At 41.4% G+C, this 288358-nt stretch overlaps 4 protein-coding genes across 11 annotated transcripts; 2 read left to right on the forward strand and 2 right to left on the reverse strand.

Annotated features, from left to right (window-relative positions):
* Positions 1–640: 640 nt before the first annotated feature.
* On the forward strand, positions 641–18842 carry LOC104330912 (serum paraoxonase/arylesterase 2). 3 transcript variants are annotated; one of them, XM_075419321.1, is made up of 10 exons: positions 641–738; positions 4801–4871; positions 9493–9548; positions 10442–10607; positions 11766–11892; positions 12663–12863; positions 13522–13603; positions 14127–14255; positions 15201–15371; positions 18689–18842. In XM_075419321.1, exons 1-9 carry the CDS (start codon positions 665–667, stop codon positions 15357–15359), a joined length of 1065 nt encoding a protein of 354 aa, XP_075275436.1. In that variant the 5' UTR covers positions 641–664; the 3' UTR covers positions 15360–15371; positions 18689–18842. The 3 variants fall into 3 exon arrangements, with proteins under 3 accessions (XP_075275436.1, XP_075275437.1, XP_075275435.1); XM_075419322.1 differs by lacking the exon at positions 18689–18842 and adding an exon at positions 18213–18409; XM_075419320.1 differs by lacking the exon at positions 18689–18842 and having other exon boundaries at positions 15201–15478.
* An 81-nt stretch (positions 18843–18923) lies between these two features.
* Positions 18924–176981, reverse strand: PPP1R9A (protein phosphatase 1 regulatory subunit 9A). 5 transcript variants are annotated; one of them, XM_075419316.1, is made up of 20 exons: positions 176906–176981; positions 173693–175383; positions 91416–91548; positions 90802–90922; positions 85793–85897; positions 69686–69821; positions 60751–60906; positions 55165–55218; positions 52545–52774; positions 51024–51120; positions 50746–50917; positions 42824–42981; positions 41956–42256; positions 35878–35965; positions 35707–35784; positions 32415–32613; positions 29685–29804; positions 27790–27813; positions 26474–26656; positions 18924–25497 (listed from the first exon to the last, which is right to left on the reverse strand). In XM_075419316.1, exons 2-20 carry the CDS (start codon positions 175157–175159, stop codon positions 25285–25287), a joined length of 4035 nt encoding a protein of 1344 aa, XP_075275431.1. In that variant the 5' UTR covers positions 175160–175383; positions 176906–176981; the 3' UTR covers positions 18924–25284. The 5 variants fall into 5 exon arrangements, with proteins under 5 accessions (XP_075275431.1, XP_075275430.1, XP_075275432.1 ...); XM_075419315.1 differs by lacking the exon at positions 176906–176981 and adding an exon at positions 176572–176713; XM_075419317.1 differs by lacking the exons at positions 27790–27813; positions 176906–176981 and adding an exon at positions 176572–176713.
* A 41343-nt stretch (positions 176982–218324) lies between these two features.
* Positions 218325–252397, forward strand: SGCE (sarcoglycan epsilon). The gene is given in 13 exon segments (XM_075419326.1): positions 218325–218353; positions 218355–218494; positions 227194–227298; positions 234322–234479; positions 237413–237485; positions 238293–238491; positions 240167–240329; positions 243475–243686; positions 244443–244469; positions 245183–245371; positions 246988–247031; positions 247857–247891; positions 249586–252397. Coding segments are annotated over 13 exon segments (1425 nt in total). The 3' UTR covers positions 249637–252397.
* CASD1 (CAS1 domain sialic acid O acetyltransferase 1) lies at positions 252369–285041 on the reverse strand. Of its 2 annotated transcripts, XM_075419324.1 has the most exons (18): positions 284770–285041; positions 275707–275803; positions 274903–275023; positions 273288–273332; positions 270926–270988; positions 269518–269562; positions 266800–266923; positions 264843–265057; positions 263405–263830; positions 262906–262995; positions 262204–262323; positions 261088–261244; positions 259552–259631; positions 258587–258688; positions 257125–257265; positions 256521–256598; positions 255486–255578; positions 252369–254433 (listed from the first exon to the last, which is right to left on the reverse strand). In XM_075419324.1, the coding sequence occupies exons 1-18, from the start codon at positions 284900–284902 to the stop codon at positions 254167–254169; spliced, it is 2397 nt and encodes a 798-aa protein (XP_075275439.1). In that variant the 5' UTR covers positions 284903–285041; the 3' UTR covers positions 252369–254166. The 2 variants fall into 2 exon arrangements, with proteins under 2 accessions (XP_075275439.1, XP_075275440.1); XM_075419325.1 differs by lacking the exon at positions 269518–269562.
* Positions 285042–288358: the final 3317 nt, after the last annotated feature.

Genomic DNA, 288358 nt, shown 5'->3' on the forward strand with positions numbered 1-288358 from the left:
GGCTACTGAGCTTTATTTTGTTGCCCCAATATCCCAAAACTTTAAACAGTGCTGCCCACCCGTCCCACCACACACTTCTAGGATTGAAGTGGACTGGTGAAGGGTCTAGAGAACAAGTGTTATGAGGAGCAGCTGAGGGAACTGAGGTTGTTTACTCTGGAGGAGGCTGAGCAGAGACCTTATCACTCTCTACAACTACCTGAAAGGAGGCTGTGGTGAGGCAGGTGTTGGTCTCTTCTCCCAAGTAACCAGTGATAAGACAAGAGGCAATGGCCTCAAGTTGTGTCAGGGGAGGTTTAGACTGGACGTTAGGAAAAATTTCTTTGCTGAAAGAGTGGTCAGGCATTGGAACAGGCTGCCCAGGGAGGTGGTGGAGTCCCCATCCCTGGAGGTGTTCAAAAAACTGGCACTTCGGGACATGGTTTAGCAGGCATGGTGGTGCTGCCGGGGGGAGCCCCGGGGACGGTCACGGCGGCTCCGCGGCCCTGCTCCTCCTGCGCGGAGCAGCCAGCGGCCGGGACAGCCAGCTCCGTTTGTGAGGGAAACTTTTGGCGGCTCGGCTCGGCTCGGCTCGGCTCGGCGGGGGGTGGGGGGGGCGCCGGGGGCGGGGCGGCGGGGCCGGGAGCGCGGAGCGGGCGGGCGGGCGAGCGGGCGGGCAGCGGCCATGGGGAAGCTGCTGGCGGTTGCTCTCGTCGGGATCGCGGCAGCCTTGGCGGGGGAGCGGCTGCTGGGCTTTCGGTGAGTCCCGGGGGGATAACGGGGGTGCGGGCAGCCGCGGGGTGCCGGGGAGCTCGGGCGGGATGGGCTGCGGGGTCTCGGAGCCGCGGGTCCCGGTGCCGGCGGCGCGCGATGGGGCTGAGCCGACCCCGGCCCGGGGGGGTGGGGGAGGCAGGGGGAGGCGGGCGAACCCCCCCCCAGCACTTCAGCTCCTGCTCTGGGGAGTAACTTCAGCGGAAAGGTGCCCTGGCACAAGCCCGGTTGCAGTCAGAGTGGAAGGGGTAATCGTCATCCTCGTCGCCGTCATCGCCATCATCATTATTATCAAGGGAGCCGGGTTTCCCCAGAGAAAAGCTGGGCACTGCCCTGCTCAGCGGTCCCCTTTCCAGTCTCCATCAAGGGTGAACTCGCTCCAGACGTGTTTCTCCGGCGGGTTTGCCCTTTGCAGTAAGGGGGATGTGAAATCCCCCCCACCGGCGAGATGCTGGGGTCAAGGGGGCCAAAGGGAGAGGGTGCCCTGGGCCGGGGGCCTGGTACCTCTGGTTTTGTTGAGGCTGCCAGTTACCAGAGGTGTGCCAGAACTGGTATCTGCAGATTATACCTCATCTCTGGCCAACCGGTCGAACAATAAGGTTGCCAGAAACTCTTGTGTTACTTTCTGCTGAAGCTGACCTCTGGACAACCATAGACCGGGTGTACACGAGGTTTCCTCTGAAGGAGAATGGGCTTCTGTGATCGTAAGTTGGGACCTCACTCGCTCTGAGCTGCAATGCCCAGCTGTGTCTTGCTGGTGGGACCTGAGGTGTGAACGTGAGCACTGGTGTTACAGCAGCTCCTGTCCTGAACGCTACTAAACACGTAACTGAAAAAGTGATGGTGAATTAGTGTTGCAAGGCAGCTGGATCATTATAATTTTGCTCATGTCCACAAGGACTTGAAATACGTGACTTCAAAGCAACAACATCCAGCTAATTGATCTTTGGGTAGATGGTAATTATAGCTAATTACAGAGGGAGGGCTATACCCCCTGAACCCAGGTACCTCAAATAGATCTGTTTGCATCTTGCACTGAATCCACCGCAAGCATTAGCGATAACCATGGTGGTAACCGGACCCTCCTGCCCTGGAGCTGCACAAGCTGGGATGGTGGAGCTGGAAAACGCTCCCGGGCTTTAGTGGGACGAGCTGTTGCAAAGCAGTCTGAAGACCTCATGCCCTCCACCCAGGTCAAGTTAACAAATGCAATATTTGGAATCTGGTAAAGCAGAATGTTTTGACAGAAATAGGATCCCCCCAGTCTCTGTAGCTCTCTGTGGGTTTTTCCTGGGTGCTGTGGTTTCAGCAAGTCGCAGCATAGCAGCGGTCTTAAGACGGTTGCGGAGTTTGGAAACAAACAACTTCAGATGACAAAGTACTCTAAAATTGCTTAACGCAGCCTTGCGAGGAGAAACTGTGGGTAGTGTTAACTCTTGCCAGGCCTCGCTGTTATCCATCCCCTGCCGAGGAGCCAGGAATTAGCAAAGACTTCTTGTTCCTTCTGAGTTTGGTATTTTGTGTCTAGATAGTATGACACAAGAATCCCTGAAAAGCTTAAAAGATAAGGCTTGAAGAATTATTACCTGTGTCTTACAAGCTTAATTCTTCTTAAATCAGGTTTGTTTATGCATTTATTATGCTCCTGATAGCTACCAAATGGACTTGAGTAGGGCTTGTGCAGCAGAGAACAGGTGAAGTTCTTGCGTGTTGTCAACGGAAATTACAGATTTCCCTACTGACATTTTAAATTGCTAATTCTTCTCTGAAGAAAGGTCTGAGCTAATTTATAAAACTCGAATATGAAATATACTGTGATACTGTTTTCCTCAGAACAATATGCATATGATATTATTGTTCATATATATATTTATGTATACACATACAGTGTTATCATAACACCCTGTGCTGATACGGTTCTCAGCTTGCATACTGGGTTCAGAACAGCGGCGTGCTTCCAGAAAGATGCTGACAGTTTGAAAAGAATTGAGAGCAAAAACAAAAATAGGAGGCGATTTTCAGTCCTATCAGGGAAGAAAACCCCAAAGATGTGGGGCTGGTTAGTCTAGAGAAGAGGAAAACTGTAAGGGAGAGAGGTCTGAATAGGCAACAGGTTGCTGCTGAAGGCAAGGCAATGCCTGTGGTCTGTGTGCCACAGAGTGGGACAGGGAGTGGAGGACTGAAACTGGAAAGAGCTGGGAAGGGTGTTGTGCACTGGAGTTGCACCAAGCAGCAAAATTCCTGCATTTTTTGAATTTGAACCCCCACCCAGTTTGCAGGTCTGCTGTGGTCTTAGCACGGCCAGTTGGTTATCTAGGCCATCTGGCTCGGTAGCAAAGGCTGTCTGAGCCAGATAAACTGACACATTTTGGAAAAGCCTCTATATATGCTGCAGGCTTGCGATCAGTGTCCTTTTGAATTACTCTCATTCCAGCCCATGAAGTGTTTCCCTGGGAGTGCTGTCGGGATGTCATCATCTCTCGTTGGCTGCTGGCTGCGTTCCTGCTGTGCTGTTGGTGCTGGGTGGCTTGCAGTCTGCCCGGGAAAAGCTGATGTGAACGGGAGAGGGAAAAGCCCTAAGCGGGCAGCAGTGCAGACTTTGGGCATGAACACCCCAAGCCAGTCTTGGGGGCCTGATGGATTTGGCTGTCGGGGATGCCGGGGGGCAAGGGGGGAGTCGATACCCCTCCAGTGTTGCTTGGGGGCTGGAAGCCGCTGTAATTCGCTGTCATGACCCCTGAGCTGGGGGAGAGGGCTTGGGAGAGTTTAACTTGGCTCCTTTCCCTTGCTGTCCTCTGCCCTTTTGGACCTTTTTTCTTCTTTTTTTTTTTTCTTTTCTTTTCTTTTCTTTTCTGGTCTTATGTTAACAACCTGTGTCAATGATACAGCGCTGATGCAATTTAGAATTCATAATTAAGTGGTTGAAAAAAGGCAGGACTGACGTACCATACGATGCTCAGCTGTGTCACATGTTTTTCATGCCACAGACTGGTACTGCTGTTTAGTTTATGCCTAAAACTACAACATAAACACGGCTAAGTTTTGCTATGGGATCTTTGTATTCGGAATTTCCTGTGGTTGAAGCAAGTACAGCCTCAACACGTGTGTGATGGACAAGCAGAGGAGTAACTATGTTAGTTTAAATGCTTTCTTTTGGGAAAAGAAAGAAAGGAAGAAATATTATCATATGCTAGCTTGACATTTTTACATAGAAACAGAACATATTTGCTTATGGCATTGCAGACTACCATGGTCAAACACAGCAGTCCTGGTAGTGAGGTGTCTTTCATGAAGATTTGTAGGCAACTTGGAATGGAGGAGATGGAGAAATAGAAACGCACGTGTAGGTGCCTGTCTGTATCTGCTCGTCCAGTGAAGCATGAGCCAGAGATCGACTTTTGTGGGTATTCGGGAATGAAATAAGCACTGATGAAGGATGGTGCTCTGGGTGGGTAGCAGGAGAGAAAGGGAAGGGACAGGAAAATTGTACTACCAAGCCTTGCTTGTCGTTAGGAAAGGGGTAGTGCTGCCTTGCAGCAATGCCATTGCTACTTTGGAATGTGGACTAAGAAATGAAGAAAATGCAACTGCTGGTGGCCTGGTCACCAAAAATAGCCAGTGGGCTGGGGCAGAAGGTCGCCCTTTTCTCATCTGAATTGCTGGTCCTAACTGCGGAGTGCTACTAGATTTAGGTGGCTGAAACCTGAAGAAAGTGTGGCTATGTTATTTTATCATTTGAGCTGTGGTGGGTCATGAAAGCTTGTTACTGAAGCTCATGAACAAAGTCAGGTTGCTGAAGATACTCGGTGTAGGAGAATCGCTTGGTCCCTGGATGTGTGTAACCATCACAGTCAGCTGGAGCAATTGCTGTTGTCAGTTCTGGGTCTTGCTTATTCAGTATTGTATGTCTGACTGGTTGCTGCAATATGGCCGACAATAAAACTAAGATAAAAAAACGGCAGACAGTAAAACTAAGATAAAACTATGCTAGGAATGTTTCCTGTTTTAAAACTGGCTGTGTGCTGTTAACCCTCCTCTTTCCACTTGCAGGAACAGACTCAATGCTTCACGGGAAATAGCCCCAGTAACGCTCCCGAACTGCCGGCTCATTAAAGGGATCGGTACGTGCTTGAAATAACTGAGTGCATTGCTTTTGTGCAGCCTTATTTTGAAACTACTCCTTTAAGCCAGCTTCCAAGCCTGATCCTGAAAACAAAGTGCTAATTTGACTTTCATTTGTGACTTGGACTTTGAGGTAGGGAGAAGCTGCAGGAAGAAAACTGTACTGAAAAACTAGCTAGTTTGGTGTAATATTTTTTGCCTTTGGTATTTCATGTTGCTGTTCCTTTTCTTGAAGATGAGTACCTTGCAAACACTTCTCCCTTTCTCAGCCACTTAGGAAACTATTTAGCTTTTAGATGAGAGTGTGCTGGCTCTTCAGGCAGGTACCTACAGGTGGCTGTCAGGTGGCGACATCTTGAAGACGGGACGTGCTGCAAGGGTGGAAGCTTTGGGAGAAGGCCACCAGCATGTGGCGAAGGAGCAGCTGCTAAATGCCAGCCTGGATCACCCGCCCTCGCGGGCGGCAGGCAGGAGCTTGGTGCAGTTGCAGTATTTGGCTGCAGGGTTTCAGAGAGCAAGGGGCCGTCTTTGTCACCCTGGTGTGGTTTGCAGAGAGGTTTGAAAGAGCGGCTGAAGTGTAGACTTTGTACTTTGGGTTGTGTGTTTAGCACCTGGCAATGTTTCTGCCTTGTTTTTTTTCTCCCAGTAGGATAACCGGAGTGTAAAATGGGTAGCTTTAAAATTGATCACTTTTTTTGTGTCTCCCTTTCCCTCAAATTATAATTTTTAAACTTAATACACGCTCAGTGGCTGGGAGTATTTTTGGAAATGTCTTGAATTATGTAGAAATTCACCTGGAGTTTGCATGTGTAAAAAGTCATTGGGTGAGCTTTAAGAGCCTTGCCTTTGAGCTTGCTGAGTCACTGCGTTGATTTCATAAGTCTTGCTTCTTCCTTGTGTCAGGAATCAAACATCTTTGTAAAGTCAAATTACTGCCATGAATGAGTATATGTGGAGATCCTTTGCCTGAGGTTATGTGCAGAAGAAGCTGCATTTGAAAAAACTTTCCAGGTCTTCTAGATTGAGCTGTAATTTACTCATACAAGGCTCTGAATAATTGTTTAATGGGGATTCATATCAAAATAATTTCTGAGTAATTCTTCTAAGCATATCAGTATTGCAGTCTTTGCAAGACCTTTTGCAACACCTTTGCTCTGTTGAGGAAAGAAGGAAAGCTGCATATCACAAGTACAGTTGTGTTTAATTTCCAAATGATATCTCAGTTTTGGTGCCTGATGTTTACATGGAGATTAGGTGAATTCTGAGAACCCGGCTCTGCTCACAGGCAGCAGCAGATCAATTTACAGAGCTTTGTTTCTGCTTCTCGCCGTGCTCCTGTAACACCGTCATTTCACACAGAGCTCTGCACCTTGCCTTCCCTTCACTCCGTTGTTTGCTGCTCTTTAGAAAAATTCAAATGCCAAAAATTAATTCAGCAGGTCCAGTGTGGCAGAAAGAGAAATAACAAAGGATTGGTGCAAACTTAAAAGATGGCATGTTCACACAAGTGTCTTCCAAAATTCTTTAATATGACTGGGGCAGGTGTTTCATTACTCAGGGAGACCAAGGAGCTGTAACATTTAGACACTGCCCACGTAGCACTACTCAGACCAGCGGTTTTGCTGTACTCAGATCTGTAAGGTTGCTCCTGTGGGTGACTTTGAGCAGGGATATCTTTCTACGTGGACATCTTGGTCCTCCTGGGCCTTTTTCCTTTAAAATATTATGATGAAGAAACAATCTGTCTTTATTTTAAATTTTAAAACAGGCCTTTTGACCTCTTAAATGGGACAGAAGTAATGAGCTGGGTCAGCTCCGAACAACCTAAATCTTAAACTATCCGTCTGCATACATAAAAGAACAAGCATCTGGTACAGTCTATTGTAATTATGTTAAAAACCATGCATGCGTAGTAAAGGAAGCAAACACAGAGTAAGTTGAAAAATTCTCTAGTGGACCCTTTTCTTTCTGCGCAATTTCATCGGTTCTCCCACTTTTTTTTCAGATTTTGATCTATTCTGCTTTTCAAATATTGTGCAGTGCAAGCACAGAAGCAAACATTGAACCAACCAATAAAAAACTGCAGCTTGTCCTAAACCTCATTCACAGATATGTAGGAAGGGCTGTATTTGTAGAATAAACAGTATCTTCTGAATTATATGAGTGTCTACTCATATTACTGGTTTATAATAAACTAACCATATATCCTGAACTAATTCCTGAAGTTCAAGAAGCTACTATAGAAATTGCTAGAAATACTTGCATCTTGGAACAATTCATGGGATACAGGTGAAATAGTCACTTGCTTTTGGACATGAAATCCAGGCAGTTTGGTTGTTTTTTTTTTTTTTTTGTTGGATGCATCTGCAGAATACATCATACTAAGATAAAATAAAGAACAACAAAAAAATAAATGTTTTTAGGGTAGACAGTAATTTCTCTTGGGATCTTTAATTTTTTTTTTTAAATGCTGCTTATTCAGATAATCCCATGGATAAACTGGGCTCAGTGATACAATTAAGCAGTATAGCGGAGGTAACTGATACCTAATAAATCAGTTCCTAACTCTGCTGTCCCGTACGGTGCCTGCGACAACAGCCCAGTGCCCTCCCAAAACAGGGTCCTGCGGGAGATCCCGGGAGCTTCCCAGTGTCCGGCTGTTTCTCTCCGTCCCCTGCTTGCTGCCTCGGCACTGCTGGCTCAGCAGGATCATGCTGAATCAGCGTTTCGCTGCTCTCTTCCACACATACCAGGACCTGGCTGAGAAGTGGCCGCAATGCTCTGTGCTGGGCAGTTTCTTTCAAAGCAGTTGGGTGCAGGGCTCTTGTTATACTCCTTGCACCAGAAATTTGCACTTTTTAATTACCTGCTCCCAGTTAGCCTGCTTGTCTTTCTGCTTGGCAGCCTTGCTATTTCAGTAGCAATAAATGTTTATCTCTGTTCACTCACCAGCATGCTCTGCCAACAAAAGCTATCTGTCCAGCTCACATCGCCATGGTAATTAAGCCTCTCTGCACTTATTTCTGTTGTTACCTTTGCAGCAATCCCAGGAAGTGGGGAGTCGCCACTAACCCCATTTTATAAATGAACCCAGGCTTAAAGAGACCAAGGAGCTTGTGGCTTAAACCAGGGCGTGAGCCGAGCTGAAAAAATGCAAATTCAAAATTTTAGTTGGAAAACACAGGCTCTCAGTGATCTGGGTGCATCAGCGCAGATGGCTACCTCCTGCCTGAGCCCAGCTGAACTTCAGAACAAAACCCAGGATGTTGGGTAGCGGGCTGGCTCTCCCCAAAACGCATCTTCAGATCTTTTGCTCTTCAGAAGATGGGGATGCTCCACTTGTTAGTGCAGTGGGGTGGAGCAGGGTCTTGCTGAGGCTGAGGAGGAGCTGGCACCGTCACTGTCCCCCATCCCTCCACGTGAAGCCCTGCCACTGTGTCTCCCCAGGGCTGAGCTGGGGAGGAATGTGCCTGGACGGGTGAGTCTGGGGCTCTGGTTCCTCCCCACAGGGGCTGTTCACCGCCCCTGGATGAATTACAGCCCAGCCTAACTAGTGCTGGGTTAAATAGGAGTTACACAAAAGCAAACAATAAACCCAGTTTAACTTTGGAGGTGCTTCCCTTGGGAGGAGGTGTTGCAGTGCCAGGGGTGGTGTGACCCACTTAAGGTCACAGGGGTGGTCTGTGGCCAAGCAGGATGGCGTGCGGAGAGATGAGACAAGCTGGGTGGAAAACCTTTGTGTTGGTGGTTTTGTTAAAGAAAACCTGCAGAACAATTTCCTCCTTTAAGCAAATGCTCCCAGGTGGGTTTAATCCAGCCATCGTCTGGAAAGTGGCTTGTGGGGAATGCTGTTTATGCTGGTGCTTTGGAGAAGAGAGGGAAGGCTTCTCAGGGGAGCGGATGGCAAACATGCTTCAGCATTGGACTAAAAGCTCTATGGAGAGTGCTTGATCAAAGCCTAAAATTGCTCTAGTGCTCTCACTAAAGGGCTTTTATTTCATTTTATTTTATTTTCCTAGCAGGGAAAAATATTACAGGAACTACAGGAACTGGCAATATTGGAAATGATTACCCGCAGTTAGAAGTGTGGTCTAACTATTAAAGCACTTAGCTGTTAAAGATATAGTAGGTTCTCTGTCACTTGAGAGCTTTAGCTAAATATTTGGCAATCCGTCTTAATGAAGTCTCCCAGCTCAGCCGAGAGAATTAGTGTGCGCAGTTCCCAGAGCTGCCTTACGCAAGCGTGCGGGCTGAGTGATGAGTATGGTCCTGCCCTGAAAAATCTCGCTGTCGGTGCTAATTGCTTGCTGCAAAACTGGGTGATTCATCCCGTGCTGCCCCGGGGCATGTGGAGCTGGGTGGAAGACTGCCCAGCCACCGCAGGGGCACCCCTCGGCTCCCCGAAAGAGGTGAACCCCAGTCCTGTTCCCTAACCTGGCATGCTGCTGCCTTCTGCTACCGCTTTTAATATGATGCGAACTTTTCCGCTGAGCTCCATCGCTTGTGCAGTCATATCAGAAAGGGGCGTTTGTGAGGGCTGGAATTGTATGAAACAGAAGGTTTTTCGATGGGGAATATCTAATGTCACCTGAAAAACGCCTGTTGGTCTTTGTCTTGCAGAAGCCGGTTCAGAAGACATCGACATACTTCCCAATGGACTGGCTTTCATCAGCTCCGTAAGTGCCCGTGCCCACTCCCCCTGCAGGGGCTTGTCTGCTTCCTTATCTACGGAAGCCATAGGTGAAAACTGCAGGATGGACTCTTTTTGTACAAGGCTGGCTGGCTCCTTAGGAACAGTCCAGACTTGTGTTGGCTGAGCCGGTGTTTCCTTCTGCTTGAGCAAGTGCACGTCTTGAGACCGAAGTGGTGGTGGTGGCTCTGACACATGTATCCTATTGTGCTGGCTTATCTGCTCACGTAACCTTGCATTTCTTCCATGCTGCTGACTTGAAATGTTGAAATGTCAAACCTGTCCCTTGTTAAGAAGGTATGTTAATTCCCTGTCTTTTTAAAAAAAAAATCTGATTTCCTGTGTTGATTTTGTTCCTGGTTTTTTTTAGCCTTTAGGACATAGGTTTTCAAGCTTTTCTTTGCAATCAGGAGGGCTAGCGATTATTTTCTAAAACAAAAGCTGATGTTGCCATCTACATGCTCCAGGCACACCCAGGGAACGACAGCAAAATTCATGCCAGAAATTGCGAGCTGTCGCGCTGCTGCCGTTCCCCGTGGCGTTGCCACGCTGGGCGCGTTCGGCAGCGCCCCGCTGCCCGTTTGTCCCCCAGCGTGCCTGTTCGCAGAGGCGTTTGCCATCTGGGCTGCAGTGGGTGATGCCTCGCTCCCAGGGCACAGCTCCCCGTGTCCTCCATGCAGCTGGCTTCTCTGTGCTGGGATTCAGGGCTCGCCGGCAGCGCAGAGCCCGTCCTGTGGCCTCTATCGCAGCGTGGTGGGCTGAAGCAGGAGGACACCCCAGTGTGTGCTTGCAAGCCCAAAAAAGGGTTTGTTTTCAGCCTGGCAACGCTTCCCTTTACTTTTTATCCAGCAATAATTTTCTTATGTTTTGATTTTTCAGGGCTTGAAATATCCAGGAGTAAAGAGCTATGCACCAGACAAGCCAGGTGAAATATTTTTGATGGATTTGAATGAAGACAATCCCAGAGCAGTGGAGTTGAGAGTCAGCCGAGGGTTTGATCTGGCATCATTTAACCCTCATGGAATCAGCACCTACATAGACAGAGGTAAAGAGACCTTTAACCTGAGGTGGTAGCAAATCTCAGCCTAAAGAGCACAAACAGAAATCCCTTTGCTGCTTTGCACTGCACCTCCAACAGCCTGGGCTTGCTGGGAGAGAAAAAGGTTTCTGGGTTTTTTATCTTTGTTGGGCTCTTTTCTAAATGACAGCTTCTTTGCAAATAATCTCAGACTGTCTGAGACAGAAGGATGTCCTATGTATTGAAAGTGGAGGAAACATGGGAAAAGTTTCAGGAGTTGAAAACCACACAAAGTTTATTTTACCAATTTACGTCTGCCACACCCTGGGGTCAAGGGTTTTGAGGAGACGCATGCTTCACGGAGTAGTAGTGACCAGAATGAAGACTTCTGTGGCTAAACAGTAGATTACCAAATTTATGTAAATTCCCAAAATCTCTGGTAGTCTGTGGCCAAGCCATGTTCTCCTCTGCAAGACATGTTCTCCTATGGCAAGCTCTGACTATTGATAAACTACCCTTCATGCTCTCCTTCCTCTCTTTTTCCCTGTCCTTTCACTTAGGGTTTTAGCAGGGCAATTAGAAGTCTGCAAATATTAAGAGAAAGAGAGCCACTGCTGCAGCTTGACCTGCGTCCCCATACAGTCACCCTTCAAGGGAAGGTGCTGGAGAAGTCAGTGGTGGCTGATTTGGGGTCTCACCTGAAGGGCTGGGCAGAGGGACTGCAGCCTTAGGCAGAGTACAGGAGAAGGATCATCCTTGAGTTTTCTCAGGGGATGCGGTAAATAAACCAAAGAGCCCAAACTGGCTGGGCTACAAGCCCTCCTTCCCGCCCGACTGTGGCTACTTCACGCAACCAATCACTCTGCTGCGTCAGACTGCAAAGCCCAGTGGCTTGGGCACAAGGATGGAGCCATGATTTCTTTCTTCCATGGTAGAAATAGCAAAAATGTAGTTTGCACAGCAGTTCCCTGTAGAGCGAGCCTAGGAGAAGAGCAGCTGGAGATCTGGATCCAGCTGCAGTGGCATTCTGCATCACTGGTACTTGCCCTTCTGCCTCCGAAGAGCTGAGAGACAAATGCGCCAAACCCAAGGTGTGCTCTGTACTGGAGGCTGCTTCAGAGCTGTGGGTGCTCAGCCACGCAAACTGTAGCAGAGAATTCAGCTGTTTCCATTTCTTTTTTTAAGATGACACCGTGTACCTCTTTGTTGTGAACCATCCCCATCAGAAGAGCCTAGTAGAATTGTTTAAATTTGTAGAAGATGACAATTCTCTTGTACACCTGAAAACCATTCGACACGATCTTCTGACGAGGTATTGGAGCCAAATACTGTCTTCCCCCAGAAAAACAGGCTGCTTTGGTAAAATCTAAAGTAGGATGACTTTGGTTTTAGGGTATTACGAGATAATTTCTCTTTAACCAGCTTTCCTGTTCCTCTTATTGATTACTTCTTATGTGTGTAATCAAAACCTGTGTTTCTCCAGTCCCTTCCGTAAATGAGATTTTTTGATAGTTGTATAGCTAAATCGGTCTTAAGCATCGCTGTGGTTGATGCCAGTGAATTAGCTTGGCATCCATTTCATTTATATATGTATATATATATTTTCAGATATTCAGATATTCTATTATTCTGAAATTGCTACACTGTAAAAATAAATATACTTTTAGCTTTTTTTTTTTTGTTGCCTACAAAATTTTCTTGATATGTCCTACTGCAGAGTGATTCTAAGATAAGCAGAGGCTGAAGGATAAAGTTGTCACAACTACCTGTTCTCTGGTTTCCAGTTGAACATAGTCAAAAGAGAGAAAAATTTCCGTGGGCTCATGGACAGGTAGACAGATCTCTGGTTGATGCTCTGTGGTCCTGTTCAGGTCTCAGCATTGCACAGTCCTGGCCCACGTAAAAGAAAGTAGCAGTAAAAGGGGTCTAAATAACAGAGTGTCTATCTGAAGTACCATCTGTAATAGCAGCCCCCGCATGTCTATGGGATGACCACGTCCTGTCTGGACTGTGCACAGTCTACAATGCTCCTTCATATCTCTCATTTCATTCTTTTATTTGGTTTTCTCTCTGTTTTTGTAGTGTGAATGATATAGTAGCTATGGGACCAGACAGCTTCTATGCTACCAATGACCACTACTTCTCTGACTTCATCTTGATGTTCTTGGAGATGTTCTTGGGTTTAACTTGGTCAAATGTTGTTTACTACAGTCCAAAAGAAGTTAAAGAAGTAGCATCTGGGTTTTATTCAGCCAATGGAATTAACATTTCACCCGACAGAAAGTAAGTTTCTCCTTGCCTGAGCTTTTGTTTGACCACACCAAAGAACCCCGAAATCCTGATTTGTACATGTGGTACCTCCGCGGCCAAGTGTCTGAACTGGCTGGTGTAAGGCAAGGTGCTACCTGTACAACGCAAGCCATACAGAGGCTGCGTAGAACGGAAGTCGCGTGTCTCCGTCTTTAACTAGAGGCAATTTTTGCTGCTTTGTGTGATGGTTTATGTGCAATAAGATCAAAGCTTGCTGCATTTTAACGAGCCAATACAGACGTTGGTGTATATTGTCTGCAAGGATTAACGGGGCAGGATTCCTGCAAGTGGGGAATGCTGTACAGTCTTAAAGTCTGTACAACTGCATTAACCAGTCCTGTGGTGTAGACGGGTGATCTTAAATTAAAAAAAAAAAGCATATTTTTTGATCTCGTGGTCCAAGGCCTGCTTCAGTGTCGTAATGGAAGAGCTGGCAAGTGTGAAGCTACATTAGCATCTCAGCAGGTTGGCTTCAGTTCAGTGCCCTGTGTCCTGCTTGCAATGTCTGTTGCTGTGTGAGAACTGTGAGCTGGCATTCCCCACGGGAAGAGCTGGCCTTGCGCAGGAGGAACTGATTGGTTTTGGTGTCTGCTTACTCATACACATTCCTAAGAGATGCTTTCTTTTGAAGGTACATCTATGTTGCAGATGTATTTGATCATAATATCCATGTTATGGAAAAACATGCTAATTGGACTTTAACCCATGTGAAGGTAAGCTGCTGCTGTTCCAAATAAAGAGGCATATATGAATTTTGGACAGATTGGTCCCCAATCTGGACATGTCAGATTTCAGGCCGATTGTGTGTGAAGTTCTGATCTGGGTGGCTCCTACAGTGGGTTTGCAGAGGTGCTGTGCGCCCCGTTACAGAGCTTCAGGTCTCCCACCCTCACCGGAGCAACCAGAGAGGTGCCTTGGGGTGTGCTGTAGAGCCGCGGTGGAAGTCTGCCTCGGTGTGGGTCAGGCCACCAAGCACTTGAAGTAATCACCACGAGCATAGGTGTGATGGAGCCGAAGGGGGAAGCGCAGAGCAGCAAGGTTTCTCATGGCACAGAGGAGGGATGGAGCATACGGGGGGGAAAAGCAGAACAGCGCTGGGGGAGAAAATATTTTTTGAAAAATCAGTCTAAGTTATGTCAGATGAGAGTCTTGGACAAGTCTACTGATTATGTTATAGTTTCTTCCAGGACTTCTGATTGCCTGACTTCTCTCTTCTTTTTCCTCCGTGATGAACAGATGCTGCAGCTGGACACCCTGCCTGACAACTTGTCTATTGACCCTCACACTGGGGATGTCTGGGTAGGATGTCATCCCAATGGCTTGAAGCTGCTCTACAACGATCCTGAAAATCTGCCTGCCTCTGAGGTGCCTTTCGAGAGACGTCACTGGTCTCTTGGCTATGTCTGTGCCAGAAAGTTGCTGTGTTCAGGTCGCCCTGGTGTAACTTAACCTGCGTTCCATAGAGAAGAGCCTGGCCAGCCTTTGTGAAAGCAAAGACCCAGCTGGCTTACAGCTTACAGCCTCTGCTCTCCAGCCTGAACAGCATGTACTCACTAACAAACACCTATTCAGATCCCTAGGAGACAACTAGGGATTGAGATTTCCACCCACTAGCTCAGTCAGCCTGGACTCCTCAGGCTGCTTTCTGTGCAGCTGTAGCTGTGCAATCAGATTTTGATGAACTGTGTTAATTACCGAGCCAGCACCTCTTTGCCAAACAAAAAGTAATTGACTGAGCGCAAAGCATGACCAGAAACGTTGCCACTGGAATGATTTATCTGTGCAAGCGTGGTTCAGCAGTAGGTGACACTGTAATTCTTCTTCCCTCCTGAAATCGAGGAGGTGCTGGCATCAGCGCGCTGGCGGCCGCGAGTGCAGGTGGCTGGTTGGCGGCCGTTTGACTTCAGCCTTGTCTGAAACACTTCAAAATTATCATGTTCAATAGCAGTAGATTTATGATACTAGGCAGTTGTTTACTCTGTCTGGAAAAAGCATGAAAATAAGAAGGTATTAAGTAACTCTTGGGCTGGAAAAAGCTGTGCATGTGCCTCGTGCTGGGGGTGAGTGCCTTGCTTGCTTGCTGAGGTGGAGTCTCTGTTGTACACCCACTTGAAAAAATTAATCAGTCTTCATGGACCACGCTTCACTGAAGCAGAAACTGTGGCCCTATCCCAGGAATCACTTGGTTGCAGTTATTAGCAGCCAATCAACCTAAGTAATTTGTTTAAATTAACGTACTGATGTTCCCTCCATCCACGAAGGATTTCCACCCGCGGCCATTTCAGCAGCTGTGTCCCCCTCCTCCCGCAGGTCCTGCGCATCCAGAACATCCTCTCGGAGGAGCCCACGGTGACGTGCGTCTACGCTGACAACGGCTCTGTGCTGCAGGGAAGCTCGGTGGCATCCGTCTACGAGGGAAAGCTGCTTATCGGCACAGTCTTCCACAGAGCTCTCTACTGCGAGCTATAGTTTGTCTCGTGGGTAAGATCTGCTGCAGCAGAAAGGATTTAATTCCTTGGGAATTCACTTAGTTTCTGCTAGATTTACTAACAACAAGACTGTTCCAATAAAGGTATAAATGTATTTTAGCCTTCCTGTCTGAGAGTTCTATGCAATAGTAAAGGAAATGGAATTGAAGCTGAGCAATTAGAGTTTATGTGTGAAATGAGAAGGACCTCATGTCAGTAACAAAGCGTAACCTGGAAGTTCAAATTCAGATTACAAATGACTGAACTGTCAGACATTGAATTATCTGTTGTGACTGGATTTCTGGGTTTGTTTTTCCCCAGAGAAAACTGACTGTAAATGAGAATTGCCAGCTACCGATGTGGTGTGCTTCCTTGTCACCAACCCCTGGGCTTTCCCAGGGACTGTGCTACGGGTTCTTCTTCCGAACCCTCCTGTTGGCTTTCCCTAGTGCTTCTGAAATAACTGGAAGGAGAATAATTGTTATTTTGGCCTCATTTCTTCCCTCTTCCTCCTTTAAGCCATTTCCTAACATTACTTCAGTTTCATAAATTTGTCTTAATCCTACTGAGAAAAGAGGAGGCCTTCAATACGGAGTGGTTTGTTAATGAGTCTTCCAAAGGGAGTTTAAAAAAAGCTTTTTTTTTTCTTAAAGAGTGGGAAACAAGTCCTGAGCACCTTCAGCGAAAGGTGCATCAGCAATTACTGCTGTCTGTCACTGCAAAGGGAGCGTTTCTGGGCGCTCCACCACAGCGAGTGCCTCCGAGCGTGGGTCACGTGTTCTGTTTAGCATCCAGTCTGTACGGAGCCGATTCCTGCGGTGCTTCTGTGCCGCAGGCACCTGCTGCGCTTCACGTTCACCCAGTGGCAACGGCGTGCACTGCTAAAAGACCTGTCCTGAGTTCTATCGGCTGGTATTTTTAGAACGGTGTGAGTTAGCAATCACTTGCAACAAACTGAATTGAGGGTCCTTTGAAGTTGGGAGTAGGCCATGTGCTTTGCAGTGTGCACAGCAAGATGCTAGCCTTGCAGAAGCCCCTCTTTGAGCCACTGCTTGGTTTCGTGCCCATGGAGTACCGCTGCTGAATGAGGTGGGTGCCCCAGTGATGGAGGATGCAGAGAAGGCAGAGCTACTGCGTGCCGCCTTTGCTTCAGTCTTTAGTGCTAAGGCCGGCCCTCAGGAATCCCAGATCCTGGAGGTAAGAGAGGAAGCCTGGCAAAAGGATGACCTTCCCTTGGTTGAGGAGGATTGTGTGAGAGATCACTTAAGCAATCTGGACACCCACAAATCCATGGGCCCTGATGGAATGCACCCACGAGTGCTGAGGGAGCTGGCAGATGTCATTGCTGAGCCACTCTCCATCATCTTTGAGAGGTCCTGGAGGACAGGAGAGGTGCCCAAGGACTGGAGGAAAGCCAGTGTCACTCCAGTCTTCAAAAAAGGCAAGAAGGAGGACCCAGGGAACTACAGGCCGGTCAGCCTTACCTCCATCCCTGGAAAGATGATGGAGCAGCTCATTCTGGAGGTCATCATCAGCTGACCATGAGCCAGCAGTGTGCCCTGGCTGCCAAGAAGGCCAGTGGCATCCTGGGATGCATTAGGAGGAGTGTGGCCCGTAGGTCGAGGGAGGTTCTCCTTCCCCTCTACTCTGCCTTAGTGAGGCCCCATCTGGAGTACTGTGTCCAGTTCTGGGCTCCCTAGTTCAAGAAAGATGAGGAACTACTGGAGAGAGTCCAGAGGAGGGCTACAAGGATGGTGAGGGGACTGGAGCATCTCTCCTACGAGGAAAGGCTGAGGGAGCTGGGCTTGTTTATCCTGAAGAAGAGAAGGCTGCGAGGGGACCTAATAAATGCTTATAAACATCTCAAGGGTGGGTGTCAGGAGGATGGGGCCAAACTCTTTTCAGTGGTGCCCAGCAACAGGACAAGGGCCAACAGGCACAAACTGAAGCCTAGGAAGTGCCATCTGAACATGAGGAAGAAATTCTTCACTCTCAGGGTGATGGAGCACTGGATCAGGTTGCCCAGAGAAGTTGCGGATTCTCCTTCTCTGGAGATACTCAAAATGGACCTGGATGAGGTCCTGTGCAGCCTGCTCCAGGTGACCCTGCTTTGGCAGGACCAGATGACCCACAGAGGTCCCTTCCAACCCCCACCATTCCATGATTCTGTGTGAGCTCTCCTTTCATTAGTATAGATGTCCTTACTCAACAGAGCACCTCCTGCAGCTCTTTGTGTCCTCTGAGTTCCCACCTGTGATCACCGTCCTGGTTTTGTGAGAGATGCTGACATCCAGCTGAAGGCTCCGTGTTATCAGTGGCTGCTCCCCTGATGGGGTTGTGGCTGTGCTGGCTGTGCCTGCCCGCACTGGCACATCTCAGCAGCTTGGCTGCTCCTCCAAATGGTATCACCAGACAGACCGGGCCGGGGGGGGCCACCATCCTTCGGCTGATGCGGTAGCGTTTCCTCGCTGCTGTTCTTCCACCACTGTGTGGAGAATAAAGGCAGGCACCTCATGAAGCAGGAGCTCAGGAGGAGAAAGAGCTGGTCCCTGGGTGCTAATTTCTATGCTGGCTTTGCTGTTCCTTGGTGCAGTTTGCTTCACCATCAATCAGCCACGGCCCCTCTAGAAAGTACATGGGCAGTTTAGTACTTTGAAAACACAGGCACGCCTCTGCCTGCAGGATAGAGCAAATACCCTGCTCTGTAGAGTACGCGCGTGTGGATGGCTCCAGGCTTAGGAATCTGGGAGCAGACACATTTTACATGTCAGTTGTGGACTTACATCCTCTTGATACCCCTATTTTAATTAAGATAATAATTTTACAGATTGAGGATTCTTTCATCTTCTTGCAGGTGGTGGCCATATTAGTGGAAAGCAAGATTTATGATTCAGCCGCTGGGAAACACAGACTGGGTTAGACAGATTAAGTGCACAGTATTTGGCCTAGATTTTTCCAGATGTAAATCCACTGGAATGACTACACAAATTGGACAGTCTGTGCCCTCTGCTTTTCGCTAATTTAATGCTTTACTACAATCGAATAAATAAAGACATACTAAACACGTTCAGCAGAAGAACTGCTGTACTTTCAATGTGTAAAATGCCCATTATAACTAACCTACACTCGAGTGAAAAATGGTAAAATGTTTTTATATACTGAAACTAATCCAGGTCTTTTAAACAGACATTGACCAGCATCAGTGTGATGGCAGCCTATTTTTACATGAACCTGCAGCAAAACACGGCACGCTGCATTTCATCTGCATATGAAGAAAAAAGGCCATTCTCTTCCTCTATTTTTTTTAAAATTCTTTTTACATAATTACAGATTGTAAATGCGATCCACTTGGAGGCCTGTGAATCATGCCAATTTGTCCAACAGCTGGATTAAAATAATCTTTGGTGCTGAGCAGAAGGAAGGAAAGAACAAGCAGGGCAAGGTCCCCCCCGCCCCCGAGTCTGCCCCCTGCAGCAACAGCTGTCCAGTCGTGCTCACCATTTATTATTTCTTCCGGAATGTCCAACAAACAGCCAGAAAAGTGAGGACTCGATACAAATTCTAATAAAGATTCAGGATTTCTCATTTTATTGCATTCGTTGTCTAACAACAATAATACTCATTGGCAAGAAATTTATTTACACTAACAAATTAAACCACAAGGCTTTGTTGTTTGTATTTAAACTGTAAGAAAACAAAGGGCCACCATGATGTTTTGTTTTAATGTCTCCCAATAACTAAATATTAACCAAAGTTATTTTGGGGAAAACTCAACAATCCAGATAAGTTCATATCAACCAAGCACAAGAGAACAAGCTCAGACATGGCACTACTGTGTCTTTCATGCAGATGATCAGACACCAAGATGTACAAACAAAAAGTTCAGGATAACATGCACTTCATATACATTGGACCTCTTTAAAAAAAAAAGAAAAGGAAAAGGAAAAAATCTGAAGCGCAACCACCTCTTCAACCATATAAAAAGAAACAATGTAAGAAGCCAATTTTTACAGTGAGCACAGTGCATTTTAGTCTTTCAGCTGCCTGCTCTCCTAGCGGTATGTCTAACACTTGTCAGTGACCAGTGAGTTACCATTGCAACAGGCCTGGAAAACACAAAAGCAGTTGTCCAAACAGTAAATGTGTATGGGAAAGTATAGAGTCAGAAAAGGTTCCCTGTGCACTTCCCACTTCCAGATGGGCTGGTTACACCTCATGTCTGGCGCCCTGGGACTGCCCTTCCCTTTGGATGGTTCTGCACTGGGGCCTGAACCCACTTCCACCGGTGTCAGTGACAAAGCTCCCACTGAGAACCCGGCAGGAGGCTCAGGGTTATGTGGGTTGGACCCAATCTCGTGAGCTGCGAGCCCTCCTCACCTCCCCTCGCTCGCGAAGAAGCAACCTGCCCAGCTCAGCAGAGCAGGTTCCACAAACCCTGTGGCTCGCTCCTGAGACAGTCCGAACTTCCCAAAGAAACGGGCAGCTCAAGGCACCACCACCAGACCTTCCAGTTCTTACTCTTGGCTTATCTTTCAAATCATTACTTAATGCCTATAATGAAAGTATCACAGTTAGTACTGCCAGTTAGTACCAGAAGGCTCATTTTATAATGAGGGATTGGAGGGCTCAATGTCACAAGTGAGGTGTCACAGCTTTGAAAAATCAGTTTTACAGGTGGAAAAAATACAGTAGAACGCATATGGGAGGTTAACGAAAGGGACTGTGCAATTGGCAGACGACCCACGCTCCACTGCAGTGAGTGGGTAAGCCACCTCGGATGTCACTCACAACCCCGCTCAAAAACGAGCTGCAGAAAGCGCTCCAATAGAAATCAGTCAGAGTTAAAAGTACAAAAAAAGGATTTCCTTCCTAGAATACTAAACCTCCAATAGATCAATCCTGCCAACCTCCCACCCCAAAACACCAACCCTAGAACAACACGCAGAAGGACCTGCAGAGGACCATTCTGTATATGGTTTTAACAAAACTTTAAAATCTTCTGGTTTGCAAAACACATAAAACCCCACAAGAAGAGAGTGAGCAAAGCGAGCAGCACAGACAGGGGTGAGCACGCCGGTGAGACCTAGGGAAAGCGCATTTCTCTTCCGAGGTCGCAGACAGCCCCGGGGCCCTCTGCCTACCGCACAGCCCCGTAGGGCACAGCTGCCTGCCTGCTAGATCCTGCTAGGGCACCGTAAATCCCTATGAACATCCGTGTGTGTACATATGGATGCACGCACACAAAACCCCACACATTTATTTCAAGAGGGAATCAAGCCACCGATCACTTCAACACTTCTAGAAAGACTGACTGATTTCATTATTTTCAATCCCTAATTTAACAAGACTAAACCAAAACCATGGAACTGCTCTGGGCACTCTGCCCATTTTGACTGTTAAAGACCTACAACTTCATTAAATCTGTGCCGCATTTTTCAAACGGCTGTTTTTTCAGTGTTTCGGACCACGACACAGGTTTCCTGAGGTTCTCAGGTGAGGGAGAGCACAGAATGAGGGAAGTGCTATTAAAGGGGTCCAGCCCCACTATCACTTCGTTTCATGATAGTGCAGGGGACAAGGTCACACCTAAACAAAGCAAGATCGGGTTTTGCTTTTGCCTCGACAGTATTTTCTCTCTGTAAACACATGGCTAAGAAATCAACACAAGACTTCATTCTTGCAAAGCTCCCCTAAATTTCAGCACCGAGAAACAGTACAGGCTGCAGTACAGATTCTGTGAAGAACTATAGCTGAATCTGTGCATACGTTTCCATTTGATTTTCAGTGTTGTGATGGTACCTGGAGTGGTGCTTCTTGGCCAAACACAACTAAACAATGATCCTCTTCCATCCTACTGTAGAACTCGATTCTGCACTAGTAACAAGAGTGGCATTTTTCTGTGACTTAAAAGTGGGACACCATTCATTCTCAAAAATCACATGACATTGCCCACCTCTTACTCACCAGCAGTGAGTCAGGAGGTGAAGGCGGAGCAGCTCAGGAGGACAGGAGGCTTTGAAGGAAGTGAAGTATGAGGAACCCTGATGCTCAGTGTCAAGCACCTCTGAATGTCAGTAAGAGCAAGCTTCAGAGGAAAGCTGCGCAGCAATTCTTGCAAAACCTCGATTCTTGGGGTATCCCTGCAGCAGAGTAGAATCCTAGCACAACAGAAACTGTTGCAAAAAAATTTAAAAAGTTAAAAAAAAGCAAAAGCATTTGTATACACTGAGATACAAACATCACTTCACTCTGTTCAGCTGCTTCTTACTGGCTTTTATTCCACTGAGCAATCCTAACCTATGATCTAGATCAGCAGCCCTGCGCAGAGCAGGTGGGTGAAATGCAGACAGCAGTGGGCAATACTCCGCGCGCTGCAGTGAACAGGTTGGACTCCTGCCTCACCTCCTGTCCTGATCTGCCCAGGCAGACTGAAATTGAATTGGGAGTTCTCACACGCAAGTCGCACAGCTGCAGCCCCCACGTGGGACAATACTAGCTGGAAGCGAGTAATGTCAGCACGTTTGGCTGATGTCGACAGAGCAAGGAGCCACCATTCTCTCCAGAATCTCAGTATAAACACTAGCTTTTGTAGGACTCAAGTAACCTGCAGTGTTGTATCTTTTATTTTCTATTTTTCAGAGTTCCATTTTTTGTTAATGCCCCTACCTTCCCCCTTTCAGAGGCTCGATATATCACAACATGGTAATGCCGCAGCAATGAGCAGAACTAGAGGTTACAGAACTGGCCTACCACCGTAGGCAGGGAGAAGTTAACGTCACCAGCCCGCTGCGGTCGCCTAGGCATAAAGATGACCCAGAAGGACGGCTCAAGGCATGGAAACCCCACACTGCCCGCACAGCGGTTCCAAGGTGGCCAGACCGGTCAGTGTACTCACAATTGCTTCAGCTCCACAAACAAATATGCAAAAGTAGGCAACAGTTACATTTTCAGATGAGCCAAAAGAGAAAGTCTTTCCAGTCACTTAGCATGGAATATTTGTTTCTTGTTATTACACAAAACCCCACATTAATCTGACTTAGAAGTGGTTTACATGAAGTTTAAGTTAAGAATGAGGAGACATTCGTATCTCCTGTTTCATATATGTCATTACACAATACAAGGGGGAAAAATGCAACACAACTTTAAAGGTCCTATAGAACAGTAATAAAAGTTTCAAACTGGTCTTTACGTCCGTTATCCAGTGGCATTTCTGCACGTCCCAAAAATGAGTTACCATACTTCATAAAAGGAACCACATAATCTCTTCTATCACAGAAAGAAGAGCAAAACTCTTGACATTGATTGGTTTGCTCAGTTTTCATGTGTTGATCAAAATGCATTTCATGGTTTTATTTTCAATTTAAGCTACTGTTTTTTTTTTAAGGTAGGTTGCTGGGTTTTTTTTAGTTCGAGAATAACAAAATAACATTACCACAAAGCAATAAAAAAATCCTGAAAGGACCTAAGTTGAGTTAGTTATTCTGCGGAACAAGAATCTGATTTATGAAGAGATTAACTAGGCACTGTTCTAAGCAGCAAGAAGGAAAACTCAATGCATAATGCCAAGCAGTCTGCTCAGGTTTCCAAGAAAACAAAGAACATAAAACTGGGACACCACCTTATATTACTATATACAACCACTTAAACGTTACTACAATGTAAACATAATTTAAAAAGAAAATCATCATCAAACGCATTTATCAACATTGTATTTAAAATATTAAATTTCCAGTTTCTTCCAGATAACTTCTCTTACTCAAATATAAATTGATAACCTCCTAAAATAACAGAATGCTAGCTTTACGAGGCTGTTAAACATTCGTATAGTTTCTCCTACAAAGAGTGCAGAAAGATTCACTGCAATGTAGAATACTTGTTAGCAAGTGTATTTTTTTGCTGGTGGTCTACCTCAAGAAAAATATCACAAGCCCTTAGAAATATCAGGAAGTATTTTTAATGGCAATTTCACTTTCAGATCTGAATAAAATATACATCAGAAACTTGCAGAAATTGGATTTGGAAGGAAAAATAAAGCTAATGCTAAGTAGATCTGTTGTGTATTAATTTTGAATGAACTAGGCTCTCTCAGTTTACAGAGCATTTTACATGTCAAAGAAATTACTAGGATCAAAAGAAATTTATCTATAAACATTGCACTCCAACTGTTTCAAATCTGAGCTTCAGGGAACTTTACAGACACAAATCTGAATGCCATAAAGTACAGAGCAGAAGAGAAGCCAAGCCAAACTAAAACATTTTCTTCAAAGGAATTCAATATTTGCATTTTTGAGGCCGGGAAATTTTTAAGTTCAAGATTCTAGCTTTGCACCAACATCTTAAACAATTTATGAGTTGGCATGACTAGGTGAAGACTGCAACTTCCAGGATGGTTCTCAACTGTAAATGCTGCTATGTAGTTAGCTTTGACTATAAAGCAGCAAGCTCATACCTCTAGCTTCTCGTGGATATCTGCCTGTTGTCTGTCCATCCTTTTGAAGAAATACTGAATATTTTACTACTGCTCTTAAAAGGCAGTAATACCATGCAGTGTGAGCTATACACGGCTTCTGTCATAGTGAAAACTACACAGCAGGCTTCGCTGATGGCCTCATATACCAAGAAAACACAAATCTCTGAAGGACGTAATACTGTTAAGCCATCAAAACATTCTGCAGCCTATGTCCAAAAATTCAGGCTTTGGTGGGCATATTCCTTAAACACATCAACCAAACAGTCAATATATGGCAGCTTTGGATTTACAACTGTCACCTCCATGGCAGCATTGATCTTAACAGCAATGTACTGAGTTTAATTTTAACCAGAATCCCTCGTCTTCCTCTTCTTAAAGTGCACTTCTGTAAAAACCGAAAATCTTCAGCAAACTCAAGTTTGATAATCGTTTCCAACAACAGCTTCATAACAGCACTCCACAAAGCTTATTCTCCCAATGCTTATTGGAGAATGAATCTGAAGATGTGGTGTTTTTCTTGGGGAAAAAAACCAAACCAACCCAAACCAAAATAAACCCAGTTTCCTGTTCAAAACACATGAAAAAGAAAGCGGAGTGTGCTATAAGAAAGTTGCCTACACACAGGGAGCACAATGAAATTTGTACAGATCTATATGCTGTGCTCTAGTTAGAAATTCATCCTTGCTCAGATATCTAAAGGATAAATGTTATCCTCAGATTTCTGTGTAAACCCACATAATCATTTAAGGCTTTGCCTCCTTCCTGGATTAACTATTGTACAGTTAACAGAAAGAGTATCACCTCCTGTCTTTCACCCAGGGGCAATATCAACTCTCCTGTCTTTATCTCCAGTGTATAAGAAGAAGTCACTGAACAGTTGAGTTTCCAGAGCAGTGTCGCTTCAAGGTCCTGACGCAAGGTGAAACTTACTCCAGTAGACGGAACTGAGTACCCAAACACCGCGAAGAAGCTGAACTTCCAGTTAGAAAGTTAAGTCAACTCTCATGGGACAGAGTACAACTCCTCTTGCCCAGCCAAAGAAACGTTCCCCAGTCGTTTCGACTGGCCATCCTACTCAGAAGGGGTGAAGCAGTGGACCATGCTCCTCGGCATCATGCTGGTTACTGAAGTGACCAAACACACAGAGCTCAATAGAGTAGTTTGGAAGGAAACACCGCCACACAAATATGAAATCTGTTAGCTGTCCACAACAACAAAACAAACCGAGGGGCTGGGGGTTGTTTCACATGGCAACAACAACGAGCGTGAACTGGATATGCAGGAAAATAAAACTACACCATATAAATTTCCCTAGTCATTCTATGCATAGCCCCATTTCTCTGTACTCACTCCTGTGTAACAAATGCAAGAAAGCTGAAGGGGCACCAGAGTGGATATAAGTTTCCTCTTCCCTGGAAGTGCCTCCACTTTCCTACCGCAGCAGCACTTCTGCTCATCACTGCTCATTAGTGCCCTCTGTTGCACCTGATGAAGACTTCTCTGTTTTCTTCGATTTCCTCTGCAGTTGCTCTTGTTCCTTCTTCCGAAGCTTTTCCCTTTGCTTTTCCATTTTCTCTTGAGCTTTGCGAGCTTTCTCCAGGGATACTTTCATTTCCTTTAGCTTTTTTTTAATGATTGCTCTGTCCTGGGAAGATGTTATACCAAGAGCCTGAGGTGGAGAAAACGAAATTTAAAAAGAAAAATAATTTCCTACAGTTTAATCTATCGTAATTTTTTTCACATTCTAGTAATAACTCTTCTTAGGTAGAAGACTATAACAACTAAGCAAATCTGAGACAGACTCAGATACATTACTGATGTGGAAGTAATATACTTCTGTACTACTTTTCATGCCTTCCACTTCTAGAACATTAAAGAATTAGATCACATTGCCGTCACCAATGTTGATTTCATTGACCAAATGAGGCAAATAAAGATTAAACTATTAGCCTGTAGTCATCTAAGTTTACGTACAACAACACTTCCCAATTCTCACTGCTATGCCTTAGTCAAAAGTTCACTTGCTCTCTTCTAAAACCCCTCGAGTTAGTGAAATGCCGGCAAAAAGATTCAGAAAGGAAAGACCAAACATTGACTTTCGGGCATACCGAGCCTCCCACGACTCCCTCCTATCATTATTTTTCACAAAAGTGGGCTCGTATTTTCACTACAAGAAACAGTTCATACTTTATACCTCAGAACTGCATTTAGTTCTAACATAGTACAATCGGTATCAGCTTATGCCTCCAGTATCCTAGTAATCTATTTTTCAGTTGCTACTTCTGATGTATTTCTATTTACTATTTTCTCTGAATCATCCTTCTGCAAAACAGAGCTGGACGAGAAATACGTGCATACAAATACCACTTCTACATCCTGCTATATGATTTATGCATGCAAGCATGGGTACGTTATATACACCCAGTTTTCACAAAGCAAGTGCTCTCTACTTCTGAAGCTTCTGAATCCACGTGCATATGGGAATTTGTGTTGCTGTGGTTTTATCTCTGTGTTTATTATTCTGGTCCATCACCACCCCCCACATAGGAATTCTCTGCTTTCTGGCCGAATTCTTCGTTCCTTTAAGATTACCTAAAGTGACAATAAATACTACAGCCAGTCTTGAAGTCCAGTCAGTCAATTACCTTGAGCTTACTCCCATCCAGCTGCAGGAGATGCTCCCCATTAATGTTTTGGACACTGAATTCGGAAACGTACTGCTCGAGGTTCAGGCTCATTAGCCAGTGGGAAACCTGCTGCACGCTCCACTCCTGAACAGCGCGGCTCTGGCACTGACCGTGCTTAGGAGACTGGCCATCGTCAAGGATCTGTGACGAGAACAGGCTGCATTATTATTAATAGGGTAACGGGTGAGTAACAACATTCTTCTGTACAAACCGCCAGCATCAGAGCAGAGGTATTTGTTCTGTCTCTACACGACGATAGTAACAACATCACGCCGCTATACTACATCTGTATCTAACCAGGTATCTAAGAATTGGTACAAGGCACCCAAAAAGTCTTCTCTCTATAAACAGAAGAAGAAAAAGGAACTGGCATTCCTTTTAACACAAACAGGGACTGAAATGGTCACGTGGCACAATTCAAAACGTATGCTCCCATTCCCTCGCAAGATTTTTATCCTTCAAATCAGAATGTTTCTAAAGGATGCAATGAATTCTGCATTCCACTTCCCGGGCTCATTAGATCTTTAAAATATAAAACAAGAAACTCAGCAGGGAAAAAGACTCCGAAAACCACTCTAAAGTTCAAAGTGATGACATCAAACAGCCAGTGAGATGCACGCTATCCATGGCGGACTATGAGACGACACAGAGGAGCGGTGAGGAACGCACAGCGATCCCGCAGCCCTGGCCAGCACCAGGAGGGGCAGGTGGGGTGTCAGCTGCAGGGGGCACCCCCAGGTCCCTGCTCTGCCACTCGATTCCACCCAGGGGTACGCCAGTGGGGCCTGAAACAAAAGCTACTCTGTCCCAGCCACGGTCAGCAAAGCAGCTGCTACAGGCTGCAGCTGCTGTCTGCTGTTAGAGCAGCTCTTACACCGGGTTTGACGATGCTGGGAGCTCTCTCCGCTTCTGGCTGGCCAGTTCTCAGGGCAGGGGAAAAGACGGTTTAAGCACTATCTTCTCCTTCTGCTGTTGCCAGCAGGAGCTCAATGCAGCTGATGCTTGGCCCGGTGGATTTGCTCCGACACAGACCCTCCTCCCCCTTCCAGCACAGCACAAAAACTGCAGTCTGCTACGGCCTTGAAAACTCTTAGCAGAAAGGAGAGGGGAACTGAAGACAAGGAGAGAGGAGGCAGTGACATCTGCGTGTCGTGCTCAAACAAGGGGGTTTGCCACACAACACCGCCAGACAAGAAACGTAAATCTGCAAATGAGACGGTACGTCGCCACGCGATGGTCACACGATTCACCACAACAGCACACTAGTATCTCACCTCATCATCAATCATATCCAGGCTCTGAGTGAGGGAGCAACAAAGAAATGGGAAAGAAAAGCATTATAGAAACAAAATACAGAACATGTAACAGCATGTAAAAGTTCAGGCAAGGGCAGCACTGAGATTGGCAAACAGATATGGCTACTCAAAACCAAAGAGATTTCGTTAAAAAAAAATCATTTCCAGAAGCAGAGAGGTTATGTTGAAAGCTCAGCACACACATGATTTGGCAGCTACACCTGAGACTGTGCCAGCGAAATCCCCTTGGAATTCCTGGTCTTGACACCCTAGAGCCGGTGGAAACCTTCCTGATGGTTCCAACTGCAAGAGCAAAAGCTCCTTTATTAGAGGAGAACAACCTGCAAGAACTGGGCTCCCTCCCCACCTTTTCAGTTTTTTCGTCTCCTTCAAATCATCGCGTCAGATCTGCCAGAGGAGCCTGAGCGAAGGAGTGCTCGCAGCAAGACGCTAAGCAAGGCTGAAGAGCAACGCTGGCCTAATCCCCTGCAAGGGTGGCTGTGGGGGCTTCCACTGCAGCTCCTGCTGAACACGCTGCCTGATTCAGAGGCTGCCATTTGGTGCGCAGCAGAGGATGGAGAAAACACATTCATTTCTATAGACCTGTTCAGGCTTCAGAAGTGATAGAGAGCTGAACAAGCAAAATGAAAGCATTTTCAAGCTTTTAATTCAATACCACTGGGAGCAGGGTATTGTCACAATAAAATACGTAATACAAGGGGAATGAAACATGCTAAGAGAATGAGATGTACTCTCAAGATAGTATTAATACTAAATAAAGTGTAAATGATGACTTTGTTATTTTCATAAATTCACAGAATATACAGACCTGTCTGCACTGTCCTATGATTCTTATAAATTTTTGCCCTTTATTACCTGCAGTAAGTAACCTCTCAAGGATGGCTAGGTTTGTAGACTTGCATTATAGCAAATGAGCTTGCACAGAACAGCTCTCATTCTTTAAACCCATGCAAAGCATGCAGGCATTAACAGAACAAACCTAACTACCATAAAAAAATAAGACTTAGATACTTCCAAGTTCCTCCTCTCTCTAAAAAAACCCTGGCTCAAACCTCACATGAAAAATGTGAAGTTTTTACGGAGTCTTTGTAAAGGCACAGGTTTCCTGAGTCCACAGGACACATTGGCAGCTACTGTCAAACTGTGCAGCTTCACTGACAACCAAGTCACAAAGTTAGTATCATAAGAAAAGTATTTTCAATATATCATATTCAGTTCAATTATTTCACCAATTTACAGGGTTAGGAATGCTTTTGCATATTATGATTGTTTGAAAAAACTGGTTTGAAGTAACTGAATTCAAATCCACTGTGCAAAGCAAGCACGAAGAATGTGAAGTGGATTAATATATATATATATGTTCTAACCAACACCATACATTCAAGTACAGTAACATACAATTACTGCATATACAGGTCATTATCATTTTCATGTATCACGGTAAATATCAGTTTGGGTGAGGGTGCCTTACATCTCAACTATATTTACCAAACTATACTGTACGTTTATTATCTCAAAATTGTCTCAGTTCAGTCTAGTTTAGCGTATGTGTATATATATCTATAGGTCCACATGTATGTATCTAGAATGTAGGAAAAACATACTGAAATGTGTGAGGATATAGCAACTCTTAGGAAAACAACTGGATTCTACTTTCCTATGATAACACCATAGGACCTTCAAGTCATTATTATATGAACAAGAAAAATCATAACCTTGAAGCCAAGATTAATTTTCTTCTCCCATTCTACTGCCTAAAAAATATCCCTTTATTATTTGAATAATTATTAAGCAAAAGGCCATGGCAGAAAGAAAACAACTATTTCCCACCTTAAACAATTTAATCAGCATACCTCATCCGATGACAGCGCTAAGGAGTGCGAGAAACCTGGGGTTTTAGGTTCTGCTCCTAAACCGCTCAAATCAGCCGAACTTGTGCTGCTGGGACTGAAATCATCATTGAATGTGAAATTCTGTGGAGAAAAAGATGAGTTAGAATGAACAAACAATCTCATATGTACATCTAAAAGGGAAATCTGCTTTCTGTCTTCCAGGTTGACACAGTTCAGGAGTGATTTCAGTCATTTACCAAACCAGTTACAATACGCATGAGGAAGCCTAATTTTTACTATTGTTAACATTTATAGAATGCACAGTATTTTTACCACTGCATAGTTCAAGAGACACCTTTGCCATCCTAATGCCTCAATGAATAGCAAAGGGGTCTGAAAGCAATTTCCAGACTCCCTCTTAAGATGCTGGCTCTCATCGTGGACCTAAATTACTGCTTCCGCGGGTTAATCACTAGCAGTTTACTGTCCTCCACATATTTAGGACAAGCGTAGCACAGGCAGTAGCACAAAGAATAGAACAGACGATTAATTAGCAGAGAGAAGTGAAAACTGCTATTGAAAGAGCAAGGAGAACATGCTGTGAATCCATTTCTGAGTCCCAAATAATCTCCTAGAAAAGTGAAAGGATCTTCCCTCTTTGCCTATACCTTTAGAAAAAAATGAAATTGAAAGTAAAAGAGATCTTTGGATATTTGATGTTATTTACTGTAATAATAACCATAAAACAAACACTGTTTTTTCTTAACAATGCAATGACAGACATCACACCTTCTAGCAAAGAACAGCAAAAGCGTGCACATATTTTCCAGGAATACAGCAAAATTACCATCAGAAGAAGACAAAAATTAACAAATATTTCACATTAGAGTGAGAACCATAAAAAACCAAAATTTTTAAAAAATAAAGGACACCATGATAGTCCATTTAAATTGAATATATAGTTGATGATACGGAGACCTCTAATCTCTACTCTAACATCTAAATGAGTATCAAATGCATCTCACCTTTGAAATTCAATTTAAAAAAAAATGGATCCAAACATCAAAACCAAAAAGAACACCAAAAAAGTTATCCTTTTATCTCCCTCAAAGATGTTTGACCTATCTTTCCTGAAAACAAGAAGTCTTCCAAAAATATCAAGTGTTGGTCCTTTTAGTTTTGCTAGAAATCCAACTAAATATTGGCATCACGCTGTGCTTTAAAAACCTGAATAGCAGTACAGGAACTGTTAATTTAGGAGCCCGTAAACTTCACAGAGAACATCAAAATGCTTTTGTGACCAGTTTCCTCACACCTACGTTTAGAATTCCTGTTCTGCATTTCCGAGCTCTACAGAGGAGAAGAAAATCCAAGCAGCTTCCTTAATATGCAAACTTCTAGCCCCCACAGCATTCTTAGGCCAGGAGTTCAGCAGCTCTACCTCCTGTTGTGTGAAAAACATCTTTACCAAGTACTGATTTTTCTTTCACCTCTATTTTGTACAAGCTTCAGCCTTATTATGAATTTCAGTCTTTAAAATTCAATTTTCTATAGGAAAAACACAAGATAACCAAGGGCGGCTAATAATTATGTTAGCGGGAAAAAAACCCAAACCAAACCCTCAACCTAATACTAACTGAAAAAGGGGGTTCTTTTTTTCCCCATTTGAAAATTGTTTTTATACCATGTTTATTTAAAGGCACAAATAGGATTTACATGTCTAATCCTAATCTTTCTTTTTCAGAAGAAACCAGATAACCTATTAGTTTCTCTTTCACCTTCAGAGATTTCATCTGTGGTCTTCCCTGTCAGTCTGATTTGGACTGGTAGCCTTGTGTTGCTCTCCCTGCCATATAACACAACCACAGCTATGACCCTGCAGAGCTTGGTGCACAGCAGAAGTAAGGTGTCACCAGCTTTTGGCACCACAAGAGTAAGAAATGCCTGTGAAAACTGCTATTATGCACAATCATGTGTTTGCAGAAGACAGAGAAATTAGATTTCTGATTCATAGTCCTGTACATAAAGTTGAGAACCGTATCTGTCTCTTTTTACCAGCCCAATATAAAAAGCCAACTGCTACAAGTTATAAGAAGATAAAGGCAGAGAAATATTTTCCAGAAGTGAAAATAAACATGAAAAAGCTAAGTATATTACTATAACTAAGGGTTATTTAAGGAGTTATCATGCTGAAACATTCATGCACATAGAAAGGAATCACACAGATGTATTAAATTGCAATAGTTCATATTTACAGTTCAAGCATCTTCATATATAGAATTAAATCCAACATCCAGCATGCATGACAAACAGATTTCATTACTGGGGGAAAAAAGGCAGATGACTGACAGCATACAGCATTTCTTCGCTTGCAAACATCTCATTTGAACATGGGTAGGTATTCCCACAATCAGTCCTGAAGAATGCAGAAAATATCTATAATTGAATACACAAATCTAGCATTTGTTCAGTGGATCCAAATGCTAATTTCCACTGGCACCACTTGCTTTTGTTACGGTACAGCACACCACAGTTAGTTTACTGAATTAATGTACATTAAGACAGAGTAAAAAGGTAGAATGTGGAATGGTACAATGACAGAGATGTTCCGTTCGGATGAGCTTTTACGGTACAATGAACACCATGCACTGTTTATTGTAGTAGTCACATATTGGCCTGTTCTTTTTCCAGAAACATGAAGCCAATTATGCCACTCAACACAGCGGGAATAAGGTAGTTTTTATTTTCTACCTTTGACCCTTTTTTAGCTGGACTTATATTTTCAGAGGAAGGTTCAGTTGAGCTGGTAGGCGATGGCAGGTTGCTAGAAGAATTGGATCCCTTGCCACTCTCTCCATACCATGTGAACGGTACACAGCGTGGGAGAGAAGAGGATCGCTCTGCTAAAGATTTAGTGTTTGCTAATTTCTGCAGCATCTCTCTGGTGGTCCTGTTTAAGAAAAAGGAGTGGGAATATGTGTTAAGAGAAAACAGAATGCGACAGAGGCAGTTAATTGTAAAAAGAGTGACATTCCCTGTAGCTGTGACTAAAGAACTGAGTGGCATGCAGCTGGCAGGGGCATGCCTGAAATCTCTCTTTCAGCAAAAGAAGAAAAAAGTGGGTTCTTCTGATTCTTTTTCTAACTCAAGCTCTCTTAGACAACAAGCACCCAGCAAACGGAGACAGACGCCAGCTGAAAATGCCTGTACTCCTGCCGTTTGGATGTGAACCAAATTGGCCCCAGCCAAGAAGCCACATGTTGTACTGGTGCATTGCTGAGCCCCAGTGGTACCTCAGCATGATCAAACAGATTAGACTCAGCACTGACCCAAGCGGGCTCTGGTTCTCAGAGAAGGTCTGGCTTGGATTTCGAGCACAGGCAGAATGAAGCAGGTGCGTCTGTATCCATCGTGCCGTTGTTACAACAGCTAAATACTGATAGAGTATTATTATCTTGATTTTAAAGTTATCAAATATAAATAATATTAATATAGAAAAATGAAATAAACACCTATGTGATATTATCAGATTCTCTCTTTGTAGTAACAAAGATTGCAGTGGATCAAGGCAAAGGTAACATTTCTAAAATAAAATGCCTAAATTATTCACTAAATATGTCAACAGTACAGTATGTAAATTAAAAGTAACTATGCAAATTGTCTGCCTTGAAGAACTTATGCATATGTCATGTTCTCATATTACTTCTATCAGTGTATGTATTACTGTTTCAGAGCATTAAACTTCTACTGCTCTTTGCAGCCACCTGCAAATTGCACTTGTGTAAATCTCCCCTGAACTTCTACCTTCTGGACAGCTTCTACATCATTATTAACATAATCACCAGAGCTTTGTATATGGTGAAGCCTCTTTTCTGTATGGATGGAACTGAGCTTGTCAAAGGGCCCCCACCCACAGAAGCAGAATCATCCCTCCCTCTCTTTGGCTACATAAAGAAAGGTAGATGTGTCTGACCAAGTCCTGTACTCCTCCCTCATCCTCTAGTCTTGCTTGAAAGTAGAAAGAAAAAATGAATGATGTTGCCCAAATCACCTAGCATCAGGCAGGAGAATATGTGCTTCTTACTTAAACGGGGAATTTTTTATAAATGTAACATTAGTGGCAGTCTTAGGAAATAATTCAGGATTTTATTTACAGATCCTGAGTGCTATTTTTTGGCAATGGCAAAATAATGCATGCAACATCTATCTGACAGCGTGGTTAATTCTACATCAATCAGTTGCTGTAATGGACATAACTGTAACAGGATGCTGTCTTTTGATTATCACCTTCCTTCTTTCAAAGAGCGTACACAGCTTTGGACTGTAGAGAAAACATCCTCACATTTTTTCTGAGGTAAACTCTTTGGAGTTAGTAACAAAGGAAGTGACAATGGGTGCTTAAAAAATTATACTGAAATAATAACATTCCAGTTTGCAGAGGCACAGTGAGAATTACAAATGCTTACAAATTGTGACTTTGAAAGCAGTATTCAACTTTGCTTTCACTAACAGTATACAAACTCAGAAATATTAGCAAACAATAAAAATAACTGATTTATCAAATGGTCTAATATGCAACTGATCTCTCTACACTGAGATATGCTTTCTCTAAGGAAGATAACTATGGTATCTCACAGACCTCTGCAACATACTACGTTGGTATACGGAACACATCAAGTTCTTACAAACAAGTATTACATTCATTTCCCCCACCCTGTGGCTTGGTGTTTAAATGCTGCGTGATGCTCAACACCCTGCTGAGGGCACTAGCCACCTCACAGCTACACAGAGGAGCAGATCATTTCCTTTAACAAATCTCTCCCTGTCACTAGGGAAGTCCAGCAATAAGCATCACTAACTCCAAGGCACGCTGCAAGCAGACACACCAGTGGAACCAACTGGAACAGGTTTTCTGGCACCAGCAGAGAGGCGATGACTGCTGCCTAAGATCACTGAAGATTCTGCCAGGTATTTGCAGCATGCAAATGTACAAATGTATGATGAGACAGAACATTGCACTGCAGTACAGCGCGCCTCGGGGAGCAAGTCAGAAGCCTAAGGTTTTTTTGTGCTTCTCTGATGTTCTGGAGCTACCCAATATTCTTGTCACTGGGGCTCTGTATATTAGACTGTCAGCAAAACTCCACAAACGGCGGCATACTTGTTTTCCACCACAATGATTTTCTGAGTAGCACTGAAAGTTTGCTTTCTTTAGATAGCTCTTTTATCACGTAGGATTTCTTTTGCATCGTTTTATGTGCAGAGAGTTTTTGAGTTGCTATGTCCTTTCTAGACTTTTGGGATGTATTCGGTCTGCTTAGCACTCCTGACATCCAACTGAATGCATGTCTTTCACACCTGGAACCAGGTGCCACCCCCTTTAGCTGCGATCTTGTCAGACTCATCAGTATGCGAGGAGAGACCTTCAGTAAAAATCTATACTAGCTTTTGCAGAGAAGATTGTTTCCTGCTATTTCAAACATTAATTTATTCAGATACCAGATGCTGGCGATGTGGTCTCATCAGATCTATTACAGAATTCACAATTCCTTCCCTGAGAGTTGGTGATGTGACCAGTGTCCTATCTGCTTTCAACTTATAATGTCCATCTTCAGAAAAAAACCCTTCTGAAGGCATTCCTGACGTGGGTGCCGTGAAGCTGCAGTGAACAGCTGCTGCCCATCCTCGCTCTGGGGGCTTTTTCCAAAAAATATGTGGAATTGTGTCAAGATTGCTGGATCACGGGTATTACTATATGTGTACCTTGTGGGCCAGCTCTGGTAACCTGTTTCTGCAAATCCTATTAGTGGATGCAACAACAGTAGTGACGCCACAATATTATAAGCTTCCAAGTATTTTTAGATTATATGTTAGTCTTTCATTAGTTAAGAAATCTAGGTTTGTAAGCTCAGCAGGTTACCTTAAAGCTTAACACTTATTTATATGAAGTCAGTGGGACTGTTAATGTTCCCATCTGCTAGGATGATTAGGTTTTTCCAATGTTTCTGGCATATTTCTTGCAACCTCAATCTTTTACCCATACCTACTGCCATAGGTCACCCTAATAGCTTCTTTCTCTTTCCGCTTCTTGCCCTTGTTTGAACTCCTTCTCAGGGGGGCCCTACAACAATATTAGAAAACATCAGGTAACATCTTTGAAATTCTACTTTCAATCCTTTTAATTAAAAAGTATTTTAAATAACAAAATGCTTACCCAAGATCTGCAAGTTTTCGCTTTAGTTTTTCTGCATGCCCTATAGTAGGGCTAGTTGTTCTTGCTGCCTGAGCACATGTGGCACCATCTAGGATACATTCGTACATGGAAGAATGTACATTATTATTTTTAATTGCTACTGACAGCTATTCCACTTTCCATCCAGAACAGTTTGTGTATCTTTTTGTCATTAGATATGCATACATGTACATGTGTGTGAGTACACAGAATCATAGAAACAAAGAAAGGTTTGGGTTGGAAGGGACCTTATAGATCATCTAGTACCAAACCCCCCGCCATGGGCAGGGACACCTGGTCTAGTGTGAGGTGTCCCTGCCCATGGCAGGGGGATTGGAACACAATTTAATTCAGTGAATTCTTATTTTAATTAGGTGAACTCTTCCCATTTTTAGGAAGATGGTGTGAAAATGAATAAAAATAAATAAATACTTCCAGAATTCGAAAATACATATGAATAAATCTTATTTTAATTGAAAAAAATGAGAAGTTAATTTTGGTTGAGTTTTATTTAAGGTGTGGTAAGTCAAACAACTCAAAAGATTTACAGGTAAACATCACAGTGAATCCATTTTTAAACTCAGCAGTAGCTGCTTAAGTTGCCTCTTACAGAATTCATGTAGCATGTATGCTTTACTTCCAAAACGACTCCTGAAATACTTTCTTGAACTTTGGAGCCAAGGTTGCCTTTTTGATGGACATGCTAGGTAATGGTTATCTGTTCAGCTTGAACATCTTTGTTAAAATAAACGTTTAACTTGAAATCCAACCATTCCAAATTAAAAAAAAAATAATTTAAAAATCGCTTAGGTAATACATTTGCCCTGAGACCTCCACCAATTTTTGATCTCTTCTACAAACATTGTTAAAGCCTGAAGAGGAAACAGCCTGCAGTATCTATGAAGCCAAAACAATGCATCTGAGTCTGCAAAACATCCGGTGAAATCTATACAGAAACTAAAAGAAAACACACAGCAGTTAAAAAAATCAGACACAGTTGCTGTGATTCTTAAACATGAAGAGTGTCCCCAAGTATTCCAGAGGAAGCAAATGAAGGTCATTCACATCTCTCACAGTTTGGGGACCTCAGATGCAGGGTGGCTCTTAACTGAAAGCACTGCTGGGTTTGAGGATTTCTCCTACTGTAGCTGACATAAATCAAGCCTTCAGAATTAACCCAAAACACCACAGCACTACCACAGGACAGTCCACTGTATGTAGACAAGAACTCTGCATATTGCTTTGTGGATAATATTCGGCAAAGTTTTCATTCCAGTAAAAGAATCAATCCACAAGTGACTCATAAATCCTGGGAAAAGCAAGAAAATAAGCCTCTTGCAAAACCCACACTCTAAGAGCCATATTATTTCTTCTAACACAAGTCCTTCTGTTAAAAAAAACATTCAAGAACCACTGACAAGTAACCTCACGCCAAAAAAAGAAAACAAATATAAAGTAAAAGGAAGAATGACACAACCAAGGTGTAGTCTCCTGAGAAGAAATCCATTCCCCAGGGGAGGCCAAGGAGAGCTTTAGGCAACGCACACTTTGCATCAACCCTACACTGTGCATACTCCTCTCCTTTCTCCTCTTACGGTTCCTCTTTCACCATTAATGTATACTTCTCTTTTAACCACTGTCAAAATTACCACTTTCAAGAATAAAAGATTGGAATGTTTACTTTCACACCAGCGAGTGGGGCTTGGGTGCTGGGGTATGGTGGGCTTTTTTGAGAAACTTCCTAATAAAAGTAAATGAAATTGCAAGACGCACTGCTTTTGTGGGGGGCAAATGATAAAAGCAGTTAGCAGATGGAGGTTCTGCTGTTGTAGCAGAAGAAATAATCCGGAGAGGTCAGCAGAGACACGTAGCAGCTACGTAGGATGGCAAATTTCTGTTCAGGCACTTTTATCACTGTGCTTCCACTCACACGCAGCTGGACCCAGCCGGAGCCCTCTGAATAACAACGATTTGCTGGGGAAAGCATTCACGCCAGCTATGGGACACAGTGGAGGACGGATGGGCAAGGTCCCAAAACCAGCTTCAGTGGCGGAGCAGATGTGACTGTGCAGGGCCTGGCACACATGGAGGGACGCAGTGTTTGGCCCATGGCAGCGGCCACGAACCAGGGCTGCAGGTGCCCTGCCTGGGCACGAGGGGACTTTGACCACTCGGGATGGGTGCACCTTCCCTGACTCCTCATAGTTCTTCAGATATGGTGAGGGAGAGGCAGTTCCTCAGAATAAATCACACAGAAGCCACTTAATCCACCACTTTTAGCCTCAAGGAGCTGTTGTAAGTAACCTATGGCTGATGGATGTGAAAGGACACTAGACCTAACTTTCTGGCACAAGGTCACAACACAGCTTCAGCCAGCCTCACATCAACAGAGGGTTGCCCACAGGGCTCACCTCAGCTGCCTTGTCAAAGGATGCTGTGGTACAAAACAGGCAGAACTGAAGAAAAGACATTAATCATACACATACATGAAAAAGTTGTGCTTAACACAGAAACAAGGAAAATGCCTCATCATTTTGCAATAATGAGGAAATGGATCTCATGCCACTTCAGCTCTTCCCACAACACTGCAGGATCTTGTAAGAAAGAAAAAAAAAGACAAGTGTGAACTTGCTAATGCTCACTTTCGCTCCTCTGGACCCACTCCAACACATCCATGTCCTTCTTGTCATGGATGAGTCGGATGCAGGACTCCGGGTGGGGTCTCACTGGAACGGAGTAGAGGGGCAGAATCACCTCCCTTGTCCTGCTGGCCACGCTGCTTTTGATGTAGCCCAGGATACGGTTGGCCTTCTGGGATGCAAGTGCACATTGCCAGGACACGTTGAGCTTCACATCAACCAGCATCCCCAAGTCCTTCTCGGCCCATTCTCTGACCAGCCTGTATTTGTGCTTGGGATTGCCCCAACCTGTGTGCAGGACTTCGCACTTGGCCTTGCTGAATTTCATGAGGTTTGCACAAGCTTGTCAAGGTCCCGCTGGATGGCCTCCCTTTCCTTCAGCCTGTTGACCACACCATACAGCTTGGTGTTACCAGCAAACGTGCTGAGGGTGCACTCAATCCCACTATCCATGTCACTGATGAAGATGTTAAACAGCACTGGTCCCAATAACGACCCCTCAGGAACACCACTTGTCACCGATCTTCACTTGGACATCGAGCTGTTGACCGCAACTCTTTGAGTGCGGCCATTGACCCAATTCCTTATCCACTGAGTGGTCCATGCATTGAATCTATGTCTCTCCCAATTTAGAGATGAGGATGTCATGCAGGACAGTGTCAAATGCTTTGCACAAGTCCAAGATAGATGACATCAGCTGCTCCTCCCTTATCCACCAATGCTGTAATCCTGCTGTAGAAGGCCACCAGATCTGTCAGGCATGATTTGCCCTTAGTAAAGCCATGTTGGCTGTCACCAATCACCTCCTTATTTTCCATGTGCCTTAGCATAGTTTCCAGGAGGATCTGCTCCATGATTTTCTTGGGCACAGAGGTGAAACTGACTGGCCTGTAGTTCCCCAGGTCTCCCTTTTTCCTTTTTTAAAAATGAGTGTTATATTTCCCTTTCTCCAGTTAGTGGGAACTTCAATGGACTGCCACAGCTTCTCAAATATGATGGACAGTGCCTCAGCAACTTCATCCTCCAGTTCCTGCAAGACCTGAGGGTGCATCTCATCATGTCCCATGGACTTGTGCACCTCCAGGTTCCTTAGATGGTCTTGAACCTGATCTTCTACAGTGGGCAGTTCTCCATTCTCCCCATTCCTGCCTTTGCCTTCCGTGATTTGGGCAGTGTTGCTTGAATACTTGCAGGTGAAGGCTGAGGCAAAAACGTCATTGAGTACCTCAGCCTTCTCCATATCCCGGGTAACCAGGTCTCCCGCTTCCTTCCACAGAGGGCTCACATTTTCCCTAGTCTTCCTTTTATCACTGACATACCTATAAAAGCTTTTCTTGTTGCCCTTGACATCCTTGGCCAGATTTAATTCCATCAGGGCTCTAGCTTTCCTAACCTGATCCCTGGCCACTTGAACAATTTCTCTGTATTCCTCCCAGGCAACTTGTCATTGTTTCCACCCTCTGTAGGCTTCCTTTTTGTGTTTGAGATTGGCCAGGAGCTCCTTGTTCATCCATGCAGGCCTCCTAGCATTTTTGCCTGACTTCCTCTTCGTTGGGATGCATCACTCCTGAGTTTGGTGCAGATGGTCCCTGAATCTTAACCAGCTTTCTTGGGCCCCTCTTCTCTCCAGGGCTGTATCCTATGGTACTCTACCAAGCAGATCCCTGAAGAGGCCAAAGTCTGCTCTCCTGAAGTGGAGGGTAGTGAGCTTACTGTGCGCCCTCCCCGCTGCCCTAAGGATCCTGAACTCCACCATTTCATGGTCACTGCAGCCAAGGCTGCCCTTGAGCTTCACGTTCCCCACCACCCCCTCCTTGTTGGTGAGAACAAGGGCCAGCACAACAACTCTCCTCGTGGGCTCCTCTGTCACTTGGAGAAGGAAGTTATCATCAATGCATTGGTCCTGGATTGCTTATCTCCTGCTGTGTTGTCTCTCCAACAGATGTTGAGGTGGTTGAAGTCCCCATGAGCACCAGGGCTTGTGAAAGTGAGGCTCCTCCTATTTGTCTACAGAGGGCCTCATCTGCTTGGTGTTCCTGGTTGGGTGGCCTGTAGCAGACTGTCACTACAGTGTTACCTGTCCCTGCCCTGCCTTTAATCCTGACCCATAAGCTCTCAGTCGGCTCCTCACCCATCCCAAGCAGAGCTCCATGACCTCTAGCTGGTCATTGACACAGAAGGCGACACCCCCTCCTCGTCTCCCCTATCTGTCCTTCCTAAAGAGCCTGTATCCTTCCATTGCAACACTCAAGTCATAGAAGCCATCCCACCACGTCTCCTCGATGTCAGCAAGATCAGCGCCCTGCAGGCATGCACACATCTGTAACTCCTCTTGTTTCCTGCCCATACTACATGTGTTTGCATAGAGGAATTGAAGTTGGGCCCCCTGATGCAGCTGGCTGGAGTGGCTGGAATTCCTTTGTGCTGCTGTCCAGGTGCTCTCCTGCTGACCTGTGATCCTTCTCCAGTCTCTGGGCATCTATTGCTTGAACCGACATCAAACCAGTAGCAGAGGGATGGATTGAGATTCCCTTCCTTCAACAACTTTAGTTTAAAGCCATCTTCACCAGCTTGGCAAGCCTATGACTGAAGATGCTCTTCCCCTTCTCTGACAGATGGACCCCATCAGCCCTCAGCAGACCAAGTTTCTCAAAGTGAGTCCCGTGGTCTAAGTAGCCGAACCCCTGGCCCTGGCACCAGTACTGCAACCATTTGTTGATTTGCCAGATTTGACTGGCCCTTTCAGACCCCTTCCCTTTGAATGCATTGAATAAATCAGTATCCGAGAAACGTACCTGAGCTAGGTATGATTGCATCATGTTTTATCCAGCTTACATTTAAAGAATCTGAATTAAATACGTTACAATGTGGCCAGCCTCCTCAACAAATGACTTAATTTTTTTTTTCTGTAAATGAAGATTTCCCAGACATTGACCTCTTGTTTGATCTAGACTGTGCTGCCTCTCAGCAATTAAAAGCTACAATCTGTTATTCTTGTTTCACACTCCCTTCCCCACGCTCCAAAAAAAGCATCTAGCAGTGCCAAAATCACATAATTCAACTAAGTACACTGTTAAGTATGTTTCTAATACAGAAATGTCCTAAGCTCCAATAATTTCGTATTTTTTAAAACAAAGGAAAAGATTTTCTTAAAGGCAACTTCTCCTTATCTTTTTCAGTAAGTTCTAAGAAAGAAAAAAAAAAAGAGGCAGTTCCCGATGTCAGTTTAAACTTTGCCCTTTTCTTATACCATCATACAAGGTCAATTGCAATTTTTTTACTTCCAGGTACACAAAAGAAGCTATGAGATGATCGCCTTCTAGTTGCTAAGGTCCTACTACACAACAGAAGTTCCTAAAGTAGATGCAAGTGAGAGAAATGATGCACTGATTTATTGTAATAAAAAAAAAAAAAGTAATACCTTTATCCTGTAAAATATTCCTGCCAGCTGGATGATGCAAAGGAGATGCTTCAGAGCTGTGCCCAGATTTTGAAGGAGAGGAAAGTGGAGTGTCTCCCCGAGCATGCGGGGAAAGGACACCTCCTTTGCGGTGCTGTCCTCCTTCTTGGTTTTCAGTTAGGTTGTCAAGTGAGATTGCTGCACTGCTAGCCACAGGGGAGAGGGAGGAAGCACCAGAATCTGATGCTGGTGAGGATGCTCTCATGCATAAGGGCAGTGGTGATTTTGAAATGTGCATGGGACTATTGTAACTGTTTGACGGCTGTTGGTATAAGAGATTATAAAGCAGGTTATACCATTTAGTATCCAGTCAGAGCAAGGTTTACTTTGAACATGCAATTCTTTTATTCATTATTTAGCCTTTTATTTGTAAGAAACACTTTAGCAATTTATGACATTACCTTCTGATATCACACACAGTGTTGTTTATTGGTATTTGCTTTCAGATGGAAGTCAGAATCGGACAAAACAACAAGTAAATATCATATCAATTGTGTCAACAAATTAACAAATAGAGAAATGCATGATTCAAGTTCCTTTCACCTCCTGCATAAATGAAAGGACCAACTCTGCATTATAAAGCAGACATAACTTGGAAAGCCCAGGATTCCTGTTAAAAAAAAACCCACAACAAAACCAAAAAAACAGGTGTGCTGACTCAAAGGAGGCCAGACTTGCAAATCACCCAAGGACATACATAGCATACTGGCCACAGAGGAATAAATACTGCCTGTGCTACAACTAAAGGACAAAGACAGAGGACGAAATGACTTACAGGGGCAATCTAGCCCTCCACAGGAAGCCAGAGAGAGGGTAGAGTCCTTCTCACCTTTCTTTCTAGGCTGTCCTCTCCATCAGTTGAACTGATGCTATCGTACAGCCTTGTTCTAGAAGGTCTCTGCCGCTTGTTCTTCACTGAAAGGTGAGCTCGAGTCTTCAGAGCTTTGGAGTCCAGTCTCTCTGTTTCTGGCACAGCTTCATTGAAATCTGTATGGAAATATGATTTGAAGGTATTTAACAGAAGAATCTTCCACTACTTTTTCCTGAGATAGGACCTGTAATTTTAAGTACATCTACTTTGCATGTTTTACTTGTACCTGTATCTTCATCACTGCTAAAGTACACATGCAAGAAAATGGTTATTTGCATAAACCATTATTAACAAGTTTAACTATACAGATCCAGTAACTGCACAATGGCGAATCAACATTTAAAAATGCAACAAATTATTCCCACTGTTACGTGAAGGACCACACAAAAACAACACAGTCATCAAACACAGTTGTACTAGCCCAGAAAGTAGGTCCACTTAGACTCCCTCAGAGACACTTGCTTGGCCTACAAAGAGTTCTCCTCCATCAGGGCATAAAGGAATCCCCATCTCACTGCTTTTTGACAGACATTTCCCAGGATCTGCACAAATATACCAATTTAGACCAACGGGACCAATTCATTTATCCCCAATGCTGCTCTTTAAAGCCACTTGTGAAGGAGGTACTGGACTGCCATTTTTTTACCACAGCTGCCCATTAAGCATTTCCCTGTAACTTCACCAGTTTTACAGGCTGCTCATCAACTTACATATCGCAAACAGTCTTCTATATTTGATCATAACCAGAATGGCTTACAAGTTTAAAGAAAACGACTTGTTCTCTCCTGTACTGATCATCCCCCCAAAAAACCCTGTGCAATATATGTACGAACTACGAACAAGGAACGTTTGTAGTCAGTAGCACACAAAGAGTAATACAGGTAGTATCCAAATAATCAGACAACCCTTTGTGACTTGGTTACTTGAAAGGACTGGCAGCCTTTCACAGGATTATGAAACAAATGTTAAACTCATTCCTTTGGACCTACAGTGAAACAGGTTGCTGCTCTATAACGTTATCCCTCTCAGGAGGGGACAGCAGAGCAGAATGCCAATCCTCCTCCGGATGATGAGGTCATCTGTTGTTCAAAGTTGTATGTGACAATACAAACACGATGCCTCAATTGTTCGCCCCAATCCTTCTGCAAGTAAAAGCGTCTTTTCATTAGTATTTAGCAGTCTTATTTGTTACTTCCTCCCCTGCTGCAGAGTCAGAACAATTATCTCCTCCTTTAGGCCCTTCTCTCTTTTATTCAGAGCTCCTTCAAACTCACAAAGCTTACATAAATTTGATAAACTTCAGTAAAACATCTCCGTCAGCACAAACCATTGTGGTCCCTCATACAAACATTAATATGAGCAACCTAACACACATACAGCCTTGCCTCAGTTGCACTCGGATCACATCAGAAGACATTCTGTCAAGCCCCTTTCATTAAGCAGGAATCGAGAGGACATGATCATTAATAATCACCCTGATTATCACCGTCTGCTGTAGTTCTCTGGTTTCAGCTTTCCCATAGCTAGACAGGTAGTGTTACAGCTTTGCAGGAAGAATCCATGAGTGCTGAAATAAATTTTCACTGCAGCCAGCTGTCAGTGATGGTGCATAAAGTTTAGCATGACAGTAAAAACCCAGAAGGTCACGAAAGGCACCCTGAATCACAGCCATTCAAGGCAGGAATGGGAAAGCCATGATCTGCACAAGAGAGGTGGGACTCCGCTTCTCCATGATTAACTAGAAAAAACAACCATACTGTGTGGAGCAGGACATGGACTGTCAGATCTGTCATAATACTGATCTAACAGCTCAAAAACTCTCCGAGAGATTTGAAAGAAGACAGCAGTAATCATCTCAACGAAACCCATCAGAGTCACCAAAAGACCTGGGTGAAAGCTGGGAGATGTACTCTCCTCTCCCACTTAACTCTTTACAAAGTTGCTGTACTTTCTGAACATGTGGGGTTTGTGCAGAAGATATTGTATTCTGCCCTACGAATTTTAAAATAGCAAAATCAAATAAAAACCAAAATCCCAGAGCTGCATTATTTTCATATATCATCAGAAAAGAGATGGGCGTCGTCACTTTTACAATTACTCACTGCTGTCTTTGTACATATAACTTTCTGCTGGAAAACTCATTAAAACCTGTTTCTTTGGTTTTGAAGGGAAAGCGGTTTTAGATCCTTTCTCTTTCATGTACTTCCCAAATATCATTATGTCATACATGAAAACTGGAGAAATATTTCATATAAAAATGGAACAATGAAACAATCTTAACTGCCCAGGTTCAAAGCCCCCCCATTTAAGAATGTCTTGTGAGCAAGGTATACTAAACACTCCATATATGACTTAGCTCTACAAATAAAGCTAACATAACTGCAGTTCTCTTAGCTATCAAACATCCACTCAAATGAAATCTGAGTATTGCAGCAAATTTAACATTTTGCAAAGCTGCAGTAAGACAAAACATATTTTAGAAGGTGTTATCGCATTTTACATCAGACAAGGAATAGATTCTTTATGTTTTCAACATTTTTTTTTTGTGCAGTCCTCACAGCGAATGATTGATCCAGCAGAAACTACCCAATTTTAGTCTGACACTCCAACCTCTTCCCCTCTTAGGTCAGTTTTCGGCTATTTCTGTGAATCTGTGTGCACAGAAGTGTGCAAGTGCTAGCATAGGGCAACGGAAGAGGCAGAACAAGGCAGCTGGACAAGGGCAGGGATGGCGTGGAGTCTCCCATTTCAACAGCAATAATCTGTCAGTTCAGCTCAACTGTCTCTCAAAACCAGAGCCACATGCTGAGCTAGCATGCCAGTAGATAAGGCTGTATTTTATTTACAGGGTAAGACTTACTCAAACTAATTTTTATTTTTGCAGATCTGCATCTTCTCAAAGCATTGCAAAGACTTTCCGTACCATGTTTTGCTTGTGTAAGAGTTAAATTCTATATACAGATGACACTACAAAATCATTAGCGTTGCCTGACCTGTAATTATGCCTCCGCCGCAAGTACTGCACATTGTCACTACTTGAACTGCTTATATTTATTCTTTCAGGTGCACATACTTCCATACACCCTGTCCCTTCACAGCTCAAATCATGCGAACTATTGACACAGTGCTGCAAACACCTATTCACAGAAGTGGCCATATTTGCCTTGTTTAAGCAAAATATCACCTGGGCCTCGAGCTTACTGCTCCCTCCACCCCAGGGCTGGCTGCTTGCACTCAGTGGCAGCTCTCTGTTGCACTACGGGTACCTACCCAAGGTTCAGTGTGCTGCGAAGAAAGAGCTCACGCAGCATCAGCAGGGGCTCCTTCCTTGTCAGAGGCTGCCTTTAAGCTGGGCTCTTGCCCTCAGGCCATGTACTCTGGATCCAGACCTGAGCAGCAGCCCACAAACAGACCTCCTGGCTTGCCCTCGGACCTGCCATGAACCTGCCTGAGCTCCCAGCTGATCCCTGTTGTCATAGAATTGTATCATAGAATGGTCTGGGTCGGAAGTGACCTTACAGATCATCTAGTTCCAACACCCTTCCCATGGGCAGGGACACCTTCCACTAGACCAAGTTAATCAAAGCCCCATCCAACCTGGCCTTGAACACTGCCAGGGAGGGGGCATCCACAGCTTCTCTGGGCAACCTGTTCCAGTGCCTTACTGCCCTCATTGGAAAGAATTTCTTCCTTACATCTAAACTAAATCTACCCTCTTTCAGCTTGAAGCCATTACCCCTTGTCCTATCGCTACGTGCCCTTGTAAAAAGTCCCTCTCCAACCTTCTTGTAGACTGCTTTCAGGTACTGGAAGGCTGCTAGAAGGTCTCCCCACAGCCTTCTCTTCTCCAGGCTGAACAACCCCAACTCTCTCAGCCTTTCCTCATAGGAGAGGTGTTCTAGCCCTCTGAGCATTTTTGTGGCCCTCATCTGGACCCGTTCCAACAGGTCCATGTCTTTTCTGTGCTGAGGGCTCCACGGCCGGACGCAGCACTCGAGGTGGGGTCTCACCAGAGCGGAGTAGAGGGGGAGAATCCCCTCCCTTGACCTGCTGGCCACGCTGCTTTTGATGCAGTCCACGATACAGTTGGCCTTCTGGCTGCAAGCATACATTGCTGGGTCATGTTGAGCTCCTTGTCAACCAGCACCCTCAAGTCCTTCTCCTCAGAGCTGCTTTCAATCCATTCTCCGCTCAGCCTGTATTTGGGCTTGGGATTGCCCCAATCCATGTGCAGGATTTTGCACCTGGCCTTGCTGAACTTCACCAGGTTCACATAGGTCCACCTCTCAAGCCTGTCAAGGTCCCTCTGGATGGCATCCCTTCCCTCCAGTGTGCGAAGCGCACCACACAGCTTTGTGTTGGCAAATGCCGAGGGTACAGGCAATCCCACTGTCCACATCGCCGACAATGTCTGGTTTTCATCACTGGACCTGCCCTGCTCTCCATGCTTGGGCTGCTGTCGGGTGGTCTCTGCACTGGCCACAGGTGCTGTCACCCTCGGTCCCAGCTCCCTCTTCCACAGAGAGCTGCTGGCCCTCACTGCTCCTCAGCACAAACATACACCCCACGAGTTTCTCCAGAAATCTCCCAGCCCACTGGGGAGTCTGATAAATCTCTTATGTCGAAGTCACAACAGGTTTTATTTTGCTCTTGGAGACGATGTAATTAGAGTTTCTTTCAGCAGGTGCTGAACCACTTGACTCCAATGGGCTTCCATCCAAATTACTTCAGGACCACTGTAGAGCTGGAAAGAGCTCGTCTGTCCTGCCACTGTTCTTCCGCTATACAGGATGATAGATTTCAAAATCTTGTTCCGTGAACTGACGCATCCCTGGGTATCCCAAGGCACACAGAAAGTACAGCCATCAAAGCGGCTTGAACAGGCGCTTGCAGAGATGAGCAAATACCACCAAGGTCGGCATCAGCACTGAACTGTTTACATTTCAAACCACTGACTCCTTCTGGTAAACAGTTCGATTCTCTACTGCAGACACAGCTCATGACCGCTAAACCAGAAAACTACGCTGCACTTAATGTGTCCTTCTGGGCTCTTAGAATAAATCATGTGTTTGTAAAAGAAACACAATCCTCAGGCTTCTAGCATTCCCTGGCAAAGCAAAGGAAGAACTCTGTAGACCATAATAGTTTTCATTTCTCCTTCGAACTTCCACTGATGTTACTGGCAGCCCCTCAAACTCAGTACGAGGTTCTGTCGCAGCCTGAGGAGCCGTACAGTCTGGCATGATGCTGAACACAGCCGGAGCACTTGCAGCAGCAAGGACAGCTATGCTCGCATGTACGCGACCGTCAAGTTGCATCCATCACATCTTCCCAAATCTATTACCATGCAAGAATTTAATAAACGCCTCATATCACACTGAAGCAAAAAACACTTGGTATCATTTTAATTAAAATATCTATTTTTACACAACCTGATTTTCTGAGGGAAGACAGACCCACAAACTTCACAATAAAAATTATGGGATGTAGCTGCATATACACAGTCTCACCCCATAAATGCAATGCTCAGGCTTGAGAAGAAGCGTGTGTTATGTTTGCCAAATAAAATCCAGAAAAGAGACAGGAGCACTTGCATGAACATCACAGAGATGGCGTGCACAGAGCACTGCACCCACAGCAACTCTGCTCACCCTCCAAAGACGTTGTGGGCATCTCCCCTGTCCTTTATAGCGCCTCTGCAAAGATCCACGGGCCAATTAGTAAACACAGTAATTATTAGTGATTAGTGTTAGCAGACAATGGCAAGTCTCTTCTTAAAAGGTCTACACAAGGGTGATACCGAGGCACAGGCTCTGTCTCTGAAGACCAAGTATCACGACATTACAGTCTGATGCAGACTTCAAAGAGTCTGATACGGAATTTACCGACAAAGGTATATGAAGTCAAAGGGTGCTACAGCATGTTTAGAGATCTCTTAATTTTTAAAAAAGGGCTTTTCTTTTTCTCTTGTCAAAAACGCAAATCCATCCTGGAATCTAAGGTCTAACTATGCTTTTTCTGCTTTCAAAAAATCACTGCTGATTGTCTATTTTCCCTAGAAAATAATTTGTGTTTGTATTCAGGTGGTTAAACTTGGGTTTTTAAATTCACAGACTGTCTATTCTCACTCTCAGAAGTACTGAACATTGGTAACATTCCTCCAGGGGAATGTTTTCACAATGAGAAATGGCCATTCTTGGAAAATGAAAATTTTTATGAAAATATATAAATTGAAAAACATAATTTGAAAGTACTGACATGGAGAGTTTTAATGCTTTATAAAGAATTTTCAAATTTTTAGAAAGAATTTCACAAAGGATTTTTTTTACATGTAGAAATTCCTGGATTTCTGCTACTGAGCCGTGCGTGTGTGCTGACATCGTTACCATAATAAGTATAAAAATGATTTGTGTGAGTAAGGGAAAGAAAATACACTTTCCTTTCCTGATGCACACTACTGAAATGGCTTCTGTTAACAGCATTGCTAAGTATTAAATATATTGTAACACCTACTGAATCTCTATGGCAGAAATACAAACTTTCTGGTGATCCTGAGTGTTCTTCTGAACTTCAGAGATTTCAGTATAATAAACACTTGCCAGAAAGAAACAGCTTTGTGAAGATTTGTGGAAACCAGTTCCACAAGGTCTGCATATCACTCAAATACTGCTTCATCAGGACTAACTCATTTTTATACACTTCTTTTGTGAAAAATGTAATTTGTATTGATTTGTTTGTAGAGCAATATTCAATTTCAGTCCACACGTGAAATAACTGCTACAATACCGATTTTAATAAAGTATTTCTGTGCTTGCTAGAAATTAATTTATTTGGTAATGCCATGCATGTTTTCTTTCACCAGAGAAATAAATCATATTATAGTTTATTTAAAATGAAAATCTATATAGGAACAGAGTCTGGTGCTCCCTCGTCATAATCCCAACACCTCTGACACCTGATTTCACAGATGTCCCTAAACACATAGTAAGTGTTGCTCCTGCACCAAACAATTTTATCCCAGGGCTGTGGAACTAAAATCGTCTTTAACTCTGCATATACTTCAACAGCAAGGAGCCACTTGCAATTATGGAACTTCAAACTCCAAATAAAGCTATGGAAGTTATCTGCATATTTTCACTGGAGCAGCCTGAAAAATGAGGATTATCTTTTCTACGCAAAACAAGTAAAGGTTACAGTCACCCTGCTGACAGCATCTATCCAGATTTCAGTGTTGCCACAAATTGTTTTGGCTCTTTGGTAACGTAGAACAGAGTCTTACAAGTCTTATGCTGCAAATCAGGCTGTGCTATAGCTGAATCAAGATTTTTAATTAATGTGCTAGTATAGGATTTGCATTTTATTCACAAAAGGCTCCATCCCGAGAAATGGTGACATGGTTCCTTTTGATGTCTGTACCAAGATGGGATCAGAACCTTTAGAGATCCATTCAAAATGGTAGATTTAACGTTGTTTTTCTCGTTCTGGTAACTTTGTTCTTGTTTGATCTTTGGTGGTTGTGTAATTAACGACAGATTTAGGAACATAGGAGAAAACACAATTTTCTCCTACTTTATTAACATAACAGCAGCATCGAATTAAACCTAAATGTTGACAGCATCCCACTGACAGCTTTAAGAAATCAGTAATGATCTTTGCTTTATTAGCACTTAGTCACTTCCATTTCTTTGAGAATATACATTGTACAGCCATTCTGGGAGTCTATATTGGTATTATTTGGTATAACCCTGATACAGATCTCATTAGATACCGAATTCTGGAAAAACAACATCCCTGCATTATTGTTTCCTTTAAATCCTAAATGATAACCAAGCTATTTATACATACATATTAATAGAAGTTATGATTTGGTTCAAACAAACCTTGACTTAAGCCATCCAGACAGGACACTTGCTTAGTATCCAGATTTTCCACTGGATCCCCTCTAGAAACTTCTCCAAAAGACGTCTGTCTTTCAAAGATATTGTTGTTATTATTAACCTGGCTCCCGTTTTGCTTCATTAGCCTGAAAACCTCAGCTTCCAAGTCTCGTATCTGAAATAAATATAACGCACTGTTACCCATAACACACACATCTAGAAGAGGTGTGTTTTTTCCAGAATATCAGACAGAATTGTCTTATTCTTCAAATACTACTCACACGAGCTTGTAAGCCTTGAACCTCTGCAAGATGTGCTTTCTCCAAATCTTCTATTTTCTTTCGTTCAGCTTCCTGGCGTTTGATGAAGTCAAGTTCTCTTAGGGAAAAAAAAAAGATGTATTTGCTGTCATCAAAGCAATCAGGTTCAAATAGAAAATATAATTTTCTAATATATCTTAAGCTGTGTATCAGAAAATTCCATCCTCAACAAATATTTTATTACTAACCTAATAAGAAGGATGAAACTGCGATTAGGACAAAACCCTAAACAATTACTTAGTCTAAGCGAATATACTAGGTAAAGACATAAAAATGGTAAGAGTAATTCATCTGTGAAAAAGTAAAAATCTCAGTTGTTCTAATTGATAATCAAAACAGTTAAATCAAACTATTTTTTTCATAATTTATATTTTCTATGAAAAAAAGGTTAGCTTAGTTTATGCTGTATTCTGTTGCAGGAAATGGAGCAAAGTCTCAGTTTTATGAGAGTATGACTGTACTCCGACACAGAAAGGACATCTGTAAGTTTCCAGGTACAAATCTTATTTTCTATTAAGTTATAAGGAAACCTGTTAGGTGATTTTAGGAGTCTGAGATAGTTAAAACCAACTGACTAGATCTTTTGGTAATATAAAGTAGAGTAACAGCAGAAAGGCCATCCAAGTTCATTCTAGCTATTTTCCCTATTTCTTTTTATTTTGAAGATCTAAGACGTTTGTAATAGAAAGCACACAAGATGTCAGCTAGCTCTGGAACAGTCACGAAATTTCAAGACGGGTAACAGCATTTTGACTGTCTAAACCCCTTTTTAATGGGACAGGATATTCACTTCCGCACTCCCAGTTGTCACTTGACATTGCTGTACACTTTTCAGTTTTCTTCTTTAAATGAGTGTATTTCAGCAGGGAATGAAAAAGTTGCTGCAAAAAAAGACATTTGGGGGAATGGAAGCTGTTACAGAAATGTAAGATGTTATTATTCCTGCTAGTCATCAGGGAGAGGGGACCACATGAAACAGAGGGGGCCAGGTAATCATCAGTTAGCTCAACTCAGCTCAAACATTCTTGGCATCTACAAGAAGAAGAAAAATAAAATGTAAAATGTAACAAAACAATTTTCTTTTTGATGTTACAGTAGTGCACAGCGGGTGTGAATCCAGCTGATACATCACCACTATGAATTGCTGCAAGCATTGCTAATCAAATGCTTTACTATGACTACTCTCGGTTGTTTGCAATCGCGTCTGATTATCTAGTAATTCTGAAACAGTCCAACCTGGAATACTACAGACAAACTGTTTATTTAGTGATAGTACTGTTTTTCAACAACACTAAACTAATACTTGAATACAACTAACACTTTTACAGAATAAAACCCCCATGTTTTTCATGAAAAAAAAAAGTGAAAAATAGTGTTTACCTTACAGGTGTTTAATAGTGGGTTTCATATTTCAAAATATATCACATGCATGTTTCCTATCTGGCCCCTAAGTCATTTGCCGAGCCTGGCGTAGCTGCTTACTTTTGTTGAAAATCCTTGATTAATTTCTTTGCCTTGTTATACTTCTTCTCCAGAGCCTGATACTGGCTTTGCGTCTCCTTGAGGTGCTCATTCACCGTGTGACACAGGGTTTGCGCCTCAATCCAATAACTCTCTAATTTCATCATCCTTTCCTTATTCTCCTCAATGTTCTGCTGGAGTTGCGTCTTCTCCAATTCCCACCTCACCTTCTCATTCTCAGCAGTCTGCAGCTGAACAAAAGAGTGGAGATGCAGTCGGTAAAAAGCTGCAACGTGCAGCCCACTAGTCCACGATTAATTCAAACAACATGAGTAGTGAATTAATAACTGTAATAGTAATATGCTAGCAGTGAAAAGAGCATTCCAGGCCAAAGAAAATAGGCTGATACACACATTATTCTTCCTCATAAAACAAAGCAGAGCCTTTGCTCTGTGTTCCAGTGCAGTCTCTACGCTTCTCTGGGTTATACTAAACACACTTTAAAAATGTCAATAGTGGAGTATTCAGGCAAACTGCAGGGTTAATCAGTCAGCACTGGGGATGCATTTTGCCCTATGCATGTGGCTCAGGTGTTATAAAGCATTCATATAGTTTCATATAATGACTAAATTTCTTTTTTTTTTTTTTGGGGGGGGTGAAAGATTTAATTTCCAGGTTCTATATTTGATTTAAGAACAACTTAGAAAACAATGGGGAAAAAAGCCAGTTGCATCTAATCTATCTGCTTTTTTACCCAACTTAGAAATTCTACTGAATTCTCACAATGCCAGTTTTCATGTCATAGTCTTGCTTAATGTAGAAAGCCAAACAAAAGAGGTTGGGAGCATAATTCAAAATTTAACATCGGGTCGTAACCTAGAATCTCTTTTCATTTAAGCAAGCACAGAAGTTTGCATTCAATACTGAAACTATGCCAGAACTATCACGAGGACACAGAGAACCAGTTATAAATATATTACTCTTATTTTCTTTAAACTTGCTTAGAGCATTGTAAGGAGCCAATACAAAAAGAAAAATACGCCCTTGCTGTTAAAGATCTTAGGCGCTAATTCTGCCAAACACATCAGCACTGCTTAACTCTATGACCAGTGCAGCTCCACTGTTAGTTCCCCTATTTGGCACCAATGAAGCCCAATGACTTTTTCCAAGTGACCTCAAAGAAGTCTGAATTTTACTGCTGAGTTTATAATAAACTTTAGCTCCTTTACTAGTTTTTCGTCAGATTTATTTTGTTAGGCTTCTTGCTTCCCACCTGAAGCTAGCTGCAGGTTTCAATGTTTGGTGCTGGATAAGGGTAGGGTTGTTTAGCAGCTTGTATATTTTAGTTCCCAGAATTTACAGAAAACAAAAAATGCCTTAACATCCCTGTTTACTTATCAAGAATGTTTAATTTGCTCTAGGCAGTTCTGCTAGCATCATGGATGATACACATACATAGAAAATAACCTGTTTGCAGTTCTATTAGTAATCTACCTCAACTAGCCACATTTTCTTCAGCTCTATTCAAAACACTAGGTAAAGAAGTCCAAAACAAAAAGGCACATTAACCCTGATCTTCCACATGGATTTGCACAGATGAGTGTTTACACCCATGTACCACTGCCATGAAGTCAATGGGGCTCGGCACAACGCCAAGGGATTGACTGTGCCGCTCTGATTGCTGGACTGAAACCAGAACTCAGAGTGAGAGAAGATTTCTGACTTTCTGAACTGAAACAGTGCAGCAGAAACTGTCATTACAGAAAATAGTTGCACTCTGAATTTGTTTTTAACTAGAATTTATGCAGATTTGATAAACACTGCAAAATACACGGTGAACGCAAATGGCTGCTAGAAGGAAATAATCTAAAATATTTTTCTGAAGTATAATTTTTTCTTTTCATTTCCTTTATAATGTACTCAAACTCGAAGAGAAGGATGCCATTATAAAACCTAATATTACTCAACAACCGAATTATCAGTTGACTTCCCATAAAGGTTATGCTAGTACAAAAAATACAATTCCTTTTTATTGCTATAGCAAATTCCATCTAATAACTACCAACCAATTGTGAGATGCTTTCTGTTAAACTGGTAAGCTTTTTCCTTTCTAGAGTATCTTTTAAAGCAAACTGCAACAATATAAACCAGCTCTTTTTCTTCTGTATATAAAAAAAAAATCTTCTATTAAATACCTTTAAATAAAATTGTTAGTGGTTTTTTTACATGTTAAAAAAAAAAGGAAACTAGCATAAACAGGATACTTTAACATCACTGGTAAATAAACAACCTACCAACTAGACTTGAATATTCAATCCAAATATAATTTAAAAACCTGAGAAAATGCAGCAGAATTGCATAACTAGAAACCTGCAATTTAGTCATTATGATACCCCTTAAAGTGTATGTTTAATTGAAGCCATACAAGTTGGCAGTTTCTCTTAATAGCAGCACTTAAGATTTTACCTGAAACTTTCAATAGAGAATATACACCAAGACAAGATTTAGCTGAGCCACTGTGCTTCTTAATCAGCCTTTAATAAGGACGTTGACTTCTCCACCCACATAAAGCTACGTCTTCAGATCTGATTTTGCATGAGAGGAAAAAAACAGCGTGTATGAACCATATATTGATTCTTACCTTCGTCTTCAGCTTCTGAATTTCAGCTTCTGTAACTGCATGTTTGATTTGCAACTAGAATTGAAAATATAAAATAAACAAGTGAAGTCACAGAGAGTACTCCAGTATTTTTAAAGCCTGTGCTGCAAGATGAATACCTTATTACATAGCAGAAGGCCTTGAAGAGTGCTGCACTGCAGTAGATTGTAAATTAAAATGTCTAGCTTGCAAAATGACTCAGTCTGTGCAACCTAATTAAAGATAGGATGCCATCTAACCACTCATAATTTCAAATCAGAACATCCAATCTGTTTAGCTAAACCAAATGTCTTATGCTTAAAAAAAAAAAAGAGATGTTATCCTGCTGGGCTTTGCTCTCCTCTGATGTGAACGTGAAATATGTCCCAGTGCTGTCAGAAAGTCCCACTGCACTGATTAAAGCAGGCATGTTACAAAAAAGCAAATATGGAAATAAGTGATTTAACAACTCAAGAAGTCAGGAAAACCTTGGGGGAAGATTCCACGCGTTTATTTCATGCAAGAAAAATGGTAAACTGATGCTATCCTTCTCCACCATCAGCTGAAGTTATTCAGCCCAAGCTAGCTAATCTCAAGTGCGAGGAGTTACACGGGGAAACTGTAAAAAACAGGAAACAGTATTCGAGCATACAAAATAACTGCAAGCAGATAACCACCCAGGCAGCGTGCTGAGGGCTGCAGTTACATTGCCAAGCAGCATGCCACAGTAACAGTGGGTCGGTACAGCAAAAGGGTCGGTGCTGAGGACCTGGCATCCACCTGCACACTTTCCAGGGGGATTTCTTTTGGATTAACCTACATTAGTCTGATCCTGTGAAGTGAATGCTCATTAGCTCTTTGAGTGTATTAGGCAATGCTCTGAAACATCTTTAGTTTCACCCCAAAGGTCTGCTATTTGCAGGCTCCAAGAACACTCTCAAGTGCGAATCAAACCACAGCTTGAACACTGTAACCCTCATCCAAATGGAGATGATCGCGCACGTACACCCAAAGCTGGTCTGCACCCAAATCCCTGGTGCTTTGTTATTTAAAGCAGGCAGCAGGGACAAACTTCTGACAGGCCCCAAACCTTACACCTCAAGCACTGTTTAATCTGAATCAGTGATTTGGGTGTGTTGGGTAAGGAGTTGAGGGCAAGGACAAAACCTGAATTACAGCCTGAGCTGGCACTGCCGTGGAGACAAAGCCTTTGTGCATTATTTATGAATACTAGGAATAGTTATGGAAAAGCATGTTTTACATGGGGGTTAAGTCTTTTACAAGACTAACAGGAGCCTTTGGGAATAGTTTATGCTGAGCTAATGGAGTATGTGAGAAAGTTGTACTGAACCAGAAATTATCATCTCTGGTGAAGCAATGGCTACATTCTTGAAGACCAAGCTGTTAGTAAAAAAATGTACAAATAATTCAAAACAGAAGATCTTCTGGAGGAGAGGATTAATTTTCAAAATAACAAGAGCCATCACAGACCTGATTGGTACAAGCATCTTTGAGAAAGGCCAAGCTACTTTTGAAATTCATGGAGCCTCTTGAACGCACTTCTTGTAGCACAGGAAATGCACCCTCTCAGCTGCAGCTGGGTTTGCAAATCCGCCTTAACTGATCTAGTGAATAATCCTAGTTGTTTCTGGTGGAGAATTACTGAATTTATGCTGGAAGGAATAAAGGTGACACTGATGCAACCAGTTCCACCTGAGGAACAGTTCAGGAATCTTCTTTCCACCACTCATTTCTTGGTCACTGTCTCCAGAGCAGACTGTAAGCACTTCTATGCCCATCGTCATCTGTTACACACACTTACTTATTGACTTTGCACTGAAAAGTGTTACGAATATTCGAGTGCTCAATGAGAGTAGATGCAAGATTTCATTTCAGATGAAATGAGTCACTGACTAAGAGCTTGCAGAAAGACGTACAACGTGGAGGCGCACCAGGTGCAGCAGCAGGTGGAACGCCCACGGGTGCAGTCCGAACATGCCACGGATCCCATCGGGCTCCCGAGGAAGTGCCACATGGGAGCAGGGCCGCTGGTCCAGGACGGAGAGATGCCAGCACAGCTGGGAATAGGGCACTCACAGCCCTGGAGTTAAGGGCAAGAAGTGACGAGTGGGGCTACTCCACCCAGTAGACCAAGAAGCCGAGAAGGGCATACACCTTTTTTGTAATTATACATATTAGAGGAAACTAAGGACATTAATTATCATTTGCAAGAGGTTACTTGCAATTTTTGAGTTCACACAATCCAACCTCTGATCTGCAATTTTCAAAGATTGCAACAGTTTTTTCTCATCATTCCATTTCTGTTAGTAGTGAAAAATACAAAAGAACCACCTCAAAATGTCACGGTGCTTATAAAATGCCCAGGCTTTTGCTTAGTTCTGCTACCTCACTGTTCCGGAGTGAGATAAAATCAAGGGAAGGATGGATGAGCTAGACTTTGCCCTTTGCAGAGTTAATAATGAAATCAAAAGGCCAAGACTCAAAGCCTTAGGCTACCTGCTTACAATCCATTCCCATTTCTTCTAAAAACCCCACGGACCAGTAAGGAGCACTTAAACAGCTTATTGTTACATACAAATAAACTCCAATTTGTTGCATAAATGATAATCTGCTCAGGTACAGATGGTTTTAACAGTTATTTTTATAATCTCTGTTATTAAGTAAAAAAAAGGAATACTGAGCACCCAGTCAGATCATTGAATCAGTGCATGGTACAGCAGATCTCACTGAGGCAGAAGAAAAAAGTGCTTTCCTGCTGAACAGACAAATGTGTAGCTGGACATCTACTCTTTTCTTTTTTTTTCTTATTTTTTTAACAGAACTAATTATGCTTGCAGAATAGATGAGAAATATTAACACATTTATGGGTTAGACTGAAGAACAGGCAAGGTCAATTATTTGGCAAGCAAATCTGGCCTCCATAGTTCAAAATTTTAAACCAAGTTTTCTAACAGGGGAACAGAAATATCTTATTCCATGTCTCATATAATGCAAGACAAATTCTTGGCAGATACTATTTTGTATTTTTATGTTTTCTAAGTCAATATAAAAATGTGAAGGCTTCATTTTAACTAAGACATTCTGAATAATTTTTTGGCACATATCCTTTTCAAAGATGTCTTGAAAAGCTGATTAATTTTCTTCAAAACCATAAAACTTTTTACAAAAAATAAGATACAGAGAGAAAATGGATTTAATTAATCTAAGAGTACAAGAGGTAGAATGGGATTAAAAGCTAGCAAATGTTAAAATATCCAGAGTATGCTGGGAAAGCAAGTACCCAATGGAATCTAATAATCTCCATGACAATTTTTATATAATCATTATGTATTTTTTGCATATAATGGTAATCCATTTTTTACATATTTCATTAAGACATGAGACAGAATACCTAATTCTTACATAAGTTGTCCCTTCTCCCTACAGATCTTGTCTCTCTCTTCAGTCACAGCTAAAATACAGCTTCTACCTCTTTCACTCAAAGCAGTTAAGGAAAATCAGTCCCATTTTTCCTGTTTTACAGCCAGGAAAACTAGATTCGCAGAAGTACAGTGATTCACCCAAGAATGCCCATCTCTCTCCTGACTTTCATTCCAAAAGCAAGGCATTTCAAGTAAGAGCGCTCTCAAAGTATGTGAGCACATTTTTCATTGCAAAGACTGAATTCAACTAATGAGGCCAAACTATTATGCTTAAAGATTATGTCCAACCCACTTGTTTAATACTTCCATTAATCTCTCGAGTAAGAACAAGAAAGAACAGTTATTCTTTAAATACAATTCCATAAAACACTGTGTGGGCTTGTGCAGCGTGATCGTGAACAAGTCCTCTAGTGTTGAAAGAATTTAGGGCAAATACCAAGAAAAATACATGTACTCACTCTGCAACAGCCAACAAAATGCAGCTGTGTACTGTTAAATACAATCAGTAAAACAGAAGTGGCATGCTCATAACAGCGGTAGCTGTGTGGGTTACCGAAAAAGAGTCTGCTCTTATGCGGGAGTATTTAATGTTTTCTTCTCAGGCTCTCATCTGCACTTAAACCGTCAGATCCCAAAGTCCCTCAACCTGATCTTCTCTACATCAGTGTTCTGAGGCCATTACATCAGACAGGTCTGCAAAGAGCTTCAGATCAGTTTGGACATGTTCAAGTACAGCAACAGCCCAAGTTGATGGAAACTGTATTCAAGCATGGTTTTACAGATAATTTATTCAAAGGTGAGTGACTTGCCCATCACCACATCTGTGGTTTGCACATCCTTGGCACATTGGCACAGCCAGAATGGCAGCATCTTCCCACTGCTTTGAGAAAGTATCACTACGTATGATGCAAAGTATTAGAAAATTAAGTAAACTGTTCTGCTAATGTGCATAAGAGCCTAGAATTTGAAATATGGAGTGAAAAAATACCATTTAATTAAAGTAAAAAAATGTCAGGAAACAACAATGAATAACAGTAGGCATCCAAAGGTTGAAAAGGTTATCATCAGAAACGGGAAAGACTGGTTCCTCATTGACTGATTACTTTCTATATATACTCTCACTAGAGAGTAGTAACAACATATATTTATAGAAGACAAAATATCTGGTTTGAGTGGAGGGAAGGGAAGAGGAGAGGACAGGGCAAGAAGGATGAAAAGGGAGCCTCTCTATTTTAAAACCCCTTTCTAGGCCCAGGTTCTGCTGCTCGAATCTCCTGTGAGGTTCTGGTTACTTTCACCCCTTCCATCTTCCTGTACTTAAAAAGAAAAATGTTCTTTATTGTCATCACTCAGCGCATTACTGTGGGGTTAGATTAATCCAATTGTTTCATGTCTTTATTTGCATCAGAATTCAGGAAAGTTCAGAAATAAACCACACCAAAAGCACAACCTAAAATACTGAAGAAATGTTTCTCAGTACTTTGGTACGTTAAATTACATGGATTCGATGACTGCAACAAACATCACTGATTCAAGCCTCAATTAGTACCACTGTGTGCTACACAAACACTGTAACCAGAGAGTTTGGTAAAACACCAGCTTGAAATGTGCCTGCTTCCCTGGTACAGCATCTTTCCAAACACATGGCTAAACACACGGCACCGCAGCATATCGATGAGTGTAGCGTAATGGTACAGGAAGAGCCCTGCATGTCCCTTTTCGCTGAAATTTGTTATTTGTTATTTGATTTTCCTGTTTTCTTGATCACTTTTGACTGGAATCTTAACCCCCCTCAAAAAAAAAAAAAAAAAAAAGCAACCTGCTATGAATTAACTTGCACTTTGTCTTCCTGGTCAAAAAATGCAAACTGAGTGCTGAGGCAGAGTAAGTTCTGTGCTGAAAACTAAAATTATACATTACCTTCCATTAATGCAACAGTCACCTGAAAGCTGATTAAAACAACCTCGAAAAACAGTTCTACTTCTTTTAAGCAGAACTTCTTGAGTCATTCAAAAGTACCATGTATACAAACAGCTAGAAATCAACTCTAGTACTCCAGCGAAAGAAACAAGCACTGAGAAATAAGTTTACTAGAAATCTCATTCCAGTGAGATATTTCAGGAATATTATCTGATCTATAACTTACCTCTTTGAATTTGTGAGCAAGCTTGCTGGTGTCCACATCACTGGGGGAGAACATGTCATCATTTTCAGGGAGATCGAACACTTCAATAGCCATGTCACCTCCTGGAAGGATAGGTCCCATGTCTTCGTCTTCTTCATCTGTAGCATATTCCCCTGTCTTAATTTCACAGGATTTAAGAAATTCCAGTTATCCTCTTATTCAGCAGAGACTGTTCAAAGAGTAATTAAGTTACCGTGCAAATACAGCATACTGCATACAAAAAAGGTTATCTGTTTCTTGAGCTATAATGCCAGTACTTATGAATTCTACCAGACAAAATACAACTTCACACTACTATTTCAGAACATTAAGAGAGAGAAGAAAACACTAAGGATTTAGTGCTTAAGCGCTACTGGCTGTATACTTCAATGGTTTTCATCCTTTTCCAAATGAGGCCTCTCTTCCATAGGAAGACCTCTCCAAATTTATCTCAGATTTAACAAGGCATCTTTTCCAAACAGAAATAAAAGCAGAACAGGACCGCCAGGATCCTGATGAGCTTTTTGTAAGCCATCTGGAGGTAGTAATTCTCCAGTGATATTCCATGCTGACATTGAAAATCTACTGGTTTCCTCTTTGTAAACAAATCAGCGATAGAGAAGTCACACCCACATGGAAAGACAACAGCGGGAAAAAGGAACCGAGTGTCAAGAGACAAGTTCAGAGACTCAAGTCAGAGTTTACTGAATTTTCACCTTGAATAAGCAGCTGCTTCTAGCTAGTTTTAAACAGAAAATGCGGGTGTTTCTTGGGCAGGTAAACCATGAGATGTGAACAACTGGCTGATAAAACAGAATTTTAAAAAATCATAAGCTACAATCAGTATCTCAAGATTAAATGAAACAAAACAATAATATTGAAAAGAAAAAGCTTGCAATGTTAAGCCCCAAGTTGCCTAGACAATCTTTCCCACATACACCCGTGCCCATCTCTCGCCAGGCCTGAGGTGGCTGGGTCCCACTTTGCTTCAGCAGGGCTCCCTCTGCGCGCCGGAGCCCTTCGCCTACGGATCATGAACAGCCTGCAGGCTATGCAAATGACTTCGCACACATACCACTAAGCAAACACTGTCCTCAGGGCCACATCTGGATTTATAAGGCTTGGGACTCAATAAATACATGGAAAAGGAAGGGCGGGGGAAGGGATGCAGTCCTTTTCCTGTTTATACAGTAATAACACCAAAATTTTGACAGAACTACTCAAGTTTTTTGTTCATGGGCTTTCTGTTCCTGAGATGAAGGCACATAATATTATTATTATCAGAAGTATATTCTCAGTAGTGCTAGGATTACCTATTAGTGTCATTTTTTGTCAAAACAATTTTTTAGAACAACAGGTAAGAACTCAGATGTCCGACCAACAGTTTGAATCTCAACTTCCCACCTTAATTTTGTTTCCCAGCTGTTGTTTAGGCTTACGTAAACCTCTCTCAACTGAAAAACAGTGCATGGAAGCACATGAAGTCTAGGTGCACAAGTAAACACGGACAGAAAAGATGTATGCATGCATGCAACAACAGGGTGATATACTTGCAATAAACCATCACCATTTCTTGGATAAATAGAACACAGAATCATAGAATCATAGAATGGTTTGGGTCGGAAGGGGCCTTTAAAAATCATGCAAAATCTACATTCCCCTTTTTTAAAACTACTAAAGTTTTAAAAAACAAAGCAAGCCAGAACACACAGAAAGCATAGAGTGATTTGGCAACATCTTCTGACGTCAAAAGAACTATCAAACAGAAGGTAAGTCACCAACGTGCATGACCCATCCATACTTTAAATGTCACCGTTAATGCCAGTCACATCTTAGCAGAGCTATCTCTGTCTCTATAAATAGTTACATGTTCTACAATGAAATAAATAGTAACCGTTTATTTTACAAACTTCATATGTACTAAGAATCTCAGCAGTCTTCAACAACAAAAAAAATAATAGCTGTTTTTGCTTGCTTTTTCCGTGTTTAAAACAGAAGTAAGGAACACACAATCCATCTCAGTGGAGTTTTCAGGCATATTAGCATTACAGCCAAACAAAACAACACCGGAAACGAAATTTCTCCTTCTGTATGTTTAGCTCTCACATGCACACACAAAATCTTCTGTTACGCTACGCTTGTAGCAGCTTCTGTTTTTATTTTATTCCCCACGTGCAGTTCTTGTGTAAACAGAAAATTAGGCTGCTAACTCTCCTGGCTGTTTCCAGGAGGGTGTAACACCACCTTCACACACCATCAGGGCGGCAAGAAGTGGAACAACTATAAAATCCCAGTGAGATTTCAATGAAATGAATTATTGCAGAGACAAAATACTAACACAATCCGTGTACTGTCAATTTTGCAGTCATTAGCCCTAAAAAATCTTTAAGGTGATACACAACTATCTTTCCCACTTGAAAAATACACATCTCGGCAAGTCCATCAGCAGTGGCAAGAAAATCTCTCAAGCATGCGAAGAGGAGGCAGAAAGTCGACCGTTACCTAGCCAACTCATGCCCAGCTTATGTAAAAAAACAGATCTGTCTCAGCTACATGTGCTTTTTAAAGGAATATATTAATTTAATGCAAATTCCTAATTATATTTACCAATTTTGGTAAAAGGATAAACCAGATGAATTTAGTTAAAACCAATTCCTCCAAAGACTTAAATTAAAAAGAAGTACTTCATACAAAAAGAAAATGAACGCATATGAAGGACTAAGTTATACTGGGGAAAAATTCAATAGCAGGCAATATTCTGCTGGCCTCAGGAGCCAGGGTGTTTGAAGAGGGACATCAGGCAGCGTAAAATGAACACAAAGAAAAATCCTGCCTCAAATTGTACATAATGAGTGTCAATGGGCACAATCATTTTTGCTTCAATTAATGCAAAAATGAATAATCAAAGCAAAGCACTGCAGTTTTCTTGGGTAAACAAGACAGCGGGATGACACAAACACATTACAGAACACAGAAATAAATGGGACTTTCGCTTTCACCTTCAAAAGGGATCTGATCTTATAACCACATGAAACACAAATTGCACGATCAAAAGAAACAATCCGTGCTTTAAGGAACTATATGTTGTAAACTACACGAAACATACTTTCCTGAAAAAAGTATCTCAGCTGACTTTTACCTGATATGAAAACTACTACAAGGTTGTTCAGACCCTGTGCCAGCAAGCTAGAATGGGAAATTCAGTGTTCTACAAGCAGCAGCAAGGCACAGACAAAAGTTACTTTACTTCAAAATAACAAAGCCCTGTAAGGCTACAGTTGTTTCTGCAACTGCCTGAGGTTCCTTGCAATATGTTTTCTTTTCTTAGCTGACAACAACAATAATACTTTTTTACTCAATAGCCAATGAAAACTTCCATACTCCTGAAGGGAAACCTCAGAACCTTCAGTCTGTACTGGCGAGCGAAACTCATCCATGCAGAAGACCTATTTCCCATTTCAGCAGCACCCAGGGCTTCAGCTTATCCCACCCATAGCAACAGCTTCTGACACTAGCCATTCAGTTTTGCAATATGCCACCACAGCTAATAGCATGGAATTACCTCTATAAGCATGAACTACAATTTCCCACTTTAAAAGAGAAAATGCATGACTCGCATTGCTGAACTGCCTTGCAAATTGTTGCAAAGGGCCTAACACTCCCAAGCAGAAAGGAGCAGCATCACCAGCCGGGATAACGCAGACAGACCTTCCCCAAATCACCATAACAAAGGCTGCCTCAAGCTAAATCTTTTGTTTGTGCTGAAACTCTCCCACAATCAGGGAAAGCCATTTGAAGAACTATAAAAATAACTCAAACCCATCTCTTCATTTGATATTTTTGATAGTTCATACTTAATTCTTTCAAAAAACCAAAGAAATATATAATGGTATATCGCTTTTACAGCAGTGCTTCATATTAATGATGTTGGAAAAGAATGTATTCTCTGAAAGATCTTGTTTAACAAATGTATTCTTTGGGTGTTAGACATTCAAGCACATTGCAACTTTTTTTTTTCCTTGTGTGTCAAGATTTTCTTCAATGGTTCTAATGTTGCTTTGCTCTCAGAATGTCCTGATAAATGAGAATAAAAAATGAAAAAAATATTCAAGTTACTATTAGCGATATTAAGATACATTAAAATGTTACTTGCATAAAACTACTTGTCTGTGGCCACAGAGTGAACAGAATTCCACAATACGTTTTTAATTTCACATCCTGCATCACCATATGCAGCCTTTAGGGGAACAGGTCATCTGCTTTATGTGACTTTTGCCATTCACTGTAGAAGAAGATAACATCAGGTTTGAATCAAAATTCTAGGAAATGGTAGAATTTCACTAAAATGTGCACAGAACACTGTGTTAACACAGGGAAGTCCAAAGGTTTCAGTCAAGGATACAGATTCAGGTTGTACTTAACACATCAAGTAGGAGGAAAAAAGTGCCTACTTCAAGGACTTTCAGTTCTGTTTTCTGACAGGATATAACAAATCAAAAGGATGTGGGATTTTAGGAAGCTAGACGAACTGGTGATGAGTCAGCTCTGCAGAAGGCAGCACGTGAAACAACATACTCTCCCAGCTTCACTGTAGTTAGCACAGGATCATTGGGAAGCACCAGCATTGCCTATCGTGAGCAGTACTTGAGAAATATCTGATACCACTGGTTCCCTCTGGCTCGTGGGAGCTTAACAACAAACTGGGAGCTGTGGTATATTTATGCTGCTTGTCTTTGCATGGCCGCACTGTGGGCATCCGTTTTCCTTCAGTTTTGTCAGTTTTGCACAGGGCTCTTGCCTTTCTGTGCAAGGACTTACACGAAGGAGTGTCTGAAAGCATCCTGCAACCCCGTGATAACCTGAAGCCCATGATAACAGCAAATTCTGAAGTGCAGGGATGCGGGACACTTCAGTATTCACATTACTTATATAGTAAATGATGTTTGTTTTAGAAATGCTATGTGTATTTGTGTAAATCTTCCCCAGTAAATAACTGTCATGTAACATTCCTGCAAGGAATGAGAAGTTACAGCAGGCTAACACGTGCCTCTCTAATTTAGCATCTGACTCAAGTCCAGAGCACACTGGCTGGCAGAATTCAAAATATTCTCAGCAATGCTGCTATTTTAAAGAACTCAGATCCTTCTAAAACAGCTCGATGCTGCTTGGGCTACAATGAAGACCATCCTAAGTTTCAAAACAGAGTAAATCCAGCCAGTTGGTGGCACAGCAAGATAAAACACCGGGACCTGCACATGACTGGCACACATTCTCTTCCTGTGATTTGACCAGCTCCAGCAAACACAGTCTTGTGTGGCGATTCCAGGACTCAAACACAGATCACTGATTTTCTCCCCAGTAACCTGATATGTTATTGCTGTCTTTGTGGTGAAGACTCTCAGGATCAGAATTTGACAGCTTCAACGGAGGGTTGAATAAAGATCATTTTCCTGTTTATTTATGCAGCACTGTAGCTGGAGATCCAAGTTACCATACTTCTAGAACTGTATGAAAAAGAACAGGATGGTCAGATAGCTCTGAGACTGAGCAACTCCTGGGTAATTCTGTGCCACCTCAGCATGAAACTCCTTACACTGGCAACCCAAATATTTCTGAACTTCATGCAGTCAGAATCACTATCACTTTGATGAAATGGATTCGAAAGGGTAGGGTTTTTTGCGCATTTGTGGGTATTCATTCAGACAGTGTAAATCGAGATTTTCTTGCCCAAAAGATGCCTTGCTTACCAGAGCCAAAGAACGCAGGGCTGGCACTGGTGTCTGGTGTATAGTAACATATTTGCCCTAAGGCAATGTAAGGTGAGTCCAAAGTAGTAATGTCTGTATTCTATAATAAATGGAGTGGAAGTGTTTGTGGTGACCAAGAACATCTCTGACCAGTGTCTAATGCGCATTAGACCACAGCTTCCATTGTGCCAATTGCTTGGGAACGGTGCACATTACATGAGTTTACTTGGACAGCTTAGTCAAGTGACAAAAAAATAATATTCAGGATTGCTTCAAGTTCCCAACAAAATCTACTTCTGATAAGTCTGTCATTTAAGCAAGGGAATATTCCTCATTGCATACTTTAGTACCTACACCTCAGCCATCTATTGTGAGAATAAGGTTTGCCACCTCCCTCCCACATCTATATATACAGCATCAGGTAGGAAATGGATATGATTTTCAGTGATCCCAATGTAGTTTTTGAGAACTGAAGTACCGCATTTGTTCTGAAGCCTAATTCCTTCTCCTTCCAGAAGAGATCTGTGACGATACTCTGGATCTTCCATGGTACATGTCTTTTCCTTTCATCTTCCTCCTTCCCTCACATACTGCATAAAAGTCCCCTTTGCACTGTGTAAGTATTGTGGTTTTGCCTCAATTTGCAATAAAGTACCATGTAGTTACTCTCCTCTCTCACTCCTTCCCCCTCCCCAGTGGGATGGGGGGGAGAATCAGAAGGAAAAAGGCAAAACTCGTAGGTTGGGATGAGAACAGTTTAACAGAACGGCAAAGGGAGAAGAAAACTACAATCAATAATACTGACAAAAAGCATCTACAACATGCAATGTTCTCACCATCCAATGCTCAGCTCACTCCTGAGTAGCAAAAGCCTCTCCTTCAGCCAGCTCCCCTCTTAAATACTGAGCATGGCATCACATGGTATGGAATATCCCATCTGACTGGCTGTTTGGGTCAGCCCAACCAGCTTCTTGTGAAGATTAACTCTATCTCAGCTGAACCCAGGAATATAAACTAATGGCCAAAAAGCACACGTCATGGTTACAGAGGTGGCCATCATCCTCTGTGTACTGCTACAATAAGAAGATACCTTTAAGTCTGCTAATCACTTGTCCTACCTTGATTCTGCTTTATCATCCAAAGGCACTACCAATAGAGAACACTTAGTGCGTTTAGTATTTTTTGTGTTAAAAAAATTACAAGGTGAACAGGGCTGAAGTCTGTAACCACTCAACTGCACGAAGGACAAGACTCATCACAAAACATCACATCACCTACTCATCCCTGTCCTCTTTCATTATTGTGCTGAGAAACACTTGTGTGGTCACCAGTATCAACACATCCTCAATCCCTGCTGAAGACTGAGGTACCACCAGGATCAGTATTGATCCATATGGTTTTAACAATGTTTTCTTTATTGTCAGATCTTGAGTTATCTCATCTGTGTGGTGCATGAAGGTAAGCAACACAAAGCTTTGAGGTTTTTGCAGGTGGATGTGTCTGCCAGGTAAAAGGTGTGAAGCATGAATTGCTCACATAGGTCTGCCTTCAGCCACACATCCCTCTAAGTGTGAGCACACAGTGAGAAGAATTTGAACATCAGACATTTAGGACACACCTCTCCTGCCAATATGAAACCTCTCAGACTACGTTTACCACAAAACGGTGTCAAACCAGGTCCTCAACCCCTGATGTCTACAGCACTCTGTGATGAGGTGTGAGAACTCTCTTGTTCCAAAGGCTAGAGGGTGTGGGCTTTTTTTTAGGGGATGATAGACTACTTTCAAGAAATTAGTCAAGAACTTGAATTTTAATTGTAAACTAAATAGAAGTTCGAAGACTTGCATGTTTCTATAGGTTGAGGAAGGAACAGAGAGGATATGAATTTTATAGCCTTCATGGTCTTGCACAGGCACACATGTATGTGCATCCGCAATACATACAGCTATTATTTGTCTGAGTTAAATATGCACCTACAGCAAGATTCATTCTAACACATATTCAAATATTTTTATTTTTAATATCAGTGGAAATTAAAGTGACTGAAAGTATCACTGGGGCTAGACAGGATTTTTGCTTTGTTTTCTGGGACACATCTGATTGTTCTGACCTATTGCTAGTTTAACAGTGTGTTACAAAATCTGAGTGTATCCTGATTTTATCTCAGAGTATTGTTTTCCTGTTTCACTGTTTAGAAGCCTTGTCTCAGTACCTAAAAGAAAACTAAACTGAAATAAATGCGTTGCATGAATTCTCTGTCTTCTCTATTGCCTCCTACCCCGAATAAATCAAAAAAACTGCCCTGGGCAAAACCACAATAATACATGAAGTTTGGCATTTAAAATAATATTATTCAAGATAACGTGAAATGAAGATGGTATGCTTGAGCTAAGTGGATTGTTACAGCAACTGCCTTTTACCTTACGCCAGCAGCTAATTTAGGGAGTAACACAGACAGTAGCCTCTGAAAAAGCTCTCTCATTAACCTTTCCAAATACGTTGGCATTTAGGAATATTAGAATTTTAACAGAATGGGAAGAAATTATGGAAAATTTACTGAATAAATTTGATAATTTCAAAACCTTTGTACCGGGACATCAGGCACTAATCACAAACACCAATACACGCTTCAGACAAGGAAGATCCATTTTTCATCCTGTCTATTCACACAGAAATAAAAAGCAGTGTGTGGAAGGAGGGGTCCTGCCTGGAGTTTTCAGAAAATTTCTTCATATTCTGAATTAAGAACAACATTGATTCTTCCAAGAAAAAAAAGGCCTAAAAATTCCCTAACCCCTGAAAGTCAGAAGGCAACTTATACCAGTTTTCCCCCAAAAAAACATGTTTCAGTGCACAAGCAAACCAACTCTATTCCCTAATTTCAGACAAAGCATATGCCTTCAGAGGAAGAGCAATGATTACAGAAGCATTGACCAATTTTATATTTGCTCTTCTGGAACAAAACAAGTATTTTAAATCCATGCTGAAAAGCTTTGCATTAACTTTGCTCTTCAAATAAGTTTCACCATAAAAATCTGTACAAATCAGCAATAGAGGTAATGGAAAGGGCCAGAAGTTGACCTCTGAGTGACAATTAAAAATCAGGAATTAGGAACAGAAAACAGAACATTAAAAAACACCGAACAGTGAAATGCTAGGCAGTCGGTTACCTCATCATCATCGGCATCATACTGTGCGTAGTGCTGCTCCAGCAGCTCTCTCTGCCGGCGTTCTTGCTCTAGAGTTTGGCTAATCAGCTGCGCAACCTCGCTCACTTGTCCCGGTTTTTCTCGTCCAATTACAAACCTATATAAAACAGTGAAAAAATATTATTCCTATTGTTTTACCAACGTTCTTGATTTTCAGCTGTGTGTGGCATAGAGAGTAGTCCTTTTCTCCAAAGATACATGGCTGTGATTGCTCTAAATGTGTTCCGTAGATGACATTCACCATAAGGGCACTGTGTGTAAGATCAGACCATGACAGTATTTACAGGAGCAGGGAAAAAAGTGACCACTAAAGCCTGCATTCTGAATTTCAGCAAAAAAGATTCACGGAGTTTGCACTTTACAGATGCAGACCTAGAGCAGGGCAATTTTTAGAAAATGTATCATCACTTCCATTCCTTTACGAACAACACGTTGTCCAGAAGCCTGCAGAATACCAGATGCACAGTAACAGCACAGACAAACTTCTGGCACCTTGTAGTGAACGCACCATGCACCAGAGCAACTTCTTTCTCCATCTTGAACTAGCAGATATTTCTGAGCTTTTATATTTACCTTCCTCCTGTCTCTAATAGAGACTCTATTTCCATATTTTTAAATCGACAGACACTATTTCCCTAATTTTAAGCTGCATTTAAATCCTTTTATTTCATGAACTTCTGTTGCTAAGGAGCATTTTTCTCCACTGTTAGCTATTGCTGAACACTGGAAGCGCATTTCTTTGGCTTAACAAGAGACAAGTGAAGTGCCCCTTTCTTGGATGACTTACAAAACTGCTTCCCAATCTTGCTTACAACAACTGAAATTCAGAATTCGCTTGGATTGTAACACTTTTTTTCACCACAGTGGCATAACCATAATTAGATATTTTGCTATCTGTAGTATTAATGATAAACACCCATTATACAGTAGCAACACTGTAAACTACTGAACAAAAGCACAATTTAAGGTGCCAAGCTGAAGGAATATTTTCTTAGCAGACTAGAAAGACAATTAGGTATTTGCAGGTGAAAAAAGTATTATGCAGAGTTGAAAAGCACAATCAGGTGACACTGAGATACCACCAAACTGGGAGGTGTGGTAGATACACCAGAAGGCTGTGCTGCCATTCAGCGTGACCTGGATAGGCTGGAAAGCTGGGCAGAGAGGAACCTGATGAGGTTCAACAAGGGCAAGTGCAGGGTCCTGCACCTGGGGAGGAACAACCTCATGCACCAGTACAGGCTTGGGGTGGACCTCCTGGAGAGCAGCTCTGCGGAGAGGGACCTGGGTGTCCTAGTGGACGACAGGTTAACCATGAGCCAGCAGTGTGCCCTGGCTGCCAAGAAAGCCAATGGGATCCTGGGGTGCATCAAGAAGAGTGTGGCCAGCAGGACGAGGGAGGTTCTCCTTCCCCTCTACACTGCCCTGGTGAGAGGCCTCATCTGGAGTACTGTGTCCAGTTCTGGGCTCCCCACTTCAAGAAAGATGAAGAGCTACTGGAGAGAGTCCAGCGGAGGCCTACGAGGATGGTGAGGGGACTGGAGCATCTCCCCTACGAGGAGAGGTTGAGGGAACTGGGCTTGTTCAGCCTGAAGAAGAGAAGGCTGCAAGGGGACCTTATAAATGCCTACAAATATCTGAAGGGTGGGTGTCAGGAGGATGGGGCCAAGCTCTTTCCAGTGGTGCCCAGTGACAGGACAAGGGGCAATGGGCACAAACTGAGGCACAGGAAGTTCCGTCTGAACATGAGGAAGAACTTCTTCCCTCTGAGGGTGACGGAGCACTGGAACAGGCTGCCCAGGGAGGTTGTGGAGTCTCCTTCTCTGGAGATATTCAAGACCCGCCTGGACAAGATCCTGTGCAGCCTACTGTAGGTGACCCTGCTTCGGCAGGGGGGTTGGACTAGATGACCCACAGAGGTCCCTTCCAACCCCTACTATTCTGTGATTCTGTGATATGGTAAATTATTTGTTTCCACAACATCTGGCTCAAATTATGGATTCATTTTATTATTGGAATGAAATGTGCATTATATCCCATGTAAGAAAATGGTTTTCATTAGTACTGCCTACCACTGCACCCCATGCAGGAAAATAATTTTCATCAGTACTGCCTATCACTGTTAAAGTCATTTAGGATTTGGCATTCATGTGTAAGCCAACTTCCCATGAGTAGATGATCCTGAATCCATTTCCGATGCCAAACAATTTGTCAGACTGTATAAAGTCAAGCACTACAGAAAGGAATACAATTTGGAGAGCATTTCAACATCATCAAACTATCCAAGTCAGTAATTACTTCCAGAAGGATAAGAAAGGTGAGAATGACTGACTCCATTTGAAATAAGGACACAAGGTGCTCTGAAAATAATTTAGAAGAAAGTTTCTTAGCATAAAACTGTTCTAGAAAATACAGCAGAAACTAGAACAAAATCAAGGAAATAACATCTGCATTTTAATCCTGAACAAAACAGTTAACAGTCTGGCACTCATACCCTACTATTACAAAGTATGACATCGGTTCTTAGTAATGATAAAGACCTTGGGCTGAAAGAACAAGAATGTTCCTTCATGGCCCCTATACTTCACTTGTTCGGCATACTGACTCATAGTCGGATGCTGTTTCCTCTGAAATATAGAGCCAAGTATTACAAAGACTAACCCAGCCATGTTTTCAGTCTCAATTGAGAGGAACAATGAACTTCTGATATTCTTACATGAAGTAAAAAATTATTCAACCCATATTTGCTAGGTATTTGTCTCCTCTAATGTAAAAGCAAATTAAAAGAAAATACAAAAAAATCCCACTTCTATTTTAAACAAACATTTTAAGTAACACTATGCATGAGTATTATTTATATACAGTAGAGAGAGCATCACATTTGTAAACACACAAGGGAAATCACCAATGCAGTAAATTGTGGAACCACACAAAGTGATGCAAATATCGTACTCCCTCCTGCCCTCTGCCTGATTATTCACCTTCCCTGGAAAATAAGAGACTTGAAATACTTCACACAACCATTTTTGTACACTAAAAACCTAGAACAGACAAGATGTAATACATCGGACATCTGGTAACTCCTGATTATTTAGGAGCGGTTTTGACACATTAGACTATAATGCAGTAATATTTTCATACAGACAAGCAAGCTTATTAATTGAATTTTTCTTCTCATGCCAAAGTCACACACAGTTTATAGCGCTGTGATTTTCAAGGCTCGAATCCTATGTCAAAATAAAGTTCCTCAATGACACCTGGAGCTGTTAGATGATACATGAACAAAAGTCTCAAAGCAATGATGAAGTATAAAGCAAACGTTTTCAAAAACAGAAATACACAAGGAATGTTTTATTTTCCTACAATTTACTGCTTTAAAGTGAGATGTTTCCAAAGTGTCTGAAAACAAATATTTAGAAGCATTCAATCTATGACTGATGTCAGTTTTAGATAAAGAATTGCAAATCTGTAAAATGGAATACTATGTTGCAAACAGTTACAGTTTTTACAAACTAAACCATACCTTTTGCCATGTTACATTCCACGACCTTGAGAATACCATGTTACATATAAATATGTTTAACTTGTAACTAAAATAAGCCATAAATTACAAACTTATAATGTAAAGAGAGATTAATAAATAGTTCTTAGAAAACTGTAAAGCAGAGGCAATTATTAAAATGCTAAGCGTGAATTAGATCTTTAGGCCTAGAATGGCTTTAAATACAAGAACTATCATAATCTGAAGTGTTTAAATATGAAAAGAAACATAAGGTTGTGATTCACTGACCAGAAAATTAGTCACTGAACCACAATATGAACACTTCAACGAAGTGGCTAATTACGTATTTCACATCACTCTGGCTCACCAAAATTAAGCACATGCATTTCAGATTTGATTAATTAGTCTCAAGGGCCAAAAGTATTATAACAAAGAACTGTAAACTCTATCAGCAATAATATATTTAAGAAGCTGATTATGTTTCTGGATATGAGACAAACGAGGGTTTTAAAGCCTTTAAACCTCATCACAATATTCCCCATAATTATTAAAGCCAGCAACTGCGAAATAAACCCCAGTGAATCTGTGAAGCTGTACTACAAGCCATTGCTGTACTAAATCTCAGGCCATCACTGATTATTTCTGATGTCCACAAAAAAGAAAGAGGACAGAACATTACAGAGAAGCAGGGCATGAACTAACCTTGATACTCCGTCACACATAATCTAGATGAATTACCAGCTGTGAAATATTCTTTTTGGTTGTGGTTAAAATAAACAGGGATAGAGCTAGGAATATAATTAATATTTGACTCTACCTTGGATTTAAGAAGATCTAAAAGAGTACAATTAAAGAATACAATTAAACTATAGCAATGGTGGTTAAGAAAAGCATTCTACTGAAATTGGCAGCAACTTCTACATCTCCTGCAATCTAGTTGTGATTTAATGATATTAAAGCACATCTGATATATGGCTTTCCATATATTTCCAGCTTCTGTTAAATGAGAATCTGCAGACCTGTGCTTCTTGAAACAACGAAAAATAATTTATTGATTTTTTTACCAAACATGGGAACCAGAAACATTATTATATAATTAATTTAATTAAAAAACATTTCCATTTTGAAAAGAACCTTGGTACTAGAAAAATGTGTGGAGGCACCAACTCTATGACGCAAAACTGAAGTTCGGCAGCATGGATCTTTAGTGACTTACTCTCAGTGAATGATTCCTCCTAAAAATACTTCAGACATTAAATGCTCAGTTAAAAATAATTTAGTATGGCTTCCTTAAATTCAACAAAAATCAAGTAAGAATACAGTAGACTCCTAAGAAATAATGAATGAGGGTTTTGCTGCAAGAGGATTCACAATTTTTTTCTTATAACCTTTCCTAAAATGTAGTTTGGTCATCAAAAATGTAAATTTCATTGTATTGGGGGGAGTTTTACAGATGGATTTTAGAAATGGTCCTCCTCTGAGCTTTAAAGCATAAAGCTGCTTCTGTTACCATTTATCTAATTTATTTCAAGATGTCTTCAATTACCCACTCTGGCTGCTTCCATTAGGATAATAGCCATATAAGTAATCCAAAGTGCTAAAAGCGGTGTGAACCCTCTAAGAAGGCAGGTTTATTTAGTTACAGCAGCATGAGCTGGAACTTGTCAGGTTCTCACGAACAAGATCAAGCTCTCTTAAAAGACGGCAGCCTCAAATGCAGAGGTCGCTGACTGGACATGCAATTCACAACCTACGTGCTTCCATTACACTTTTTCAGATAAAACGATCTGAAAATTAAGAGTCATAAAGACTCTTTGAATCATTAAATAATTCAGGTTGGAAGGGAGCTCTGGTCCAACCCAAACCCCCCAGTTCAAAGCAGGGCCAACTTTGTCATGGCCTTGATCAGTTTTGAATCTCTGTTCTGATGGGATGCAACCTGTTCCACTGTTTGAGACACCTCATAGTACACGTTTTTTCGGTGAAAATATCTAGTCGGAATTTCCTTTGCTGCAACTTCTGTTCATTGCCTGCTATCTTGTCACTGCACAGAGAGTACAAAGAAACTGGGTTCATCCCTTCTGCCTCCTGGAAGGCAGCTGAGACAGCAGGAATATTCCTGCCACCTCATCCTTCTTTCCTTTGGACTGAAGAAGTTCTTTCCGCCTCTTCACAGGATGTTTTCTGCACAGCTGCTCTCCAGGTCCCACTGTGGCACAGGGCTTTGCTGCTCCAGATGCAGGACTCACATTTGCCCTTGCTGGGCTTCACAAAGTTTCTGCCAGCTCATTTCTCCAGCTTGATGACGTCCCTCTGAGTAGCAGCCCTGTCAGTTAGCCTAGCAGCTGCTCTCCTCAGTTTGGTATCATCTGCAAACTTGCTAGAGGTGCCTTCTGTCTTATAAGTCCTCCCAGCCCTCCCTTGCACCAGAGACAAGCGTGTACATAGCAACCTTTAAAGCTATCACCTGTAATAAAAGGGAACTGAAGGTGACTGGCAGAAGGCAGTAAACAAGGCTTGCCGGGAGATTAGTGACGGTAGTGACCCAAAACCAACACAAACAAGTGAACAACTGCCTGGAGACTAGTACCCAAAGTAACACGAGGAAGTAACCGCCATTAGTAGATGAAAGGGGCTATGACTGAATGAAGTCACCTAAGGTCACATAAGCAACACGCGACAGGGCAACCCATGTAATGTCTAGTTCAGGATGCTGGCTATGTAAAGCCAACACAGAGAAGTAAACTTTGGGAAAGAGTCTCCAAAGGCCCTGGAGACAGAGCTGCCAGTAAACTGAGCCATTGTCCAGAAGTTCTGCAGCCTCTATCCTTATCCCCAGAGCAAGGATGACGTAAGCTATCTGCCATACCCTGAATTTGATCACAGACAGCAGGACTCCAACTTACCAGTGATTTGAGCTAACGTGGGTGTCCTTTTGCCCAGTCAGCACTCAAGATGGGTGCACAGCAACACAACTTCCTTGGTGTGGCCACGACATGAGCTATGGGCAACATCTAACAGTAATGTGCCAAGAATGAGATGTGTGTGTAGTGTGTGCTGTGTGACTTGCTGTTGTTGTTGAAATAGTGGTTTGGTTAGTATTATTTTGTTATTAATTTTATTTAATTTATTTTTTGGTAATTATTTTAATGATTAAATATTTGAATTAAACTAGGGCTCATCTACTTCACTTGCATAACCATACTCATACTGACTAAACAACTGTCACAGCACACCATAACAAAGTCTGGCGCACGCTGCATGGGCAGCAGGCACTAAAAGCATGGAGAGCCATATATGAACCCTTGCGTTCCAGTGCCATTGCTGCCCTGAGGCAAATTGCTGCCCTGGGGCAAATTGCTGGAGAATGCAGGAAACATGAAGATGTTTCTGCAACAACATCCAGGTCATTAGCCAATGTGGGGAAAAAACTGAGGCAAAGCAGTCATTAATTTATCTCAGACATTTCTGTATCCTTTTCACCAAGGTCTCCTGCCTCACCGAGCAGCAGGCTTGGCTCCATGGAGGAGGTGAGAGCAGTAGATGTTGCTTAGGTTTCACAAGGTTTTTGGCATGGTCTCCTCTGGTATCCTTCATCCTCAAAGATCAAGCAGGTCTCCTGGGCTCTTCTATCGTTCAGGGCAGTGGTTCCATAGAATCCTACCAAGCAGATCCCCAAATGAGCCAAAATTTTCTCTCCTGAAGTCCAAGGTTGTCATTCTAATGTTCATCTGCATTTCTCTCCGGTTCTTAAACTCCGCCATTTCACGGTTAATGCTCCTAAAGCTGCCATCAACCTTCACTGAAGCACTAACCAGTTCCAAACTGGTCACAAACCCGTCTGTAAGTAACAGATTTAGCAGACTGCCTCCCCTAGTTGGCTCATTGAACACGTGTGTCAAGAAGTTATTTTTGAGACATTCCAAAAATCTCCCAGACTACTTGCACCAAACCATGCTACCCTTCCAGCAGATGATGGAGCACTGTAAGTCCTCTGTAAGTCCCTAACCATAACCTCTGAACTCACTTGTCACTTTTTGCAAAGCAAAGGCTAGGTCATCCTCCCTCCCAGCTAGATTCTGAGACCTGTTGGCAAACATGCTCTTGCCCCACTTTGTCAAGTGGATCCCTTCTCTCCCCAGCATTTTTCATTCCTCCAGGAAGGTCCATAAAAGACAATGCCTCCCCTGCAACATCAGCTGCACAGCCAGGGGCTGTCCTGCATCCAATCCTACCTGACTGGCATGATCACCCAGAATACCTTTCATGCTCTTCCACCCTAGCCGCCAGAGCCCTGTGACATACTCAAGGTCTTCCTCAGCAGTATCACCGGTGCTGGTGGACGAGCAGCAAAGTAATAGCTGAAGTGCCGCAAAAGCCTCAGCAGTCTCTTCTCCACAGCACCTTGGATACAAGCCCCCGATAAGCCATGCTATCAACACTAAAAGGATTTCAACTCATACGATTAGGAAGTCATATAAAAAACCCACACACCAATATTAATGCACTCAGATTAATTACTCCCACAGAAATCAATTCTAGTCTAGGGCCTTATTGACACATCAGCTTTATTCAAGAGCACTTCAAAATTAGCCAACGGATTCAATTTTTTGGCACTTCTCCAGGCTCTGGTCCTTACATTGCTCTGCTCTTCTGAGAACGCAGGGAGAGAATCTCTTCCATCTCTTCCAGGCAGCCTGACAGTATTCCAACACAACGCTTGCATAAAAGGTTTCCTTGAATACATGATAATCATTTAATCAGCATTCTCTATAGCACCACACAATTCTTAGGGGAACGGCCAGCTCAAAGAAACACATTTGTAAATCTATGCTTTAACATACCTGAACACAAGTGAAGCACATACGTCAGCTCTGTTCAAAAGGTACAAGTGCTACCTAGGGATGTTTCTAAAACCTGACTGTATTTTGAGGTGAGACCTGCCCTCCCTCACCCTTGCTGGCATCCATGGGAAGGAAATCCAGGAAGGAAATACAGATGGGTCACAAGTAAGCTGATGGGTTCAGATCATGTCCTTAATCTTGATGATTAAGTGATCCAGATTTTAGGCAAGCTGGACCACCCTCATTGCACAGTCCAGGGGTAGCTGAATGCCCTACAGCACCATCCTTGTGGCTTGGCAAATTATCCTGCAAGGATAAACGGTGGGTATTTCTGCCCAGCTGTCACAATGTTATGTCACATTCATAAAGGTGCACCAAAACCGGGTAAGACTTTCCACAACATAGTATCCTGGACTATGACAAAGTAAAAAAAATAGCTAAATAAAAATTTATGATGATATTTCAGTTGCAGGGGTAGGAGTTTATGTTTAGATTCAATCAGCTTGAGGATGAAGCGATTCAAAACCTGTCAAGTTGTTCCTTTTTCCAGGAAAGGAAAGAAAAGACACTCTGAATTAAACCCAGCCCTGCTGAATCTCATTAATTCATGTTACACTTAATTTTAAGAACAATGCTCTAGATATTGAGCAAAAAAGGTTTATAATTCAGCCAAAATCTTTTAAATGAAAGTTTCTTTATACATTTCACACTCAAACACGTAGTTTCCTGTCCAAATCTGCAAATATTTCAAGAAATAACTTGCCATAAAATTCAAATTAGCAAGATATCAGGACATAGGGGCTATGTTTATGCCAGTAAATTAAACAGTGCCAGGGAATGCACCCAAGCACTAGCAACTGAACATGTACACTATTAAATCACTGAAACAGTCTTTGGAACGGTTTGGACCAAGTTAACTGATTTTCTACCAAATAATATTCACTCACAGTCCAGGAGTTAGCAAAGGACAATTTGGACATGGCCACCCTGCTCTGAAAGGTAAGAAAGCTTAAAGGTATGAGCCCCACACCACTGCCAGCTGGCCTCAGCGCCCAAGAACAGTCCAAGGCACAGTTCATCTACTGCAACAGGCACAGCCAAGGAATATAAACCAGCAGAGCAGTGATGAATGCAGTGTTACCTCACCAGTGCTAAGTGCTTGTGAGTAATTTTTCACATTGTTCAGTATGCTACTCTGGGTAGTCTTAAACAACGATTATCAGTGCGTCCAGGAGTTCTTTGCAGAGACCAGAAAGAAAACAGCTCATGTGATGGAACCTTTAGTAAGATTCCTGGAACTAACAGGACAAATTTACTCTATTTTGGCGCAAGGCATCATGAATTTAGTTTCTGCCAGGTCCATGACTCAGGTCTATCAAAGAAGCAGAAAGTGCACCAAGCACACATGGTCTCTTAAGCAGCCTTCAAGAACTCCCAGCTCAGCAACCAGCATCGCAGAGCCACAGGCTTTTCTTTCCTCTTTTTTTTCTCTCCTCGGCTCCAGCACTTTGATTCAAAGAGTAGAAACAGACAAGGAAAGAAAGAACAAAACCATCACTCCCAGCCAGAAAAATAGAGAATATAATCCAGCTCTCTGAATCAGACATGGGAGCGTGGCATTTTTTGCTTATAGGTCCTGTCTCACTACCCAGGTCTGGGAAGAAGTAAAAACCTTTCCTGCCTCTTCCACAACATGGATCTGCAGCATGGAGAATGCCTGCACATGTTTAAAGGACACAGCTGTTTCACAGGGCAAGAGCACAAGTAGGGAAAGTAAGAAAGAGCAGGAGAAAATTTGCACAGGCATGCGTGCTGGAAGAAGGGAAGATGATTATCTAGGGGAAGGAGTCACAAAACTAAAGCAAAGCTGTCCACTGTTACTGTGTGCAAACAGCTTTCCCACCGGGATACACTGCTGCTGGCTGCATCCTGTGGTTGACTTCATCTGTCCTCTATACCGTCTCAGTGCTTGCACAGACACGACTGCATAAATTACCTTTCCAGATGTTGTAATGTTAAACAAAACTAACATCAGGCATGCAAATGCTGTTTTCTGAGATAGTGTATTTTCCAGAAAAATATCAGCTCAAGATGGGGTGAGGAATTAGCTGAAGAAGGAATAAATGACACATCAAGTTGGTGTTAATGAAGAAGTGAGTATTTTCGCTTCTCACCCTTTAACTGCTCCCTGTATCAGAGCTATCTAAAAAAAGGGTAAAAGCTTCATTTTTGTCTGAAAGATTGCATTTTCAGTACAGTAAGGGAGAAAGAAATTAGGCTGTGAACTGGGAGTGGAAGTTGAGACAAAACCCTGCTTTGAATTAAAACTGTCCACATAAGAAAAAACGTAAAATAGTAATAAATGAGTCTTTATTAGAACAGAGAATAGTTAATAGTGGACGGCCCCAGGCTTTGACAGTTACACTGCTATTGTTAGAACCTACTCTTCAATGATCTTGAAGATTAATTGAACATGGCAAAATTTGCTAACTAATTATTTAGATTCTTTATTAAAATGGGAAGACTTTGAGGCATTTCAGTAGAATTTAATTAAACAAAACCCAGTAAACTCACTGGTAGGTTGGAATTAATAGAATTACTTTCAAGGTGACGCAAATCATGAGAAACCAAACAGGTTTTGCACAGGTTCTGTGTGGCTCCCTGAAAACTCCAGAACTGACTCAGAAAGCACCATGAGAGCATCCGCTCAGTGCCTAGCAACAGTTTGGAAAGCTGAGAAAATGCTTAGTCACATTCAGAAGACAGGACACGGAAGGAGGACATGGAAAGTAAAATTTGCCTTTCCAGTAAAACACTGAATTTGGTTAACATTCTTAAAAGAAACCTTTCAGAGGAGAGCAATAATGATACAAGCATACAAGCAGCATACAAAGGACTGGGATTTTCCAATGACTCTCTCTCATGCAAGACCCCTTCTACTTATCAACGCAGTAAGTCTGGGACCCTGAGCTACCCAGAGCTGCATGGGCACAAACCTTTGTATCCAGTGAGGCAGAGAAGTGCAGTCCCCACTGAAAGCTCCCATATTTGTCCTAAGATGGACAGAGACTAGGTAGTATGGTAAAAGGATAAAGTTTTCTCTGTAAAATAAAAAACAGAATTTCCTGGAGGCATACAACTGTCCAAGTGAGCTTTCTCTGGTGAAGACATCAGGGTCCCCTAGCGCCCTTTCACTATGATGAAGAACAGGGGAAAGAGCGGGGTCACAGAGGCTCAATATCACCCAAGCAACTTCAAAGAACTTCAGGTCTGCTACTCAGCACCACAATCTATGAGGAGACTGCAAGCTACGAGGCAGAACAACCTAGGAGAAACTCCATGACATGATACGATTCCCACTGTCAAGCTGCCTCCTTATCCTGTCTTTTATGATTGTAGGCACAACTCACAAACCTCAAGGTGATGGACTGCATCCTAAATGGGGTCAGAAGAAGCACAGAACAATTAGTGATATTAGTCTGGCACTGCCCTCTGACCAATCCATTAATCTTAGAGGTGGGGCGACACTCAACAAAATTGAAAACCAACTCATTCCAACGGAAAATCCCTCCTATATATAACCAAATTCTGAAACCCATTAATATGAGATATTACTAAACTAAATAGATAGGAGAAGGGGTAATGGCCTCAAGTTGAAAGAGGGTAGATTTAGATTAGCTATAAGGAAGAAATTCTTCACTCTGAGGGTTGTGAGACACTGGAACAGGTTGCCCAGGGAGGTTATGGACGCCCCCTCCCTGCAATTGTTCAAGGCCAGGCTGGATGGTGCTTAGAGCAACCTGGTCTAGTGGAAGGTGTCCCAGGCCACGGCACGGGGGTTGGAACTAGATGATCTACAAGCTCCAACCCAAACCATTTTATGATTCTATTCTATGATTCTAAATAGTTAAGCAAAATTATAAAGAAGACTTACTATTTACATTAATTGAAATATCATTCATAGATGTATTTGTCAGATTAAAGTCACAAGGGCACTAATTCTCATCACTAAAAACAGAAGCTGATTGCCAGCTGGGATTATGAAGGAATTCCCTCTCCTTCCTTTGCCTCACAGGCTACCAGAGTACATCTGGTTGGTGCCGATTATCTTCCTATAAAACATTATAAGAAAGAAAAATTGAATTTATTATCTTTGGAGAAGCCAAATTGGTTGGGTCAATGATCTTCCATTATGGTATGACACCTCTTCTGAGTAGTCCGATACTTCAAACAATGGATAATCACAGATGCTTACATTTGCTCTTCCTCCCACCTCCCCCCAACAGTTCAAAAGGTAAAAGCCATGTCTTCATTTTCACAGATTCCTTGCTGTGTCAGCTATAGACAGTCTGGATACATTTTTCTGGCAGAAACATTGCAAAAATCTATTCCAGGTCAATGACTTCCACTGTCAGGATCATTCAAAGTGTTCAGAAGGCTCAAAAGAGAAAAATAAATCACTAAGTACTGGTATTATGCAAGCTCTCTGAAGAGGTATTGACTGTATTTATTGCAAAGAATTAAGAAGAAGCTTTAATGTCATTCTGTTCATGAAAGTCCTTTCCTTGCAACCGATCTCACACAATAAACCCTGCTACAAAAACTAGCATGTACTTTGACTAGATTAAGGACAAAATGACTGTGTATGTGACTGTGTATATGTAACGCTGTGGGTTATAAACGTGAAGTAATGCCAGTGAAACACATGCAAATCTCTGTGTGTACAGGACACCAAGCAGAAGAAAGGCACATGCAGTTTATGCTACGATCACACAGATAATTATGCTTATTAAAGCAATTCTATAAAAAAGATTACACGCAAGTAAGTATGTATGTCATTTCTCCTGTGAAAGAAGGATTCATGAAGTTCCCTTGCCTTGAGTTAGACAGGGTGTGCGACTGCACACTGCCTACACGCTTGTAGCTCAGCTGGGACACTCGCCGCAGGCACGGCAGAAGGTATTTATATAGCAAGGATCTCCCCCCCTGCTCCTACCTCCTGCAGTGACACAGGCCATTAACGGCAGCTCCCCCGGGATCGGTGCACTCGAAGGTCAGCAGCACCGCTCCCTGCGCTGCCAACAGGCAGGAGCTGGCGCCCAGGGCAAGCGAGGGATTCTGCCCCTGAAGGTCGTCTTACGCTGTCTCTGAGGTTCGGGAGCAGTTCGTGTGCAGAGGTGAGCACTGTCTGTCAAAGAGGGTGGAGATGAGGGATTTCTCCATTCCATTTCTAACACAGGTGTAAGGGAGAAAGAGGATCTGACAGAAAACAATTACCCTCTCCACCAAATAAGCAGCAGGCAGGGCCCTTGTGTCATACAGGGAAGGAAAAACAGTCAGCAACGTAAAAATACATCATTCTCTTTCACATCTAAATTCATCAGTACTAGCTCTCGCTTACTTTACAAACAAAAGTTTAAACCTACAGTGAAGGCAAAACATCAAGCAACCTGAAATCTCTATCTCCAAAAACCAGCTATCGGAACCATTTCTGATTTTGAGTAGCTAAATACAGTCGACCAGTGCCAGCGGAGCATCAGACAACTCAGCGGTCCAGGAGCTGACCAGAAGCCAGGCAGGCGCCTGTGCCACACAATGCTTAGCCGTCTTGCCAAGTCTCACTCCCGGCTTACTGCAAACCAGGAAAAAAAAATCATGCATATCTCAACTGGCCTGCATAAAGCAGAAGAGTAGTCTTTTTGATTTTTTTTTCCATGAAGTTATAAATGAAGCAAAAATAGAGGGAGATGCACCAAATTCTACCCATTCCTTTCTTCTAATTAGACATATACATTAGTAAAAGGCTGTTCATATTATAATTCACGTTTAATTTTCTTTTCAATTTAATATTTTTATGAGTTTGTTTATGTAGTCGTGACACTAATGCACTGGGTCATTTTTTCCATGAAAGCTCAACCTCTTAAGCTTACTTACAACGAAAAATGTAGAAGCTCATACACCTCTCCTTGATAAATGAGACCTGTCAGAAGCCAATGATCCCTGTGCACAGGATACACAGTACACTTGACAACGTGAGCTCAACAACAATGAAGAAATACTTTTTACAGTCCACTATTTTATTACAAAAGAGCCTAGATTGCAACCACTCTGACTGTAATTTACTTCCCGAGAGAAGATTCTGGGAGCATTCTGTGTGAAAATCATTTTACGTTTCTTCCTTCCTTGAAACCCATTATTCTTTCATGGAAGTAAGTATTCTATTCTGTAACTTACGAAATAATAATTACAAGAACTAAGCCAGTTCTAAGCTGCATATCATAAGTATGTTTTATGTGAGCACTTTCTTTTTTTCTTTTTTTTTTTTAAGCTAAAACATCAAACACAAAATATACATAGCATTTGTTTTGTGTACTGAAACACAGGAAGACATTATTCTCTGTCATAAGGATTTTATGTTCAAGGGTCCCAACTCTGCAAAAACCTAATAAAGTGCATACTCATTTTTATAGTTAACTCAGTAGGAGCATTCACAGCGTGTGAGTCTTTGCAGAAGTAGTACTGATGTAGCTGAAACTGTAAATGCTACACAAAAATATATTAATCTGTAATTACACTACAATTTCTAATAATTTTTTTCCCTAAATAACCTCTTTCAAATAAAACCTCCCCAAGATTCTCTGCAGAATCCATATCCCAGCATTATTCCTTAATGTTGTGTGGGAACAGCTACGGAATTATAGTGGAAATGTGCACGCCAGCATAAAACAGCACCGTCTGAGGGGGACTGCGTATATTACCCACCACCTGTGTGAAGAAGTCAGCCCTGAACTCACTACTTGACAAATTCAGCTGTATTCACTGGAGAGGATTTTGAGAGAGAAGCAAAAGGTGACTACAGAATGGCTACTGCTTTGCAATAGGCCAAAGCTATTTTTTTGATTTATTTTGTAGACTAAATCTTTGCTGAACTTAACAAGCTATTAAACGGAAAAGCTATGTGGCATGTGGCTGCATAGGTTTTTAAATGGCAGAACAGTTCACTTCTAGGGAAATACTGTCCTTATTAATTTACAAACATTTTACAGCCTTGTATCTACATTAGTTTATAATTTTACTTGCAGCGTATGTTACATTTCTAGCCTAATTATTATCGTTTTATGGATTTTTACAGGGTTGCCTTTCAATGAACTGCAGCACAGGAACAGACAGAAACCCAGAGATGGTGCAGTGACTGGGGTAGCTCCCTGGATTGATACTGGGAGGTTACTCTCCCCAGTTCAGAAGCTGTTAACACTACTGCATCCAGCATCCAGTCCTATCTCCTCCTCTGTGCTGAGGTGCGTCAGCAAGCACTGGAGTGCCCACTGCCTTACTCCTCCGACCCTGGGGCAGTGATGTGACCAGTCTCCCCAGCGGAAGAGCAGGGAGGAGATCAGTGGCAGCCCAGTTTCCATCTGACCAACGCCCATGACCTTTGTCATTCCAGCTAATACAAACAGTCTGAGGTCCAGGGAGATCTAGACCAGTGAAGAGTTGTCTTCTACGTGCAATTTCAGCTTGTTACAGTGGTCATATTTTAAAAATCTAAGCCAAAACAAAAATCTCTAGTACCACAGCTCACCCCTGTCTTCGGATAAAAGCAGAGAAGGCACAAAGAAGCCAAAAAACTCTGATTCCACCTGGGTATACTGACAGTCCTGTGAAGGAAGCAAGGTAATCTTAAGTATTCAATCACAACTTTTTTTCTTCTAAAATACTCACCTAACTTTCCCTTTGGTGTTTCTGAGAACAGTTGCAGCAAAATTTTGCGTAACGCCAACCAGACTGATGCCATCAACTTCCACAATTTGGTCATTCACTTGGATCCTTTCAGGGGAAAAACACAAATGTATAAATAACTGTGTGAATTCTTGGTGAATTTTCAGCAAAACTTAGCATATAGAGATCCTTTAAATTTGATTTTAAACAAAGTCTTTAAATAAAAAGTCATAAAACAATTGAGATAAATATGAAAAATGCATCATTTCTTGCACACAGACACCTCATAAATCCAGCTTCAAAGTTACCATTACAATTAATAGCACCAATCATCCAGTCACTTTCCTTGTATATAAAGACAGCAACACAAACTCTTGAATTTGTCATATTACTTAAATTAAACGAGATATTTTAACAGCTCTAGTATCATTCTTTCCTAAGCTAATCTTGACAAACAGCATAAGACATAGCTCTGGTATTTCATGCTAATGGAAAAAAAATGTGATATTTAACTAAAACAACCTGCTCATCTGTGGAGAAAAGAGGTTGTGCATCAGACTTAATTGTGACCTACCCTTTTAAAATATTTCATCTAACTTGCTCCAGAAGGATGAATTCCCAGTGCAAGTGTGATCTTGCTGCACACAATAACAAGGCCTTGGACTGTTTGAACGAGGACTCTCTCTTTGAAACCAAACACCTATTTACAGTCGATACCTTGTTTGATGCAGGAATAGAATAAAAGACATGCTGCTTTTGTCTGAAGCAAGCACTGCTATGAAATCCCTAGAGCAGGCATTGGACTCACATGGATCACAAATGCTTGGAAGGAGGACTGCTATACTAAAAAGTCCTCTAGAAATGCATGAAGTCCTATAGTTTCAAAAATTTTAAAAAACACAAAACACAGTCCGAACTACTGAAAGGGAGCAATTTTCAAGTACTTACATAAACGCGGCTGATCCAAACAATACAGTTTACAAGTGAACCAAGAAACAGCTATGAAAAAATCCCATTTTAATTGTATGAAAATATCTAAATTGAGCTATTTTATATCTTAGGATATCTTAGTGATACGACTTCTTTTCAAAGAACAACAGAGGCTGCAAAAGAGGACTGAAGCATTTTGACTTGAATCACTAATTTCTCTGTCAAGTCTGAGGCAACGCTCTGCAGTTCTACATGTGTTCAAGCAGTATCTTCAGTTGGTTGGACTCCACTGATTAGTAAGAAATACAAGATTTATTCTTTAGCAGCCTCACACCACAGAATGTCACTGTATTCTGGGCAGTGTTCTCCCTTCTGTGTATAAGAAACCTTGAAAAAATGATCTTCACAACAGCCTATAAACTCCTATCTTAAAAATCACATCAGGCTTTTTAATCTCAGAATTTTATTTCAGTTTTCATTGAAGCATTTAATAATTACACCAATCACATTAATATTTCTTGTATTTCAATACTGTAAAAATTATTTCTTTTTTTACTTTGGCAAACACGAGGTGCAGTCAGATGGCCACAGGAGTTCCAAGAAAAGACGTTTAAAAAGTTGGTGCCCACTGCCTGGGAAGCTGTCACCCTCTTGGCTGAAAACTAAATGGTGGAAGATGAGATTCCTTTCCAATGGCAGTTTAGCTGCAACACTTTACATACTTCGCTATGCGGTGGACTAGCAGTGTTCATATAGGTGTACAGGTATAGTATTTCATGTGATGAAATGTCGTTAGAGAGCTGTTGCCTGCAACTTTGTAAGTGGCTCTATCTTCATCTACTGCAATTTAGTTTGATTTCATTTGTCTTTCAGGCATAGTTCATATCTCCTTTCTCCTTTGTACAGCTCCTGAATTCATTTTCGACTGTTATTTTTATGGCCATTGTTCTCCAAATCTCCTCTTTTTCTATACATACGTGTATTTAAAATATATATAAACATACATACGTATCAAACAACACACAATTACCATAATTGTTATTCAAATCATATAATTACATGTAATGAAAAAAGAAATTTCCTGTCTGTTGCCATGTACATTCTATACTGCCCAGACTAAAACACTCTTACAGCCATATTCTTCCGGCCACCTTCCTCTTCCTCGGGCATCCCCTCTGCAGCCCCACTTTCATCGCAGCTCTGTGCCTGAAGCCTAGCCCTAACCCCCCAGACGAGCCACCACAGGCACCATCTACACCAGCACATTCTCACAGCCACGTTCTCTGGGCAGCCTTCCCTTTAGAGTCCCCTCCCTTAGAAGCTCCAGCCTTCCTCTTTGAAATCTAATTTCAAACATGAACGAAAAATTAGGCTCAGGTTGGTAAAGCCCGAATTAGAGGTTTAGCTGCTTTTATCATTAATGAAGTTGGTAATTCTTCTGACAATTGTTTTGTAATGGTCGTGACTGAAATCTTTGCCTATGTGAAGCAGCACTTCAATGAGGTAGCAACTACAGAAGTGAACCGACTAAAGTTGAACAAATTACTTGCATAATTACTGCTCTGTATGATGAACTAAAAAATTTAACCTGTGCAGAGACAATGTTTAGAGCATTTTTCAAGTTAAGAACTGTGTAATGTTTCAAAACTGTTGTTCTCAATGTTAGCGAAATACTTTAAAATGGGAATGACTCACCACCACAATGATTTGAGAGAAGCAGCTATGAATTCTCGCAGGAAAATATTTTCTTTTTCATATTCAGTCAAATATTTTATATTTTACACACTATTAATAATCTCTTATTACTTATCAACCTGCTTGCCTTTGGATTCATCTCGAAGTATCCCCCTTGGTTAAATACTGCCACAGAACGTCTTTTGATATGACAACCGAACACTACCTGCTTGTTTACATCAACGCAAATCAAGCCAGCAGTGCTCAACCACTGAGAAACCCCTTTATACAGATTTTGGGTTTCCATGGGAGGCAAGTAATTCATATCATGATTTGATGGGTCTTTCAATAAAAGATGGGAGTTATCCTACAGATATTGTAATGTTTTAAATTGTAGTTTCAAAAGAGCCTTCTTGAAGATTGTTATGTGGTTATTCAGAATACCTAAAGCAACTGCTGAAATATAGTTTTAATTTCTGCTGGGAGACTTTGTTTTGCTATCAGTGTTAATGATTAACTAGGCTCTTCACAAAGATGAAGTCAACTGGACCCTTTACAGTTGATGCACTTTATTACAGAACCGTCTGCTCCTGACTGAGAGGATTACATATCCCTTTCCCAAGTGAATGATCAGTCAGGCTCTCACAGAGAAAATCAGAGGGCTATTTCTCAGCTGACTGAACATTCAGGCAGTTGAAAACCAACACAAATATTAGAATAGTCAAAGAAAGATATTATTTTTTCTCAGCTGACAAGCTCCTTTCAGATGCCATCTAGGGAAATGAAAGAAGAGACTTGTAATTGAACATTAACTTCTGTAGCCCACTCAAACAGATGAATAATGAGAGGAACAGAAAATACAGATCATCATAGAGCAGTAGTGAGCAACTCCAATTTTCAACCAGACAATTTCACACAGAATGTCAGTCGTGAGCCTAATGCCTTCTGGTTGAGCTCAAGCATACTTTTAAGAAAAATTAATTAATTCACTGATTAAAATTAATTAATATCACTTAAATTTGAAGTAATGAATGAAGTAACGAAATCTTGACATGTCAGCTTCTTCACTTCCCTTCATAATTTTTAAGCCTATGACATATCAGTACTTGGCCTTCAACCTGGCATCTCATTGCCGAGCTCTGTAAAGACACCTGCAAGCCCAATCTGGAAGACGGTACACTTCAGTAGTTTTAGAGCAATGTTACTAAACTCTGCAACCTCCTGCCTTGTAGGGCCTTCAGATTTAATTTGTGTGGGGTTTCCTCAGCAGAACCACCTTTTGCCCGGCTGAAAAGTTACAAGTGTTCATCAATAAGGAACACGTTACCACAATACATTTGTTAGAAGACAGTATCAACTTTTTAGAGTTTATTCTTACCCTATTTACCTGTGTTTGTGTTTGACATTATTTTGTAAGTAATCACCAATGGTTAAAAACAGAAGTAGAGAATGCATATAACCAGACTTAACTGCTAATGTATCAGATAATTAGTATTTTACTTGCATGCAAATTTACAAAGGGTATGCACTGGGACAAAACAACAAATTATATAGTTTGGAAGATGTTTAAGAATACTTTTCATTATTAAATGATTACATAGTAAAGTGTTTTTCTAATTTTTAATGAGAAACATTGGTCTGATTGTGGCAGGTATTGTGTAATACACAGATAACTCTGTCCCGTATGATAGGAAATACGGTATGTTCAAAAGAAATTCTTTAACCTGCACATACCAAGTAAGCAATTCTAGAAGCAATCAGGTTTTATATGAGCATCATATAAGACTGCAAACACCAATTCATCTCTTTAATGGGCAAGATTTATGGTACAGCTTCCCAATCCAACTGATTAACGTACTTCCAGTGCTGTAGGGGTGAAAGCTGGACTCTGGAGCAGAAGACTACGCATAGTAAGACATACAAAGTAACAGCCTATGTTAGTAAACTTGAAAGAAGGTTATTTAGCAAGAGTTTAGGCATTCAGATTCACTAATTATTTTCCTAATCAAATGTTGAGCAGAACTCTTTTTCGTAACTACTAGTTGTTTAAAGCTGGTTTGAAGCCAAAAGAACACGTGGGAGCTCAATGCCTTTAAAATCTAAACTACCTTCAAAAGTGATACATAATTTGGAACCTCCAGCTTTACTCACACTAAAGATTCTGGGTTTTCACGTAGTCAGAACCACGTATCTTTGGCAAATCTGTTCTCCTTAAACAGTTTAAACTCAAGAGACCAAACCGGTGTCTTGTCATAACCACTTCAGGTATCTGGGCCTTACTCAGGAACTCTGAATTTTACAGCTTTGAGTTATCGTGACATACATTAAGCAAACTACTCTCTCCCATGAAAATCACAATTCATAGAAACCATTGCTGGGAAAATTTCTAAACACTGAGTCTAGTTTACCTGCCATCTCTTTCTGCTGCCCCACTTTCTGTTACTGTTTTGACAAATATTCCCAGTTTTTCAAGGCCTGCGTCTGCTCCGACTCCCATTCCAATAATGCTTATGCCAAGTCCATCTTCATCTGTAAAAAAGCAAAGTGAAAGCAAGAACTATTTACATTTGATTTATATAGTTACTTGGTAGATAAACATTTATGCCTTGGTTGCTCTTGATTTTCCATGTCAGTGACATCAATATCCTTTTGCTTCCTTTAAAAAACTTTATTATTCTACCATTTTAACTACACACAAAAAATATCACCTTTGCCCTTATGAGGAGCTCAGGATAACAATCAAGATTTTTACTCTTCCAGTGCAGAATTAAAACATCACATCAAGCACCGTGTAAAAGCATGTGTTAATGGAGTGACACAGAACAGTTCCCTTAGGGAAATACAGAACTGCATGTCTCTGAACTTCTTTAATTCCTTATCAAACAATTCTTGATATCCAAAAAGCCAAGGTGACTACAACAGATTCATGGAAATTCAGGATAGGCTCTATAGGCATGTGTAGACTTCCTCGGATTTGTAGATTGTTGCCACAGGAACTGGAAATGGCACACAGACTCCATACCTTTTTCTAGTTCAACTGGGAAGAGCTCCAGCTTTTCCACACGCTTCTCGAGCTCATATTCAGCTGATGCAGCCACTGGGTCAACCTCATCATTTCTCCTGTCATAGTCTTCATTGGAATATGTATTGAAAACCTGTGGAAATAGACCAAAAATCACTCACCTATCTACCCCAAAAAGACTTCCAACATGAAAATAGCTACTGGTTTTATCCTGTGATGTTGCAAGGTTTGAAAAGGCTTTTAAATGACAAATTTCTCCTGTTCATTCAAACTTCAGATTTTTAAATGTGTGCTTTCTCATTTAAGTAAAGCACAAGTATGGTTGCAAAGGTCAACTGAGTATAAATGAGAGATTTTTATTGTTTGTGATTATAAATGCAGAAAGTGATCTTACATGACTAAGTTGGCCTATATATGTCAGTCTTTAAAATACTTAATTCAATTCCTTAATAGTGCACTACTAGTGAAGATTCACAGACAGGAAAAAAACAGAATACATTGAAATGATGATCTGCTTACAGTCTCTGTTTCAGTCTTTTCTCCTAATGAAGTTCCAGTTTGCATTCATCTAACCAAAGCGAGACCTGAAGATAACTAATCTACATTTACACCACCTATGGATACCATTAGAGATTATGCTCCATATTAGCTATTAACTTTTTATACACAGCCATGGATATTTGTTAAACTAACCAGGTTTACAGGTTTATTTCAGCTCTAAAGCAGTAATTTAACATTGACTGCATTAACCTGATTATATTATTTACGCTACTTTCTTTCACACTTTCAACGTGAACATGGCCTTCAGTCAGAGATTACTCAGACCTTCAGGAACTTCAGACGGTCAGGAAAAGCATGCTTTCATATTTTAGAGGTCAGAGTTTGCCAGCCTAATTCAATTAACTGTCCACATACAGCAGTAATGAAAGAACATGTGTTATTAGCGGTAATAATTTTACTGAACTTGTCCCACGCACAGATCATGTTCATTACCTCAAATAAAGGCAAACATTTTCCCATATCTCCTCTTCCTCTTTTACAGGCGCACTACGGAAGATGCAACTATGTAGCCATGTTTTTCTATATCAGTGTTTCTCTTTCAACACAAAACACTGTACCATGCCGTGTAGCTACACGTATATCCAGGTCTCCAGAAGCCTGCCTTCTGACAGCCTTGCCTGGAGGCTCCTTAGCGACTGCCCCCGGAGCGAGCATGCCAGCTTGCTGCCCAGTGCAATGCCAGGAGCTGGGCTCATTTCCACCTTCAGGTTTCACCTGACCAAAAAGCTGTTAGTGCAGGTTAATTTCTTTTAAATAGTAAATACATTAAAATTGCAATAGAAAAATATTATTCAATATTATCGTAAGTATAGTAACTGTCACATGGCTACCACAAAGCTACTGCAAAAAACATCCCAGCTTTATATAAAGTCGTGGTTGAAAGAGAAAAGATGCTGGTCACTCTACAGAAACTTTAACTCCTGTATTTTACATCAAAGTGAAACACTTCATAAATTGCCTCTTCCAAGAAGACTGAGATGATAAATGTTTTACAAGAATCCACAAACCTATCTCACATTGATTTTTAGTGACATTGATGCAAGAAAAAGGCTGCTTTAACTAAATAATGCTCCTAAGAAGCCTTCATAAATATATCCAAAAGCTAAGCAAGTCACATTCGAAATGCTGTCCAATGCTGCTGAACAGTTTATGCTGCTTCAGTACATATAAGATTGGAGAAAAGTTACTGATGAAGAAATAACCATAAAGAAACCTAATAATTTACTTGGTCTCAAATAACTGCAAAATCTACGTGCAAGTTCTGGCCACACAACACACAAATGGAGCAACCATGCAAACAGCCAACCCCTTCAAAATGTAAGTGATTCTCTTCAACTCATTCCTGAAGCTTCTCTTTGGGGACGCAATAACTGCATTTGCATCAGGTATGTTTTAAAGGCCTTGAATGATGTATTGATTTCGGCTCCTGCTGTTAAGCCCATTGGGTGTTTGAACTCCCTGTTAAAATGGAAAACAAAATATGGAGGGTGTCCACACCTACTTAACAGTCTGACAGAGGAGCCCTGAAAACTCTTTTGTTACTCAATGTCTTTCACAGACCTTTTTTACACAAGATAAAAGCCTTCTTCACGTCACATACCCCTGCCTGCTGCTTCTCCGTGGGTCTGAACACTTAAAGACAGGAAAAATCATGAACATGGTTTTCTAGGCCGGCCATATCAAGGTAGAGAACAACCCATAGTTCTAATGATGCTAGCCTGTAAATAGTGAAAAAGAAGCACGTAGGAGACAGAAGCCCATTTATCTTCTGATTGCAAGATGTACGACTCACAACAAACGTCCCTTTCCTGCCACAAGAATCGACCGGAGCAGCCAGAAGAGCCCACTCAGCAGCAAGGAAAAGCCCTGCCCTGCTGCAGGCCAGTGGGGGAGCTCCCCTGGCAGCTGATCTTCTCGTTGGTTTGTTGTCAGAGATGACTGTTCCCACCAAGAGCCCGAAACCGGCCTGCATTCATGCTGATATCAGTCAAAATACGGATCAATCAGTGGAGCTAGACTCAGTTAAAACATTGGTGACCTAAGGTTTGACCACAAACCTTTAGGTCTGAAATGCAGCCGTCTATCAAGGAAAACGGAGCTACAGTCACTAGCTGTTGAAATGTGGTGAGAGAGGCAGCTAGTTATTGCTTGCTGAAGACAAGATTCGATGAGGGTGAGGTACAGGGAAAAACTGTGTCACAAAATGAGTGTATTTATTTCTGGATTCCTTTTCATCATGTTAACTGGCCCCATTCTTTGCCTTTTGTTCAACAGCTGGCATTAGTATATTGTGGCACAGTTTCAGATTTGTTGCAAAGTGTCTGGATACGCTTCAGGATAATTTTCTTTCAAAGCATCAAATCTTATATTGACTTCTTGTTTGGGATGATCTTTCTTGAACCAGATTTGACAGAAGAGATGGTTTCTTGGATCTTGCTCACTGTTTTGGAATATTTAGATTTGCACATGAGAAGGGAACTAAAGATACTGTTGGTGGTGATTACAGTTATCATTACGTGTCCAAATATATCATGTCACTCTCATTGACTACCTTACCTCAGCATTCAGTCTGAGACTATAGGATGACTGATAGCATCGAGGCAAAATAGTTTATGTTTCCTACCTGGTATTAACTCACTGTCTTTTGTACATTGGTCATACGATCTTGCTCACTGCCTTCAACATGTGTTTTGACTAGGGGAAGAAGGAGGATATTCTTGTATGTCATTTACCTCATTTTGCATGATTACATTTAATGATTGACTGATTCTATGAAACCAATCTCTGGGTGTTAAAATGAAGAAAAGAAAATATGTGCTAGGAAATTTCCTTTCTTTGTTAAACAGTCTATCCACCATAGTAACGACCTGCTTGCTCAGTACAGTCCTGAGAACTGTCAATCAAGACTTTACTTTGCTAAAAATAAAAGAAACAATTCATAACTGTTTCCTCAAAGTATGCTTAACTTGATTTAAGTAGTCGTACTTCACCTAGTCTGTTGCCGCTGTGTTTCCTAGAGCATGTGTGGGATTGCCAACCTACACGAATTCTCCCATTCCCTGTGATTTAACAGATTCAGTTTTGCCCTCACACTGGCCAAGTACCAACTACAATAAAGTCTCCTGAGCCATCACTTACAGAAAGCTCTTTTTCGGGAAAATCCAACACATCATCTAAATCTCTGGTTGTACCTCTCCATTAGAAAAAAATAAATATCCACAGAATTCACCTACAATGTTTACAAACATTTACACCAGCACTCATCATCCAGCAACAGAGGAAATGAAAAGCCACCCACAGTGGTGACAAGCCAATGGATACCAAAGCTCAGTGTGTACATGAAAACAAAAAGCCCCCCAAAGAACTGACAGGCTCACTCCAATGCTGCTGTTAAAATAACATACTTCTGTCTTCTCTCAAGTGAAGGATAAAGGGTCATCAGTGATTCATCCAGCACCAAAATAACGACAAACTGTACGATCAAAGAAGCAGGTATTACTGTTAGGCACCCAGGGCGGCACCTGCAGGGACATGATACATACACATACACGACCACTTGTTTCTCTTTCAGAGAGCAGTGACAGAGCACAATCTAGAAAAGACATATCACTAACCATAACAAAATATGTTGAGGACTCTAATCCAGAAAAAGAAACCACATTCCAGTTCTAATACTCCTTTTAATCGATAAGACCAGAAAAACACAGCAGTAGATGGAAACTGATTATTCTTGGAAAAAGGAAAAGTTTTATAAGTTTGGGGCATTTTCTCATAGCTCTCAGCTACTACAGAATCTTCACAGAATTTTGCTGGCAATAATTAGTAGGTAGGGACAACTTTTTTTTTAAGTAAGTCAGAAAGGAGATGAACTATGAAGAACCACATGGGCTACCCTCCCCATGGGCTAGCCAGCTCAGTGTTACATTAACCATGTCATTAGTTTGCACACTATAAACTCCGCAACACAAAAACTGTCTCTTCTGATGTGTTAAGAATGTCCCAGCCATACCGAGTACAGTCTGGGTATGTCTATACTGTCTTTTCAGGTTGTGCAAGGACCAAGATCTGATCTCAGGTCAGCTGCTACTGACTGCCTGGTCATCCACGCTTTTTACCCCTCAAATGACTGGTGCCCACTAAAGGGAACGAACCATGCAAGCATTGCACATTGGTGGAGGGCACTTTCTTGCAATAGCTGCTCTACCACACCTTCAGTTACCCAACTCTCTCCAACACACTCCTAAATAGTCTCTCTTATGCACAACTCTAGATTACACCAAGCCATTCCACGTCAGGGGCCGGAGTCAACGTACGCTGGGGATCACTGTGTAATACCTCTCATGAAACCATGCTTTCCACCCACTGTTGCTGCTGTCATAAATCCTGCTCCTGATGCCTCTGACCCAGTCATCTGGGTGAGGTATTGCCTTGTGGATGGATCATCACGCACAAGAAAATAGAACAAACATTTACAGTGAACATCTGCCCGCAAGTCATGCCTCTGGCATCCATTTTGGGCAGAGGAGCAGGCATCACAGCCACTACTTCACCATAACAATGCCATGTAAGGACCAACAAACTGCTACTTCTCCCCAGTATTTTCTTATTTCTGAAAATTCAAGGTAAACGTTTTGTAATTGTGGTGTGCAAGAGGCCATTTCGAAAGTAACACTAGGCCATGGAGTAATTATTACTACCTATGCTCCTGACCCCATCACTGATGTTACTATACGTGCTGCTGCTGGCCACCAACAAGTTAAGCTTGAGATCATTGGTTAATCTTCAGTATTCTCTAGCTGATGCAGAGTTGTCAATGAGCAGAGAATAGCACCTGCCAGCTAAAGTGACTGGTATGCCTTGTGTGGACAGGAAACAGTGCAAAAACCTCTCCTCCAATCTGCACAACAACCTATCTACCTCCTCTTTTCATCACTATCCTTAGGCAAGAACAACCAAAGACACCTATCAGAGGCACCTCCTGTCCCACACTGTGGAGAACTGAGATTTTCAGGCACGTTTGCAGGCATGAAAATTAGCCTTGGGATGATCCCAAATCCTCTCTTTTTTTCCACACCTAACAAGGCAAAGAGTAAGGCCAGAATTTGGGTTTCCTGAGTTGTGCATGGAGCCATGGTTCCAGAAACAGCAGTCACATACTGTCAAGGTACTGACTGTGGTTTCCCAGAGGAACACGTAAGGCTCATTCCTTTAGCGCGTAATGCTTGTAGATATGGCAAGTTCCATCAGAGTGATAATTGGTATTATCACCCTTCTTGTATGCCATTTTTAAAACTTTAAAAATCTGGAACACCTTTGTTCCATGCCTTCTTTGCAGACAGCAGCAGCAATCAAATGGGTCACCATATATCCTGGTGAGAAGCCCTGAGAATGATCAGGTCTTCTTCTGGCCACACATCATTACTGTGCAAACATCCAACACAGGAAGGTCAATAATTACAGAGCCACCTTATATTTTTAGCTTTTATAACCCATTTCCAGGGCATGCTATGTATTTGGTGGGGGACATCCACAGGGGACTTGGCACTGACAGTGTCCACATTTGGAGGGTGCGGATCTTAGAGCACAAACTGTAATCTTTCCTATCACCCATTTTCTTCACCAAGTGAATAAACTTTTTTGTCCTGCATTGAAACTGGGAGAAACCAAAAAAGTGCAAACACTAAAGGGAAGTAATCACCCTCACACTATGGATGCATCCTTTGGCAACCTTAATTACAATGACAGTACCAACAATTTCCTTTGGCTGGTTCTGCCACACGCACTGTGTTGACTTTGGGAAAGATGAAAACTCAGAGGTTGTCTTTAGTGCAGACATTGATGGAAATCACAAATATTTTGTAACAGAAGCATTACTAACAATGCTCACAGTAACAGCTGGAATTTCAGACAAGTTTTGTTATGTTTGTTAGCAAGAATCCAAATAAGGAAACACAGTGGCAAAGTAATTTTGATATAAGACATTCAGAAAAACATTACAAGTTGTGGATGACACCTTCAGTACGGTCTCAGGTCTTTTAGCCTAGAACAGGACGCAATAGCAGCTCCCTACCCTCTGTGAGGAGGAACAGGTATGTTTCCAGGGCAGCTCCCACCTTCTTCAGAGTAGTTTTACAATCAGCTCTTGTTTTGAATAGATGAAAAACTCTCTGGTGGAGAGAGAGGTGAGGAAGAGCCCTAAGGGCACCACAGGAAGAATTAGACATCTTTATGGACACGACACCGACCTACAGCATCGCACTTGAAGCACAAGCAGTTGCGAGGAAAGGAAGCAGGGGAAGCACTGAGGATAACCGCTCTAGCTGTTCTCGAGAAGCTAAACGAGAGGAAAAAAGAAAAATCACAGTTTGACCATTCATTATCTTCAGCTTGAAGGTGTCTCTACAGTACAGCTTCATGGAAGAGAGGAAGCTCTGACAATGCCTGAAACAGGCGACTCGAATTCTCTTTCAGAGAGTCTTTTCTCTGCAGCATGGTGGCTCTGTCAGAGGCAAAAGCAGTGAGTCAATGAAGAGGAGCCACCGCGGGCTCCCTCCAGCTTTCCCAGCTTCACGCTCCCCTGAAGCCTGCGTGGGCACCGGCTGTCACTAACGCGTCAGCAGGGAAGCACCAAGGAGACAAATCTTCCCAAGAAGGAACACAGATGGGAATCAGACAGTTGCAATATCGAAAGAAACTGATCATCTAACACCAAAACCAAGTTTGGGGTTTCCCTCAGAAAGCTCTGCAGGAGAAAGACCTGATTCAAGCAGCCTGAAACTCTGGCAAAAAGAACTGCACAGCAGATTTCCGTTTTGGAAATCCCAGCAGGATCTGGGCTGTAGACTTCTCTGTCCCACAGAGACCTCTTCTGACACACGACAGAGAGCCAGGAGCAACTGCAGCCATGCACAGGCAAACCGTTCAATTTGTTGATACAAACTGGGAAGTACTATCACTAGGTACTGCTGTTCTAGGTAACTAGCACACGTTATCAAGTCTTCTGCCTCCTGGCATAGTCATAAAGACCATACCTAGTAAAACACCACAGTGTCACTGTCCTGCAGCAGCACCAACAGGTCTCAGCTCGGAGCTGTACAGCTCCGTCCACTCCATCTGGCCTACCTACCGGGAGAAGCGCCTGACTGATGCCGACCCCGAGCCGTGTCGCAGCCACGCTGCCTCGTGGGACACACGCGGTGAAACTCATGGGCTCATCACACTCATTCATTAGGCCTGTGACATGAGCATGGCTTTTTTCCCAGTATAAGCAGTTAAACAACCAGGCAGACTTCACTTTTAAGGTCATTTCACAGAAACCCATGTCTTAAATTTCAGTACAGTTTCAGGCCCAAACATGGAACTGAAATTGCTTTGGTGGTATTGATGGATCATCTCCTGGTATCAGCGAGGAGACGACATACCTGCTCACTCTGTTCGATCTCACCACTGCACCCACTACTGTTAAATCAGAAGGTCCCACTGCTTCAGCTCGGAGGGGTTGCAGGGACTGAAAGTAACCCAGCTAAAACACTCGAATCCTTCCAAGAAGGATGCACCAAGGTATAGCGACACATCAAATAGCTCTTGCGCTACAAATCCCTTACCTTGGCATTTTAGACTCTGTGTAGCTCAACATTAACATATTGTTATAAAAATGTGTCCTCCTTGGCACCTTAAATCAAGTAGAAGGTCACATTTTCAGATTACTCTTTCTCTCTGTCATCTCAAATTTTCTGTGTACAAATACAATTTTTACCCTGTCTTTCTGTTACCTTGCTCAGCTTCAGGTGTGACATCTTTAAAATACCTGTTTTCATTAAGTAATTTCCTAGAATGAGTGTAGTTATTTACCCTATCATGTATTATTTATTCAGTTTGTACTTGTTTTATTGCTGGTGTACTAGTTTTGTTACAATTTACACTGCTACTTGTCTACGTAGCAGAAAAATACAAAATCACTGTTGCTGGAAATGAGACGTGTGCCCCATGTGAAATCTTCATGCTGTTACTCTTAATTAAGATAGGTCAGAGTAATTAGCAAGCAAAAATAAGCCCTGGTACTGAAGAGTAAAACCAAAGCTAATACAGATCTGCTCTTACAGAGTAATTTCTAAGAACCAAAAAAAATTTTTCTGATCATTATTTGACTAATCTTGTGTCATTACAGATGAATGTTGTCTCACAAAGGAGCTGGAGATCTCCTGAAAATACTAAGTTTTTATGTTAGTGCTATCTAAAACCTTGTTCCTTGAAGGTAAGTTAAATTTTTACTTAAATAAGTAGAAGATAAGTAAAAATTTTTATAATGGTAACGCTCTCTCAGCTGAACACATCCTGTACTGTGTGTGCTGCTCTAAGGAGGATCGATGGGGAGACAAAAGATGCTCTTTTCTTAGGGTGAGTTTTCCTTACTCTTTATGAAGGGACTCTTTCCCCCCTGAAAATATCCAATATGAGGAAAAAAAAAAAGCTAGCTGTTCAAGTCTTACAAAAACCAGGTAAGTTCTGAGAAATTCCTGTTCTCCAGACACTGGCTCTTGTTTTAACTCCATCAGTGTTAACTGATGTAGACGCTGCCTCCTTCACCGGGACGAACAGACACCCCTCTGACTACACTTGTGCTGTTTTAATGTAACATATTTTTCAAAGTCGCAGCCTCCTTCCTCCATAACAGCGTATATATCACTGACCCAGTCTAAGGCTACTTCGACACAGATAATCTAGAGTTATCTGCTAATTGTACTCGAAGCCACTGCCAAGCAACGCTCCTCTTTCAGAGACTTTGGAACATGAGATCTCTGCAAAGCAACAAGTGCTAGGACAACACTCCAATAATGCATTTAAGAAAAGAAAGCCCTCCAAGATGCCGCCTGCCTCGCCGCTACTGCCAACAGCAGTTCAAAACTAGGGAGAGAGAGAGGGTGTCCTGCAGTTCAAGAATTAGTTAGTCCAAGTGCTTTCAGTGACAGCAAACTCTTGCTGAAATGGAATTTCTTGTAGGCTGTAACTTTGACTAAAATAAACTTTGCAGTGGCAGAATGTAAACTTTCCCTTGCTGCACCCATTTAGGGTCCAAAGCATGCTGGAAACAAGTGGGACTGTAGCCCTGCACCACTGTCTATTCACACTTTTTAAGGGACTTGAGAACAACATAAGCTCCTTTGAAAACAAATTAACACTTTTATACTTAAGAAGCTATACAAAATGCAATGCTGGTCTCACAAACACTGAGGACTCTTCATTCTACAATGCCTAGAGTTCCTGTTCACCATCTTGACCTAACGCACAGTGAAAAAACAAAAACCAGAGACTGAACGGTCTCCCACAGGCGTGAGTCCTCGCAGACTGGGCTTGCCCTCTGCAGCAGCAATCCTACTCACATGAAACTTCAGGAACATCGTGTGATGAGAAACACAGACGTTACAAATAATTTCTTTCATTTCTACACAGGCAACAAACTATGGCCTCTAGGTTGTTGAGGGCTAACCTGCCTCTAAACCAATCCTGGAAAAACTTCAGTTATTCTCCCATGGCAACCCTAAAAAGCCAAACAGTTCACTCATTGGCAAATACCAAATTACTTCAACACAAAAAATATGAGAATATTTCTTTGCTCTTTTTTTATTAAACCAATTTTCCATGCTTTCAGCGTTCAGCCCTTTGCAAAGTATCTGAACATCAGACTTACCTTTCGCTGGAAGGCAAGCTAAGTAACTCGGCTCGCTTATTCTGAAAGGGTCACCCTGGTCAGACCTAGAAAGATTCACTGCTATCTAATCACGGCTCACATGGAATTCGCAACTTGCACAGCTATTAGGGTTGCTGTGTCTCAGTTTTGGTTTAGTAAGCCAATAAAACAGCCTGGTGCACTGAAACCTGGAGTTGACATAGATAACTGTATAGTCTTATCCAAATATTCCTGGATTTTTTTGCATATAGTGACCAGTTACAATTCTGCGAGGTTTTTTTCTTTCCATCCTTCTTACTATTTTTTTTTGTCATAACCATTATTACAAATGGGAAATTCCAATACTGTCCTGTTTATCTCTTACATTAAGGGTACACACTAAATGATTTTCATTGAACTGTCTTTGATGAGTTTTGCAGACCTGGGTCTAAATCTTCTTGGACAGTGGGTTGGTTTTTGCAGTGCAGCAGCCTGGAAACAAGTGTACAATGGGACAAATAAATGACTAGTGAGGTGACTCCCCTGAGTTTTACTGATCATATATGAATCCCAAGGAGACTTTTTCAGTTTTCTGTACTTCACAGGTATACTTCATATGTAATTCATTCCTCTGCCCTGACCTTGCCTTTTTTTAACCCTACTTTGTATTACTGGGAGTTACTGACAAAAATTTGCTTTGCAATTGTTTAAATCTTCTACTGACTATTTTTGATCAGTAATCCCTAATTTAGAAATAGAGAACAAAAATCAGGAAAAAAAAACCCTTTGAATTTTCACAACAGTAGCTAGGCAACTGGAGGGAAAAGAGCCAAGAGAGAAGCTCCACTGTATCGGACTCCCATAAAGCTCAGGGTTCCTCAGAAGGCTCCTCCTGCCAGACTTCCTTCACAGATGCTGGACAGATTAGAGCTCTAGGTGCAGCAATTTAACACGTTACTGCCTGCAGTAGTGCAGTAGTGACCTTTAAACCTGCATGGCTTTGGCTGACTATAACTGGACTCCTGTTTCAGGGCAAAGTAAAAACATTTGCCTACACCTGGACAGTGTCTCCATCCAGCAGAATGAAGAAGCAGCTGCAAGAGGAGGCCATCGATAGCCACGCTATACAAAAAAATATAAAAAATATAAAAATATCAACAAGAGCATTTAAGATGAAAATTCATTTGCAGTGTGACAGAAGATATACTCTATCACCCTTTTGGCAAGCCCCTCTATTGCCACGGTAACAAACTATAATGTTCAAAAACTCACTGTGCCTTTGAACATGAAAATAAGCATGCAATCGAGGATGTCTGTAGTGAGCCGAGTTTGACAGATTAAGTGTAATACAGTACAGCCTCGAGTCTGGACCTCTGCTGTCTAAACAAGTTCAAACGGACAGGAGAGGAGGAAGCAAAGTTGCAGTTTCTGTCCCTAGATATTTATTCTCAAATCTGCTGCAGCATTTCTTCCAGATCCTTGCATTGCTGCCAATTTACATCGTAACTGAGGGTGCTATTTTTCTTCTGCCTTCAAGAGTGTGACACATGAGCTAGCCAAGAGTAAATGCTGCTTCTGGTACCAATTAGTACAGACTGCCATACAGTAGCAATGTCACCATGAATCAAAACTTTCATGTCGCTTCTCCCAGCAATTTCACTCTCCCCCAGCCTACAAGTCAAGATGTCCAAACACAGAGTAAAAATGCCACAAATGTTCTCAAACACCTGAAACAAAATATTGATTCTTCGTAAAACATTCTTACTTCTAAAATAAATCTCAGCAGAGATAAATTGTGTAACCTGCCTATTCACTAAAAATAAACCTACAAAACCAAAATTTCACAAGCAGTTCCTTTTATGCACTTACAGATGTCAGAACTGTTAAGAAAACAACTCAAAGGAAAAAAAAGGGCAAAAAAAAAGTTATCATACGCATTCATTTAGAAGATATGTGGAATAAATTATAAGAGAAAATTCATCCAACTCTAGTTTTATTGTGAACTTATGACATATTTTATAAACTGAAGAAAAATTAATACAATGCTTTTATATAGATATAAATACATATACACTAAAAATGTATTATAAACAGTACACATTCCTATCCATCCCTTTACTTAAGGCAGAGAAGAGAGCAGAAGCGGAAGAAAAGAGGTGGAAACAGTCTGACTTGGTGTCCATTTTTCTCAATATCACATCATCAATACAAATCCTATTCTGCTTTCTTGAGGTGCAAAGTTGCAACTGCCCTGAAGGTTTTTTATGACTCTCTCATACACCTTGTCCCATTCCTACCTGCTACTGCATTTGGTACTAACTGTCAATCTCACCAATACCGCTGCAGATGCAGCAAGGACTGAGTGAGCCAGGGAGAAGGATCTCCAGTGCCAGAAACCAGAAGACTTTACAGCCTTGCCTCAGACCAAGGCACAATAAGCAAATGCACTTCCACACCAGGCCATAATGGGAGCCTTTCTGAACCTCTAAAGCTGTCCCACCATCACCTTTCACAACAACCAAATTGATATTAAAACCTTAAATGAAGAAATGCTTGGATTTTTTTCTTAATGAGAAATTCTTACTTAATGAATTCTTTAACTGAGATTGGATTCCTAAATAAAGATAGTCCCATGGTCTACAATGACTATGGGAAATTTTATTATATTCTAGTAAGAACTATTCTATTAAGAAAAACTCAGACGTGTTAAACTCTTCCTTTGCAGAGTGCCAGCGCACAGACTGTTCATTACTTAAGTACACAGCTTATGAGTTGAAGCATAGCTTAAGTATGACATTAGATATTAGACAGCCCTCCAGCTGGCCTTCTGTACAGGGTAAACAGAATCCCCTAATTTCAGGTGGCACATGTTACAGAGGGTATTTATTTAGCTCCTAGTACAAGCAGATATTTTCTACACTGACTAAAATGCTCGTGATTCTAAGGGATCTAAAGCCTTTGGTAGCCTATTGCTATATTCACATTAACATCACCATGCAGTGATATAAAAGAGACCAATTAATGGGGTGTTGCATTAATCCAGTAGGAGTGTTGTGCTCACTCCCACCAAAACCCAGCCGTTCAGCCTGTTAATGCCATTGCTTGTATATAAAAATGGACAAACAGGCAGAGGCTAAGAGGATTAACGGAAAAGCTTCTGTAATACAGCAAAAGGTTTGCTGTATTTTGTAAACATCTTTCAAACAGAAAGTGCAATGCAGCATTCTCAGTGCCAGATGACTAGTCAATTACTTCATATTGTAGACTTACCAATCCCTTAATTGCACCTGCAGCCAGAATTCATTTTGGCTGACTGCATTTTTTCTAATGACAGTTTCACATTTGCACTGTTTAGCACAATGAATTGCATCCTAGTAAGATGTAAAACTGCCTAGAGTAAGCAAAAGAATGTTTATCCACTAAGCATTCATACTGAGTGTATTACACTACAGTTAATCACACCAATGCTTCAAAAATCAGAGTTTGTATTTCCAGAGGAATTCAGTCTCCCTAATGCCTTCTAATATATTACATGGGGTAACACTGACTCTAACACAAGCCAAGAATACGGGCTCCTTGGTCTGACTGTGTAACTGGTTCAAACACACCAGCTCTAAGTGTAATTTAAAATATGGTATTAATGGAGCAAGAAACAGAAGGTTACAAATATGCGCACACAGTATATCCAAATGAATAGACAAAGAGAAGGAAGGATCATGGGGATAAGCTGGCATTAATGAATAATGCTAGCTCGGGATGAGACTACAGCAGTAATGCCACAAAGTGGGGATTCAACATAAATACATTTAAAGTGACACAACTCAACACTATTTTTGGACATTTTTCAACTTCAGCATTTGCTACATCAGGCACAAAGTCTGATATTACTCCCTTGAAATGAATAGTAAAATTGACTTCATCAACCCCAAGAGGAAGAGATGGGAGTCTATGTTATGACTGTTTTTCACTCCACCCCTCATATTGTGGAAAATCTAAATGAGCACAGAAAATATAATGAGTTTTGCTCACACAAAGTATTTTCACAATGCTAATCTTTGTGCCCAAATTTACTGCATAAATTCAGATTTTATAGATGTTTCCCACATACCAATCTGTGATGGATTTGAAATTCTGGAGAACCCAACGCAAAGCGTAGCACCCAGTACTGCCCGTCCTTAGAAAGCGTTTCTGGAGCTCCATGGAGCCCTGGCTGTGGGCACCCCAGCTTTCAGCACGACTCCCTCATTCTTTCACTAGGTTTCCAACGTCTGTGGCACGGGGTGCCAAAGACACTGAGGTAAGGCTCAGCGACGCTGCTTGCAGGGCTGTTACTGCTGTTCCTCAAAAAAGGAAAGCAGAAAACCTTTGTTGGCCCCACCGATAACATTTCCTTGTGCTGAAGAGTAAACGTGAACTTTCTGCACTGACACCTGACAGAAGAGGACAGTCCCGACTCCTGTCATGCTCCTGTCATTCAACATGCAGAAACACAACTTACGGAAGCTACACGAGTGAACTCTATAATAGAGTGAACTCTATAATAGAGTTCACATCCTTTTTGCTCTCTCTCCCCTAGAAATAAAATGGTTTCAGCCTGGCTGCTGTGGGAAATGGGGAGGATTTAATTGTGCATGTGCAGTTTGGGGTTTGTGGGGTTTTTTTTTCTTCTCAAAGAGTTTTGGTGTATTTTTTTCCCCGCAGGAATATCTTGCTTTACTGTTCTGGGGTTGACCAAGCATCTCCCTGTGCATGTCCTTAATAGCCCCAGCATGCATGGCTACAGAGCGGTAGGTGGGGCACCACGTCCATTCACGTCATTGCTAGCTATGAAGACACACATGTGGTTAAATGGGAGCCCACTGCTGTCCCCACCACACCCCAGCAGCGGAGGTGGCCATGGAAGCAGACGTACGGCCAATAAACTCCCAAATCTTTATAGCTGACTTGAGTTCGCTGAGCTTTCTGTCTTCCAGATGCAACTTCTTGACCTGCTTCAGACAGAAATAACTGAAGCTCAAGAGAAATATTCCACCTTTGTGAGAGACACTAAAATACAAGGCTTAGCTTTCTGTCCATGTTTGCCCAGTCGGAGGAGGAGAAGGTGCTGTTTGCCGTGTGCAGAGGCGGAGAACTGTAAAAGCTACAGCAGAAGGTCTCTGTACACTGTGTGAAGGCAGTGAACAGAGCAGGGGCATCTACAAGAACGCTGCTGGGTTACTCCACCAGCCGAAGTGTGCAAAGCACAGCTGGTATCGCTGTCACTCACAGCCATGGCATTCTGGTTACAAACAGCTGCACACTTCTTTTAAAAGCAAAACAGACACCATTTAGCAGAAGCTGGATATACTCCATATAACAAATTAAAACAGGTATAACCTGTGTATGACAGGCCATAAATCCAATACAGTAAAGCCTTTCAATAATCTTAGTGTGATTGTAATGGTTACCCCAGCTTAATACAATGAATAAAGAGAACATACCCAAATATCTGTAAAAAATCCTGACATTTAAATATTTTTAAGTCAGCTAGTGTTCACTGTCTAAAGAAATGGACAAGGTTGTGACTCTTGCCAAAATTAAGAGCTGCGAACAAACAACCAGAGGAAGACAGCAAACTAATCTTGCAAAATTTTGCTACAATGCATTTACACACGTAACCTTAGCTATTTTTAAGAATCCCTAAGTAAAAAAAAAAAAAGTATACGACCAAGTTTTTTTAGAAGCACATCTTCTAAAATCCTGCTTTATAGTTATGGTTTCGATAATACCCATCAATTCTGAAAGGCTTCTTTTTTGGGGGCATTACTATTATTCTTCATCAACTATCTGTAGATCAAGCATAAGGAAAAACAGAAAACAATGTGAAGAAATATTTCCAAGTCCTTCTGCAGTATAACTAACAAAAGTTAGTACTAGCTCAAGAAAACTGCAGGTGATAATATTAACATTCCCTGGGAAACTGCAGGACAGACAGTTAGTACAAAGCGTATGTAACTCCTGGTGCTTTTCACCCCTCAAAAAAAACCAACAGTGAATAAAATCACTGTCTTGGATGACAGAATTAGTTGGATACAGGTAGTGTGGGAAAATAAATATGTGGCTGGACATCAAAACAGTCAAGCTGGTAAAACTTTAATCTTGAAAACGTTAATTTTAACTTTACTGTTATTGATTAAACACTGAGAGATTTTAAAAATACTTTTCAAAGAGCACATTTTGCTTGCAAATAACATATTTGGAAAATAGCATGAAATGACAATTTTTAAAAGCCTTTTCTATTGTACTAGTAAACAGAATAACCACAAACATAATTCTGTCTGTAAGTCAGCTCAAGTTTTAGTTTTCAATTCCTTGCAGTAAAGTAAGAATAGAAGCCACAGTGTTCAAAAGGATGCTATCAACTATTTTAGTCTTTAAGGGAAGAAATGTTTTCACAGCTTATTCAAGAGTAAAACCAATAAAACTGCATGCCAGAAGGTAAAAATTTATCCAAACTTATTGCTCAAGACCAACAGGATTAGCCACAGATCTAAAGCAGCTGCATGAACATGTTCTTGCTGCTCAAGCACAGGAGTCCATCCGCCCTCGGGTGAGAAAGCTGGGCAGAAGAGCCGCACATCGGCTATGCACGTACCCCTCCTAGGTCTGGACCAAATAACGTACAGTTCTGACAGCAGGACTCTGCAAATATAAAATGGATTCCCTCCATTTTTTTTTCGCAGAAAAAGGAAAATCTTGCCTCTACAGAATTCAAGAACTATCCAGAAACATGAGCATCCCCATTGCAAAAGGCACACAGTTACCATGAAAAAGGAGAGCAGCGCACAAAATACTGGGAGGAGGAAAAGGCAGTCAAGTTTTAAATTGCAACTGCAACACAGTTATCATTTTACTCAACTTTTCAAATGACATTTTAACCTGAATGGCTAAATGGTTTTGGTACCACACAGAACATCAACAGGAGGTGGTTGTTACTGAAAATGATGCAGAGAACTGGTAATCTTTACAGTGACAGTTGACAAAATACTGTCTGGCAGTACTTTGAATTAAAAGCAACTTGAATGTATCCTGCATGTTTTTGTCTAATTATCCTGAAAGGTATGAGACATTGCTTCACCGCAAGTTTTAAAAATTATTTTATCTGATCAGGCAGGCCTCATAAAAGCAGCATTAAAGCAATCTTACTTTACCCACCTTTTGCTCTAACGCCTGCCTGTCTTGCCAAAAGGGCAACTGTCATAATCTGCCTTAAATTCAAGCTTTCAAATGGCGAATACACACTGTCTTCCATGTCCTAAACTTAATTTTATTTCTGGCAAATGTGAAGATGTAACTCAACAAAGAAGGCAGAATAAAAATACAAACTGTTACTGTTATGCCTTTATGTTATGACTTCTAGCTAACAAGAGGCAGATTTATGCAAAAGCCATCATGTCTCTTTTTAGGAAAGAATTTGTATTTTATTAACCCAGCAGACTTTTCTGAGCTTTTTCCTAGACAGGTTCTTGAAAACCAGATGCCCAAAATGGGTTCCCTCATGTCACGTATACACAAAATGCAATTTAGATACAAGTTCTTCATACTCAAGCTTTTTCTTTGTTCTACCAAAACTTTATCTCGTGGCTTGTACTGATTTCCGCCAAAACAGATCAGGACAAAAATCCTTCCACTGAGTAGTAAGAACAATCTAAAGGCTGTCACTTTGCTTTCAAAAAATGCTCCATTAACTATGGATTTATGTAGGGAACCAGGTATTAATCAGCAAGAGACTACTGCTACATGATAATCCCCTAGATGAAAATCCCTCCGTGTGCAATGCAAGATAATTGAATCTGGGTTAACCCTCCCTCATGGAAGCTACCTCAACCTGCTGTCTTTCTACTACCGTAAGAGCTTGCCACTGCCAGCTACAACATAATAAATCCTCTGCCCACCATCTCCATGGCACGTTATTAATGCGTATAATCTCCACTGCAGGCTGCTGAACAGACCCCCTGCAACTGAGTGATGGCAATACCACACCTCCTCTACGGCTGAAGTCCCTCGTGAGGCTCATGTAACCTTGACAATCCCACGATACAAAACCAAGCTCACATCTACCAATAAAGCCCTCTCAAGTGAAACCACCGTGGTGAGTGTAATGCACCCAGGACAGTCACCGTGTACGGTCCAGAAGCGCTACAAACAACGTGGAAAACTGGAAAAAGCGCTTCTCAAAAAATGGCTATGAAAAACCCAGTATGATACCAGGTACAAAAACCAAGCAAAAATTTTAGTCAACTGTTGTCTTCACTACTTTCTAATCTATTATTAATAACAAAGTAAAATAAAATACACACCAAGTTAAGGTGAAAGAGAAAGAAGCCTCAAATCTGGCAGCTTGCAGGTATTGATTAATAAAGTGAGAGAAATACTGGCATTGTCCATGGACTCAGTCCCATCTGTCTGTCTTCAGTAAGGTCTTAAATTGTGTTTATCGCAAAAAGAAAATTTGATCTGCTCCAGAGGAAAATGTTTTCTTGCAATGGTCTGCTAAGTGCTGAAAACCCTACAGCATGACTTTGCATTTTTAACATCTTTTTTGACTGCAATTTGGGTATTCAGGTGGGACAAGGTGTCCTAGCTGTTCCGTGATGTGCTTTTGTGAATTGCTCAGGAAGCCACCCAAACTCTGCCTGGCCACACCACAATTGACAGTGAGGAGAGATCCAGTACGTCTATCAAATAAGCACCTGGATTACCAGCTAACAGCAAGACTGAAGGCAGACAGTACAGGGTACACCTTGCACGACAGCTCAGTACCAGAGAAAAGTACAGATCGCAGCTGCAGAGGGCTGTTTTGGCCAGAGGGGATGGAGCAGCTCAATTTGCTGCATGAAGCGTACAATCCGAAAGCCAAAATCACAACTTCAAAAGGACAGCAGTGGGGTCTTTTTTTCTGAGACTTAGAAGTACTTCTAAGAGAAATGAAATAGGAGAAAGATAGAATATAAGTCCATCTAACTTAAGTCTGGCAGATGGAAGTGTTCAGTATTATCTAAGAGCAAAATGACTAAAAGATACAGAAATATATTCATATAAAGCTGCAAACTTATCAATCATATTTTGTACTTTGGGTCTAAATTGTATAGCTCAAATAAAAGCAGTTTCAGAAAAGTATTATATAAATATTAATTTTAAAATATTTTATTAATGACATTCCCTATTACTTAAAATCTAGTCAAGGTGCTACATGCTATCTTACCCATGAAAAGGTACTCATTGGCTACAGAACAGCCCTGGTTTAACTAAGGCACAGCTCAAGTACATACAAAGCCCAAGGACACTCTTCTGCTTGCCTGAGGACCCACCGTCTCCCTTGCTGAAGGAAGGGGCTGGCAGGCTGTGGCAGGGAGAGGAAAGCAAGGCTTCCCAGAAAGCTCGGCCCAGCCGCCGGCTGCCCGCCTCTCCTGCAGGCAGGAGACCACCCCCGGTGCCAACCGCAGGCACAGCGGGAAGGAACACTTCACCTCCCCAACATGTCAAAAATAAAATCAAAATTATGCTTCTGGGCAACTTTAAACAGAAGGCAAACAAATCCATTATATTTATTCAGATAAGTGTCAAAAGGTTAATGCTATTATCCAAGGAGCTCTGTTAATCTGAAATATTATCACGTTTTACGATTGTCGGAGTTTTACATTGTGAAATAAAAGTATTTCAAACACAACATTTGGCACGCAGTGCAATATAAGTAATCCATTACACTTACCACATCTGAAACAAATTTTGTTTGTGCTTAGAACAGGGGAGTGAATGAGACTACCTGGGGAGCTAGATCTCAAAAGGCAGGTAGGTATAAGGGTTCGTCCTGCTCAACCACCGTTCTGGCTGCTAAACCTATCAAGAACAGTTTCAGTGCTAAAGCAGCTGCACGTTATATCATAACCACAGGCATCTGTAATGAAGTGATCAGCACCAATTTCCAACTTAAAAAATACATATATTAGTTTATTTTCCCACAGGATGAAAGAAATGCAGATGAAAAATGTATCATTTCCCTTCTGGTCCTCTGTATTGAACCAAACTGAACACATCAGAAATTTACTGTATTTCATTATGCGTTCATGTCATGGATGAGATCAAAACTGATATTAATTTTTTTTCCGCTAGAAAATCAAATGAACCCAACTGAAAACATTTTTGTAGGTATCCTCTAATAGCTGATGTATAAGAATACCTGTCCAGTATTATATAAGAATACATGCCAGTAGAGTATTATGGCAAAAGAAGCATTTATAACTGTCCAAATATAATTTTTATAATAATTCTACATTAACATACTTATTATTTTAATAACAAATTTACCCATCCATTAAAAGACCTTATTAAAAAGATTTGTTTTCCCAAAACACACTTTCTTCTGTAAATTAAGACAGCACTTTCTACATCAGAAAAGCAATTCTTTCTGTCATGAGACATTCAGCAATTTATTAAAATGTCTGTATTGTCTCCTTATTGCATAAGTATCTTCAAAATATTAAAAAACCAGCAAATTGACCGTATCACATTTTTTCTTCAAACTCTTTGCAGGATTTAACTGATTTATGTAGAAGCATCTTCATATGGTGGTATAATGGCTGTCAGAAAGCATGCAGCCTAATACAAAAGTATTAAACTTACAGTCAACATTGGAACATTGGAAGTTACTTTAAGTGTCCAACACTCACATTTCAATAGACATATTTTAAGCCAAATTTGGGAAATGAGTGAAAACAGGAAGTTGAGAACAGACCACACATGGTATTTTTACCCTTGAATCCTGATGCAGCCAGTAAACTCAAGAAGTAGATGCTCACCAGTTCTACAAAACTTCTGCAGTAAAATGACACGGGTATAAATTCACACCAGAGTAAGTCTTTGAGTTGACAATGTGTAACTCCATTTAAATTTTTATTAATAAAGAGGTTGATTTTTGTATATATTATCATATTATATTACTATGGCCTACTAACTATTATAATAGCAATAATAATACATGTTATTAGTGTGTATGTTCTCATTATATTATCTGTAAGCAGACAGTGTGAGATACATTCCAGTTATATCATTATTTCCCATTTAGACTAGGGCTAGACTCTAGGAAAAACATATACACATGAACATATATTCACGAACTTTCTTCTATTCAAAGAAATACGGTCCCATCATACTTCTTTTTATTACTGCTTCCTCACCCTGCTCCTTCACCCAGTAAGAGATGAGCCAAATTATAACACCAGTCAACCTAACAAACAGTAAGCATCATTGGCATATTTTCTTGATGCTATAAGGTCTTGGGGTTGTTCAGCCTGGAGAAGAAAAGGCTCCAGGGAGACCTTACTGCAGCCTTTCAATATATAAAGCAGGCTTGTAAGAAAGATGGAGAGAGACTTTTCACCGGGGCCTGTAATGAAAGGACAAGGGGCAACAGTTTTAAACTGAAAGAGGGTAGATTTAGACTGGACATAAGGAAGAAATTTTTTACAGTGAGGGTGGTGGGACACTGGTTGACCAGAGAAGTTGTGGATGCCCCATCACTGGAAGTCAAGGTCAGGTTGGATGGGGCTTTAAGCAACCTGATCTAGTGAAAGATGTCCCTGCCCATGGCAGGGGAGCTGGGCTAGATGACCTCTAAAGGCCCCTTCCAACCCAAACCATTCTGTGATTCTATGAGTTTGAAAGCTGTGGAGCGGATGAAAGTAGAATTTCAGCAAGAAAACACATAAGCTCCTGTTATTTAGGGCAGATTTAAGTATTTAACTATTTGTGATTTCTATCATGCAAAAAAAGGGGGAGGTTATTTTTGGTGCCTCACCTAATGTCTGAGTATCAGCTGCTGCTGTCCAAGGGGAGGAGACGGTTTCTGGTGCAAGAGTGATACTGCCTGGTGGCAGGCACTGGACAGCTACAGAGCAGACGGATCCTCTTCCAGCTTCACCCACACACATGTACTTACAGACCAACAGGATGCTTTGGTACCTAATTAAGACTACTTAACTCTGTTAAAAAATTACTTGTGTGGGTAGACTAGGCAGTTTGTTTTGTTTGCTTTTAAGCATCAGTAAGTGACACAACTGCTATCTTACCTGTTAGTGCACTGTCTCCTGCTAACCAAGCTCACCCCCAAGCTGTGCCGGGGCAGAAGACCAACCAGTCCTACTGCTGAGGCTCAACCTTTCCTCCTTCCAGCACTGTGGTGAAGGAATGGACTCAGAATCTAACCCTGCCACTACACTTCAGATGTTGTTCTGTATCAGCTGTTAATGCCAAATATCTACCCCTTTCAGAGAGAAGCACACCATTGTCTCACAAGGAACGCATGGGCTCAATAACCCCGAGCCTGCAGAGAAAGTTACCCAGGCAGGCAGGCTGGTGGACATGCATAACAAGACAATTTGATTGTTCTCTGTCATACCTGCTTGCTAGTTCTACTGTGAATTTAAATGAAATCAGATGACATGTGATGGTGAATTTTCCTAAGAGGAAAAATATACCACCTTTACTTCACAAGAACGTGACTTTTTCAAGCCTGTGACGTGACAGCTGGCCAAACACAGTCACAGAATCATGGAATCAAAGAATCATTAAGGTTGGAACAGAACTCTAAGATCATCAAGTCCAACTGTCAACCCACCACCACCATACCTGCTAAACCGTGTCCCGAAGTGCCACATCTACATGTCTTTTGCACACCTCCAGGGATGGTGACTCCATCACTCCCCTGGGAATCCTGTTCCAATGCCTGACCACTCTTTCAGGAAAGAAATTTTTCCTACTACCCAATCTAAACCTCCCCTGACACAACTTGAGGCCATTGGCTCTCGTCCTATCACTGGTTACCTGGGAGAAAAGATCAACACCTGCCTCACTACAACCTCCTTTCAGGCAGTTGTAGAGAGCGCTAAGGTCTCCCCTCAGCCTCCTCTTCTCCAGACTAAGCAGCCCCAGTTCCTTCAGCCGCTCCTCATAAGACTTGTTCTCCAGACTCTTCACCAGCCTTGTTGCTCTTCCCTGGACACACTCCAGCACCTCAATGTCTTTCTTGTAGTGAGGGGTCCAAACCTGAACACAGTACTCCAGGTGCAGCCTCACCAGTGCCGAGTACAGGGACACGATCACCTCCCTGCTCCTGCTGGCCACACTATTCCTGACACAAGCCAGGATGCCGTTGGCCTTCTTGGCCACCTGAGCACACTGCTGGCTCTAGCTGAAAAAGGAATTACATCTTTGACTCTGTAAACTCAAGGTGTATCTTTAGCATTTTAAACATCAATGTTTTAAAAGACTCCTTTCTTGACAAATTATTTTCAGAAAAAAAAAAGCATTATTTCAAATCTGATTGCCCTCAAGAGTTTGGCAATCTCCTTTCCCCTGCATGTTCATGACTGTAAGTACTTAAACAGGTAAAATGATATCAGAAAGCCTTAGAAAAAATGTAATATAGTCATTCTATATACATGACTATTTTTGATATATGTTCATCTTTGATAAAAACAAAATTAAAAGTGTTAGACATCCCTGCTACAGAAGTTTTGATGGGAACTATGACTGTCTAAAATGTTCTTTCAACAGAAAGACAGCTGAAGGAAAAAAGGCTATAGAGACAACGGATTTTGGAAGTCACCAAGGCACACTGAGATACTTGGTTTGAAGATACTCATCTACTATGTCCCAGCGTAAACTGAACTACTCCTTAAACTATATACTAACACACACACACAAATCATCTAATACTCCATTTTGAACTATGGGCCCTCCTGAACAGAAAAAAGTCTGTGCAAAGTGAAATCCTTCTAAAGAAATGTAGGCAGCCTGAACATGCAAGCTGTAGGTGAGGTGTCCAGGAAGGAGACACCAGTAGAAGCACAAGGAAAATAATTTATTAGCAGAAACAGCCAAAATCCAAATTTAAATTAAAAGCAAATTGTTGGTGGTGCATATTTAAGTTAAAATATTTATAGGTATCTTGAATCAATATACCCCTGCTGAGAGAAAGCTGACAAACTAGCAGTTATCAAAGAACTCCAGGTTTAGCTGGAGGGGGCCAGAGTGATCTCCAGAGGGTCTCATCAGAGCCCGGATCGGTATGGAGATGGACAAACACAGGTTAGTGGAAATGGATAAAATAGGCGAGAATTCATAGATCTGAAATCTCCATTTGTTGCCTTTTGCTGCTTCTCCATTCCTTTTGCTTACCGTGTAGAAAGTATAAAAAACACTGAAACAAAATGAATGAGACCTCATTAGCCAACCTAGGCAGACCCTTTCAGGAAACAAAATGAATGGAGAATTAAAAATAGATCACTGAGATGGGATACTACCAAGCAACTGGTGTAAAAAAATCCTGTTCAGCCCATGCAGATTTTCCACCATGACAATCCCAGGCCTACGTCTTTTTTGCACATACAAAATCTAAATGAGAACCAGGTATTCGACTGAACATCGCTGAATCACTGCTATTTACAGCCCATGTGGCTCTCAATAGCCGAGTAGAATACAGAAACTAGTCCAAATATAGTAATGAGAGTGTAAGGAGAGATTCAGACTATCACTTTTTTCCCCATCCAAACTACTCTTGTACTGTTGTACTAATGCAAGCACACTGAAACAAGCTCAAACCCCTGAAAACCCACTAACATCACGTAAGTTTAAAAGCACTAAGAGCTGCTTTCCAAACAAGTCACAGAGACATCCCCAACTCATTTCAACACACTCAGTATCAGGCCAATATCCAGTGGCTGAAAATGCCTACCACCCTAGCAGAAAAAAATAGTTCCCATGCAGGAATCACAAGTATTGACTGTACTGGAAAATGCTGAGGCTCTTCCAAAAGTTTATCACCTGCTAAGTCATCAAAACTACCCCAACGGATCCCAGACAAGTCATAGCTGTACCTCTTTTTAGGGAATGTTGCCCCTGAAGTATTACCAGGCTTCGCTGGCTCATGAACTTCCCAATTGCCAATATATGAAATGCAAAGAAAAGCTAATAGGCGACTGATGCTCAGGGAAGGCAAGAACGGTGATATACAAACAGGAGCGGCACAAAGATCTTGACAAACTCCTTTTTGCTCTGTCTTGCTACCTGACCCAAACACGCAAAGGGACCATGACAAATAACATACTCCTGAAACTATTAGCAATTTCTAATTCAGAATTATTTTCTGTATTTTTAACGCAAAGAGCAATTAAACAAGGCTATGCCACTGTTCATTCTCTTAGTCAATAAATGAGGGGGAAAAGTTACTCTTTATTACACAGAACCATGTGATTTCCTCACCTAGAGTCTGACACAAGAACATTTCCTTGTCTTCTCTACTTTTCTTTTTTTTAACTCTTCTCTCTCAAACATTTAAGAAGCACAAGTTAATACACATTTTATGCAATTTATAACAGATGCTATTTTTGTTCTTTAGTTATCCAGATTATCTCTTAATTAAATATCTGCATACAGCACCCTGAGAATTGGATTTATATTTTAATCACATATTCCTCTAGTCTGTTACTTTGTTTTTACTTACTCTGGCATGTGGGAATATTGCACATAGCTGTAAAAAAACTTGCACAGCTAAATTCTGTAATGTAGACTTTTGAAACCAGCTAAAGAATGACTTAAATATGAACAGTACTGATTCTCAGAAATAACGAAATGCAAAGCTGTTTTACAAGATCATCATTTAAGTCACTGCATTTGTATATTTTATATATATTATATATGTATTTATACATTTCAGGTGAAACAAACTTAATTTCTCAACTATTTAAACAATAGTATTCTCACAGTCATAACCAGAAACTAATTCCCAAATGTCACTTAGACAGGAAAAGCTTAAATACTGACCAGCAAATAACCCTCATATTCTGAGCCTTGTACTCCCGCTCCTCATTCAAGAACTTTTAGAGAACATGCAAAAACCTAGTGGGTGAGGCAATCCTTCAGTTACAAAGCATCATGCCTCTCCACAGCACACTGAACACTGAGATGATCTCTATTACAACAGCATTCTTCAAAATATATTTCCAGTATCTTACCACTCCATTTTATCCCTATTAACTTTTAAGGAAAACATTTTTTTTAAGACATAATTACACATTTATACATTATAGAAAAGCAACCTCAACATTTCCTCTTACAGACAGGAGATTTATTTAGCCTTCATGTGGGAAGACAATTGAGAACTCCAGTTACCCATCCTGCAACATGCTTCTATAGTGTAAAACACTGGATAAACCTCCCCCAACACACATTTTTATTGAAGAGAAGACGGCTGCAGGATTAAGTTAAAATCGCACTGTCTGTATCCTTTTCTAGGGTATCAAACATTAGCTAATCCTACTATTTCCTACTGCACTGATTAATTTATCTGGTATGTTAAAAATGCCAGCAGATCACCTTTACTCACCAGGGAGGACCCTACAGTAAACTGTGACTCTTTCACACTGTCTACCAATCTTTGACTGTGATTTTATGTTCAGCTGTTAGCTCTTCTATTAAAATCCATGAGATAGAGTATTTATTAAGTGCAAGAAAGAATATGACATTCAACATGCTAAATTTAAAAAATAACCTCCCCCTTCAACAAATGATGTCTTGTAATAAAATGCATACTGAACCTATGTAAATATAAGTTTATTGTATTATAACTGTATTATAGTTCAATTTTATATGCATGTTTATTTTTTGTGCTTTTAGATTTTATATATTTATATATTGTGTATATTTATCATTTCCCTATTTAGATTTTACTGTTAATACACTAGATGTCTATATTAATATAATAAACTTTTAAATATATCATATATAAAATATAACTAACTTTCAAAGTGAATGGAAACTTGGACAAGACACTAATAAATCAGTAACATATCTAACATAAAAGATGTTATACTCCTCCTCAGTGGATTTTCAGGGTGGAGGGGTTTATTTTGGGTTTCTTTTTTTTACTTAAAAAGGGATCATTTGAAGAGTTTCCCATAATGTCCATGGAGAATCCAAGATGGAAGAGAAAGAGCCTCCCAACAAGCATGGTGCCGTGCCGAGAGGACCTTGGCTGGTGTCACCCAGTGCCCCATCCCTCCTACATGCAGGATTACATCCTGATGGCTGAGAGCAGGCGAGGGCGGACCTCGCCACCGTCTTCAGCTGCCTTACGGGAGGGATTAAAGAGCGATCGGAGCTGCCAAGGGAAAGGATGAGAGGCCACAGACACAAGCCTGCACGTAGCAAATTTTAGCTAGAAGTAAGGAAAGATTTCTCCACGTGAGGTTGCTCAAACGCGGAAACAGGCTGTCCAGAAAGACTATGGGAGTCTCTTTGGCTTTGGGGAGATGCAAAATTGGAGCGAGCAGAGCCATGAGCAGCCCGGTCTGCCTCCACCTGCTCTGAGCCGGGGGCTGGACAAGAGGACATCCTCACCTCCCTTTCGAGCTCAGTTGCTCTGTGATACTGTTCCGTGGTTCTGTGGATGGGCACCGGAAAACACGGTATCATTGCATCAGGGAACTGGCATTTAGCTGGACGCGGGTGGTCAAGATTGAGATAAATCCCCAATCGAGAACTTTAAAAGCTTTTTCTGAAGCATTTCCTAAGAGTAAAGTGCCACATCTTGCAATTTTTCACTACCCAGTCAGTCCCTACCTCCTGCAACGCCTCTCTACGGCCCTGCCCCTACCAATTCTTTCCTGCTCCTGAAATCAGGCTGACCAAGTCAGACTCAGCAGGGCTCGAGTCTCTGCCCTGCTGCCTCAGAACACACATGTGTTTTGGCCAGGGCTCTGCAACGGTGGCTTCTCCTGAACTTGATTAGTTTTAACCCCCTAGTGCTGTAACTTCTCTGTTACAACCAGAGAGACTTAGATACACAAGTACCTTAACTGGGGCAACCAGACCCTAAATATACTAGTGCAACTGGGTAAACAATTTTGTACCTTCAACACCGGCAGCCTTTCTGTAAGTAGAAAGTTCACACATTTGTGAAAGGCCACAAGGAAGGGAAAAGTGGCACTGTCTGCACAGTACAGCGTAATTCTCCCTGACAATTTCTCATGAAAGCAAATGTCATTATTACTTCTCATTCAAGAAACTTCATACTTATTCATGTATTTTATGTTCTCTTCCCGTTACTGTGCGCCAACTACCATGCATAGTTCTTGCATTATATTCAATGATAAAAAGCATGTCCTAAAGCCACTAAACCTGCACACGTAGCAACAATACTCAATTCTGTGATGAGTGGAACTCATCAACTAGCGCAGAATTTTCCTACTGAAGCCACATATTTTCCACCTGTGAGGTCTCTTAGACAATCCTTTATTGTGATCCTGTATTTTTAATAAAATACAGTGAGGGATTCCTAAGCGCAGAAATGCCATACCTTAGCTGTTTTTAAATGGCATTCTGTAAGACACAAGTAGTTCACGAAACACAAAAGTCAAGCACAACTCTTCAACAGTCTGCACCAGGAAACCCAAACTCTGTCTTAGAAAATAATTGATGATTTATTTCTAAAACATCCGAAGCCCATATAAGAATTCAGCTCCCCATCTTTAAATTCAAGGAGACAGAAACAGGACTAGCTATAAAAAGACAATCTTCTGTGAATTTTGCTTCTGTATTGTTCTTTTTACTGAAAGGTCTATTTAAAAAAGCAGCATTTTGACTACTTTTTAAATTTTTGCATAGAAATTGCTGGAATGAAAATACACTAATTTTAGAGAATGGTATAATTATTTAAATTTAGCTAAAAATGACAATTAAAAAAAGGGGAGGGTGGAATCTTGTATTTAAAAAACCCCACACGTTAGATCTTCATGCAATAAACGTTCAATATTACAGACAGCATATTGTCCAAATGACGAATATAAAAGACTGATTAAACAGCACTAGAAAAATCTGTATTTATATCCAGCAGGTTACTGGGATTTAATCAGGCACATAATAAACACAAGGCTATCTTTAGTCCAAGGTGAATTCTATGTGTTCAGTGAAAGGCTATGATATATCAGGAAAGGCTTAACCTAGTCTCCCCTGACCTGCTGAGTACCTAAGTGGCTTAGCAACTTAGTTCTTCCCACAAGCGCAGTATTAAATATCATGTCTGTACGTAGTTCTCATTGCACTTCTTTATACACAGGAATCTAAAGATTGCTAATGATCTGTAATCCAGCTAAAAACAGAACGAAGTGGATAATCTCTTTGGGACATACTCTCCTAAACGTTAACAGATGACTAGATTGCAAGAAGATCGAAAGCTCAACGACAGTGAGTGACTAAAGGTATCGTCTGCTTTGCCTTCCTTTCTTAAACACAGGGCAGTGTTACATCGCTTATAATTAATTAGCACTACCTCTTCACAACAATTTCAAGTAAGAAGTTATCGAAGCTACTAATCATGTTTTGCCAACAAACAGCAGTACTTTCTTGCATTTTTCTTGTTCTTTACACGTCGAGAAGACGAAAGATAAAAAATCAGGACACTGTTATTCTCAATTACCCAGCGCAGGTATTCTCCCACCCCTCACTTCCCCCTGGCTGCTTGGAAGAGCAGAGGTATGTGAGATTGTGGGTGATGGCAGTATTCTTTCTTATCCTCCTGCAGTCTCCTAATCTGCATTTTACATTAGCACTGCTCACAGAAACACTGTGCCTTTTGAAATGTCATCACGGCCAGCTACTACCATCCCTGCTTGACGTCAGAGACAGTGGGGGGTCAAGTGTTTCACATAAATTTTTAAGCTATTTCCAAAAGCATTTATTCTGCATCATCATTGATGCACTTCCTCCAAGAAGAAAAACATGAGCTTTAATCTCTTTCACTGGTTTATTCAGAAAATGGTTCAGAAGCAAAGCAAAATGTTAGCAATACCCTATCCAGATTGAGTAAGATATTTATGGTGGATAGTGGGATAAACAGTGAAAGGCACTTTCCTTGAGAAGTAGAAAGGAAAATGAAAACTATGAAATAAAAACCGGACATTGAATCAAGAGACAGAATAAAACACTATGTTTTTTTTTTTTTAAAAAAGAGATTGAGAATCTTGTATTGGTAATGTAGACAGCACCTGAAAGATACTTGCATCTTGTAGACACACCTCTCTGCTTAAAACATCTAGAAAAGCCCAAAGGCAGCCTTTTCAACCTGCCCACTATTTACATGTATTTCGTTAGGAAGAGTCTTTACGCCACACACACTGGTTAAGTGCCCATACCCACTCCCATGCAGGTCCCCTGAGCCCCTCGGCATGGACCTTCTTCTTCTTGCATCATTACAGCTTTTTCACCTGCTCCTTCTTTGAGCAAAACCTCCTCTTGTGCAGAACCTGCAGAAGCGACTCCTCTGCAGATGCATGGGGAGAGCACAAAGCATTAGGCTCTTCAAAAAACCCAGGTCCTCACACTGTATCTGTCAGTTCTCCCATTTACAGTGTTCCTAGTTATTTTTGCCAAGCTATAAAAGGTATCTATTTCAATTAACTTCTTGTACAAAGGAGCAAGTCAAAGTTTATTGCCTGCCCAAAGTTAATTTCAGAAGAATAAAACAAACCTTTTTCTTCATGGAAAGAAGTATCAACCGTACTACGCCGATACTAAGCAACACAAGTAATCCAGATTATAGTTATTACAGCTGCTACTCTGGAGCTTGTGACCACCTGTCCCAGACCCATCACTAAACCAGAGTGCAGTGGATATTCCTGGGCTGTAATTAAGCTTCTCATCCTTCAGTGGAAGTTTCATATTTTATTCAAAGTTCTCTATACTTACGATGGTTGGTATTCTCTTCCTGCCAAAGTAATAACAGAAGAATAGAGGCTGCGAGTGCCAGGTCTCCTGAAGAACCACCAGAACACTCCACCCTCTAACAAATGGGACTTACTGAACGCAGAAAATCAGACTACCTTTGTTTTTAAAAACTCCTGCCTACTCTAAAATATGGATGTCTTCGTGGCTACCTGACTCACGGGTAGTGCAGGTTTGCTGTTCAAACCAATGCTGAAGTTGCAGGCAGCACTACACCATCACCAGCCCAAGGCAAGGCTGGGAGACAGAAGGCAGAGAGGGGAAGAGATTTGTGAGGTTCTCCCCCCCCCGCCTCCCCAAACACAAGACAGCCAGGAAAGGATGTAGACACACTCAGTGACAGGACAAAGCATCTTTGTGTATAAAGAACAGCATCAGCTAATTTTCAGTGCATGAGTTGATACATGAACTCCTCTTCCTTAAGACAACTCTCAGGTTTTCTTTGTATCCCTCCCTATCCGTACCCCTTTCTGGGCCAGATACATGGAGGCCCTTCCCCTTTCCGTACCTCTCAGCTCTCCAAAACCTCTGCACACACAGGCTGGTGACCTGAGATGCCGCTGTTGATTGCCACACTCACGCCAGAGCTGGGCTGAGATTTGAGGCTGCATCTGTATGAGTATATAACTAACCGTCAGCAATTTAACAGCACGGACGACTGCGTGCCAGTGCCCGCACCTATACACCAGCCCTGTTCAGTTTCATAGGGGAAGTAGAGCTTTGCAGAGAAATGTTTCCACAGACATCAAATAGGCTACGGTCATTTCAAGGGAACAAAGAGATACCAAAAGTCTACTCATGACTTCTTGTAATAAAAAGGGATGGGTCGGACAAAAATTCAAATCAAATACAATTAACTTCCATAAAAGCCAGCACTATAAGATAAAATGAGAGCTGAACATACACAGAAAGAAGAGGTGCCGTAATACCTAACCTTGAATTCAATACTGCCAATAAACTAAAGCCGACTTCCAGTACATTATGATATGCTTCAATGTCTCTAAAGGCCTTTTCACCCTCTACAATAGTCTACTGTAATTGTCACATGGTAATCAGATCTGTTGAGTATGCAGGAACTCGCTCCCTTGCAAAATGTTATGGAGCTTACAAAGGATTTTATTCATTAGACAGATTAATAGCTGTTCTTTGAACTCTCTCTCCTTCACATAAGTCTGTGCCGAGTGCCAGTCCAGTGCTGCCTGGAGGACAGTGGAGAAGGGCTTCAGAAACTTGCCTGTGAGGAAAAATGCAAGCTTAAATAAAAAATCTTACTGGGAATTGTAACTGAAAATAAATTCTAGAGCAAATGTGATACCCTTAATAATTAAAGTAGACAAACCATAAAAATAAATTCCCAGTAATAATACAAGAGGAATCTGATGATGATCTTGTTCCTCTTCCATTTCCCCCACTTCAGAATCAGATCATTCTGTTTTCCTACTCTACGTTCAGCAAACTTCTTGGGTACCATGAGCAAAATATCACAGAAGTCTCTGCCACAGACAAGGATGTAAATACCTTGTTGTGTTGGATGAATACAACCTAGCCACGGGTAATCTGCAAGAAAGCAAGCAAGGACGTACTTATTCTGTGTTGATACTGATTCATCATGTCGCTTTTTAGAAAGGGTTGTACACGTAGGTTCCTTGTACAGATGTAAGACAGTTATTGTCAAAAATAACACAGAAATGCTTTGTTGTTTTTATGTTTATAAATGTTTTACTTGTAAAACTTCTTAAATGACACTTTAAAATCACATATAAAACCTACTGGAGGAAGCAAATAAATTTTCATTTATTCAAGTGTATGATTTTATATGCATTCTTATCTTCATATTGTTATGAGAAAGAGTCTAGAACAGAATTTAGAGGCTGTAGACAGCTATCCCTCATTGCAAGCAGACTAAAGTGTCTATACTCTTTGAAATCTGAATTGTCATAAGCATATTTGAAATAATTCAAGAAAATGATGCTATTTGGAATTTCCTTAATGTTCTTAAGACGTTAAATTCATTTATTCCAAATTCAAACCCAAATAACTCTGAGAAATGTCATCATAAGGCTGTATTTTCCCAGGGATGCTTTAACACCTGAAAATTGTAGCTCACTGCAGTATTAATTTATTTTTTTCTACTTCCTGTACCTGTAGTATTGTTACTCCGATTCTGTTTCAAGAAATGACATTCAGGGAAGCCTAGGATGAAATGAAACAGTATAGTCTCCAGTCTTCAAAGATCAGAAGTTAATAACACAGATAAAAAACATTACTGTAAACTGGCAGTTTGCAATTTAACGGAATGCCGTCTGGGGTTTTATTCAATTAATCTTTCCTATAGTTGCCAGTAAAGTCAATGAAAGGGGTACAATGAAACAACTACCATGTACATGACCCTGGCAGAGTATTATTGACATCAGCACAACCATGCTAAAGACTTGGCTCAATACTAACAACAGGAGCTACCTACTAAATGATGAATTAATCTAAAATGAATACATTCGTAATCAAGTATGGACAGAAATAAATCATCTAGCTGATTTGCAACTGAACTGCATATGACAAAATACAAGCAGCTATCACAGCGCCAACAAATATGTAAACAAAGGTGAAAGCAAAACTGCAAGCCTAACATTGTAAAACTCGTACTAGAGGTTGTATTTCTTCATCATTTCTGTGATAATCTTGCTAGGCCCATTTACACAGTTTGTGCCATGACAGGAAAAAAGTAGTTGCTAAAACAAAATTAAGATGGACTTCTACAATGTTTTGTCCAAATGCAAAGATCATTCCTGGTAGCGCAACGGAATAGCAGACCGAGGTGCTACATCAGCTCTTCTATCATCGTTTTAACATCTGGAATGCAAAGAAGAGCCTGCATGGTCTCATTTCCTCTTCCTAAGGGACAATAGTGAGCTCCGCACACAAGAATTAACACTCAAAGTCCGGAAGTAAACAGCAGCCAAGGTATTTTAAATGGATAAATTGCATCGCAATCAAATCAAAGACAACAGCCAGTTATGACTTCCAGAATAATCAGAGCAATGAGCAACAAAAACAAGGGCATTGCTTTTACTTTATGCAACATGTACATAAAATGACAGCAAAAATTTACCAAAACTTCCCATCTGCATTACCGATCCATTCACGTAGGAGGAAGCCTACCCTTACAAACCACCGAGGGAGCACAGTGCTCGCACCCCCGGGCAGGGAGGCTGGGGAAGGAGAAGGGCTGCCGGCCGCAAGAGACAGAAAAGCTCCTTACGAAGAGAACTTGAGAACACCTGGGAAGACTGGGAAGACAGACAAAACACCCGCAAAGCACATTATCTTGCCTGATAAGAATTCAAGCTAGCTTCTGTTCCAAGTCAATGGGAGACTTCCCAGTAACGGAAAGGTCGCTTAATTTCTGCTTTTTTATTTTAATCTGCTTATTCTGCATTAGATCCTGATCTTAGAATGTTTTTCGCCCTTGAGCATGGACAAGGAAGTCCACTGATTCCTCCTGAAGTCTAGTAATAGATACTGCATCTCAAAGTTAGTTTGCTATTTTAAAATAACATACAGTTTAAAGGAATCACCTTGCATATACTGAACCACTAAACCTTGCAAATAGTATTTTCTTGCCATATATGTTAACTGCGCTTCACTGAGAATTTCAGTTAATATCAAAACAACCGAAGAGTGGTATCGAGCAAACCAGAAATCACGACATGGCCTGGGAGGATCCTGCCAGTCTCTCAGTACAGTGGAAGAAGGATGACATTCATGCAGAGTAACAACTTCAGCAAGACAACTGCAGTTCTCCCACTGCTTCGCCTTATGCTCCATCCTCTCCTCACCCCTGTTCCACAGTCCAGTTTCTCGCCACCTTTTCCCTTTTAACAGTTTTCTTCACTCCAAAGCAACAGACCACATTCTGTGCTGTACCAAACTTCTAGTAGTGATAGCTGGTGCAAGGGAAGATGACCACGGAGAGCAGCTCCTGTGCAGGGATGCTGCTGGAGAACTCACCTGGACACCACGCTACCAGCTGCCGCCCCAGGGATGGACCTGGGCTACCGTTCCTCTAATACTGACCAGTCTTACCCATATTCCAATGGGTAACAATTGGTTTTACATCAAAGGTCTGCATGTGTTTTTCAATCTTAGCAGCAGCAACAAAGCATAAGGTTGAAATAAAAAGATTTTGCATGTGTCTTTCTTATCAAAAGCCAGTATCAAGGTGGTAACCCTGACCACCCCATCCACTCCAGCAGTCCAGTGATATCACCATGAAAGGCTTTCCACCATCAGTGATATCTTAACTCAGGAAAAGGGCTATTTTTGTTCCATCAAAATTGCTCTACTGGCTCTAATTTTCCATCAGCAGTTCAGCCTCCCAGCAGAGTGCTTCAGCTCATCAAAGTCTGATGGCTCTCATGTACATAATTATCCTCAAGAAGCTGAGAAATGCCCTAGCTCTAACCACCGTTTTCCCTACCTACCCTTCTTCAAAAATCTTTGTTGTTTAAAGCCAGTATAAGTCACGCAGTAAACATCCCACTAACCAGGCTGACAGACATGCTAAAATGTCTAGAAGCAGCCCACGTTTGTATTAGTGCAAGTGCTGCAAAACTGCTGAAGGGTCAGCTGGCGGAGGCTACACACCCCACATTTTCTTTCCTTCTATTGTCAGCCATTACAAAAAATCACAACACCAGAAATACATGCCAGAAGGATATGGGATGCAACTGGTGTTTTAAGGTAGATAAAAAAAGAATAAGGAAGTATAACACACAACAGAAGGAAGCAAAGCAGCAAAGACACCTCGAAATCTTTAACAATGAACTAGTATTTAAGGAGATGATAAGACAACAAAGTCATCAGGTATAAACTTAAGATGTAGAAAATGAAAGACTGAGATATTATTGCCAAAACAAAATATTCCACTAAACCTTTGGCAGGAAGGCAAGCAGAATCTATAAACAGGAGTAATTATACTAACAAGCAACTTACACACTATAAATACTGAATAAAGACAAATAATAATTAATTCTTTTTGACAGCTGTCACTAGATTAAAGCAATCACATTAGCACTATAGATACTTGGAAACAAAACTACAAAAAAAGCCACCAAAATGGCCTTTATTTTTCAAATATTTTAATTAACATACCAGTTTTGGGTGCTGCTTAAGTCCATTCCTAAATTAAGTACAGTTCTAAGCTGTGTGTACTTCAGTGCAGGCAAATCTCATACCTCTCATTATGTTAATGAAATTACAACAGCACACTTGAAAGTTAATTTAGAAAATCAATTTCCAGTACAAAAGAGATTTAGCCATTTTGGGGAGTTTACTTCCCATACAATGTACCTTCAAGATCTTATATCTGCCTTTGGCTATGCATGAGCTCTGTATTTTCCCAAACAAGCAGCATTCTTTTTTCCTGATTTCAAAAGATTAAATTAATTTCACACGTATTTGAGCGTTCTTTCTTAACACACAAGGAATGTGCCATGACCTCTGCTGCTGTTCTTGAAAGGCATTTTTTACAAGCTAATTGCCATACAATGCACTGAAACTTCATGTTCTGAAATTTAAGCGTCTTACTGACTAGTCCAACTTCATTGCAAAAGCAAGTGGGAAAACTTATTGTGACAATTTACTAATGGTAATTATATCTTTAGCAAAAAGAAACTATTTTCTTACTCTTCCTGCACATCCTGTATTTGGCTTCTGCTCTGATGTTTGTGAGAAGTGGGAGTTATTGCAGAAAAAAAAATTAAAACAGGACTCTCCACATAGATAACAGGTCAACAGATATACCTAACATTCCTCTTCCATAATAGTTTTCTTAAATCCTTCGGTCTCATGGAAAGGCTATAAAGAAAACAACTAAAGCCACATTCATCTTCTGAGGCAGAAGCAGCTTGGCTAGATAGAAGGAAATTCTACAGAGCAATTACCTTAACATCTTCAGTTATACTACCACCTCTTCTGCCTTTTGGGGACCTGACACAAAAATGTAAAGCTCCAGAAGTATCTTAGTAGGAAGAAAGCATCCACAGAAAGAAATCCACAGAAACGTCTTGAGGGAATGAATCCTAGAACAGCTTTCAAAATCGCTGTTTTACTTTCATGGGAATAAGCATCAAGTTTGCTAACTTTGCTTTTAACTCAGGGTATTTCCTTCATTTCTGTAGTATTTTGATTTTTTTTTTTCTTTCCTGTCTGTCTGTGCTTTAAATAGCATTTGGTGGCATGGAAAGATACTGAGTCAGATTTCCTGAAAAGGGACTGTGATTTTAATATCAGCAGCATCTGATCCTGTGTGTTTCCAGCAGATAGAGCAGAAACACCACCTGACTTCCTGCAGTTGTGCTCTGGGTGTCAGAAACCATCCAAAAGCCTGAGAGATCAGGAATTTGCTTCTTCGTGCCAGGTAAATCGATCTCCCAGCGTCTGTAATAATTAACTCCTTTTTTTGTGAGGTTGCTTTTTATCCAGCTCAGTCCTGTGGCTCGGGAGGTAAAGGCAGGCAGATGAAAGCCAGCAAAGGTGGACTGAAACGACAGCCAGAGTGGAGGGAGGGGAGGGAGCAGCTCCTTCTCACCACGCCAGCTGCAAAAGCAACCCAAGCAGTGCCTCCAGAGCTCCGGGCTCCCACTGGGAAGACCCGTCTCCATTAAAAGAACTACTATTTCTGGAATACTTACCAAAGTCTTACACAACACTCCTTCAATTGAGTTATCTGCTTCAAAGACTGTTGTGGTGTGGGCTACAGCACGCCTGGAGAAGCAGGAAAAATGCTTTTTATAGCAGAGGCTAAACCTTAGAGGCCATGTTATGTTATAGCAGGGACTACATTCACGAGTCAGCACAGTGCCTGATTTCTAAAAACTAGTGACAACGATAATGTGGAGATGATGATGGATTTATCCAAACCCTTGTGTAAACAGGATTTAGAGGAACAACATTAAATTGACTTAGGCGACTTGATACAACCAACACCATCCGAAATCTAAATCAAGACAAAACACTGCAGCATTCAGCAAAATTACTGAGTTCACGCACAGGTTATCGCCCTCACATCTAGCCAAAATATCAGTCCCTTTGGAAGGTATTAATTTTCTTGGCTGTTTAACCATGATGTTTAAAAACGACCGAGCATTCAACTCGGGTCAGTCTCTCAAAAATCCCAATTGTGAATCAGTGTTACAAGTGACTGTTTCTGACAGTTAAAGTTGCACCGAAGATTGCTGAGGCATTTTTGGACGTTAGTGTGACGGGACCCCAGAAAGAGACCCTTGTGAAAACCACTTTGCTTCTCTTCTACTACTGTCTTCCCTCATTTGCTTTCATCTGCATTACTTATATTGACTCTGCAACCCTCCACCAGGCATCCCCGTTGAAGCCCTCATGCCTCTTTTGCCCTACATTTTCATAGAATCATAGAAAGTTTTGGGCTGGAAGGGACCCCTAGAGGTCATCTAGTCCAACCCCCCCTCAGCGAGCAGGGACACAGCTAACTAGATCAGGTTGCTCAGAGCCCTGTCCAACCTGGTCTTGAATGTTTCCAGGGATGGGGCCTCCACTACCTCTCTGGGCAACCCGTTCCAATGTTTCACCACCCTCATTGTAAAGAACTTCTTCCTTATATCCAGCCTAAACCTACCCTGTTTTAGTTTAAAACCATTACCCCTCGTCCTGTCACTGTTGTCTCTGCTAAAAAGATTGTCCCCATCTTTCCTATAAGGCTCTCTTTAAGTACTGAAAGGATGCAATCAGGTCTCCCCTCAGCCTTCTCTTCTCCAGGCTGAACAAGCCCAAGTCTCTCAGCCTGTCCTCATAGGAGAGGTGCTCCAGCCCTCGGATCATTTTTGTAGCCCTCCTTTGGACCCACTCCAACAGTTCTGTGTCCTTCTTGTGCTGAGGGCTCCAGAGCTGAACGCAGTGGTCCAGGTGAGGTCTCACCAGAGCAGAGTAGAGGGGCAGAATCGCCTCTCTTGACCTGCTGGCCATGCTTCTCTTGATGCAGCACAGGACACGGTTGGCCTTCTGGGCTGCCAGCGCACATTGCCGGCTCATGTCCAGCCTTTCGTCTATCAGTACCCCCAAATCCCTCTCAGCAGGGCTGCTCTCGATCCTTTCATCCCCCAGCCTGTATTGATACCGCGGATTACCCCGACCCAGGTGTAGGACCTTGCACTTGGTCTTGTTGAACCTCATGAGGTTCACACTGGCCCACCTCTCCAGCTGTCCAGGTCCCTCTGGATGGCTTCCCGTCCTTCTGGTGTCTCAACCGTACCACTCAGCTTGATGTCATCTGCAAACTTGCTGAGGGTGCACTCGATGTTGCTGTCCATGTCATTGATAAATATATTGAACAGCACCAGTCCCAGTAGAGACCCCTGAGGGACTCCACTCGTCACTGGTCTCCATCTGGACATTGAGCCATTGACCACTACCATCCAACCAATTCCTTATCCACCGAATGGTCCACCCATCAAATCCATGGCTCTCCAATTTGGCAAGAAGGATGTTGTGGGGTCCGTGTCAAAGGCTTTACAAAAATCCAGATAGATGATGGCCATTGGTTTTCCCTTGTCCACCCTTGTTGTTACACCATCATAGAAAGCCACTAGGTTGGTGAGGCAGGACTTGCCCTTTGTGAAGCCATGCTGGCTGTCTCGAATCACCTCCCTGGCCTCCATGTGCCTTAGCCTATCTTCTAGGAGGATCTGTTCCATGATCTTCCCAGGCACAGAGGTGAGGCTGACAGGTCGGTAGTTCCCAGGGTCTTCCTTTCTACCCTTTTTGAAAAGGGGCACAATGTTTCCCTTTTTCCAGTCACTGGGGACTTCCCCTGACTGCCATGACTTTTCAAATATCGTGGAGAGTGGCTTGGCAACTACGTCAGCCAGTTCCCTCAGGACTCTGGGATGCATCTCATCAGGTCCCATGGACTTCTGTACGTTTAGGTTCCTCAGGAGTTCCCGAACCTGGTCTTCATTTACAGCTAGAGGGATTTTACCCTCCTAGTCTCCTTTATGCCATTCATCAACTGGGGAGGGGTAAGGAGAGAGGCTGCCAGTGAAGACTGAGGCAAAAAAGTTGTTGAGTACCTCAGCTTTCTCCTCATCTGCTGTTACCAGTTTGCCAGTCTCGCTCATGAGCGGGGGTACGCTTTCTTTGACCTTCTTTTTCCGGCTGACATACCTGTAGAAGCCCTTCTCATTTTTTGCATCCCTTGCCAAGTTCAGCTCCAGCTGTGCCTTGGCCTTCCTGATCCCATCCCTACACAACCGGGCAGCTTCCCTTGACTCTTCCCAGGAAGCCAGTCCCTGCTTCCACTGCCTGTGCAGTTCCCTCTTCTTCCTTAGTTTGACCAGCATCTCTTGCCTCAGCCATGCCGGTCTCTTCCCTTCTCTGCCCAACTTCTTACAGTTGCGGATCGAGCGTTCTTGTGCTCTCTGGAATACATCCTTAAAGACCTGCCAGCTCTGTTCTGTTCCCCTGTCCCTGAGGACCGTTTCCCAGGGAGTCCTTCTGACTATCTCCTTGAAGAGCTGGAAATTTGCCCTCCTAAAATTTAGGGTCCTGACTATGCTCTTTGTTATTCCCATTTCCCTCAGTAGCGTTAGTTCCACCAGCGCGTGGTCACTGCAGCCCAGGCTGCCTCCGATCTTGACATCCCCAACGAGCTCACTCGCACTGGTGACCAACAGGTCTAGTATCGCATCCCCTTGGGTAGGGGTGCTTATTACCTGGCTTAAGAAGTTGTCCTCAATGCATTCTAGGAACCTGCTGGATTGCCTACAGCTTGCCGTGTTGCTTTTCCAGCAGATGTTGGGGTGGCTGAAGTCCCCCAGTAGGACAAGAGCCTGCGAGTGCGAAGCCTCCTGGAGTTGGAGGAAGAACGCTTCGTCTATCAGCTCCTCTTGATCTGGCGGCCTGTAGTAGACACCAACCACTAGGTTCCCTTTGTTGCCTCTCTCTCCGATTCTTACCCATAAGCTTTTGACCTGCTCGTGGTTATTCTTCAGGGACAGCTCTTCACTCTGTAATGTTTTCTTGATGTAAAGGGCAACGCCCCCGCCCCTCCTTCCTCGCCTGTCCCTTCTGAACAGCCTGTAGCCATCAAGAGCCACATTCCAGTCGTGGGATTCATCCCACCAAGTTTCCGTGATGGCAATCAGGTCGTAGCTTTCCAGCAGCACGATTGCTTCCAACTCCTCCTGTTTGTTTCCCATGCTGTGTGCGTTTGTACAGAGGCATTTCATCTGAGCTGTCGGCCTCATTACCTTCATAGCAGAGCACCCCTTTTTTCCCTTCAGGTGTTTCATGGGTATTTTCTTGTTGGCATCCGATACCTCAGGCTCCTCCAGCTCCCTTCCGCAAGACTTCCACATTGCTGCAGTGTCCCTCACCTGCTGCTGAGCAATGGGTTGATGGCTCCTACTAGCCCCCCATCCCTCTAACCATTGTGTATCCTCCCCTAGCCTGTCGCTGGCAAGCCTGATAGGTTCCCCTTCCCACTTCACCTCTAGTTTAAAGCCCTGTCAATGAGCCCCGCGAGCTCCTGGGCAAAGATCCTCTTCCCCCTTTGAGAAAGCTGGTTCCCATTTGATGCCAGCAGGCTTGGTGCTGTGTATGTCGTTCCATGGTCAAAGAACCCAAAGTTGTGGCGGTGACACCAGTCACGGAGCCATGTGTTAATAGACTGAGTCTGCCTATGTCGCTCAACGTCTCTGCCCACCACTGGAAGGAGCGATGAAAAGATAACCTGTGCTCCAGATTCCTTTACTAATCGTCCTAGGGCTTTGAATTCTTTTTTAATTACCCTCGGGCTACTTACTGCAACTTCGTCCGCACCCACGTGGAAGAGCAGCAGAGGATAACAGTCTGAGGGTCGGACCAGTCTAGGAAGTTTCCTAGCAACGTCCTTGACCCGTGCTCCCAGGAGGCAACAGACTTCCCTGAGAGGAGGGTCTGCCCGGCATATCAGACCCTCTGTTCCCCTCAGCTGGGAGTCTCCTACAACTATGACTCGTCTCTTCCTCCTTGTGGAGCTGGTAGTAATACGAGAGGGAGGTCCTTCTGATCTTTGTGCCTCCTCCGATGTGGATGGGTCAACCCCTGCACCATCCACTGTCTTGTCCTCCACATCTAGAGCCTCATACCTATTATACAGAGTCACCTGTGGAGATGTGGTGGGCAAGGGAAGGGTTCGCCTCCTGCCCCAATTGCGGACCCGCTTCCACTCACTGTTTTCCTTTGTGTCACTTCCTTCAGCCTGATGGGGGGAGGTTACTAGTGCCCTTTGGTCCCAGGCCTTTTTTACAGGTTGTTCCTGGGTACACTCCTGGGTTGTCAGGGCACGGCTCCACCAGTCGATCTCCTGTTCGGCCTCCCTGATGCTCCGTAGCCTATCTACCTCTTCTCTTAGCTCTGCCACCAGGCAGAGTAGATAGTCCACCTGGTCGCACCTTATGCAGATATTCCCTTTGCTGTTGTCCGCTTCCAGCGCTAGCTGGTGGCACTCGCTGCAGCCAGATGAGTTTCCTGAGCTTGCCTCAGGAGCTGGGGGAGGGCCTCCGCCTTCTCTGCACGCACTGGCTGCGCGAACTGCCACGCAAACTGACACGCCACTCCCTTCTGACGCGCCACACCCTGTTTGCCCACCCTGTTCGCCGCGCTCCTCGTCGCTCGCGCTCCCTAGGGTTTGCTCAGGAGGGTCACGCCTCCGGCACCGCTGAGTCAGAGCTGCCCGCTCGTTGCAATTGACTCCTGCCTGCTCTGAGGGGCAGGGGGGGGTTGGGGTGCCTTCTCCCTCCCTGCATTTTTGACTTCACAATACTGCCACTTTAGGAAAGGTTTCCCCAGCGCGGTTGTCCACTCCGGAGCCCTTCACCTCGGTGGCTTCGCTGAAATGGCCTGTTCTCCTTATATGACATTGCAGAGCAAGACTGTTCACACCACGTAATTTCAGGTTAGGAAGCTGGCTTTCCTATTCGAACAATGGCAGGAGCATCTGCATCCCACGGCTGAGAAGGAAACCTCAGCAGGAGCAGCAGTGGGAGCCCAGGTCCCAGAGGAGGCTGCCATGCACCCCCCCCGAGGGCAGGCAGGCAACCTCCCACGCTTCAAGCCTACCCCTGGAGCAGTATCTAAAGCTTCTTGAACAAATAAAACCTAAAAAGGGAAATACTGTCAAAACTTAGATTTTACTAACTACCATATAACCCTTCAAACGAAGGACTTGCTCAACAGCATTGCCAGCTCTGCTACTGCCCAGAAGTGGGGCTGGCTGAACAGGCGCTGGCTATCCTTACAGCGCGAGAACCATATATGAATAACACAAGGAGGATGTTACGCCACGTACATGAAACCCTGCAGGTGAAAATCAGCCTGATGCAACAGCAAGGGAGAGCAGGGGAAAATGTCCTGGTTTCATCTGGGATAGAGTTAATTTTCTTCCCCATAGCTGCCGTGTTTTGTTCAAAAAAGAAAGTTCTGATCAACACATATGCTCCTCCAGAACCTGCTGGTCTGTATGATAAAGTGATCTGTCGGAAATTTATTCAGAACAAGTTAAAATGTTGCTTCAAAGTCAAATTACAAATTTAATATTCAAATTATAAAGCGATTGCAAGACAGAACAGTTCATATTCAACCAAGTCCATAACATCCACTGAGAGTCTTTCAAATCATTGTCAAAACACACGGGAAGAGTTTACCTGGACTCTTGGTAATTATCCCTAGCTACTTTTTTCCATTTCAAAAGATGCTGAACAAGCACTAGAGCATCTCATATTTTGACCTCATAGCAGATTTTTTGTAGCGTGGCATCTGCTCCAAAGATTTAGCTGTTATCTTCAGAAATACACTACCTACTTTTTAGTTAAAAATAATTTTAATCTGTTCATTTGTAACAGGTTTGAACTGAAACCCATTTAATATCTGATTCTACTGAGTTTCAGCCAGGCCTTTACAGATTTCCTGATCTCAGTGGCTTTTTTAAGATTCCTGGAACTCAAAACTGGGATGAACCAATTTCTGCTCGTTTTCCACCTTGATATACTGTATAAAAAATTGCAGCTTGAAGCAAGTTCTCACAGCTAAATTAATAGCTCCTGGACAGAGCTTAAAATTGAAAAATCTGACATGAACTACAGCATAAATAACAAGGTTAAGTTCTAACAGCATCTGAGCCTTTCAGCAAGCTTTCTGCTTACATGTGGTTTGAATATATTCTCAATGCCCAGTGTTTTCCAAACCCTGTTTGGCCCACATGTGCTAGTTTTACACAGTTTCACCATATGAAAGTGATCCCAAAACTGGTGTTGACCACTAACATCAGTATTCCTCTTACCACCGCTGATATGCTTCTGGTACTTCCAAGCAAATTTGCTTGGAATTAAAAATAAGAGAGAAAAAGCACATTCTTTCACATAGCTATTTTTGTCTTCACTGACAATCAAACACAAGCTTTTTGCAAAGCAAAACACAAGATTTACATTTCAAAACACAAATACCTTAAATAAAAATGTAAAATATTTTCCTCCATATGATCGGCTTTTCTCCCGTACTAAGCAATATCAAAATTAATAGAAATAGAGGGAAAAGGAACATCCTTCTCTGTTCATGCTTCTCTAAAAAAGTGATTAAAAAATTACCTTGTGGTAAATACAATCACTTGTGTGGAGTATACAGGACACATTCCATTTAAGCAAGATCACATTACTTAAGTATTAGTAGCTTTTGGGCTTACCCAAAGATATTTTCTATCCATGTACTCCCATGCAAAGTCATTAAGGACACAATGGTCAGGAGCTTTTTATACAGTATTCATCATAGCTGAATACTATAAAAAACAGTAAATATTCAGGCTTGAATTCAATGCAGAGAACTCTGTAAGAACTACACAGAGATTCTGGAAAGGTCCTGCTACCATTTTTTCCAGCTATTTTAAAGCATCAGCTGCATACAGTTCCCTAATAACAGATATATTTTCCCAAAGGATTCCATCACAAATTTTTCTCTTCTTTAAATTTCACTTAATGCTTCAATAAATTTATGAAATACACACTTATTCTACAGTGCTTTCCAGCTATTTATGCATAATATACAACTATGTGAGTACATGAGCATGTACATACTTCCTGTGCTTAATTCCTTTTAGCGTTCCAGTTAAGGTCTTCCAACATTAAAGAGGAAAACTTCTATTGTCTCACACAATATTCTGTCAAATGGCCTCAAAGTGTTATTTAGCTTCTTTTTTTTCCTAAACACGTAATAATTCTTTCTTGAAATTTGCTATTTTCCAAAATTCATGGGAAGTTCTCCTGCAACAAACTCCTCTTGCCTTTATTTTCAAGGACAGCATTATTACTTTCCTTAGATACTAGTTTCTCTAATACAGGCTCTTTGTGTTCATTTCTCCACCTTCAAATAAAATCTATCAGGGAATAGAACAAATCCAGAATCTTTGCAGAGAGTATTTCCCATGTACACTTGCTTGACCCCAGCACCTCCCCACTCAAACGCAGCCAGCCGAGTCACTGGGCAGCACTGCCACAGCTCTCAGACGTGGCCAATGCAGGTTTTCTTTGTCAGTGAAAGGTTTAGAAGAGCGTTACATACATACATAGGGTGGTGAAACAGTGGAACAGGTTGCCCAGAGAGGTGGTAGATGCCCCATCCCTAGAAACATTCAAGGCCAGGCTGGACAGAGCTCTGAGCAACCTGGTGCAGTTAAAGATGTCCCTGCTCACGGCAGGGGGGGTGTGCTAGATGACCTCTAAAGGTCCCTTCCAACCCAAAGCATTCTATTCTATCCTACACTTTTCAATAGAGTCTGTGGAAAAGCTGGTACCTTGTTAGTCCCGATTTGGAAAACTGTCAGTGAAGGAGGTTCTTCTACTTCCCGCTGTGCCATCCACAGCATTTAAAGCATTGTTCCTTTTAAAACAATTAAGATATCAAGATCAAGATAACAGTACATCATTACAGTGTCTACCAGAAGCTATTGAGAACCAAATAGCAAAAGCCAAGGAAATATATCTGATTCATATCAAGAGTCACTCCAGTATTCTAAAATAGGCTGGGTATACTTCTAGAGATATTTAAAGTTCAGAATTTTTCCTTCTTTTAACATGCATTTTGAAGAACTCATCCAAAATTTTCCCAGAGAAAGAGCAGAAGATGTCAGCCTTTCATTCTGAAATAAAAGAGCAACTTTGGACAAAAATAGGTAGCCAGATCTACCTTTTACTTTTTCAGTTACTGGAAGAAGAAACATTCTAAAAGAAAAGGACACATTTCCCAAATGGTTAAAGAACACTGCAGACCTCATTTAATTTATCTGAATTATCACTTACAAAACCAGCTGTAAAACCTTAAAAATTATGAATGGTCACATTCCAGTCTTTGAGATTAGTTTTGCATTCCACATAGCGTTTGTCTTCTTTTTTTCATCTCCTGAAAGCCATGGTGACACCGAGTTAGCCAGAATTTTCTGGTCATTGTTTGCAAATGTCTCTTTTTTTTAATTGAAAGTTTGACTTAGAGTTACCTTCTTTCTTTTAAAACAATATATAATATCCCTACAGCTAGTAGAAGGCAGTTTTGAAGAAAAAGAATGCAATAAAACTTTGTTGTGTTTTTGGTTGTTTTTTTTTTGTTTTTTTTTTTTTTAACAAACTCCATGAGGAACTTCTGATAGCAAATTCTTCATCTGTCCAAAATTATCTCCTCTGCTAGAGAAACAATCGTTCTTCAGAATTTAAGACACATAATGCAACAACCTCCCCAAATTCCTTCTGCGGAGGAATGAAGCTGAAGCTTGGGTGATGCTTCCAGACAAGCTTGATGAAGATCTGCTGAAACTCGCAGGTTGCTGCCAAGAGGATGCCAGGAGGATGCTGTTCTTGTTCTCCCAGGGCTGTGTAGTTCTCACTGTCTCCTTTGCATTCAAACTGGCAACTACACAATCGTGTGATCAGATATCAACAATTCAGAAAGAAGTATGAGTTTACAAGGGCATAAATTACAGTACTTGACAAACAGCCAGTTCATTTTGAAGGTCCTGATCTAATGCAGTTAGGAAGCTGGGCTGGTTTTAGCACCTCCAGTTACTTCCTCCCACTAAGCTGTAAGAAAGCAGCAATAACGTTGGAGCTGGACATACTGAACATACTTCTCCTTTTCTTAGTTACTCTTCCCGTGTTTTCCAGGAAGTTCTCTTTTGGAGGCCTGCTTGCTTTAACACCTCTAGGAGACAACAGACCAAGTACAAGTAGCTTGTCTGCTGTCATTTCCGGCAAATGACAGCTGCACTGTTAATATCAAGGGCTGTCACCAACCCGTCTTAAAACTTGTATTATATCTCAAGTCTAGGGGGGTTCAAGACAGAAAACATGGCCTTACAGCTCTTGCATGCAACTTTTATCAAGATTCTGGTAACAACCCAGTCCCACATAAAACAAAGAACTGAAAAAGCTGTTCAGCATATGTGGCAGTTCAAACATGAAGCAAAAAGCATTTAATCCTCTAAACTAACATTAAAAAAATTATTCCAATGAATTAGCAATATGTCCAGAAAGAACAAAATATCTCCAATAAAACAGAAACCCTACTGTCAAATAAACTCATTCCATTAGAATCGCTCTGAATTGCAGATAAACCTGAAGATATCCAGTCTTAATGAAACATTTAAAGTTCTCAAGACAACCTCAAGAATATTAGAAAAGTTTACTTCTGTTCTGCTCTTTTTGGCAAAATCCAGAAGTTATAATCATGTAACGACCAGAATACACTACTGGCAGCAGTGGAAGATGCACCCACTTTCTATTAACATAAATCCATCGTATCAGTCCTGTGACTGGAAAAAATTGCTGCTGCCACTGAGCTTTGGAGCTATGAGAGTAGACATTTCACATGGTATATGATAGATCCTAAATAATAATTACAGGCGTACGCAACCTGAGGCTATATAGTTGCTTCTTACAGCATCTCCTCTGGCAAGATGTGAATTAAACTTCAGGTTTTTATAGCAATCATGAATTTAATGAACTTTTGCTCTATTTTACCCTTGAGACAAGGCTGAAACAGCAGCAAGCTGCAGTTACACACTCCACTCCTCCAAGTCTCTGCAACAGCGCACTTGTTTTGAATTGCTTGAAACAAGCAAATCACCATACCACATTTCAGAGCCATTTTTTTATTTATTTCTACTCCTAATTCAGTAATTGTTTATTATTCTATGAAGACATCTTGTGAGCGTACTGGCCTAATGACACAAAGGTACCATTAAACTGGGTCTATAGAAGCATGCAGGTTCAGTACCCATCAATACAGCCTCCTTATCTGTAATACCTAATCAAATGTTTGTAACGGCCACAGTAAATGTATTTATCTTGCACAAGCTTAAGGGTATCCGTATCTCACTATCAACAGAACAGCCAGTCTGAAGTTTAATAAAACAATAACAGTTTTTGACACATACAGTGAAGAACAGAGAATCTGAGCTAAAACACACACAAAACCAAACTAAAACCAGCTGAATACACCCAAATAAGAAGTCTTAATAAGACACTTTCTAAAATAATGCTGTTTGTTTAAAAAAAAAAAAAACTCCCTTAAAATTCTGTTCTACTTTAAGACCTTACATTGAAATATACATGGATTTTTCTAAATTGTATTCTTCTCTTTTGTTTTCGATTTCAAGACTTAGGACTGCAGTCATTACAGTTAATGGGAGAGGAGGGAAAACACTTTCCTTCATGCTAGTGGTATTATGCCAATTTTGTACTGCTGCCTATTTTAGATCCCATTTATTACCAGTGGTCATAAAAAGAATTTTTCTCTATGCAGATCAGAAAAGCTTTTACCTCTATTCTGTTTCATCTTCTGAGTTTGGTACCTACCGCTTTGTACTGAAAAATACATCCGCATAGTACATTCTGTTTTATATGGATTTGTAAATATTCAAGACATAACTGCATGAATAAAAGATTACTACAGCTTTGATAAACATTTTTCCTTTTACAAAAGCCTAATACTGAAACTGTATTCCCCTCTGCCATTTGAGACTTTATATTCAGTGAATTCCTGCTTTCCTAAATTACATTTTCTCATGATACAAGAACATAGCTTCACTGTGTAGGTTGCAAATCTGGTGGGGAAAAAAGAAACATTTTTTAGAAATGTCGAGTACTATCCAATTATCATTTTGTGGCAAGCTTTCCGCCTACATTAAAACCCACAGATAGTAAAAGTCAAAAGGAGCTGTGTTACCCACCAGCTTGGCTCCGAAGGGAATGTAATTACTGCTTTTGTACTGAATTTAGTGACTTTTTTTTAAACACTTTACATTTCCAAAACTGAACCCGGAAACAACTGTATGTTAAACTATTTGCGCTAAATTAAAATGGGTGTTTCACAGCAGCCATGTTTTAGATTTTCCAAGTTACTCTGGATTGTGAATATTCCTAACTGCTCTACAAATGTAATTCTATTTTTAGTTGAAGATTAGTGCTTATCTGAAGAACTTTTTTTTTTTTTTTTACATCAAATACTGTAGGACCCTGACATAAAATGTACATGTTTCAAAATGCGCAAGTTCTCAGTCATGCAGCTGAGTTCAAAGTACACTTGAAGCTGCCCCTCAGGACTTTATTTCTAGGGCATCTGGGCTAAACCACCTCTGTAAGAGCAAGCTTCAGGGTATATTCTTGCTTTGAGTTCTATTATACAATGTGTTCTGTAAATAATAGCAGTTTTTTCTTCAAGGCAATTATACATGTTTTAAAAAGAAAGTCTTATATAAGCCTTTCACAATCGAGGAAAGAGTAATTAACTTGCGTAATTGTTAGTTGTGACCTGTAGTTTCAGTAATGCAGCTCGGCAGGCCTCTAAAACTGTCAGACACAGGCTGTTGAATACTGTTCGCCAGGAAAGGTTGCAATCACAGAGCTTCACCCTCCTTTTTACGTATACACATCCCTGTCACTGCAGTAAATGGAGGACAGATGTAAGCAGAGATGACCTGCAAGAACAGATCTCAAATATCAATTTTATTTCCATAAATTTTATTCCTGCCCTCAAGACAGAACATTTCTCTACAGCATTACGGTTGGCTGAGCAGAGCAGGAGGAAACACAAATTAAAAACCCCATTAGAGGGGCACACCTACAACTCCATGCAAGTAATGAAATAAAGGAATTTCCATAAGATGTATGGCTAAACAAGCATCGAGAGAGATTACAAATGTGAGTTAAAAGGTATACATTAATCCTAGAAATAGAATAAAAAATTTGAATGAAAAAAAATGAAGTTTGAAGTAAGACCTAAAAAAGAATATCCACATGAAATCTTTTTGGTAAAAATTCATGTCCCATTATTTCAGAATTGACAGATGTTTAGCACTTCAGTTTATGACTCAGAAATGCTTTGAGGGAAAAGCAGCGGTGATGCTGTACTAGTTGTGTTACCTCCTCTCCACTGCACCTTCAAGCAGGAAGGAAGGAGAGCACATTGGACTGACTGTCCTGGCATCAGTTTGGTCCCTCACCTCACGTTTCTCAATTCCACATTCAGTACTCTCCTTTTGTTCCTTCTCTTTTCAGCACTTCAAAATTGTTTTATTTTAAATGACATCGAAACTTACTACTTAAGTACCAAAGTAATGACATCTGCAGACATCTGCTCTTCCTCAGTAGCTATTCTGTAGAATTAATTATTGAAAACGAGGTAAGTAAAAGCAGAACAACCTAGATGTTACCTGCTTACCTACCTTCCTTAGAGAAAGGTGCAGCCCCGTCTCCATTACCAAAACTCTCCTTTTGAACTAAAGCAACTACCTTAAAAGATCATCTCATGTAGACACGCTACAGCAACACCAGGCAGGATTTCCAAGCAGTGCCATTCCCTCGCGTCTGACTGTACCGTGGTGCTCCATCAGCATTGCTTTGCATTGACAGAGTCAATCTGCCCAGGGAGCTCATCCCTGTAACTGCTCCTGCGCGCAGTCACCTGGTTCAAACGGTCCTGACAGACACAGGGCCTCCCGATCGCTACACTCACCAAGAAATGCAGGGCTGCCTCGAATTTGAACCTCTCTCACCCCTACACACACCACATTAGAATATGGGATCTTGAACGGAGGTTCTTTGTACTCATCTCTGCTGGATGCAAGCGCAACGTTAAAATCCCTCTGTGCTGAGCTGGTCTGAGAAGCTGCAGCCGCAGCGTACTGTGAGGGCACACAGTCAGGATGCGGGGGACATCGAAGGAAACAGTTACAGCCCCTGGTGCTGGCCCTGGGCTTTTATCCTCCTCCTGTCCTCCACATCGCCCTTGATGCATCCGTGCCTGAGCCCACCCCCCATCCCTACTGCAATTCTCTCAGTGAAGCTGATTCAGAATCAAACTAAAATGGAGAAAACTAATGCAGAAAAAACTAATTTCAGATATAGGACTGTATTTTCAAAAGCACCCTGTCATTTTGGAAGCAACAGTTTTAAGTCCTCACTTGAGACATCTTGAGTGCTATTTCCATGAAAGCTGAATGTTTCCAGCTCCCATGGAAATTAGCAAGTGAGGTGGGTGCTCAACATCTCGGCAAGCCACGGCAGTGCTTTTGCAAAGGAAAAATGTTAAAACTGAATCACTTACATTTAGGAGGTGCTATCCAATTTTAGAAACCATATAAAACAAAAAGGGTCTTGGAATTAAAAAAAAAAAAAAAAGAAAGATAAATTAGCTTAAAAGAAAATGTAGGGAAAAAAGCACCATTTGGAAACGCATTTAATTCCTGGATCCCCAGACTTGATTTTTCATAGCCTTGGGGATGTGCCAGCATGCTGAAAAGATGAAAGATAACATTCTTCCAAAGGGGTCACACAGACAACATGCTACTAACCGTCAACAAAATAGTAATCACAACGGCTTTATGTTTAGTTCAAAACATTTTTGATTAATAGAGCTCCTTAAAAGATTGTTAGATACTTTGTTGTGGTGACATTTCTACATTGTGTGCAATTTTTACTCTACAAAAGATCTATTTTAACACACCAAAAGACTCCACTAGAACTGGGTATTTAGGTCATTTATATTACTGCAGTGAAGCGTCAGTTCTTTTGTCTGATACTCCTAGCCATTTTGTAATTTGCCAAGAGTAATGTTTTCCGTCACTAAACTCTTGCAAGTCAATAAACGCGGGCCTGATTTGACTTGAACTGGCATCAAGGTTAGAAATGGAGAGGGTAAATGTGAATCTTCGTTGTAAAAGTAAACGCCTCGATTTGTGGATGGTTAGCTACACTTCTTGCTCCTTCTCCTTGCCATGCTTCCAGGATCGTTTCTTAATAGATGTAAGGAAAGAAACACCTAAAAAAATTTCTACTTGTCCATGTTTAATGAATGTTACGCAGTGGATTACGAAGCAGCATATGCAGAATATGCTGGACAGTTAGTAAAGGGTTTAAAGAACAGGATTGACCACTAAGGCGAACTCCGAATACAAGTAGAAAGGTAACAAACATTTGGTTTACAGACACAGAGGATAAACCAGAACTGCTTCTACCTGCCCCTTTTTCCCCAGAGGGGCACCTTGGGCCCTGTAAACTCCTGGGTAACCAGGGTCTTCCCCAGTTCTGCCCACTGTAGGTGTCGGATGGTTGCCTAAAACCTGTTAACAATATCATTCCTAAGTACGCAAAAGTAAAAAAACCCTCTAATTTCCACTCCCTTCAGACCTGGGCATAAAAAGGACGAAGAGATCACTGACAGTATCCTCTTCATGCTGATTTCAAGACGAGAAGAATTCAGTCATTGCTGAATGGACTAGGAATAATTAATCTTTCGTCACCCCCGTGGTTTGAGCACTTAAAGGTACAGAAAGTTTGGGAAGAGGTGAGGGCTCCAACATTCAGCATCTTTTGCAATCTTTTGGCGATAATAGCAAACCAAACCAAACCCATGAGTTTGCAAATCTAAACTCCTAGATGTCAATATGCAGGTAGAACTATAATATTTATTCTTAAAGCTAGTGAATTGTGCATTGTGTAATTTAAGCATCACCAACTCAATTTGCTTGTGTCTGCTTTTCTGGGGTACAAGTTAATGTGCCAAACCACAAACTGTATCCACGTACGACACAGGTCCACAACAATAAAAAAAATCATAAAGGAAGTAACAGCATACATCATTACAACTACAACAGTTGGCCTACAAAGTCTTCATTTTCAGTACTCTCTGGACTTGACGGTGTGTAGATGGCTGCTATTTTTTTTCTGCTTCTTATTTCTTCTGTCAGTATCAAAAGAATGGCATCATCACAATCTGCCTGTATTTTCTGTCACTCTCAGCTAGCGATTAGACCAATCTATACTGGCATTTCAGTTAGCACAATTACTCCAAAGCCCTTTCATTAAGGGACAACTAAATAATGATTTCTCTCAGGTAGTAATACTTCTTGTCATTTCCCAAGAACCCTGCATCCATGTACTGATAGGGGAAAACAATAATACATCCTAAACTGTAACAGCATTGACAGTAGCACAAAAATACCCTTAATAGTCTTCAAACTGCTTTCTTTTGAACATGACAAACAAAAGAAATCCATTTGCTTAGACCTTTCACGAACTGCACATTTTGAAACTTCAAGTCAAAATAAGGGGCACAGATGCTATGATCAAAGACCAGCTGCTTGCTTAATCCATCAGGAAAAGGATCCAAACAAAAGCTTAAACGAGCAAAATGACAAGAATTCAAATGTTGAGGCTAGAATTCTCATTCACTGAAAAGGAGAGCATGGCTTTCAAATAAACGCAGAGAGGTAAAATAATATGCAGCCATTACGATGTTTATGAATTTCCAGCTTCAAAATATTTCACTGACAAAGCCATTAGAATCTACTATATAGCAAATGGAGTGTCTTCCTGGCGATTCGAGCTCCTTTCACTTCACTGCTGCCACACAAACTGTCAGATTGTCTGGGCTATGGAATCGGGAAAGTGTAATCTTTTTTTATTAAATGGCTTGTGCATTTAATTAGCTATTTAATACAATGAACGGTGCATGCAGCCAAGTGAAAAAGGTCTTATTTACTAAATTTAATGAGATCATTTATTAGGAAAAGTTACTATGAAATGCCTAAAGAAGAATGAACTAAAATTACAGTGTAAGAAATCCCAGGTTAGATTCAGCTCAGACATACAGTATTAACCAGACAAACTGAGGACTCTCCCCAGGCTAGCACCTGAATTTGAGAGCTGGGTCCATTGCTAAAGACTATTTTTGTCCCCAGAGACTGAAAAAAAAATAAAAATACTTGTAGCAATGAAAATTCATATTTGAATTGCTGCAACCGCAGTTACATCAGCAAGAATACGATACACTCAATTTATGGAGCAGGGTCACTTCTGCCAGATCTGTTAATCCTTTTATGCTAGTGCAACGTAAAGTACCTGCCAAAACAAAGAAAGAATCTAACTCAAACTAATGTTTTAAAACCTCTTGAATTTTATGAAATTGGCCCTAGAACAGGAAAGAAATCTAGATGGTGGGAGACACAAGACTCTTCATTCATAGGCACGATGAACACAGAAGAGCAGGAGTCAGGAAGATGATTTGAAGAAGACTTCCTCAAACTGAAAGGCGTGGGAGCCACTGAACACTGATACACGGCATGTTGATGTACGCTGCACTGTGAGTTTCAGAAGTTGTATTCAAAACTATACACAACAATGCACCACTGAGAAGGTCTCCCAAAAGAGATCTAAGTTTGTGCTAGACATTTCATCTTCCCAGTGTCCACTCCTGAAATCAAAGTAGCATGTCCAGCACAAGCTCAGATTAACGCTAATACAGTAACAGAGGTCAACAAACAACATTTTTAACTATTAGACAGTGTTTGGATTTTGAGCACTGGGAAAAAGAATGAATATCAAAATTTCCTTAGTGAAGATTACGCAAAACATAGCTAAAAAAGACCCATTTTCACCTACATATAATAAATCAAATGGAAAAATTCAAAAACATAATGTGTAATTTAATATTCCCTGGCAGAAGATCTCCTGTGACTCTTGGTTTTCCCACTTCCTGACTCACCACAACCAAGCTAGGAATCACTTGGCAGCAGTGAATTATTATACACAGAGTCCAGCTGTGTAGCCTAAGCCATAAGGGAAGACATGAAGCATCTAACTGCAGCTACCTTGGGACACTAAAAAGACTTGTTTAATGCCAAATTGATTCAAAACATTTTAAACTGGAACTAATACAACATTCTGATATTTTAAATCACGACTGAATGTTTCAACGTCTCCTGGACAGTTCTTTTCAGCTATACACTGTTTTCACCAAAACTAATTAACGGCAGAGTATTTTTTTGTGGGGAAAAAGTAGTTTCAATTTTCCAAAGAAAGGACATGCTATTGGCCAAAAATGTTATCGTATTATTAAAAACAGAATGAGTCCCAGTTCACAATGCAAAACTATAAATTCTTTGATACACAGTAATGAGTTGTGTCTTTGTCATCATCTGAAAGTAGATCAGCATACTTCAAAAAATGTGCTCTCAAAATGATTCACCCTTCTAAGATTAATGCTCCAGCATTTTACAACTAGCACTGATTAAGACTATCAATAAGCAAAGGTGGACTTTGTCAGAAGAAATCTGTCATCCACCAGACGATATGCTTGAAGAAACACAATCTGGACACTTTATAAACCTATCGGCAATTTACTGACCATTCCAGACTGCCTCTAGATTGATCATCTTATTAGTTGGCATGAACAGGCTTACCTTGGGAAGTATTATGGCTCTTACTGTTCAATACGCAGAATTTGTAGTTTTGGAGGACACACAAAGAAATGGATTTATTCTGAATCTGCTTTATATTTTCATGCATGTTTTATTTTTCCATTTTATTGCAATGCCTGTGCTACCTATATTGAGTGGAAACCTGCTTGACCTCAGAGCCACATATAATTAAAGAAGCCATTATCCCACCCTACTCAGCACTTGTCAGGCCACACCTGGAATACTGTGTTCAGTTTTGGTCCCCACTATGCAAAAAGATATGGACAGGCTGATGAGGGTCCAGAGAAGGGCCACAAAGATGAATAAAGGCCTGGGCAGCCTGCCATATGAGGAAAGGCTGAGAAAACTGGGTTTGTTCAGCCTTGAGAAAAGAAGACTTAGGGTAGACCTGATCACCATGTTTCAGTATTTAAAGAATGGCTACAAAGAAGATGGAGACTCCCTTCTTACAAGGAGTCACACGGAAAAGACAAGGAGTAATGGGTACAAATTAATCCTGGGGAGATTCCGACTGGACACAAGAGGAAAATCTTTCACAATGAGAACCATCAGCCATTGGAATAATCTCCCCAGGGAAGTGGTGGACTGTCCAACACTGGACAACTGGACAGCGTGCTGGGCCATTTTGTCTAGACTGTGCTTTTGCCAAGAAAGGTTGGGCCAGATGATCTTTGAGGTCCCTTCCAACCTGGTATTCTATGATAATTCAGTACATAATTTATTCAGACATATAGCACTTTGCAAGAGAAGTAAAATAATGTGCGTATGTGGTAACATAACAGAGCATACTAACAGGAGAAAAAACTCTCTTTCCCACTCTTGAAGCACACTAAAATCATTTTAACTTGCTGAAAACTGAAGAAGTGAAAGGCTTGTGAAATACCTGAGGGAAAACTCCTCCCAAATTATTAACACTAATTTAACATTAGAGGGGTTTTTTGTTACATCTTCTCAAATGCTGTTTCTAAATTTTAGAATGTACATCTGTATACTACCTGTTCAATTACTTTGGTGTTTTATTGAAATAAAATTCAAGTTCCAACTACCCCAAAGTTGTGAAGTTGTGCAGAAATACATCATTAAATACTACGTGTAACAATCTCACTGTTTTGATTGCTCTGACAAGCAATTGGGACTTGCTGGACTTTCAGCAGAACATAACTTCTACTTCCTTGTGCATGTCTGAGGTACTTAATGAGATGATCATATACTAAAAGATACTTTTCCAACAACCTAGGAATTTAATAGGTGGGGTCTCAGGACAAGAAAAGATAAACTACCTTTTCAACACAACTGTGATGTAAGACCCAAAACCCAAGGCTCAGAGTTGTTAATGACATTATTTGCAAAAGTTCATGTTAGTTTTGAGTTCTTAGGTAGCCAGATACTGAATCTAATAACCCTGGAGAAAGAAGGTGTTTCTACAGTCTGTAGTTTTCTTTTAGTTGCAAATGCTATTATAGACAGAGCCCTAATGCATCTGAAGTTCAGCTTACAGACTAATATGAATTGTCAAGTACTGGCAAAGCCTATCTCAGGTGACCTGTCACACTGCAGTTCAGTTTCCTTTAATTTTCAGTATTTTAATAGCTAAGGCCAACTTCACAGTCAATGTAGAGAAGAAACAGGCTCATTTGCAAACTAATTCACCTATCTGTTTTAGCCATCTATCTTAGGATGGTATTAATTACACTGACTGTATTGGCTAAATTGTCATTGATCGTAAACTTTGAGGTGACTACCTCACATCAGCTTTTACCTACTTTTCTACTATATCTACTCTTAGTGAGGTAACACTCAGATAGATTAACAGTCTGTTTTGTGGGGGGGGTTTTTTCTGTACTTCAATCCAGGATACCAAACCAGGTGGCTTAGAACCATCTCAACCAAAAATGGAGGTATTACATCTGGATGAACTTCAGAGATGCTTTACTCGCCTCTACCCATAAATATGTGAAAACTCTGAAGTATCAATGAAGAAGAAAAACTTCTTTCTTTACTAACAGGGCTTCGTTTTCTTGTTATTCAGGCTTGTCTGTGACCCAGAGAGACTGTGAATCAGCTGTTGATAATGGAAAGCTGGCTCACAATGTATGTGCCTAGAAATGATTATGGGGAAGAATGCAGCAAAACCAAGGTGCCTAGCTGTCCACTGAGGCAGACATTTAGCCCTGTACTTTGCGGGAGCATCCACTGGTGCAATCCCATCAGAAATCTCGGATTCCAGTTTTCTCCATTCAATGTAATTAATTCCTTTGACAGAAAGCAGGACAGCTGTAGCATAGTTTGTAGAGAATGCACTTTGCTTTGCAAACAGAACTATACTTGATATCACTGGCATTTTACAGCTGACAAGTTTGCCAGTTCTCTCACTTTAGAAAAATCTATAGCTCTCGTGTGATAAACCTGCCAAAATGAAGTGGAAAAGCATGCTTCTGCAAGCATTAATTTCTCCTGTCACTGGCTTGATCCAGCACATACAGAGAAGCTAAGACATTTCATTTAGGACATCGTAACATGAACAGAAAACCAGGAGGTCCCTTCTAATTCTCAGACCAACCCTGCTCCTGCGGTGTACTTTGTAATCCCTTTCATGAGTTTACTGATGTCTGCCTTAATACTATTTCTATGCCCTATAACCAAATACGAAGATTCAAGGCACATTGGTCTGGTATTAACAACTATCCTCTACTTTCCATCCTAAATTCACTTGTGGCTCTCTTGGACCCCATTATTGTCAGCTCTGTCCACCCATTCATTTGAGTGCAAAGTCAAGTTTGTTAAATGCAAGACATTGGAACTGTGAACAATCACTCAGGGCAGGTTTTCACAGCACTTCACTACCTCACTGTACCTCTCTAAATACACACTTGCTTTGTACGTAGCTACATAACCTCAACCGGCTAATCGTAAGAGTCCTATGGTCAGCAGCAAATCCATGTATTTCCTCCCTTCTCATGAATTTCCAGGTGTCAGTCATAAACCCAATAGTGCATGACTTCATTGCCCTTCTGACTGAACTGTAATCTCACGTCTGTTACACCAATTTTCAAGGTCAACGGGTTCTTCTTTTTCTATATCATTTACACCTCCAAATTTTACACAGTCAACTGTCTCCACAGTTGCTTTTTTGGTCAGCATCACTAACAAAAACATTCTTCAACTCTTCAGAATGTCTATCTAGTAATTTCTCACTATCCTGATTGCTCTGCTTTCAACATACTCACTGATGTGACCTGTTTGCCCAGTTGGCTACCTAACTTACAATTCTACAGCACTGGCAGGAAAAAACTCACTGTTACCTATTTAGATTGAAGTTACAGAAATGCTCCAAACACACTTCACAGATTCACAGAACGGTTAATGTTGGTAAGGACCTCTGGAGGTCATCTGGTCCAACTCCCCTGCTCAAGCAGGGCCACCTAGAACCAGCTACCCAGGACGACGTTCAGATGGCTTCTGAATATGTCTGAGGAAAGAGACTTCACAATGTCTCCAGGCAACCCGTGCCAGTGCTCAGTGACCCTCACAGTAAAACAGGTTTTCCTTATGTACAGACAAATGGCACATCACTGGCTCACGTTGAACTTTGTGTTCTCCAGGACCCTCAGGTCGTCTTCTGCAGAAGTGCTTTCCAGCCAGTCAGCCCCCAACATATACTGGTGCATGCAGTCATTCCTCCCTGGATGCAGGACTTTGCACTTCTTCTTGAGCTTCATGAGGTTCCTGTCCACCCATTTCTTCTGTCAAGGTCTCTCCGGATGGCAGCACAACCCTCTGGTATACCAGTCACTCCTCCCAGATTTGTGTCATCAGCACACTTGCTGAGGGTACACTTTGCCCCATTATCCAGATCATTAACGAAGATGTTGAACAAGACTGGGGCCAGGAGGGGTACACCACTAGTTAACAGTTCTCCAGTTAGATTTTGTGCTTCTGAGCTCAGCCATTCAGCCAGTTTTCAGCCCACCTCACTGTCTGCTCTTCCAGCCCACTTTCATCATCTTCTCTGTGAAGGTGTTACGGGAGACAGTGTTGAAAGCCTAAATGAAATCAAGATGGACAAGCTACGCTGCTCTCCCCTCATCTACCAGGCCAATCATTTCATCATAGGTGGTATCAGATTGGTCAAGCATGACGTCCCCTTAGTGAATCTATGCTAACTACTGCTTATGACCTTTTTTGTTTATTTTAAATGCTTTTAAAACATTGGAAAATATCACATCTGTAATCAAGTCTTAGAAGATAAAACTTAACATAGTTAAATCTGCTTTAGTGTAAATTTGCACCAACTGAGAATCTATCACTTCAGGCCATAGCATGTTTTGTCCTGATTTCAGGATTTCCTGGGTTTTTTTCCAAGCAACAAAGAAGTACATGTCATGAAATTCACACACTTAAACAGTGATAGAAGTGCTTCATCACAATAGATTCTATACACACATCCAGCAACATCTTAATTTTTCAAGACATTTCCTATGAACTCTGACAAAACTCCCTCTTAAATCCTATCCCCAAATCTTTGATCTCTAATTATTAGAATCTTAGCGGGTAACCATAAGTAGACTAATCAAACAAGAAAAACTGCATTTCTTTCCAGCTGAGTATATAAATCCTGCTCTGTAATGTTTTTCCTCTCAATTAAGCAGTTTGTAAACTTGATTAAGCTTTCAGGAAAAAAAAATCCTATTAAAAATTCTAGAAACTCCTTGACTCTACGGAATTTTTCAGGATGAAACTCTGTTACCTGAATTCCAGAATAAACACATCTAACAATACATGAGAGCCCTCATCACCCTCAGGAAATGCTTCAATGACCTGAATGTGTCAAAAAGAGGGAGAAGCAGATGACCATACTGAAAAAAACATGAATGAGAAAACAGTAGATCAACTATCTATTGTACCACTGCAAATAAAATATTTTTTACCACAATTCAGCATATGCTTAAAATTGGTGAACTACTTTAAAAAAAATCATTTGGGTCACACAATGTATGATTTTGCTATATAAGCTGTCAAAAAGCATCATCTGAAATACACTGGAAGACAAAAACACAGATAGTTCTGCTTAGAAAGCCTGACAACACAGTGCAGTCTGGTGGGAGACAGAGCTTTCTCTTATCAACAGTTTAATTTTCAGGAAAGGTTCCCAGAAATAACAGACAAATAAGTTTACACTGAAAACAAAATATTATTCTGATTTTCAGAGTAACAGTATTCAACTTCCACGTTCCAGATAAAACCTGAAAATAGTAGTGTAATAAATCATGATATCCTAGAATAAACTACTAGAAGATAATCAGAAAAATCAGTGTTTCCATGTTGTGCCCACAAAACTGGATGCAGCTTTAATTGTTCATTTGTTATGTAAGTTAAAAAATGAAATTCTAATAGTGTGGAGATGAACACAAGACCAGCAAGTACACAGTGAAAACTACAGGAAAAGCTGAAGGGAAAAAAAAGTAGTATCTTTTTGTTCCTTCTTTTTTTCCTATCTTATTGAAGATAAGAAAAATATCCCTTTCAGGATAGCCTGTTCCAAGGAAGCCTGGACTAACGTGGATAACAAAGCGGATGCACAGCCAGTGCTCCTCACCAGCACTGGGCAGGAGCAAACCCCACTCTGTGACTCTGGGCAGCAGCTATGCCACAACTGCACAAGGAGACGTTTCTGAACTACCACTATACAGTTAAATTCTGCTGCTACACTGATTCAACAGCTGGCTAATGGAGCCTCAACCATGAGTAAACAGCTCTGTGCCTCTCCGTATTTTTCGATTTTGCAAGTGGTTGGTCATAGCAGACATTTACATCTTTTTTAAAATATATGATCAGGTTAACCCTCTTTGCCGTGTTTTCAAGGACTAAAATGAAAAACAAGCACAACATTTTACTTGAACCTGAAAAAAGCCCCTCTGAAATTCTGATACTTCTGGAACAAAGAGATTAACATTCTTCAATTAAGACAAGAGAAAGCTTTGTTCAAATTGATTTGCAAGCAGTACATATTATTTCATCAGTTCAGAGATTAGATGTGCGGGTAAACTGGTTTCCAAGGTAACTGGACTAACCACGGGGAAGCCATCAGGGTGATAAGTAACTCAAAAAATTTAGAAGGTACCATAAGGAAACAGAAGAGAAGTTTCTGCAGCTATTCAGATAAGCCTCAGATTTACTTATTTTACACAAAGTAGAATAGGATTATGTAGAACAGTGTTTCTAAAGCCTAAACTGCAAGGTCATGCACAGTGCCTGAAAACCTGACATGGGGCCAGAGGAGCTGGTACTTCTCACTGAACACCACGAGCACCAGCAGGAGATCGAGCCCTTCCGTGCTCGTGCAACCCAAACTGCCGCCCAAGGTTCTGCTGTGTTGCTGCTGGGTATGGTAAAGCCAGGACACGGACCCTGGCATCAACAGTACATCTGAGAAGTATTTAAAACAATGGAGATTGCTGAAGTATGAGTTTTAGGCCTTCACAGGTCCCCACTTAAGTCCCACTACAAATGCCACTGAGAATAGATGAGCTCCACAATGCTGAACTTCTGAAGCCTGATGAGTTTTCTTCCCAGTGTTAAGAGCTTTAGGCAATGCAGCAAAATATTTTGCTTAATTATGTTTAATTCTTATGTACAGAGTTAAGTATCACTAAATACAGTACGTGATATTTGCAGTTTATTTGGATGCCATGATCCAGCAAATATTTAAATTGGCGAGTGTTTCAGCCCCAGAGAAACACACCACTTGGAGAAATTAAAACATAACAGAGAAATAAAAATAGCAGGCTTTAGATACTGTCTTCTAGGTGTTGTTTGCTTTTTCCTCTTGCACAAACTGCACAACATATATCAATCTGCAGTATCAATCCACACTGCAACTTGAATTCAAGGCAAAACACAAACAATACACGTTCGCAGACAAGGGTTTTAACTGATGGCATGCATATACACACACAGGCAATCTGAAAAAAAAAAAAAATATTATTTCTTTATACAAAACAGGAAAGTTCCTCCCAGTCTGCTGCCACCAGTTGCACGGGGAGGAGAGGACCATTTTCACCCGTGGCGGTGGAAGAGAGGCTTTCTAGAAAACGGGATGAGTTGCTGCCAAGCATCTGCTGCTCCCCAGATGAAACTCCGCCATGCAGCCAGGGCCCAAGGCCACAACGCAGGGGGCACATGAGGGTCCGTGTCATGGCCTAAATTCAGTAGTTCATTTTATTTATTTTAAATACATCACCATGGCATATCATATACAATGGATTCACTTTTGTTACTCTATACTGTGGGAAACTATGTTAGTTTTCTTTTCCAGTGCTCCAAATAGCACGTCTGAAAGCTTTTGAAAAGACCTGGGAGAGAAAAGACCAGCTCATAATATCTGAAATACTTCTCAGAGCTCAATCCTGTAAGCTGCTTCTCAACTAGGAACACCAGCACCTACTGCAAAAATGCAGGGGGCTTCTGGAAGAATATAAACTGAAATAGCTTTGCACTCTGTGCAAATAGTCCTAAATCACATCAAATTCTCATATGCTGCTGCATGCTTCTTGTGTACTAATTTCTTAATTTGCAATACCAGAAAAAAGTTTGATACAGCAGCAAGATAACCCCACATAACGGCTAAAATATCTTGTGCAGATTCAAACACAAAATCCTCCATATTATATAATGACTCTGAAAACTACTTAAAGAACACAATAAGGAATACATTTTCTTAAGATATCCACAGAGAGGAAAAAAAACACCAAACCCTAAACTTTTAGCCTGGCGAAGGAGAATTCACTGCACTGCAAGGAGGCGTTAATTTGCATCTCTCTAACAGCAGGATTCTACTGTCCTTCTACATCTGCCCACAACTTAGAAAAACAGAAACAAAAAATCAAATCAAAGTCTGTGGCACATGGTAGCACAAAAAAATCCCCTAGGTCTTATCATCCTATAAGATACTTAAAAGACTAGAAGTCCAGAGAGCTTCTCAATGGGATGGAATAATTTTGTTAGCTTAACATTTCTGCACCAAGCTTCCCATCACCTTTAGTCATAAACATGCTTTAAACCACCCCAAGAAAAATAAAAAAAGGCCACCATCTGTAAAAGACATAAAACAACATACAGCTGCCTCTATAGAATGACACAAAGAAGAACCAGCCACCCCCTCCAACCGCAAGAAAAAAAATCTCTGATACTTCAAATGTTGCATTCTGAAAAAAAAAGCTTACTAAAAGTCTGTGCTGGCATCCTCTGGTACACGTAGAAGACGACACATTTATTTTGTTGCATGCAGGATCCCAGATACTCAATTCAACCATGAAAGGAATTTTGTCTTCAAACTGTAAGCCTTCTAAACTACATCCTTGAATTACCACAAACAAAATCCTGTGAAAGCATCAAATAAGTTCACAGTCTCTTGTGAGGAATATATAATTATTAGCAAATGCTGTAACCATCCATCAGCAATGAGCATTTGGACAGGCAGGTTCAGTAAGGAGAATTTCCTTGGCTTATTTTATGTAACACAAAGTAAGAGAAAGTATATGACTCCATTGCAAAGTAAATTAATCTTTTATTGAGCACCAAACAGCTACAACTAGATTGCCTTTGGTACCAACCCCTCTTGTTTAATTTTAATTGAGGTACACCTAGTTTATACTGCTGCCTGCAGCAATATGTACACATAATCCCTGTGACAGTCCCCCTGCTCTTAAATCTCTTGATACCTTTACACAAAGGAAAGGAGTACAGATTCTGGGAACCGTAATTTGTTTCCGACTTCTGTTGGCCAAGCATGTAATTGCATCCATGACAGTATTTTCAAACAAGTATCAAGTCACATTGGACTGCTGCAGAGAAGAAAGTCAGCACTATCATAAAACCACTAGGTACTCAAAACACAGGCTGAAGCCGCTTTCTTTTACTTCCTCTGTATTAATTTCAGTTTCAGTTCTGCTGAAGATATCACTGACAACAAACCCACTCTTGTCAGCCAGAGTTACACGTGAGGTACAATTCTGCCCACAGCACATCACCCATCTTTTTATAATTTCTGAAACCTGGTTTCACAGCTAGTAAAGAGCTACAACAATGAGGGAGGTGCGTTTTGGAGATGTTGAGGATGACACAGTTCTCTCAAATCAAAATGGTGAAGGACAGAGCAGCGATGCAGGCAGGAGACAAGTGCTCCAGCAAGGGTAGCTGCAGCTCACGGCTCTTTCCCCAGATTTCACCTGTACCTCATTTACCTGTAGGTCAGTGAGCACGCACTGTAAGCGACAAACACTATTTTTGTTCTGAACAATAATATTATAACATCAATTCATCAGCATCATAAGATTCCCCAAAAGTAGCTGTCTAAATTTTACAATTTTTATTTTCTGTTCAAATTTGAAGTTCTACTCGTCCCTCTTCCACTAATCCTAGTTGCATAACTGAGCATTATTTCATCTTCCTTTAACTGTTTCTCTCCCTACTGTGTTATCTTTTGGGCTTATTTATATTCCTTATGCAGACAAAGACACATTCTAGCCACAAAGTGAGTACCTCGATAAGGCCCTGATGGTGTACCAAAGCCAAGACAGCTTCAAGACATGAATAAGCGAGCCTATCCTGGTTATCCTGGTTTTAAAAATATTCTAACTTCTTTATTCATTGATGTTTTATTTATCTTTTTTTCTCCCCTTTGGGATTATGCTCCATATTCAAATTGCTTTAGTGAAGTTAAATGTTACATCTTTGACACCTCCCAGCCACCAATTTCAAATAGCATAATGGGAAAGAGACAAAAAAAAAAAGTCAGGTTTCAACCGATACCGCGACTGAAGAAAAGAGGATGGAAAAGCACCCAGAACAGGAGTCTGGTCTGAGAAACAAATACTATTCATTATCACCAACTAGGGACTACAATCCAGTAAAGTATTTATGGTCTTATCAGTTGGTCAGAGAAAACACAAAACTGATGTACTGACTAAACTAGAAATCTGGAGTTGAGCACTTAAAACCCCCACAAAATCTGACGGGAAATGAAGTTGTGTTAGGGGTGGTGCTCCAGAAAGTAAGCACAAACATCAACCAAGGCCCTGACTAGAGTCAAGAATCAATTTACTGAGTACTGCAGTCTCTCTGACTTCTTCCAGCTTACAGCCTCAAGAAGGGCTGCAAAGAGACACCTCCCTCTGCTCAGGGCTCAAAGCCTACAACTGCCTCCTGAAGGCAGGCGACTGTCGCATTTGACCAAAAAACTGGGAAAGGCCTAACTCTCCTCATGAAAGCCTATCCAGGAGAGGAAGAGATGACAGTGGTGCACTTCATAGAAAGGTCAAGGGGTTATAACACCCATCCGCTACATAGGAGTTAAAATTCAATTCCCTTTAAGTCTAAGAATCTCTTTTTCAATCTATTTCACCTTATGAAATTTCCTTATCTATTTCATTTTAATGAGTCTTTCAGCACATCTCAGATCCCAAAGCTGCCCTCAGTGCCAAAGGGGAACAGTCTAAATATTAAACTACACAATTGTATTTGCCCTTGTGTTTTTTCCAGTGCCAAGACCTGCAAATTCTTTCTGCATATATGGTTCTTTTGGTCCCACGTTCAATAGAGAAAGTGGAAGAACACACAATGTAACCTACAGCGTAATGTTCAGGTAGATGCTCTCCTAGGAAACGATGGAGGGAGGCCCGAGTCCCCTTCCCACGCACATGTTCCAAACATGGTTATCCTTTCTCCAAGCTCTTTTATTAACCGCATGGACAAAGCCAAAGTGTTTCATAAAATGTCATTATAGATTTGCAACACATCTGAAAAAGCTGCCAGCCTTCATGAGGTAATGTACACGCACTCCAAGATCAGTAAGGAATAAACACCGTTAATTGGTAGCAAAGGTTTTCTGAGCATCTCCTTGATCAGCTTGTAGAGTGGTGATGTGATCACACAAAGGAGACTCCCTGACTAGTAATTAAACTCAAGAACTGCTTTCAGCTGAAGGCACTACACTCTCTTGCATTATGCTGATGCCATTTGTTATAAACTGTCACCCAAAATTGTAGGATTTTTTTTTTAGTTACACATCAAAAGTACTGAAAGTTAAGAACTTTAAGTCATTTGCTTTCTTATCAAAGTAGCTTTGCATTTGTTTGAATATGACCAGATATTCAAATTGTTTCCAGCAAAGCATCAGTTCATGGTTTCATTACAAGATCTACCTGAACTAGACATTTTCTGGCACAATTCTTGCAACTGGATGAAGGGATCGTCCCACCGGTACTTAGTATAATTAGACAGCAAACTACACGTTCAGCACAGTTGCAGAACAGAGTGCAATTCCCAGGGCTGGCTGCTTTGGTAGAACAGCCAGAGCAAAGCCAGAGCAAAGAGTGAAGGCCAGTACTCCCCACAATTCTCAGATTTTGTTTTTTCAATCATAGACAGTTCGCTGTAGCTTCATTTTTTTTGGTTCACTCTCTTCTAGGCGATTAGCTGTTGAGTCTTTCCCTTATAGCAAACTGTAGACAAAGCTATACGTTTCTCCTTAACCATGATGGGAAATTAAGTGTCTTATAGTGCAGATCAGTGCATCAGTACGATGAGACTGTAAAATATGTCAAATATTGCTAAGTCACTGAAGCAGTTCTGCAGACACGTCCACATTAAACTTCAACAGTGCTGTGATAACACTGCAAAAAATCCCAGTTGAAAACCCTCTATTCCATGACATGGATGTTGTTATGATCTTAGCCAAAAAATACCCTACAACCTCATTGGTAGGCTTGTAGCACCGGTGGCAAGTACACCGGCAATTCATGCAGAGATTCCCACTTCGCTTTCAACAGGCATAACTACGCTTCCATCTTGAAGAAGAACTTCCGTAAGTCATCTCAATTTGACAAGCTTTTTAAAATGAAGTGCCACCTTATTTGGCTGTATTACACCACTCTCAAGTTTCGTACGTTCCAAACTCTCCCATTCACGTTTGCTTCTTTTGAGCTTACTTGCCGCAACACACCCGTGAGAAAAGGAAGCACTGCCTGTCAGATCTGCAGCTCTCCTTAGCTTCTTAGGTCATGGCCATCATTACGTCTGTCCAGCTGCCCTCTTATCAGCACACCCTGATACTTTATTTTCTGTTCCCTATGTGCTAACTAAATGGTGCAGAAGACAACACATGACTCACTGGTGTTATAATTATGGTTTCCAGCACGGTCATCTGCCAATCTTGTACCGTACCGTTTGCACAGTATAGCACGGTATAGTTCACATCACCGTGTCTGACACCATCATGTGCCATGAGGAATTCTCGCATGCAAGCTCAGTGAACTGAATCAGAGCTGCTGGTGTAACTCCTGGAAATCTGCTATCAGTACTACTAAGCTAATTTACTGATAAAAGTCCTTAACAGTAGCAGGACAAAGGGCTGCACAATGACAGAGTCCCAAAAATATCTTATTTCTGATCGTTAACACTGATGTCTGCACCAAATACATGGACATGGATATTAGCAGAAGCAGTTGATTCAAAGTAAGATATTTTAAATGTAATTTATTCTACAATAGCATTTTTTTCACTTCAGGAACTTAATCAAATCTGAGGTCTGCAAGAAGGATGAGAGCCAGTCCTCCTTTTCTTCTACTGCTGGTGGTTTTTTCCAGATAGTAAGACAAAAGATAAAACTTTGACCTTCATTTTCAGAGTAAAGTAATCCAAGTCACTCATTAAAAGACAACTATTATTCAGCAAGTCACCACATGATGTTGTATCTTGGAATTCCAGTGCTAATAAAAGACAAAGAATTTGATCTAGTATTTCATGATTATAGTACCACTCTTGTTTAAAAGAGAACAAAAAATACCTTACGCCAGAGAGAAGTCACGGTATGCTTACCCTTAACAGACATTTTTCACTACACTCTCCTGGCAGGCTTACCCTGCACTGCAAAAATTCTTGCAGCTAAAGCAAGCCCCACACCCTTGGGAGTATTATGTTTATCATATAAGAATAAATTACAGAGTTGTTAAGACGAAAATTTCTCTTTCAAAGCCTTTTGATGAATTACTACAATATTTTATTAGTCAAGTATCTGCATACCCAAGTAAGTTTGTTCTTTTAATTCTTACTTTTCTAGGTGTACACCTTCTCAAAAGGGGTGGCAGCAGATCCGCTTATAAGCTGGCCAGGTGAAGCAGATACTCCACGCAACGCAGCCCAAAGAAGACGCTTCCTCTCCTCTCAGGTGTCAGCCACAGCTTTAAGGAAAACTGTGGTGGAACATATGGCACATCTAGATTTTGTTGCCTCACACAAGAAAGAAGCAAGCTATCAAAAGCAAAGAGTAAGGACAGACAGAATGATCTGTGGAGAGAACAACCAGAGCATGAACAGCATTTACAGAGCCTCTATGGACATGAAGCTATACATTTCACACATTATTTACTTATTACAAACAATAAAACACCATAAACAAAAACCACGGATAATGCTGTAACAAAACAATCTCAGTGGGAAAAAAGCACCAGAGTAAATTCTTCAGTCTTTCAACTGATGAATACACTGTACATAAAACAGTGACAAAAATTCATAAACTGGCAATTGAAAAAGAAGTTGGGTTTTTTTTCTTTTCTATTTTTTAATGTTAAGTATGTAGCTCTACAAAAGCTCTACAAAACAAGGAATCTGAGGATAAAAAAGGAAACTATGTCCCAAGCCATCAAAAAAAACTAACTGCAGCCTGGGAAGTGTCCAGAATCAATACAGTGTGGAAAAAAAAAACAATAGGAGACAACCAGAAACTACATTAAAAAAAAACACCAAACCTATGAGGCAGATTACAACGCTCAGATAACATTCAGAAGTCAGTTGAGGCAAAATGGTGAAGAAAGGGTTCAACTGCGTATTTCGGCCACTGCTACACTGCGGGACTCCTGAAGCAGTGGCAGGCGTTAGCTCTCAAAAAAAGGCCACAAACGTGCCCCAATGGCTTCTTTGAGCCCTGAATGCTGCACGGGCAGCGCTGCCTGCACCAGCTGCGTTGGTGTACGAGAGCTGGGCAGGACCCAGCCAGGGCAGCGGGTGCAGGCTGCTGGCGAGGCTCCGGCTCAGCCCGTACTCCCACCCCGCCGCCCGGCCAGGGACAGAGAACCCCACCGCCCTGCCGGCCAAGCCTCCGTGGTTCTCATCGCCGTGCTGCTGGAAGCTAAATCCAGCTTTCCAAAGCTCAGAAATGTGCAGTTCTTAATGGCATGGATTAACTACAGGGGTTCTCCAGGGCTTAGAGACATAAGCAACCCTCTGGACTAGAAAAATAAAATAACATAAATGGGCACAAGACATTTGCTCTAACAGATCCACTTTTAAGCCAAAGGAGTGAAGAACAATTTACTTCATATTACTCAATACCTTTCAGTTTTAATCCCTTTGTTCAAAGTGCTACTCAAAGAACTTCCCGCTCATCTCCCTCGTGTTTCATAAAACACTGCTGGTCATCTTCAGCCATACACACCGGCCTCTCTTCTGGGAGATCTTGAGTTTTATGAAATCAGCAAAATGCCTCCCTCCGTCATTATCAGATGGATTTCACAGATAAACCAGGCAATGTTAGCAGCTCGGTACATTTTACAAAGTGAGTAGATAGCGCTGAAGGTGTACAGCACGGTGTGGAATTATTTACCAGTCTGACCAGAGCTTTTGAGTATTCGGCCTCAATGGAGCGCTCAGCTCACGTTCCCATTCCAGCCAGGGCTTACTCAGCCGCAGGACAGCAACAGCCATAGAGACTTCAGCTACTGCTCTATGCAAAATGCTAGTGGGCTTTGTCTCTGCTGCAAATGAACACCACCCCTCAACAGTTTTATTTTTTGTATAGGCTGGTTTTAATATTTCTCCTCTTAATCATCAATATTTAACTAATAATATTTGTTTAAACATTTCCCCAATACTTTTCTGCATTGTTAAATGTTAACTCATAAGGTTAGGTCAATCTTCTCATGCTATAATACAACAAAGAATGTCAAAAAACCCTTAGAATCCTTTCTTAGATAGCCATTTTGATTGACAGTAGTGGGTCTAGGTTCTCGTTAACAGGAAAGATTAAAAAAACATTATCAATCCTTAAACTAAACTATCTGTAATTACAGTTAAAAATTCCAGCTGTATACAAGAGTTCTTGTCAAAATATTCAAAAACAACATTAACTATTACAATCAGGGAGAATCTACTGGAGCTGCTGCACCACCTTTGGATCCGCAAACCCATGCACTCTTATAATTCGACAAAGAATATGAGAGATCACTTAGTATATTTTACAAATAATAAAATTAAAATAATTTCTCTTGGTTGCAATTTAGCTGCTTCCTTTGCCAAAGTTCACTATCAGGAAAATATTTTTTTTCTGATTTATATTAAGCCACAGAAGCACAGGATGGTTGAAGTTGGAAGGGACCTACGGAGGTCATCTGGTCCAACCACCCTGCTCAAGCAGGGCCACCTAGACCCAGTTGCCCAGGACCATGTCCAGGCAGCTTCTGAGTATCTCCAAGGATGGAGTCTCCAAAACCTCTCTGGGCAACCCGTGGTAGTGCTCAGTCACCCTCACAGGTAAAAGTGTTTCCTGAGGTTCGGAGGGAACCTCCTGTGTTTCAGTTTGCGCTCACTGCCTCTGGTGCTGTCACTGGGCATCATTAACAAAGCCTGGCTCCGTCGTCTTCATGCCCTCTTTTCAGGTATTTATATACATTAATAAGATTCCCCCCCGAGCCTTCTCTTCTTTAGGCTAAACAGTCCTAGCTCCCTCAGCCTCTCCTCATAGGAGAGATGCTCCAGACCCTTCTTCATCTTCCTGGGCCTTCACTAGACTCTCTCCAGTCTCTTGTACTGGGGAAACCAGAACAGGATCCAGTGCTCCAAGCACGGCCTCACCAGTGCTGAGCAGAGGGGAAGGATCACCTCCATTGACCTGCCTGGCAACACTCCTCCTAATGCAGCCCAGGATGCCATCAGCCTTCCTTGCAGCAAGGGCACATTGCTGGCTCAAGTGCACCTTGGTGTCCACCAGGACCGCAGATCCTCTTCTGTAAAGCTGATTTCCAGCTGGGTGACCCCCAGCACCCCCAGCATGTACTGGTGCATGAGGCTTTCCTCCCTAGGTGCAGGACTGTTGAACTTCGTGAGGTTCCTATCTGCCCACTTCCCTGTTCAGCCAGTTTTCAATCCACCTCCCTGTCTGCTCATCCAGCCCTGCCTTCATCAGCCTCTCCATGAGGACATTATGTCAAAAGCCTTACTGAAGTGAACGTAGACAAGATCCACTGCTCTCCCCTCATCTACCAAGCCAGCCATTTCATTGTAGAAGATTATGAGGTTGGTCAAGCATAATTTTCCCTTTTTAATGGTCAAGACTTACTGGTAATGACTGCATCCTGCACTTGTAGTAAACCACAGTAAGTCTTCGTAGTTATTTTGGATCTACAGCTGTTAAGGTTGGAAATTGCTTTACTGGCCATACAGAGAGAATGGGGAAAAGAAAAAAAAAAAAAAGAAAAAACCTTCTCTTTCTAATGGTATTTCCCTCCCCCCATCTTAAATATCAACATGAAAGAAATGTGCAAAACATCACAGTGTCAGTTCTTAGTCAGCTCAGCAGATTAATAGAGGGGAGATAAAACTGAGGAACTACTGCAGGGAAAAAGGCTGAGCAAAGAGGAATACAGAGCTATGTGATTTGGTAATCTCATGCTCCCAAACACCATACTGAAACATTCTTGTTTGCATTAGTGCACTCTGTCACACTTCTAAATTACCAGCTTTTTCAAGAGTGCTCTAAATCTCTAGATCCACGAGTTCTCTCCGTTTTGCCCTTGTGAAAAAATACAGTATTAAAATATTCTGAATATTCTGTTTAAGCAGACCACACACAATAAAAATCTACTGGACAATCACCCAAGTCAACACTAATGAACAGGTACGTTCGGGCTTCTAAGAAAGCACAGCTAACAAGTAAATATTGAAATATGTCAGAATCTACATACCTACTGAATCTAAATATGTCAGTATCTAAACGTCAGAGTCCATCTTAAAGACGACTGCAAGCTTATAGAGATGTAAAGACGATTACAAGCTGGATAAAACCTTGGGAATTTTTTTATCAGAAAAGACATGATCTAGATGGATTAGACTGGAGAGTTTGGTAGCGCAACTTTTAAAAGCCTTTATAGCTTATTGCTTTTAACAAATAATGTGGATAGTAAATTTGAAATACAGGTATTTTATCAAATAAAAGGCCCTAGGTCTACGTGCAACATAGTCTGAATATTAAAATATATCCTTTCAATGTGAACCATCTTCCTATGCCTTTGAGACTACACACTGAATACTAAGGCAGATGAAACTGCAGAGAGGAACATAAAAAGTTAGAGATGTGCATAGACTAAGAAGTGCAGCTGTACATGCAATAACGCAAGGCAAATAGGTCTTAGAGGTAAATTCTGCGTTCACGCCTTCCACCGACTTTATCATATGGAAATATCCAAGTGATCTGACGGGTCTCTTGAATCAACTCAAGTGAGTAAAATTAGTTTCTGCTCTCACTAGAATACTTCCTATATAAAAAAGCACACCACAGAATAACAGCTGTCGCTTCATACCATTTAACTACAAGAATGTCAGGTACTTTTGTTAATAGATTCTTTGTGGTCTGTGAGTTCAGCAGTGCTGAAGGAAATTCCAACCCTTAACAGAATTAATAGACACTGTTAGACAATACAGTAGTCTACTAGGAACACAGGAAAAGAGTGGATTCTATTACAGTTCTAATCTTAGTTGGAAAATGTCCAATTCCACCCTAAAAGTGGAACGCTGCCCTTCAGCCTTCAGGTGCTTTTTCTTTACGAACATACCAGAGATGTAATTAAGCTCTTTTTCAAGCTTTGTCATCCCTCTCTGAGCAAGATAAATTTACTAAAACCCCTGTTTTATGATAGAATTAACCAAAAAAAGACAAATAAGAACAGCAAGTTGCTGCAGCTCTTCATGCAAACTCACCCACCTTAAGCAGGATCCACCAGACACATTCCAGATGAAGTCTCCTTCGCCAGTTATAAAATGACACTCATGACTCCCTACCGTTACCAAAATATTTTGCTTGATGTATCTAGAATGCCATTTCCCTTCCTCCCAGCAGCACCGCACCGTGGGTTACTGCTGTCACTCTGCGCGTGCGAGTCACAGAGTGGCTTCCTCCTTAGCTGTCATTCCCTACAAATAAGTCACTAGTTTACTGTGGAACTTCTTCTGTATCATCAATTCCATCCCCACTAAAGTCCTCCCAGTCACCCATGTTTTACTGTAACCCTAAGCAATGATAAGGCTTCCCCGCGTTCCGTCAGAAGCAAGTGTCTTAGCGTGCTCCAACTTTCTGAGACAGAACTACTGAAATTTTTAACAAGGTCTTCCATCTTAGAGGCAGATACTAATTTAGTCTGACATATGCTACCTCTCATAAATCCATTTACATGTATTCCACTTTTCCATTTGCCTCCCTGCCTTTGATTCTTTTAAAAAAGTCTTTTTCTATTGCTTTGCTACAGAGAAAAAAAAAGCTTAACAATTTTCAAGCTGCCAGAATCACCTCTTCTCTACTTTCTGAAGAACAGCTGCTGCAATTGCTCTTCTGCAGTTAAATACCATCTCTCTTTTGATAGTGTTCTGTTTGTTTTGAAATGTTTGCTACAAGACTTTCTAAAATACTGCTTCTTTCACCCAGTCCCCTACAAACCTGAGCACTAGGAACTTCCAGGTTCCATCTTCATTTCACTGTAAGAATTTCCACCGTGAGAGTTTCCACCTCTATACATCTATTTCACTCTTAATCCCAATTCCATGTTCAATATGACCAACTGCTCCAAAAATGAAGGCAAAATATTAATATAAACTGGGGATGATAGCTCTGATCATAACCTCACGCTTACTCCGTAATGCCCAACTTCCTTTCTTGTTTCATTTTTACTGGATAAATAGCTTTTTACTACTTGGATTATTTTCCTTTACAAGGTCAAACTCAGCTTGACTTCTGGAAACACCTTATTCCCACCTTAGGACTTCTGAACTCTATGACAGTCTTCATTTTTTGAACAACCACTTTTGCCACTCCTTTCAAGTTCTTGGCTAGATTCTCATATTCTCTTTGGCTGGCTTTCCTTCCGATTAGGTCTGCAATTGTTCTGCTCATGTATTCTACCTTTTCTTGGGATGCAAATCCTACGCACTTCTTCTAATTCTGAATCAAAGAGGTTCCAAGAACCCCACCATTAGCTCCCTCAGTTCTTTGGTTCAACTAATTTCAAACCATTTCCCTACAGTTTCTCAGTCTGCATTTTTGAAATTCAAAACCTTTAACTGGAAACCCCTTTCAATCTAAACCTCTGATGCCAGTTATTCAACCAAACTCTATTTCTACAGACAGCTCTTCTAGAATGTCCTCAATGCTTACAAAATCCAGTTCAAAGCAACATTATTTCTTCGTAGTTCAGTAACTGTGTGTGGACGTAACACCCAGGAATAGCAGGTCCCTAGAATTAGTAGTGAAATTATGACCTACACAAGAGTTAAAGTCTCCACAGCATACTGTGACAGGCAAATAACTTTATTCCATCTATTCCAATAATTCCATGTATATTTAACACAAGAAATCTCTTTTGCATATGAAATTACTGTGTGTGAAAGCCTCATCCAGTGAAATAAAACACTATACATAATAATACACTTCATATATGAGATAACCACGTAGAACACACATTTGTTTTAATAATCAAAATAGCAACTTGTTCTGGAATGTTCTTTATCTAAGAGCATCCAGCCTCTGAATCCCTAACATTTACTTCTTGTTCCTTTCCCCAACAAGTATATATAAAAGGTTCTGCCTTTCGTAACAAGATCTTCCATAACAAATATAACTGAAATAAAAGACCAGGTCCCAGAAACGCTCTATCCTACCACCAGAACAAAGAACCTGGTTTTACATAATTAACTTCTACAAATAATCAAAGTTAGCATCACAATCCTCAGTACAACACATTTTATTACTACTTAAGTCTGTAGAATTTCCCATACTTCACAAAACCTCAAAAAAGTATAAGGTCATTTTAAGCAACAGAATGCACACACTTCAAGCTACCCAAGCAACAGCTCAGTATGTTAAACTACTTCAGAAGCAGAGATTAATGGAATTAGCTACCAACTTGCTGCCCATTTTACAGAATTCAAATACCAGCATAAAGGTTCAGTGATTTACTTGACATTACAGGAGGCAGAGCCTAAGCCTACTTAATACCCAGCTTCATGCTTTAGCCAAAACTACTATCTACCCCCAATGTTACAAACAAAGCAGGGACACAGGAGCTTGAGTAGAGAAACAAATTTAAGGAAAGGAAAAATATTATTTCAGTGATTTCAGAAGGAAGCTACACATCTTTATCTGTAAGGTTTCTTAATTAACCCATTCAAAAGTAGATTAATTTCTCAGATTCTGTAATCATTTAAAGTCTAATATAGCCTCAGGATCTTTCTGCAAGTCCTGTCTTCCACATCTGCTTTCAGCAAGTGTCCTAACACCCGCTGGGACTGTTTTATTTATAGAATCGTAGTCTCACTGAAGTTGGAAGGGAGGTATGGAGGTCATCTAAATCCAACTCCATATTCACTTAAGTAAGACATGAATAGAAGCGATGGCAAGTTTGGAGCCAGGGCCTGTATGGTGCTTGTGGATGGGTAACCTTCCCTTACGACTTCTATGATCCCAAATAGTTCATCAACATTTCAACAACAGGTAAATAGCATACTAAACATTTAATCACGCAAAGAAATACTTTCTTCTTCAACACTAAAACTTTAAAATGTTTCCAGCAGACTTTATTTTGATGCTTGCCAGACAAAGGATAATAGTATTCTGGAGTAAACATTTCCAAAGTAATTACAGTGTCAGATTGTGTCAGATTGTTTCTTCACCAATATTTACATTCCCAAATACATTTTAGTGAGAGAAATGAGGAATAACTAAAGGAAAGACTTGCTCCTTTACCTGATTTTTGATAATAAAAAAATCACAATATTTTTCACAAGAAATTTCAAAACAGCTGTTAAATACAAATGTCATTTATATCTCATACTAAACTATAGTCACAGCACTTCTTGTAAAACCTCTTCAAAGGATCACACTAAAAGAGAGACACAGAAACACAAATTCTGATTCCTGAAGACCATTTGAACAAAACACAATCTGGAAAAATGAAACAGTGTAGGGTATAAGATTCAGTCATGCTGCACGACAAAAGAGAGGAAGAACATACAAGGCACGGGCACTGGGGATCATAATCCCTTTGTATGGAATTAGCCGAAGCATGGAAGAGCCATTTGCTGTATCATTCCCATTCCTGCTACCCTCTCTCCCACCTACCCCAAGACTCAGAGGTCCGCAGGGAGTTCCCTTCATCACCACTGCACCCTAAGCAAGCTTTATGGAACCCTGAAAACCACAGCAGCCCCTCCCTGCCCCACCAGTTACCTGCTGTCTGCCATACGGTCCGATCACACGCTGCCCAACCCTCTCCAACCCCTTCGCCGGGCAGGGCCAAGTCAGTGGAGCCACAGGCTGCAAAAGGAGGCTCAGCAGGAGATACCAATTGCTGCTAACAGCTTTAAACAGTTTAACACGTACCTGGTGCCAGAAGCAGGGCACTAACTGAAGACGCAGCCGTGAGCTATCAAGATATCAGACATTCTGGACTTGGAGAGAGGAGCAGAGGTGAACATTACTCTTCCGTCCTAATTCTATCTAGGACAGAGGAAGCGTGGCTCAAAAAGGACTAAGATTTGGACAATCAATACATTTCCATTTGCTGAAGTATGGAAAGCCGTGAGCTAATGAATCTTGCGCTACTGGCAAACCTTCTCCAATTAGCCCTCAGTGTCTGGAAAGTGGCATATAACCCAACCCTCAGAAAACCCTGAAAAACTCAATGAAAGGCCAATAAATCACAGGGCTTCTGCTTTTTTGTGTAGAAGAGTATCCCTGGCAAAACCAGGGTATTTTTTTCCTCATCACATTTACTTAACTTTTTCACCTCTTACACTTGCATTGGCGAGTTTCAGTTCTATCCCTGAGCAGAAACACAGCACCTCAACAGAAGAACCAGCCAGTGCTGATGAAGGCCCCTGTATCACTATATAACCCCCCATACCAACTGGTATATTGATGTGCACGTACCCTGTTTAGTACCATACACACTCACGTCCCACTACCAGCACCAACTCTTAGTCCCTTTTAGGCTATTTTTCAATCGAACAGTGCAAAGCTGACCTAAGCTCCCACAGACACGCACAGCTGCTCGCATCAGCGACACCGCACTCCAAATACCTAGAAACTCTCCAAGTTGGTCATGACCCCTAGGCAACCACCTACTCCTACAGGGACTAATTTTCAACAGAGATGAGATCAGCAAACATATCCCATAATCCTACAGTGGAGTAAATGGCCCACGGAGCACAGGATCTGTGATGGCAAAATTACAGTCTGTAACACAGCAGAATTTCCTATATCCGCTGACTCGAGTCTCTCTCTTTATAGTGAGTTTCTCAATAACTGCTTTTTTTTGCTGCTTGGGTGATACCTGTGAATGCAGCAAATGTAGCAGATATAACGCATGTAGACAAAAGTTATCACTAAGTCGTCTGAACAACACAATTAATTTTTTAGGTTTTAATTAATCTGCACAACAGATTAATTAAAACCAAAGCAAGTCTTGGTTCTTTGTAAATAATTGGGAAGGTTGTAAGATAAGAAACTCCTGAATAATCCCACTTAGACAGCTCAGCCTTGGGAGAGCAGATGCACAGAACCATGGAGATCAGGAGGCTGCAAGACGACCATCAGACTGGAACGAAGCAACCTTGCAGGACATGGTATAGGTGATCTTGGAACTGAGTTTGCATAGAAACAAAGGTCAACCAGCGGATACCATGATGAAGAGTACGAGCCTTCATCTGAAGACCCCCGATGACCACCCAGAGGCGCCAATAGACATGCACGAACGACATTAACATATGCTAATGAGTTCTTGGAAAAACCATGAATATAATAAGCATTTCTTGGAAATGTAACAAATATGTATGTTAACACAGCATAAATACCTAGTAATTGTGTCTTCCCGGCACACACATTTGGGCGGAGCTACCCCTGTGCGCCCAGCGCTACAATAGGGAACGCCCGCTTTCTAAAACTCCAAACTTTAGCTTTAGAGAATTAATTATTTTGCCGATTTCCGGTAACACAGGAGATAAGCAGAATTCAATCTTTATCAGTCAGATTTTATCTATTCATCCTTCTGCCTATACTTCATTACTTCTCATAGTCCAAAGCATTTCCCCTAAAGGGACAGAAGGGATTCCCCTTGGTGGTAGCCGAATCTCTTTGCTCTTCAGTCGCAGGACTCTTCTCATTTACTTCTTGCATGCCTACCTGAAAAGTCCCTTGGAAAAATAGTTCAAAGACGTTTATCTAAACCTGTTGAGACCTTCAAGTTAACAACTTTATGGCAGTAACTACCCACTCATTTCATAGGTTACACATTCAAATGCCAATTTTGTTAATTATTTCAGAGCTCACCTGTAGGAGGAGAGTGGAGGTACGACACTGTGAAATTGGCATTAAATATCTTCAGTTAGGGTTGGACTTTTAACACTGCTATCTAGCATAGTAGTTAAGTACAAATTGGTTCATTTTAATAAAGATAAATTTGGTTTCAAACAGTTCAGAAAATACTCCTACATTGCTTTGTATTTTCTTCTCAGTTACACTATGCATGAGGTGACATTCAGGAAAGTATTAATGTTACTCTCACTAACACACAAAATTGTCTAGAACAGAAAAACTCTTTAATTATTGCTGTCTACTCAGCTAGCACACGCCATGTCCACATAATGAAGGGGTGAGGGGAGTAATTGGGTAAATCCGTCCGCTAGCTCTGTGCGAGGCAGCAGAACACAGGTCCCCCTGTGCCCAGCACCTACATTCTGGGCAGAAACCACCTGCCACTGCCGGCTCACGACCCCCCAGCAGCATGCCGAACTCACAGCACAGGAGCCTGGAGACTGGCCTCCGAGGACCCACCGGGGACCCTCCCTGGGTCCCTGCCTGCAGTGGCGTGGCCAGGCACTGACCCGATGCCACGGGCAGCCCGCCCGGGCTGACGCTGCCTGAGAGTGCAGAGGGAATTATGGAACGCTGCGGAGAAAAGGGAGGAAGGCTCAAGAAGCAGCTTTTGATTTTCCACAACTGTCGTTGCACTACTTCCTCCCCGTGTGAGCCTTCCACGTGGTCTCGCTTCTGCCTCCCCACACGACTAACACAGTGCCCATGCTGGAGGCACCCAGGACAGAAAGCAGGGGATCTCCCAAGCCTCACAGGCCCTCCTACACTGCTCGCTCTCAATGCAGCTTTTATTCTGTTTTCTTCCTACCTACAATAAAGATGCTGAAGTAATTAAAGCAACAATTCTTCTGCTTTGGATAAGCTTGCTAAGAGTGCTTTATGCTTAAAACCATGACAAATGTACTCTTTTATTATTTACATAAATGACTTTTAGAGCATTTTCCTGACAGACTGTTATTATTACTTGATAATAAGTAATCTGAAATTAACATAGGATGAAAACCTTGAGAAGAAAAGAAAAATTTCGTAACTAAATAATTGAGAGAATACTCTCATAGGACTTGGCGTGACAGCATGATTCAGACAGACGATAGCAATATACTGAAGTAAGTATGTCACTGTTAGCTCTTTCAAAACAGAAACAGCAGAAAAAAATCCAACCATCTCAAAAATAAAAACAGTGGAGTCACTTTCTGGATTCTTATCTGTTGGAACCATAATAAATATGATAAAACAAACCTCTGCAAATAACTGGTAGATCTTTCAGAACAGAGAACATCATCATGTCTGTTAGTACAGCCTGAGGGGTAAGGCAGTGGAGGGACAACTTCCATAATCCTTTTTAATAAGTTTACTTCATCATCAAAAAAAATTAAAAAAAAAAAAAAACAGCTAGTTTAATTACGCGAATAATCTAGAGGGAACACAAACACTGTTAAAATTTTTGGTCCATGATGCAAGCCTGAATAAAATACTAACAAAACAAAATTTTAAAAATCCATTATCTCGGCTTGGAATACTTTGTTGCACAGTAAAAAATGGTCTTTTCGAAGCGTGAAGAACACGAGGCCGTTCCCCTTCCTCCACTCTCCAATAAACAGACGTGAAAACCTGGTTGCTTCAGACAAAGATTTCCTAATGCCTACATACATTTCACCGTAACTTAAACCACAGGTGGTGTAAATGCAGATTTTGTAAATCACGTTACTTCAAGTTTGATAGTGAAACTTCTGTTTGCTGATTTAGTAATTTTCATTACTACTCCCACAATGAAAATACAGTCAATTTCAATTACATAACTTTAATTTTAAAATGTTTACATTGCAAGTAGTCCACAATATATGGCTGCTTCAAGAGCCACTTCTTGAAAAATGACTGTGTTTTTGAATTGTCCCTTTGAGACCACATGCACTAAAACCAAGCTGGAAGTACGATACTTTTATACCTAACCCAGAGACTCGGCAGTGAAAAGCTGGTACAACAAAACACGACTAGTTATTCCTTCCCGAACTGAAAGTACTTGAAACAACATTCATAGCTGTAATCCCAAGATACTTATAACAAAAAAGCTCTGCAAGAAGCCCACCCTTCATTAGGTATTTCAATCAACTGACATCTGCCTTTCTGTAGCACTGAGATATACTAGATACACATATACTAATTTTTTAAAGTTTAAAAAAAGTGATGATACTACTAGAAAAGAAGATACTAATTCAGACGCAGAATATTAGCAGCCCTCTACAAGTGAGGCAGAATCCCATTGTACTTCATGACAATGTGTTTAAATACAGGAACTTTACAGAACATCTGATGAGAGCTGAAGAAAAGCCATTCGATCTAAAGAAGCTGTGATTTCAAATGAAAAAAAACCAAGCAGCACAAAGGCCACCAAATACCCACTTCTACATTTCACCGTGTGATTACAGTTCAGTCATATAAGTCAAAACATGCATGCTAAAATTCTCAAACTTCACAAACCCAGCTGTCATTCTCAATTTCTGCTAGCTTAGTCAGCCATCAAGTAGTCTAGGAAATGACACAAAAAAAAAGCTCATCAGAGCTCAGCTTCCTTGCTTCACTTAAGGTTATGCTCGCTGGCTGACTGTAATAAAAACGTGTATTGAAAGATCCTCTGCAATCTTTTCAGACCCGAGATCAGCTGTCAAAATCTACCTCAAATAAGGCCGCATTTGAAAACAAACCAAACCGCAGAAAAAGAACGTAAGAAAGTTTACCTTAATTGGAGCACGGCTAAACTGTATTTTTCTGTTGGCTGGGATTTCATCCTCATCTGGCAATCCATTAATTTCGGAATATTCCATATCAGGTTCGTAACAGTTATTTTCATCACTGTCATCCTGATCATCCTGTTCCGTACCTGTCTCTCCCCAGTCAGAATTATACCTCGATCGTACCCGATACACATTGTAGTCAGAGTGCATATACACATGGGAACTCTGAAAATTATTGACATCTTCATGCACTTCTTTTTCACTTGCCTCATCATAGTGGGGCTCGGTAGCATCTGAAACAGCATCTGCAGCAAAATCACCACCTGCAGCTACATTTCTTGGTACGTCTGCAGCTTCGGGTCTATCAAAGATACCCTCTGCGTGCTCTGACTGTTCCTTCCGTTGCAACAAAACTTCTGTCTCCGTTTTTGACTTACTCCCAGCACAGCTATCCACAGATCTCTCCCTGTCAAGCACGCTGACCAAATCCTGTTGACTCACTGCAGAGCTCTCAACAGAATCGGCACTTGCCTCCGTACTCTTCTTTATTTCTTCAGTTGTTTTCGAACCTGCCAAAGTGCCTGTGGACACCTTCTGTCTCGATGCTGACGGCGTGCTGTTCTGCTGAGAGTTCTCAGCAGACATCACGCCTGCACTCTGCTTGGCTGGGGGAGACCACGTGCTGGCATCTTTCAGAGGACTGAAACCCTCAAGGTTTGCAACCGGGGAGGAGATATCTGTGACAGTAGATGAGAGGTTTAGTGGATAGTGACCAGTTACAGAGTACTCCTCACTGTTTTCCGACTTTTCTACAACGATTACGTTGTGTGAGTCAGTGTTCTCAAAAACCGCGCTGAGCTGACTCACGGTTGGAGAGACGGTCTCTGTCCTTGGGCTAAGACTGTCCAGCGAATCAGTGCTGCCTCTGTGAGACTTCGACCCACACCACTCATCCGCAAGCTCACTGGAAACGACTTTCTCCTTCTTCGGGGAATGGCGATTGGAACGTCCCGTTTCGCGAGCGTTTCGCTCAAACATCTTCCGAGTTTCAGTAAACTTGGAATAGGAAGGACCATCGTGGATAGTATCAAATCTACTAATTCTTTCTGAGACGGATGATTCCAATTTCACGATTGAACCATCCGCTTTTTCTACGAATTCTTTGGGCCTAACTCGTCTCTGAGGTGACGGAGGGCCACCCTTCCCCCTGGTTTTAGGGGTAACTCCAGCACTTTCAGTGGGCTCCATGCCCATCTGCATAAATAAGTTCTTAATCCTATTGACATTTGAGCCATATTTCCTTCCCCTGCTCTGTGAGGCCTCTCCTTCCTCTTTCGCTTTTTGGTCTCCATCTGATTTCGGTTTGTCAAAGGTGCTTTTCAGCGCCTGGAACTCAGTTCTGTAAGCGTTCCTGTGAGGAGAGGCACTTCGGAGGGTCGACCTTTCTCCTGAAGACTCCGTTTTCATCATGTTTACTCCAGAGGCGCAAACTCAGCTTACATAGTTTCTGCGGTACCGCTCTCAGCAGTCTGCCACGGCCGAGATCCTGCCCGAGGAGTGCTTTCCTCAGGGGGCACTGCCCTTCAGCAGGGCCATACTCGGCAGAAGACGTGGCGGTAAATATCTAAACACACGTGGTCAGTTCTGACAAACCAACACAACCGAGGGCTCTCAAGAACAACGGCCGATTTAACCTGCAACAGAAAGGAGGGGTTTCTGAATCACATCAGGTACTCGTACTTCTTTCAGTCTAAGCCACAATTTCCATTTAGTCTTATTTGACATGTTTACAAAAGAATAGTAAAAAAAAACCAAACATACAACCTAAAACTCCACAGACACATGAAAACTTGTCATTACAAACTTTTCCTAATTGATTGGTGCGTAATTTGCAATATCTGTAATATCATTTCATAATGAAAGAACGGATGATCGCGTCTTACCGTTCCCAAAGCACCATATCACCCCACAAACGTGCAGGCAAAGAAAAGGCAATACGACAATTAAAATAACACTACTGCCGTGTTGCTGAGCTTTTCTAAAAATATTATTAAAAAGAAGAAATCCCCAAATCAAGCCTGTGAGTTAGTTACATCCAACTGCAACGCAATTAATGCAGAGGTGATGGGTCTGCCTCCCTGAGGCACTGCAAGCCGACCCTTGCTCTCTCAGAGCAGCGTAACGGCAGAAACGCCACCGACCGTCGCAACCGCGAACGGAGATCGGCCGGCGGCCCGAGGGACGAGCACCGCCGCGCCCGAGGGGAAGCCAACAGCCCCAGCTGAGCCGGTGCGGAAAGCGAAACCCGGCCACAGAAAGTTGCCCCTCGCCAAGGGCAGCGGTTTCAGCACCCGGAGGCGCCTCCGGAGGAGCCGGAGAGACGGCGCCAGGGGCCGGACCCGTTCCCACCCCCGGCCCGGGGGCTGGCAGGGGCCGCCGTGCCGGAGCGGCGGAGCCCCCCGGCCCCGGCCCGGCCGAGGGCAGCACCGGGAGCCAAACGCCTCTCCCTCCCCGGCCGTTCCTCCTCGCTGCAGCACACGGCGCTCGCACCGGGGCGGGGAGCCCCGCCGCCGCGCTCCGGTCCCGCCGGCCCTGCCGGAGCGGGGGGCGCCGATCGCCACCGGCACACGGCGAGCCCCGCCGGTCCGGCGGGAGGCAATAAACTCAACCCGAGCGGACAGCGCCGGAGCCCCTGCGGCCGCGCCGCGCCGGGCCGTGCCGGAGCCGCGGTGCCCGGGCGGCAGCACCTTGCGGCGGGGCAGAGCCCGGGCAGCCGCCCGCCGCCCCCGCGCGGCCGGGCCCCGGGAAACAAAAGCCCAGTGACAGGGCTGCTCCCCCGCCGAGCCCGGCGCCGCTCCCGCCGAGCGCGCACGCCGCCTTACCGAGCCAAGCGCCGCGGCGGGCTCTCCCGGCCTCCCGCCTCAGCGCCGCGCCCGCTCCTCCTCCGGCCCGCGGCGGCTCCGCGCCTCTGTGGAGAACGGCCGCTGCCGCCGCCCGCCTGCCGGGAGGCAGCAACCGCCGCGGCGCCTCCGCGCCATTGCAGGCGGCGGCAAACGGCGGCGGCCGGGGCACCGACACGGCTCCGCGCGCGCACCCGCGGCGGCAGCGCGGGGGGAGAAGAGCCGCCGCGCCCCGCCGCAACCGCGCTCACGCCCGTCGCCCGCCCCGCCGCGGCCCGCCGCGGGGCCGCCCGCCGGCGGGTGACAGGTGCCTCACCTCCTCGGCGAGCCGCAGTGGTTCGCTCCGCGGGGGGCGGGGGCGGCGGCGAGCCGCGCTCCCGCTGCAGCCCGGCCCCGGGCGGTTACCGCCGAGCGGCGGAGGCCGGGCCCGGGCGGCGGGCTTTCCCGCGCCGCTCCGCCGCCGAGCCCCGCCGGCTCCCCCCGCCCCCCTGCTCCTCCGCGGGCGCGCTGGGTGTCCGGCCAGACCCCCGAGCACCGGGCCGGTTCGCCGCCCGCCCGCTTCCGAGCAGCGCCGCCTGCCCGCCCCCGCGTGGGAGGGAGCACGGTCCCGGGTCCCGCCGGCGGGGAAAGCCCCGCGGCCGCCCGCTGCAGGAGCCCCGCGGGGCGGGCGGAGCCCCGGGCGCGCCGAGCGCTCGCTGCAGCCCGCGGCCCGGCGCATTCCCCCCTCGCAGCCTGCGCGGGAGAGTAACGCGCCGGTAACGAGCCCGGGCGAACCGCTACACCGCTCCGGGAGCGTTACCGGCTGTGCTGGCGGGCACAGCGGATCGCCCTCGGAGCGCAGCCCCCAGCAGCACAACTTCGCCGCCTGCCAGCCGGGAGAGCGCCGCGAAGATGTCCCGGCTTTAGGCGGTGGGTAGGCAAACTTCATCGCAGGGCGTGACATCCCCGGGTAATTTGTAAAATTGGCAATCCGAGAAGGTAATGGCTGTTAATCACATAGCAACTCCCAAGCAAAGTTCATTAAAGTAATTGCATAAATATCCAGAAAATGGCCTGGGGATGTACGGTGCAATCCTGAAAACTCGTTACTATGCGCACAGAATGCAGACAGCAGTGACTTAAAGACATGAGGTATGCAGGTTCACGAACTTAATTCATCAGCTTTAATGAGGCCGAAGCATGGGTACTACCCGCTACTCCAAGTGTCCACAGGTGTCAATCCATCTCTAGTTAATCTGATTTGCACCAGGGGTAGGCAGCAGCTCAAAGTGTTTGCCTCAATAAAGTTTAAATAACCAGCACATTAATATTGACAGGCAAACAACAAATCGTCTAAAACATGCCGAAAAACAGCGTTTTGATAAATATGTATGCTAGAGGCCGGGAGCAGGAGCGAGGGGGTTTCCCAGTGCCGGTGACCAGCCCGTCCCGGCGCATTGCATGGCCTTGGCTGAGGCTGTCGCTGCCTGCGGACAGGGGCACCCCAGGAGGAGGGAAGAGGGGTCCTGGGTGCCCCACGGCCACGCCAACATGCAGCAGGGAGAAAGGAGAGGAGACGGGGCATGTCAGGAGCGGGGATCCACGGCAGCTACGGGGAGCTCCCTTCCCGAGGCCGTTTCCCACAGCAGAAGATGAGGGAACAACTGTTCCACCGCTGCTGGCGGGGAGGAGTCCTGCAGGTGGTTCCCTGCAGAAGGACTAACAGCACTGCAACCGACCAGGACGTTCCCCGTTCCATTCCAAACATCAGACAGCTCGCCAGATCTGAGGCCCAGCCTCGCGGCGGTGCCTTTCTATCAGTGTGATTTTGTAGACGTGAAGCTCTGAGAACACTGACAGAGCTGCTTGACTTTTGCAGATAAAAATCCATGAACAGAACTTCAAGTGTCACTGAAGAAGAACATAAAGCAGAAATTCAAACATTTTCTTTCCTTTGTGAATTTCGCCTAAGCATGCGGAGGAGTTGAAGAGCTTTGCATGTACCAGATACGCGTCTGATAGAGTTTCACAATTCACGTACCCAAGCAAAAAAAGGGACACGAGCAAACACTGAACAATCTCTGAAACAATCGAAGCAACTGTAAAGAGACTAATTCACATCTAATTATGAAAAGATATTTAGGAAACTATCCACTACCACTACCATGCCTACATAACCAGAGCCATAAATATTATTAAATCTTTTTTTTCTAACAGAAGTTTTGCAAACAAAATGGCCACTTCTGACCCGTAATATATATTTTACACAGTGTACCCAAGAAAACATTGGTATTATTTCATGGCAGATAGTACAAATGATCTCCATACTACACTTTAGTAGAAAGTAAGGAAATGAGACAACTCACTGACGCCGATAGAAGAAGCACACAAGAAATCTCAAGTTTTCCATGATGAGAGAGAAAATATATCACACTAATGTTCTCCTTAAATGTGTTGTAAGTAGAGAGCATAGACACTCAAGCAGACAATACCCAGCTTTAACACAGAATCTAATGCAAAATTATTTTAAGTAATTTCACATTCCTTTGACACCACCTCAGGTTCAGAACAGCCAAGCTTTGTAGGAACTACTGGCAATTTTGGCTGCTCAATCAGAGACAGTTTGGACCTTAATAGGGGTTCACCCTTGGTCACTGACCTCAAAGATATTCAAACTTACTAACCACTTACTTAAAAAAATTTTCAATCTACATCCTTATTTACACAGCGCCTATGTTAGAGAATATTATCACAGACTCTCGGATAACAAATTGCATTTTGTTTTGATTGGTATGTCACTGTTCAAGAAAGACTCTTCACATACGAGCATGGCCATGCAGCTAGCTATAAAGATCAGAATTGTGTGCCATGATCTCACTGCAATTACAGAGACATGGTGGGACAGCTCGCATGACTGGCATGCTGTCATGGATGCTACAGACTCTTTAAGGAAAGACAGGCCAACAAGGCGAGGTGGTGGAGTTGCTCTGTATGTGAGGGAGCAACTGGAATGTATTGAGCTTGGCTTGGGGGCAGATGAAGAACGAGTCGAGACCTTATGGGTTAGAATTAAGGGACAGGCTCATATGGGTGACATTATGGTGGGTGTGTACTACAGGCCACCTGACCAGGAAGAGGAAGTCGATGAGGCCTGCTACAAGCAGCTGCAAGTAGCCTCACAGTTACAGGCCCTGGTTCTTGTGGGGGACTTCAACCACCCTGACATCAGCTGGGAAGACCACACAGCTAGGCACACGCAGTCCAGGAGGTTCCTACAGAGCATTGACGATAACTTTCTGACACAAGTGGTGGAGAAGCCAAAGAGGAGAGGTGTGCTGCTGGACCTTGTACTGATGAACAAAGAGGGACTGGCTGAAGATGTGAAGGTTGGAGGTAGCCTCGGCTGCAGTGACCTTGAAATGGTAGAGCTCGGGATCCTGCATGGAGGAAGCAGGGTGATAAGTAGGATCAAAACCTTGGACTTCAAGAGAGCTAACTTTGGCCTCTTCAAAGACCTACTTGGAGGAATCCCACGGGTCAGGGCTCCAGAAGGTATGGGGGTCCAAGAGAGCTGGTTGCTCTTTAAGCATCACTTCCTTCATGCTCAGGATTGGTGCGTCCCCCTGAGCAAGAAATCTAGCAAAGGAGGCAGGAGACCCGCATGGATGAGGTCAAGGAGCTTCTAGCAGAACTCAGACAGAAGAGAAAGGTCTATGGAATGTGGAAAGAGGGACAGGCCACTTGGGAGGAACACAGGAATGTGGTCAGAGCATGCAGGGATGCAACGAGGAAGGCTAAGGTCCACCTGGAACTAAATCTGGCAAGGGATGTCAAAGACAACAAGAAGGGCTTCTTCAACTACATCAGTAGCAAAAGGAAGACTAGGGACAACGTGGGGCCGCTGATGAACAAGGTGGGTGCCCCGCTGACGGAGGATGCAGAGAAGGCAGAGTTACTGAATGCCTTCTTTCCTTCAGTCTTTACTGCTAAGGCTGGCTGTCAGGAATCCCAGGCCCCGGAGGTAAGAGAGGAAGCCTGCAGAAAGGATGACCTTCCCTTGGTCGAGGAGGACTGTGTGAGAGGTCATTTAAGCAATCTGAATGCCCACAAATCCATGGGCCCTGATGGAATGCACCCACAAGTGCTGAGGGAGCTGGCAGATGTCGTTGCTGAGCCACTCTTCATCACCTTTGAAAGGTCCTGGAGGACAGGAGAGGTGCCCAAGGACTGGAGGAAAGCCAGTGTCACTCCAATCTTCAAAAAAGGCAAGAAGGAGGACCCAGGGAACTACAGGCCGGTCAGCCTCACCTCCATCCCTGGAAAGATGATGGAGCCGCTCATTCTGGAGATCATCATCAAGCAAGTGGAGGAAAAAAAGGTTATCAGGAGTAGTCAACATGGATTCACCAAGGGGAAATCATGCTTGACCAATCTGATAGCTTTCTACGATGGCATGACTGGCTGGGTAGATGAGGGGAGAGCCGTGGATGTTGTCTACCTTGACTTCAGCAAGGCTTTTGACACTGTCTTCCATAACATCCTCATAGGCAAGGTCAGGAAGCGTGGGCTAAATGAGTGAACAGTGAGGTGGATTGAGAACTGGCTGAATGGCAGAGCTCAGAGGGTCGTCATCAGCAGCACTGAGTCTAGTTGGAGGCCTGTAAGTAGTGGGGTTCCCCAGGGGTCAGTACTGGGCCCAGTCTTGTTCAACTTCTTCATCAATGACCTGAATGAAGAGTTAGTGTACCCTCAGCAAGTTTGCTGATGACACCAAACTGGGAGGAGTGGTGGATACACCAGAAGGCTGTGCTGCCATTGAGCAAGTCCTGGACAGGCTGGAGAGTTGGGCACAGAGGAACCTCATGAAATTCAACAAGGGCAAGTGCAGGGTCCTGCACCTGGGGAAGAACAACCCCATGCATCAGTACAGGCTTGGGGCGAACCTCCTGGAGAGCAGCTCTGTGGAGAGGCACCTGGGTGTGCTGGCGGACGACAGGTTGACCATGAGCCAGCAGTGTGCCCTAGTTGCCAAGAAGGCCAATGGAATCCTGGGGTGCATCAAGAGCAATGTGGCCAGCAGGTCAAGGGAGGTTCTCCTTCCCCTCTACACTGCCCTAGTGAGGCCCCATCTGGAGTACTGTGTCCAGTTCTGGGCTCCCCAGTTCAAGAAAGATGAGGAGCTACTGGAGACAGTCCAGTGGAGGGCTACGAGGATGATGAGGGGACTGGAGCATCTCCCCTACGAGGAGAGGCTGAGGGAGCTGGGCTTGTTTATCCTGAAGAAGAGAAGGCTGAGAGGGGACCTTATAAATGCCTACAAATATCTGAAGGGTGGGTGTCAGGAGGATGGGGCCAGACTCTTTTCAGTGGTGCCCAGCGACAGGACAAGAGGAAACGGGCACAAACTGAAGCATAGGAAGTTCCATCTGAACACGAGGAAGAACTCTTTCCCTCTGAGGGTGACGGAGCACTGGAACAGGTTGCCCAGGGAGGTTGTGGATTCTCCTTCTCTGGAGATATTCAAGACCCACCTGGACAAGGTCCTGTGCAACCTGCTCTACGTGACCCTGCTTCGGCAGGGTGGTTGGACCAGATGACCCACAGAGGTCCCTTCCAACCCCTACCGTTCTGTGATTCTGTGTGTCCTTTTACATTTTCAGTGTTTCTGTGACAATCCATTAGACTAGAAAGTATTTTTAGGCTCTGCTAAAGCATGACTGACATTTCTGTTAATTCCTGAGCAATATTAAAATGCTGCACAGCATGCTTTAGGGAAGATAAGAGACCAAGGGCCTCCTTATTGCGTTAGTATAAATTCAGAGTAACTTCACTGAAGTTACCCAACTACTCAGCTTCCAAACCAATGGGAATTTAAAATCTGTTCAGCTTAATAATTACATGTGATAGAGTATGACTGTCATTTTACTTGCACCAGAGTAGCAGCTCCATTCAAATGATTCTGAATTCGCACATATGACAGGGAGAGAGACCCAAGTTGTTTAACCTGCCAGTATCACTTTAAATTATACTCGGTATCTTTTAAAACCAGTTTTGATGGTGTTTTCTGAACCAACACTGAAAATAATTGATTTTATGTTTATTCTAGGTGTGGGAATTATATTTCCTTACAAACATGACTATTTGGATGTCACTGATGGGTTGTTCTGAGTCACTTCTGTGCTGCTGAGCCACTCAGGTTTTGAGATAGCGATTTATTTGCGCAGTATTTGAGCAGCAATGCAAGTTTTTCCACGTGGCTCAGACAAAAGAAGAAAGTCATTCCATCATCTGTCTCCTGTCAGTCTTTCAAGTCTTGCAAGATAATATCTGTATGTACACGTACAAATGGAAACTATTTACCTATTGTGAGCTTTGGCTAAGAAAGCCTCTATTTGCTATCCTGCCAAACCACTGGTGGGGAGGAGGTTTTTCTTCCTTATACATATCACAGCATAAACAGAACTAAGTTCTGCTTTTTAACACTCAGCCATTAATTCTCATTACATAACCCAGTTTAAAGAAAAAGATCGTGTCTGAACAAGATACAGACATTTTGGCAGAGAAGGAATGTACAAGTTAGGGCTCCCCTGTACCACAGTAGCAGGAGACTAAAATAAACAGCAAACAGCTATAATAATGAGTTGACGACCTTTAGTTTCAAACAGTAACAATCTGTGATTGCAGTAAGGGTAATTCTTTTATATAGGAAGCCATTAATAGTTAAAAATGGGAGCTCATTAATATCACTAATTTGGCAACTTCAGAAGATTGTGCTGTTTTTACATGAAACATGTCAAACTACTTGAAAGCTCAAGAATAGCGTCAAAAAAAGAACTTTGTCCTGAAAGGTCTGAAGAAAATCTCTGCTAATGATCAAAAACTGTGTGTTCTAACAGTTTATCAAAAAGGCAAATATTAGCATTATGAAGGTCTAAACTCAGACTAGCAATAGCCTTTTCTCAGTTACAGTGAGGAGACTATCAATCACGTCTATTCTTAAACATTGTGCTTTTAATTTGTTCAAGAAATGCACAGTTATGGCTAGAATAAAATAGAATTTTCAAAAGGGAAAGATAAGAATTATACACTGTATACAACTACTTGTATGGAAATAGTGGTTTTGCCTACATTGAAAGCTAGAAATCTTAAGAATGGTCAAAAAAACCTGTATTTCACACAGCTTTCTCTCATGGGCCCTCAACACTGAATTTATAGCACAACACTGACAGCTATTAGTTACCAGCCTAGCTAGAATGATGCCAGCTAGTTGCAGAAAATATATGATCTCATGGGAAAGCAAAAGACTAAATGTTCAGTCTGTTACAAATTCGCTAAGAATCAAACCCTGGCAAAACTCATATTTCATGTTAAGCTATTCATGTGGGGAAATTATTAGGAAACATTCCAGAAACCAGATTAGTTGACAAAATGAGTAAGATACTCCAAGACAAATAGTACCTGTCACAGACCTTGATTCATCAGATAAGTATCATATGTAGATACATGGTATAGAAAACTCTCCAACATCAAGGAGAAAGATTCAGACTTGGAAGTGTTACTAACTCAACTATTCCAAACCAGAAAAGCAGAAATAAGAGACAGTTGGGAGACTCATAATAATTTAATAATGAATATTATTTCTTAATGGAAATACTTTCTTATTATAACAAAATTCATTTTCTATTGAAAAGAAAATTTTGCTTAACAGTCAGAATCTAGAATACAGAAAATAATGGGTTTTGCCAGTCTGTGCAAGAGCATTATCTCAGAGTATTTCTTGTGCAGTAAATACCCATTATTATTCTTAAAGAACACTTGGTGAGCCAGAGGAGAACTGAGAGAAGAGGGAGAAGTATACTTGATGCTCAGAGCTTACGAGTGTACTTGATACTGTCAGTATGTAACACAAAAGCAAATCTGATTACTGAGTTCAGTAATCATCACCTTGCCGAATCAGGTAATGTTTTGTGCCGTGAAGAAGAGAAGACAGCAAGTTCAGCTTTCACCTTTTCCAACCGACTGACTATTCGAATTCAGTGGCACTTTGGGGCCTACACTCCCATGCTGGAAACAGCAACAGATGGCTTCTCGGAGAGGGAACAAGAGACCGACGTCCACAAAACACAGCACACTACTGCTGCCTTGCAGTGTGCAATCTGTTGGCAACTGGGAAAAGTATTTGTCTGGATTGCTCCACCCTGAAGCTGATGCATATGCCTCAATTTGAGCTCACGTCATAGTAGTCTGTGTCCTAAGCCCTGCTAGTAACGTGAATGTGGGCCGGTTACAGTTGCATTAGTAGAATTTGTTTCTCCTTTCTCCTTTAAAAAACCCTTGTAATTAGCATAAATACAAATGAGAAAACAGCTGTTTAGCTCAAAACAGTAAACTGTCACTTACAGAATGTCGAACCAAACATGGCTTCCTGTACCTTGGTTACCTGCCACGTACTTTGATTACATTTCCCCCTACCTTACAGGTACTGTCTTGCTAATACACCCTCCGTGAAGTTCTCTCTTAAAGCTAGATTTGGTAGTCAGTTTAATTTAATGCATAAGAGCATTACATACTAAATTACTGTGTTCTATATGGCATCAGATAATGAACGTAGGCCAGCTAAAAATATTCAGTTATTTTGGAAAAGCTGTGCTGTTTGCCAAAGCATAGAAACCGTATCACTGTGCTGCAGTCACTGTAGAAATAAAAGTTACCAGTTAGAGGTGTCTATAAATAAGAGTTCTGTGTTAACAATAAAGCACTTGTGTAAAGAGAAAGAGAAATCAAGAAGGGCGACCACTTCATCACAACATTAAAAAGAGAAAATGAGAACACCGCCATCATGTTGAAACACAAAATACAAGAAATAATGAATCAAAGTCCACAGATTTAGAATGACCTCTTTAAGAAAGGGAACAAACACTCTCATGAATCAGTATACAATTATAGAGGTTTAGGACTACATAAATTTTTGCATAAAACAGAACAAGCAATTGCATGAGGCAGAAGAGACAAGCTTTTGAAGGATCTAGGCCATTGCCCAAGAAAAAATACCCAGGAAAAGCTGCTGTAAGGTAGCCAGCTTTACACAAGCAAAACCATCAAGCCACCAGGAAAACAGAGAAAAGAAAGATCACAACTCTATATGCCAAATAACGGGTCTAATATTAAACTTTCAGGTGTGTAATATTAAAAAAAATATGGAAATGTGACCGTCGAGGTCCCTGACGAGAAGCTCTTTGGTTCTCCCTACGGGATGACAGGGGCAATGCCTCACTTGTGGCAGGTTGCTTCAATGCCTTCTTGAGAAACAATTTAGAGTGGAAAAAAATAGTTTCTTTATTGCTCTGAAGAGTTATGTTCCATTAGCTCTGTAAGTACAAATTAAAAGGTGCATTGTCAGACAAGGGGAACCTCTTGTCATTTAGCTGTTAAGGCAGTGGCTAAATCCAAAAGTGAGACCAATGACAAAAGGACTTTGCTGCTTTAACAAAAATTCAGTTGACATGCTGAGTAGGTGCAAGCAAACAGGAACACAAGATAGCTGGAAAATGAAAACTTCGATTATTTGGAAGTTCTGCTTCCTGTCCTTCAAGAAAAGGGTTGCATTCTGGAAAGCCACGTTATGTTACGATTACTCTGACACAATACCTATTTCTGGTAATAACAAAGTAGATGCATGCTCTCTCAGAAGGGAAATGACCTGTCTCCAGAAGAACTTCAGAAGTTGTAACTTGTGTCAGCAAGTGTTGGAATAGGCCTGCACAATGGGCTTAGGCAATGGAACCTTGGTTCTCCAGGAGGTGAAATTTCTGTCCAAACCAGAGGCAAACAGGACTCTTGCTACCAAGGAAAAGTATATTTACACACAACCCACCCGTCCATTTTCACCAAAGAAGTTATGCCTGATCTGGTCATTTGTAACTTTACAGTGAAATGACAAAGAGACTGAAGAGCTCCAGGATGCACCTGATGAATGGCACTCAGGTCTGAGAGGGCCATTGATTATTCAAGTGCTCCCTGTTAAGGGTGAACATTTTCATTCATTCAAGCATGGAGTCATGCACACTTTAGCACAGTAACTAGATCACTTAGTAAATAAGCTGATAACAGGGCTTGGACCTAAATATTTCTATGTGCTAGTGTCTGGGCAGCAAAAGCAGGTACTGCAAGCAGGCTGCCCTATAGCCTAATAGAAGCAAACATACCAAAATCAAGAGTCTACAACAAGTGAATGGGAGGGGATGCAGAACCAAGAAGAAATAGGGTGCAGAATTTTAACTATTGTACCAAAGGCGTTGCATAAATTCAACAGTTACAGTAAAATTTGTTATAATGAAGTCATACAAGTAGTTTTTCCTCTGCATTGTGTTGGCATTGCTCTATGTAATACACCTCTTACAAATGACCAACCTCTCTTCCAAGCACTGTCTTGTGATCCAAGAAAAAATGGCTGTAAAGAAGGGGGGGAGGGAGGGCAGGGCTGAAGCGTGAAGGAAGGAAAGTGAGATTACAGGGGTCTAAACTAGTTTAGACCTACTACCCAGCAGTCTGCATTAGTTTCATGCTGTGCCACGTGAAAGACAGAACAGTGTTTAGGAATAGATGGTGAGGAGGTGGAGGCAGAAGGGAAATACAGATGGGTACAAAACTGCTAACAACCTGTCAGATCTGAGAAGAGGGAAGTTGTAAGGAATGCATGAGCAGCAAAAGAACTTGACCCTTTTTATTTATTTGGATGTCGTGGAATTTTCAGATACGGAATACAATGACTGAAACAAAAGAAGATAAGGTAGCTGCATAGGTCCATGCCTCTATTCAGGCAGTTTCCAGAGTCCCACCAATGCCTTGACTATGATGATGAAAACCAGGCTAGCAAGCAGCAGCACATGGGCAATAAAATATTGGAATGTATCATGTACTAGCTAGTAAGTGTCTTGATATTATGTAGATTCCAACAAAAAGAAAGAATAAAGTTACATATATCTCTACAGAAGCTCTGTCTAGAACATGAATATTCTCTCCCATGTCTTACTTTCCCATCAGGCATGAAATCACTGGTTCTGGTTGGGGTAGGTTGTATGCTAGAGACACCATCTAATCAGTCCCCCAAAAATCCCAGCTGTAGGTACACAGTTTTGCTTTGTACTTCACGAGCTCCAGCTTGCCTCACAATTGGAACAAGGAAAGAAGTTTTTAAAAAGAAAAAGGAAGCAGCTCAGGCAGAGCAACGAGGGAATGATTAGCTTGCATGGCAGTGTTCCTCCCAGATTGCACAGAGGACTGACTAAGGGCAAAACCGTAGAAACAACAGGCAAGTAACGGGTGGGAGAGGTGGAGGGGAAAAGAGCATTTTTCTAGTCTCTTGTATTTGAGAGCCTACTCAATCAGCTTTGTACAATTGCTCTACAGGAGCATATACTGGCAGTGAAGAGGCTGATCTATTCAGGTAAAGAAATTCTTCTGTTATGTCACTGCAAGGAAAAAAGTGGATGGATATTTAATATAGTATGAGGTAATAGTAACTCATGGTGCTACTACCAGCAATGCATAGTGCCATTCAGAGAAGGAAAGAGAACACAGTGCACCAAGTCTTGAGAAACAGCTGAGAGAGTGGGAGTTCAGATCAAACCTAAATTCACTAGCACTACTGTTCGCCCATGCATGATGTTCTAAGCCGTTTGTAAGTGCTTTTGGAGGGGCCATCTAATGCTATACATAGATGCAAGCCTGCAAACGGGGACCACGTTACTATTTTACTATCTTTGTGAAAAATAAGAGAATGCTAGGCATAAGTTTAACTACGATCATTTTTCACTTCCCACAACTGCAAAGCTGCCAAGTCCCTGCCAGATGCCCGAGTAAGATTTGTGGATTGCTGGAGGGAGTCTGCACCAAGTAAGGCAGTTTGAGATTTTGCTTTTTCTGGTTTTCACTGCCCTCCCTCCTGCCCGGACAGCAGATGGTGGCATTATCATGGATGGAGTATTTGTTAACAAGGATTTTCTCATGACTTCTCAATATAAAAATCATCTAAGTGTCAGAACACAGGGCACACCAGGTTAGCCTGGTGTATTAACTGTTTTAAGTTTAAAAAGACAATGGAGACAACTAGCAGAAAAAATAATAGAAAAAAAAATGTTTTCCATTGCAAAGACAAAACACTAAATTAAATTCTGCTGTCTTAACTACTGCAAATTTACATTATATTGAGGCTCCAAATTCTGGTTTTTTATCAAGCTGAAGATTGTTAAGTCATCACATTATTCTACAGCTTCCTTGAATTCATGATGTTTAAAAATTAGGGGACATTCAGTAACACTGTGAACTGGTAAACAGAATGTCTTTCTCACTATATTGAACCATCCTGATTACTAGAAAAGGAAATGTCTGTGTACCTCCCAAACTCCAGAGAGCATTGCACTGTTTGAAAGTTAAGTTTAGGACTCTGAACCTATACTGTAAAGGTAGAAACGTGGACAATACACACATAAGGCTAAACTACTTATTTTTAGGCAGGCTTTCTGATGGCTGCCCAGAGCATTTCCTGTTGCTCTTAAATGCCCAAAACACTTATTTTTCTTTTAAACAGATTTTCTGAAGCTCGCATTCAGCACTGCTATCATAGTAAACTCACTAAATAGCCAGCAGAACTATCTGTTGGTGACAGAACAAAAAAATGGGAAAGAATGTCAAATTGTTGGGGGGGCAAAGCAGAAGATGATATTTTAGGGAAATAGAAATACATATATTACCACTTAGAAATTTCTTTGAATATGCTGAGTAAAACTGGGGCTTAGTAGTAGTATGAAAGGGTAAGTGAAGCATCCTTGAAAGGACAGTGTGCATCTCATGCTACTATGAAACAAAAAGAGAAAAAACTATTATGATCAAATGACAGGCTGGACAAGACACTTCGGATCTCTAAGTGCAAGAAATCCCACTTCCACTTCCCCCCTTAATTTTTATGGGTCTGTTCATACAGATATGTTTTAGAAAAATTGCTTAGTTTGAGCATAAAAAAGCTTATACTGTTTTCCACAACATTTATACATGGCACGTACCCTTTCTGCCCTCGTATTCTGCAGTCTGGCAACCAATGCTAGCAGGAATTTCAGGGATTCAGAATCTCAAGATTGAGGCCTTTACTTTTTTCTGCCTTCTTTCACCAAAACCTTTGCTCTATCAAACCATCTTACTGCAAGGAATGACTTCTGTTACATTGCACTTTGAGAACAACAAACTTCTGCCCATCTCCATTCTTTCTCCTTCCCTCCGAAAGTCTCTTGGTAGATGTAAACCATTTGATTCAGTACTGAGTGGAAATCACTGACCACGTAGCCTTGTTTAACTTTTTGCCTTCTCCATTTCATTTGTAGTGAGCTTGAAAAGCATAAACTTGAAATCAAATATCAAACCATCTGCAATTTGTACCAGTACTGATACACGCTATTTCTTAGATTGAAACTACCTGTAGTACTTTGTACCACAGAATATATGGTTACCCATGATACATACCAGCCGTCCTTGTAGTCAGAGACTGTAATGCTAGAAATCTTCAGTTTGATGATGCCTTCCACTTAAGTCAATAACAAAGTCCTGATGGATGCAATGTCAAAAAGAAAATGAAGACCTTCCTGCTGAAGAAATGAGAAAGTTTGCTAGGAGATAAGTCAGTAGGCGTATGATCCACAGGCCACATAGGTGGGGAAGTTCAAGAAATTTTTTTGTAGGAATGAGTCATGAATTCTTCACTAACTGATTCATCTGTAACACAAGAAATTTTAAAAAGAACACATTCAGAACAGTCTGTGTTCTTCATGGAAGGCACAAAACTGGAGAAGAAAAATAGACGCTCCAGAGGAGAACTAGATTTTTTAAATCAGTGTGCTAATCTTGGGCATAATTAAGAGAATGTTTGTTTAACATTTTGCCTTCTGAGAACAGACCGTAACTCCTCACAAAACAGAGACTGTTTTTCAAGAGTAATTGTTGCAGACCACACTGCCTTAAAATGCTCTAAAAGTAGAGATTCACATTAATTACAAAGCTGTTCACGGCTCATGCACTACTGCTTGTTCTGTGTTGCTTTTGGAGAAGGGAATCGATTTTGTATTTATTTATTTATTTTACATACCTTATTTAGGTGTAATTGATTGTTATTTCAAACCTGTGCAAAATTCAGTGCATAAAGTAACAAGGTGATGGAAGCTTTTATTTTCTAAAAAAGCAGAAGTGTTAAATATCGGGCCATGCCATAATTACTTCCACGTACACATTGAAAGCTGTTTTTGTATATTTAACCAATGGCAGGCAGTAGGAAATTACAGAGATAGTGCTAATTTCTATGTGCTTATTTCTTAGTTTAACTAAGTCTATACAAATAAATTCAGTGAAGTCCAGACCAGAATCCTACATGAATTTTTAACTATTTTCTAACTTACTGAGTGGAAAAAGATATAGAACAAAATCAGGAGTTGTCCTGGAGGACTGTGCCCATGTAGATAGATAGCTACAGTATAGTGGCAAAAACCCCACCACCACCACCAACAAAGACATAACCTTATTCACAGTAGGTAGGTGTAGGAACTCTCCTTTTTCCTTGCTACTTCTTAGTTGAGCTAATCACAGCTCGTAGTAAACCCACAGGAGAAAGCTAACTACTAAGCACCTCCTGTGGCGTAATCTTATCCCACCACACATGCAGTGGTCTTGCTCTACACGATTACAGAGCAGACAGCAGCATGAGAAAAGCTTCTGCACTTCTCACATTGGGATGATGTGTTTATATAGAGAAAACAAGGAGGTGATCCTCTCCGTGCCCCTTGACTACGGAGCCTACAGCTTTGCTTGCTCATACAAGTGGGAGCAGAGCTCCCAGTATTGTTCTCTTCTATTTACCCATGCACACAGACAAACATCAGGTACATAGTGCCACTGAGGGGTAAGCAGATGAGGATGGGAAGTGAGCAGAGCATTTTTCCTTGGGGCTTTTGTTTTGAGAAGTCAAGAAGGCCTGACAACATAGTGGTTCCAGTTCCCCAAATACAGTCATGGATTCAGTCTTCCTAGAGTTCGTGTGGGAGTGCTTGTGTGTGCTGGGTTGACTCTGCCTGGACTCCAGGTGCCCACCAAGGCCACTCTAACACTCCCTCCTCAGCTGGACAGGGGGAGAAAAACATGATGAAAGGCTCATAGATCAAGATAAGGACAGGGAGAGATCACCCACCTATTGTTGTCACAGGCAAAACAAACTCAACTTGGGGAAATTAGTTTAATTTATTACCAATCAAATCAGAATAGGATAATGAGAAATAAAAACTGAATCTTAAAAAACCTTCCCTCCACCCCTCCCTTCTTCCCAGGCTTGACTTTACTCCCAGTTTCTCTACCTTCCCCCAAGTGGCGCATGGGAATGGGGGTTGTAGTCAGTTCATCCCACGTTGTCTCTGCCTCAGGGGGAGGACTTCTCACTCTCTTCCCCTGCTCTAGCATGAGGGCCCTCTCACGGGAGACAGTTCTCCACAAACTTTTTCCAACTGGAGTCTTTCCCATGGGCTACAGTTCTTCATGAACTGCTCCAGTGTGGGCCACTTCCATAGGGTTGCAGTCCTTCAGGAACAAACTGCTCCAGCATGGGTCTCCCACGGGGTCACAGGTCCTGCCAGGAGCCTGCTCCAGTATGGGCTTCCCACAGGGTCACAGCCTCCTTTGGGTGCATCCACCTGCTCCGGCATGAGGTCCTCCATGGGCTGCAGGTGGAGGTCTGCTCCACCGTGGACCTCCATGGGCTGCAGGGGACAGCCTGCCTCACTATGGTCTGCTCCACGGGCTGCAGGAGAATCTCTGGTCTGGCACCTGGAGCACCTCTTCCCCCCTCCTTCTTCACGCACCTTGGTGCCTGCAGAAGTTTTTTCTCTCACATAGTCTCACTGCTCTCCTCCAGCTGCTGTTGCACAGCAGTTCTTTTCCCTTCTTAAATACGTTATCCTAGAGGTGCTACCACTGTCACTGATGGGCTGGCATTGGCTCTATGGGACACAGAGGAAACTTCTAGCAGCTTCTCATAGAAGCTGCCCCTCTAGCCCCCCGCTACCAAAACCTTGCCACGCAAACCCGATATATTGTGGGAACATTTTGCTGCTTCAAAAGAGCACAGTATAAATCTCTGGCAGATTGCTGCGTAAGTCACAGCCATGTTACCACGGACAAAAACATAACCTCACGTATTAGGCTAGATCCTCTTTTAGCCGAAGTCAGCATAGCTTGAGTCACTCTGCAACAGCTTAACTAGCATATCACCAGGGCATCTGCCGAGTTCCTGTGAGCCTAACTCCACTGCTACAAAAACTGAACAGAAGACAGCCTTTAATTTCAGTGAAATCAGGAACAGAACAGTCCTGGGAAAGGTTATGCTTGCAACATACCGAACAGCAGTTGTTTCTTGGGTGATGCTTTTACTTGGTCCTGAACAAATTCCTTGTCAGTTGCTCTAGGGTCTTCTGGTCTGGCAGTGCTTTCTTTCCTTAAAAAAAAGAGACTTCAGTCAGTTTAACTCGAGAAGTGGTATGGTAAAGGGAGGACCTGATATTTTTTCAGATACAAACAGTATGATGCTTATGTAGTAAAAATAATCCTGGGATATGTTATACACATTGTAATATCTACCTAAGATACAAAAAAGGAATGTAGCAGTTCAAGCAGTAGCTGGAATAATGATACATGGATTGTAATTCTTGAACTGCTTCCCACCATTATAAAAGTTGTAGTCAAACTGTTTCAACACTAAATCTACTCTTTTGCCCTCTTACCTAACCATACTTACTTACACTTTTAGGTTTACATTTCACAGGTGTAACAAACTCCAGAAATAGAGACTTCTTGTTTGAAGGACTACTTAGTGGTCATTAAGTTACTTCTTGCCACATTCTTGAATAATTGCCTCAAAGGTTTCTGTAAGGTAAAATATATTTGGCATGCATAATTGGAAGAGACAACATAAAACATACATTGCATCCTTTAAATAAGCAATTAAAATGTTATTGGTTTACACAAGACTACATAAACAAGTATGCAAGACCGCTGGCAGACCTGTTCCTCTGGGTCATTAAAATAATTATACTTTCATGCCTCTGCCCTTAACTGGGAATTAGACTTTTTTTTTCTAATTTAAAATGACTACTGTTATTCTTGCAGGTAAAAATTTGCCCCAGCATACTGATGTTAGACATGAATGTGACAGTAACAAGCTTCTTTTAAATGACTCTTGGAACATTCTGAACAGTGCCTTTTCTAACCGAGTTTATATTTAAAAGCTTCTTCAAGCTTTTCATCTCATAATGAGGTTCAAATAATAAAACACAGTAAAATAAAGATGACTGACAATCAAGCATGATATCAGAGAGTAAGCACACAGTAAACAGATTTTTAGTAATTCTAAATTAGTTGATGCTTGTATTTCTTCAAAGAATCTTAGATCACAGTTTACTTACTGAGAAAACATTCCTTCCTTGAACAGTAAGACAAAAATGTGTATCTGACAGTTCTGCCTTCTACTGGGATACTACACTATACAAAAGAGTGAATTTTCTATTAGTATCGTTCTACCAAGATTTTCAGCATTAAAAAGAGCTGTATCATTAACTCTGACTTGTAGCCTATCAAACCAAGATAAATTCCAGCAGTGGGACCTACCACATGCAGTTCAAGAAGAGTGTGGCTGTACGTTCAACAGCCAGGACTACACAAGTCCTTCTCGCTTCAGTGAAAGCCTTTCCCAAGCACCTACATTTGTACAATAAACAGTGGGAACTAAGGGTCTAGTGTAAAGAAGACCACAGCATATAACCATAGCTGCTAGAGAAAGTCACTGTAAATTTGATGTGATTTCAGACTCATTTAGTTAGAAGCACACTAATCTGCACAAAACATTTATTTCAGTGAGCGTGACAGCAACATTTTACAAAAAAAATGAGTGTCTCATGCAGGTCTGTAGATTAGTCTAATTAAAATGAATTAACCAAGTTAAAGTTTGACTTTAAGTACAATTTTCTCATGAAGACAAGCCCACTTTCTTGGAGCGTTGCCCACATTTATCACACTTGCACATTTTGTTCAGAGCAGACATAACATTTTTGATAATATACAGTATGTAGGATAAAGCCACAGCAGTTTGTCATGGGTGGGCTGATCCTCGCCCACTTGAGTTAGACAGGTTTTGGAGGACTTGGGAGAACAGCGGAGAGCTTGTCTCATGATTAATAAGCACACAGCATTGTTCGATCTCCCAGGAAACGATGCTGTTTGATTTGGGCATGCTGTGATGAAATGGCAGTTGTATCAGCCCTGTCCTTTGTTCCACTGTCTCCTATCAGATGTTTAGGAACCACCACCATTTCTGCCGTTCTTATATGATTATCATTACATTTGCTTTCACTGCACCACCCAGACCTTCAAGACAAGCAGCAGCACTGATGCCTTTTTGTCCAAAAGAATAAGTGCTTGAGATTTATGATTCATCAGTGGTAACAGTCTTCAGTTGTTCCTCTAACAGTCATCTCGCCTAGCGTCTGCGGTCAGCAATTAGGGATCTAGCTCAGAGAACAGTAGGGAACACAGTGTTAGGCAGCCTACCAATTATTAGCATTTGGTCGTTTGTTATCCTCCACATCCACAACGAGCCTGTTTTACATACTGTAGGAAAGAGAAGGAGCAGTCTCTTTCCCAGTATGACTTCAGTTAGATCAGCTGGTCACAGGAATGAAGGATTTTGGTGATATCCTTCACTCCTGGAAGTCGAGGCAGCATACTGTATAGAGCTAGTAGCAAATTTAAGAACTGGGTAAACACTTATTTCAGTCAAGCAGTAAGAAATGAATAAACTCTTCTAGGCATTAAAAACATGGAAATATTCTTCACTTGTGTTTACGTTTGATCACCAGACCTGTACAGGGCAGTAATTTAACATGAAGACATTTTAAAACATACAGTGGGAAATCTGATATTAGAATTTGGGAGTAAAATGAGCACTACTTTACACATTTAAACTGCACACTTCTTGCTTGCAGAGTCTCTTTGCGCATGGCTAAGGGTGTCCAAATAAAGTGACCCAAAGACAGAGCGTAACAGTTTGCCAACCCCACATACTTCCTAACCGCACTTCATCTGCCACCCCATCCTCCTCCTGTATTGGGTATTCTTTAATATTGTCAGTAATACAACTGTGGTTTTTTTATTTCATAAGCCCATCAAAATACTTCTTTGATGCAGAAAAATCCTTTCTACATTTTTTTTAATGCAAGAATCTTATTTGATTTTAGCTTCATCCACAAGCTAAGAAAAATTTTTTTTAAATTTGGGTACTTACTTTTAAATACAGCAATTGCCATCAGTGTTTATAACATACTAATCACTGGTAAGAGATGGAAATGGGATTTCTTAATTTAATCACTGGATTAAGTCATTAATCATGTCTACGTTTGATATATTATACAACACAGAAACAACAATAGCTATGCTCCCTCAGGATCTATTATTTCAACTAATTGCAAAAAAAAAAAGTTTTTGAAACACTGTAATAATGCTCTGTGTAAGTACTTTTCTCTCTTATGTTTGTGAAATAGAGATCAAAATAATTACACAAAGGTGTATATTAAATACTTAACATCAAAACCACTGGAAAATCAGATGATGGTAAAGAATATGCAAATGAGTTTAAGAGAAAATATTTTTTTTACAACACACCTATAATTCAAGTTTGAATTGTGCTACATTAAAAGTATAAGGTATTGGTCAAATTTAAGTCTCTAAGGAATACATTTCTGGTCTTTTCTATGTATCAGCATTTACAGAGAACTGGCACTTTGCTGCAAGATTTGTGGAACCTGCTTTCTTCTCCTTTTGGAGGTCATCTTTCATAACGGATATCACAGATCTAAACAATGGCAAACATTTCTCTATCCTTTCCACATTTTTCCCTCTACAAGACTGAAACAGAGTGTTCCCATCTCTTTTCAGTATTTCAGGAAAATAATCCCTATGACTATGGCAACCAAATAACGGCCAGCTTAGCAGAGCAACTCACTGGACTTTCAGTGTGACTTTATTCATTACCCAACAGCACTCTTGAGGGAGTCTGCTCCCTCCCATGGAATCACAATAAACAACCCTCGTTGTAGCTAATACTCAGTCATGGTAATATGCACTCAACATTTTGCAAAAGCCAGGGCAGTCCATTTCTGGAGACAAGTCAATGCTAGCACCTGGAGAGCCATCCCCATGACTGTTTTCTGCAGGATCTCTCAACAGCCTCTAAAACATTGCATTCATTAGGTGGCTCTGTACCTCTGTAACACATGCAACCAATTCACCACCCCGTGACCACTGCTCCCTCCTCATCTTCCCAAGACTACAACTGTTTGGATTTAATAGTTTCCATTTCTATCATTCAGGAAGTCTACAAGCACAGGAGAATATAGTGGTTTTCCCTTTTAATACAGCTAGTATGAACCCTACAGGTACACAAAACAGACTTGGCCTCCTTCCAAATGCCTTTTTTTTCCCTCTCCTTCAAAACATAATAAGCTCTAGTGCCTTCCATTTAACACTGGAGAAGTAAATCTCTGCCCACTGGTAAAAAGCAAGATTATTATTTGGCTGTTTCAAGACTCATCAGTTCTCATTCTCTGGTTCCCATGGAAACTATCCCCAGTGAAGTTTGAGAGGGGCTATGTGCGCAGCAGAAATGCCAATAATAATGGAGAGAATTAAGTTTCTGCAAGGGAAAATCTTAAGTCATTTTCAAATTTTGTCCAGGCCTTGGATGGCAAATCATCCGCTAGTTTCATTTTTGCCAAATAAAAAAGTAGAAATGAGTATTTTGCCTTGTTGATATTTAGTTCACGAGATTAGGGAAAAAAGGTACTGGAATAAGGAATTGTATTTTCTCTGAACAGCAACCAATGTAATCAGTATAAAATAGAGAGTACGCTATGAGGCTGAAATTAGTCCAGTAATAGACAATATTTTCTGAGAGATTTTGTATCTAAGTTTATAGATAAAATTTTGTCAGCAGAGGTACATCTACAGTCGCCCTTGAAACAGTGAGACTGTTTCACTGAACCTGTACCATAAATTAATTTGATGGAGCAAGAAGTAATACATTACAATTGGAACTGGCCCAGCATCGTCAATAGAATAATACAGAGGTAAGAGGTACAGTAAAAAAATGAGAGGATAAACAGAGTTCAATTAAATACAAAATTTTGTAAAATGTGTGAGCACTCTATTAAATTCTGATCCTTGATGAATGAAAAGCAGTAGGTTCAATAATGACAGTACTTCATAAAAAAAATTCTATGCTCAAAATTAAATCTAATTATCTTCTGTAGAAAGAAGTTATGCAGATTTAAAACAAGCTGAATGATTGAAAGAAGTGGTTATAATGATGAGCAATATTACAGAGACATGATTATCAGGTAAAGTATTATTTTTTTAGATTTGGAAACAGAATAGGCAAAAAGACAGAAAAAGGAGCAAGGGCACTAACATGGGACCCTACTCAGTTAAGGCTACATTCAACAGAGAACTTAAACACCTACGTAATTGTATAGCAATTTCAAAACCATAAACCAGGCAGCTGCAAGTGCCTACTCCAAGGGGCATCTCCCACTTAAACCTGAAAATTTTCTAAAAATTCTGCTTCTGTGCAAGCAGAAAATGGAGCATCTTTGCAGCTGTGTCACTTGCCTATTTTAACAGAAGACCCCAAAACACCAGGTGTCACTCTGGCCCCCAAGGAGGTCAATACCTGTACTCTGAACATACCCAGGAGGCCAGAGTACTTCACAAAATGAACATTTTCTTTTAAAACACAGCCAGAAATGAAGAAATTGTTGCAAGTGTTCACTTTCATACAGTATCCTGCTGGTTAGAACACTCACGGGAAAAACAGGAGACATCTGGGTTAAAGGTCTCTTCAGCAAGAGGAGGCTCCTCTCCTGCCTCAAGAACATGCTTAAATACGAGGCTGGAAGGCAGACTGAGCAGGGGAGGGGAACAGAAGGCATGAAGGACAGTATGTTTACCCCCGAGTAGTTAGGGCTGTCACCTGAATGACAAAAATATAGACTGCACTCCTTGGACCAGTTTTGGAGTTGCGTTTAAAATGCACAAACAAGTCTGGAAGCTGGGAGCAGAGTCCAGAAGTTACCCCTCCCTGCCGGGAGAGCCAGGCCAGGAGTCATTCTCCTCCCAGCCCTAGGACTCCCGCATTCCTCCCAGCCTACTCACACAGCCTTGGCAGCACCGCTCCCTCCCCAGCTCCAGCCTCCCGGGCAGCCGTTCCGTTGGGCACTCCCCCAGGACCTGGGAGATGCAACTGCAACATGCCCAAGTGAGTGGCAAGCCCTCATAAACTTCTCCAGTTAAGGCTTAAACTACTGATTCACATATAAGGGCTGCGAGGAAGAGGGTAACCACCATGGGTTTGGTGGGGTTTTGTGTTGTGGTTTTCTTTTTTTAAGTAAAAGACATAGAAGGATAAAAGCATGGACCAGAGCTCAGAGAATGAGCCTTGCATGTGCTGACAGGAGAGGCAGTGTGCCAAGGGAAGGAGGTGCCTATTGCCCACAGAAAGCTAAATGCCAGAGCTGCAGAAGGAGGCAGGATTTCAGAGACATCCCTGTTCTCGTTAACTGGCTCAGAGTGGCTTCCAGCTGAGAATGCCGACTCTTTCAGATCACCCTTCCCCATATGCCACATCCGTCACCCCAGCTGGTTAACAGAGGTAATTAGGGTGCCAAACACCTGAAAGTTATGCACTGGAGCATGTTTTCCCTTTCTTCACTCTATTTCATCTAGCCTTCAGCCTCTACAGACCACTGTTTTCCATTTGTTAAAAGCAGATCGAAAACAAGCTTTCTATTCCACAAGGGCAGCAAGGATAAATGGACTGAACATTGAGATGCACAGACACTACAGTAATGAGGGCTGTAGCACAGGATCAACCTCACAGAGGTAAGATCCCTGTCTGAAATCTTACCTATGCAGGCAACAAACCTAACCAAGAAGAAAAGAGTAATATGGAGTGATATAAAATGATTAGAACAGTGAGTTGGTTAAAAAAGACTGACCAACCAGCATCGTGGGAGGAAAATATTCCTACCGGCTACACTAAAATCACAAGCTTTCTGCACAAAAACAAAAAGCAGCAAAACCACCCTTGAAATTCTCTCCCAGTTGCGCTGCCTAAATGAAGGAAAGACAGTACAGCCTAGGCCAGTAATTATCCCTCCACAGTGGTGCAGCACAACTAAGGAAGGGGAAATCATAAGGAAGAGGCACAAGCAAAACGAGGTATAAAATTTTATCCCTGGATTGGGGAGGGGAAGAAGCAGATGAACAACTGCAGAAGTGAAAAGCTCTGGCATAAAACAGAGTGGCTCAAACTTTGACCCTGCTGCTAGGGCTGCCTGGAGGAAGACGTTTCTGCTCCATGAAAGCTGAGATTTCAGAATCTGGCTTTAAGCCAAACCAAGATGGAATTTTCCAAGTTAATGGTTTCCAAACATGACTTTTGGAAAACAATCAAGATGCTTGATTTTCCATCAAGAAATGATCCTGTAATACAAAAGCAAGCATTTGTTATAAAACTACAGAATTTAGATTTTAGCATCGGAATTTTCAATTTTTGTTAATGCAACTTCAGTCAAATCTACATGATTTGATAAAGCATTCTACAATAACTGCGTTTTTTGATGAAATGGTCTGTGGGGTTTCTGTCCTTACCTTCTCACAAGTAAATTCATGATGAAAACAAAACCACAAAAAAAGCAGGAACTGGACACAAAGATCAAATCAGAAAATGAGTACTAATCAAGAAAAAAAGATGAGGTTTTGAAGACTGAGAAAGAATGTAGTATGAACAGGCTATGCACCTTATCATGTCTCAAGTGAAAGAGTGTATCTATCCAGAGTTTTATAGGGTTTCAAAATGGTAGTGATTGCCATTTAAAGTATACTGATATGGACAAGACTAGCGGACTGTGTGTATAAAGCCTTAACAATTCAGTAAGACATGAGCAAATATTGTACAGTTCATCAAATTAAATAGTTCTTTCTCATGTTTTTGCTGAACTGTCTCCACTGTATCACTGTGCCACATAAGCACCATTTCAGCACAGAGTGATAGCAGAAGTCACAGAATGAAACCCAGAGATAGTAGATCTAATGTTTCCTATCCTCCCCTTTCCTCAGGCACAGAAATACATTTGGGAAGTTGCCCATTTTTTAACGGAGTCACATAAATTGTTTTATATGTAGAAAAATATGGAAAAAAGGATAGATGGATAAAAATAAGCTCAGCCTGGGAGAACCCAGAATTTTCTAAAATTCACCACTGTGAACAGTTAAGAGCTGCAGAGCTGTTCAGCAGAGGCCCCAGTTTGGAAGCCTAAGGTTGCCATCTTTTGGAATTGCATGTGAAGTGTGTGGCTCCCATGCAGTGCCATTTCATGAGGTCAGGAAACAGCAGTAGCTTAGGGAAAGAAATTTTGGATCAGGCAAATTGCATATACTGCTAAAAAGTCTTTACCTTGAAGTGTTTTCATCAGTGGTAGCATCCGACTTCAGAAGAAATTTCCATGCTTTTCTTGTCATCAGTATTTACATCACCTAACTAAGTTCAATACTGGTTCTACAGGTCAGCGTGAAGGACCCCAAATCAGCCTGTGCCTCACATGGAAATGCCACATCATCTACTTCTTTAAGGGAGCATATGGAAAGGCTTTCCATTTTAACCTCCACCCAGTTCCCTCACCTTGTCCCCATGCTCCTTGAAAGTCTCCTCCTCATCATCCTGGAGGCAAGCTGGCCCAGTGTTTACTTAGGAGCTTTCCGATCTCCCTCCTGGTATGGAGTTCCTGCTACCACCCTTACTCCCTCCCTTGCATGTCCCACCCTGCACTCCAGCCTCCCCTATTCATGCAGATTGTGCTGCTTTCACAGAAGGTGCCATCTTCACTCCCCCTCATCCAGTGTGCAGCAGATACGACAACAGGCAGCTTGTTTTCCTCCCCTGGCCAAGATGCCCCTTTTCCAGCTCAGGATCCACAAACTGTCAGCAGATTAACTAAACTGTTTCCCAGAATCACGAGATTCAGTTCTGCTTCTCAACTTGAACAGAAGTTGTTCCTCAGCCTAGTAAAATTTTAATTTGAAGATACTATACAAAGTCATCACCCTATTGATGGAAATATTATCTGTATAAATCAGGTTTTCTTACCAAAACCTCATGGTGGGTATGCCCGCTACAGCTGGTGACTGAGAAAATGGATTAAGAATGACACGGGGGTAATACCATCCCATGTTAACTATGTTCATACTTTAATTCAGTTCTTTGGCTTCTGTCAGGCCAAGCTTTGTAAGATGTTGGCAAAAACGGTCAACATACTTCTGGGCTGTATTAAGCAGCTTATTGCCAGCAGGTTGAGAGAGGGGATCCTTCCCCTCAGCACTGGTGAGACACACCTGGAGTGCTAAGTCGATTTCTGGGCTCCCCAGTGCAAGATTAACATAGACAAACTGGAGAAATTCTAGTGAAGGGTCAAGAAGGTGATTGAGGGATTGGAGCATCTGTTGTATGAGCAGAGTTTTGGAGAGCTGGGCCTGTTCAGCCTGGAGAAAAGAAAGCTCAGGGGGATCTTGTCAGTGTGTATAAATATTGGATGGGAGGGTATAATAAAGGTGAAGCCAGGCTCTTATCAGTGGTATCCAGTACCAGGATAAAAGGCAATGGTCACAAACTGAAATAAAAGAAATTCCACTTAAACATAAGAAAACACTTTTTGACTGTTAGGGTGGCCAAACAGTAGAACAGGTTGGCCACAGAGGCTGAAGTCTCCTGACAGGGACCTACAAGAAAGCTGGAGAGTGACTTTTTACAAGGGCGTGTAGCGATAGGTGTCATGGTTTTGGTTAGAACAGAACCGATTCTCTTCTAGTGAATCTTCCTGACAGCTAAGTTCTTCTAAGTAACTGCATTTTTCTGCAGCTGACCGTATTTTACAGATGCTGTCCGCTCCAAAGCTGATGACACCTGATGATTATAGTTTTACAGAGCTAACAGTAGGAAAAGAATGCAGAAAAAGGCTCCTTTTTGTAATTATCACTATAGCAGCCAATATCACCAACAGATCTCTTAGGTCCCACAAGGGGTCATACTTGCGGGGAGGGGCGGACAGGACAGGTGACCCAACACTGACCAAGGCGCTATTCCACGCCATGCACGCCGTGCTCAGCTTAAAGCTGAGGGATCATGAGGGTCTCGCTCTCTTCGTCCATTGCTGCCTGCTGAAGAGGATCCTGCACCTTGTCCAGCCTGCGATCCTGATCCAGATCCCGATCTGTGCATTCCTGAGCCCAGTTCCTGCCCACTGCCGAGTCCAGTCCGGGACTTCCCGGTGCTGCCTGGAAGCTGTTGGCGGGATGCCAGCGCCCAGCACCCAACTCCGGGAAACTGCATATCGGTCTGGGATATTTTACATTATTTCTCTTATTATCAATATTAGTATTATTAGTGCTATTAGTAAAACTTTTTATATTCAATTTGTACATCTCCCTCCCTTTTCCTCCTTTTCCCCTCCTCTGGTGGGAGGGTGTGGGTTAATAGAGAGCGTCTGTCACTGCGTTTATTGATGCCCTGCTTTAAACCATGACAACAGGACAAGGGGTAATGGCTTTAAACTGAAAGAGGGTAGACTTAGGTTAGATGTGAGGAAGAATTCTTTACTGTGAGGGTGGTGAGGCACTGGAACAGGTTGCCCAGAGAAGCTGTGGATGCCCCCACACCTGCTAGTGTTCAAGGCCAGGTTGGATGGGGCTGTGAGCATCCCGGTCTGGTGGAAGGTGTCCCTGTCCATGGCAGAGTGGTTGGAACTAGATGATCCTTAAGGTCTCTTCCAACCCAAACCATTCTATGATTTTATAATTCTGTGAATCTCCATCATTTCAGATACTCAAAACAGAACTGGACATGGCCTAAGCTTCCTGCTTGAAACAACCCTGCCAGGGTCTAAATTTCCCAGCAGTTCACAGTGGCCACATCCTCGCTTTCCAAGCATATGTGTCCATGCTTCTTTCCCCTTAGAGGCACTCCTCTGAAACATCCTCAGTTACAATCCTATCTAACCTCCAATTCACTCTGTTTTCACTCTTTTGCTATGATGTCTGCAAAACTTGATCATGACTGTTGGCTTGTTGATGGGTTGTGACTGCTACTGACCCAGATGCTCTCACTGCCGCTTTTAATCCTTCTGTGTTTCTGCATTCTTCTGCCATCTTGTTTTGTACTTTGGGTGTAAACTCTTTGAGTTAGGTCTCATAAGCACCTTATTCAAACCCAGAGTTCCTATATACTATGGTAAAACAGATCTGTTGATGTTAAGTTTAAGAAAGTACATTATGTATCACTTTTATTTTTAGATACTTGTTCAAGAAGGTTTTCATCATGGAAGACATTCATTTCACTTAAGTTTAGCCATTTAACTGCCAGAGACCTCATGGAAAGACAGATAAGAATCATCAGCAAGGCATTCATCTTGCTTATCTCAAGAGACTTATCTCAGCCTGGTATGAGCTGCCTCTCTCTCTTCATTTATTAGAAAGGGAGCATAGAGACATAAAATTTAGCCAGCTGAGATTATGCAAAAAGACAATCTTTTGACTAGACATGAATCTACAGACTCATAAGAAAGCATCCATCTTTGATTTAGATTGCCTGGACAAAATCCCACCTTTTCTTTTTCCCCAAAGAATAGCAGGGAGAAATATAAGATCTATTATAACACGTCATTCATGCGATTTAGTTACAAGAGTATACTTTAATACTTGCAGTCTGTCTTCACAGAAGCTGAGAGGAGATTCCAGTGTGTATCTACTTCTTCTTTTGCACTGAGCCCGCTTTTTGAGAAAACAACCATTTTTCTCATCACGGACTGTAAAGCTGCAATGAAACACAGAAAGCCACTCAACTGAGCTGTTCAAGTTTTGGTTAAACATGCTTAAGATCTGGCTTAGGCATTCCTAAAAGATACTTAAATGCTTTGTAACTTAGACAATATTGGAGTGGCACCAATAACCTAGAATTCTGCTGAGGACTCCAAAAGTACTGCTAGAGTAACTCCCAATAGTTCTGTTAATTAAGTGCTCCTGTAAATGGCATTCAGTATTCTGACATTTATGTTTGGGAGAGGAAACTGCCTGTTAGAAGTAATAATGGACGACTGTTGTAATACAGAAAATACTAAACTCCATTAGTCTGTTATTAGCAACTTATACAGCCATGCAATTAATATCCTACCTTTTCAATATAACTTTATTTACACAATGACAGTGAGAAAAATGAGTTTTTTTCCCCAACGGGCTGACCAAGGCTGTGCACTGTCCTACACAATTTGCAGCTAACACTGAGTAAAAGAGATTGAGAGAGAGAACTTTTTGTTTCTTTGTTGTGAAATTCAGTCATGCAGAGTGAGAACAAGTGTTTATTATTCTTTCTGAAAAAAGAAGCATCTGTGATGATTGCCAAGAAGGACTCGCTTGCTCACTTAATGATGTGCAAAAACTTGGTCAAGGGCTGGAAATATTTTAAGGTGCTTTTGAATTTCAGTAGGAGCAGCACAAAAAACACTTTGTGGATATATAGCGATCATCTCCAGGGCTACTCAAAGGGGACAGAACTCAGTCTGCAGCCTGCTATGCTTTGCAAGTAACGTAACTACATCACTGACAAAGATTAGACGTCTTCATTATTTTTTGAACGGGTGGAAGAGGGGAAAAGGGTCAGGCAGGATTTACGTTCAGCTTCAGCAGCTTTAACTCATATCTAAGCATGATTTTACTCACTAAATAGTCTTAACGATCCTAACATTTAAGTACTTACAAAAGAGTGTAATTCCTCATAAATAAATGTAGAGGGAAAACAAAACAAAACAAACAGACTTTCAAACGTAAATATCAATTCAAGATTTTATGGCATCTTAAAATCAAAAAACTACTTTGCTGGCAGCACACTGCTCAAGATTATTCTAAAGAATCTCCTTTTGGAATATAATTGGAGTTCTTCTTGATATGAACTCATAAAGCCAAAGCTTTGCTAAACTGTTTCAAGACAGAGTTCAAGTTACAGACATTAAAAAGGACGTGGTAATACAAAGTCTTTTGTCTCTGGCAAAAATACTAAATATTCGCATGAATAATAGCTAGTTGAACTCAAAGTAGGCAGTTGAAGTAAAACCAACTTCCTTTATTTTGTTGCTTTAGTAATTATAGAAGTCTGTGAACCAGTGATATCTTCTAGAGAGCGAATCCACTGTATTCTGTGAATGTTCCCATTCCGATATTTAAAGCTTTAAGACAAAGCTCAGCCATACTGTGGCAGTCACACTACCAACACTTGACATCAGGCGTTACTATTACTGAATAGTAATTTGATCATGTGAGCTCTTACTGCAAGCTAGGGCCTGCCTTGTCACATATGCAAATTTGCTATACTTTCTGCTTGCACAAAAACTATGTGCACTTGGCCTACACAAACCAAACACTTTTTGTTATCTGAATGTTAAAGGTTCTTTGTACCTAGCTCCAAAGTGTAAATAAGAGAGAAAGGTACAGTAATGCCAATTAAAAGCCATAATTTGCTATGTCACACCTACTTAAATATCAGGATCTTCAGTCTGGCAATTCCAATGGGAATATTCAGCTCTGTTCAACTATAGTTACCACCCGACTAAGTGTATAATCTCACAGCAGTTGCCGCCATTCAAAAGCACTTTTCTGTGCTTTTACAGCTCCAACATCCTCCTGTTTGTCAGAACAACACATCTATCATTTTGTAGTCGTTCTTTGCTCCCACCACTCTTGCGTGTTTTGCCAAGTCCTGTTGTTTTCTGCTTTACAATATGTCCTTTAAAAATAAGCAAGTCCTTTCTCTTACTCCCTGTGGCTGAAACCTTTGTCTCAGCTCTGACTGCCTTTCTTCTGAAGTTCCTCAGCTACTGCTACCTCCTCGGTTGCTTTTTCTAGTTCCTACTTGGTACTCCCACAGGTGCTACAAACCCTTTCCACAAAAGCATTCCCTCTTACAAACCATGATCCACCTCACTAGCTTCCTCCATCCTAGCAAGCAAATATTTCCAGTTTTGCTTATCCTATTCTTTCTGATGTTTCCGAATTTTCTCTTCATTCTATATTCAATTGTATCGGCACTTTTGTCTGACTCCATTTGGGCATTGGGAATGCGAAGCCACTTCCTACCCCCTGCAGCAAACTTCCACTGTCTCCTTCCCAAAACATATCAGTACCATACCTACCATTATTGTACATATATCCTTCCAGGAATATTTTTTTTTCCCGAAGAAAAGTTGGATTTGAGCATACCCAAGCCAAACAAGAACTTCTGCACGCAGCCTTCTACACAGTCTGTGCGACAGGCTCACATTAGAACTTCACAGTGAATTAAATACTGTAATTTCTAGCTTAATGCAGCTGATCTGCTACATAAAGGTCCTCCTACACAGTAAGCTCTCTCACGCAGAGATTTTGTCTTTGTTCTGACACTTTCCTGAGAACATGTATGTCTTCAGTTCATATAATACAGGACATTCATTCCTTGTAAAAGCAAAATAACTCCCTGCCTTTCCCTTCCTTCAAAAAATAAAAACCAACCTCCCTCTCCCCCCCTCAGAAAGAAAAAAGCTAATAAACAAACCTCTAATTAAACTGAAGGACTTGAATCATTAGCTTGCCTACTGGCAATAATTTTACAACTCGGGATGGTACATGCTTAAAATGGAATGTTTACTTTTACAGGGAAAATATCCAAATTTGTTCTTCAGATAGACCATTTGAAGTTGTCTGGCCTTTATAAAATTGTGTATTCACAATAAAATATATATTTATCTTCCTGTATTCTAACTAAGCTTGTAGTTTCAAAGTAAGCTACTTGTGCCTTACCTAAAAAAAGAACCCCACCAAAAATCTGCTGTATATGACACTTCCCATGAATAGGAAGGCTGGCAAGCATCCAACAACTTCAAAAAACAAGGAGGGCAGGAATGTTCCCCTGCACTATGGCAAAAAGAAAAAAAAACCGTTCAGTGTACAAAGTCACTTCTTTGTAAGTGGACTGGAATTTAAAATACTACAGTTCTACTCTCTGTCTGGACCCTTACAACAAAGTGCAGCTTCATACAAGTCACATGACCGAATACCTCTCTTCTCCACCTTCACATACTGTGTGCGCACTCTTCTCTGTAGTTTTTAACATACATGGTTACTACAACAATAGGCAGCAAAAACCTGGGCTTTGAAAAAACGATTGATCCTTTTGAGAGCATCTACTCTCTTTACACTTATTTTTAGGATTCTGTTTATTAACTTGTAAAACACAACTGACAAAAACAGTTTTGCAATCATTGCTTTCCTTGAGTTTCAGAATATTCCACAAGTTGTGTATGGCTCATTATTTCATTGGCAAAGTTATTATCTGTCTGCTGGTTAAAATCTTTTAGCCTAAAAAGAAACAGAACTGTCACCTTCAGTACTGTAAATAAACACTTTTGCCTTGGCATATACAAGGTGCCCGAGACTCCCCTTCACGGATTTCACTCTTTTAGGCCTAAATAACCAGAGTGATAGTGTGTATTCACAAGAATATACAGAAAGGGAATGTATCATAGACAGGATGAAAAATACAAATGAATCAGGCTAATCCTCAAAACTTGGGCAATAACCCCTCCTGCCATCATTTTGGGGCATACAACTCCCTCCTCCCGGCAGCCAAACTACATTATCCCAAGAGTGACCCTATCCAAAACAGGTTGCCCTGTACATAGCTACAAAGCAAATATATTTATGGAAACACTGTTCTTCTACAGAAGTGTAAAAGCTGAATTTTGTAACATGGTCAGTTTTTCTCACCCATTTTTTTATCTTCTCCCCTCTGTGCATTCCTACCTGCCTCCCCCTGCCTAGCATGTACTGCTTCCAGCTGGCATTCTCACAACTGTAACCCTTCCTCAGGTGCTAAATAGTCATAACTTGTCTCACCTCAGGAGTCCTCCCCTTTTGTCTATGCAATATTAAAGGGTACAACCCAACCTGAAGAACAGATATATGCAATATTCAGTTCCCTCTACAATCCTGTAGATTCTAAGAAAAATATATAGCTTTTATTGGTGTCAAGAAATAAACAGCTCAGGACATGGTACTTCTTGTCACACAGCAGCGGCTGGCAGACACTGCCATTTGATGTACATCAGTAGTTACTAAAGAAAAATAGAAGATGCTCTCTAATTCTGGGTGGTGAATTATCAAGTATGATACTTCCAGTAAGCCAGAGTAAATTCCTACTATGACTAGACGGACTCCTCTAAGGAAGAGAATTCACAGGGAGCTACTGGCCTTTAAACACACTGCAGATCTGGACGTGCTTCATGCACCACATCCTTCACTCGCACGGATGGCAACTGTAACCTCCCTGACACAGCTCTTCTAGTCTGAGCAGCATCCATTTCTCTGCAACACACACCCTGCAAAGAACCATGCTGGGCCAGCCTGTTGTATTGCTTGCAAGAATCTTTTAGCAATTGCCTGCTTGCTGCAGGCATTCATTAAAAGGTCAGAGCTAGCACAGTACTGACAAAAGGTCTCTCCCCTTCTCAAGATGACAGCACAATGACAAACTCGAGAGACTCCAGTCTCGCTGTGAAATCTTGATGTGGCAAAATGGTTTGGTTACCTCTAAGAGAAGGAGGAAGGGAGAGGAGGACCAAGAGCAAGGATCATAAAACCCAAGCTTTTAAAAGTGGCCTGGAGGAAACGGTCATTCACAGATAGGAAAGGCAAGCTGGGCTGTCAGACTGTAGTCTGAGAAATATTTTAGAGGAATAAAAGCAGCTCCTGCTTCTCTCCTCTGCCTTTGGATTTTTGCAAACCAGAGGCAGGTATGCTATTGCCGGTTCAAAGGTCATCTGAGCTGGCCTCTGAAGCACAGTGAGAGAGAGACACACCGAACCATGCCCTGACTACAAGCAGGTAACTGTGAAGGCTCAACGATACCGGGTATGTGCGTGTCTGTAACACTGACCTGTAAGGAATATTGAAGATGGTCAGCATGGTCCAGCCCAGACTCTACGCTGAGGTGCTTATTTTACAGACTCCAGTTGCATTGCCTGCCCTAGGCTGGGTACTCCACCAGTAACAAAGAAGCAAGGTTTAAACTCAGAAACACTGCAATAATTCATCACATGGCAGAATGTAGCTAGAATGGATTAAATTTTCTAGCACTGTGTTGATTTACCTCCAGCAGACAGCATTACCATCCCACAAATCGGAGAAATACACAGACAAAAGCAATGACAGTTCCCTTCAAACGAAAACAGAGTAGTGGCAAGAAAGAGCATGAGACATTGCACACAGACAAGCAGAGAGGTCTAAGTATTGTTCTGCACTTTTTGAAAATCTGTACACAAAAGAGCAAAGTCATTTCTGCAGGAACAGGTTGACGAGAGTAGGGTACATTTAAGGAAATACAGTACATGCACTATCTTGCAGAGTTAAAGAAGGGAGAGATTGACAAGGAACCCATAATTAAAAATCAAGCCATTATTTTGAGCCTTTCTGTACTAAAATTTTATGCATAAATTAAGGTTGAGTTTTCAATATTTGAAGAGAAGACACTGAGAGATTTAAAGATAAAAGTTCTAATCATATGGGAAAGGAATATGCTAAACAAAGATTTAAAACAAATCTTCAAAATAATTCAGTTACTGTGGGAAATGGAGGTCTTACTCTACAGTTAAAACATGTAAAACATTCCGAATGTCAACCAAAACAACCTCTAATATTAAATCAAGAAGCTTTATATCTATGGTTTGTGTTTGGCATAGAATTTGTTTTGCAAGAGAAAATGGCACAGATCAAGATTTTCATGGTGCAGAACACCACTTCTGAACAATGAAACTCAACCTTGTTTAAAATCCAGATTTGCCAACAATGCAAAAACTATGGAAATGACAGATCACGATCACAATTTGACTTCAAAATCTGTAATAATGCTGTGCTTAAGTTCAATCTCTTGCAAAGTACTTCAAATCAAAAGACAGCTAGGGTCTGTTGGAAAAATAATAGGAAAACGCTTAAAAGAATTCTTCTAAAATCCTGAGGAATCCATTACAGATCTTATTTGGAACTACTACATGACAACACTTGTGAAACCAGGACTGTCAGGTACTAATGATGTTTAGTGGTCAGATTTTATTAACCTGAAGTTGTTGTAAGAATTTACAATACTCTTCTTTTTGCATAAAAATTCCAGAAAGATGATGTATAGTAATATGGGTTTGCATAATCCCAAACCTTTGCAGGTGTATGAAGGCAAAACCAGTGGGCTGCCAGGAAGCTATAGCTTATTTCTATGAGACAACAATGGCAGCAAACCTAGAAGAGTCAGAAAACACCTTCCTTCTCCTACTGCAGAAGCAGCTGAAAATACAAATTTTGAGTCCTACAGATATGAAGCAGAACATGCCAGCAGCAAGGACTAGATCCAGAAATCTGGCTATCAATAAAAATTTTGCCAAATTTTCAGTCCTGCACAAAAACCTTCTAAATGTGAGGATCACAGGACTTCTGACTTCCATATCACCCCTTCCTTCTCCTCCTGCCTATTATTATAGGCCCAGATTTAACAGCATTCCCAGTTCATGGTGGTCATGCACACCTTCATTCACTAGATAAAAGCACTACTTGCAGTCTATTGCAATAACTATATCCTTCAACTACCTTGGATACTTTAGCATTCACATGATTTACTATCATCAGATATTAAAACCTTACCCAGAGAAAGCAAACAACTTGTCCAAGATTGGTAAGTGAAAATCCTGAAACATGAATGCCCAGAAAAAGACTAATGCATTAACTCCTTAGGCCCCCAAATTTGAAATGATCTGATTTTCCAGGGGGCTAAATTCTCTACTCCCACTGAAGTCAATGAAAGCAGTAAAGAACAAGACTGCGTAGGCTGTTCCTTCCCATGCCAGTCAGACACCACCACAACACAGTGATACACAATTATCTTCTGCTAAACAAAATACGGCTTACTTGCCAAATGACACAAGCACTCCATATGCAAAGACATGACAGTTAAACAACAGTCACCTGAGCACAATCTTGTTTATTTGTGGCATTTCTCCTGAAAACTAAACACATCTGGCTCCCTTGGTACTTACTCTCTGCAGAACAAATCTTCATGTTTGCTGCTCTCAGCCAATATACATCTCACAAAGACACATCTATACAAGACACAAAAGTAGCCTAAGATCCTTCATATGAACTCCGCACTACTCAAAATTAGTTCAGATATGTTTAGATAAGGCACGCCTTTGGATCTCCGTTTAGGCAGAACCACGTTCAACAATCCTGAAACTACAGCTGCATTCCACCCTTCCAGCCTCCATGTTCTCCTTGCTGCAAACCTCATTATTGTGCTCTGTGGTATGCTCTTTATTTTTTTAGACTTTCTTAACTGCTACCCTTAAACAGTCAGTTTCAATCTGGCTCTCTCGATGTAAGGTAATACCTCACACAAACACACTGGAGAGCACATGATACTTACTTAAAAGAAAACACGCAAGTATTTCACTGTTCCTCCAAGCAAAGCTTGTTCTGGAACAGAAAGAAAACTTGTTCTTTGTTTTGTGAAAACCTTGGCCCTTCTTCCTATCATCACTTTCAAATTTCATGCCTCCAGGCTGAAAACATTCCATTTTCATCAAGCCATTTTCTTAAATCTGCACAACACTCACATCTGTCACAAGCTTTTGCTCTGCTCCTTTGAGGTGTTTCTGCAGCTCCCACACTCTTGGCAAGAACTGACTCCAGGTACAAATCCAACACCCTCCTTTATTCATCATTTGGATGTATGATTAACTTTCTTTTTTCAAAGTTGTTGCCTTAAGCTCTGGCTGTTGACTACCCCCATATGAGAAACTACAACTTGTTCAGTGTTGGACCATGTTTTTGCTTCTTTGGGCTCAGAATTCATAATGAAGTTGGATCCACACGTTGCATAATCTGGCCAATATGATACTGACATCCAAGGTTTGGCACCTGCAAGAGTTCCTGCTGGGTGTGTTCCATCCCCCTATTTATTCACAGACTTCATCTTGACATGGAAACTACTTCTCCAAAACACCACTGATTTATTGCACCAAACATAATAAAGGATTTAAATTCATGGACATACACAGTTTGACCTACGTATGACAATGCACATGAACATGCAACATTCAGTCTAGATCACATTTCACAGGTACTAAGTTACATTTGCTACAATTCCTGGTTCTAGGATAACGTCAGCCCTTCCCAGCAAATTTTGTAATACATTCTTTGGTCAAGGCAGAAGATATGGACATTAATGCACTGGAAAAAGAAGTAAAAATCTTATTGTCAGAGATGAGGATTTACTTACTCAGCTTGCATTTGCCAATGTGTTCTTCTAGCCCTTTGCTTTCTCTAGTAATTCCTTTTGAGCTACTTCTGTGCATCCAGGGAGTGCATCATCATAAAGCTGCACTCCAGGGCCTATGCTCTGCTAAAAAGAAAAAAAAAAAAAAAAAGAAAAAAAAAGAAATTCAAAGTATAAATATTCTCGTTTCCACAAGCAGGACCTCTGATAGTAGTAAAGAGGACCTTACTAAGTTACATTATCCACAAAACGTGCATAGCTTTAGGCAGCCACATGTTAACAGAATTTAGAAGTTCTCATTTTTCAGCCATTAACTCTGATAATTGTATTTCACATATGCTTTTGAACAGACACCCACTCTTACCTTCCCAGGTGGGGGAGGTTTGCCTTGATGTGCATTACAAAAAAGGCTGAAACAAGCAATTTTTGTAGATAACTTAAGAAGTGATGAACAATGAAGACACAAGAATTAGTTCAGAATTTTTAACTAATTTAATGATCAGACTAACTTCTCTATGCAGAATTTACAAGAAATTAAGTCAAATTAAAACCCAGAGATTTAGGAATGACAGAGCTCACAGAAAGATGATGAAAATATTAATAATTTGGAGATATTTGTACTGGAATAAGTAGCCTATTAATCTAAGTACTACAGACAGACACTTTAGGAAATTCAGATAATGGTTCTGGTACTACGTTTTCCCCCATGAAAAATCAGTATATGTACAGTAGTTATTCTCTGTGTCATTCTGTAAGATGCAGCCTTTCCCAATACAGAGTAAGAAGAGAAAAATCAAACTTACCACTGCGTAGCTATTTTTGTATCTTTTGAGAATAGCCCTTAGAAACAGAGACAGAAACATTAATTCGTTGAACCAGCATGCTCCCTAAAAGCTTTGACTACAGGAAAAACTGTGTGATGGAAATCACAGCCAACACTTTTTGTTGTTTTAAACTAAGGTATGGGCTACCAGTGAGCACCCAGCAGCAAGTATGTTTGAAATGGAAGTCTCATAAAAGCAAAGCACACCTCATTATTGTTTCACTCACTGCTGCCCAACAGTGCCCTAAAGAGGGAGAGAGGGGCAAACATGGGCCATTTGTACATATAAAAGCTCTCCTATAATGTTGAGAACCAATATTTCAGGTGCGGTAAAGCACATCTGAAAAGCCACAAGACCTACTCAGCACATGTGAAACTATAACCTCCATGGTAAGGGCAGAGTCACTGACACACAGGGCTACTGGCTGTACAAGTGCTGGCTCAGCAAACTGAAGTGCCTGTGGGCTGTTTTAACTTACAGGGCACTTCTTACTTCTTCCAAGTTCTTTTTTTCATTTGTTCTTGTTTACCGCTTCCATATTTGGACATATATATCCTTCTTTCTCTGAACACATGGCATTTTCCGAAATCGATGCCAAATTCTAGAGAAAACTACAATATTACATAATTCAGTCTTTCGAGCTCTTCTTAACCATTTAAAAATCCAGAAAAAGAGAAAATACATGGGCCAAATCAACTAAAACCACAGCTTGTAAAAAAGTATTTATTTTCAACTCTGGAAGTTAATTTTGAATAATGTGCTTTGTTTCAATATGCATCTGTTGGGTGTATAATATTAAAATTCTTAAAACCCTAATTTTGAAGAATTTGTTGTTGTATACACAGTCCTGCAGCATTGCTGCATGTAGTCAAACACTGCATAAAAACTAGTAGTATACAGCAGTCACAAATTACCACATTAATACATCAAAAGTATTCCAGTAAACATTAGAAAGACAGAAGTACAAAAGAAGTAAGAATCCTTGGAATGTCATGAAAGCTGGTGTTATAAGCTCCTCAGGCCTGGCAAAGCGAAACAAAAATTGTAGTTGTCCTTTTTATGTCTTACATAGTAACTTGGTATAATAGTTGCTAACCTTGCTAAAAGCTATATATAGATACAGAAATATTTTCCCCACAAGAGTGCCTTCAAAAAAAAGGGGGGGGAAAGAAGAAAAAGGACTACAGTTCCTTGGTTTTTTTTAGCAGGCCTGATCTTCAGAAGCACTGAACACTTGCAAGCGTTTGTTATCTATAATCAAGCTGGAAGCACCTGTGCTCTAAAACACAAAGAGGCAAATGGATTAAGTGGTGTTCCTTCTGCATGAAGTCAACTGCCAAGTGCATCTCAAGAGCAAAATAAAGCTTTGAACCAAGTCTGCAGAATGCATGGGGAAACAGTAATTGTCACTACTGCATCCCTAAAAAACGAAGGTTTTATACTCCAGAATTAAAAGGTTTTAGCTCAAAACTATTGCAGTAAGTGTTAGAAGCCAGCTTTCTACTTGCCAAAGCAAATGTACTATATATGGAATACAGACCAATTTCTGTAAAAATGTCTCTTCACTGCATTCCTTTCCATTCATTTCTGTTACAGACAGTCTGTTAAATTACAGTACAAGGAGAAAGAAATACAGCGGGAGTATTTCTAACTAACATCTAGTCATCAGCGGCTGATACAAACAAGCTGTTTTGTCCACTTCATTTTATGAACGTAAGGATGTAATTCTTAAAAAGTGCACGACATCACCCAAAGCTTCTCAGGCAAGTCAAAGTCTGTCTTGCAGGGCTGAGTCAGTGCTGCATGCTTTGGTATCCCAGCCTCAAAATACGACAAACAAAAAAGACACAGATACTCACCCACGCGCAAGGGCTGCTATGAAGGAAGCAGGGGGACAAGGCAGGCCCTTGTGGCACTTGCTTACATACCAATGACATGTAACCATTTCTTCTCAGGCAGTGTATCTCACAAACACATTTTAGAAAAACATAGCCTTCTTTCTATGCAGAGGTGACAGCACTGAACGCTACTACACTGTTGCTACAACATTAAAAAAAATTATGTTGACAGTTTTATAGTGTCTATAGGAATAACACCTCAGCGTGACATTACTTGGAAATAAAATGGTAATTAATGAGCTGACGACAGTACAGATGTTTACAAAAATCAGACACTTCGGTAGCATAAAAATTGTTGGAAAGCTACCAGTATTCTCACTCGTTTTACCACCACAGGATGAGCTAGCCATCTGAGATTGTTATGGCATAGCTGCACCTGTATGGCTTTGTACGTTTGCATAAAGGAACGAATCAAAAAATCACATATGACTTCAGAGTGGAAGCAAGCCTACTCAGAAATATAAAGTGCCATGAAACAGAAGAATACTTCTAGACAGAGACAAATGAAGGAGTGCGATTTCTGCTCTTAAATATCTATGTAGTCAAATTAGAAATGTGAATATATTCTGAAAGAAAGTCTCAGTATAAAGAGAATAAAGAATCCTTTATCCAGGATAATGAGCTGGCTGTCTAAAACACCAGAATATTTTGCACCTTAATGTCAGGCAGAACTTCAATACTGAAGGGCCTCTTACTATGTAAAGTTCCCCTTCACGAGATGGATTAATGGAAATTTAGAGCTGTAAAATGACTAAAGTCAGATTGTGTCAAGTCTTCTACAGCTTTCTCCTGCTTGTAAAGAGTTTAATAGGGTCAATACAATTTGAGTAAGCCAGACTACGTTTTTTCCTTCCAAACCTCAAAAGCATACAATCATTTTTTTTTGCTAATGCGCTTGGCTTGCAAGAGTGGAAATGCTTATGACATTTCATGAGAAATCAAAATTCTGTATGCAGAACAAAGGAAGGACGGTAGGTCATTTCCATGGATAATGAAAGAACTTACTTCAATTTGCAAATATCGAACATGACAATCCACCAGAAAGACAAAATAAAAGTAGAAACAGATGTATTTGTTGAGCTGGGGCTATAGTTGTAAAAGGCAAAAAAAAATCTTCAACTGCATTCTTTGCAATTCCAAGTAAATATTTCACAGAAACTCTCTATCCAAGTCTTGTCCCTATTTAAATGTATTTCTATACCAGCCTACACAGCGAAACATTTACAAAGTATTTGACAAAAAATCTACCCTCCGATGCATAACTGCCCTAAGATATTGCAAGTTTAAACAATGAATAGCTCTAGATGTGGTTCTACATGTAGTTGTAGTACACGGACTACTCTTACATATACTATATAGAAAGCTGAGTGTAGCTGCCTAAAAGAAAATGCCGTATTTACATAGCGCTGTGTCTTAAGTGGTTACACATGACATATACATACACCTACCCGCAAAATACATCACCGTTGCCAAGAACTGTATTTCTTCCTACACAGGAGGATTTGCTTCCACATCAGAGCAAATACTGTCATAGCTTTTGGGATATGCCAGAGACGTTAAATGATAGTCAAAAATCAGTGGTTAGCCCAGAAAGTGGCTGTGGGCAGTGCAAAGTGAGACAGCCCAGAATGTGGGCAGTGCGAAGTGAGACAGCCCGGAATGATCAGACCAGACTTAGGGAATGGGATACAACCTCGAATGGAGCCCACAAAACTGCAAGCCAGCAAAGCAAGAGCAGTGACGGGTCTCCCCGCACACGGGAGCCTGAAGCTTGGGCCCTGGCCATCCCCTCATGGCGCCCGGCTCCCCACTCCGCTAGCTGCACATACAGCTGCTCGACATTGAAAAAAACCCCTTACATTTACACGTGGGACACGGATACAGACTTAAACAGGAGTAAGATGTTCAGAAAACTGGTATTGCAAGGGCTTCAGCCACGACATCCCCCAAGAGCACACCGCACCCGCGTGGGCCAGACAGACTTGCGAGGTGTCCTGCCCTGCCCCGCTGCTCGCGTCCCGGCCTCACGGGAGGGCGCGGGGCTGCGAGAGGCCAGGGGCAAGGTGCCACAACCGCTGCCTTCCCTTCTCTTCCCTTTCCCACCCGGCGCCCCAACCGCGCCTCGCTTCGCCACGGCTTTGCTCCCGCCACAGCCGCACCGCCTGCCTGAGGCGAGCGCGGCCGGTCCCCGCCGCCGGCTGCCCCCGCCTCTCCCTGCGCTAGCGCCGAACCCCGGCGGGACAGGGCGGTGCAGGGCAGGCACCCGACCCTGCCAGGGGCCCGCAAGCCAGCCTGCCCCCGCCTAGAGGGGAAAGCGGGTCCTGCGGACCCCGCTGCCCAGGAACCCCGCACGGGACAGCTGCACTCCCCTCCCCGCGCCCTCCCGGCTCCCCCTAACACAACATGGCCGCCGCGGCAGGGTGCGGCGAGCGGCTCCTCCCGGCATGCCCCGCGGGGCAGGCGCGCTGCCTGGAGCCCGCCGGCGGGGCGGGGAAGGGCGGGGAGGGGAGGATGCTGCGGCCGCCGCGGGGCGAGGCGAGGCGGCGGTGGCACCGGCACGGCGCGGAGGATGCGGCGGCGGTGGCGGCAGCAGCAGGCGGAGGAGTGGCGAGCGATGCGGTGCTGCGTGGCGGGGCCCTGGCCGCACAGCGGGGGTGCCCTCACCACCCTCCTGCTGACAGGTCGGTCACGGCGGCGTTTCGCCGCGGCAAGCGGGCACCGGTCCTCGCCGGCAGCCGCCGGCCTGCGCCGCGGTGCCCCCCTCTCCCGCGGGCTCCGCGGCCCCTCGCAGTCCCGGCGGCTTCCCGGCGCGGCGGCGGACTCCCCGAGGGCGGCGCGGGGATGGCGGCCTGCCCGCCCCTCGTCTCCCCCACCGCGGAGAGGAGCGCCGCAGCCCCCCCCTCCCGGGGGAGCGCCCCGCGCCCGGCGGGGCGCCGAGCTGAGGGGAGCCCGGCGGGGGTGGGGGGCGAGGCCTGGCGGTGCGGGAGCGGGTTTGCCCGTAGTGAGGCCTGGCTGAGAGGCGCTGGATGGCGGGGGCGGCTCCGCTCCCGGGGACGGGACAGGGCCGGGCCGGGCCGGGCGGCAGCGCCCGCTGCTCTCCCCCGCTCCCTCGACCTGACAGGGCTGGTGCCTGTCCCCGAGGGCTGGGCGGTTTGGGGTGCGCGGGTCTCTTTCGGATCTTCCCCCCCCTGAAAATTTCTCATCTCGAGCACTGAATCCGACTGTGTCAGCATTAAGACTGCAGAAAAAGTCTTAATCCCGCTCCCTGATGCGTGTAAATAATAGCTGTCATGCAGCAGGCAGGTTTCACACCCGCAAGGTTCTTCACAGCGAAGCACTTCGGACTGGTAACGCTTACCAGCAGCCAAGCCACAATTGCCTGCATGAGACTGTTGCTGCCTGAAAAACAAGTTAACAGCAAAAAATCTATTTCTTTAGGTTATTTGGTGGCCTGACAGGCCAGTGGTGTGTCATCTGAAAGCTAACAATCTGCTCAATATCTTCTTGAATAACATCTAGGTACACTTGTAATACTTCCTTAAGTATATGGCCATGCTTGTGTTAGGATACTGACAGCAGAAGTGACATGAGACACTGGGAATACTAAAGGTGCACATAGCACCTAAGCATGGAGTTGTTCAATATGAGGATAAAACTTTGCATTTGCTAGATGAAAGATACTGCTTTCTCCTGATGTGTGAATTCTTCCTGCCTCTTCTGGCTCCCTCTCACAAGATGAGCTGTGGGACAGAAACCAAGAAAGAACTAGGATGGTCTTAGGATAAGCTTTCAGTATCAACTAAGATATTATGTTTAAAAAGCCCCAACTGAAATGAGCTGCTAGAAGCTGAGTTATGAGCTTAATCCACAAGTCCCTTCCAGGCTACGTGGTAAGGGAAGAGATCTTAAGGTTTTTTAGTGTTAACTTTTCCACTTAAAATTCAGACCTTTTTAAGCTTGGTTCAGTTGGATTTCATTAGTTAAGGCAGCATAACACATGGTTTGAGACTAATGCAAAAAAGGAAGTGTGAACTGAAGTTCAGTTAAATTCTCTTAAGTGATATCTGTATAACATTTATTCTTCACCAAGATGGAATTTTATAGTATATCTCTGGTCTGAATTCAGGTACAATACAAGACAGCTCATAGAAGTTGAGTGATTTAGCTCACTTGAGCTCTCCCTGCACCACCCCAGTTTAAAAAAAAAACAAAAACCTCCCTAAACCCACCCCAAAACAAACCCCATTATTTTCATGGTAGCATCCTCCTGCCTTCCCAGAGCTTGCCATCTTAACTATGACCACGTGAAAGAACTTCCAGCCTGGACTGCTGACTCTGAGATGAGCTACAGCCCTGTGTGAAAATCCTTTCTTTTGAATTCTGTTCTTAAGTTCACTCTACAGTACTGAAGCATTACTTAACCAGGCAAAAGACATCTTACAGACAAAATGGAACATGAGAAGTAGCACAAGATCTGTGAGTAGATTTCTTGGAGTTCTCCTCCACCAGTAGAGATTAGTTTTTCCCATTTCTGCTCTAGCACTTGATCTGCAGAAGAAACTTGACTTGTAATTTTTGCACTTCTTAAAGATGTGTGAAACATAAAGGCTTTTTGGAGGAGGCTGTTTGTTGTCACAGGTCTGGGTTTTGTGTCTCCGCTACCCCTCATAGCAAAACATTAACTCAAAATCCAGGGATTTCAAGAGATTGAAGAGTTTGAAGGCTATAAGAGTGATTTCCAAAGTCCAACATTTGTTCCTAGGGGCCTAATACAATACTCAAATTGAAGGTACAGACTCTGAAACAGTAGCTAATGATCGTTTTCCCCACTGCTAGAAAAAATGGGACTTGACATTGTTGTGAGAAGTAACATTTAGGGTTCAGCATTTCTGATACAAACTAGGTCATTCTTTGACTTCAGCTTCACAGAAACAGACATGGTAGAAGTTTACTAGATTAAACTAGTAGAGATGTCTGCCATACTAGAGTTGGCAGACCAATGGATTGCCCCCATATTCTGCTTCTACAGAGAGAGTGGTCATCAAGATGTTGTTTGAATGGCTGTGGCCATCTTATGGTCTTTGCCCTATATTTCTACACTTAATTAGTTATTAGAGCCTGTGTTGCCCCTGGAACCCCTGTTTTATCTCAGGAACAGGGCGTCGTAGAGCAATGGGGAGTCATATTCCCCCTTACCTGTAAAGGGGTCAAAATGGGGAAGGAGCTCATTAGTTCTCACTTCAGAAGCTGTGATTAGGTGGTCATGTTAATTTGCCATAAAGCTACATTGCTGCCAGAAAACATTCTCCTGCCCTTCCACAGCTAGGCATTTTTCACTGTTTCCCTTGGGGGCACTGAGTAACTTAAACGGTGATAATGTGAATTGGGTCAGCTGATCCACCCACAGACAAAAATTGTTCACTGAAATCAATTTACTGTCCAGGACTGGTACGGGATCATTTACAGTGGTGTGTGCTAGGTGGCCAGGAATGTGCTGGGAATCCCCCCTTTCCACAGAGCTGTAAACAATGCTAGTTTAAAACAACCGTGAAATCATGGGCTAGGGCGGGTGTTGAGGAGGCTGAACCAGATCCCTGCAACTTGTCCCGCTGTTCGCAGCAGAAGTGCCTTTGCCAGCGCTCTGCTTCTCAGCCGTACCCTGCAGAGGGAGGCAGAACATGTCGCGGATGATCTGCTCTTCCAGTGTTTTCAAACTAATACCGTAGTATACCTGCCTCTTTTTCTTCTGTGGGTGCAACCATAAGGGCAAAGAAACAGGTTTTCTTTGTACAGGGCTCCGAATCTCTGCCTGTGAAGATGTTGCCTGTCAAGCCTCTGTACTAATCTGACCCAGACCAATAAATAAAATCTATTGTCAGTAAATACTTGCTTGAATAGGTAATTACAGGAGGGAAAAGCTGGCCATTCTGTTAGTATGCTTTTCATTACAGAAGAAGCAGCTTACATGGAGACATCTTAGAGGCCCTAAAGCCGGACAACAAGAAGTCAGCTTATAGCAGGAATTAATCTTCTAGACATATAACTTTTAGTATGGAAGGAGAGGCATATTTTTGCTCCTTAATGTTTTTAGATTTGGTTAGAAGTTCAGTAAAGTACTTCAGGAGTTACAGTCACCGAAGTAAAAACCTTTCTTTATGAGAAAAATTGTTTCCAATCAAACTAAGAAGAAAGAATTTCAGACCTAGACAAGAATAGCTGCTTTGTTACAGCTTTTGGGCTCTTCTTGAATAGATATTGATAAATTTACAGCAGACACTATCAGTGTACAGTGCCTTCTTTTGGCAGAGCTCTAGAGTAAAGGAGGCAGTTGCTAGTTCTGGTTACTTCCATAGCAGTTTGAAAGAAACAGAAGAGAAGAGCCAGGAAACCAGAGAACACATATTAATTTCCCTCCTGATCAGTTGAACTGCTTTTCGGCCAAGTAGTAGCAAGAAGTAGTAGAACCAAAAAGTGCTCTAACCTGAGAAGAGTTTTTCATTACTATCTTGCTGCACTGTTTTCAATGCGAAACAGGGTGCTACAGATTGAGAGCTGAAGGTATGAATTTCAGTATTCACTGAGAAGTATTACTGTGTTGGAATTAGCACAAACACGTTACCTAGGTCAAAAGCATACATTGTTTTGCTAACAGCATAGTTATGGGGCTCATTATGTAATGCCAACAAATTTGTTTACGTAAACATAGACTGTGCCTAAATGTTGTTACAATTGCCACACAAACCAACAAAATGCCTTTTAAATGTAGATTATTTTTAGTGGTAGTCTAAGCCATGAAGATAGAAGTTTTAAAGAACAATCTAGTAATCAAACAGAAATCTCAGCATCTTGAAATTTGTGACTTTTCTGAATTCCTTCAGTTTTTTAAATCAGTGCCACCTCAGAAATTTGGAATGTAATTGCAGGGATACTCTGATAATTTGTATCAAGAGATGACAGAAATGTAGGGGGTATCCTGGAATAGCAGGCTGACAGGGTGACCTGCCCATACCTCTTGGTTACACTATGGGCTTGGGGCTGGACTGCAGGAACTAGCAGTGTTTTCCTCACCTTCATGGAAAAGCTAATTTAATTTGATTCTCGTCAGGCCTGCAGGAGGGAGAAGGGTGGTGGGTAAATGTTACTATTAATAAAGGATGAGGCTTTTGCTCTCCCAGTAGTTAATCTGCAGCATTGCCAAGAATGCAAATGCTGCAGTTTCACAGTGAGACTGACAAAATACCTGATTCAGTTACTTTTCTCAAATGACCTTGGAGAAATATTCAGATGTTACAGTAATCAGTGGATAGCTCAGAAACAGGTAGAAAACCATTACCTACCCGAGCAAAGATGAGTAAGTGTAGAGCTTGGAAGCATTTCTGGGTTTGGTATTAACTTTCACATAGTTATAGTAAGTGGAGCGCAGAGGGACCTGAGCAAACCGCAACGGAGAACTAACACAAATTAATTTTTATTTCTCGTGTAGTAGCTGTGGTTGAAGGGGATCGTATGTGGTAGAAAATATCCAGTCTCAATGTGAATTTCCACTGAGAGAATCCACTTCAATTCAAAGTAAATTTCTACAGTGATGGTTGGTTACATACTGCATAATAGGTAAGAGGAAGGGGTGTGGAGGTTGAAAGAGGAGGGAGAGTAGATGGTGATGCAACTTCTGCCTCCTCTAGTGGCCAGCGTCGCCAGCTGGGTGAGTATCTCAGTGCCGACACCAGTGGATCCTCACTGACTGCCTGGGTACGAGCTCTGATTTGAGCTGTGGGCGCTGTGGGCTCAGCACCTCCATGCAGATGGTCCCCTCTTGGCAGATGTTTGGTTTCACCTTGGTGGTGTCAGTTTCTGACTGTTCTGCTCTGCAGTTCTCAGCAGCCCATCAGAAATCTGTGCTGTGTCTGGACCTGTGCTTCCAGATCAGGATGCAGGAAGGGCTCTGAGCCAGATGGGATATGCGGTAGAAGAGTGCAAGGGTAGTTTTTTGGAGCAGGGTTTTGTGCGAAGAGAGTAAGGGGTAGTGGAAGCATGGCCTGAGGTCCTGGTCTGTGGCATGAAAGTATCAAGCACATGTTTAGGTCAGGTCCCGGGTAGAGGTCTGGGAGAGAGGAGAAGTGCCAGGTTTTGAGAGCTGGAGCCGTGTGCTGCATTAGTAGTGGGAGAGGTGGGCTTGAGATCCTGGTTCAAGGAAGCAACAAGGAGGATAGGTAAGGGTGCAGGATGGTGTGTGGATGTTAGAGTGCAATAAAGGAGTGGGGAATGTGAAGTTGGTCTGCGATACTTAGGTCCTTTTTTGATTGTGAGGTGGGCAGAAATTGTTGTGTGTATCTTCTATGGTAAATATTCTGCTGTTAAATATTAATACTTAAAACTTTAACGTAAAACCTATGCAAATATAATTAAAGAAATTAAAGAATTAAAGAAAGGAGAAAATAATAGAAATATAATGTAAACAATTGATATTTATAAAATAACACAATTAAAGAAAAATATTAAAGGAAAAAGTAAAAATATTGATTTAAGGAAAATTAAAATTTAAAGGTTGATTAAAGAAAAAAGAAAACAGTGTAGACGTACTTCACCTAGGCATGTGCAAGTCCTGGGCACAGAGGTGTGAGTTGCTCCTGCTGTTGGAAGCACTGGTGGGTGCTCCAGCAACTGTGGCAACGTGTAACAAACTGAAGAACCTGACAGTATTAATGTTTTTTTAAGCGTGAGTATGAGGCTGATCAAATGAATTCTAGACTGTCTCTTTGATAAAATGTGTAGTTTGAATCCTGTAGTATAAGGCCTCTTTTGTCATCCTTAATCATATTCACAGATCTTTCTTGAGCTTTCTTCGTGTTGTCATTATGCTCCTTGAAGGCTCTATGTAAGTACTAGACACAGCATCTGAACAGTGATCATATCTGTGTCAAGTACAAAAATAAAATCTCCCTGCTCCTCCTTGATGTTGCTGTTTACCTATCAGCCGTTCTAACCAGTCATCTGCTGAAGGCTTCTGTTCAACCAGTTATTACCTGACGCATGTCCCTAGTTTTTTATCAAAGTTCAGCATCCCTGAAGTGCGTGCTCTGTCCTGTGTGTATGGCATGCTGACTTTGTTCCTGGGGGGGCATTTACATTTTGCTCTATTGAAGTGTACATCACTGATCACCTTTTTACCAAACAATGCAGACTGTTAGTGGCATGTCATCTCCATTATTTGTCGATCTCCTAGCCTTTGTTTTTACCTGCAGATTTTATCAGTATATATTATACATCCAGGTCATTTTATATATATGTATATAAAAAAAGTAAAATTGCATGAGGCCAGTGCCAGAACCTTGTGAGGCCCACTAGAAATCTCGTATAACAGATTAACTGTCCAGCAGCCCTGTTCTCTTGCTTGGGACTGCCACGTCTGTGGTGAAAGCTGTTGAATGGGCAGTGTACTCCTGAATTGTTTCGTTTCACACCTGTCATTTGAACTCAAATAGATAGTGAGATATGTTTATATTAAAACATCACACTGTGAACTCTAGGATCCGAAAACAGGCACGCTGGCTGCTTTTCCAGTTCCACAGTGAAATGCAGCGCAGGGTGGAGAAGTGGACAAGCAACCGCTTTAATCCCCACAGCTAAACCTAGCGCAGCTTGTGAACCCAAATCAAACGCACTTGCTAATTATGTATATTAAAAAAAATACGTCTTGGAACCTGTCTTTTTTTTTAATTCCTTTTAAATATGCTAGAATGATTTTAGATCTAGTTTCTCAATCAAAGTGCTAGGTGGTACGCTGTATATCTAAGGGTAACATGCTGTTATTACTATCTTTATCAGAAAAAACTGTGGGCTTATCAAAAGCGTCTGAAAAGATGCATTAAATCCTTGTTGACTGTGATAAGTATAGTACTCTTCTCCATTTAATAATTCAGTAATCACATCTTGCATTAATTGTTTTGCTTGGTGCTGATTTGTAGCTGACAAGCCTCCAATTGCCCAGCTCATCCTGTTGAAATATTGGAACAACTTTATTTTACCTTTTTGTAATTTCTTGAGTGTTCCAAGAATTATGGAAAATTTACACTAAAGGTCATATGCAGCGCTGAGTTGGATAAATCACTGGCATGGTACATGTAATTTTTTTTATTACGCTTCATCCTCAATTCAGTTTTAGGTGCTTTCTGTAAATTATCATTAATAAATGACTCGCTCACATGCATAGATTTGAGTATTTGTGTATCTTGACTACTGCTTAAGCCAGATCTGCCGCGCCTCCTAAATACTGTTCAGAGAATGCGGTATCGGTAATGTAATAGCTGACCGGTGTAACTATGTCAGCAGAAGTTTCCACAGATGTTCAAGCTTCCAGTGTAAATGATATTTGCATACTTTGAATGTTTGCCAGTAAGCGTTCATATCTTCCTGCAAACTGGTGTGTCTGTACACAGGTACTGCTACTTGATGTTTCTGATATTGCTGTTTCTACAAGGAAGTTAAGATGCTAACTCGATGATAATATCTTGACTGGGGTTTGACATGAGTCCTCGCTCCCAAATTATTTCAAAAGACTGTTTATTATGGCCACCTTCCCTTTCCTAGCATCTGATTGCTTCCCTCTTTCAGTTGGCATGTAACTATACAAACAGCTGATATATCTATTATTCATCACAGAAGAAAAGGAACAAAAGAACAGTAAGTGGGAAGTGAGGAGGGAGCTTTCGCAGGCAGTTCTGCAATGGAGTCTTTGTCAGCTCCACAGCTACTTTCTGTCTCCTGTAATCATTTGCTCCTCACCACATATCAACCTTCTTGCTCCTTCAGCTGTACTGGTCCAGCCGTTTTCAGGCTGTGTTCTAGCTGTGTGGGATGAAGACAACCGTTTTTAACGGATTCTTTTTTCAAATGATTATTGGTTATGCCTGCAAGGGTAGGCGATCAGCCTCATGTGTCTTTATATAAACAAAGCTGTGCTCTTGGTTATCTTACTTTCCTGACTTTGGCCAAAATATACTACTATGCTAGTGAAAGTAACTTTAGATATGTCTTTGCCTGTATATGAGGTTTTACCAGTGCAGATATATTTATCAGAGAATGCTCTTCATCATCTTTATTATCAGTATAATTATGCCAGCAGAAGTGTCTCCAGAGATTTAAGCATTTAGTGTAAACTTAGCTTATTTGGAAAAATAAGTGTCAAAAAGGTGACTGTCAGATCATTATGTGTTTACGTATTCAAATCAAACATCACTATTTTTTTTTAACCTGAGGTTCCTAAACGCTGGCAAAAACCAAAACTTGGTTTAGAAGGCACCTGATGCCATCTGATACTTGGTTTGTGGGAGTCTGTTGATCTGACTAATTTTTTTTTTTGCATTTGTTTTATTCTGAAAAGCTTTTTTGTTAAGCTCTGCTGATGGCAATTATGGAACAGTTAACTGGACGACTAAGCAAGCCCACAGTTATATTATCAGCAGAATAAAGGCTGTTGAGAAGAATGGTGAGTTTAGGTTGTAAATTTAAATCCCATGTTGGTTCAGTCAAATCTGCTTTTAATATGACTCTTGCTTTTTCAGTCATGTCCTTGTTTTAGGAATAAGGTGCTATTTCAAGGTAAGTAATTTGGAAAAATTTACATTTCTTTAATCTTCTAAACATTCACAGACCTGCGTGTCTTTGTGAGTCTTCCCCAATTTTTTCTGTTCCTGTAGCTTTGCTTGAAATAACAGCTGTGTGTATACCTAATATTGCACATTTTCTTCTCATGGCTGGTTGCTTGGAGATACTTTTGCAGTTTGCTTAATGCAATAACTTGTCTGTAACAATTTAAAAAGATCCTTTTGTGTACCTATGTAAAAAGACTGTTTTACTGTCATTTGTGCAAGTACACATTGAATACTTTAGCTAGTGTACACTAGCTGAGGAGAGACTTTGCACTAATTGCCCATCCAGGCAGGCAATCTGGATTAGCCCCCAAATCAAGATATTTGTGGGATTGCGCTTCATCTGCTAAAAATCAGTGGGGAGAGAACCCACTGAAATTCCCAGAAAAAATTTCCAGGTGGCTTTTTTTCTGAAGATCGTTGACATACAGCCTTCAACCAACATGGTAAATCTTCTGAAATTTCTGGAGACGGGGATCATCTGTATCTGATAATAAGCTCTAGGCTGGAGGCTGATACAATCCCAGCTGAATTCCTGGCAGTGCCCATGTTCAAGCCCTACAAGAAGAACAGTTGGGACAGTTTCTGTACGTGTTTCAAGAAGTGATGTGTGTTTTCCAGCCCTCTGTTCCCGTTTAATCTGCTTCTTTCCCAATCTCCAGAACTTGAAACCTTTCTGCACAGATACATCTTGGGAGCTACAGAAAGTCCTCCAAGGGCTCTGGAAACACGAAAAAAGAAAACAGTGCCGTCAAGGTAGCTGGTACTTTCTTTTTGTCTAGGAGGGATCTGGTGTGATCCTATGTAGTGAAGATTTTTAATTTCCGATGGTTAGTTTTACAGAAGCCTTTCGCAGTCTTTGAGATTTTTATCTACCACAGGGAATTTGCGCAGGCAATTCACATTGGCAGTCTGCTGTATTAGATTAGTATCTAGAGGTTGACAAGTATATTCAGTTTCATCCCTAGGGCATCTAAGATGATTACATGTTGTGGTTTAACCCTGTAGGCAGCTAAACACCACACGGCCGTTCGCTCACTTCCCCCCCTGCAGTGGGATGGGGGAGAGGACTGGAAAAAAGGTAAAACTCATGGGTTAAGGTAAAGTTTAATAGGACTGAGAAGGAAGGGAAAACAATAATAAAAGAATACTCAAAACAAGTGATGCACAAGGCAGTTGCTCACCAGCCGCTGACTGATACCAAGGCAGTCCCTGCGCAGGTCTGCCGCCCCCTGTCCAACTCCCCCCAGTTTATATGTTCACCATGACATCATACGGTATGTGTGGCCAGTTGGGGTCAGCTGTCCTGGTTGTGTGCCCTCCCAGCTTCCCGTGCACCCCCAGCCTCCTCGCTGGCAGGGCTGTGTGAGAAGCTGAAAAGTCCTTGAGTTAGTGTAAGCACTGCTCAGCAACAACTAAAACATCAGCGTGTTACCAGCATTATTCTCATCCCAAATCCAAAACACAGCACTGTACCAGTTACTAGGAAGAGTATTAACTCTGTCCCTTCCGAAACCAGGACACACATTCATCTTTGGTCTCGGCCAGTCTTATGAAAATAATTGTGGATTTCAAAAGCCTCTGAAGAGAACAGCATTTCACTTTTTTCATAATTGAAAAGCAGTGATTGCTGTAGTGGGCTGAAGACTCATCATTTTCCTTCTGATTTTGAAGGCACTTCATAGGGGAAAAAGAAGAGAGCTTCTCTGACAAGGGGGATGAGAACTTTCGAATTCTTAACCTCCGTACTTCTGTCATTACAATGTGTTTTTCATTATAAGATAAAATAGGTTTGTGGGGTTTTTTCCTTCTGAGAGGCATTTTTAGACTTCCACTAAGATCACTGTTCTATATCTGCGTGAAATCCTTATTGGTATGCTTACTTCAGTAACAGAGAACATCTCCTTACTAGGAATGGACGGGCATTTAGTGATGGCAATACATTTCCTCTAACAGACAAAAGAAATATGTTATATGGGGTTTTTTTTCAGTAACTGGTGATTCTGTTATGCTTCTTCCTTTCTAAAACTGTTGCTTACGGAGAAAATATACCTTACTTTTTCACTGTTCTTCCTGTTTGAAATGCATTTTCATTGTAGAGTCAAAGCATCAGAAATGGAAAAATTTATTTTTTCTAGATATTTGATGCATTTTCAGCCAGCCACCATATTTTTGTCAGCTTTTCTGCTCTATTAATATTATAAATTACTTTTTCAGCTTTTCTTGAAAATATTTGAAATTAATTCATTTCCTTGCTCTATTTACAGCTCATTCACAGAAGTGAATGCAAAAGGTTTTTGTGTCATCAATTTACTAATTTTAATTATACAAATCAAATAGCTATGTTACTGTACTTAAATCAAGTCTACATAATTAAAATTACAGTAACTGGTTTATTAACCCTGCAAAATTGTAATAAACTATTTAAATTTCAGGATCCATTTTAATTTTGTCTTTAAGGTAAAATTATTAGAAAGATGTTCTGTTCAGTATTGTGTTAAAAGTGGTTTCCAAAATTGGGAAAAAGCAACTGCTGTGGAATTTGATCAATACTATATCAGAGCTTGAGACTATTAATTCTTCGATATCAGGCTCAAAGAGTGGGAAGCATGTAACTAAATATAGAGGTCTACATTAGGTGTCTACGTCTCCTCTCAGCTGCCTCTGCAGTCAGTGGAGATCTAGTCAGGAATCTAGGACATGATTCATCTCTTTTTGCAGGAGAAATCAAATTAATCAATCCCTGGAAGTGTCTGTTTCTTCTCCACTGACTATAAAAGGAGCCTGACTAACTCAGTGGTGGATGTTGTTTCTGTAGGCATCTAAAATTAGGTGAGACAGATTCCACACGGAGTACGTGGTGCGAGGGATGGAATGTCTGTGATTAATGCCTAATTAGTAGTGGTTGGTATAATGATAAGGCTGGAGAAGTTATACCAGGATTAGAAAATTACATGAGCTTGATCCACATTTCAGATGTATCTTCCTTACTGATCCAGGTGTTGAAATTAGCCCTTTTATCTTCTAGGAGGTACGAGTTTGTTCCTATGAGTTTGTCCCGATGACTCTGAAGTCTCTTTCGGCGTTGCTCTTCCCTGTGACAGTACCCCCATGCTGTAAGGCCTGTAATCTTTGTTCGGAGATGTGACTGCTCATAAGGTTTCTTTCAGTTTAGCAAGCAAGGCAGGTAGCTGTGTGTCTCCATATCTGTGACTTACCTTTGCTTACCACTTGTGTAATCCTCATCTCATTGACAAAAATTGGTTCTTTCAGGGCATTGACTGGAAACTGAATAGTAATATGGTGTAGTAAGATGACCTACAATGTGCCCTGTTAAGGCACCACGAGAAACACCTAGTAGATCAGAATTCTCCATTTATACTTAAATCTTTGAACATGTCAATGAAGTGGTTTCTTATGCATTTAATGTATCATCATAATTTTTGTATTCTTCTTAAAATGTGTATATAGTACTGTGTCAAATGAGTTATGCCTAAATAGGATTGGCTTTTATGAACTAAATTTGTAATTACATAAAAAATAGCATATTGCTTTTACATATGCTGGTTGTTCTGAATGAAGTTTCCTTTAGGTTTTTAATTCTGACTCCTGTAAAATACGGCTTCATTTTTTTGTTTGGAATTGGTGACACCTGGCTGGCCTATGATTGCCCACGTCCTTCTGTTTTATCATTCGGTACAAGCACAACATCTTCAATAACGAGCTCTCTAACCAGATTTTTAGAAGTACATTTCTGAACTTGCTGGTTTAAGAAAGTCTAGTTTTAAGAACTCATAGAAATCCTCAGCCAAAGTGAATTGCTTTGTCCTGTTTTGCACAAGAACTGAAAAATCTGTGATTTCCATTCAGTGAGGAATCAGTACCATTGACTGGTAAGGTTCCTCTGTATTTCTCATATTCCTTATTTTAATGTAAAATATCAAGAAAACATGATTGTGTCATTCATTTAATGTATTTTTTTCATATAATATTACAAATAAACCAACTATAAAATTACAATAGCCTCCCTCTTTTTTTTTTATTGAAGTAAAAATAAAGAGCTTGTGCAACTTGTGAAATCCTGACATAGCCGGTTTTGTTTATTGCAGTGTTGGAAGGGATCCTGCTGGGCAAAGAGAGGGTTTGCTCTGTGTTCTGTTCTTAAATCTGTGCAACCTTTTAAAAAACTTATTAACAGGTATCTAATACTTGTTGCTGTCCTTCTCCCAGATTGCCCACATTGCTGTTGAAATGCATGCTGTGTTATCTAGAGCATGTCTCATTTTTGCTTTTTTTCTGTCTCTTATCTTTCCTTCTGCTTTTCAGTGTACACGATTCTGTCTAAGGTGCACTCTGATCGGAACGTATACCCTTCTGCTGGAGTTCTTTTTGTTCATGTTTTGGAGAGAGAGTACTTTAAGGGGGAATTTCCTCCTTACCCAAAGCCTGGTATGGCATGCTAAGATCTTCCATATTATATAAAAATTTAGGAGGAAAAAAAACGTTTAAAAAAATTTCAAGTCTATTTAGCATACTTTACAGTTCAGTATATAACATACAAAGGACAGTTTTTAGTTTCCATTGAAATATCTTCAAATGAAATATAATTTGTGGTACTAGAAGTTTAAAATGTTCTGGTTTGTGATAATCATTTGTGAAAAGATGCAGATAATTGTGTATTGTGAAAAATGTACTTAATAATTTGGGAAGGCGTAATCATTTTGTATCTGAGATTAGGAAGTATACCTTTTCTTCAGTTTCATGTTAAATATGAAACGTGGAAGTGTAATAATTATGTCTGTTAATGCCATTTATCTGATCAGTTTCAGACGTAGTATGTATCAGGCTATATGAAGGAACACTTTGAAAGCATATAGCAAACTTGAGACAAAAAAGAATATTAAATCAAATACGAGACTGTGAAATGATGTTTTCTTTCATTTAAAACAAGTGCTCATTTGGATGCAGCCTTTTTCCTTTATTTAGGAACAGTTTAATGTTAGTAAGCAGTTTGTTTTAGAGAAAGAGCTATGATTTCCCAAGTGTGGTGTTTTGACATACACCTAAGGCAAACCTAAAAGGTTGATCGTGGGCAGGTTAGAATATAGATAAGCAATCGGGGGCGGGGAGAGAAAGAGAGAACATTCTGCCCCACATGCTTATCAGCAATGAAAAGGAGTAATAAATCTGTAAGTGTATCCTATTTATATAAATATATAAATATAATATCCTGTTTTCCTTTAAAAATAGGAAAAATCTATAGTAAGTGTACAGTGCACACATAATCAAAACCTGTTTCATTAATAAGCTTTTGAATTGATTTGAGAGTACTATTTTCAAAACTGACTTTAACGAAAAAATAAGCTTCTGTTAGCATTGGTTAAATTTTGTCATGAATAAAACCAAATGTTTTAAAAATTTCCTCTCCTTGAAAAGTTGATGTTTTCCGTGCAGCCCCAGCCTGTCTTGACATTCATGTGATTCAAAGGCGGTGTGAATCTGATTTCAGATACTGCTGAAATTGTTGTACCCAGAGGTGACGGTGATAGTATCAGAAACTCACTGCAAGGCCAGCTGTTACCATGGTCCTTTTATTTTTGTCTGCTGTGCTGGATCTCTAGCATGGCCTCCCTTGACGAAGGGCAAACCAGGACGTATCACAGGTGGATTTCAGGTTTTTCCCCAAATCATTTCTGATGCTGGGAATTTCATGATGAATGCAATAGATTAGATTACTGGGAGGTCCTGAGAGAATTGCGAGGAAAGTTGTGTTACATCCCGGTGCTGGTTTGGTCCCCTTTACCCACAGCCAGATGTGTAAGTGCGTACCTGAAAACTAGTTACCATTTGGCATCAGGTCGCTGTCTCTTTGCTCCTCTTTGGAGGAGATGGCAGCCATTTCTTCACTGGGCTGTTCCTGCCTCCTGTGCCAGCCAGCCTGCCATCTTCTTTTGTCGCTTGTCCTGCAGTGGCTGCTGCTGCCACTTCAGAGCCGAGCTGGAGGAGCGCAGCGCAGAGGTGTCTCGGAATGGACTCGCCCAAGTTCTGTGGCTCAGCTGTAAGGTGCTCATGCCTCAGTGATGCGGATCTGGTAGTGCGTAGGCACACCTGACTTCGCTTTATTTTAGCTTTTATAAGTGAAGTGAAATCCAGACATTTGTAAGAGTATCAATAAGAACCACAAAAATTCTCATACTGGTTTGACTTCAGGGGCTTTTAGAGATTGCGTCTGGACCATTGTTTAGTAGCTGTCATTGGATCCATTTTGCGGGGAAGTCTGGTCCTTTGTTGAAGTAATTTGTTCTGTAAAGAAAATCCACTGCCAGGCTGTTGGTGCTGAAGACCTGTGTATCCTGATGCTAACAGAAGCTTTCACACATTGGCGATGACACAGCCGCTCTTTACAGTAAGCCCTCCCAGGTACATTGGGTCTCCAGAGCCATTATTAAAAACAGAAATAAAAGTAACTTTTTGAGGAATTAAAGGACTGAGACCTGTATGCTTTAGTAAGTAGGAGGTTAGATGCTTCAATTCTATGTGGAACTGAGCTCTAAAAATCAGATCTACTAGTTTAATGAGTGCAAGCACTCACCGTCAGCCAGGACTCTAAGAAGTACCAGTACTTTCGTCTCTGCAGTTGGTTACACTTTTCAGATATGAATTTCTTAATACTTACAAGTGCTGAGCAGGAGTTCACATATTTCTGGTACGGTGAAGGTTAGGATTTTTTTTTTTTTTTTTTCCGTTTTGGAAATGTTTAGAAGACATAACTGGAAGACAAAATAAGATTTTCTAATGGAAACATCAAAATCAAAGCATATAGCATTTTCTTGTAAATAATATATTTTTTTCTTATCTAGGTGAAATAAGTAATGACCCTATAACATTTAATACCAACTTAATGGGTTACCCTGACAGACCTGGATGGCTACGCTATATACAAAGGACGCCATACAGTGATGGAGTGCTGTATGGCTCACCAACTGTAGAGAATGTGGGCAAACCAACCATCATTGAGGTATTTCTTTCAAAGGTTCAAAAAGATTCATTTTGGTTTTGAGTGTAGTATTCAGAATGTCAACAAGCATTGCCTCATTTCTGGAAAGTCAATTACAATTAAATTAAAAGAAAGGTTATAAGGCAGAGACAAGGACTTGTGACAGTAACATTTCTCTTAGGTACTATTGTATCCTCTTTGAGAGAAAGCCAGGTTGTACGACATTTCGTATTTTACTTTTAACTAGAACTAGTAAATAGCAATAATCAGTAAACCTTAATGTTCCTAGGTAGTACGTGTAGATTCTCACCCTTCATCTTTCTAAGAGGCATTTCATTTCAGTAAATTATGACTATATTAAAGGTGTACTCAAAATACAGGACAAAAAAACCCTTTGTAAACAACTGTACCTGATGAATATCTGAATTCTGAACCTTGTAACATTCCACACTAAATATAGGCCAGACTTTTCCCCACTGGAAAATACAGTGTTGAGTTAACAAACAGGTTTTGGGTTTGGGTTTGGTTTTTTTTTTAATTCAGTTATTTTTCAACTATTATTTATTTTCAACTATTATCTGGTTCATTATGTTTATTGATAGATTTAATTTTAATTAGCACTTACACGTATTTAATTCTATTCTTATAAGTGTAATAATGACAAACCCCACTACTTTATTTTTGACAATTAGCTATTCAAATGTTTAAAAGCGCCAATTATTCACTGAGCAGCAATTGAAAGGGAAAAAGGACTGTATTTTCCACCATGCAGATCATAGACAGCAGATTGAATCAGACACTCTGTGCTTTGCAGTGTTAAGGAAAATCTGCTCATTAACTTGCTCCAGCCATTTTGCTGCTTCAGCAGTGCATTTGTCTTAAACCCTTGATGAGTTTTTTTTTCTAAATTGCATTTGATATGGTTCTTCTTTCTCAAGAATGACATCTCTAAATGTTAAGTTATACTGTAGATAATTTCACACATGCTTAATCCTATGTACATGATTCAGTTTGGATTTCAGCAGGACTAATCACATCTGTGAAATTAATCATGTGCAGAAGTACTTGCAGACTCCACTTAGCTTTCTGTAGAGGAAACCTATCTAAAATTGCCCTTTTTAAAATGTCATGTGCTTTTAGATTCTAAGGTCTATATTCAGACCTCCATTCCGAGCATGACCCCAAGCCTATATTTGAACTAAATCTTGCCTTGCATACAAATGAATTCGTTGCAGTCCCACTCTCAAATGTGCCTTTAGGATTAATTCCGTAGTATGGGAGGAGGACGGATTGCGTCTGACCTCCTTCAGTGCTGTCTGAGAGGAGGGGCTGCATATTCTTGGCCTGAATATCGTTTTCATCATGCCCTAGTGCCTCAGGTGCCGTCGTGGGTAGGTCACTTACTTGGAGGACGCCTCTTGATTAGAAGGGCCTAGCATTGCGCACAGCACTGCAGCAGAGCGGGTAACGTTCTTGAGCTCCAGCTCCTCTGAAAGCTGTGCAAGGAGAGTTTGTGCTTGAATGCTGTTCAGCAGAGAGGTGATCTCTGCCCTGCCACTGTTCCTCGGTGCCGGTGCGCAGTCTGCACTGGCAATTCTCGCTGCTGGAGTGCAGACCCAAAGTGGGTGCTGTCACATTCCTCTGCAGAGCTCGTACAACAGGTTAGGTCTTCTAAGTATAGATGTCTGAACTACGGTTGAAACAACCCTTTGGAAAACTGGCAGAATAGGGGATGTGAAAAATCTCAGGCATTTGTTTTCTGTTAATTTCATAATTAAATTGTTGGTTAGATAAGATGTAATTGTGTCAGGTAAGCTTTTCCTTCTGCGCTTAAATGAACCTGCAGAAAATATTCCAGAGTGTTTTTCCTTTTCATTTAAATACCTTAAAGGAAGTGCAACATCTGTTACTTTTGTTTGTTTAATAATCAGTGTCACTATGCTCTGTGGCTTTGTTTGCTGAGAAGCAACATAGTTCTGTCACTGTCGCCACTCCTCTGCCTCTCCTTTGTCCCTGAAATGAATGAAGCAAAGTCTAAAATTATGAAGAAAGTTAGTCTTTTTTAATTTGTTTCATGAAAGATTTATCACCTTTCAGGGGAAAAAAAAAAAAAGTAGAGAAAATAATTATGCTGATATCCAGCCACATTCTGTATTTCTTATGAATAAGCACTTAATCATAGTACAACTTCGAAGTACCGTCACCACTTGTGAGCATTTCAGGCATCCCATACATTTAACCTTTAAGATTGGTATCCTTAGGTAATTTGATCACAAAGGCATAAGTTTCCAAAAATAAAAGTCATGAATGTTACATCTACCTACTAGTTTTCAATTTCCCTACAGTTACAGATGCCGAGATCTTTTTACGAACTGCTTGTGTTGGAGCAATGCTTGTGAATCCATTAATGGAGTGTGACTTCAGTGGGGCTAGAGCTAAAACCTAATATCAATCCCAAAGATTAGAATTGCTGGGATTGCAACACTCTTTCCTTTAAATATCTCCATCTAGTTTGGTTCCCTAGGAGCTATCGGTGAACGTAGATCTTACAGTACTGGTGGAGCGGGGTGGAGGGTGGAAGGGGAAGTGCAGAAACCAGAGTTTGCTTACGGTTGTTCTTAAAGATAGCAGAAAAGAGAGAATACACGTGTGGCAGAACACTTTCATCTGGACCAAAATATGTTACATTCACATATATCCCTTGGATAATTGGATTTGGCTATAGACTGGCTGAGAAAATTCCAGTATCCTGACTTGAAGGTAGTACTGCATCAAATAAATTGATCTTACCTTTCAAACGTTATATTAATGTTCATACACTTCAAAATAAGGAGGCAAAGCACTTGAAAGGTGATAAGTATTTCAAAATCATCAATTTAGTTTTCATTGATGTTTCATTTACCTGATTTTCATATTTGCATTGTTGTTCTGCAATCATATATTTTTTTCTCTAGATCACTGCATATAACAGGCGTACCTTTGAGACAGCAAGACATAATTTGATCATTAATATAATGTCAGCAGAAGGTATGTGCAGAAAATAGCTTGTTATGTTTTGAACTGAATAAGCAAAAACATCTTATGGGCTTCTATTCTTTTAAGATTGAAAAAGTAATGTAAAATAGTTGTCTGGTGTTCAAGCCAAATGTGGGGTGCAAACGGGAAGTAAGAGAGTTTTCCCTCTCTTGATTCAATTAATTATTTTTATCTAAATTATTTCTATCAGGTAAGACTGTTATTCCTCATTCATTAAAAAAAAAGCATGTTATGTATTTCAGATTTCCCCCCTCCCCGTCTTTTCAAATGGAGCTTACATGAAGGATTTTACTGTCTTTCTGCATGTTTAGTTTGCTTAGTTCTGCATGTTCTTTATGCAGAGAACAATCGTACAGGCAGATGCAGAAAACAACACATTATAGCATATATGGACATTTCAATTAAAAAAAATAATAGTTTGTGTCCTTAAAAGTAGTTCTCTTCATCATATTTACATATTTATAGTCAGGAGTATTGCAGGTTGGAATCCATTGTCACTGCAAATCAGTTTTGACCCCCAAATTAGCGTGAATGTAATTTTATCTGTTTAATGAAGATTTACCAGCTCAGAATCTTTTCCTCTGGTCCCTCTCCTTCATCTCTCAATTGCTTTATAAACAGCCAGTGATACTACTTAGTTAAACATAATCATATGAGGTTCAAAATGAGCTAGTTCAAATACAAGATTTTTGGAAAGGTGTATCAACCTTAAAGTGGCATTACATTGATCATTATTTCAAATTCTTTGTTATGGAGCCTTTGTTGAAGGCAAAACTCTTCCTTTTTCATTACAACTAGATTTTCCTTTACCGTATCAAGCGGAGTTCTTCATAAGGAATATGAACGTAGAAGAAATGTTAGCAAGTGAAGTTCTTGGTGACTTTCTTGGAGCAGTGAAAAATGTGTGGCAGCCAGAACGCTTGAATGCTATAAACATTACTTCAGCCCTCGACAGAGGAGGGCGAGTTCCGCTTCCTATTAACGACATGAAGGAGGGGTAAGTACATGTGTCAGTCTAATGCTTTTGCTTTGCTCTTTTCTTACTGAAAAGCTTGGTATTTTTGCAGGTTTTCTATAAACTTTGCAATTACCGTTTTGTATTTTGGAAATCCAGATTGGTATAAGATATAAAAAGTTTACTGGTGTAGCAAGTGCCCATTATACCATGGGTTTATCATGTTAGTTGCTGTTTCCACAAGTGACAGTTTCTTTACATTGATTTTATAATCCAAGGAATACTGATAAATTCCATTACTTATAAAACAGTTGGTAGTAAATGTGCTTAATATGCTTATTTTTAATGCCAGTCTCTCTGCTGAGCAGTTATTTGGCATGCTTTTAAAGTTTTCAACAGTTTTCAGTTCACAAACTTCAAAATTTTGAAACAGGGTATGATAGGGCATCGTTTACAAAGACACTCCGATTTCTAAGAGCATTTAGCATGTAACAGTGCCATTTGTAGCTGTACTCAGTGAAATTTATGATCCCTAGTTACATACTTAAGGAGCACTGTGGAGAGATGAAAGTGGCAAGCGGAGGCATCTGGGGAATTCAGGGTACTGAGCGTCAACTGCAGGAATGCCCTATTTCCAGTGGTGATTCATAACCATAAATTCTATTCTGAAATACAATACTTCACTTAGAAACTAATAAGGATTCGGTCTTTTGAAAGTATGCTCCCTGGCAAAAATAAAGATGCCTAGTTATTTTTAGATGTTTTGGGTCAAAGAATATCTAAGGAACGGCTGTGGGTTCAAAATCCGAGCTGTGTGCAGAGAATATTGTTGTTTCAGAGCCCTTTTGTGCATCTGGAGTTTCTGAGCTCATCTGATGGAGGAAAGTGACTCCTGTGCTCTGTACTAGCTGGAGTCACAGCAGAGCCGCTTAACACAAGCAGCTATGTTTCAAACATGTAGGTATATAATGCCTCATATACCAAATGGCATGCAGGACCTAATTTCTGTTTCAGGATCCGTTGATACATTATTACCTGGTGCAGCAGACTGTATTTTCCAGCAGCATTCTACATATTTAGATATGAAAATGAATAATACAGTTAGCACAGTAGCTCTTATTTTATGTACTGTAATACTAAATGAAGTATTAAGTTTACATTCCGCTTTCAACATTCTGCAAATTTTGCTGGCAGTGCGTAGCTACAGCGTGGAACCTTTTGGGAGAAGCTGGGGGCTTTGGCGGGCTCATGCTAGTATCAGGCTTAGAAATACCAGTCCTCGTGAATTTTATTTGAAAGCGTGAGGAGAAACTCTTTAAAAATACTATGCTGAGCAAGACTGAGGATTTCCTTCAGATAAAATTATACTCTTTTAATGTGATTTTCAAAAGTAGTACTGATCTACTTACGTGAGAAACCTACACTTGGAGCTCTGTGGCTTCATATGAAGTGGCAGCTCTGATGATAAGTAAACATTTGCGTTATGCAGCAAAACAGAGTAAGTTCTAGCAAGCAGCTAGAAAAATCTTTTGTATTTCAGTCTGTTATTCATATGCTTATATAAAGTATGTTATCAAGAGAAATAATTTTAAAAAGTAATTTTAAAGCACAGCTGAATGATACCATGAACAATAATAATGTTTGGAAGAGTACGTCATTGTCCTTAGGGAAATTGTGAGAGGTGTCCTGACAGTCTGTCACTCATCTCTTTCTGCAGTGTCTATGTTATGGTTGGGGCAGATGTTCCATTTTCCTCGTGCTTACGAGAAGTGGAAAACCCACAAAATCAGCTGAGATGCAGTCAAGAAATGGAGCCCGTAATAACCTGTGATAAAAAATTTCGTACTCAATTCCATATTGACTGGTGTAAAATCTCCCTGGTGAGTTATTTTATTATTGCATAAAAATGATGTTTGTAGAAGTACAATATTTTATGGCCAGAGATCTCTAGGGCTTATAGAACTAAAAATTATGAGAATTATTTAGTTGGGTGTAGTTCATTAATTCAGTGTGCTAATGCTGCTAGTTACACTTGCTTTCCTAAAAGGTGTGTGTTTCCTAAAAATAATTTTTTTTCTCAAATATTGAGTCTACAGCACTGACCAGTTAAATAGTATTTCTATGCTGTTAAAAAAAATCTTTCTGAAAATTGTCTAAAACATATTTTGTGTTAAAATCGAAATAGAAAAAGAAAAGTAGTGTTGACTAATGAAATGAAAATAAATGGGAACATTCTTTTCAGTCAAATACAAGAAAAATAATAATCAAACAATAGACTCTTTGCATGGAAGGAGTATAATTCCCAAAGAGGCTTTTTAAGGTTATTTTTGGTTTTGTTCTGGTAAGGAATATCAAGAAATGATACAGTATCGGAAGAGAGCATTGCAGATAAGTTTGAACAAAGGTGTCGAAGGTACATAAAATAAATGTAGATGATTGTTGAGCTACGTCAGAGATTACCCAAGAAGAAACTGAAAGGGAGATGTGAAAAGCTTTTGTACATTGTAAAAATGTGTTGAGTATGGGAAAAGATATTCATATGCAAAAGCGATTTGATAACCTCCAACCCTTTCTTTCTCTGCACTAAAAATTAGGAAAGCTGTTAGAAACCTGGAAAATACTTGTTTTCAAAAGAATATCCAGATTGTTTATTGGCTTTCTGATGAGAAATTGCAAAAGGTGCATGAGTACACAGCAATACTTACCAGCACTTGAAAACCAGTAGAAGGCAGTCAGCCTTCGTCGGGAACAAACTGTGTCAAGTCTCTGGTTCCCTGCAGCAAGACTGAAGTAGAACAGAGGTGCAGCAGCAGCAGATGTCATTTGTTCTTGATACTGTCTCATAAGTAAGGTCAGGAACATGGCCTAGATGAAGCCTGGACCCGGCATAGAGCTGGTTGGATAGCCATAATCATAGCAGAATTATTAATAGTTCTCTGCCATTCTTCATTAATATGCTGGATGATGGAATGTGCTTATTAAATTAAATTTGCAGGCCCCCTAAAACTGAAAAGATATGCAGGTACCTTGAAGGACAGGGTAGAATTCAGAAAGGTCTTGAGAAATTGGAGAAGCAGCCTTAGAAAACAGAGTGAATCTCAAAAGGAGCAGCAAACGAGTGGTGTACTAACGCAAGAATGATTGACAGTACCCATGCGGAATGAAGAGCATCTGCTTAGGAGTACCTCTCCAGAAAAAGCATCAGATAGTAACGGTGGCTCATAAACTAATCATGAAGCAATGCTCTCCTGCTGTTTTGAGAAAAGCAGAGATTGTGTAAGAGGAACGGGCTCTCAAAGAGAAGCATAAATTTCTACAGCAGCCTATAACCCAACCTTCTTGAACTTGGCACTTGTTTTGGCAGCGTGCCATGACAACTGAATTCAAACGGTCTTGGGGATGTTTGCTGTTGCCAGCGGCATTGCGGCTGCATGCCGTGACCTGGTGGGTCTGAGGGAGAACGGGGCCAGGCTTCCCTCTATCTGACCATGGTCTGCTTTTCGCAAGGCAAGCCAAGGGGCAGGAGGTCCCCCGAGATCCACGGGCTGGGAGGGAGCTGAGCTGTTTCTCGTAACCACAACAGAGACCAGTGAGTGAAAATGCAGCCATCATATCCTCTCCCTCGCGCTGTTTATGAGGTGACATTGGCGGTTAGCACCTAAATCGAAGAGTGGGTTTAAGCTTGTGGGTCCCAAATACAGAAAAGAGGGGCAACTTAATACGTGCTTCCTCTTCACGCTGCTTTCTGATAGCTTGTCCTCATGTTGTGCATGGGCTTCCGTCAGTCCCATCAGTAGCTGCATACATCTTTTCTGTGCGTCTGCTTGGGGCCTGAGATCCAGCTAAGCAGCCAGGTAGAATTCATAACAAAATACACTGCAGAATTTAATGTGTGAGGAATACATAAATTAATTTTTGTCAAACTGTCTTGCACTTGAAAGATATATATACACATGTGTATGCATTTGAAGCTCGACATAATGTTATTTCTAGCATTCCATGAAAACCTGTTCATCCATTGCATAAGTTTTAATACAGCATTTTATGACATAAAGTGTAAATTATAGAGAAATGACCATCAGTTGCAAGTTTTCTCAGTGAACAGTCAGGCAAAAGGTCAAGCATGTAGGCAAATATAATTTATTTTCATTAATGATGTTGAGACAGTTTTAAGATTAACACTGATAAAATTTAACGGTAACATCTAACTGAAGATAACAAGAAAAAGGAGGCAGCAAATTGAAAAGTCATATGGGAAAGGCAGTCAGTTAAATGCAATAGGAAATTCAGTAGCAAAAAAAAAGGTGGTATTTCTAGGAACATTAGATACAGAAATAAAAAATAAATAAAAATTACACGTGACCAGGAACGCAGCCTTTTGGAGGTTAGCTGAATGAGGAGGTAGGGAAGCCTTGGAACTCTGGCTCTGGTCAGCTACATGCACATCCCGCGTCGGGTGAGCAGGGCAGGCAGTAGGGCTGCTCAGTCCTCAGCAGCTGCGCTCATGCTTCTGGCTGTTCTGAGCACTGTATGGGAAGCTCAGGAGGAAGGAGGAGGAAGAAAACCCGCAGGTGCTTCACTCTTCGTCTCTACCACCTTCATACAAGAGAGGGCAGTGTTGTTATGTAGGAAGACTGGTAAGAGATGGATTAATTCATCAGAAAGAAATCGGTATCAAATAATTAGTTTTGTTAATAAAAATGTTCACTGAATTTTCACTTGAAGAATATTTGTGCGAGATATCCCTAAAATTAATCTGTAAAAACCATAGTATCTCTGGTAGACACAAAATAAAGTGATAAAGTGATATTACTTACCACATTGATCAGAAGCTTTAAATGAAATGTAGGGTTTTATTAGTTAAAAAAAAAGTGATTGGATGAAATTGTATAGAATTTGTCAAATGTGTAATATGGATTCTTTTGTATGTTATGGCTGGTTAAATACTGCCTGTTTTTACACTCTGTTACTTTGTTATATAATTGTCTTTTTTTTTTTTCTTCTTTTTTTTTCCCTGGGTATCAGGTTGACAATACAAAACAAGTTTCCACCTTTCAGGAAGTGATTCGTGGAGAGGGGATATTACCTGATGGTGGAGAATACAAGCCACCTTCTGATACACTGAAAAGCAGAGACTATTACTCGGATTTCCTAATTACACTGGCAGTGCCCTCGGCAATAGCACTGGTGCTTTTTCTAATACTTGCCTACATCATGTGCTGCCGACGGGAAGGAGTGTGAGTACTTTAACACACTAATAAGTAATTGTAGATTTTTTTAAGATTATAATGCATAGAAGAGTATGTTGAAAGAATTCCATTCAGTTCATTAAAAACATTTACAACAGGCCAAAAGATAGCTGCTTGAAATATTGAGCTACTTCACATCTAAGCACATACAGTTACCTCCAAGAGAACGGGTGTAGGAGCTTTAACTGTTCTAGTTGAAAGGGTTAAAAATCTCAACATATGCACAAAACCCCACAAAATCTCCACACACGCACAACTCTCCAAAATGCCCCAAACAAATAAAATACTAATAAAGGATCATTGATTCAGGAAAATATTAACTAATTTCTAAAATGCTAACTTTTATAAAATAAATCTGGTTGAGGATATGAACTGAATTTAGACATACTATAAAAGAAAAACGCATAAAAGGAAAGCAGCAAGTAACGTAATTTCTGCCATTTCTTACACAAACTACAATTCCATTTCGTCACAGAATTTATTTTAGCCAGAAGCTTGTTCCTTAACTTGCATTTTCATTTCTCTGTGTGTGTGTCTGTGTGTGTGTCTGTCATCAGTATCGCATCTCTATACGTGCGTTCATCAAGGCCTCATCAGAAACCCAGCTGCAAATGCTGCCAAGTTGCGTTTAGCAATAACCTTGTCAGCATTTCTGCATCATGTACTATTTTCATCATCAGAACAGATTTAATGTTCCAACTATCAATGCTATTATTTAATTCATAAATTTTGTTTTGTTTTTAGGGAAAAGAGAAACATGCAAACACCAGAGTAAGTGTCTTCTTTCCTGTTATTTTTCTTTTACCATTTAATTTTCATTCTCAGTAGCTTGTCATGCTTCATACATGTGTGTCATAATCTTCTTTCATTCTCTCTAATCCATGGTTTAATTCATAAATGTGAAAGCTGCTTTTAAATCAGAGTCTTGGCGAGGATAGAAGACCAGAATAAAAAGGGTTTGAAATTAACGACTGTCAACTCAAAATAAAATAGTGCTGTTAGAATAAAGATGTTAATATGTAATTTATACACCTGGTTATTGGACTTCCCAGCCTGTATCTAAAAGGCAGTGGACAGGAGAACGAGTATCCTGGAAGATATCCAGTGCTTATACTATGGAGTGCTTTAAAATTAGTCTGTGAGTTTTTATGAATCTACAACAAGAATCAGGTGGTCACCAAAACTTCTATTTTAGCTGCAGCAAATAAATGGAACATTAGCCGTTAATTGCACAGTCTTGGATCCTACAAAAAATCCTTATCCAGACATCAAAATCTAATGGATGATTACTGCCTTAAAAATTAAATAAATCCAATATTTATTAAATTAACTATGTAAAGATTTACTGTAATTGCTGCATTATAGAGTCTGTAGCATGCATCAAAGTCCTTGTATTTTTAAGAAAAATGACAATTGTAAAAGTCTGTCCATTTTGATGGAGCATTTAAAATATGTATTTACTGTTATATTCCCTTTTGACATAGCATCCAGTTGGTCCACCACAGTGCTATACAGAAATCAACCAAAGAGCTTCGTGACATGTCTAAAAACAGAGAGATAGCTTGGCCTCTTTCAACGCTGCCTGTGTTCCACCCGGTGACCGGTGAGATTGTGCCGCCCCTTCACGCAGACAGCTACGACAATACCAGCATGCCGCTGATGCAACCACAGCAGTAAGCATTCAGGTTTTATTTTATAATACTGACCATGTTGCATGATTTAGCTACGGATTCCTGCGCTTGTCTTCTGACGTGTTTATTGTGGAGGTGTCAGTAATGGCTCTGTAGTTCACGATTGCTCTGATGTTTGCATTCCAAGCAGAGAGAAAGGCCTTCTGTTATAAAATTAAACGACTGGGTTTCAGTCTGCATACTTGGCAAGGAGCTTTGCGTGGAACAGTTACATTTCTGCATATTTTGGAGAAAAGCCACTTTTGACTGAGGAATCAATTAAAACTGTTCTATTTTAGACACTCCGCCTCTTAACCCATGTCTCTGGAATTTTGGTATAAAGCTACCACCGGGTTGGTGGTAGTTTCATACCAGAAAATCCAGGCCATGTAAGTGTTTAGTCACGTACCTGTCACACATGGTTTATATTTGAAATGTGAACACTGAACCGAAGAGCTTATTCCATTGCACAGACAATAAATACCAACTCGCCAGTGGAAATGCTCAGAGCTCTCAGCCGCTCCCATTGTTGCCAGCTTCTCTCCAAGACAGAAACCAGAGAAACAGTAATTTCTATTCCTTAAAGTTCATTTATCTGTAACTTAATGAAACTGTTGGGACAGATCCGTCTAGTGCTTTGCACATGTCCGAATTCGGACAAGTCGGCAGTGCTGTAGGAAAAAAGGCCTTTCTCGAAGGGCTTGGCGGAGGCGTCGGGGGCTGAGCAGGTCGGCGGCGCTGGTCTCGGCACTGGCTGTTGATGTTTTCCGGTGCCGGGCGATGACACCTGCTCCCGTCGGCGGCTCCTCGGCCGGCCGGGCTGGCCCCAGCGCTGTGCTCCACTGCCGGCACTGCCTGGGCCCTCATTCACTCATGCTTGCCCTGTATTCCCTTCGTAACGTGGGTACCTGCCAGAAGAGTGTTTTTCTTCTCCCTGTCCCGAAGGTAAATTCTCCAGAAAGTGCAGCTGTATAAATTACCCCCCGTCCCACTGCTGCGAAGTGCCCTACCCTGTCTTTTACAGTTTCTTCTCTATTCAGAATAGCATTTTTTTTATGACTGGGGTGCCAAAGCCTGTGCCAAAGGCTTTCTTAAGTTGTAAACAGAGTGTTTATCCACTTCACCTCCGTTCCAACCCCTAGCTCCTTTCTGTAAAAACAACCTTAATGCCTGGTAGCTGGTAAAACAGACACTTAAGCGGGACACAAAAAGGTAACTTTGCCTTGATAAGTGAACTGGTCCGATGCGTAAAACGGGCTGACCGTTCATTCATTCCGCAGTCAATAATTAAGTTGCAAAAACTGTCACCTTTTCTGTATTCGTCGCTTACAGAAACCAAACTTTGCATAACGTTAGGAACCTGCGGTGACTCGTGTTACCTCTAGTGTTTCACCAGATCTGAGCTTTGGAACGTAGCTGACAAGTGAAATAATAGGAACCAGCTCTTAACCCTGATTTTCTTCCTTTCGTTGGCTTGGCTAGCCTTTTGACAACTGTATTTGCATAGTGAAAATGGATTATTGCTTCATACGCAAAAAAGTGAAGGTTAAATACTGAACGTTTGTGCATAACATACTTCAGACTTTGTATGGAAACATTAAAGGTATTGTTTTTTGTAGGAACCTGCCACATCAGACTCAGATTCCACAGCAGCAGAGTGCAGGTCAGTACTGAGAAAATACTGTGACTATTCAGTGACCCGTGCGGAGGAGTCTCTAGTCAAAACGCGTACGGTCTATGGACAGTGGAAACCATTTTCAAATATAGTGAAGTATTATGGCATTGTCATTCCATATTTTTTTGATACATCAGTGAAAAATTTGGGATGGGATTGATTGAACAAATGAGAGAAATGCTACATTAGGACTCAGCATGAGACACTGGCATCTGGTACAGCTAAGTTAGAAACCTCTTCATATAAATAATTTTCTATTGCAACATGAAGATACAGCCAGATTCCCAAATGCGGTTACACTGTTCTAATTCTCTAAAACTTGATGGGAAACTAAAATTTCTAATTCCCACCCATACCAGGTAAGCTCTGAAGTGCCGTTACTAAAGATAAAGGGTTGATAGTGGGGAGTCTGTGGCGAGGCCCATACCCGTGCGGCGGGTTTCCCGTGTCTTAGTCATCACTTCTACATCATTTTCACAAATCCGAAGGTGCTGACGGAGGTTGTGAATGACCCCATCAGAGCATCGACCAAGGCCAGTTGTTCTCTCCAGTTAGTGCATCAGGTCTGAGAAAAAGCTGCAGCCAGAGCCATGTGAAAGGGGATAAGGATCATACACGGAGAACGTAAAGCTAATTTTTGAATATTCAGACAGGTATTTAGGCAAAACTCGAGAGATACGCAAATATGTATTGAACATAATATGGGAACTACAGCTCCAAGAGGAAGATTTGTTTTAACTTAGGAGTTACATAAGCAACTCTTTCCTTTCATTCAAAATGCTTCTTCTTCATTACTGCTTTCGGGGATTAAAGGAGAATTTCGTATGACAACATTTCAAAGATTTGAGGCAAGTATATAATAGATGCTTCTGCCCATGTGGTTTGTATTTTTTTGCTATCTGGAAATTAAAAACACATTTATAAAAAAAACCTGACTGCAGTTCTGCTAGCTTTGCTGTTTGTGTGCTCTGTTATACGTACTGGAAATGGCGGCTGGCCCTGGCAGTCAAAGTCTCCGGCACTGGTTTGGGTTGACATTTAGTGCAGCTCGTAATGCTCGCTGCTTCAGGCAGCTAGGAGGCGGCATAAAAATGTCGCACGGTTCAGCTCTACCGTTACGACTGTTTTAAGAATTCCAGTCTGTCTTGCGGTAAGAAAGACGCAGAATCACCCAGTAGCACTGTGTGTTGACAGCAGTGAGACATTTTTAAAAAGGTATGAAACAGAAGCCAGCATGGGTTTGTCGCTTGCAAGTCGCAGTGAAGAACTGCCATAAAAATAGATATTAAAAATCCTCCAGTGTCTGTATTTTCTGTAGTGTGTCATTTTGGTAGAGTACACCTGGACTTTCGCATTCATCGCAGACGCTGCCTGCGACAAGCTCTCAGAAATCAGGGGAAGAAAGCCCCGTACTGGGGACAGACAGTGTTACCTCCTCTTCTCTTAGTTCACGACGACACCTTCCTCCGTAACTCAGACGTGCAGATGATGCTGCCGGCTCTTCCACGACATGATGGCATGCGCCTCTTGCACTTTATCTGCTAGAGGCTAGCTATGACGCGTGCTGTCAGAAGGTTAGATTTTTAGAACATTACGATTCAAAACAAAATTCAGGTGCTCCTGAGATTTGTAGTAGCATCAGTAGAAACTTAGCAATCAATTTCATTCATCTGTTCAAGTCAGAAATTTACAGAACTAAAACACTTAAGGCCAAAAAACCCTACAGAACTAGACATTCATTGTTTAATTTGCTTCCTTTCCTACAGAAAATTCCCAATAATTTACTCAGGATTATTAACATACTATCGGTCACCACCATGAATAGGAAGAGATTTCTATTTTAAAGCTTCTGTAGACCATACTTAGTAATCTGAATAGCAGACCGTGTCTAATAACCACTGTTCTCTTTAGGAACTATCTGAATCCCCAGTAAGAAACAATATTTTTTTAACCTTATATAAAAAGGCAGACAATAGTTAACATAATGCTCAGCTATTTCACAATGTTCAAACATAATTGGGAAAGAATTGTATGAAGGATGACAACTCACATCTAACATTTATACGACACTGCTGAAAATTGCTACTGGTCTCCAGTATGAAAAGGTACATTAAGTTTTATAATTGTCTCTCTGTCGACCGGCAAAATTCACGAGGACTATTTTAACATGCTTAGATGAAACAAGTTTACAGGATATTCCTGTAATGCAAAAGACTAAATAGTGCATGTGCACTGTATACTGCATTGTCCATTCTGACCTTCACAGTCTCTCTGTGAAGTCCCTTAGATCCCGAATAGAGAGATAAATTCCTAGTTATACAATCTTTTCTCAGATCTCTCCTTTCCCAGCAGGAGGAGGAGAGATCTCGTTCACTTGTATGTCGTCTTTTGGTCCAGGTTGTACTTGTGGTGTTTCTCCAGTGTGGTTGTTGGTAACGGCCTAATCAATACTATTTGTGTGCTGTGCTACCAGTTGACAGCTCAGTATTGTTGAAGCATCATCTGCCGCTGATGGATCGTATAAATTCTCATCTGCTTGCAGGTAAATGGTATTCCTGAGGAAAGAAAACTGACAGAAGCAATGAATTTGTAATCGGAGAAAGCAGCAAATTGTCTTATTTCCTCTATTTGTTCTGACTGATGCATGAGTTTTTCTGGTGTGTATTGTGCATGCCCACAGTATTAAGATGATTTCAGTGCCAGAGAGTACAATCACTTCCATATACCCACTGTACTGTAGCCTTTTGTACTTTGGACATTTTTGACAATTTGTAAACACTGATAACTTTTTATATTTGTTACATTCAGAAAATAATCTTTCAAATATATGTATCAATAAATATCAAACTTTATTCTGTCTTGTGATCTCTCCGGAAAGTTTTAACAAGGGAAATCCAACCTTCAAACTGAGCACCAGGTTCAAAGGATTTTAGACTCTGTTCGGTGGGATGACTGCATTGCCTTACATTTGCGCACAAAAAGCAGGAGTGTATAAGCATGAAAACTTGTGCAATATGATGAGACTCAGAAATAGTATTCCAGATTTATTAGGCATTAATTTTTTAGAAATTATCAAAACGTAATGAGGAAAGTTATTTTTGGAAAAAAACAAAACCAAACCTGAAATTACTCCTGGTGAAAATTTGATTTTGGTTCCTTTATCAGGTATTTAACCTGTTTGAAGACTTGCAAGCAATAAAACATTTAAAATCTGTCCATTCATTCATCTGGTTATGGTAGAAGAAACTGTTACAAACTACTAGAAGCAGAAATTAATGTCTGCAAGTAAACAAGGATAAACTTTGTTATGCTTTACATGCACTGACTTTTTAAAAGTTCTTGTGATATTCCTGATGCCCCGAGATGTGGTGTATTTTTTTATATCCTCCACATTCTTTGGGTTGTTTTTTTTTGAGCAAAAAGAGTTGTAGGAGAACTAGCTATCCAATAAGCCAAGGACTGGTTTTTAGCATCTCCAGAAGGAGTTGGTTTAACCTCACGCTCTCCTGGAGGTCACTTTGAGAGGTGTTTGTCTGTGCAGCTGAAAGCTTAACAGTGTGAACTTTGTGAAAGGGATCTGAACTGAGGTTTCTTTATTTTTTAAAATAGCTGGTGGAATTTATCTCCCGACATTGTTTTGCATCTTTTAAATGAATTTTTCGGATGTTTCTTTAAATCCTCAAATGCAGCATAACACAGGACTTCAGGGTCTCCAGTCGTAACAGCTCACACCAATAGTTCTTGGGGTTTTACCTCAAAGCATCGCGCTGTTTCAAGCTGACGTTTACGCTTTCCCTCTGTTCTGTAATATTTTCTCTTCCAGAAGCTGCGTGTTCACCAGGACATTGCATTGTAAGCAGAAGGCTGCGTCCGCTGTAAAATGGCAAAGCGCTGGCTGTGTTTCCTTAGCTGAGGTTTCTGAGGTCTCTGCTAAGAGAAGTTCTGAGTCATTCAGGAATTTAAGACTGAGGCTAAAAAGAAACTGTAAAATAAGGTGGTTGTTTGTGGAAAGACCAAAGTAGTCACTGGCTTTTTTTTTTTTTTTTTCATTTTTACAGTTACGACCCTGTGCCTTCAAAACACAAAACCTTATTTTACGTTCATTTTTAAGCAAACAACGATGTGTTTCTAGGCTTGGACCTGAATGCAGCGCCTCGGCAGATAGTTAAGACAAGTCCTGAGCTGCTTTGTAGACACATTTTGTGCAGCAAGTAGGGGAAATATCGCAGCAAAGGCTGTAATCAGCGCTCAGTACCTGGTACGTACTGGTGCAGTCAGGCCTCACGCCAGGCTGCCCGACATGGCGAGCACAGCCCCACGCGTACGGTAACAACTGCAGGCAGCCGCAGGGACGGGGCCGGTGGTTACTGCACTACGAGAGGCAGCTCATGCTCTAGTCACGTACGTTGAAAAACTAAGGCAGTCTCAGAAACAGTGGGAATAGCGAGCCATGGCTCCTCGCTGCCAGAGTGGCATGTGTCACCCAAAAGGTACCGAGGAAGAGGTGCTGTCCGTCAGCCTCCCGAAAGACCCCTGCTTTTTCAACCAGCTTGGATGGTTAATGGGGAAAAGTGACTTAGAAAACTGCACATGGAGATTTATAGGAAATCAAAAATTCAAATCTTTTATCCAAGCTGTGAAAAATTTGAGCACAATCAGCATTTGGTTTCTGCTAGTTTCTGTTAGTTTCTGCTACTGTTTTCAGATGTGTCAGCTGTCAGTGCTTTGAAACAGAAATGAATGGAATGGATTTTAAATAATGATTTTTAATGCAACATAAGACTAAACTTTGTAAATAGTATTGGTTTTGGATCATAACAGTTTCTGATAACTTGAGGATGACATGACAATCAATTAAGTACCCACTGAGCTGCTCCCATCTCATTTGTATTAATATGTAACAGTGCCAATATATTTAAGGCAATTTCTTAAACCCGTTATGTACATGTATAAAGAATCAGGTTGCACCAGTGGGTACTCCATCTAGTCTGGAAAGAAGCTGATGATGGAGGTGGCTTGGGTATTAAGCACACCTGAACTATTTTATGATAGAAAGCTTCATTCATTTGAGGTAAGTTTAATAACAAATTATTTATTTTTACCTATTAATTACTGTGGAAGCATAGATTTATAAAGCTGGCTAAAGACACAATGGCTAAAGAATCAGCAACAGGTAAAAGTGCTGACTGATAGTGCAAACAGTAAATCCACAGCCTCTTTTAACGATGTACAATGACAGTATGAACCAATATTGTATTGATTAAGTGACAGTTGCACCCAAATTTAATAGACAGCACTACAGATGTCTTTGTAAATATATGAAATGTAAAACCTAATAAATAGGAAAACGTTAAGTAGCGATGTTGTTGCCTGGTTATTTTACAGAATGATGCCTGAACAACTTTTTGTTACAGCTGTTAACATTTGGGACGGGGACACTGGAGGGTCAGTGGCTAAACTGAGTGCAGCCGATTGCGCAGGGCTTCTGTTCCACTGGGGGAGATGCCTAAATAGGTGGTGTAACTGCAAAGGATGGGGAGTATCTGCACCACTTAGTCCAGGTGCCCACATTAAATAAAATCTCCCTGATGATACAAGGAGCTTTGGGGCTGGAACTACCACTGAATCCCTTGCTTAAGGAGCCCCTTCTTTATTTAGCGTGGGACGTAAATAGCAAAATTAACAGCTGAAATCCTTAACCCCAGCAACTCTTAAGGATGGGGTTTTTGATGTTGCCAGACTGAGGAAAAGCCAAATCAGTTCCTCTGCTTTCACGCAGAGCTCAGCGGCAGAGTTTCTAGCTCCTAACTCAGGGGGGAAAAGCATTCGGCACCTCCGCTGCAGAGTTCTGCTGAAGTCGCCTGCGCTCCGGGGCTGGGTTTGGCTGCTGGAGCTGTGATTTCATCAGACCGGGACAGCGCGGTTTACTGCAGAAGGATTTCTTCCTGCATTGCATCTGAAATAATATGTGATACAAAGGGGCATCTGCCTTAGTGTGAAGCAATACTATCCAGAACGTCACTTCGGAGAAACTACAATACTAATGTGTAATTTAAGGTAGGCATAATAGTGAACTGTAGCCCAGCTAGAGTCAAGCAATAAAAAGGTTTTACTTAATTGATGCTGCTCCCATTACAAAAATAAGCATCCACAGCGCATTTATTTAATGTTTAAATTATGTCGTATTTTTACATAACCTGAAAAGAAAATATATTCATCCCACATACAGTAACAGTAAACAAGTGCATTATTTCAAACATTGAAAATAAATCTTTTAACCAAGTCTGTACAACAGATAAATAATATCTACAATACTTAAGTTGTGAAGAACAAAGCAAAAATTATACCCCTAAAACTCACAGTTCCCCATGGCTCCTAATACTGGCATAGACGAAGGTTACGCACCCAATCCCCGCTGCAGTGTTCACCTGCACCGTCTCAGCCATGCAAACGAACCGAGGGAGGAAGACAACTTTCCAAACGCTGGGAGTGATGCACACAAAGAACAAATAGCTGAGCGTCTTTCCTATAGCTCCACAAGAGCTGGCAGGCTTTGTCAAACTGCGGAATTTGGGGGAAGTGAACGATTTATTTTCCCTGACGAGCGACTGGTCATTCTTTAAAAGAAACTGTTCTCCACCCAGAAAAAAAAAAAAAAAAGTGAAGCCATTCTTTTCACAATTTTTTTTTTGCACTCGGGGTTGGCTGCAAGCTTGCTCTTTTTCGTTCCTTGACGAGAATGATTACAGCACGTGTTATGTACAGGCGGCACTCTAGTAACACCCACTCTTCATTCCACTGAGCCAAGGGAGAGTTCAGTCTGTGATACGCACACGATATTGCTAAACCATTTAACTTCACTTCTTCGTGTCACGTTTAAACAGATATGTAAACAGAAACATACATCCAGTAGAAAAGACTCATTTTCACATGCAGTTCTGTACAGTGCATTCTTGTTTCTCAGATTATTTCAGAAGGCTGCTTCCACACAAAATGTGTACATTTGCACTATATACATTTTCCACGCACTTAATCCAAATGTCTTCTTGTACCTCCAGTTGAGAATTTTTGTTCAGGCAGACACAAAGTAAACCTGACGAAAGTTTCCAAGAATCTTTCCAAGTTAATGCCTTGACTGATCTTGCATTGCTGAGAAGAGGAGTAGTCCAGAAAAAAATCCAGCTATGCATAGCAACCTTTTCAGCAGAGTTGAGTTATCTTTAGGAACCACAATCTGTGCCAGATCATTAGTGATCTGAGAAATTTCATGTGCCACGCACACAAATATAAAAGTGCTGACAAGGACATTAAACATTGGATATCCAGGAATGAGCACCAAGATCCCCTTTGTGTCTGCTGCCAGCCAAATATGGTATTGGCAAATGAAAAGCTAAAAGAAAGAAGAGTGTGTTTAATAACACTGATATAAAAATATTTTTACTTACATAAAAACATCTAATTACTACTATTGCATCAACTGACACGCTGTACTTCTGCTTAAGCCAGACATTTATGATGAAAATACTCTGAGAAGCTGTTTTCCACATGTCTTTGCTGTAAGACAAAACTATTAGTCTGTTACAGTACCCCGTAAAATGGGTTTGCTTAGCCCTTCACCAAACACGGCACAGGGGAGCATCGTCTGCACTACGTCAGAACAGACGAGTACGCCTCCGCTCAGTTACTGCCCCTCTGGTGAGGGACTGAACTAACAGGCCTGCAAATACAAGATAATGCTTCGATGGCTGATGGATGCAGAGGTCACTGGAGTTGATCAGCACCTTAAAGTTCACCATCAACCTGAACGGTGAAAATGTGATCCTTTAAATAAAATTCAAAATCATGTACTACACATACATTGTATTACAATGAGCTTCTCCTATAAGTTCCTGTCCCTTTTAAAAATCTATTTTAGTAAAATTAAACATTTAATATTACTAAACAGCAAATAAAATGGAAATCAAGGTAATTCCTACTGTTTCAAAATACACACTCCATGGAACTAGATAACATCTGCACTAAGAAGGGGTTTGTTTGTAAACATACTTTTGTTTATTAATGCAGGAGAGTTTTCTAGGGCAAACATGTTTATAGGTGTACTTGTCAGTATAATTCATGCTGATTCGTCAGCTGGCTTAAATTTTTATCTTATATTGCAACTGCATGCACAGCTTACTCCAGCATTAAATCCCCACTCTCACAACCCTAAACTCCCCCTGAAAACAGCATAAGTAGTAAGTTTGCTACTGCGAGATTATTTCAGCTATGACTTGTAAGTGTAGCAGTGTAGAAGCTACAATGCTAGAAGTCAAACACAACAGCATGACATTAAATAAGCCAATAACTGTTTTCACTATTTATGTGTTATACTACAATTCAGATAATAAAACCACCTTAAATTTCTAAGTTTCAATTCACTGTACTTCTGATCATTCTACTTACCTCTAGAGAAATTTTGCCAAACCAGGCAAAGAACGAGCTATACACAGATCGGACATATCCAGGAATGTTCCTGATGAGGACGAAAGCTAAAATCTTTACATAAAAAAAGTAAAACAAGTGACTGTGTATGACAAGAAGATTACACACACACAAAAAAGGTTTTTAATTTTCACTGTCTAAGTGAAGTGCATCATGCATTAAATTTTCTTTAAAATCCAATAAATATATAAACCAAACAAAAATCCATGCAGTTTATTCTTAACAAAGTAGGTCTTGAAATTTCCAATCTCTTACACCCTTTCTTGTAGCATAGCAAGACACATTTACATCTTCAGCAGAATTATGGCCCTGACATTGACGATATTACTCTACACTTACTAGGCATGGTCACAAAGCATGTTATACCGTGCCAGCCTAAAATGAAGGTGGCCACAAATCTGAGTTAACCCTCAATTTTTCAAAAGCAGGTGTCAAGATGGACAAATTGATATTAAAAAATTAAGTCACATATGCTGCCCCCCAAGAGAACAGGACAAACTATTAATAAAAAGGAAACAGAGAGGGAACAGAATCAGACAGCTGGTGTATAATGGGGTAAGAGGAAAACCTACATTTAAGAAAACCATATGGATGCCTCTGTGGCCCACCTTTTCTCTGCCTAAAAGTGACTACAGGGCCCCATAGGTTGCTTCCTACACTAATACCTCCGAAACACTCACACTTCCCGGCAGCTTTCTTATTTTCCACTGCTAAGCAACTAATCAAAGTTGCGTTTGGACTTAAACAATGCGTATGAAACCTACACTAAGGACACTGAAAGCATAATCGCAGTATGTGATTTCAGTGCTTAAAGGCAATGAAAAACAGCGAGCGATGTAGTTAAACCCTTTTTCAGTTTCAGACGTAAGAATGGAGCTCAGTACCTGACATTCCATGCTAAAGCAAAAATGTATTTAAAAACAAATTTTGAAAAAGCCCAAATGAGAACAGACTAGATTCTATCACTGTAAGGAAAACGAATGTAATTATAATTACCTGCACCACAGAAACGGAAGGATGCAGTTCATTGCACTCTGTCTTGTTTTTACAGCTACTAGCCCAAATGGAGTAGGTCTAAAAGATATAAAAATCAGTCTGTGTAGCAATTATATGTAACATTTACAAATTAAACAAGAGGTAAGCTATTTGGAAGTGCTTCAGCAGTAGTCGGTTCTCTAAGATATGGGACTAATAGAAAAACTACATTGTGCTTAGTTTTGTGTTTCTCTCATTCTTCTTTGCAGCTGATGAACACAATACTTACTCATACCCTAAGATACAGGCATGCTGCTGACAATTCTTTCAACGCAAACAGACAAGCAATCAAGAGTGGAGATAAGAGCCGCGCTATCTACCATATTATTTTTATGATCCAATTTTCTTGTAGCCTTTGCAATGAACTGAAAGAGTGATGTTTTCATCTAAAGGAAAATCATTTTAGTGAGTAGGTAGGTAGGGCTGTGCACGAAAACACAGCTAAAATATCTCCAGATCAAGATCTGATTTTTTAAAATCAATACATTTTCTAAACAAGAACTTCAGAAAACATACTCTGTAGAGATTTACAAACCTGATTATACTAGTTATACTAGGTACGTACCAAAAAGCACACAATTGAAATAAATAATACAACATTTGAAACTCTGTTGGAGAAAAGAGGATCTCCCTTTCCTTCTGATATCATCTGATGTTTCTGCAATGCCAAATAAATAAAAGCAAACAGCATCCCATGAAAAACCACCTGTAAGAGACAAACACTGAAATGAATATTTCATGGCTTTTACAAGTACTCCTGGTACAAACTCTTAACAGAAATGCTACAGGATAAACTATTTGTAATACCAAAGCTTCAGTGTCAAAAGGTCCTTTCCCAGATTTACTGAAGCAAACAAAAATAGGCTTTCTACACTAGGTTGTCATAAGCTGCATTTTTAACTCTACTCAAAAACTACAAATAGAGTACTCTTAGTAATGCTTCACAGAGCACTAAAGACATGACAATGAAATTTCAAGAAGTGTTCAAGCACCTACTATCTCCTCTGCAATCTATGCCAGCATAGAAAAGGGCTTTCTCTGGGGAAAAACCATGAGTCTCTGACTTTCTCCCAAGCTGGCAGGTGAAAACATTCAAGAAGCACTACAAGTGCTTCCCTCTCTCACAGACACAATTCTTCACCAGAGTGTTTTATGATCGTATGCCAAGATCTCATTAGCTAGCAACATGATCCTGTTTCAGGCCCATGCAGTGCTTGTCTTCTGTATTTATTTTGGGCCTTCCTCTTTTGCAGCATCGCAGAATACACACTGTCCACAAGCCACAAGGCTCCAAGTCCGAAACATCACAAGGCAGTGTGTGCTGCTGGTGGGAGCAGCCCAGGATGTGACAACGGTGTGCTCTGCAAATTTCAGTTACTGAAGACTGCCAGAGGGAGAAGAGTGCAAGTGATCCTCTTCAGGTTAGCAGATGAATGCCCCCATCTTAGAAACTCCTCTTACCTGACCAAGCAGGCAAAAAGCCCAACCAGTGTCTCCCTGTTCTATTCCCTGACACTGTAGGGCCAGTAACTGGAAAGAAAGCACTTTCCCACTGGAAAACTATTTAAAAATAATGTGCAAGAATAGTCTGGTTTGGGTGTCAAGACCTGTTTTTTAAAAGTGTTTTAAAGATTATCTTAAAAGAAATACATCTTTAATTGATAGAACTTTCAAAAAATATTAAGAAAGCCACAACAATAATTTGCCTTGTATTTTAATAGCCTGAAGTGCTCCAGGATTTTCACAGAAAAACATATTTGAAGAAAGACAAATCTAAGTTGCTTTATGACTTTATTTTTTAAAAGCAAACTAAGCAAGAGCCAGCAGCAAATAAATCAACATCCATCTTTTAAGCAATGCTTTGATAGGCATTTGCAGAAGTAAGGTGGATGCAGTTTAGTCTTCTATTAAACAATCCCCTGGGACAAATTCCTGCTTTCTCTGGAGGAAAGGCAAACAACCCTCCCTCCCCTCAAATTAAAAACTACACTTAAAAGACCAGTATAAATTTTGCAAATGTTACATACGTAGCGATCCAGCTTCCACCTAAACCACCATTCATAGACATTCCCATTCAGTTCAAAACACTTGGACAGTGGCCAAAAAGAAAATATCTTCTCAAATGCACCCTGTAAAAAATAAACACAGCAAAAGCATTAACACTGATCTCAACCATATTTACTAAATTTGAATCAATACGCTGTCCTTTAGTGTTATCACATCCCTATTTCACTAGCTACGTGGCATTACCAAAATAACAGGCTTGCTTAGAAGGCACTTCCCTCCCCAAAAGGAAAATAAAACCCAAACCCCAAAATACTTCTTCAGATGAGAGAGGGTTTCAGTTTCGCTTCCCGTAAAGGTATCAGCACGCCTTCAATTTCGTACTGCCAGCTTAAAGGGAGAGATCAACGGATGTGTTGGGATAACGAATGTGTACTCTACAGCAGACTACAGTTCAAGAGACTTAAAACTAATGAAGGATTAAAACCACACAAACCACCCTCTAAAATCCTAGAATGACAAACTCTGCCCTTATTTCTGTCAGCTACACTTACAGCATGCAGTAAATCTCTAACTTAGCACGAGAACCAGTCTTTTGGCAAGGTATCAAAGCCAACGCCAGGTCTCTAAGAGACAGAGACCTTCCTACCACCGTATGTAGCACCATACACTAGCAAAACCCAGTAATTTTAAGCACATCAAAAAACAAAAAAACCCACCCTGAAACCAAAGCATAGACCTTTGTATTTATTACATTTGTAGTAGTATATTGAAAATATGTCAAGCATTACAAATGAGAAATATACAGAATTGTGTTTTTTCCAGCATCCACACCAGTTCAAATAGGAAAAGAAACTGAAAGGTATCGTTTGTTTCTTCTGTACTTATGATACAGGAGCAAATATACAAGTTATGAGCACAATAAAAAGTAGAGATATGTAATATACTCTTAGGTTGTTAAGGATAAAAATAGTCAAAATTTACAAACCTGAGAATATGACAGAAAATATATACATGTCAGTAAGCAAATCAGTTTCAGCAGTAAACCAAAGTGCCATAAGCAGTTCCCTGAGGAAGAAATAAATTAATCAGGATACAGTCATCAATCTTTCAATAGCAAACCCCAGGACACATTAAATAATAATTGCCAATTATTTAGTGTAGCTATGCTTAGTAATAGACACATTCATAAATAAGTGCTCAAATATTACCAGCAATATCTTATCACTATCTACATTTACATATTAAATTTTACTTTAAGCAATTCAAATAAACATTCACAGCAATTAATAACCTACTAATCCTAAATTCAGCCTCACGTCTAAAACAGGGACATACATACAGAAAGAAGAGAATTTAGGTGTTCAAGCAGAAACACTATTTTAAAGCCTCTGCTTTCCCAAACACTCTGCACAGGCAGTCCTTATTCTGGGTGAATGTAAATAAATAAAATAAAATGCCCAACAGCTTTTGTCATGTGAAATAAGTAGAGCATACATTATTAAACTCTGAGGTACCAGTTGTACTCCAAAGCTCAACTGCAGGTCATTAAGGACAAGTATCTTGATAAGAGAAGCCTGAGAAACTGCTTCTCAAAGCTTTTGACTGACATTAAGCTCTACCCAAGCCTCAACATTGCGACAAGAGATCATCTCCCTCTCTCACCATATAAACTGGCAGCTGTAAATAGGGACATAAACAAGTGAAAGTTGTCACGGAAAGATGTTCTAGTTTTACAGTACACTATTGCTCCGAAGTACACAACAGTCATTTCTCTGTATCTAGAAGAGAAGTGCCTTTGTAGGAAAAAAAAATATTATATTGGAGCTATTTGCCTTCAAAATATCTTGTAAAAGCACTTTCTAATTATATTTCTGCAGCATCTATTCCTAGCATGCATTTGGTATATTTCATTTTCATATCTGCAGACTATAAAATTTGGATATTACTTCATCAATAGTGAAGAAGCATCTAAGACTTTTAAGGTTTTAGTTCTAATTTAGGTGAATTAAATAATAAGCATTTACCACATGGTGACAACTTTTCAATGAACTGCACTGCATAAAATAAACTGGCATTTCACTACAATTTTTATTTAAAATATCCATATCCCAAGACATACTTTTGATAGTTTACTTAATCTAAGAGACTAAGCTAACAAACCCCACGTTCTTTTTTTGGCAGGCTATGGCAGAATTGGTGCTCAAGATGGACGAGACATACTGGCAACCCAGAATGGGAAAGTCTAAACGCTCGCTGTGCGTGCCGTACCCATTAGTACACTACAGCAACAATCTCAGCTAGCATTGATAGTGTAACCTGTGCTTTTAGTTTGCATTCAGTAATACTACAACTCTTGATAAAACACATTTCTGATGGTCAAAACCTACCAAAAAGCATTCTAATATGACTAATCAGAGACAGTTTAGTTATCAGCTGTTACATTTTTCAACTGACATATAATTCGTCTATGACAAACTGTATTTAAAAATGTTTTATAGCAGAAAGGAAAAAAAAGTCATACCATTTGCTTTCTTCTGGACTATCTGAGGCCATATAGCTAAGGTGGCATAAATGATCATAAACCAGACAGTGACTAATGGCACAAAGTAGTAGAACTGGTAAGGTCGGTCCATCACTATGCACAGTACCACAACCAAGAAATTGAGACGAAATAAAACCTGGAGGGTATCAGAGGAGAGAAGACAGAAGACATATAAACTGGGAGGCAAAGCTGAGAGAGATGGGGGACACGTTTCTTTAGCACTATACGAAAATATCTATGTATTTTACATCTCATGCTGATTATATTTCAGTTGTAACATGGAGAATTATCTCAGGGAACATCAACAGTGCAGTATCAGGCTGCAGGCTGACTATGTGGCACTGGACTTGTCCTACACTGGCCTACTTGGTTACAGATCGCAATGAAAACAGGGTAAACCAGAAGTGACTGTTCCCCAGGCCGGGGACTGAGTATTCCAGTTGCTGGATGTTGTGAATGCCTCTCTGCTTTCACTCCCACGGCTACCTGGGCTGGCTCAGTTAAAGCTAGGGTAGTGTCATTACCAGTGCAGCACTTAGGCTGCAGACATACGTTTAATAAGCATGATGACCTAAGTTACATGACAATATAATAATTAACAGCAATAAAACAGAGTTTTAAATTTTTTTTTAAACTGTTACAGCACACGCTGCAAAACCTGGGAGGGAAACCACAAAAATAGGTATGTTCTCTGTATTGTTATGGTGCAAAAATTCATTTCGTTTATTAACAAATGTAGGCTCCAATACACTGTCTTTGAAAGCCTGCCTGGATCGTTACTTATATATTGAAATCGAAAATTGCTAGTGCAATGAAAACCTCTTTGTTATATATTAGAAAATACTTGTCTTGATGTTTTAAAGCCTACATACTTACATTTTTTACATTGTAAGTATCATTTATATGCTGTGTGTTTGTATCAGATAAACACTACTGATTAAACAGGTCAGATTACACAGAAACAATAGCCATTTTTAATGTGCGAACCTTGGTTAAGTAATTTGATATCACATTATTTAGGAAGTACGGATAAATTATGGATATCTTGTTATCTGAACAGATTTATTTATAAAAACAGTAAGTAGGTATTCTTACCTGACACACTCTGTATACACAAAAGTCCCCTTTTACCCAAAAATATGAGAAGTGACCATAACCTGTTTGGAACAGATATGCAGCAACCAGAACTCGAATGTGCATGTACACAGGCAAAAACTGTAGAAAAATAAAGTACATTTTATAAATGGCCAAATAAATGCTTTTGGCTGTCCTTTTTAATCCCGTATTTTATGCTTTTTCTGCACTGTGGTAAATGCGGTTTAACTAAGAAGAGAAACATTATGCCACATTTCCTTGTTTCTTACTAAGCTCTTTTGGTGCCCTAACCTCTCTGATGTTAAAATTAATTTCCTCTATTTATTGCTCTACACTTTTCATATTCTATTACCAGTTAAGAGAGACTTACGAAGGGCTCTTTGAAAGCTTACCTTCAGCAGTTTCAAGTTCAGAACACAAAAAAGAAATGTTACTAGCAATTAAAAATAAATTAACTTAATATTCTATATGGAAGAAACCAGTATATTTTCTCACTGTGTAAGAAATGCATAAAATGCTCTTACCAATGAAATCTACGAATATAGAGAAAAACTAATTCTACTGAATACCAAAACTACAGGAACAATAGCATTAGTTATTCATTCTATTAAATTCTAATACACATTTGCACTATCTTTCTTTTGAATTACAGACCCAAATTGCATTCCCACTTTAAAAAAGTATGAAATTCAAATCACTTACAGTGCTCGCTCCAGAGATATGATAAATCAAAATAACAAGCTGCATCCAGCCCTTCCATTCATCAGTCTGTTCTCTATTTAACACTTTAGTCTAATGCAAAACAAAACAAGAGTGTTGCTATTCCAAAAAGTACAAGGAACATCTACAAAATGAGCAGAAAAAGTTCAAAACAATAAAACACTTTATGGGTAAACAGGTCTCAACTGCAAAAGCCTTCTGTCTAGTGGACACAGGTCTACCAGATTTTAACATGATCTACACTCTCTTGCATCCGAGCTACGCTCGCTTCCAATTTGACTGGGTGACAATGACTAAAAGTGATCATACCTATATGCTTTTAAAAACCTGATTCCACGCAAATGTTATATTGCTTGAGAGTGCATTTTTTGCAGATGAGTTATACTGACTTTGAAAATTTAACTTTCAATATTTAGCAATTAGTTATTTACACTCAAACCGGGAAACAATGTTATAAGCCGGATGTCAACATGATCATTACCTCTTTGGTATTTTCGGTATAAAATACCCCCAAAACCAAGATATAGACGATTGGTATGAAGAAAGATGAATGTGTATAAAATTTATTTTCCTTCATGAAAAGATTTGCTCGGTCACATAGATAAAAATAGGTCATGATTAGACCAAGTTTGCAGAAGGAGTGTAAGAGCATCTCTAAAGTAGAAACATTAGGAGTGCTGATGGCAGGTTTCTTCTCCTCTCCACTTTCCAAATCAGTGCATGATTTATTCTTTCGATAATTATTCCGATGAATTAAACTGATAATTAAATATCCAATAATGGACAAAGTAAAGAAACAGAAAGCTAACTTCTGTATCAGAGTGAGAGGGGGCTGAGGCTGGCAGCAGGAGCCATCAATGGGCTTCATTATCTTATTGCAGTAGACGTTCATAAGAATCATCGCATTCTGTCAAAGAAATAAGCAGTTTTGTCAATTAATCTCTAATAAAAAAGTTAATATTTGCATTGTAAGAAATTTTCTTCTAGATCATGCATTGACATAAAACCTATGCAATTCTGCCTTCTAATTATGTGGATTAAATTTCACAGTACCCCCACATACCTAGTTGCATTCAACAGCACAGTCAAAACAACTCTTCCGAACAGGAAACCCTTGAGCTTCTTGAGGTAAGCAAGAAGACCTAATCCTAATCCTTGCAACAGAAGGGTTCTCTCTACTGGCTGTAAAAGGGGCTATGAAGAGCCACCTGGACTATAAATGAAAAAGAGCTCACAAACTTGGGTTCTAAAGGGGCACAGTAATGGAAGTCTCTGAAACACGGCAATGAGACTGAAACCTGTGGTGAGATGGTATGTAGTTCATCCATCCAGTATTTAAAAGCAACTGAAACCTGCAAAGGAGTGGAACTAAAAGTAACATGGTGGGAGAGCTCTCTCACAAGAAGGGCAGACTGACACAACTCAGAGTGGCTCACCGCACGTGTATATATATTGGTAGGTTAAAGATAAAATAAGAAATAAAGTCAGTGGCACTCCATGCAACCAGGAAGGTGCATATTGCGTGTTTTCTTACCCTTTGCATACTCTTTACTAAACAAAATTATATGGGCACGTAGGGGAAAATTTAAGACTTACTTCTTAGCACTGCTTTACAAATCATCATCACCCTAACTCATTCATGAAGATGAAAGCACAAGGTTTGCACTCGGGATCTAAAAGATCTAGCAGATTAACAGCTATTTTAAAACATCTACACACTAATGTGTTTGCTAGTATGTTTTTTATACATCCTATATAAGTGACTGCACTCTCACATACTGGGATCTTCTGAACAAAATTTCCTGAAGAATGTGCAGGTCCTCATTACATTCATATTGTCTGCCATTTCAGAACACCCACTTAAAATCTTGTTTTACTATTACTACTTTTTAATGTTGACCAGTGATAAAAACACTTACTGTATCTCTGCTCGACTCAGGGAGATGCAGGCCATCTGCAGACTTCATGATTGTTTCTTGTGCTATCAATTTTGATACACTGAACACTTTAACTTTAGCTTTGGAATTTCGGGAGCTGCTGTTCAGAATACGAATAGCTGCTTCATTATAAGCATCTATTTTCTCATTAGTGATCATTTTTCGACTTTCACTCAGCATATCTTCATAAACAGGATCTGAATTTGAAAGGACAAAGAACCAGCACATTAATGTACTTGACAAATGCAGTTGCTTAGTTTGAGTTGTACAGGCTTCTTTCATTTAGGTAGTCACAGTTGTTCAATGGTACAGAAAGAACGTGCAGGGAGGAATGAATGACTGTTACAGTAACTAGAGTAGCAACTAGAGTTGTTTATGATGAAATGTTCTTATCGCCATTCCCTAGTCACCCATATATACTTACAGATTAGAAAGTTTTGGCCAGACATGAATGTCTGTTTAATTTCCCCAAACCCGTGAAAAGTATATAATGCTGGAGTACAGAGCTGCTTATGCCTTCTCTCAGTAATGGAATCCCCCCGGGGAAATACTCCAAAGCCAAGAGGACAGAAGATAGGCAGCAGAATAGACACATGGAAAAATAAATATCTCCCAAACCCTCTAGTTACTGTAGAAGAAACCAGTTTCTCATTTGTCTAAGTCATAGCCCATAAGCATATTCCACTTGCTCCCGTTGATTCCAGTTTAACTGATGGCAGAATCTCAGTTTTTCAGAAGAACGGAACTCCACTTAAGTGCCTGCAGGCTTCAGAAATTATATAGAGCTTAACACAAAGCTATATGGAGTTCTAGATCAAAAGGTCAGCTGGAGATCAGTGAGCTGCTGTGAAAAGCTGCTGACATTCATAACTCCAGTGAAACACGCTCTACAAGCTGATTTACCTCAAGTCTACTTTTGGACAATCAATGTCTAGACAACTCTGTGTACAGACTGTTTCTCCTCTTATTTGATCCATTGAAGAGCTCAGAGGTGACTTAAATGGATGGGATCTTTATCAACAGAATGGTGGGACATGTCTGACAGCTAATAGCTTCTGCTACAGATAAACTTGGTTTTGAAAGGAATGCAAGAATATTAATCTGTTGATACAGGTTAACCTCTAGAACTATCTTTGACAGAAACTTGGATGCGACTGTAAGGGTACAGCTGGGTATACTCCTATCAGGGCTCAAAATTTGCCTGTGTTTCTAATTGAGGTGATGATAATCTAAAACGCTATGTTTCTATGACAGATAAACCAGGAGCACATTCCACCTATGAGCTCATTGTTCAGTGCCAGGGACATACTTTAGTTTTACTGAAGAAAAGTAAACGAATGTAAGCTTGGTGCCATACTAAAAATCTCACAGACTCATTGTGAACCATGATTTCTGGCTCCTAATCTCAACTCATCAGTGTTTAGTGTACAGAAGCAAGTTTCATTCTAGAGACTTAAATTCTCTTTATTCTCTATAGCATGCCTATTCATTCTAGACACACACAGAGGATGCATTGGTTGAACCTTTCCTATTATTTATGTAATCTGAAGATTTAATAGAACATAAACACAGGAATACAGCTGTTTTATGCACAAAATGCAAAATATTGATCCTGTGTTCCTGACTCCCAGGAGGTACCTATGAAGCACAGCATAGGGAGAACAGACTTGGCGTACTGAGTTTGAGAGTAAGCTAACCAAAATTCAGAGTTCAGAAGGCAAAAGATTTTCCTGAGAGCACTTTAAAATCTCCATCACCAGCAACAGCTAGTTAGGTACCAGCTTGCAGTTCAGGCTGCAAGAAAAGCCAGAGCGGAATTCAACCAACACACTTTTTACTCTGCAAGTAAGCAGTATGGACTAAGCTTTCCATATCCTAGAAGATAACGATTCCACAGACAGTGACAGTACAAATTGTTACCTACTGTTCATTACTTTACCTTGTAAGACCCAGTAAACATCACTACTTCTTGCTAATTTTTCCAAAAGAGGTGCAATTGAAGTGATATTGATTTTATATTGTGCGAGGGCTTCATTGCTGCCATTGTGAATCTTGATAGACCACTGGAGAAACAAAGAAAGAGATTCAGAATCTCTGTGTCTGAGGACCCTTAATTAACTGATTCCATTGCTCTGTTTGTAGCTATTTTTCATTATTTCTATAAAGCTACATTATTTCTTTAGTCTTCGCTTTTAAAGTGCTAAAAAATTTCTTTTGGACCAAGCAGCTGTCTAGACAGATAATTACATTCAAACAGACCATCTAAATGCGGAGAATGTAATATTCAACTTAACGTATATTTGATTTTTCACAAATTAAATGACGCAAGGTGTTTTAATTAAAAGCCCCTTGACTTTGAACAATGATGAAGTAGCAAAGCCAGTCATATTATATAAAAATCATGGCAAATTTGGTCAATTTTACTCTAGGAAAACTGACCACAGCAAGAGATGCGTGCAAGCAAAACTTGATGGTGGTATTGAGTTCCAACATTTCTATCTGTTTTGCAGATATCCACAAAGAAAAAAGAAAAAAAAAAGAGCCCTTTCAACTTCTGATTTATTCTTCTACATGAAATGATTGGGAGAATGCTATTTTAAGTATTACTGTATCTATACTGATTTAGTCAAAATCTGTTAATAAACAAGAAAAAAAAAATTAGCCTGAATGGAGTGAACTCTGTAGTTATTTCTAAATATCTACATAAAAATTTTGATGTAAGCCAAATAAACTGATTAATCCACTTCCTGAGAGTATTATCGAATATAAATGAATACTTCATGAAACCAAATAACATGCAGCTGCTCTGAGAACTCACATTCTGGAAAAAAAAAAAGCAGTTTCTCCCAGTAGCCAAGTCTTTACTCATGAAATATCTACAATATTTAAACAGACGTTTTAAGAAGCATATTTTATTCAACAGGAAGTCAGGAACTGAGAACCAGAGCACTGCAGTGATATTCTCAGAGCATCTCCTTTTCCTAAAATAAGCAACCAACTGAGTTTTGTACTCGCTGGAGCTTCTCCAGCTTCTAAGACTTTACCTGTATTTATAAACTGTTATGCAGTTGACATCTTAAGACAGACATGTTGAGACCAAAGCAGCATGACCAAACTGAGAGCTAAGCTAAAGATACAAGTTTCAAAATGCTGTGAAGTCCAAGGGCGCACATCAGTTTAATCTAGTAGCAGGTTACCACACTGGTGCTAGTCATGGTAAATGTTGCTGACGTGTCAGATTTTTTAAGCACTTTATTTTTCTGCAAGTCCTTTAAAATTGAAGATGTTTATCTTTGGCCAGCTCTAGATACTACTGTTGTTTTGTGTAAATATACTGGTGTTATAAAGGGCTGAGCACATATACATACTGTTGGTTCATACCGCCCGCTGTCCACAAAGGACAACAAGCTAATGCTATTGTATATATCTGAATAAAATGAATTATTTAGCTAAGAGTTCTGCAGACCCGACCTTCTGCATGTCAGAATGCTGTTCATACATAATGGCATTTTCTGTGTGAACTACAATGACTAGTGCTAGTAAGACATGCCAGATTCTCAGACTGAACAGAGATATTCTAGGCTTACTAAGATTCCTAAAAATCAAAATATTTACATGGATCCTACAGAAGAAGAGAATTTGGGGTGTTCACCTGTAAGGAAAAAGAATTTCTGATCCCTCAGGAAATGTGTGGAGGTCTGCATGTATGTATGATCTTCCCTTAAAATTGGGGGAATTCACCTTTGGTTTGCACTCCATGAAGGTTCCAAATTGGTAGAATGCCTGAGCTGTCTCTAAACCAAGCTGCTTTCAAAGGATTTTGTTTAAAATAGAACACGTTTTTTCCACCTACATTTGAGCTGGTATGCAATTATAATAGCTAATTTCTTTAAAATTCCAATTCCAAAATTTTTGGAAGTAGGGGACATTAAATGTGGTATTAATGAGATAGGCAGATAGTCAACTGTTGACTCCCAGTACCAGCCAACTACTGGAATAGACTGCTTAAGAGGGGCTGCTGCATTCTGTCCCTGGAAGATTTAAAGAACTGGTTGACTCTTGTCAAGCACAACACAGGTATAACTGCTCCTGCCTTGTGGCAAATTGACGGGTTAGGAGATCTCTTCAGGTCTTGTCAACCCAGCTTCCTGTGATGCTGCAGCTCACAGTGGTGGAAAATTCCAGTGGAAAGTGCAACCTCTTTGGTTGTTGAATTATTCTTGTAAAATTCAGGGGTCTGCCCATACAAATCTAAAAGAAATACGTGCGCTCAGAAAGAGCCATGCTCAAAAGCAGAATTTTATGACTGAAAAGAGTTTATTAAAAATGCATCTCAGTTAGTATGCAAGTACTTTTATTTAACATTTTTAATGAATAATCTGCTTTTAACAAAGAAGCTACTTTATTTATTAGGTAGGTACAAGCTAATCAATGCTTATCAAGCGGCATTGTTGCCAAAAAGCAAGTACTGTACATCACGCAGCTATAGTAAAATACACCTGATATTTTAGAACTTCTTGTTATAACAGAAAATTCACGTCTATTTTTTATTAAAATTGGGTTTAACAACTTTATCACATAACCAACGTGAGAGCACAAAAGTTATCCTACTAGAACTCCCTTCTTTACTAAAATGCCCCACATATGTATAACCTACCGTGGCAGCTCCTGCTACAATTATATGAGGTTTTGCCACAGAACCCTAAGACACAAAGTAGAAAGAAATTAGTTTTAAAATGTTCCAAAAATCATACTTATTATTATATTAAGCAGCTTAATTAAGACTCATATCTTAATTAACTGTGACTCAACTTGTCCATCAGATGGTTACAAAGGAATAGACTGCAGATATATTACAGAGAACATCAACTTGTGATATACCAGAATTTCCACATAACAGAATCTGCAAAAGTGCAAACCACCTGTAAGCACTTACAATCATTCTCAATCTAGCAGCATAAGTTCCCTTTAAAAGCTATCTAAACATCTCCTCCTACGGTCAAGTAAACTGCAGATCATACTGTCCAAGTGCTTTTTCTCTCCGTATCTCTCAGCATTCTCAAACATCTGTTTGACTGTTCTACTGACTGAAGGGACCATAAATTCACTGCGAAAACACAACAAGGACAATGGACAGCTGTTGTCCTTGTAGTCCTGGTCTGAAAGTTACGTCTAGGACAAGGAACAGAACATGTACTCAAACAGAAGAGTACAAGGAAATAAACAGTGCTGATGGCACAACAAGGGTTTAACAGCTCTCAGTTTTTTGTAGTAATCACAGAAAAAGAAAAACAAATGATAACTTCAGCTGTCTTCCTGGAAGGTGTTGTGCAAGACTGACAAATAGGGTAGCAAAAGAATCACCGGGGGCCATTACTAAATAACTCCAGGCTATTTAAAACATCAGCAAAGGAAGAAACAAGAAAAATTTAGTTGCCAATCTGTAAATCTATTACTCATTATCAGAATTACATACATATTTTATGTTGAATAACTTGACAACCTGTACCATAACAGAAACATGTAAAATAATTACTATGTGAGGGAAATATTGAAAAAAAAAAATATCAAGGCATTCTTTCCAAATTGCTGTTGCCTTTCAGTTTGGAACACCCAAATTAACTCAGTAAGTACAATATCATAGAATATCTCAAGTGGGAAGGGACCAATAAGGATCAAAAATGTTTGGCCACATAAAAGCAGAGCCATTGCAGACAGAGGAAGCGAAATGCCAAATCAGAGTAAAATCCTTTCAGCTCTTAATAGGATGAATCAACCCGCTCCCAGGAAGCAGGAGTTTTCTGGTTTGGTTTGGGGTTTTTGGCCCAAGTGAAGTCATCCTTGAGAGATCAGGAGATGCCCAGAAACATATACACCAGTAAACATCCCCTCTCAAAATTTTGATGTCAAATTTCCCATCTCTGGTACGTAACTGACTGAACAGAAGTGATACGCTGCAGTTTCTGGACTCCTAGTAATTATAGTTGTGTATATGAAAAAAAAAAAAAAGTGGTAGTCCTCAGTCAGTTGCTGATTTTCCTAAATTCATTTTTTTTAAGACATACCTCAGTCCAAGATTTGATATGTTGCCTCATAGAGCCATTAACTTCTGGATACCACAGGAAATCCTGTAAAATAAATGCAGATTTACTCTCTAAGCTTAAAGACAAGCAGTAGACTAATAACAAAAAATTCAAAAAACCAAATTAATTGCCATAAATTCAACTGTGAAGGAAAAACACTTGACCCAAAGTGAGATTTACTTTATAGTTAGCATGAAAACCCTGAATCTCGCCCTAACATGAACAACAGAAAGAAAAGAAAAAAAAATGGAAAGAAAAAAAAAAAAAACCACCACAAAACTTTGCCGCCATGAAAAAAGAAGAAATTCTCATTTGTAGTTCAGGAGTTGGGATTTCACCAAGAAGCTAATTTTTTAGCTTCTGCCAAATGGGATGTCTGTGGGTTTCCAGTGCAATCAGGGATAAAACCAAGCTCACGCCTATAACTTACTTATTAGAACTTGCTTTTTGCTCAATTTCCCACAGTTTCTACCAACAGGTTTTCTTTGTTCCAGAACCTAACATAACTGATAGCATGAAATCATAATTTTCAAACAAAAAGAAAACCTAACAATTCACTTAACAACTTCATAAATTATCAGCTGTTTAAATCTAATAGTGCCCTGTCCATCAAATGCATTACCTAGTGACATTTCTTTAGGTGTCAGGAATAGTGCCCAGCCTTCATCCAGAAGGACAGTCTAGACTTTGGCTAGCGCTCTTACGTCTCCCAGGTAAAGCTGTGACTTCCTAGCATCTAGTTATTCCTCAGGTGCAGAACTATCAAATGGACTACAATTACATGTTAAAGTGAAACGGCAGAGATTACATATGCAGAAACTATTGCAAAGAAACTTTGTAACGCAGAAACACTACCAGCAGAGAGGAAATCTCTATCTTCCACTTGCACAGACCTCAAGATTTCAGTAGTTCACTTGAGTACTGTCAGTTCACTATTTGGCCGGAATCTGAGTGATCACGCAGCCCTCTGCAGTGGCCGAAGGACGGAAGGGTCAGTACGATCACTAGAAAGGGCAAAATTAGACTCTCCACTTGTTCCCAGCGATTCCGTCTTTTTTTTGTCAAGTATTTTCCACATTTAGATTACTGCATCACGGCCATTCTGAGCGTGAAAATTCAGCTACGATGCCAATAAATGTCAACAGCAATATGGCACCAAAACAAGGAAGCAGCAGACTAGGAACATATTCTTAACTACTCAGGTATCTCCCAAAGGCCCAAACCTGCCATCTCAAACCTTGGTGGCTAGACACCTACCAAGGCTTAAGGAGTTTTGCAGATGTAGTTCTGTGTCAGGCTACACCAACATAAATCACATTACATAGTCCCATTTGTCCTGCCTTGTCTTCTGCCCCTTCTTTTCCAGCACTCAGATAACCGTATGATGAGCCACATCAGAAATAATGAAAAAGGAATCCTACAAGGTACGTTTTTGGCTGGATTAACTCCTAAACCAGCCCACTCCACAGCTGTACCAGTGCTAGTTACACAGGAACACACTGTGAAGGGCAACAGAGTGAGACAGCATGGGCTTAAATTGGCATGGGCTCACACCCTAAAATGTTATTGTGTACCCTAAATCTTCATCACATACACAAGCAGGTACTGAAAACTAACTTGCAGACAACTCAGCAAATACACTGCTCCTTCAGTTTTCATGAACAGAGAATGAGTTGTCCCCAAGACATAAACAAATAAAGAACTAGCAGAATCCCAGCGCCGCTGCTGACAGCTGTCATGGGAAGCAAAGAAAGCTACCGAGGACACTATTTCCATTGCCAGGGCACAGGAGAACAGAGTCCTTCATACAACCTACCCTCAAGTACTTTATTTGCCTTCTTTTTTTGAAATCCTCATTATAACCAACATTCTGGTTATTTCTCCATGCAAGAACTGGAAGGAATACTTGCTGGGATAGCACAGAGAGCTCAAAGGCAATTATGACAACTACCACTCCAAGTAAGTAAGCCCCAGACACTTATTCTTACAGCAGTGGAAGAGTAAATTTCCTGGCAAAAGGTATTCTTGGGAAGGCCACATTGTAAGATCTGACAAAAAGAAGAACTATACACGTTTCCAGAGCTTACGCCCAAAGCTAACACAGAATACAAGTGCTCAAAGCTAAAGTGTCTCAAAGAATCTTCTTCAAAATAGAATATGTTAAGATACACTCTGATATATTTTACGGAAAATTTATAGAGAATGTTGATGGTCTAAAGCATCTTTTGACTTTTACAGCACTTGTGGAAATTTGAAAAATCCACTTCTGACTGCAATTTGGATTACATTGTGTGAAATAATAATATAATTATGGCTTGTGATTTAATGCTAGATAAAAACTTACCACTTTAATTGAAGCAGATTTATCTTCAAATGGGATATTTCCATGCTGTCAAAAAACCCCAGAACAATACAACAAAGTAAGATAAACTTCCAGAATGAAAGAAAATATTTACATTCATATGTTAGTTTGTTCTCACCCAAAGGTTTATGTTCAGTAGAAAGGATTTTTCGTGTGTAAACTTGTCAGTATACTCATACAAAATGTTTATGTTACTTTCTTGATAAAACAAGCTACTGGTTTAAAGAGTTATTTTTCCCGGAAGAAATCTATCCAATTAAGTCTGAAATGCATTCTGTTCACTCTGTTACAAAGGTATAAAATATTTTCCTAAATTTAGCCTCCCAAAATGAGAAAAACTTTAGACTTTTTCCTCTTTCTTTTCTTATACTTCTTTTCTCTTAGCTTTCCTTTTCCTCTGCCCATCTTCCTTGCACAAAACCAACCGACACAGTTTTAATTAAAGAATAAAAGAAAATAATCCCAGGCAGAAACAAAGTCTGGAATGCATTATTAAATTTGCTGAGTGAGATTGTAAAAGATCATAAAAAAAATCAGAAAGGAAGCAGTCAGCTACTGCATACATAATCCTCCTTTAAAATGTTACTAAATACAGTATTAGTTTCAATTGTGGTCCAAAAGAACAGGGGTATTTCTCTTCCACAAAACAAGATCTTGATTTCAGAAATACTTGACAAAAGATACCTCTCTACTCAAAAGATACCTCTTGACTCAAAATCAATTATAGCACTCTACCATCTCACCATCACTTTTAGGCAGCAGCTGTGACCTAACCAACAGACTAGGAAAACAAGAGTTACTTGATCAATCAAACACCTTATTTTGACAAGTGAGAGTGACTGCATGCTGTCTGCTGGACAAGCTGACAGCTTGCACTTCTAAATGACAGAATTACTAAATAATTGACAAATCTGATGTACAGTTGAAAGTGAAATGTGTCTTTTCCCTCACACATGTACATCCATACAAAAGGGATACGCCTAAGAAGCATGATATAGCAAAAGAAACGAATATTCTGTTCAACAAATGATACAGCTAAACCCTTTCTTACTGCAGTTTACATTCTTCGCCTTATAAAATTCAGACAGCTCTTCAGCAGCAACCAAAAGGAAGGTAAGACCAGAAGCTATTTTTAGTTTCAGCTTCAAGTTAGACCTGGAAATCTGTCATTGCCCCAAGGATTTTTATGAACAGATTAGATCAGCAATTTAACTGACATTTAAAATGACAAATTATAAGCCATGAATTATCACTATTTAAAAACACACAAAGGAGCAATCATTTTCTCATCAAGAAGCCAAATATGAAGCATAAGTTGCTATGGGATAAGTCAGCTTCATTAATTTATTCCCAGACTGCCGCAGGCTTTCTTGCAAGCTTTCTAGCTCACTTCTCAGATTCTCAATCATCCCATCTGTACCCAAACAATTATCTTAGTCTAATCTTGTTCTTCTCCAAAAGACCTCTCTGTGGTTCTTCTTCTTGATGGCTAGGCCAGCAAATGGTATAATTTCTTGCTTTTTTGAAGTTTAGAGAAGAGTTATGTGGTAAATTAGGAAGAAAGAAAGAAAACCATCATCAAAATAAACTATCTCACCTTATTTCCTTCTTCTTTGACTTGAGGATTTATGAGTTTCACAAATGAATAGAACAGCTGTCGAATTCTAGAATCTCCTATAAACACAATATGTTTGTCTATGAGGCAATTTTTTGCTTCACTGTAAAACAAAACAGCAACATTCACGTTACAGGAAACGTATATTTAGGAAAAAGTCTTTAGAAAATCTACAGAGCAATATAATTCTAAGTATTATATCCAGCTCTAAGGAATAGTAAAACATTTTTAAGCATGCAGAATTAATAAAAAGTTTAGTGTCGTTTGCATAGAAATGAAAATGAACTCTCCCTCTAATGTGATTATGCAACCAACCAAGCAAGCTCTCCTATTCTGTGGTGCTACAAATACAGTAGCTTCAAAATGGTAACATGCAGCATAATTCTAAAAAATCAACTGCTCTTGCTAGTAGGTGAAAAAAAGTGATTGGTAATTTTACTCGCAATTTTCTTCCTTGTGATTCCACACACAAGCTCAGCATTTTCCCTTTCAGCAATCTGAGAGTGACATACAAAGCTATGCAGTCTCTTGCAGTATCATGTGGCTCTCCGTAACACGTACCAGTACTACGATCACCAACATCTATTTGCATTTATATATAAGTACAACTATGGTAAACACAGATTATGTACAAGGAACATACTTCCTTCTGATAAATGCTGCATATTTTTGAAAGCCTAGAGAACCAGCTATAAAGTGAAAAATGACTGACACTGCAATTACTACAGCTGCAATCAAACAACAACGACTCTTAGGCAGATGAATAGAAGACATGAGTTTCCTTACTTGTTTTTATACTTATGCATCATACAGCTGTGGGGTTGCCATACTTTTTCTCCAAGAAATCTCCCACTGGACAGAAGATACTCACATGTATCACCACCTTTAAAGTGTTATATTAAGATTAGAATTCAGATACACAAAAGTTAAAACATAGCCCCATTGCTATTAAAAAATAATAATTTGACAGTATTTGAAACAACAGTAGTAAGCAAATTTAACTTCTTGTAAAAACATCTTGCACAAGTTTCTGCAAACTGCCTTCTCACTCACTATGCCACGCTTCTCTGTAAATCACTCCTCCATTTCTGCTGTCAGAAAGATGTTGTGACCTAGAATGGCATTTACACCACAAGATGCTGATCCACTGTGCCATCTACTATCCAGAATACACTAATATGAAATTAAAGAATACAATAGTTCAATACAATAATCTTCTACACAGAAACACTATACACAGCATCTTGTATAGAACATGAATCTCAACCTAAGATTTACAAGAAAGTCTATTACCTCTCCTTGCTTAAGACATAACGGTCACCTTAGAACAGGTGAAATTACATGCTGGGTTAATATGCAAAACAAAAAACATTTACGCAAGAATTTGCTAATCATTCTGAACTGCAGGTACCTTTTCCAGTCAAGAATTTTGACACTAATGAAGATTAATCACTGTACAGGTGGTGATGTTTCAGGTCACTTTAAGTTCATATAAACAAAATACCTCAGTTCTGAAATCAGTGACCATTATCTTCCAGCAAACTCCATGTCAGGTTCTGCTGCCTTATAACTGAGCACAGCTGCGCACCGTTCACTGCAAGAGAAGCTGCCCTCCAACATTTTTGTCATACTTGGCGTTTCAGAGCAGTGACAAGCAGGGAAAGGGAGGTGAATGAAATGGCAGGTAGCTGCGAGAGCTTGTGCAGAAACAATGTACCACAGTCCGTACTTAACACTTTCTGTGAAACCTTGACTCCATTAAGCTCAACGGAGAACTACTACTTGACTGAAATTCGCACTAATCCTAAAGAATGCGCTGTTTTCTATCTACCTCTTTTCAGGGCTGCTGGGAGCCACGCATTATAGTGAGAGTCTTTCTGCTTCAATTATTACCAGAAAATGTGAAGCTTATCTAGAACTGCAAATTAGATGAGGTGAACAGAAAGAGACGCAAGTAGCGTGAGGTCTGAGTTCTGCAGGAATGGGAATTTACAAGGCACTGCTGATGTCTACTGTGACCCAAGCCCCCAGTCCTCAAAGATCAGTACTATCGCAAAGCTTTCAGGGAAAAGAGACAGAGCCATGGTATCACTTCCCTTGTGCTTAAACAAAGGTTTCCGCATGACCAGAGTTCAATCACTAAAAAATGGGGGGGGGGGGAGCTATACTAGATAAAGAAGGGCTTTCTGTGTAACATTCTGATAAGAAAACATACCTTAAGTTATGGTCCTAAGGTCCCAGTGAAAGCTAATTCTTACATCCACTGAATCAACTTTGTTGTTGTTGAGGTTTTTTTTAGTCGGACATAGCATAATTGGGAAAGCTCTTCATTTCCATAATTTCTCAATAGTGGGAAGAATGACAACAGTAACTATATTGAAATATTTTTTCTATAAACATTTTAAACCTATGGCTAATAAACTTCAGAAAACATTAATAATCACATGGGCAATGGAAACATATCTGTATTTCCACAAATAGGGAACTAGGATCTTTATAATACTGCATCACCACAGATTTTTTCCAGATAACCCTTGCTACTCCAGTTTGTGAGCTGATATTCAGCTGTCTGCTCCTTCACAATCCATCCAGAAAAACAAAAAGGTAAGGTTCCCATCTGTGAAGCTGGGAAAATGTTACAAAAAGTATAAAACAAAATGCATGTTTAAAGTACAGCTGACACCCAAAACTCTTAGTTTTCTCTTCCTTCAAGCCTCTAGCTCTCTCCTACTTAGGATGCATGAAGAACATCTCAGATACAGAAGTACAGACAATGCAGGTCATGTGTGCTGCTTCTTGAAGAAGAATATAAAATTATCTTGGAGGAAGGAAGAAGTGGCAGCTGAAGACATCTTCTGTCCCCACCTTCCTCCCTGAAACTCCTCCTACCTGTTTTCATGAAAAGCAGAAAAGTGAATCTAGAACAGACTGTATTATAACTGTAACTCCTCGGCTCACTTATCCAACCAAACCCAGCAGTGGTAACACAATCAAGTAGTATTTTTTACCATGATCTAGGGCTTCTCCTTCCCTCATTTCAAAATGCAGCTCAAACAGCCAGATCTATCTTCCCTCCTGGAACTTCGGTTGCTTACTACTGCTATTGCATTGTGACTACTAAAAAAGCTGGAACAACATGAAGAATCATAACAGCCTGGAAAAAGATCTGGATAAACATCTCCAAGTCACAGCTCAGGGTCTGGGTTGGTCCTCCGGGAGCAACCCACAAGTGACACACTCCTAACATGCACGATAAACTGGCTTTAGCATAACTGCCATTCTTTACTCCCTGTCTCTCAGTTCTGGGAGGTCTTGGTCAGGCTGATTTCAATGCATAGAAGAAAAATGTGCTTAAATTTAAATACGTTGTATACATATGGTGATAAACTCCTATTTTTATCATCAGTAAGAGTTTATTAATCACCTGAGAGTAGTTCAGGAACTCCCTCAAACTGACCAGTAACTTCTCAAGCAAATCCTTGAGATACCACAAATCAAATTGACGCTTCCTTCCGAAGCACAGTGCACATGCACTACCCATGTCAAATTGATTAATTACTGCATAGCAGCAATGGGACGTGGCAAATGGTCAGATGCAGAGGGCCATGTGCTTCTGAACATTTAAATGAGCTCTCATGAAAGTATGCTGAGACCATAGATCAACCGCAGGCTGAAGTCAAGAGGTTTCCAGAAAGCCAGTCTCTGTAACTCTCCTTTCAACCACTACAGGTCACTCCAGGTCAGCAACATCATCTTTTTTTTTCCAGTCTGTGCCTGTTTCATTATTCAGTATGGTGCCATTTCTGAAGAGACTACAGAAAAGATCTTCCAGGAGCAGTTTATCAATGCCTTTCTGGCCTCTTTCTAATGCAGCTTACAAGACAGCTGCTGATCCTGCTGCCAAAACTTTGCAGGAGGAGCTCAGAACACTGCAGATGATGTGCAAAGCTGAATCTTTACCTGCTTTGTAAATATGTTGGTTTAGCTCAGATTTGCTGGACAGACATCTTTCTGGTAGAAATCATAAATTCAAAATGACCATAGTTTCAGTTTTTCTTAATCTTTTCAAATAAAATCCTGTTTCTACACTTTGGCTTTCAAGCAATGTAATTTCCTTGATTTTCAAGCTTACACGCTTATGTAAACTATAATTTCTAGTAAGTTGCATAAAAACATAACTGTCAAAAATAATAAAACAAAAATTACCAAACTCATGTTGCTTGTGATTAGATTAGGAGACTAGGTGATTTACAGTTATTAAAGCTACTGCTACAAACCCCTCCACTTTGCAGTTGACGAAAATGAAGAGATGTATCAGAGTGATGTAAGAGTAAACTACCTAAATGAAAATCCACCACCAGTTACACTCCCTCTGAAATCCATTAACTTGCTGAGGAAGATGCATAAGAAAGTAAGCACAGTTATTCACAGTCAGACCAATGGTCAGTCTAGCCTGGTATTCTGCCTTCAACAGGAGCCATAAGCAGATGCTCAGGAACGAATAAGAAACGGGCAAGCAAACATTACGTTCTCATCTAATATTCCTCCTACTATGTTCAGTCCAGGGACTTCCTGAGCTGCACATGGTTTCTACACATTTTGTAGAACCTTCCACAGACTTCTTTTCACTCTGAGGGTGACGGAGCACTGGAACAGGCTGCCCAGGAAGGCTGTGGAGTCTCCTTCTCTGGAGATATTCAAGACCCGCCTGGACAAGGTCCTGTGCAGCCTACTGTAGGTGACCCTGCTTCGGCAGGAGGGTTGGACTAGATGACCCACAGAGGTCCCTTCCAACCACGAACATTCTGCGATTCTGTGATTCTTTCTGAGAAAGTCATGCAGTCTTCAATTCTTTAGCACCCACAGCATCCTCCTACAAGAGGTTTCCACACCCACAGCCACTGCTTGAAGAACTACCTGCCTTTTAAATATGGTTTCTTCTAGATTTACTTGGCACTCCCTAGTTCTTGCACAGGAAGAGACAGCTTGCACCCGTGTCTATCATGATTTGTAGAACACTATCAATCCTTCCTCAATCAAGTTTTCGAGACTGAAGAATCTTAGTTTACTAATTCTTCATAGGGGACCCTGTTCCGTATCTAGAGTTCATGACCCAAGCTTGGTAGCTCTGTACTCCATTGGCACTCCCATCATAATTACCCACAAATAAAACAATCCTCCATCCTACACTATGTTTGCTGAAATAACATTCCAAATATCAGACACTGTATATATTTTAAACATGGAGATAATATGCCTTCTTTCCCAACTCTGGATACTGAGTATCTTCCTATCTCCCCAGGCAATACCAGAAAGCTCCTGAAACTCATTACTAGCGTTACTGATGTCTCATGTCTTTCTTTAAACACAACAGCAGGGGTTTTGGGGGGAAGATGAGGGAGGAGAATAAAACAAGACTGCAACAGCAGCCAAGAGAGTAAACTGGAGGTTACAGGCAAGACATCGTCTCCAGATATACCCAAGTCTTACTCAGGAGATGAAATGCACAGCAGCCAAATAACCACTCTCATTTTAACATACCACCCTGCCACCTTAACAATTAATGAGACCTTAAAAGAAAAAACAAAACAGAAGAAAAAAACCCCAAAACCTGAGAAAAAGAAATTTAAGTGCCATTCCATACACAAACCACAGACCATTCTTTTTAAGCTCTTGCTTTGTGCTTTGCTTAAATTATCCTTCCAACATATTACCTTTCATTTTCATCAAATGTTGCACGTAGATAAACTACGATATAGCTATACTATGAGTATAGATTCTCTGAATTTTATTATGCTTATTACTCTAACTTATCATTCCTCAAAATCAGGCTTTTTCAATTGAAACTGTGAAATCTCAGTCTTTGTTCAGTGCCAGAACAGACTATGTTTCACAATACACTCTTTAAAAGGCACACTATTTTGAAGAAATGGAAATTCAATTGTTCTCTATTATTCAAAATAAAAATGTAGTTTTAAACAGCATCTATCTGTGCTGATGTTAAGAATGCAAAATTTTAAATAACAACTTATTTCCATGAAGGTTTAGGACTGTACCTTTGAAATATGATAATAACTGAAAAATGCACAGCACTAACTTCACCGGATAGTATGCAAACATTCAGTCCACTTCACTCTTCACAGAAGCTGTATGCAAGTGAAAGAGAGTCCTTAACTTCTCTTAATTCACTTAAGTTTTGCAAAAAATGTAGGCGACCCCTAAACATGATAGTCTCCCTGAACACGAATTTGACCTTCCACAGTCCCAGTCCAGCATTTTTTCATACAAGTAACTTTTCTACAGGCAGGTTTTACTGGGAAGTACAGTGGGCTGCTCCTATCTGTAATACGTATTTGCATGACTGAGGCCATATTTAGCTGAAACCTTTACATGTAAAAACAATCAGACAAAGCAAAGGAGTTCTAACTAAATTCTCAATCATCCAAAAGCTCCCAAAGGAAACCAAGACAAAAACAACCACTTTATAAAACATACGCATATTCTTATCCTCAGTTGATGCCTTGTGAACCTATCAATATTGCAACAGGAGAAGAAAAATAAATGGCAATCTGCACAACATGGGTTTCTGAATAGAGTGAGATAAACTAGGCTAACTACCAAAATCTTAAAGCATCCAGTTGCCACTCATTTGAAATCTTAAAAGTGCAGACACACTGAAAACATAGAATATCTATAAATTAATATATTATTCTTTCACTCCTACCCAAGGACATGGTACCAAGGAAAAGGTGTGAAAGAAGCAGCCTTTATGTGCCTTTATCACTTTTAGAATCTCTTCCTCAAAAAAAATAGAGTTTTAAAAGTAACTAGTATCTCTCAAGGAGCCTTTGCATACCCATGCTTGTCCCACAGAAAGAAGGATTCACTGACGAACCGTCTTCACACGTACCACTATCTGTCTGGTTATATACATTTTTTGTGGCTTTTTCCTTCTGGCTGAACTGTCCAAGGGAAAACTGCAGTAGGACAGGCTAGAAGTCTCCACACTGTCAATGCGCTTGTGCTTCTGTGGTAGAAGTCTGAGTTTGTAAATAACACAGGACATGAAATAAGAAACTATTTTAACTTAACACATAATTTTGCTTCAAAGACAGCTGTGATCTTTGCCACCTTTTATATGCCCTACAGGACACCAGGATCTTGTAGGTATCATCAGGCACGCCTAACTCCATGAATGACACATCTAATTTCAACCTCATTTTCTCCATTATTCATGCAGTTGCTGTTTCAACTAACAAAAACTTCAGGTTATCAGTTTCTTCAGATATTAAACATCCAATTTTTTTTTTTTTTTTTTTTGGGGGGGGGGAAGTCCCCACCTCCCACAAAACAGATTTCTCCACTTCTAGTTCATACAGAGTTATCTCTCATTTCCTCCATATTCCTGGACATCTATGAAAGAGAGACAGCATCCACATATGTAGTTAATTCATTGTTAAATTTCTTGTTTGCCCTGCTGTGGCAGAACATTTGTTGTCATGAAAGAGCTGGTCTTGCCTGCTGTCCTCTTCCTGACAGCAGCTAATGACAGATGCTCAAAGTATAAAAGCACGACAAACAAACGCAGAGCAATCACTTCCCCAGCATGGCCCAGCTTTCACAACCCAGCAACTTTGAGCCAGAGGTTCTCAGGAGTGCAGCAGGTTTACAGCTCCCCCTCATTCACCCTATGCAAATCAGAACCTTTTATGGCATATTTTTGGAGTAAAATCTTGGCAACGTGTTCCAAAATGTCTTGTGAGGAAAAAAAAAAAAGCTTCCTTCTGATAATTTTAAATGTATTGCCTGCTAATTTAATTTTTCAGTTGATACTTTTTGTGTTATGATACAATCAAAATTAATTTAACTTCCCCAAATAATTAATAATATTTAAGACCATTACCAAGTTAGTAATTTTTTGTCCAGGCTACAGGATTTAAATCTATTTCATTACTTCTTGTACAGAAGCTGTTTTATTCTTCTGCCATTCATGTTGCTCTTTTGTACATATTTTCCAAGCCCTATTACACCACTACTAAGAGGGGGTGACCAACACCGCTGACAATAAGCAAGGTGCCAGTTAGCTTCAGTTGTGCAATATCGCGGTGAATCTTCTGTGTTGTCATTAATTGCCAAAAATGTCCTATTTGCTGAATTTCAGATGTTTGACATCACTGAAGGGTTGCAGAATGATCTCTCAAGCACCTCTGCTTTCATCTCTCCCGAAAACTTGCGTCTGCTATAAATGCTCCACCCTCCTTTTCTAAACCTTCTGTATCTTTTGAATGTTACTTGTTCAAAGGAGCCCAAACTGGTAACTCTGTACTGACTCTCTCTCTACCACCTGCCTTTTAAGCAGTTATGGGAAAGCTTCTCTCTTATCCTGTAATAGTTTCAAGAAACTAAAAGCCTTAGGCGAAGGAACTTGTTGAAAGCTTTGTGAAAATCCATACAGACCATATCAACTTACATAAAGGCCTGCAGATTCTCACCGATTTGTGACTCACCCCTCATTAACTCTCTCATAATATATCGTAGTTATGCATATTCCAGTTTTCTTGTAATCTGCTTGATACGGAAGTCCCTATTTCCTTAGGCCAGTCCCACAATCCCTCTTTAGAAAAGCCTCACATTTGCCACTGTGCTTCCATCTAGTTTTGTGACCGATTTGAGCCTTATGGAACACGGTGCAACAGGCAAATTCAATTACTCCATGCTTGAGCTCCTCTAGAAATCAGCGAACACTTCCGTGCCTCGCAGCTTAGCACTACTCACTTTACCTGACTTACTGGTGTGCCAGCTGGAGGGTGAACCTAGGGAACTGCATCCATATCTAAGGCTCCCTGCCCCCTTTCCCACTTCCACAACAAACTGCCCCCGGCCTCGTCTTCCGCGGATGCCGGCAGCAAGCGTTAGAACCCAACGGCACCAGCTGTCCTACCACGAACACAGCTGCGGTGATCTCTCTTGGGATCAACTTTCTGATTTGCCCACACAAACACACTCCATTTTTTAGCGTGAATCGGAAACAAGAAAAATATTTCCTTTAACAGTGCCATTAGCATTTACGGATCCTGCCGAGATTTACAGCTTTGGGGCCAAAGCGACCCGCAAGTGGAGGCATCGGCAACGCTTGGGTGACGGCCGTGCACCCGCGCGCAGCCCCGTCGCGCTTGCCGGCTACGGCGTCCAGATCTCGGCGACGGGCTCCTCCGCAGCCACCCACAGCACGTGTGGAACCAAACGACTCTTCACCCCGCTTCATCCACCGAAGAGGCTGGATTCTGCTACACCCGAGGCAATAGTTCAGACAGCGGACGGACACACAGCGAGTCTTACACCAATTACGATATTTAATCACCAGTTGCCATGTCGTTCATCATGCTGTGCGGGAAGGTGTGGCAGGGAAGCCACCCTCTACCCCCGCGACTTCACCTGCAGCCGTGGGGCTGCGGTGCCCCCCGCGGGCGAGGCCCCGGCAGCTGGGCTGCGCTCACGGCCACAGAGCCCGCCAGCCAGCCGCGCCCGACCCGCGGGGCCTCGCCGGGGCCGGGCCCCGAGGGGCCTGCGGGTGGGGTCCTCCCCGCCGCCGGGTCCCCTGGCTCCCCTCCCGCAGCAGCCGCCGACCTGCCACGCCGCGCTGCCCGCCCCAGCCCCAGCCCCAGCCCCAGCCCGCCGGGGCAGGGGTAGGCGCCTCGCCCCCGCCGCCCCTCGGCCCCGCGGCGCCTGCTCCGGGCTGGGGGACCGCCGCTCTCCCTGCGCGGCCGCGGACCCCGGGCTCCGCCGGGACTCCGCCTCCCGCTGCCCGGCAGCCGCGGCCCCCCGGAGCGCCCGCGGCCGCCCCCTCACCTCGGTAGCGGCGGGAGGCGGCGTGGCAGGCGGTGAGAAGCAGGACGGCGCCCAGCGCCAGCGCCTTGGCGCTCCTCACGCTGAAGTAGTAGTTGATCTCCCGCTTGCCCAGGGTGTAGGCCAGGGCCGCCATCTTGCCTCCTCCATGACAACAGCGTGCGATGGAGCGGGCGGGCGCAGCGGGGCAGCACTGCGTCCCCGCGAGCGGCGAAGGCAGACCCCGCCGCCCGCCGCCGCCGTCCCCACCGCCGCGGCGGAGAGAAGCCCGACAGCCCGCGGCCGGGGCGGAGCCGCCGCCGCTTCCCCTCGGCCGCCAGCGGGCGGCCCCAGCGCTGCGCTCCCCGCCCCGCGGCGCCTGCCCGTGGGCTGGGCCCCAGGCCCGCGGCTGAGGGGGCGAGGCGGGGAGCTCGGTGGCCCCCGGAGCCCGGCTCGTCGCCGAGGGGTCGCTGGGGCTGTGCTCCGTGAAGGGGTGCCTGGGCGCGGTGCTGTGCCTGGCCCGGTACGTGACAGCTGGGCAGCACGGGGCTCTTCCCCGCGTAATGCGATCTTTAAACGCTTGTCGCTCTGCATTTGGCACGGCCGGCCCGGGCAGGGAGGCGTCGGCTCGCTCCGAACGCGGAGAACGCTGAGACACGCTCACAGGTCTACCTGCGTTCACACAGGGGGGGGGAAAAAGTGCGCGTTGCGAGTGAAATGCTGACACCTCACCCGAGGGAAAGCCGGTTCCTCCGCAGGCAGCTACTGGAGCGGTAACCGGGGCTTACCGGGGGTTCTCGCCCCCGGAGGCGGGGGTCAGAAATTGCCCGCCCGAGCCCCACCCGCCAGGCCCGGACCGGTGAGGGCGGGCCCGGGAAACACGTTTCCACGACATGCAGTGGTGGTACATAAACCGTATAAACCATACACAAACAAACATAAAAGTCGGGAAAAGTGTTCAGTATGTGTGCGCATAAATCTGGGAAATCCCCAGCGAGCAGCCACGCCTCGGGTTCGTGATGAAGTACTTACTGGGCTCGGCAGGTTTTGAAGTACTTGTTCTCCCTCAGATCCAGCAGAACTTTTTTAATTAGGAATGGGCAAAAAATTGAATGGAAAAAGGCGTTTTTTAACTGAGAGGGTAAATAATAATCATGAATTATCTGGATTTTGAACACACAAAAAATCCGGTTTTCATTTCACTGTCCTTTGATTTCCCTGTCATCCAGACAACACTGTTCTGGAAGTTCTGCAGATCGATGGATTTCATTATTCATGTAATAATATGTGAAAAAGCAGGTGGGGGAAAAAAAGTGAAACACCTAAAACGAAACTAGAAATTCTACATACTGCAAGAGAAAACAACAACAACAAAACAGAAGAAGATAAAGCATTGTGCAAACATAGTGCAATGCACATACAAGCTCTGAGTTCCAAGTGTTCTTCTGGTGTGCGCTGTTACTAGATATTCAGTGTGCATGCCATTTCCACCCAACCAATGTCTTTACTGTCAGCTTGTAATCTATATTTTTTCTTGTTCAATTCAGTCTGTTAATTCATTCAGTTTCTGAGCAATTTTCTTAAATAATAAAAACACTTTACTGTTTTGAAGTGCTCAGGCTTTTTCTCTCAGGGAGAGAGGAAAACAAGGTACCATGCAAACTCCCAAGTGTACAGATTTGTAGTTACTGGGGTATTTTTTTCTTCAAAAAAACTAGCAAAACTCCCCAAACAAACAAAAAAAACCCCAAATCTGATCATAGTATGGATTATTTTACTCCATAAATGAAAAATTCCCATTTGTGTATTGTTTTTTGGTCATGCAACATTCAAAAAGCCAAGGATTTTCAAAGCCTTCTTACTGTGAACAAACCTTACTATGTGTTAAAGTATTCCTGTTAGCAATTAGCTTGCTTTGCCTCATTTCACATTTGTTCAAGTAAGAGCTGCAAACATTTTACATTTTAGGAAGCAACTCAAATATCTTCAAACAGCTTCTGTAGCTGAAAGTATTCCCTAGAATATATTTTTGTAGCTCTTTACGTTGTTGCTCATTAACGATTCTTAACAGTCTTATGAAATGTGTCTTTCCTGCAGTCATTGAGGACCCAGATACTCTTTTTCATTTGTTTTTATAGCATTTATTCATGAACAAGTAAGACTTTTCATTCAAGCAAAATAGATTTACTTCAGCCTGTCTCATTCTGCAATGCAACTGTGTTAATTTTGCTGGCTGTGCTGGAAGTCTGCAAGGTGACTGACTGTGAGTGCAGCTCCTCAAAACTTAGCCCAATTAATGCTGGTACTGTGAGTGGCGTAGATGCAGAAAGCACAGAGCTCAACTGGAGCTCCCAAAGTGTTGACTCAGCTTCTCAGTTAGGATGGCTGCAGTGCCAAAAAGAATTCAGCTCTCTAATACGAGAAAGTCTCTCTGGAGAATTTCACTGATCTTCAACTAAATCAGCTGCTTCCTATGAAAGAACAGCAGAAATTAAAACGATATCAGAACAACCACACTTCTATTTGCAGATACCTCAGAAGATGACAGCATCCAGAGGCAGTAGCTCTGTCCCACAGCCTCTGGAAGGCTGTTTCAGATCTGCCACCTGCCACTGGAAGTCCCTGGGCAGTTCCTGTCCGCAGTGACACCGGCCTTCAGTGATGCCTGAAAACTCCACGTCTGGGTTACATCTCTGTTCTTTTGGGACTGTACAAATGCACGCTGATACTGCCACAGGTTAAGTACCTTAATTAAGACAAGCCACCTGTGTATTTTAATATTAAACATGTATGTGGATGTGAGCATCTGCTTTTGCTTCATCGCTCCTTTGGAGACATTGCTTAGGTGTTTGACAAGAGATATCTCCCACATTTCAGGCAGAAGCTGTTGGCTGAAGTGCCATGAGTTAGGAAGTGGTTTGCATGCGTGCAGTATTGCTTCTTACAGGTTTTTGACAAGCAATTTGAATCTGGCATCATTACATACACCTAAGTGATTCACACCAAAACCACTGTATATAACAGACATGATATAAAAGGCTAATTAGGGATTGCTAAGTACCCCGTGGAACCGACTCCAGCCATGAGCTGTTATTAGCTAGAAGCAGCTTTGCAATTTCCATGACATACCTGCTTTATTTTCCTGCCTGCTGGTAAACTTAGTGTGCTGGAAGTAAACCAGAAGTCTGCTGGCAATTCTGATCAGTCAAACCTCAGCTTTTGGTGTGCCGGTGCTAAAGCTGCCTGTTGGCTTTCTGCTTGTTCTTCTGGCAGCACCAAAGGCCGTCAGCGGGAGGGGAACCCCTGGGGCGACCGCAGCAAGAAGACCCAGCGAGCAGAGCAGCAGTTCCTCCGAGGGGCGGAGGAGAAGTGGCACTCCTGCTCGCACGGGGTCATGGCTGTCAATACCCCGAGTGAAAAGCCACAGGAGGGATTTCACATTTCTGTTTCCTACAGATGTAGCCTTGGTTTAACTGAATTAATTATTTTCATAAGAGACTGTGGTGTTATGTGTAGTCACTAATGACAGAAGCTAAAAAGATTACTGTGGGTTTTGGCTGTATTCGATTTGGTTTATCTTGCCTAACCCCACCCATTTATAGTGAAACAATCT

Source organism: Opisthocomus hoazin, chromosome 4 (genome assembly GCF_030867145.1).
Source record: "Opisthocomus hoazin isolate bOpiHoa1 chromosome 4, bOpiHoa1.hap1, whole genome shotgun sequence".
Lineage (NCBI taxonomy): Eukaryota > Metazoa > Chordata > Aves > Opisthocomiformes > Opisthocomidae > Opisthocomus > Opisthocomus hoazin.

Coding starts and splice junctions, on each gene's coding strand:
- LOC104330912 (XM_075419321.1), top strand. CDS start 665: ATGGGGAAGCTGCTGGCGGTTGCTCTCGTCGGGATCGCGGCAGCCTTG. Junction 13,604..14,126: donor GGACTTTAACCCATGTGAAG/GTAAGCTGCTGC, acceptor CGTGATGAACAG/ATGCTGCAGCTGGACACCCT. Junction 14,256..15,200: donor AAAATCTGCCTGCCTCTGAG/GTGCCTTTCGAG, acceptor CTCCTCCCGCAG/GTCCTGCGCATCCAGAACAT.
- PPP1R9A (XM_075419316.1), bottom strand. CDS start 175,159: ATGATGAAAACGGAGTCTTCAGGAGAAAGGTCGACCCTCCGAAGTGCC. Junction 90,923..91,415: donor CCCAGTTGAACTAGAAAAAG/GTATGGAGTCTG, acceptor GCTTTTTTACAG/ATGAAGATGGACTTGGCATA. Junction 35,966..41,955: donor GAATATTTTACAGGATAAAG/GTATTACTTTTT, acceptor AATGTATCCTAG/ATGGTGCCACATGTGCTCAG.
- CASD1 (XM_075419324.1), bottom strand. CDS start 284,902: ATGGCGGCCCTGGCCTACACCCTGGGCAAGCGGGAGATCAACTACTAC. Junction 262,324..262,905: donor ATATCTCTGGAGCGAGCACT/GTAAGTGATTTG, acceptor ATTTTTCTACAG/TTTTTGCCTGTGTACATGCA. Junction 261,245..262,203: donor GTGTATACAGAGTGTGTCAG/GTAAGAATACCT, acceptor GATACCCTCCAG/GTTTTATTTCGTCTCAATTT.